The sequence below is a fragment of the Rousettus aegyptiacus genome, unplaced genomic scaffold (assembly GCF_014176215.1).
Source record: "Rousettus aegyptiacus isolate mRouAeg1 unplaced genomic scaffold, mRouAeg1.p scaffold_m13_p_3, whole genome shotgun sequence".
NCBI lineage: Eukaryota > Metazoa > Chordata > Mammalia > Chiroptera > Pteropodidae > Rousettus > Rousettus aegyptiacus.
In genome coordinates, this window is record NW_023416306.1 from 139,868,242 (window position 1) to 140,087,866 (window position 219,625).

At 39.6% G+C, this 219,625-nt stretch overlaps 1 long non-coding RNA gene and 3 pseudogenes across 4 annotated transcripts; 1 reads left to right on the forward strand and 3 right to left on the reverse strand.

The window, feature by feature from the left end:
• Window positions 1-3,899: 3,899 nt before the first annotated feature.
• LOC118600598 lies at window positions 3,900-4,008 on the reverse strand (annotated as a pseudogene).
• An 8,945-nt stretch (window positions 4,009-12,953) lies between these two features.
• On the reverse strand, window positions 12,954-13,380 carry LOC107516422 (annotated as a pseudogene).
• Window positions 13,381-16,358: 2,978 nt separating this feature from the next.
• Window positions 16,359-200,400, forward strand: LOC107516423. 4 transcript variants are annotated; one of them, XR_001598293.2, is made up of 9 exons: window positions 114,696-116,506; window positions 126,794-127,556; window positions 144,092-144,213; window positions 155,844-155,976; window positions 166,685-166,884; window positions 166,971-167,085; window positions 189,841-190,022; window positions 197,902-198,024; window positions 200,307-200,400. It is a non-coding gene; the product is annotated as an uncharacterized LOC107516423 (long non-coding RNA). The 4 variants fall into 4 exon arrangements; XR_001598296.2 differs by lacking the exons at window positions 114,696-116,506; window positions 126,794-127,556 and adding an exon at window positions 16,359-16,643; XR_001598294.2 differs by lacking the exon at window positions 166,685-166,884.
• LOC118600935 lies at window positions 36,647-36,765 on the reverse strand (annotated as a pseudogene).
• Window positions 200,401-219,625: the final 19,225 nt, after the last annotated feature.

The window sequence follows — 219,625 nt, forward strand, 5'->3', positions numbered from 1 at the left end:
TGTCTTCACATAACCCTCTCCTCTCCGTGTGCCTGTGTCCCGATTTCTTTCTTCTTGTAAGGACACCAGTCATGGGATCAGGGTCCACCTTAATCCAGAACGACCTCACCTTAACTTGACACATTCCATCCGCAAAAGACTCTGGTTCCAAATAAAGTCACACTCTGGGGTTTTACATGAACATAAATTTTGGGGGGACACTGTTCCACCCAGTATACTGTTCTGGATCCATATTACCACTTTTAGACCTTTCCTTGTGGATGTATCACTGGTGTCTCCAACTCAACACATTAAAAAAAAGGTCGTTATCTTTCTGGTACTCTCAGCAAGTAGTGGGAGGGAACACTGGAACTTCTGTTTATATACGCTTATCGATGTTAACTATGTGAACTGACACCAGCGCCCCGATTGGGTCTCATGTGGTTCTGGATAGACCGAGAAGGAGTTTCTGCATGCTAAGGGTGCGGCAGTGAAATTCTTCTTCAGGCCACAATGTAGATGAGCCCAGGGATGAGGCTTTACTACCTAGTTTTAACTAAATAAACCCTCGTAAAATGGACAGGGGGCTCAGACATTGCTGCGAGATCTGCAGGGGAGGCCAGCGGTGCAGCATAAAGAAGCAGCGAGGTCTGGTGGGAGCCCTTTGTCGACCACTTTATGAGGAAACGGCAATGAGAATCTAAGGGGCCTTGGCAAGAAGTCAGCTCAACAAACTGGAAGTTGTCAAGAAGACTCTTTGAATGTAAATTTTACGTATGTTTTTCGTTAGGTAAATGTACATGGTGTTTTGAGGAAGTTCTCCTCCAGTGTGAAGCCATCACGATCAGCAAGATATTTAAATATTATAATCTCATCCTTTTTAGTTTATGTTTTCCTGTTACCTTTCATGAAAAAACTATATATATAGTATGACATCTTAATATAGTATATATGTAAATAAATGTATTTATAATAATACATTTAAATAAATGTATATGTAAAAATGTGATATTTGTGTAAATAAACTTGTATACCTGTATGAGGGTGTGTGCACAGAGTTTTTTTAAATGTGTGTGACCGAAGGCTTGGAGAACGATGGTCTTGAGTCAGGTTCGTGTTTCTTAGCACTGCTTGCAAGCCCTTTAGTTACAGCCCCAACTTTTTTTTTTTTTTTTAAGATTTTATTTTCTTAGAGTACCTTTAGGTTTATAGCAAAATTGAGTTTAAACTATGCACAAACAGCCTCCCCTATTACCCACTGCCCGACCAGAGGGGTACGTTTGTTCAAATGATGCACCTACATTGACACATCATAACTACCCTAAGTTCATAGTTTATCTGAAGGTTCACTCTTGGTCTTGCACATCCTATGGGTTTGGACAAATGTATAATGATATGTATCCACCATTACAGTATTGCACAGAGTAATTTCACTGCCCTAAAGAGCCTCTGTGCTCCATTTATTCATCCCTCTCTCCTTGCAACCCCTGGCAACCACTTATCCTTTGGCTGTTTCCATAGATGTGCTTTTTCCAGAATGTCATGTAGTCGGATCATATAGTATGTAGCCTTTGACCTTTTTATTATCCTTGTCTTCACTATATCCGTCTATGCCAGGAGGGCCTATGCCCCATGTGTCCTTACACACACTCAGTTCTTTGGCTCCAGCCAAAAGAACTCTGTCAGAGCTCCTTCTCATGATCCACTGTCTTCCTTTTGCAGCCTTCTCTTCTCTGCAAGGTAGGGTCAATCCCATCTCCTGTTTGAGTCCATCTTTATTCTCAGGCACTCTATCATTCCCCTTTGCTCTCGCTCTGCTGGCAGTGCAGTAGTTTTGTTACATGAGCATCACCACAAACATGTGGGTAGTACGTCGAGCTAGGGCGTCACCATGGCCATGGCGTCACTACAACAATGTCAAGACTAGCTTCCTGTCAGCTTTGGTGTCAGTAGGTGATAGGAATTTTAATCTTATGGGCCCACCATCCCAAATGCGGGTCCTCATTAACTGCAACTTCGTGATGCCACACATAATCGTACTACTGAAGTGAGTAGTATGTAACAAACAACTACTGGTTGTTGGTTGCGTTCCTGCTTCAGTTGTCCCGAGGGCTGCTTAGGATGTTTCTCGTTTATATTGGGCTGCGTATAAAAACCAGACAAAAAGGTATTTTCGACCAGATAGTATAATCAAGTAAGTATGAGGACATGCATGTGTATCATGATGTAAAAATAATTAAAAAGATAATGTACAGTTTTGGCTAAGTGGTGGAACAAAGTACACTGTCAACTCTTATTGGCAGGAGTTTGAATTAACATACTTTTCTGAAATGAAATTTTGAAAAATGCATCCAAAACTCATAAAATGTGCATATCTTTAACTATTAAATTCCTAGCAATTTATTCTAAAGACAGCATTATAGTTTTGGATAGAGATTTAGTATAAGGATGTTCATTGAAGCATTGTTTATAATAGTGATGGAAATTTAGAAGTGACCTTTGTGTTCAGTAGTAGAACATTAGTAAAATAAATGATTGTTTTCCCCTATAATGGAATACTTAGTTGCCTGTACAAATTGCATTGTAGAAAAAACTTTTAAGAAACAACACATTGGTAAGTGAATTAAGCAGGCTATAAATAGTATTTTCAGTTTGATTGCAATTTGTAATTTAAAAAATATGTGTAACTTTGACTTTCCAGCTAAGTCTAACCTCAAGAGGCTACACTTGCCTTTAATACTCAAATCCTGTGGCTCTCGCCTACATCCAGCTTGATTACAAGAGGTTCATTCTTCCAGAAGCTTTCCCTCTGTTGCTCATCACCTTAGCCTGGCACTTCACTCCTTTGCAGGTCGCCTCTTGCCCTCTTGAAGCCAGCTCCTTCAGGCTCTTTCCTTACAAAGGTTTGCAGAAACATGGACAATTGGTTCCTTAGTTCCCCGAATACAGGTAAGACTGAGCCGTGATGCTTAATGAAACTTTCCTGAGTGCTTGGGTGTAATACATGGGAATGGCAAAGCCAAAAAAGAAAAACTTAAAATTGTATACTAGATATGTTTTCGCCCAGAAAACTTATGCTTGGGTCATTCTCACTCCTGTGTCCCTTATTAGTTGTTTCTCTCCTTTCCTTCCAGCTGGTCACTATTCTGCAGAGACTAGCTTACTACTCCCCATTTTAGAGAATCTTGAAGCTTATCTCCCCTCCTAGGAGCCCTTGCCAATCCCTCTGGAGAGAGGAAAACCGATTTCCTAAAAGGAACATAATTTGTAGAAATTAATTCCACCTACATTGAGGGTAATAACATTTACATTATTATGTTGAGTGATTTGACTTCATGTCTGAAACCTCCCCATTTCAGAATGGCATCTTATGATTGCATGAGCAAAGAGCCATTAGAGAAATTCCCCCCTCTACTTCCCCTACTTTCCAGAACAAAGGGCAGTTTGACTCAAAAGAAACATCAGCTAAAAGTGGAATGCAAGAATTTCTTAAAGTAATAACAGGAAATATTGTACCTCTGTCCTATGGCTTTGCTTTTTACAGAGTATTTTTTTTTTTAAATTTAGTTTTAACTAGAACACTTATTCTACATATATGTGGGTGTAGAAAAACCTTTGAAGAGCCTTACCCTAAAATATAAACAATAACGATCTCCAGGTAAAGAGTATATTTGTTATCTATTGTGTAAGAAAATATCCTAAAACTTAAGAACTTAAAGCAACATATATTGTTCATCTCTCCATTTCTGTGGGTTAGAAATTTAGCTCAGGGTTCTCTTGGTCAGGGTCTCTCACAAGACTATAGTCAAGGGGGTGGCTGGGCTTTAGTCATCTCAAGGCTCAACAGGAGAGTAGAGGAGCAGAAAGAGAAAAGAAGAGAGAATGAGAGAAATCATAGTTTTGGTTTTGTTTTTTTTTATTGCCTACAGCACCTGGTCTTCCTAGGTGGTCTCCCACCCAAATACTAACCAGGCCCGATCCTGCTTAGTTTCCAAGATTGGACACATTCAGGGTGGCATGGCTGTAGACAAAAATCATAGTGTTTTGAGTCAGGGAAGTCAGGGATCCCCTGCCCAGGTTTGATGATTCTCAAAGATGGCTAACAAGACTCAGCATATAGTCATATTCTATATAGTCATGGCATACAGACTATCATTTATGACAGTGAATGGATACAAAGCAAAATCAGCTAAGGGAAAAGGTGCGTAATGTGAAGTCTGGAGGAAACCAGGCACAAGTTTCCAAGAGTCCTCTTCAGGGAGTCTTGCCAGATGCACTGAACCCCTCCAGCAGTGAGCGGTGACAGCATGTGTGAACTGTTTTCTACCAGGGACCCTCATTAAAGACTCAATGCCTAGGGTTTTTACTGGGGGCTGGTTATGTAGGTATCCTCTTCATAGCATGTATCAAAATTCCAGATTCCCAGAAGAAAGGCCAATGTTCAACATAGGCATATTGCTTGCACAAACAGTTTAGGCCCTACTTACCAGGGAATTGTGGGAACCTTTCCTCCCCAAAACCAAGTTTCCAGATGGGGCAGGCTTGCAAGCAGACCTTGTTAAGGATAAGAGTCTCAGCCTACTATGTTAACTTGTTTTTGCACACCAAATCTCGGAAGTTATATCCATTAGTTTTTCTGCATTCTGTCCATTAGAAGTGAGTCACTGGGTCCAGTCCACACATAAAGGGAGGACATTTCGCAAAGATGTGAATACCAGGCAGAAAGATTATTGGGGGCATCTTAGATACCACCCACTGCGGGGGCGACTTGCTTTTACTCATCCGGATTTTCCATTTTCTCTCTAATGACATATAGTACTTTTATAATAAGAAAAAGTGATTGAAAAACCATGATTAGTTATATATACTCCAGTATACATTGCTGGTGGTAAAAGAAGTATATTTTTCGGTGGAAGAAAACAGATTTCTTTAGGCCCCATCCATACTCATAAGTGTAAATTCTTATGGCCTACCTAATAGTTTGTTGGTGTTCGAGATGGTGAAGTTACCTGGAAGGAAAATTTGGAAAGTTTCTAGTTACATTTATAAAAATATATGCAGGCTTTAAAAAAATAGTATTTTAGAAACAGCAATAGTAGCAACTGGAGAGTTGAAGTAGACAATGATTTGTTTGTGAAATTGCAGAATGTGGAGGCTGGGGAAAACTCAGGTTCCAGGAAGCTTCAGACCAAAGCAAACGTTATGCCTTGAAATATTTGGCAAGAAAGCCCGCAGATCTTTGATAAATGCATGAAACGCGGCGGTGGGGTGAGGGGGCATGCAGAGGTGGGGGCGGGGAACTGCTCCTCTTGGCTGCGGTAATGGCATTTTCACTACTGCTCTGGCAAGAAATGATGAGGAGAGGAAGAATCTCTTCCCTTTTTAATTCTGAGCTCAGGATTTCAGAAAGGAAGGGAGCCTGGCCTGGGGGAAGATGGATCTGTCATAGAACGAGGGAGAGTTGCTGCCTGCTGGTCTAGGACCCTTGGTAAGAAAGATGTCCACTACCCTTCAGAAGTACACAGTATCATGGACATCCAGGGGTACCGCTGCTGTCAGGCACCTGGAAACACAGAGGGCATTAGGACAGTACTGTCTGGCTCACAGCGAGGCATTTAGTGAGAGAGGGAGAAGGAGGGAGAGAGGGAGGGGGAGAAAGAAATGAGAAATGTATTCTGGAGGCTCCTCAAAGGCCTCCTCCACCATCCATGACCCCCAAAACTGCTCAATCTTTTTTATACATGGTAATTCAAATATTCCAATATGTTGGAATATTATTATTATTATTATTATTATTATTATTATTTCTTTCTACGATAATATAGGCTCTGTGAGGTCAAAGATTTTGTCTGTTTTATGTCTGGCATACAATAGACACTCAATATATATAGTAGAATTGAATTGAAAAGCACGTCGATGTCAGTACTTCATGTTCTGTGCTTCTTTGCTTACTTGTATTTAAATGAAAACTGCATATGTTTGCCTTTTGACTTAGTGGGTTTCATCTGTAGAACTCCATGAACTTTAAAACAGTTCTGTCAATATTATGCTAAGTGAAAGGAGCCGAACACAAAAGGCCACATAGTGTATGATTCCATTTATACCAACTATTCAGAATAGGCAAATCCATAGAGTCAGTGTTTAGCTGCTGCCCGGGGCTGCAGGGAGGAGGCAGCGGTGAGTGACTGCTAATGGGTGGGGACTTTCTTTTTAGGGGTGGTGAAAACATGCTAGAGTTAGATAGCAGTAATAGATGCACAACTCTGTGAATATACTAAAAAACACTGACTTATACACCTTAAAAGGAGAATTTTATGGTATGAAAATTTTATCTTCACAAAGCTGTTGTTACAAAAACACAGATTTTTCATTAATTTCGCCATGAGGTATAGTGGCTGTTGCTTTTACTGCAGTTCCACAGATAAATTAAGCAAGGCTTGCTGGCAATGTGGTGTGATGTAATACTGTGGACATCGGAGTCAGACACACTCAGATTTATGTCCAGATCCTTAGCACCATGTAACTATAGGCAAGCTGCTGTTCTGACCTCCCGGGCCCTCATTCCCCTCCCCTTTGAAAAGTGAATATACTAATACCTAAGGCACAGGGCTTTGTGAAGGCCAAATGCATTAACCCTTGTGAAATGCCCAGCACTGGGCTTGACAGCCTGACAATGAGCTTAGTCTTCTTTCTTTCCTCCTCCTACCTTAGAAGACCTGCTACATGCCCAGGTGAGTGGCAGAGCAAGTAATTTGAATCTGATTGCTGAAGCAAGATCCATTTTGTGGCAGATGAATCTGCCTTTTGAAGCCCATTTGTCTGCAGTGGTTCAGCATTGTCGTGTGCATTATTTGCCATGCAAGATCACTCCCTTGGTTTCCTTTCTCATCAAATTCAGAACAAAGGCCCTATAAATGTCACCAAGCATACCCAGCAAGAACTTGTCACTGCTCTGGAGGTTGGTGCTGTGGCCCTGTCCTTTCTGAGAAGGAAGAGGCAGCCAGGCAGAACTCATTCCATTGATTCTTGTTTGCTAGGTTCTGCAGCCTAACTCTTCACACAGGGGTGAGCTGGCTAATGTTAACACTCAGTTACCTAGGGCGTAGAAAAGCTCTGATTTGTAGTGTGTGCCAATTTCTATGGTGTAAATCCTTTTACTAGGCTGACTGCAAGCTACCAATATGTATCATTGAATGTGGAGTTGGGAAGAGATGCAGCCAATCTGCTCTCTCATGATATGGGAATGGATTCTGGCATATTACTACTTTACAGGGTAATTGCAGCATCACTGCTCAGCAGAGCCTCTAGGCTGCTTCTAGAATGACTGCTTAGGAAGGAGGGGGTTTCATTGCATTAATTTTCACAGTCTGACATCTTTGTTGGGCCTTTTGCCCTCTGAGAACTCGGCATGTAAGGTACAAAATTATGAGCTGGAAGCCAGGGTTGGGATTCTGCATAGGGATTTATTGGCAAGTGGGAGCAAGGGCTGGTCAGAGTCCAAACTAAGTCTGTTTGGGAGATGTATTTTTTGATCATGTGTAAAGTTGTATTGGAGTCAGCATATTCAGGCCACTCAGAAAGCCTCAGATACTGTTATTTGTGGCCCGATGGAATTTAGTGCATGCTCCTTTGACAAGATCAGAATCACACATTGATGTCTAAGGATTTCAGGATGCGTCTGGTGAGTTGGCAGCCTTGTAAACAAGAGCTATGTAAACCCAAACTAACAAAGCTCTTTTTCTTCTGGTGGGCTGACCATCATCTCATTTAGGGTGGCATGTTACAGATAGAATATATTCCTGGAAGCAAAAGTAATTGTTGGCCAAGGTAATTGTGGAAATATTCTTGAATTCTGGGGCTGTTGAGAGTGTGCAGACTAAAATGTGGGGTGCAAGTGTGCTGTTGCTTGCCATGAGAGTGACGTCTGGGCTCATATTCTTCTAATGAAGGACAATAGGTTACTTAGAACAACTAGTTGCTATAACAAACAAACTCCAGAGATTTAATACAAACATTTTATTTCTTAGGACTTTCTTCTGGTTGGCTGGAAGTGTGGCAGCTCTACTTCCTGTAGGCATTCAGGAATCCAGACTGATGGAGGTTCTGCTCTCTTCAATAGTTGTCTTCCAACGTTGCCCTGCTGTTCACACCCAACCAGCAAACGGAGGAAGAACATGTAAGTAGAGAAAACGATTTGCTTTCTAATGACACCATGTCACTCACGTTCCTTGATGGGCCTCTTTTTGTAAGAGGAACAAGCTCTTGAACTGGGTAAGCATTAACTGAAGACCCTCTGCCTTTATGACAAGTTCTTTGACTGCTGACCCTGGCTGGGCAGCCACTTCCCAAGAACAACTCTACACTGTGGAGGGGAGCAAAAGCTTTGGGGGGCAGTAATCTCTGTCTGCCTCAGACAGGAACAATTCTGTGGTTAAAATGATGCTGATAAAGAGTTTTCTTTTGTTAAAAATATCTTTATCTAAACAGATTGGGCAAGTTAGCATTCGTCTCATTTTTTTTTTTCCCCCCAGAGGAAACTTACGTTGTCGAGAAAACAGTACTATTTTAAGCCAGTAGGTCACCGAGAGTTGCATTTGGTGTCTGTTCCCCCAGTGGAACAGTTCTTGAGGGTGTGGGGAGCACTGGCAGAGCAGTGGGGGCCCTGTTAAAAATAGTGAAGGGTCGATACTGAAAATTTCCTCTTTCTACCTTACTCTCTGTTCTCTTTCTGTGACTTCTTTTTCCAAAATTTCATTGCTATCCTTGATATTTGTGATAGTTAATTTTATGTGTCAACTTGACTAAATCACAAGATGCTCAGATATCTGTTTACACATTATTTCTGGATGTGTCTGTGATGGTGTTTACAGAATTCAGGTGGATACCATCCAGTCCTCTGAGGGCCAAATAAAACGAAATGGTGGAGGAAGGGATTGTTTGTCTGCTTGCTTGTTTCCTCTCTCCCTCCGTCCCTCCCCGCCTCTCTCTTTCCCACTCCCTCCCTGACTACTTGAGCTGGAACCTCAATCTTCTGCCCTGGTACACAGGCCTTCAGAGTCTGTCTGTAATTTCACCACCAGTTGTCCAGCTCTCAGGCTTTTAAATGACACGAAAAGCTTTCCTACATCTTTAGCTTGCGGAAGACAGATCAATGGACTTCTCAGCCTTCATAGTCACATAAACCAGTTCCATATAACAAATCTCTCTCTGTATATAAGATCCTGTCGGTTCTATGTTTCTGGAGGACCCTGCCTAATACAATATTTCACCTTTGTGAAGCTGGTGGTAGAGCATGACACTCAGAGGATGACCCAGATCCCAGACATCGGATAATTCTAGAGTTAGCACTGATCTGAGGTGTCTAATTGCTGGGGTGGGGATTTGCCTCGAAGCTGGTTTTCTTCTACATGGTTGGAATGAGAAATTGGATGTCTTCCACAGGGATCTATAAGCTTATATTTGCCTGCAAAGACTCTTAGTGGCCTGATCTTCACATATCAAACGTATTTCCTATCCTAGTCAGAATGATAATAATCCAGATTCTTATGCAGACCAGATTAAAATGTTCAGTCATGTTACCTTTATCAGCTCTGAGTGAGAAATAGTCTACCCTGCAGTGTTTCCCTTACTACAAAAATTCAATGTGAAAAAAATCCCAGAGTTCTTCTGGATGTGGCAAATAGATACAATTTCGTACATGCAGGCCAGTAGACTGGTTTGCCTGTCTGGAAAGTTATGCTAAGATTTTGATACTGCATCCAGTTTCAGTATGAAAAGCTATCGCAGTTGATCGGCAGTGTCTGCCACGAGCAATGACATGTTTGCCACATCCATTCATTTGGCCACCTTGCATCGATTCCCTGTTATATGAATGGCACTGTTCTAAGGGCAAGGGCACTGTTTTGGTTGCTGAGTCTCTATTTTTGGGGCAGGGGCACTGTTCTAGGCACTGACTCTGTTTGCTTTCTCTGACTGACCTATCGTCTTACAGGTGTAGACAGGCCAAATGAGTCATCTGAGGCCAAAATTAGAAGAGAGTCAACCAGGATACAGGACTCTTGACTTCCTACTTGTCCATCCTGTGACCGTCTTGCCATCACCTGGGTGAATTTTTATTCTGGGCTATAAGTTGTAGAAAATTCCTTGACTTTGTCGTATCTCCTTGATAACAAGTTGACCTTCAATTTGGGCTGCAGCCCAAGAGTAAAGAGACTTTTCCATCTTTCTTAGCGCCTTCCATGCCCAATCACCTGCCACTTTTGAAAGTGTAACAGAGTCAGCAACGCCTGTGGAAAATTCTTCTTTGTTGGCAAAGATCAACGTAGTATTTAGTTGGAGCAGAATATTATCCGAAGACTCTATAGGGGTTATAGAGTGCCTGAGGGGATGGGAGCGCCCTGGATCCAGGTATCAAATGGTAGTCGGGTGAATTTTTCCATGGCTGAATTCCAGGAAAACTTTCCCTGATATGGTTCTGTTGTTCAAAGTAAGCCTGTTCCTGCCCAGGGCTTGTGAGAATAGGCATGTCCAGATGGGTGGGTGGAGAGGCACTTGGGAGCAGAGATTATTTTTTCTCATTAGGATACAGTTTATTCCACCAGTTCCTGAGCTCACTTTACCCCATAGTTGGGGAAAGGGTGTGTGCCTCCCTACTGTGCTTTTAATCTGAACTTCAAAGCTTTGCATAGCAGGCTACTCTATCTCTTTTCCTGCTTGGTCTTAATGGAAAACTGGTGAGATTTGACCTCCTCCCAAAGTGCCCTAAGCAAAGTGTCTACTCAGAGCTCTGTGGGTCCTAATCACAATTCTGGGGAGCACAGGACTTGGGCCACTATTGAAGAAAGCTTTGCCTCATGTTTATAAATCTTTCTGTTGAAGAAATCATGAGAGGCTGATTTATATAACCATGTCTTTAAGGGTCGAAAGAGCTTCTTGGAAGTTACGACAAATTTGAATAGTTGTTCTAAAACATCTTTACCCATGGGGCATTGTTCTAAGAAGCTCATTACAGGTTATTAGAAAGCCTGGTGTAGGAGTTGTTGTCCAGTCTGACTCAAATTCCGTTGGTCCACCTTGAACATCACTCATGGGCAAGTCCTTATAGGCCCAATGGCTTCCTAGGCTCTCTGCTTTAGAACATTCTCTGGCAGTGCTTGCTGGGGACAGTGCTGCAGGGGAGGGCGGGGGTGGGGGAGGGAGGGGGTGCGGGAGGTTAACACTCAGGAACAATCCTCAGTCAATAAGGGACAGGAGTTAGTAGGTAAATCCCCCAGCTTCCTCACCCACAAAACCAATTAATTCAGAGGTGGGTTCTTCACATTCTCTAGAAGGGTCCCAGTGGGATGGACCCCTCCCCCCACCCGGCCCCCAGCTATCTGCAGTGATATGTTCTCATTTATACCTCTTAATTGGCTTGCCTCCATTCCCAGTCTCAGTTTCTAGCTCTGTCGCTGTGAATTCTGGTCACCTCCAAATAAACACTCGCACCTAAATCTTGGTCTTAGGCTTATGAGGGAACCCAAATAAAATCTGACAAACCTCCATGTCTTTTACTGCCAGAGCCAGAGGATCTGGAAGGCGTCGGGGGTGCTTTTTATAACAACTCTGGAGACCTCCCAATGCCAGGGCAGGCTAAGCTGTGAGAGCTTGCCGAGGTCCACAGCTTTTTCCTCTCTCTACTGTTGGTAGGTATAGAGCTGTTTGATCTCCAGCTAGAGGCTGATCTCTGGGGTGGGGAAGGACAGCCCCAAATGTAAACAAAGTAACAATCACAAAGTGGTGGGGAAATCAGATTGATCTGGAGAATTGATATTATTACTAAACATGGCATTTGCCTAGCAATAATAAATGATGAGTGCTGGACTTCAAGGGCCACTGGAATGTCCCCCACACTGTTCGCTGAAGTTCTAGGTGGTGTCTGTGGGTCAGGACCTAAGAGCATCAGCTAGGTCTTGCATACTGTCTTTACTACTTACCACTTGTGTGACCTCAAGAAAGTTACTTAACCTCACCATGGGGTTCAAAGCAGCTAGCTAGCCGGGGGAGGAGAGCAGCTGCAGTTCCGCCTCTGCTGGAGTAGGGGGTGGGGAGAGAGTCTGACAGACTCTCTGGTCTGGAGGAGCACGCAGTCTCTTTTCCTTGTGAAAATTGGTGTCCCATTCCCTTTGGGTAGCCAGGTAAACCTTCTCCAGGAAACGCCAGGTCCCAGGACACAGTGGCTTCGTTTCCCTGGTGACAGAGGATTAACAGTGTCACAAGCTTGCGCCTGTATTGAAAGGTGGTCACAACCAAAGGAGACGGACCTTTCTCCTCTTACATAATGTGACTTCTCAGACATTTTTGCCTGCTGGGATTTTAGGTAGCACTACTAGAAGTGAACTGGTACTTGTCCCTAATGTCAAGCAAGGTAGTGGAACAGCTCAGGTTGGGGCCTAGGGCTGCCGTGTCTATAGAGTATCACACCGACTTCTGGCCTCTGCTGCTCAGTGACACATATCGGGCCAGGCTCAGTCCCATGGGGTTGTCAGGGACAGGAGGAGAGGGGGAAGAGAGAAGGAAAGGACACTTCGGAAAGGAGTAGCTTTATCTGAGAAAGAGAAAGTGTTACTTTCCTGGCCTGCTTCCATGAGCTTTTCTGTGACATTTTTTCCTCCTGGTGCACTTCCCCATGGTGTCTTCCTTTGCCTGTCCTGCTTTGTCTGTGGTTTGGATTTGTCTCCATTTTTTCAGGACCCAGCTAAGCTGGGAAACTAGTATGTATTGGGAGGTCATCAAGTGCTTATGGGTTAAGGTATTGATAATGATTACAGCTAACATTTGTTGATGGCCCACCATGCACCAGGCACTCTAAGACAGTGCAAGGATTATTATTCCTAATCCCCTTAACAGTTCCTGAAATTTGGCAGTATATTATTCCTATTTTTTTGTTGTTGTTGTTACGAATGAGATAATTTATTAACCCAGCATCATTTGTTCTAATGCTTCTTGTTGGCAGCTGGCACCTTTCTGGCAATTCTGTCCAGATCCCTCTGTCTCTGAGGTGTCAGTTTGTGGTCCCCGTCCTGGTCCTTTCCCACCATTTTCAGCATCGCCCAGGGCTTGGAGGACCCAGCGGGCCACACTCTCGGAGCCTCTGCTGAAGTGGCTGGGCATGACACCGTTTCTCTGTCGTCCTCCATAGATGTTGGTCATGGAGCCAGCCCCAGAGGTACAGGTGCCATGCTGTGGAAGCAGCTCGTGCGCAGAAGCAATTCTCATCGTAGGGAGCATGCTCTTTATGCTTGGCCAGCTTGACAGTGTCCACCTAGTGAGGGACCTTCAGCTTCCTGGACTTTTTGAGGAAGCTGCTAGAGCTCCGAGGAGCTCCTGCTGGTTCATGTCTTTCGCGGTAACTCCAGGCATTGTGCGGCCTCCACGCTGCCAGCCGGGAAAAGGGCTATGCTATTCCTATTTACAAGATAAGAAACCCAGGCACAGTGAGGTTAAGTTACTTTCCCAAGGTCACACAAGCGGTAAGTAGTGAAGACAGTATGCAAATTCTGTGTTTTCAACAAATATTTATTCAGCACCTGCTACATGCCAGGCGCTTGTTCCAGGTGAACAAGGCAGGCACTGTCCCTGCTCCCCTTCCACCAGGTATAGTCAGGTAAAAATCTCAGGATCAAATCTATTAACAAACTCTTAGATAGTGATTCGTGCTCCGCAGAGAATTAAAATAGGTTGGTGTGGTAAAGCCACTTGGGGGCCATTTTAACCTGGGAGGTCAGGGAAGGCTTCTTGGAAGGGGTGACATTGAAGTTGCAATTTGAAGGAAAAGGAGGCAGACTCCAAAAATGATGATGAAGAGATCTACAGACAAACGGCAAAAGCAGCAAAACAGTCAAGGAAGGAATAGAAAGGAGAGAGAGAGACTGAGAGGAAGAAGAACCAGGAGAAGCCCTACCAGAGTCTCTCAGTTAGTTAACATCCTTCATCTGAGCAGGGTCTTTGTGATCTCAAACAGGCCCTGTGGCTCCCCCGTAGGAATTAGGGGGACAAGGGGCCTTTTCACCTTGTAATATGAGCTATATGGGTAACAATGTGACTAGGACCTGGTAGGAGGTGGGCATATACCCAGCCTACTCCCCTGCTTGATACATTCTGATCTCATCTGGGAAGCCAGACAGTGCTGCAGGGTGGGAGCCACCCAGAGATGAGGTGGGAGGGCTTTGTGTCGGGTCTGCACTCTCTCCACTCCCTGGCAGGACAAGGCCTATGCAGCTATCTCTGGGCTTAGTGCCAGCACCGCCGTTGAAAAACAGCGGGACCAATAGCAATGATGTTTTGCAAAAGAACATTTCAGGCTCAGGCCAGTTTTAGTAGTGAAGGTTCGAACTCTTCCCTGAGAGTGTTTCCAGGAAACCCTGGGGTATGACACTATAGTGCCAGATGGTCTAGTAAAAGGAAAAGCTCCCAGAACAAATAATAACAATAACAGAAGGGCAAATTAATCCTGCAGGTAGGTAAGAGAGAGGGGAGTGCACTCCAAGACTGTAACTGGTAGGCATGTGGGTGGTTCTGGACGAGTTCCATGCACCACATGCCTTGTTTCTCCTCATTCTCTAACTCTTCTCCTACCCGTGATTTACGGGATCAATGCTTCTGACTGGTTGTGGTCACAGAGAGGCAAGCAGCTGGAGAAAGGGTATGTAGCCACCCACAAACGACACATTTCATACATTAAGGAAGACTCTTCTGATGGCATGTGTAGATCACATGCCATGGCCAAGTTCACTCTATAGATCCTGAGCTAGAATTTTATGCTATGAGGGTGGGAATGTGTGACATGTTACGTCAAAAACATCAAGGATGCTTGGATGGCACAGCTGTCCCAGAAGAAAAAGAGATAAGTGTGTGAGTTGTTTTGAAGGTCAAATGCCCCCCAAAAAGCAAAGAACATACATGAGAATGGAGCGGTTATGGAGGGCATTAACCAAACCTCATCTACCTCTGGCGCTTTAGAATTAGGTCTAGAAAATTAGGTCTCAGTATAAGCCTGGATTTTCCTTTATACTTAAAATATACTTAAAGTCTTAAAATATTCGGACACAACGATTGTGATCTGGGAAGGGGTTAGGGTTTCAATGGTTTGGGCTCTCCTAGTCTCCATAATTTTGGTGATGGAAAGGACAGAGAATGTGTACGGATTATATATGGTGGTCAAGAAAGACCTGTATATACGATGGTGCAGGTCAGCACTTGCACCAAGTCGCTTGGCCAAGCGGGTGTACATGGAGGCCAAAATTCAGCCAGCTCCATCAGCAAAGCTATTTGACCTTGCTTGTAGCCATTTCAGCCCAAAGAAGGGAAACACTTAAAAACTGGTTCTTCTAGCAGGATATCTGTTTCTCATTCCCAGGGAGGTATTTTGAGTCCTTGTCATGAGGGAGAATGATTCCTAGATCCCCCTTCTATGCTCTTTCACTACACTTTTTTTTTTTCCCCTGTAAAGCACATCTGGGAAATTGATAGGTGATCTGTAAAACACGAGTTCAATGATAAAATAAGTTTGGGAATGCTGGATTAACCACAGACAGATTTCTTTTACCTATAAGATTTCTCAGAGCATTTACTCTATGACCTCCCTGCATTGTGACTCAGAGATGGTTGCAGTGAATAGCATTTCCCAAACGTATATGGCCATGGAAGCAGCTTGGAGAACTAATGTTCTGTGAACACACATAACACTGTTTCAAATGATCAATGCTTCATTTCTTATATTTTCATTCAGGAGAAGGTTGGGGAGCGTGTCATTGTTGAGTTTATCAAATGGGGGTCTAGCACCAATGTCAACCTACTGCATTGACTTCCTGATGGAGTCGTGGCCGTGGTGAAGGAGCCGTTATGCTTTTCTGCAAGCACTGATGAAATTTTTGAGGGTGTGCACAGCTTGAGCACATGGGAAAGCATTTCTTTGGTTGTTAAACAGCCACTTATCTTCCTTATCTTCCAAAGACAGAATCCTTCAAGCATTAACTACCGTAATGGTTCCTTGGGAGCTAAGGATTTTGGGTGCTTATCATTCAAGAAAGTGAATGGGAACAGGTAGTAGAATAACAAATTTATTCTGAAAAACCCTCAAATTTTAATCTTACTGGCAACAAGGAATCACTGAGACAATGTCTTTGATATAAGTCTTCTCAATATGGAGGGATGTCTGTGAACCCCCAAACAAACAAATATCAGGATATTTTATACCCCTTTACTTTTTTCACATGTACCTCATTAGAGTCATTATAGGAATGAAGTAGGTGTATAAAGGACTCAAAGATTTCTTAGAGCAGGTTTTCAAGGTCTCTGAGGGTCTGGAAGCTGAGATAAGCCTCCGACTCACCCACGTGTCAAGGTCATGTAGAATATCCTTTTTAAATTCAGATACTCTTGCTTGTTATTTATTTTGCTCATTCAACTCTGTGATTCATGCAAACTGGAAGCACCCTGACCCAGAAAATCACCATAAAATATAGCAGCTACCACTGTAATTTTTTTTTTTTTTTTGCAAAAAATATTCATTCTGATTTGTTCTAATGGATCTGGAAGCAGTCGAAAAATTTATAGGGCATCACAGAACTGAAATAAACATGGCACACCAATGAGAGGAATTTCTGCTTTTGTGTTTGGAGAAGGTAAGATTTTTGCCCTGATCAAAAAGCAGATGAATTCTGATGTAACCCCCTTGCCTACATGTGAGATTAGAGAGGATGTATATATCACAATCTGAATACTCATTTAAGTTTGGCTTTTACGCACATCTATTGGTTTTTACACACATCTATTCTCTGTGTTTGCTCACCAGATAATGAAGAACTTGAGAAGCTTTAAAAGTAATTTCCCCTTTGTACCCTAAGCTAGCCTTATGGAAGTTCTATAGATTTGTGAATAGAATGACCATACCTTTTGGTTTGCCTAGACAGGATAGCAAATTCTTGTTGATTAATTAACGATTGTTAATTATGTTTAGTTCCCAATTTCACTGTCCTAAGTATCCCATTTGGATGATAAATGATACAGTTTTCCCACTCATGAGTGGGAGAAGTGGGTAGGTGGAAAAAAATGCCATGGTTGGTAATTCTCCCCTTTAAATCATTTTGGCAACCACTATAATTTTAAAAACCCATATTTATATATACAGATATATATTTTTCTTGAGTCATCAACTTTAGACAGTATTTATTAATTTCCTACTGTGTAAAATGAGGCTTTTAGAACATCCAGAATTTCCTCCACTTCCATCACCTTGGCTCTCTCCAGGTTTTGGTCAGTCATGATAGTACTTTCTCATTGTCAAGAGGTACATTCGTTGCATATATATTTTATTGCATAACTGCAAACAAGCTTTCTGCGTTGTCTGTAGATAAATTCTGAAAACTGAAATGCAATGAATAACATTTGTGATATTATAATTACATAACTATTATTCCCGGTAGAAGCAACTAGCATGAACGTAGGCTTTAGAGAAGGAAGTTTCATTGTATGCCACAAGCAGGAGAATGTTTCAAGTCAAATGGGTTATTTTTTCTTACACTGTGATAATTGCTCACCCTCTCCTCCATTTTAGTTTGCATTATATCGGAAGTGATTTTTGGGGGGTGGGGGTACAGGCTTTGTTTGTTTTCTCATTCTCTTTCTTTTTCCTGTTGACTGATGAAACATGTCTTTAAGGGCTTCCAGGTTCTTAATCATAAATGAAACCATTTTGTTTTTGAAAGTCTTCATAGAACTCTGTGGTCTCTTGTTTTGATTTAGATCAGTTGCTTTCCAAGTTGATTGCAAAGCCGTCATCATAAATTTTCTTTTTATTGGGTTCTTGTAATAGTTCCTTCCCCCTCCCCCCAAGAAACCATTAATTATTCTTTCTAATATTCTTTTGTTGTTTTGCTGAAGGCTATTGTCAAATAACTACTGGAAATAATATGTCAAATAATTTTCTGCATTGCTGAGTTTCTGAAAATGTCTTTATTTTGCCCTTATACATGACTGATGCTTGTCAAGATCCAATAGTCTAGTGTATTGTTGAGTCCATCAGGAGACAGAAACCACACAGAAATTTGAGCAGGAAAAATAATACAGAGAATTGTTAATTGTAACAGGATTGGAGTAATGAGGACTTGTCCAGTAAGAAGTAAAGAGAACGCTAAAGAATATAAGCAGAGCAGATATAAGGAACAGTTCCACCTCTCGGGCTGAGACAGAGCACCCAGGAAAAGCCAGCTCCCTACCCCTGAGATCCAGATCTTGTCAGAGGGGCACAGCCACGTTCACCGAATAGCAGAGAGGTCACTGTGGTGCCTTGCCATTTGGAAATCTGCTCTCTAAAACTTGCTGGAAATCCCTCTGATGCTGGGGAAAACTGTTCATGGGGAAGTGTCTCACCAGGGGTGCTGGACTTCAAAACTGATCACAGGATGATTCCAGGAGAACGTCTGTCCCCTGGATGCTGCGGCTGGCCTTGTACTACAGGAGTTAGGTGTGCTGGAGAAGCTGCTCTTGTTGCAGCAGCCTGATGAAGAAGCACACCAAAACCAGGACACAAAACCTTGTGGCAGCTCTCCAGTGCCATCTATTGGCAAAGAGTCAGTGATAGCAGTAAAGGAAAAATATTTGAAGGGCCCAGATCCATTTTCACAGAATAAGCAAAGAAGGATGATTTGGAGCCAAGAGGACATAAATAAAACTGGCATATCTAGGTTTAGAAGCATGCCATTATGATGTTGAAGACTTTGCTTTGTTACCTTCTGATATCTTGTGGTGTAGATGAGGAGTCTGATACCAATCTAATTATTATTCCTTTGTGGGTGGGCGACCTGTGCTTTTATGAGTACAATATCCTCCAGAGTCTCTCTGAGGAAACAAATTTAGAATTTTTCTAAGTTATCTCCTATTCCTTGAATTTTCTGTTTCCTGAAGAGTTCGATTATTTCATGTGTTTCTTTTGGTCCTTCCATTTCATGTTGCTGATTTTCCTCAGAAATACAGCTTCTCTGAGGCACCTTTCGTTTATGAAGAAGGGCTAGCCAGATTAAGAAAGGGACCGATGGAAGCTGCTTGTATAGTTGGTAGGAAGGTTTTCCCATCAGTCCCTTTCCCTGAATGGGATTCGTGTGAGTAGGTGTGAAGTGACGGAAGCTGGTCTGCCAGGTCCCCTGCTGCAGGAGATACAGACTGAGTCCTCTGAAATGAGCGGCATGTGGTGCCCATTTCAACTCTTAGGAGGAGATGAGACTCAGCACAGCAATAGCTCTTTGCTGAAATCATTCAGTGAAATCTCAATTTTAAATCCCTTTTTGCTCTCAACGTACATGAAGGGTTTATCAGTTGATTAACTGGTTATCAGCCACCTACTATGAAAATTGCTGTATCTCGTTTAGTATCCTATATTGGAAAGTGATGTCTAATTAAATCTTGTCTGCTAAAATTCTCATTTTAATATTATGTTAGAAATGTCTTTGAGTATTTATGAAAATACACCTGTAGGGTAATATTCCTAAAAGTGTCTCAAAGGATGTTCGGTCTTTAACTTTGGGAATCACTGGCTTCACGGATGGGAGTAGTTGTGGTGGATTCAATTATTAGCTGTCAGGGCTCATTAAATAATTGCAGTCATTGTCTTCCTCACCTCTGCTCCCTTAAGTCACTGCTCAGAAGCAGCTATATGGCAGGGGGAAGGGAGTCTCATGCCACCATCAGCTTCCACCCTGATTTACTGTGTGACCTTAGGTAATAACTATAACTGCTCCTGCTGGTGAAGGGCTTCCTATTGATCAGGCTCTGTGCCAAGCCCTCTACAAGCATATGCCTAATCACTTCTCATAATAATGACAGTACCATAATTGCCCCCAAGCTTTCTGAGCCTCAGAAAGGTATATTACGATGGCTGTACAACTCTATAAATATACTAAAAACCACTGAATTATCCACTTTAAATGGGGGAATTTTATGATATGTGAATTATTTTTTAATAAAACTGTTACTAATTTTTTTTTTATCAATCTAAGGTAGAAATGATTAAAATTGTGAATAAAGTCAAACATCTTTTCTTAGGTACAGTGGTAATTTTTATTTTTCTTTTCATATGTTTTATTTAGTTAAAAATAGAATTGTTGGTCTTCTACTTGCTGATTCATAAGAGCTCACCATGGATGTAACATGTCAGAAATATTTTTCTATGTTGCTATTTGACTTTTGACTTTGTTCATGTTTTTTCGCCCATCAAAAAATGTTGATTTTTATTGAGATAAATCTATCAATTTTTCCTTTATGGGTCTGAGGTTTTATGTCATGGTTATAAAAGCCTTTTTAACTCCGTTACCAGCATCAGGATGCTTTGAAAAAAAAAAAAAAAAGGTTCATACTTTCTTCTAGTTCATTTATGATTTCTTTTTGAAATGTTTAATGTTTTATCCATTTGGAATGGAAATAATGTGTAGAAATCTAGCTTATTTTTTTTCCAGATGGTTGACCAACTGTCCCCATATTATTTAATGATTAATATATCTTAGCTTCGTCCATTAGAAATGTCACCTCTATCATGTCCTAAACTCCCATATGTGCTTGGTTCTCTGTTTATACTCTTTATTCTACTTAATTTTATCAGTACCAACTCTTTCATTGCTGTCCCTTTATAATCAATTTAAAATATGGTAAAGTTTGTTCTTGTTCCTTTTGCTTTTGTTTGAGAATTTTCGTGGCTTTTCTCATGTTTATGTTTTAAATTGGTGCCTTTAAATAATCAAGTTCAATAAAAAATGTGTTGGGCATTTTGTTTGATAGCATGAAATTTATACTTTTAATTAGCCCATTCCATATATGGTTAAAGACGATCTCCTTTCTAGTTTCCTCCCACCTCTTAATATCTCTTGCCACATCCTTCATTCTTTGTTTGAGGGTCCCAGATCTGAGTTATTGGTAAGGAGACTATATAATTTATTGTCCAAACGGGACACTTTTGAAATTAGCAAGTTGCTATGAATAATTATATTGGGACAACAGATGTAAAACAGGACTGCCCTGGGAAAACTGGGGTGGATGGTCCCCCTAGTCATTGGCCCCTTTCCAATTTACAGTTTTTCCTGTGTGATCTTATCCATTGCCATGGTATCAATTTCAATCCACGTGTTGAAGATTCCTAAATTTGCATCCAACTTCTCTCTTGAGTTCCTGATCCACGTTTCCAGCCCTTTGCCAAACATCTCATCCACATGCCCTCTAGTCATCTCAAACTCAAGTTAGATTCAGCTTCCCTTCAAAATCACCTTCTCTCTGCTTGTCTTCCAGCGATGTCAGCCATCCAGACTTTTGAGCTGGATACCTGGCTATGATCTAGAACTCATCTCCCTCCCTTTTTGTCCCCAGTTAGTCTCCAAATCCATTCAGTTCTATAACTGAAAGAACTTCTGAATCCAATCCCACTTCTTATTGCCACTGTCCTGTCTTTATTAAGGGCCTTGTTATCCCCTTTCTGGATTATTACAGCAGCTTCTTTCTGGTCTCCCTGCCCTAAGGTTTTCTCACTTCGGTACAGCCTCCAGTTTCCTATCATGATCTTGCCATTCATCTGCTTAAAGATTTGTCCTGGCTTTACACTGCCAAACCCCTTATCGTGGTGTGCAAGGCCATCACAACCTGGCTCTATTCTACTATTTCAGTTATTACCTCTCCTGATATTGCCAGTCACATTGAAAGCCATTTCATTTTCCAAATACACCACACCTCTTCCACAACTGCACAAATGAGCTCACTAAAATGCCCTTACTGTGCTGCTTTATCAAAACCATCCTCCTCAAAGACTGAGATAAAGCCTTGCCTGCTTTGTATAGCCTGCCCTGACTCTCTCAGGCAGGAAACCCCTTTCCAGTGCTCCCGCAGCTCTCCTTTCTTACTTTGCACCTGCTCATCACACTGTGACTCCTTCTCTGCTTCCACGTCTCCCTCACTCTCCCCACTGGCCACTTTTTAAGGGCATGGACTTATTTCCCAAGAGCCTGGTACTTAGTAGATGCCTGATACATTTTTGTTAGACCTTGATACGTTTTTGTTATGAATGATACTGTGAGTGATGCTTTGTGGTTGCTTGTAATTACATGCAAATTCCATCCAGAATGCAGCCAAGAGCAAGCTTACTTATTATAAATTGCAACAATAAATTTCAATTATTAATAGTAAGAGTTATATAGGAGGACCTACTTCATCTATGTATTATTATAATCTTCAAAATAGCCTAGCATGTTAGATTTTTCTCTACCCATTTTACTGTTAAGGAAACTAAGCTTGAAAGAGGTCAAGTAACTTTTATTAAGGAACAGTAGCTAATAGGTAAGATTAGAACTAGCGCTATTTAACTACAGAATTCATGGGCTTTTCCCCCTTCCTAAGTTCATTCAGAGGCAGCTTTTCCCTCCTAATGATTTTTTGGGTCATATCTCTTTGTCACCATCCCTGACTTCCCCTTTTCTTTCCCCTGTTTATTGTAGAAAACTTAGAAAATTCAGCAACCACAAAGAAAAAAAAATCACTCAAAATCCTGCCATGGTGTATATACTTTAAACCATTTTTTCTCTGCACATACCGCTCCCTCTTGCACACACACACAATTAGCTGTCACTCTAGGAAGACCTGGCATTCCTGGTTCTGCCAGGAGTATAGGAGCACTAGCCGAGTCATCACCAGGGGACCTGTCCAGCCCTCACCACCTGAAGTGTCACAGTGGAATGAAAATTATGTTAATTGAATTTGGGATGAGGAGTTGTGCGTTTGGAGCACATGGACAGAGAGTTCAATCTAATTTACATATTGAAAAGAGTTGAGAAATGATTCCTTCTAATGAACAAAATGCCTGTACTGGTCTGGCTTCATATTAGTGTAATAGTGTTTATCACAATGGCATACAGTTAGAAGGTGGGGTAAATTTGCAACTAAAAATCCATTGAAAGAGAGGTCTGTCTCTTTGTTTGGTTTGCTATGCAGCTTATAAGTATTCTGACAAGGCCTAAAACAGAAACCAGAGTCTAACTATAGAACAATGTTTGATCCTGTCCTACGGGTTGGTTTATGCTCTTTTAATTGATGGGAGCCCTGAAGAATAAAAGGGGAATACCTAACATTTGTCTTAGAAGTGGCAGATTACAATGGCCTTGGATGGAAGATCTTGGGGAGGACTCAGTTCTCCACCCAACCTTGAAATGTAAGGCTCAGTAGCTCTAGGCTTGACAGATGTGCACAAGCATCACCGAACTGTTTGGAAACGAAAACTTTATTTTCACAATGCCACCCAGCTGCTTTGGCTGTCTTTTGCCACCACCAGAATTGGCAGGTTGTTTTAGCTTCAGGTCTCTTTGGCTTTCTCAGTTTTTTTCTTCGTCTTCTGTTAAGGGAGTGAGGTTGTGATTTGGTATGTATGTGTTTTTGAGTGTGTATGTGTAAGATTACTCTGAATTTGCCCATGAATATTGAAAACAGCACTATTCACACTAGCAAAAAGTGGAAACCACCCAGATTCCATCAATGGATGAATGGGTAAACAAATCGTGGTATATCCATAAAATGGAAATTACTCAGTCATGAACAGGAATGAAGTATTGATACATACTACAACATGGATGGATCTTGAAAACATTATGCTAAGTGAAAAAAGCCAGATACAAAAAAAAAACACAAATATTTTATGATTCCCTATATATGAAATATTTAGAATAGGTAAATCCACATAGACTGAAATCAGATTTGAGGTTGGTAAGATTTGGGGAGAGAAGGGGAATGAGAAGTAACCATTTAATGGGCATGAAGTTTCTTTTTGGGATGATGAAAAGGTGTTGGAGCTCGATATAAGTAGCGCATGCACAGCATTGTGAATAAACTAAATGCCGATGCACTGTAAACTTTAAAATGGTTAATTTCACCTCAGTTAACAAAGAAAACCAGATTGCTCTGAGTGCAACATGGAGGCTGCTAGAAGGGCATGTTTCAGGGTATTGTAATAGTCCAGGTGAGAATTTATAATAGCTCGGACCAAGGTGGTGCCCATGAGGTGGAAAAGAGCGGGTAGATCCAAGAGATTTTTAGAGGTAATTGTAAAAGACTAATGATCAACCCTCACATCACAGGACCCCCAATATGGTGTCAAAATAAAAGGGAAATGAGAAATGGGAGTAATCTTCTCTGGGCGTTCCAGTTGAATTCCTTGCTTTATGTACCTAGAACTCCTTGATTTTATAGGTGTGTGTACAATAAAGCATGTTATATAGCAAGCCGTTGTGCAGCTATGCTGCTGCGGAGAATTTTAGACTGTGCGGGAGGAAATATTGAGGAGCTCGTGTATTGGTCACCTTTGTGTTATCTTGTTTTATCTGAGAAGCTTCTCTAGAAGTGAAGAGCAGATACATCAGAGACAGCCATCCAGTTCTGCATGCATATATCACACACACACACACACACACACACACACACACACACATCACACAACCCCTAGGAGGCTTAACAGCATATGCTTTGATGTGCAGTTGGCACAGATGAGTCAATAAGCTTGTTGAAACCAAAGGGGAAAATTTATGACATGTTTTCCCTGAGCACTCTCACAAAAGTGCAAGTAAAAGGGAAAACATTTAAATTGACCATATGTGTGTAATTAGACCAGGTGAATTCCCTCCTCCCCCATCCCCATACTGAGCCTCTCCAAGATTAGGTTTTGGGATAAATATTCATATATTTTCCACAGTAGGGGAAAATTGTCTTGAGTATTTTCTGTTTTTATTGTAGAAATAGATTAATGGAGCATTGAATGGCAGTGGAACAGTCTAACAGAACCCATTAATCTGAATATATCGCATCTGAAATTGTTCAAAAGTCCTCTCCCCCTCCCTATCTCTATAATAAAGATTCTTATTTTAAAAAAATTTCCAAAGCAAGGAAGTTCCTATCTAGTGTTTTTGTCATGACAATCTCCTTCAGGGAGACTTAAGGCCCTCTGGTGCTAATACCACCCTGAGTGTACAATTATCTTCTAATAAGCCAGTCTCCATCACTATTGCTTAATAGTTTAATTATATTACCTAGGACAAAGGCTGTCCCAGGTTTAGTTAAAGAGAGTTTAGACAGTAAACTAGCCTGAGGTTTCCCCTCAGCAGAGCTGGATGCCCAAAGAAGGACGGTGGTCCTGCCCATGAGATGTTGAATGGATGTGTGTCTCGAGCCCACTGGGCCTGCTCTATCGGTAAAGCACATAGCTCTTGGCCAAGGGCGGCACTCCTAAGGGCATGGGCACCCACCATGGGTGGGCTGAAATATATGTGGTATGGTGTTCCTAGCTAAAGTTCTTCCATGTATTTTAAAAAGTAGCGTGAGGTACAGTAAGGGTCACACAATGAAACAAATCAGAAACCCAGCACTGAAGCCTAAATACATTTAAGGAAAAAAAAATGATAGGAGAGGGATTTTCAAAAAAAATCTTTGAAAAATTTTAGAGAAAAATATATTTTCTTTCTTTAAATATGTTTTCTTTTTTTAAATTACTGAAGTCATACATGAATAAATCATAGTTAGAAAAATTTTAGTCACCACAGATGTAGCTAACTATTTGCATCTACTACCAATATAGAGAGGTCATCCCACACTCCCCTCTCTCCCACCCCATGCCACCCCAGTAACTTCACTAAGAATAGAATTCCTGAACAAATTATACATGCACTGAAGCAATCGGAGCCTGATTTGAACTTACCACCAGCTGAACATTTTTTTTTTCCTGAAAACTTCGTAGTTATTCTACTTTAAAGAACCCTGGCTTAATGCTGGCATAGAATTTTATTAGACCCTGACGATTTTAAAAGAATAGCGATGACATGGTTAGATCACTGAAGTGATTAAAGTTAAAATGGAGAAAGCAATCCAACACTTAGATCGAAATAACACAAATAATAACATCTTGGCTGTGAGAACTGGAGTAAACCTTTGGGGTCATCTGCCCCCATTTTGTGGATGAGGAAGCTGAGGTCTTTCCAAGGTAAAGATTCTTCACCATTGACATTCCTGCCGTTCGTATATTGTCCCTGATATTTAAGCAGTACTTTTTCCCAATCAAATCTAATTTTCTTTTACCTACTAGTTGACTCAGATTCATCATCCCTTTGACCTCAATACATTCGTTCAAAAATATTACTTGAGAACCCATTGTTGCCAGTTCCTGGGGGACCAAGGTGGAGGGCCCAGGTCTCTCCCCTCAATGAGCCCACCAAGTATACAGTGAAAATATTAAGTCTCATAATAAAGACAAAAATAAACTTACTCTTACTTTTAAGCTTTTTTTTTTTTTTTGATATGTGTGGTTTTTTTTTTCTTTTTTCTTTTCTGCCTTTCATTCTCTTCCCAGTCCTTTCTACAATATTCTAGTCCACATTGACTTCTCCCCTCTTATGACCTATTAGGCTCACAGTTAAGGTGCCAAAATTTTAGAAGTGGATTATTATGTCAGTCAGGATAGGCAAGTTACTTTTGAGTAACAACCTCCAACTCTCTGTTGTTTTACATCACTCAGTCTATTTCTCATTCACACTAAACCTCTCATGTAAGTCAACAAGGAGCCTATGGTCATCATAGTCGCTGAGGGATCAGGCTGGCAGAGCTTCTATCCAGACATGTACTTCCATGATGAAGGCCACAAGAGAAGGGGGTTTGGAATTAAGCAATAGGAATTAAATGCTTATGTCGAAAAATGACACCCATCACTTTTATTGACATACTATTGCTCAAAACAAATTATGTGGCTATACCTCTCTTCCGGGGGTGGGTGGTGGGGAGTGGAAAAGGATAATCCTTCCTTGTGTATAGAAGGAAGAGAATCTGGATACTTGTGAACATATGATAATTACAATTATATTTTCCTTATTAGTATGCTAGTCTTTCTAGTATATTCATCTTACTTTATGAAATTATAAGAATTTTGAAGGTAGAGAATTTTGTCTTATTTTGTAAAACTGTAGTGTCCAGCAGAAGGCACAAAAACAGGCACTTAATACATTTATGTTTGACTTGAGATTTTGTGAAATCTGGTTCAACTAAACCCAGTTCATGTTTTCTTCAGATTCTGGCTTTAATGTGTGGATTGAAAGCTCTAGAGAAATCTAAGGTTCTGGCCTGGTTTGTGTTCCTTGCTAGCAGAGCCAAGCGAGGGGTTCCAGGAGGAAGCCTAAGCTCACCAAGGCCTCTTCTAGTTCTCAGACCTGTCTAAATATCCCCAGTGATGTCAGTCATTTAATACCACTCCAAAACAGTAATTTGTTTAGCTTATAACAAACTGGGTAAGGTGACAACTCATATTTATCAAGTATCAGAAGGAGTGCACATACCGGGTTATCTTTGATATTCCTTCTGAGATTCTTTGAAGTTTCTTTCAAGGGATATGATGATGAGATAAGAGCCTGCATCTTTAAGTTTGCCAAAATACCCCTAATCTCCAGGGCCAGCAAACACTTGGGCACTCAGCTTTATGACAAGTCTATATCTTGGGCCCTTGAGTCCCATCCGTCCTAGTACCCATCCACCGAGCTCTGTTCACAATCACCCAGTTCCTGAGCTCTTGCTTCACCTCTTGTCTGATGCCTCCCCAAACCATGGGTGTTTCAAACAGACTAATTGTTTAGTACTCTTTCAAACTGAGTTCTAAGGTTTTTGTTCAATGAGTAAGTTAAAGAGAGGCTGCATGGGGAAGAATAGAAGAGGGGAATTACCGATGATAGTGCTCAAATTCTTGTCTGTTGCCCTAAAAAATACAGCTATGGCCCTGTATCATTTACCTATGGCCAATACAATATTATGTAACAAAACATTACAATTAGTGGCTTAACACAGCAGCCATTTATTATTTCCCATGAATCTATGAATTACCCAGGGTCATTCATGCAATTTTTCAGCTGGTGAGTCAGATGAAGCCTGGTCTAGAATGGCCACAGCTGAGAATTGCTGAGATCTCCTCCATGGGTCTGCCCTAAGCACAGGTCCCACATACTTCCCTGGCAGGAAACTCAGGCATGTTCTCAGGCTAAGTTGTACATGTTCTTATGAAAATCACAGAGAAACAAGAGAGGAAGCAGAAGTGCTCAAATATTTTGTAAGGCCTCTGTAAGTGTCAGGTTTGCTAGTGTCCCATTGGTCAAAGGAAGTCACATAATCCAGCCCAGAGTCATAGTAGATGAAGCCTGCAAAGCTATAGGACAGAAAAACAAAAACAAAAAGCAAAACAATAAACATGGACATAGGGAAGCCATTAATTGGGGTTTTTAATGCAACTGATCTACCACAAGACCCAAATATGCATATCCCACACTGCAAATCAAAGCCCAGTTACAATCAGGATGCACTATCTCAGAAGCCAGTTTATTGTGAAATGAAATTTATACGCTGTTGCCGCATATTCAGGGAACTACCAGGATTTCACCATGCGGAACTGGGAGCCAGTTGGGAGAGGTAGGAATCAGGGCAGGGAATGAGGCCGCAGGACACATTTCATTTACATTTGAGACCCTGGCTCCTCTGGATTAATGGAGTGTTCTTGCTGAGTGACAGGAATTGGCCATTATTATCATAGTTACACATTTCCAGATAGATGGCAAAACTGAGGTCTTTCCTCTTGCTAGGACTTGAATTTACAAAGAAAGAGCAGAGAGTCCAAAGTTTTCCATATTACGGCTTTATCCCCTAAGGGGATGCCGTCAGTTTTGGAGAGCCAAATAATGTCCTCAGTCAGAATTCAAGAGCCACTAAAATGATGTAATGCAAATAATTTTTTTTTTATCAGAGGCTGCATAAACTAATTTATACACTGTGCCTTTCTGACCTTCTCTACCTAACTATAGGAGATAAATGATAAATATTATTAAAATATTACACAGTTCCAGAAGAAGCTCATAACCTCTCTGACACTGCATTTATATTATGTTATAAAACTTCTCTTTAATTTAGCAGGATATGTGTTTGGGTTTTTAATTTTTAATTTTTTTTTTTTATTATAGTTTAGAGTCTGAAAAGAAATGCTTTGTTTAAAGTGAGTTCCTTATTCTGTCTGAACTGGGACCAGCGCGACAGCTAGGTGTGCCACACCAACTTCATCTCACATGCAGCACCAGGGGCAAGCAGGCTGTTGCTTAACAAGGATGCACAATAGCTAATTGCATTTTAGGCCATTGGTTTGTCACTGTGACTGTTAAGTAACGGTTTCAAAAGCAAAACAATAGGGCCAATTCTGATTCACTTATGATCTTGAAAATCATAACATAGTCTGTTCTCCGGGAATATGATGTTCCCAAGGATTTTGGCTTATACTATGTTATATCTGGTCCACTGCTAAAGTGAGTGAAATCTGCATCTGGAATATATGTATTATGAATCCTTGATGTCAATCATCAATTGTCATAATCCTCAAGTGCACTCGCTTAGTCTTTTCCTACATTCTGCATCAACAGCCTGTAGAGACAAAGCCTGCATATGAAGAAGGCAGTGTTTAACCTCCCTAATTAACAGCTTTGGATGAAAGAACATCTCTGAGGTGCTCAGAAGGAGGAGAGTCTAAGGAGATTTTCACGTCGCTCTATTGAGATGCTTTTCAAGCTGGTGTATAATTTGCAAATACATAAGGAAGTAAATGCTCAGAATATAATATTCAGCGCCCATCCATTAATGTTTCTATTTATTAAGTTCTTTGTAAATCTCAATTTAGCAGATGTCTTCTGACTCAAAATAAAGCTCTTCGTGAGGGAGTCAATGTGGCTGTATGACAAAAGTCACATTATCATCTGAGTACAAATATTTGCAAAATAGAACAAACTGGAAAATTGAGGGGAAAACCCACTGGAATTTGTGACTCATTAAAGTCTCACGTGTATGACATGTTGTGAAAAAACTTTGTTCAGTCCTTGGCTCAAAGGATCCTTTCCTTCCTCCTTTCTTGGCTTTTGGCATTAATAAAAACTTTATGGGAGTGCACGCATATGTGTGTGTATTTGCATGCATGTGCACACACACGTGTGCCCTCTCACAGCCCTCTTCACTCTGTCATAGAATATATTTCTGGAGGATGTTATGTGTGTGTGTTGTATTTCATGTTCCAAGGTCCAAAAAGTATGTGGAAAGTTCACTGGTCCACTGGCAGGCGTTTTCTCTGAAGGTGTACCATGTTGTACCCATAACAGCCTGCTCCTCACACACGGCCAGGTCCTTGCCCCCAGACAGGCGCCTAGGTTTGTATCTCCAGTCTCCACCTCCTTCCTCTCTTCTGAACTTGCTCATTCTTTTGCCACTAAATGCAACTCCGTTACTGCATGTATGGAGCTTGGGTTATCTCATTTCTGGTTTTTAGTCCAAGATGTTGACATTGAGCTCCCTGTCGGCTCCATGTTCTGTACCCTGTGGGGAGTTTTGTCTTACCTCTGCACTTATCTGAGGCTTGGGAGGTCCTGGCTTTTCCAAGAGGTGAATTTAGGCAGAAAGTGACATCAAAATGGGATTTACGAATCTCTCTCCAGGGCTTCAGGCTTACAAAAGTAGTTATGTTACCCCCAAATACAAGTCCCTTGCTAATATGCTATGTTGTCTCCACCAAGAAAAGAATCCAAACAATTCTCAACCTGATTTATATTTTTGGCCTCTGTTACCTCTAGAGCTTAGAATTTCAAATGTTTACCACCCACCGTGTAAAGTAATACTTACTTTTACTTTCTGTAAGATAGAGTCATTCTGGAATTCTGAAGCTGTGGATCTTGATGACTATAGGAGACAAATGATAAATATTATTAAAATATTACTGTCCATCATCACTGTCTTGGATTTATATGTGAGTTTCCTTCAGTCTTTCCTACAGGCTTTGAGTTTCTGGATTTGGTAATCTTATTTGTTATTATTTGACAGTGTTCCTGTTCATGGGTGCAAATATGACTGAAAAGACAGATACGTGGTCAACAATTCTTTCTGCAGCATATTCAGAAGAGAATTGCTCTTACTTGTGCTTATTGTAGTTGCCATCAGCAGAAAATGCCTTTGTGTGAGGGTCGGTTCCGTTACTCACTGTTTCCTTTGAATAAGAGCCCCATGTCTCGTGTCCGAGTTCCGTACCCAGTTAGTATTATTTTTCCTTTGTCCTAAATGTTGGCACTTGATTTACACTGAATCTCTATCCTGTTGAAGGATTCTTTTCTGTATTGCCAATTATTTTCTCCCTATGGGCATATTGATAGGTGGATTCACATCTTATGAATCGTCCTAGTAGAGATGGGAAGTAGGCAGTTGGATATTAAGTTCTGGAGCTCAAGGAGCAATCATAGGTAGAAATACAAAGATGGAGGCATCAGCGTTAGATAGTACTGAAGCCATGGGCATAGAAAAGATCTCTTAAGGACATCACATGGAGGGGCGAGAGGACAATGTTGGTATAACTCACAATGACTTTTCAATTCTACACAGCTTGTGTTCTGCTCGTCACCTGATCATACTTATTTGTTTATGTCTTCTTGCGTACAACTCAGCATATTTTGGTAAAAATTTCTTAGTTACCTTTAAATGTTTGATTCTTACGTGTGGTTGATGGTTTCCTCTTGGCCATTGCTATTAATTGTAAATGTCGTCCAGAAAGCCTTTTTTTTCTCCCTTGGAATTAGTTAATGACTATGCCTCTCCAAGAACCTGTGTCCATGTCTCTCATGCTCCTGCCTTCATTCTCCCCACCGCCACTTCTTCCCTCACGTGATTCAGCAGCCCTGAAGGGAGTTGTGGCTGAGTCACTAGTGTCTCAGGCCCTAGCAGGCAAATATTTCTCAGGACCATGGTCAGCAGCGCACTTGTCCTGGTCTCCCTAATTTCTGCTCTCCTCTCCCTAATTTTGTCATTGCTATACCTGTGCGTCTTCACCTTCGGCTTCTGACCTCAGTCATTTTTTCTGTCATCCTAGGGAAAAAGAGCAGTGCCTGTGTGGGTAAACTATGTTTCTCAAAGCTTTCTCTCTTTCCCTTATCCCACTATTATATCTTCCTTCATGTGAATCAAAAGTCCAGGGAAAGTTGAACATGAGTAACCCCCAGAACAGTCAAATGTCAGGTGAAATTGAGAAATCTATATTTAAGAGTACATAGGTGACTTCTGTGATTCTTTTGTATCTCCCACTAGGTCTTCAGTCTGTGTAAGAGAGAAAGGGACAAAAGAGATGAACTGCTATTGAGAGATTGCCAGAGAGGGAAAAAAGCTTTGGGGATATTATTTTTAAATAAGTAATATACCAAGAAAGAACCATATATCAAGCATTAATGGAATGTGAAATATGAAAATAACTCTTAGGAGAGTTGAGAAAGCACACAATAAGGAAAATACGAGGTCTGTTGTAGGTTCTTGGTCCTACCCGGTTAGGTATGGAGCTTGATATCATACTGAGGCCCCTAAAAACATTTAGAATTACTTGAGCATGAGTAGTGTGGTGCTTTAGAGAACATCATCAGTAATTTCTTCAGCTCTTAAGCCAATGGAAGTTATCAAGCTGCTCTTAGGAATGCATTAATGTGGAACAGTATTTAATCTTGGGTTTAGTGTTTGTGTTCTTAGAGAGGCTGACTCTGCTAAGGGATTCATAATTGTGTGCATGCTCTCATGGGTATGCCTCTGGAAGTATGCTCATGGATTTATAGAACTTTCTTAATGACTCTAAGAGATTTGGTGAGACTTGATTGCATGATAACTTCCTGCTCTAGTCCTACTCACTAAATTAGAATATGTTCTGGCTTATTTTTAGGATATTACATGTGTGTATGTGTACCTTTTTATGGTAAAATAAAAATTCATATTTTTATTTTGGTAGAAAAAGCCACCCAGGTCTCAAAAAAAAAAAAACCCAAAACATAACTCTAAGTTCACTTAGTAAAAACATATACTTATTAGAGCTGAACTGTGGCTGAAGGGTGAAGGGTAAAAATAAAATCTCAGGAGTCAGCAGGATTGCCGTTGCCCAGCAAGCTTAACATCATTGCCAGTATTTACTACCCAGATCTCACAGGATTTTGTGGAAATGACCATTCCGTATAGCCCTAAATCCTGGCACTCTGCGCTGTCAGTTCATGTTAGTGTGTGCTTGCTTCACCCCTGTCCAACTGAGGAAGCTGCAGGAATCATCGTGCAGGTGTAGTCCCACCTTGTAATTGAGTATAGCCAATGAGAGGCGGCTTTGCAATTCTATCAGAACGAATGTCCACTAGTAAGTGATACCTGGATTTCATCGCTATCTGAAGGGATAATCCTTTAGTTATCTGAGGGGTGCTTGATGTCCAGGAAGCTGTAGCCTTTTCTCCTAGTTTCCGTGTAGGGAAACTTCTGTTCCAGTGTCAAATGTGTCCACTGTAGTTTCAGCAAACTTCAAACCCAAGCCAGCCCACAGTATACCACCAACATATTTAACATAGGGGCACTCTTATTCTCATAAGTCTTTTTGTATTGCTGATAGATTTCATTGGTAGGGTATGTTACAGACTAAACTATTGCCTCCTCTAAGTTTCCATGAACAATTTCAGGTGGAGAGAAAATATCTCTGATAGAATTATATTATTAATAGCATAAAATCAGTTTACTGATTCATTGCATGGAACAAAATGCAGCAACAATTACAGATTACAGATTTTCCTGAGTGTGGCTCCCCCCCCCTTACCCAGTTCCCTTTGTGGGGAGGCACGCTTGGGGTTGTTAGGCCAGTTGCCCTTACGATGTCACAATGTCATGAGATGGAGAGAGCTCAGCCTCTCCGTGCTGGGTCTGACACAGTCTTTAAATTGGGGAGCCAGGTTAAAGGCACCACACCTCTTTCCTCCTATCAAAGATCTCCTGTCTCTTTCTCCACAACTCTGCTCCTTCCTTTGCATCCACTCTCTCCTACATCACTAGTTTCTCCTGCTTGGCTGACAATTTCCATCAGCATGTAAATATTCTCTTAGATCTCCCATGCCCGAAAAACTTTCCCTTGACCCTGCTAATCTGCTCCTTTGAATAACTGAACTGCCTCTGCTTCTTTACCTCTCATTTGTACTTTAATCCTAATCAAGTTTCTGCCCCAGCACATCACGAAAACTGATTTCCTGTCACTAAAGCTCTTCTCCTTAAGAGTATCGTTGTCTCCCACCTTGCCAGTCCAAAGAGCTGTTCTCTGCTCTCGTCTCATTTGACCTTTGAGCAGCATCAACCACTCCAGTTGTTAGGTGGTGACCAAACTCTCCACTTAACAACACTTTTGTCTCTCAGCTTCCAAAACAATGAACTCTCCTGGTTTTCTTCCAACATCGCTGGCCATTCTTTTTCAGCCTTCTTTGCTAGGTACTGCTCCTCTACCTAATTTCCAAATGTTGACTCATCTTGGAGATCAGCCCTGAGCTCTTTTCCTTTGGCACTCATTCTCTTTCCCAAGGTTTTGATATATTCCCTGGGTGAGTCTAACGTAGACCTATCCCCCGAGTTTCTTACTCACATCTCCAGTTACCTACCATTTCTTCCTTTTGAATGTCTGACTTCTCAAACTTAATGTGTTCAACACAGTTTGTGTTCTCTCACAAACGCAATTTTCTACTAGTATTAACTTTCTTGATAAATGGCACCACCAAACTCTCAGTTGCTTAAGCCAAAAGTAAAAGAGTTATACTTGATTTTCCTCTTTCCTTCAACCCTCCTCACATGCAACCAGCAAATCTTGTTGACTCTACATCCAAAATAGATTTAAAATCTGTCTACTTCTCCTCATCTGCATTATTACCACCTAGGTCCAAGTCATCATTGTCTTTTACCTGAATTTCTATAACTGCCTCTTAACGGGTGTCCTTGGGTCCACCATTGCTCTTTTCTGCCCATTTTCTAGGTTCCAACCAGAGTGATTTTAAAAAAAATAACATAAATCATATATGTCATTTCCCTGATTAAAATTCTATTTCTCTTAGAATAAAATTTGAACTCGTAACCTTGACCTATAAGGTTATGCCTGATTTGACTACTGTGCTTCTCCAGCATCATCCATACCACACTTTTCTCTGACCACACTGGCCTGTCTGTTATGCAAATACACTGAACTCTCTCTTGCCTTCAGTCACTTTCATTCCTCACTTAGGAATCCCATTCATTCATTTCCTCATAGCCACCTTATTCTCATCCTTCAGGTCTTGGCTTAAATCTTACTTGCTATTGGGCCTTTCCTGACTGTCTCCTTCTATGGGACCTCACCCCCTTCCCCTCATTGCTCTCTAATCACCTCACCTAGCTTTTCCTTCCTAATGCCTATTATAAGCTGTGAATATCTTATTTATTTCTCTGTTGACTTGGTTATTTTTGTTCTCCTTCTTCCCCCACTGGGTTGCAAGGTCTATGAGCAGGAACCTTATCTGTTCTATTCATCAGCATAATGCCTATCACAGAGTAGGTGCTCTGTGAATATTTGTCAAGTATATGAATTAATGAATTAATAAATGAATGAGTGAATGTCTTTGGAAATGACACTATTCCAGAGGCTCTTCAATATCCATTTGCTTTTACCCTGCTCACAGATGATCCTTTCATACCTATCACTGATTTCTAAGCAAGAAACACAAAGTATTAAGTGCCTAAGCATCGCATTCTGTATAAAGCTTAAAAGCACTATATTTAGAAAAAGTTGGCAAACAGAAGCTCTCAAGTTCAATTAAATTCTGGCATCGTAAAATTACTAATGGAGACAATAGGCTGTAGTAGATATCTGGACAGGGAGTTTCTGGTCATTTGTATTATAGATGTCTTTTAATAAACAGACAGTTCTTGAAGACTATGACATAGCAAAGACAATTTAGTAGATTAAGGAAGACTGACTTTTTTTTAGCCAACCTGGATTCTGTTTCTTTATTGTGAAGAATATTAATCATAAAATCTAATTTGATTTGGCCCATTATATCATCAAGGAGTAGCCTCATAAATGTCCCTAGACAGCCAATCTTACTTGTGATAAATTAGACTTCTGCTATAAAATTCTCTAAGGTGAACAAATATCAAGTAAAGATTGTGATCTGCTTATTTACCCCAGGCTGGTAAATAAAACTCAGTGAAGTTCATGCCCGCGTTATCATGTTGCATCCAAATCTGCATTTTGATTACGAATACTCAAAGCATTGTCATTGTAATACAGTTATCAAACCCCAAGGAATTTGACCAAAATATTGATACGTTCTTACTTCTTAACATTCTTATTTCTGTTTTAAAAAATTATTTCTTAAATTTACATACAGTAAATTTGACTATTTTTGTATGTATGGTTCCATTAAAAATTTGTGTAACCACCCCAAAATCAGGGTACACATGCCTGTACCTCCCTCCCACTCCAAACAGATCCTGTACATATTTTGTTAGATTTATATCTAAATATTTCATTTTTGGAGCTATTGTACATGATGCTGTGTTTTTAAATTTTGATTTTTAATGTTCATTGTAATATATAGAAATATGATTGATTTTTGTGAGGTAATCTGTATCCTGAGGCCTTGCTGACTCAGTTATTAATTCTTTTTTTTTTTTTTTTTTTTTTTTTTTTAGGCAAGGCAACTCTTGGTTGACCTCACATATTGCAAGAACTTTGCCAGCTTATAGTCCCTTATTTTTTAATTTTTTATTTTTACACCTACAGCACCTAATCTTCCTAGGTGGTCTCCCATCCAAGTACTAACCAGGCCTGACCCTGCTTAGCTTCCAAGATCAGATGGGATTGGGCTTGTGCAGGGTGGCATGGCCGTAGACATTAATTCTTATTTATTTTTCAGATTATGTCATCTATGAATAGGGGCAGTTTTATTTCTCTATTAAGTATGTATTTTTAAAACTTTTTTTCCAGCTTTATTGAAATATAATAGACACTTAGTTGCTCATATTTACATTGTACAATTCAATGACTTTTAAAAATTATAGTTGGCATACAATAATATATTAGTTTCAGTTGTGCAGCATAGTGATTCAAGCTCAAGTGATCACCCCACTAAATCAAGTACCCTTATTCACTCTTATGTATTATAATATTGTTGACTATTTTCCTTATGCTGTATTTTATGTCTCTATAACTATTTTGTAACTATCCGTTTGTATTTTTTAATCCTTTTGACCTTTTTCACCATCCTCCCCAACCTCTGTTCCATCTAGTAGCCCTCAAAATATTCTCTGTATCTATGAGCTTGTTTCTGTTTTTGTTGTTATTGTTGTTTAGTTTGTTCTTTAGATTCCATATGTACGTGAAATCATGTGGTATTGGTCTTTCTCTATATGACTTACTTCATTCAGTGCAATACCCTCTAGGTCCACCAAGGCAATATCTTTTTCCATCCCCTTCCTTTTAGTCTGTGTGTGTCTTTTAATCTGAAGTGAGTTTCTTGTAGGTAGCATACATAGGGGTCTTTTTTTCTTATCCATTCAGCCACCCTATCTTTTGGTTGGAGCACTTAGTTCTTTTCCATTCGAGGTACTTGTTGATGGGAATGTAGTTATTACCATTTTTTATTCATGATTTTGCTACATGTTTTTTTCTTCTTAAGGAAGTCCCTCCAACATTTCCTGTAATACTGGCTTGGTATTGATGAATTCCTTTAGCTTATTTTTGTCTAGGAAGCTCTTTAACTCGCCTCTGACTCTAAATGACAGCTTTGCTGGATAAGGTATTCTTGGTTGTAGATCTTGGGTTTTCATCACTTTGAATATTTTGTGCCAAACCCTATTGTTCTGCAAATTTCTCTTGAGAAATCAACTGCCAGTCTTATGGGAGCTCCCTTGTAGATAACTAACTGCTTTTAAGATTCTCTCTTTGTATTTAACCTTTGACATTTTAATTTTGATGTGTCTTGGGGTAGGCTTCTTTGCATTCCTGGTTTTTGGGACACTCTGAGCTTCCTGGGGTTGTATGTCTATGTCCTTCACAAGATTAGGGAAGTTTTCCATCATTATTTCTTCAAATAGCTTTTCAACTTCTTGTTCTCCCTCTTCTCCTTCAGGTACCCCTATGACATGGATATTTTTACATTTAATTTTGTCCCATAGACTCCTTAAATTATTATTATATTCTTGGCTTCTTTTTTCTTGCCATTCTGATTGGGTGTCCTTGGCTTCTCCATCTTCTATATTGATAGTTTGACCCTCTTCTTCATCCACTCTGTTGATTTCCTCTAATATATTCTACATCTCAGATCATGCATTTTTCATTTTTGACTGGTTCCCTTGTATAATTTCCATTTCCATTTTTATGTTTTTTCCCCCTTCTTTGTTAAAGTTCTCACTGAGTTCACCTATACCTCCCTTAATTTTGTTAAGCATTTTTATAACTACTGTTTTGATCTCTGCATCTATTAGGATGCTTGACTCCATTATTCCTAAATCTCTGTTCTATCCTCTTATATGGTTTCTGCTTCTTTGTCTTCCCATTTTGGCTGTTTTTCTGTGTCTGTTTCTATGTACTAAGCAAAGCTCCTAAGTCTCCAGGTCTTATTAGCATGGCTTCATGTAGTAGATGTCCAGTGGCACAGTCCTGAAAGGGGTTCAGCTGCCAGCCAAGTTTAGCCCTAGCCTCTATCCCTCTGTAGCCACCTGTTAAGATTCAGCAATCCATAGAGCAGTGCTTATGATTGCCTCACGAAGCTATGCCAGAAATTGAGGTTAGCTGCCACCAGTGTGAGTCTTGGAGCTGCTCGGTAAGTTGCACAGAACTCACTGAGGACACAACTGGATGTGGCTTGGATAAAGCCGCAAGTTGGGGGAGGTGGAGTTTCAGGGAATCCCCTGGGCGGAGTGACCTCTTATCTAATTCGATGACATCTCATTTATGGTGGGTGCTGCATCCGCACTGGGAGAGGGTGAGGGCTCCACAGAGGAACAATGGATACTGCCAGCACTTATGCCCAGGAGGAGAAAGCCTTGCTTCTAGCCCTTGCTCTGACAACTCAGCAACGCCATGTAAATTCCTGGGGCCCCCTAAGCAGCTGACTTGGTGCTGGTGCTCAGAGTAAGTGAGTCTGTCACTGAGAAAAGGCCAGTTGCAGTCACAGCCTATTTAGAGGAGTATCTGCAGCTGCCGTAGCCTCCGTCTCACTCTGCTGCTCAGGACCTGGCAACTTCACATCTTTCCCCCTTCTACTTCCTACCATTGCAGGGTGATTTCTTATTTCTTCCCCTAGTTGTAGGACTTTTGTTCATCCCTAGGCAACTCTACTTGCAGTTTGCTCCATATTTCCATTACAACTTTGATGTGGTTGCAAGAGCAGAGGAACAAAGCTTCTAGCATCTACACCATTTTGCCTGGTCTCCTTGTTCGTTATTTCTATTTATTGCTAATTGCACAAGCTAAGACTTCTGGATATTGAATAGGACTGGAAAGAGTGGATGTCCTTGCCTTGTTCCAAGTATAAGGGATAAAATATTAAACTTACATCATTAATTACGGCGTTAGCTGTAGGTTTTTTGTAGATGCCTTTAATCAGGTTGAGGAAGTTCCTTTGTATTCCTAGTTTGTTGAGAATTTTTGTCATAACGGATGTTGATTTTTTTCAAATGACTTTTTTCATCAATTGAAATGATCGTGGTATTTTTTCTTAAGAATGTTAATGTGATGGATTACGTGATTACATTTGAAACACGAACCAGCCTTACATTCCCTGAATAAGCCCCACTTTGTTGTAGTATACTGTTCTTTTAATGTATTGTTGAATTCAATATACTGATATTTTGTTGAAGATTTTTACATCTATTTCAATGAGGGATATTGGCCTTTAATTTGTCTTTCTTTTGTTATCATTGTCTGGTTTGGTATCAGTGCGGTGACCTCTGGCCTTGTAAAATGAAGTGGAAACTGTTCTCTACTCTTCTATTTTCTGAATGAGATTTATAGAATTTGAGTAATTTTTTTTTTCTTTTTTAGTTAATATATTTATTTTTTGAGATATAATTGACATGTATTAGTTTTAGATGTACAACATAATTATTTGATATTTGTATACACTATGAAATGATCACCACATTAAGTCTAGTTACCGTCCTTCACCAAATATAGTCACATAATTTTTTCTTGTGATGCAAACTTCTAAGATTTACTCTTTTAGTAACTTCTAAATATGCCATACAGTATGATTGACTATAGTCACCATACTGTACATTACATCCCATGACTTATTTATTTTGTACCTGGAATTTTGTACCTTTTGATCTATTTACCCATTTCCCCGACTCCCTAACCCCTGCCTCTCCTCTGGCAATCACCAATCTGTTCTCTGTATGGGTAAGCTTGGTATTTTTGGTGTTTGTTTGTTTTACAATTTAGATTTCACATGTAGATGAGAGTTTATGGTATTCTTTCTTTTTCTGTCTGACTTATTTCACTTAGCATAAGGCCCTCTAGGTCCATCCATGTTGTCACAAATGACAAGATTCCATTCTTTTTTATGGCTGAGTAGTATTTTGTTGTGAATATGTGTATGTACGTACGTACGTACATACATACATGCATACATGTACACACACACACACTTCTTTAACCATTATTCATCCATTGATGGATACTTAGGTTGTTTTTATACCTTGGCTATTGTAAATAATGCTGCAATGGACATGTAATTTCTTTTTTAAATATTTGGTAGATTTCGCCAGAGAAGATATTTGGACCTGAAGATATACATTTTTGAAAGGCGTTTAACTTAATTCCGTAATTGTTGTTTCATGCCTGTTCAGATTCTCTATTTCATCTTGGATGATTTTGTTAGTTTGTGTTTTTTGAGAAATTTGTCTATTTTATCTCATTAGTCAAATTTATAGAGTTGTATGTAGCATTTCCTTATTCTTTTGATGTCTGTGTGGTCTGTAGTGATATTTCCTTTTTAATTTTTGGTATTGGTAATTTGTGTCTTCTCTCTTCTTTCTTTATGTCTTGTTAGAGATTTATTAACTTTATCTTTTCAAATAATCAGCTATTTTTTCACTACTTTTCTCTATTCCTTTTGTTTCAATTTCATGGATTACTGTCCTTTATTGTCTCCTTCTTTTGGCTTGCTTTGGTTTTATTTTGCTATTCTTTTTGAGTTACTTAAGGTGAAATCTCAGATTGTCTATTTAAAACCTTTTTTTCACCGTAGTATTTTGTGCTATTAATGTCCTTCTAGCACTAATTTAGAGGTATCCTACAAAATTTGATGTGTTTTATTTTCATTTTCATTCAGTTTAAATTAAAAAAAAATATTTCCCTCGAGATTTCCCTTTTGAACCATGATTATTTAGAAATGTATTGTTTAATTTTCAAGTGTTTAGAGAATTTTTCTCTTATCTTCCTATTACTGATTTCTAGTTTAATTCTATAAAGGTCAGAGGTCTTATTTGCATGATTTCAAGTCTCAAGGTTTTGTCTTTTTTTAAATTAAGGTTATACCTAAATGATTGGTGAATAGTCTATGTGCACTTGAAAAAAAATTTCATTTTGCTTTATAAAGTGAGTGTTTTCTAAATATAATTAGATCTAGTTGGTTGATAGTATTACTCAGTGCTTTGATACCTTTGCTGATTTTTTATATACCAATTTTATCTATTACCTTGAGAAGATTGTTGAAGTCTCCAAACATAATTATGTTTTTTTCCTATTACCTCTTTTAGTTTTTTCAGTCTCTGCTTCAAATATTTTGAGACCGTGTTGTTAATTACATACACATTAAGGAATGTATGCCTTCTTGAGGGAATTGACTCTTTTATCATTATATAATTCCCTCATTTCTGGTAATTTATTTTGCTCTAAAGTTAAGTTGTATGATATTAATATAGCCACTTCATCTCTCTTTTATTATTCATTAGTGTTTGCATGATATATTTTTTTATCCTTTTCTTTTAACATACATATATTGTTATGTTTGAACTGAGTTTCTTTTAGAGAGCATACATTTGAGTAGTTTTGTTTTTCCCTTCCAACAGTCTCCATTTTTTAATTGGTATGTTTAGATCATTTATGATGAATGTAATTATTGATATGTTTGGATTTAGGTGTACCATTTTATTATTTGTTTGTTCTCCATATCATTTGTTTCTTCATTTCTCTTTTCCTGCTCATTTTGGGTTATTTGACTATCTTTAGTACTCCATTTTAATTCTGACTTGTTTTTTAAGATGGCAATCTTGGTGATATCTTTTTGAAATCTTGTCACAGGAAATATTGTTTGTTAGTATTTAAAGACTTTCCATTCCTTTTAATTAAAATAATAATAGCAGTTATGATTTAGTGGGTACTTGACATTTGTTATTTCCATACCTAATCTATAATCTTATAACAGTGCTGTAAGATTAAGTAATTAAAATTATAGTTTAATAAAACTGACAATTAAAGGGTTTTTTTTTTTTTCAAAGTCATCTTAATGGTAAGGAGAGGAGCCAGGAGGTCACCTCCTATCTAGCTCCAAAGACTATGTATGTTCTTTCCATGGCAACTTTCATAGGTTTGGTATGTATGACTTTAAGATAAAGAATTTTACTAATTGTCATGGCTATTGACATAAAATATGAAATTATCTGACTGCTAAATGATCAATGCAAGACACATTTTGTATCACGGCAGATAATCCATTTTCCCTCAGCTTCACGCTTCATGTACAAAGGCTTTCTTGTTTTTTCCTGTGACCAGGAAACTCACAGATCACAATACTTTAGTTAATTTTCCCTGATGATCTGTCTACAGCTATAAGTAATACCATATTGCTAGTTTGGATGTACTATAGATAGTTTAGGTATATTTGATCATTTGGCTTTTCTTTTGCTTCAGATGGTGTCTTTTGAGCCTTATTGTTATATTGGGATAGTATAGTAACTCAATGGTCTACTTATTGCATTTTTATTGGATCATAAAGCTCCATAAAAAGTGAATGGTATATATTTACTTTTGATGTTGTTAAGCCTTAGGACTTTACCAGTGTCTGTTTTATAGTGTTTGTTATATTTTTCAAGTAGACAGTGTTATCAAGAATCAGCACTTGCTGTTTATACTGAGTATGCAAGCTCTAAGAGATTGTATAACTATATACTCTGTAAGTTTTGCATTTTTCAGGAACTTTGGGTTATGTAATAGTGATGGCCTGTGCTCAGCTCTTGTGTGTCTCTAAATCCCTGGTGATTTCTCTAGGAATTCTGTTTCCTATCACCAGCATCCACCACCTGTTCTTTTGTAGTATCCTTTGCAGGATTTTTCTCTCTAACAAATCCAGATTCACTGCCCTTTGGCACCTCCTTTAACTCAGGGACTTGGGTTTTCTCTGCCCGCAGCAGGGAGTGTACCACACATGTCGATATGGGGCAGCAGTGCTTCACCTAGATCCTATCAGGTTCTTTCAAACCCACCAACCCACAGCTCCTTAAAACTGAAGTGCATTAATCTTTGTGTCCTGCTGAGACCCAGGAGAGTGTCTCTATATAATGTAACAAACTTTATCAAATAGATGCTTAAATGAATGATAAATTACTTGACAGGATGGAGGAAACGTCCTGCTAGCATGAATCCCTGCTACCTCCCAGGGCCTTGGCCCTCTGCTGCAAAGTTGCCCCATCCTTCTTGCAGTGCTTCTTGGCTGCTGATTTTCCAACTGTGGCTCTAGACCTGTTTCATCGTGTAATATTTATTGGGAAAGTATTTTGGCCACTTATTATAGTCAGGTATCATCAGTGACAAGCCATTTTCTTTGAATTAGCCCAGTGAGGAGTATTCATTAAGGCATTAAATGGAATCCTTCAGAGGCTGCTTATGGCCAGCTGGACCCGACAGCCACATTCAGTCCCAGGGTTTGAACATGGAGTGGATTGTGGTTTTGGTCTATTCCAAGCAGCTATGCTGCTGCTGATTCTCATACTAATAAATGGGGCTTAAAAAATTCTACTAAGCAAAAGTAACAGGAGAATTTACAGCTGTGTTTTCAGTGTATTAAATGAGATAATATAGTGCCTGGAACACAGTGAGCAGGCAGTAAATGTTAGCTGTTATGAATCTAGACAACACTACCAAGAAAAAAGATGGAGGCTGGGAGGGAAATATATTTTCAAGGGTTAGTAGAAAATAAGTCATATAAATAATTACTTTGTTTGAAGTTAAGAATAGGAAAATTATGCCAAATAAAGAAAATCGCTTTAATAAAAATCAGAGGCATGGAAATAGAGTGAGTAGAACTGATAGAAAGCTAAATAAGCAATGTGCATTTCTTAACATCTGTTTAAAAACATGAATTACATGCTTATGCACTCACTTAAAAAAAAATTCACACACTTAATCAAATCACATTGTCTCAAACTGCTGCTCCAAAATCTTTGAGATACACCAAAACAACATCTCCAACAACATGGTAGGTAGAAAATTACGATTATGACCCTATGCAATTATTTCAAAGGTTTTGGGTAAATGCAGAAATCTCCATTGAAACTTGAAGTTATGAAACACATAATACATAGTTCTGTGATTCCATCTTAGCTTTGAAAAACCACCTGTGATGCTATCAAGATGCCTAAACTAGCGTGACATGTGTAGAGAAACTTTCATTAATTCCAAGATCTGGACTCTTTTCACAAAATATCTTTTCTTGGCTTCCTGTTGTCACTATTTCTTTGCTTTCATTATTACTATGAAAATATCGTCCTTGACCAACTTTAAACTAAGTGATCAGCTTTAGTTTTAATAATGCCTTTCAATGTGCTACTTTATTCATATTAATTTCGGTTGTTCCTATCTTTCATGACTTGAGTTTATAAGCCTGGAAATAGAATTTTATAGCACATGGTTTCTGTTGGTGATTATCTTTTATTCCTGGATGAATAGAATGCTAATTCTTACACAGCCTGTGAGCAGGAGCATGATCTTAGCAGCCAGCCATGGTGAGTCATCAGCTGAGAGAGCAACACGACTAGATTTAAAAAAAAAATTTTTTTTAATTTTTATATTTTTAAACCACTTTATTGAGGTATGATTGACATGTAAAAAGCTGTACATACTTACAACTCAGTTTAACAACTCATTGAGTTTGGGGGTATATCTGTGAAAATATCAGCACCTTCAAGACCACAGACATGTTCATTGCCTCCCAAAGTTTCCTTTTGCTATTACTATTACTATTATTACTACTACTACTTTGTGTTTATGTGTGTGTTGTAAGAGCACTTAATATAAGATCTACCCTCTTAGAAAATTTTAAGTACAGCATATGATATTGTTAGCTAAATAGTAGCTCTCTTGGATGAGATTTTATTAGAACAAGACTGAAGGACAATCCAAATGGAAGAGAAGGTTAACCGCAGCACAGAATTTTTGATGGGGACTGCTTTAAAAAGGTGGCGGCCGTGAGATGTTTCTGGCTGCACTGTGGGGAACAGACCAGTGACCACACCAGGCTGAAGCAGCTCACGCGAATGAGCGCCATAACGAGTTTGGAGCTAATTTTGCCCTGGGTTGGAGACAGTGTGGCAGGATGGCATCTTCCCACCTCCATCCAGTAAAAAGGTGGCAGTGTTTCACTCCAGCAAGAAGTTAGAAAGAAATAATATTTTGCTTTATTAGTATACCTCTGATGTAGTTTAAGGGATTTTTCAATAAACACATCCTGAGTAGGGGCTGTTAGCATAAAGCAAGATAATTAGTAAACTTTCTCAGATAACTTATGATACAAGGAAAAGCCTAATTTTTTCCTTGAATTTATTGTCTGGCTAGGGCTAATTATATTTATATTTGAATGCACAGAAAAATATCAGTAACTCTTTTTAAATCAGGGAAACAAATAAATAAACAATGACAATAAAAATCCAGAATCATTTTTTATAAGTCGGAAAAAAAGCAGTATTTTAAAAATGAAAATAGAAAACAATAGTTTATCTCAATGAATTAAAATTAATGTGAACTTACCTTTTTGACACCTACTGTAGCAACATATTATTTAGCACAAATAACTTTCTTCCTTTTGGATTTAGAAGCAGTGCTTAAATAGAACAGCTAATTGACATTTAGTGAAAAACAATTTATGGTACATTTTATTTTCTCATTGCTATAAAACTGGTTTAAAATAATGAGTCTATTAAAAGGATATGACCTGGATCATAAAATGTACTTATTAGAGTTGTTTGATAAATCACAAAGGGGAGATTCCCACCTCTTGATAAGAATAAGACACCACAGTGAGACAGCGGGACATGGATGGGGTATGACAGGTCTCCTGGCAGCACATAGCTCAATCTCTGTGTCTCTCTCTCCCTTCCTTGCTCCATTCCTCTCCCTCCCCTTTCCTCCCTCCTTCTTTCCCTCCCTCTCTCTCTCCTCTTCTTCCCCTCTCCATTCCTCCCTCCTCTCTCCCTGCATCTCTCTTTTTCCAGGTGTCAGAAAATAGCATATTTCTGAATGACCAGCCTCCCTTGCATCTCCTGCTTTTTAGTATCCAATATGGTGCCCAGGTACAGTGAAGCTATGTCAGAAACAAGAATCTTGTCCGGGTATCTTCCTGAATTCTGACAGGCCCTGAGGATAGAAAAGGCATCCCCAGGATGATAGCAGTCAAGTGCCAGGCTGGAAATGCCCCTCTTAGGGCCACACCAGTACAGGAACTCATTTATGTATTCATCCATCCATTCTTTTCTTTGCTCATTTCTCAAATATGCCTTGAGCATCTATAACGTTCAGGTCCTGTGCAGGGTAGTGTCAACTCAACAGTGAACACAACAGACATGGTCTCTGCCATCGTGGAGCTTGAAGGTGAGAAGAAGAAATGTGCTTAAAGTCTTGAGGGGCGGGGACATAGATAGAGTACAGTGGGAACTTGACACCATGGGAACACAGAGCAGAAACAAGAATCCAATAATTGAGAACCCCAGACGTCACAATGGTCGGAGAAGCAGGTGATGGGACATCTGAATCCCCTAAGGGAGTAGCAAACCCAACTGGAGAGTGTTTTACTGATCACTGGCTCTGCTATCAAGAGGATTCTAGACTAAGAAAGAACCAGCTACTGCAACCTCAAAGATCTATAGAGGGGCTAGAGACCCACTGAATGAGCAGAGCCTTGGGGGCAGGTGGAAGAGGCTGTAAGAGCTGGGACCTCTAACACCACAGCAGATTTGTCCCTTGGATGGAATAACTGGGCAGCCATCCTGGACTTGCAATATTTCTGTCTTGAACAGTTTCCCAAGGATGCAATGCAAGATATAACAGTATGGCCTCTTTTCATGTGTGTTACCTTGAGCAGCTCTGATACTGGTTATGTTCCCTGGGAAGCTCACACCTTTCCGAGATGGCCCTCACCACAGCGATATATGGTGAGTGTTCTTGGAGGTGGATTTTGCTCATTGCCTGGACAAAAACAAGATGGTCAGTTGTACCATAGCAGTCTCAGTTCTGGGAGCAGGTAACATCTACCACATCACTGGAAGTCCCAGCTACGGTCCAGAGGACCAGGCAAAGGAGATGTCTCTGAGGATCCATCTTCCTTGTCACTGTAATGTCACATAATCTGTACCATTTCCTGCCATACAGCTACACGTCCTCGTGAGAAGCTGTGAGAGATAAATGAATAAGAGAGATTAAGCATTTTGCCTAGAAAAAAATGTTATTCTTCAGGGACAATTCACATTATGAGATTCTACTAAGACTATGGAATTGGACTAAATTATTTTTTTCTCCAGTAGCTTGTGAATGGGTCCACACATGACTCATAAAGAAGCCATATTTCTTTATATATATCAGTGTAGTTAATTAATTTTATGACCACCACTATTTCTATAATGGAATATTATGCATCTACTTAAAATGATGACTTAGGTCTATAATCAGTAACTTAGAAAGCTATCTACGATATGTGAGAGGGAAAAAAGCAGCTCTGGAATCTTTAAGTCCACTTTGATTCCATTTATATAAAATTGTGTGTGTGTGCTCACGCAGAAAAGGTAGTCTGGAAAAGTATTCACCAAAATATTAACATAAATTATCTCTGGGTGGTGATATCAGATGACTTTATTTTTTCTCTCACTTTTTCAACTTCATGCTTTCCTCAATTGTCTTAATATATTTCTATGATGAGAATATTTTTTATACAAGCTACTTTCAAATTAAAAAACAAAATAACTAGTTAGTAACTTTTGGGAGTTGAGTCATTATTTACTAAATTCTCTCCAGATTATCTTTTTGCTTGGAGAGGAAGCCAGAATCTTTTTGAGAGATGGATTGCCTAGTTGATCAGTTTCTATAAGCAGTTTTTATCTCTTGCTAAGATGCTGCCTGATAACTTCCTATAGTCGACCATGCTGCACAACTATAACTACCCACATGAAGAAATGGTCTTTCTTCAACATGATTGTGGCAGACGCTGCATGGAGTCCTGAGATACTGGCCCTTCTCATATACTAGTAACCGAATTCCTTAGAGGTATGAAGGGGGAGCATAACTGCTGAAAGTCATTGGTGTTATTTTAATTATTTAAAGTGTAGGATAAAGTCTAAGTTATCGAAGGAAGAAGTGAGAATTTGAAGAATACTGCTCTTTAGATAAGGCATGACACCGGGTTGGGTTTAATTTGCTTCCCAGCCCATTCACATGTATTATGGGGAATTTGGAGGTCAGCATCAGAGCATAACCTTTTCAATGCATGTTGCATACCCAGCTGTCAGCAGCTGGCGTATCAGCGAGCCTTCCGGGAACTGGTGGTGCAACACAAATACCTAATCAAAAGCAGAGTGGAATTCAGTCTGTGAGAGCACCATGCTTCCTCTCTGGCCCGGGTAGCTGACAGCACACTTATTCAGTGAGAAGGAATTATTGTGTACCATGTCCAGCTTGCCATGGGTATCCCAGTGTAAAGTTACAGGATATTGGAAGGAAATTGTTTTTTAATCTGAAATGTGTTTAAAGTTTCTAAACTTGGTTTAGAATTTTATGATTGAATTTTCTAGAGGAGTCAGGGAGACTTTGAGTCCTGATTATATGCTGGGCATGTGGAGAGCTTTTCCAGAACAAATGCCAGCTTTAAGCAGTTCAGACCTAAGTCCTGGTTCACTCTCCGACCTCATATCCTCTCACCTTTCATGCTCCCTTGGGCTAAACCCCCTCCAGCGCCAGGACCAGCCGCCTTTGCTGTGTCTCACACACACCAAGCAGGTTCCGATGTCAAACACTGGGGCCTTTTTTTCTTCTGCCTAGATCTTCTCTGCTTAAACACTACCTAGCAGAGTGGCCTTCCCTATGAAGATAGCACCTTACTCCCTACCTACTTGCTCCAATATCTCCTTTACTTTACTTTATACATAGCATTTACCCCAACCTAACACATTGCATATTTGCTTGTTACTTGTCCACTTCCAGCAGAATGTCAGCTCCATGAAAATAATTGTCTGTTTTGTCCACTACGGTGTCCCTAGCACCTGGAACTATGCTTGGCATATAGTACATACTCGATACATTTTTACTGAATGAATGAACAAATGTTTGAACTCAGTTTACCCAGTGGATGTGTTCCTGAGTAATAGTGTATAAATTATTATAAATACAAACATATCTTAAATGCAGTAGGAGAAAGCTGTTATTTGAATGAATCCTATCTTTCATTAATTCTATAAAAGTAATTAGAATTCCCAGTTGGCCTTTTTTTAGACTCAAGTTTTAGAGTGAAATTTCCTTTAAGCAAGATCTACTCATATGAGGCTGTATGTGTGGTGAACATTCACAGGGTCATCCAGACTCATCTGGGATTTCCGTATAGATAATCAGATGGTCACTATTCCTGGGTCTGTTTATTGGTCACTAATGAAGACCAATAGAACCGAAGGACTTGGTGGAGAATACTAGTTAATGATATTAAAATATTAACAACCGTTATGGCCCCATCTCCTGCTGTGTTAACCCTTTAGTTGATGAATCTCGGGGAGTGGACACAGTAGGGCGGCACATGCTGGTGTTTCTAGGCTGATCTTTGGCTGTAAGGAGAGGAGTTTGCAGATTCCTCAGGCAGTTATTTGTAAGTGTCAAAACCAAATTTTAGTAAACAAAATTTAACTAAGTAAACTTGAAGATCTAATTGGCTTTATTAAACAATTCATGCTTTGGGCAGCATCTCTTCTGGAAAGCAGAGATACTCCATGGTTTATACAAGATAGAAGGCTTTTATAGAAAGGTGGGCAGGACAAAGACGTTATCAGCAAGGAAAAATAAAGTTTATTGGAAGAAAGTAAAATTTCAGGTGAGATCAGCTTTTTATTGACTGAACTGTAGCATTTTAATTGTTTCGGCTTGTTATTGGGCAGGAAAGAAATCTTCCTCCTCCTGTCAGAGTAGTAAAGTCATTGTACTTCCTGTTTGGGAGTGCAAGGTATATGTCTTCTGTGTGGGGTCTATAATGGAATCAACTCATATTATAATTGATTCGGTTTCCTGTTTGGTGCAATTGACATCTTCCTGTTTTGTGCAATTGACATTTTCCTGTTGGGGGTAATTGACCACTAGTGGTAGAGTATGAGAGTTCCCTGTATAGGCCTTCCCCACTCCAATTCTAGTTGAGGTTTCCTTTATTAATTTTCACACATATCCCCCTCTTGGTTGTAAGGTCGTCCTGGCACTGGGCCTGAAGGACCTGGCCTGGTGCCTGTACTTCGTGGGTGCTTAATTAACATTTGATCAATGAATTCATTATCTGAGAGAACTTGGTGTGAAAAGCTAACTTGAAAGTGCTGTTTTTTTTTTTTTTTTTTTAAATCTGCGGAGGTACTTTTAATGCTGGCACAGTTAGGGTTTTCTTACAACAGCATGTGAGGCCCAGTTCTGTTTTTTAATCACCAGGAAAGAGTAAGAATAAGGTCTAGATGGGGCAGATCTAGGCGATGCGAAGTCTGAACTGTTTATAATTTGGGTAGCCATCTTGGAGAGAAAGAATATGAAATTAGACACAAATGTCCGGGAAGCAGCCTGGAAACTTATGTTTCAGTAGTTCGACAGCCAATATGCTTCCAGGGCTGAGCTCTCAGCATCCTCTGGGATCCGGCTTTATCAGGGGGACTTCTGGGCAGCTTCACGGAAGGAAGGAAGAGGGCATTCTCTGAAACAAACCCATCCCAAGGAAGAGTAGGGCCTGATAATAACAATACCCTAGTTATCAGAGGACTGATTCTAAGAGTATGAGGACTTTTTCACTAGAACAGGTTTCTCTCCAACTCTGTAATATATTGCAGCCAAGAGCAGCACCCCAACTACCCAGGTATAAAATACAGAATGTGACAGGAGGGAGAGCTTCCTGCTTCTTTAAGAGTGGGCTTCAGTGCCCAGAGAATGTCATTGTCACACAAAGGTGGGGACAGCTCGAGGCAGGCCCCAGAGACCACAGTGTAAGCATCCTCTCATCTCACAGGTAGCAGTGGAGGCTGGCATACTTTAAAAAAACAAATATTTGCCCAAACATACATTCTGGGTGACTTTATGTATATTTTCTCTAATTCTTATGGTAACCTTGCAAGGTAAATATCATTAACCCCATTTTACAGGTGTAATAGGATGGCGTATTTGCTCACACAACACTCTATGCACAAAGAATTTAAACTATTTTTTTTTTCCAATTAACAACACCCCAATCTCTTCAGCTTTATAGCCTCTTTTCTGCTTAAATAGTCAGGATTTTCTAAGTTAAATTCCCTGTCAGGGCCAGTTGGTATCTTTTGGATGACCAGTTCTGCTTTGATGATTAGGGACTCTTGCAGTGTTCCTCACTTCCCCCTTCACCCACAAGATGATCTTGGGTGTCAGCAGGACTCACTGGAGTTCCACAGTCAGGGGCTTGGACTTTAGGAGGCTCAGTGCTCTCCTCCATGGGTCCGGTGACCAGGCAGGGTAAATAAACCTGTTTGGTCTTCCAGAATGTGTGTCACTGCTGGGGTTGGGTCATCTGTGTCGTCCTGACGTCTGTAGGACTGATCACTTGGCACCTTTATGGCTGTGCTGGCACTTCTGGATCCCTGAATGCCATACTTGGGCCACGAGGAACCCAGAAAGCATCCTTAATGTACCTGTCTTCCAGGACGCCCCATTGACTGACTGCTCCCTGGGGCCGGAAAGGGCCATGGCGTCCACTGCCCCATGTCACCTTGTGTGCTCCCTGCCCCCCTTGACATGTAGTACAGCCCTATCATATAGCCCAGTGGTCTTCAAACTCATTTTCTGTGTGGCCCCCTTAAAACTTCAAAAAAACTGTGACCTCCTTTTCAAGTTGATATCAGATGTTTCCCACCTAAATTAAATAGTTGCAAAGGCTGTAGTTTCTGGCATACTGTAAATATTGATATTTTAGAATGAAACTGTTATAACACTCTTTTAAACTTACTCAATGGAATCTAAGTAGCATAGTGATTTAATACCCATGGTTCAAAAACATATGAACAAGCTCTTTCTTAACAGTTGGAAGTTTTATAATGTTTCTTTTTTCTCCTTGAAATTGTATTTCCATTTCACTTCTCTTGCAGAAATTGATCCTAACATGATATATATTTGTGCTTGAAAGTCTTTTGTTAATACCCTAGCATTCTTCTTTTCAACAAAAAAATATATATACATTGAAAATTTTTAATTTAGATTTTTTTTTTGGTCATACAGTACTCTGTTAGAAAATGTATTATGGATTAAATTCTCATTAGAATTATTATTAGTATACAATTGGTCAAAGCAGTATTATGTACACACACAATTACACATTTTTATGGTTGATTATGAAACTTAAAAATAATGGTACTGGAAACATATCTCTTCGTCAAAGGATGCTTGGGTTGTTTTGGTAATTCAGGTGGGCTTTGCAGACATTGATGTTAAAGTGTTCTTTTGTTTGTTGCCTGGAGGTTTTGTATCTTAGGAAAATGCATCTTAGTAAGATTTGAGGTGGCTTCCTTTCTCTGAGTTGTCTATCTTCCTCTGTAGAGTAAGGGAAGAAGGATAAAGAAAGTGTAGCAGACATAACACGGATTCCCTTATAACACTCTAGACCACGGGTACCTTGGAAAGTGAAAAGTGTCTGGAAGTTCGAAGACCACTATCTCCAGCCCTGGCTCACCCTGGAATAATAGGGGTGTGGCTCCACGGGCTCTACCCTCTCCTTCTCTGGGATACTAAATCTCATGTGAAACGGTGAGGCTTAGAAGGCAGCAAGATAATGCCACTAAAAAATCACTGCTTTAAAAATATCAGTACCATAGAGATGAGGAAATGAAGGCCTGGAGATGTTATAAGAGCTTGTCTAAATACATTGTCAGTTGTGGCACAGAAGGAATTTGTCTTTGGGTCTGGAATCCTTCCTCTTTACAGGACTCTGGCTTCAAAGCTAGCCTGTGAATGGATGGCTGCATCAGAATCATCTGAGTTTCTTTTAAAAATAATTTGTCACTGTGTTGTACATCTGAAACTAATATAATATTGTATTTCGACTATACTTAGAAAGTTAATTAAAAAAATGATTTAAAATTCCTGGGTACCACCTCAGTGGGTCTGGAGGTGGGGCCTAAATATTTATTTCTTTAAGAGTGCCCCAAATGATTCTAAAGGAGGGTTGGGGGGCGCAGCACGGAGGACACTCGAAGAGGGCCTGCATTCAGGAGCAGAGAAGGTCTCCCTCCCAGGGCCGGCACCCAAGACCTAAGAGGGAGAGGGTGGCAGTAATCAGAAGTGGAAGGTTTCTTAACATGAAGGGATGTAAGCCAGGGAGGCACCTTCTTGGTTTGTAGGTGGGTTTGTTGTCACCACCAAAATGGCTTTGAAGCCCAGGATCCCTAGGATTCTTGGGTCCCAGGGTGTCAGGAAGGAGCAAGAAGCACCTCTTTCTTCTGGCAGCTTCTGCACAGGGCTGTTTGTGAGGCACCAGCTCAGGAGGACTCTGGGACTCCCCTCTGATCTGTTGTGAGAATCTCTGTGGCCCTTGAAAGTTAGTCTGGAGCAAATTCAAGGTCTTGGGGAGACTGGTTGCCATCTATCTCTAGTGTGGAGAACAGAAAGGCCCACTGTGAACTTTTTATTTTATTTTTTTTTTTTAAGTTAAATTCAGCTGAGGACAGCCTCAGCACCTGTTGGCAAGGTGCCATCTTCCCCTGGGCCCTCTCCGGGCCGCACCCCGCATTGTTTCCTCTGTAGCTATTCTGACTTTGACAGTCCTCAAGACTTATTACCTACCTACCTCACAGGGAAGCTGGGAGGGAGGGTTACCCTGTATACTGACAATGTTTGAGCTTTCTTTTGGGGTGGAAAGACCTGGAGGAAAATCTGGTATTGTCAATAGTCACCAGGCTCCCAGTCCAGTTCTGTGCCTACACTCTGCTTCGAGCTCGGTTTGGGAGGACAGGGGTAAGGCACGCCTCTCTCTAGCAAGGTGCTTCTGGAAACAGTTTTCATATCCAGCAGAGCCAGAGGGTGAGTATTACAACAGGGGAAGAGACAGGAGACCTATTTATCACCGTGTTGTCACTTTAAGAGAAAACAAGCTTTTTTTCCCTGCTTGCCACGGGGCCCAGGTGGATGCCAATTGAGTTACTAAATTTCTATCTGAAAAATTGCGCCCAGTGCTAGAGCCTTCAGGGACATCCATAATGGGAAACAGCAGTAGAGCAATAAATACTGGGCTGCAGTTCTTGCCTGGGCATGCTGACTCCGGCACCAATACACACACCATTGTCTGCTCATCTGCTGGGGATGTTCTGTGAACCTATGGATCCGGGGATCCTCCCAACAATACTTCAATACATCCGTTAGGTCTGTGCTGCCAAGCGCTAATGAGGCCGAGTCCCACAGCAAAGTGCCAGCCACCTCTCCCTCCTCGTCAGCTTGGTTTTGCCAGCTCTCTGCCCACTCTAGCAATTGACTCATGAGAAATCCTGTTAGCGAATTCTTTTTCCCCCCCCCTTAAAACACACTCACTCCACACCTCATAAAGGTTGCAGAAAGGTACAGTAATGGTCTGGCAGACATTTACCCAGTGAGACAAATTTTCCATTGTGAAAGCTACTACTTCTCAATTTAGTCTGAATATAGAAGGCACAGAATTTCTCCCTTGACTTCCTGAAAGTTGCTGAGATATGACACAGAAATTGAATATGAGAAGCGTAGGGGATTTGGCACTGGGTCTCATTAAGGGCATTGAAATTTATGGTATATCACATTTGAGTGGGGGTTGATGAAGAATCAATCACAAGGAAGATTCAAGGTTGGGACTATCAAAGCTATGATTTCCTTAGAAGCATGAGGCACTGGGTATAATGGACATTTTTGTTAATAGAGCAAAAATTTCCCAATCTCAATGAGAAGGAGAGAATAAATCCTAAGTATTTAAGAAATTGTTTAATTTTAACTCTTCTGCCTAATGACAGAGGAATGACCTCTGGATGCAGAGAAAAATCACTGTCCTAACATCACAGGGAAAAAAGATATAACTGCTAATGCCCTCCACTCCTCCAGGAGAACAGCTGTCACCAGCATCTTCCAGAATGCCTAGGGCACAGAGTGAAACACAGCTTTGTGGTATATTTTGAAGATACTGTTAATATAACTCTGTGAGGAATTGGAAGTGGTAGGACGGTCCCCTACTTTCCAACAAAAGCGACTTGGAGGATGCAAGTTCATGATGAGACAGAGCGCACACGCACATTTCCTCCTTCTTGCAGTTCTGACCATTCTTTTCCTTCCTTCCTCCCTTCCCTTCCCTTCCCTTCCCTTCCCTTCCCTTCCCTTCCCTTCCCTTCCCTTCCCTTCCCTTCCCTTCCCTTCCCTTCCCTTCCCCTCCCCTCCCCTCCCCTCCCCTCTCCTCTCCTCTCCTCTCCTCTCCTCTCCTCTCCTCTCCTCTCCTCTCCTCTCCTCTCCTCTCCTCTCCTCTCCTCTTCTCTTCCTTTCCTCTCTCTCTCTCCCCCCCCTCTCTTTACTTTGTAAGTCCTCTATTGAGGTTCACAAGCAATTTACCCTTGTCTCCTTCTCTCCCCCCTGTGTGACTTCTTCCACAATCATGACTTCACTATGAAGCAGGTAACTCTCACAGCCATGTGGATGGCTCAGGCCTGCCTGCTGAGCTCCATGTCCATATTCCCCACCAAACATTGGGATGTTTCTTAGGCATTTGAAATTCAACATGTTAACTGAATTCATCTTCTTTCCCAGCCATTTCTCACTGCACCACTACCTGTCCCTGAACTTGTCCTCCTCCTGTATTTTCTCTACATCAGTCATTGGACCACTGGTCCTCTGGTCGCTCCAATCAACACCCTGGGAATCATGTTAGATGCTTTTTCCGCTCTCACTGCACTCCCCTCCTCACCATATTTTATTGCTTCTCTAGCGTGTATATTTCTTATCTCTGCCTTCTGCTCATTTCCCTCTCTAGTTGCATGGCTTAGTTCCTTAATAAGAGTGATCTTATTCTCTCTCCTGAAGCTGGTGGGTGGTTTACTTCCTTTAGAACAGAGCCTTTTGCACAGTGTTTAAATTCTTCCATAACCCAGCTCCTGCTGACAGCCAGTGTGTCATCTCATTTAGCCCTTTGTGGAAGTCATTCCTGTACCTTCCTCCACTCCTGTCTCATGACCCTCCTGTGATATGTGCCCTAGAGTCAAATGGCTGCCTCCTCCTCCTCCTCTTTTGCTAGACTTGTATGTACCCTTCAATTCATTTAAAGCCTCACTTCTCTTGGAAACTTCCTGAGCCCTCAGTGTGACATGGGAACCCCTTCCCTGTGTTCTAACCCCTCATTAGGTACTTTGTGCCTTGGGCTGTCACTGTTAATTCTTTTGTCTGCCTCCTCCACTAGGCTACAAGCTCTTTGAGAACAGAAACTCTTTCTCCTTTTCTTTTATATTCTTAGCACCTAGCACCAGCCTATTGTTAACTGTCAATAAATTTAGTCGAATCAGTGAACAAACTGGTTTTTATGTACTTTTCAGGGAAGATCTATGAGAAAAATCTCTAAACTATGATTTTGTCTTTTCTTGTTTTGACAAAGTCGATTATTTTTTAATGCCCCTCATATTGATTATAATAAAAACACAGAAAGCCTTGACTAAATCGAAGTCTCAATTGTGAAGTGTGAGACTATGAAGTTCAAATGTACTTCTGGAAATCGCACACACTCATTAACTAGTTTTCTCTCTTAATCTTGGAATAGTATCCTATTAGACAAATGATTTACAATTACTGTACAAGTGTAAACAGAATTCTAAAGTATGAATATTAAGCAGCATCAGTTTGTCATTAAGTAAGGGAATTACTATCTTGAGAAAATTAGGAATGGGAAAGCAAGAACAAAAATAAGAAGAAAAGGAAAGATTTAGAAAGAGCTCAAAATGTTTATCTGTCTTACCTTTCCCCAGGTAAGGTATGGGGACAGGAGCATTGTGTGGTTCACTCTGCACTCTCAAAGCCAAGTGCCTTGCTTAGCACATAATATGTGAAGAAGGAAGGAAGGAAGGAAGGAAGGAAGGAAGGAAGGAAGGAAGGAAAAGAAAGGAAAGGAAAGGAAAGGAAAGGAAAGGAAAGGAAAGGGAAGGGAAGGGAAGGGAAGGGAAGGGAAGGGAAGGGAAGGGAAGGGAAGGGAAGGGAAGGGAAGGGAAGGGGAGGGGAGGGAAGGGAAGGGAAGGGAAGGGAAAATAGGAATAAAAGATGATGGAGATTGGCAGGTATGGAAACAACGATAGATATATTTTTAAAAACGTGTGTCTTGCTCTTACACAAGATGCACAAAAGAGTTTTGATTGGTGGGTATGTAAGATACTGTGGTCGCTGGGGCCTGTACTTACCCTTCTTTACCCATCTCTCTACTTCTGGGGCAGGAAGATGTTAATTACATTTCCCAGACTTTTTAGCCAGCTGGCTTATTAGCTTGTGCTAGTGGGTGGTACTAATGGGAGAATAAAAGGTGGGACAAAGAGAGAAGCTATTTATTTCCCAGCTCTGGGCAGCAGTAGCATCAATGAAAGCAGCATCAGTGGGCAGCAGGTGCCTCTCTGGTCCTTACTCAGCAGTCAGATTCTGATAGTGGCAATGAACATGAGCCCTGGGGACATTGGTTCCCCTTCGCTCCTCTACATGATTTTTACAGTTACTTATCTTTGAATATTTTTGCATTTTGCCCCAGCTTCCAGTCCCTCTACCACCTTTATAAACAATTACATCTATCAAATCCCCTCTGAAATATCTGGAATACTTTCCATTTTCCTGGTTAGACACTGGCTGCTACACAGACACTTACTATTAGATATCAACAAACAAATCAGTGTGTGTACACATCCACATTTGGTTAAAGGCATGCAAGCAAAGCCTCCTCGAACTATAAACCGCATTTGAAATCAAATACAGGAAATAAAGAGACAACTGACTAGCAACAGGCATATTAAATATAATCTCCATTCAATCATAGGAGATGTGTTTACAATCAGAAGAATAAAATGGTAAGAAAATGCAGAGAGATGTAGTGGAGTCAGAAGGCTTCCAAATCAGGACATCTGCTAACCAGCTTTCTGCCTTTGACAACCCACATCAACTCCTCTGCCTCAGTTTTACTTTCTGCAAAATGAAAGGGTCAGATTAGGTCAACTGTTGGTGTGCTTCTAAGGCTGGAATTTTAAGGATGTATGCCTTTGAGTAAAACCTTCCTTGGACAGCTGAGCAGGAAAATCTCCCATTTACGTGAGAGACTGGACTTGGCTGTAGCATCCAATTAGCCTGACCCTGAAATGCATGTCCGTGTGCAGACTTCTGTTAGCCACCCTAAGTTTCGTCCATTGCCTTCGCTACATGCAAAGGAAACGTTTCAGAAGCTGTGGATGCCAAGTCATGCCTTGGCAGTGAGTGACCTTTAATGACCTTTCGCATTATACTCGCAAATGCAATAAAGCAAGTTCACACAAGGTGCATCTGATGAAATTAATAGCCCTGTAACAAATAAGAGGATTGTGCCAGGAATCTGTCACATTATTAAACATAAAGGAATAGTTCTAGCCATGGCAACCAAGTTTTCTGCTAGTGAGTTTGCTCTGCTGTATTATTTTCGATTTACGTTCCTTAATGTGTTCCCCATCGCCATATATATTTTGTTAATATTAATATATTTTGCATCTTAAATTGCCTAATTAATTCCTTGCTTTCTCCATGAGATATGTAAGTTGGTGGATGGATTAATATGATAAATATTATAATGAAGAAAACACAACAATGGAGCACTAAATACTAACTTAATTTACTATACCCATAGCAAAGAAGTTTAGGCTATGATTTCCCCCTCTGAAATTGACTAATATTTTTTACTGCTTTTTCTAATTAAAACTTATCCCTTTCCTACATCCTACAAGGGCCATTTTTATTCCTACAAATATTTAGGAACTACTATGTATCAAATTGTTATGCTAGGTGTTTTGGAGGATACTAAACTAAACAAACGGTACTTCCCCACCTCAACATGCTTTTAAAAAAATCTAATGCAGAGTCTCTCGACCTCCCTATTGACATTTGGAACCAGTTAATTCTTTGTTGTGGGGGCTGTTGTATGCTTTATAAAGGCTGTTTAGCAGCATTGCTGGCCTCTATCCACTAGATGCCTCTAAGACCCCTCTCCCCCCAGTTGCAACAACCAAAAACATCCATAGACATTGCCAAATGTTTCCTGGGAGGCAAAACTCCCCCTCATCTTGTTTTGGTCACCCCTGTATACTCAGCACTTAGCATAGTGCTTGGCACATAGTAGATCCTAAAAAATAACTTGTTGAATATTGAATGAATAAATATACAAATAACTACATTGCCAAATAGGCCCAAAGAGAGGTGCAGATAAAACACTACAAGAGTCTAGAAAAGAAATGAATTGCTCTTGGAGGGGCCTGGGTAAGAAAGGATTCTGGGAGGAGATACCACGGGGACCTGGGGGTTAGGGCACACATCTAAGCATTCTCTGGGAGTGGATAAGGCTGAGCTGGGAGGTCAGTTTAACTGGGGTGGAGGGTGAGCAGAGGGGCAAGTTGAGAAGATGGTAGCAGGGAAGGGACTTGGATTCAGATCTTGGAGGGTCCAGAATGGGAAATCATAGCAGTAATTGAGCAGCAACATGGCATATGTTCTACCAGCAGGAAGACGAGCCTGGTGGTGGCATACAGGGTGGAGAGAATACAGATGGAGAAACCAGTCGGGATATTTTTACAATTGTTTAAAGAAGAACATGAACTAGGCTTGTAACAGGCAAATTCTATTCTCGATGTTTGGGTTGGTTTCTTGGGGATTACAGGTGTAACAACAAGAAAAACAACTGTAACAACAACATTAACCAAACCTGCTATTTTTAACCCCATCTGCCCTCCAAGGAAAGTCACTGCTGCGGAGAACACATCACCTTATTCTGCTGAGCACTGCAATCATTTCGTAGGTGTGAATTTGTGAGAAGGTGCTCTAAAGAAGCAGAATTTCCCTGCATAAGAAAGAGGTTCCTAGATGAATCCCAGACAGAATAAGTGAGAAGAAAGTTTGGGATGGGAGGGAATAGAAGCAAATAAGTTGGGAGTACAGATGAGGTTGCCACAGGGGATAGAGATAGCCCGTGAGAAGCTGAAGAACGGGGCAGACAGACTGACTGACACAGTTTTATATTGTTTTTCTTTCATGCAGAATGTAATATCAATTTCCTGTGATCCTCAAATCTTAATTCTGCTACAGGTAACAAACAGTTCTGGAAATTTTTCAAAGGGTTGTTGAGAGGGTCAAATGAGATAATGTATGTAGGTGCTTTGAATAGTGTCTGATACATAGCAAGCACTTAATAAATCTCAGTTGGTAAAACTAAGTATACTCCTGTGAACTTGGCTTTGAAGGTGGGGATTTCAAGTTTGGGTCAATTCCACACTGGAGATCAACAGATGCAGAGTAGAGAACTAAATTTCAGCAAAAGCAGAGAACTGGTCAAGGACAAAGTATAAGCCTGTGGAGAGCTGAGGGATTTTGAAGAGAGGGCTTTGAGCTTTGGCAAAAGGGTACACATCCATCTTGTCTACATCTGAAGTGGCTATGAAACCATAGCTAACATCTGAGTTACAGAGCCAACTGGAGCCCCAAGTTTATATGGCTCCAGTGATTACAGAAGTACAGCAATATTGTTCCCATGTGCACGACTGGAAATCAGACCCTGCAGAGACCTGGGGGTGGACACTGAGGAGGCTGTAGGGGGAGGGTCTGTCCTGCTCATTTAACTTTTTATAGCTAATAATGCAATTCATCCTAATGAAAACCAATAGTATACAAGCCAGAGTTATCTAAATTTTACATAGAAATTATTGCCTTGGTTTTGTAGCTTAAAATGAATGTAGCTCCAGGAGGAGCCCACCCAAACATACCTGGCACTTCTGGGTGTCTGTAACATATAGAAAATGGAGGTCTGATTAGTCTCAAGGTCACTGCTGATGGCCAAAGGTCACCAGGATTTGATGCAGTTATTTAAATTAATTTCTGTCTTCAGGAAGAAGTGCCTCTGGGGCATTACATAATACTACCAGCAGCTGTTGTGTAGATTTAAACTGAATTTAGGTTACAGAAAAATGGTTTTGTGAGTCAAAAAATGTGTTACTCCCTATCTCAATTGTTTGAATGCTATCATCAAATTAACTAATCGTTGGTTCTACAGCAGGTTTTGTGTTTCAGAAGAAATTTTTTTAAGTAGGCATAAATAATTATACATATTTATTTCCCTAAGGCTATATAATGCCATGTATAAGTGCAGCCTGAAATGATGATTTGGAATCTGAAAACCTGTGTTTGAGAACTGGCTCTGCCAGTTAGCTGGCAAATTTGGGCTGTCTGAAGTATTTCCACATAGAGGCTTTTCTTTTATAAGGTTTATATTTTATCTTCAAATATTCATACCTCAGGGAAAGTGTCACGTCTTAACCTTCATCCCCTCTGCCACCCTGTCCATCTGACTGTCTGTCTCTCCTTCTCTCTGTATATATCCTTCTAATCTATGTTTTACTGTTTATTATATTTCTTTCCAAAAGCAATTCCTGGTGAGGAGGGAAAGTAGGTGAAGTGGCTGAGACCCAACAACACACTTCAGAGTATTTCTCTCCCCATCTGGTCTGTGGCTGACCTTCCTGGTTTTTATGTGCGAACTTTGACTCTGTTTTAAAACCAGGCGTATCCTGGCAATGGGAGACCATGGTAAGGAGATCCCAGCAGCATTGGTTGCTTACTCCAGGGCAGGGCTCACACCTTTCGGCCTGGGCAAGTTCCTCCTGGATGGAGCGCTGATCTATCCTGGAACATATCCACTATGGCAGCCACATTTCATACCAGTTTCGGTTCCAGGCATTTGTCAGAATAAACTCATATGCTCCAAGGTGGATCAGTGCCTCTGCTAGAGCCATGTAATCTAATAGTTGGCAGTCTCCTGGCAGAGCGGGTCTTAGAAAGTCTACTTAAGCTGGGTGATTAAGCTCTGGTCATTCCCAGCTTTGGGCTAGGCGTGCATGCAGTGGGTGGCCTGCATATCGGATTCATGCATTTGTACATTCCACACATGTTTAGCATCTTCTGTGAGCCAGGAACTCTGAGCCACTGAATATAAGATGCCCAAGACGCCTCTGACTGCCCCCACTCAGTTTCTGGAGCTCTGCACTCATCTGGAGGTGGGCCTGAAAGCTCCATAATCCTTTCAGGGCTTACTGGGCACTTATTTGGTGGAATGACTTGGCAGAGGACCCTCAGAGGCTGACCTGGAATTGGCCAAAAGGTTGTACTTCCTGCTCCTGGCTGGAGCACCAGGGCCTGCACAGCTGTGTTCTTTCTCTTACTATTGGAAAGAACCATGACAAGGGGGGGGGGAGGGAGTGAATTTCTACCTTCTTTGTCAGGGTTAGGACAGTCTGACCTAAGCCCCCATAGGGGTATTTTGGTCCTGGCCTCTGTAGGCCTGGGCAGAGGTTCTGATGGGCAGTAGAAGTCAGGACATAGGGTTTGCAGAGACAAGGGATGAATATGGCCAGAAAGATGCATTCATGGCCAGAGAACTGATCACAGACCAGGGTGTAATAGAAGCAAAATCATAGGTGGGGTGAAGATCAGTTGGATGGGCAGAAAGTGTGGGTGCAGGGTCAAAGTCAAGGCAGGAGGGATTATACTTTTTCCCTTATATCCCCTGCATCCAGCATAGCTCTTAATATAAACGTTAGTTAATTTGAATTAAATTCCATAGACAGTTACTTAAAATCCACTGTCATCATATCATAAGGTGTATTAAATTCAGCTGAGGCTGACATATCCTCACTACCCAAGCCATGAAGGATGGGGAAAGAGGCAGTCTTTGAGGAACTGAGTGCCAGAGAAGTTATTTGCCCAAGTTCACATGGCTACGATGTGATGAGGATGGGGCTATGATTTATGGGAATTCAGGATGGTCTGATTTTTAAATCCCAGATCTACTCTTCAAAATCACTCTTGAGAGCCCCTTGGGGGCAAAGGTTATGCCTGGGTCATCTTAGTCCTCCTAGCATTAGATCTGACCATGGAAGGCAATATGTTTTTGGAGAATGAATGCGTGAATAATGAATGCGTGATGAAGTTACATCTTTGTTTATGAGTATGTGTTTGATGAATCCTCGGTCACGAAGTTCACACATGTGGGATGGATTGACATTCAGTCTTTGAGGTCTTATCAATAAAAAACAGGGCTCACATTTTCTATTTCTTTGATGTCCTTTATTCAGTAGGTGCTACATGAATACCCTGTTGATAATAATGTGCCTGCTACCTGAACTCTATCAGAAACAGCTGAAATCTTTAAAAGATAACACCACAATGATTCAAACCCAGAGGAGGTTTTGAGCACTTTTTCAACTATTAGAGGAATATTTGAGACTTTTTCTTTCTTTATCTGAGACATCTTTCCTGCCTCACAGAATCGAAAGATATCAAGGTCATTTTTAACTGTTTCTGGGACTTACTGCCACTCCCTTCTTAGAAGCAATTTAAAATCTGTCTATTCAAACCCACATTTTCTACAAACAAAAGTAAAGTTCACTTGCTATATATAGAAAAATGCTACCAGAGGACTAATTTGGCAGTTTTGTTGATTACCCATTGTAATGAGCCTTATTACATAATTAAAAGAATTTTTTTCCTCACTGCAATTCACTACGAATTAACATTTTACATATTCTGCAGTGGACACTTTGGGTTGAATCAGAGACATAATTATGTCATTTCTATGCAAGAGCAGCTTATGCATTATTAATTAATATTAAATCTGTTGATTACAGGCTAATGCATAAGTAAACATATTACAGATCACCACATATTGCTCTCTGGACGATTTCCTTTGCCATTTCTGTGGCCGCTTGTCTGCTGCTGAATATCAGGTACTGAATAAAGACAGAAGCTGGCCACGTAGAGTGCTAGGAACAAAAGTAGTCCGTTTCAAACTCTGTCTGAATTTTTAGCTATGATTAAGCTTTTTGCCTTCCAGTTGCTTTTGAAGTTGAGAAGCATATACAGGGTGAAAACAGACGATGGAAAGCAAGTCATTCATTCCTTTATATTTTCTTAAACTCTGAAATGGAGAATTATTTCTTATACTACAACAGCCTGGAGTGCTCTGAGAAGTGAATGTCTCGATAGCGTCTGGGCCGCCCCTCCCAAGGAAATCATTGGGACCCCAGCCAGCCCTCAGCTGGGGAGGGGTAAGCTCACAGGTGCCCCCGAAGGGAAGTTGTCTTTATGCCTGGGTCCTGGCTGCCAATGCTCCTACCTGGCAATGGTTCACACCTATGCAAGCTCGTCTCACACCATGGATGGCACTTCTGTGGGCATCCTTCTCCCCGGTAATCAGCTGGTGAAACAGATGAGGCGCCCTTTCTTTAACTGTACTTTAATTTAGGCCACAAAAAACTGTTTCACTTTCCACTCTTGGTTTCCATCACACCTTCCCCAGGTTGTCTGCCCTGGAATAAGCATCCTTGTTTTTTGTGTACTTGCTAATATTTATAAATCACTTCTAATTTCTGCTTTCTAATTTAAGTAGAAAGCTTATATTAGTTATTTCTATGGGAGAATATTTTTTATATCACCAATATGAATTTTATGAATCCCTGACTGACTAGTTTACTTTTTTACCATGAGTTAGCTTTGATTTGTGCCTTGGCCTGGCAGCTTCAACTCTAACCTGAGTTCCTTGCCCTACAGGCACATTCTGTTACTGTGTGTGTGTGTGCGCAGGCGCGCATGTACTTTCCTTGGTGGAAAGAGTTACTTTTTGCTGCTTTCCAAGCTAAGAATTATTGGGCAATACTGTGTTACACTCTCCATCATTGTTTAACAACTTCACACACAAACACACTCCCATTGATGGCAACATTAGCACAATACTATGTTTTGCATTTATATATATTTAGTAGGATTGTTCGCATCTATCATCTCATGTGATCCTCATAATCCCCATGTAAGAGTAAAAAGTATTCTTCTTTGGTCCATAAATAAGTATGCCGCAAAAAGGCTAAATGGCTTGGTCATTGTCCTACAGCTAGTTACCCTCAAAGGCAGGAACAGACTTTTGTCTTTAACTTGTACTTCATTGCTCTTCTCAACACATATAATTCCATAAACACTCATCCCAACCCCTTCCTGCATATGTACATCTGGTGAAAGGGGAACGTGTGGGAAAGCCCAGTTACTAGACTTATGTTCTTGATCTCTGATCACTTCTTCAACCTAGTTGATCTATTTTTTGAGATAAAGACTTCTCATGGCTAGGTAAAGTATAAACATCCCTAGAATGTACACCATATTGTATCATCAAGTCATTTACCCTAGAATGATTGAGTTTAATGACTCCTTTCCCAAGAGCACATTTTTTTCTAGAAGTAAGGAGAGCATCATCAACATGGGTCATGTACATTTTGGGGTCCTAGGTATCTCGTCACAATGCATTTGAGCTTCTAACTTCAGCAGGGGCATAAAGTTCTAACCCAACATAAGCTGGTTACAGAGTAGAATGACTTGGTCTTGCAGAAACAGTGCTGGGAAGAAAGCCTCCACTCGAGACCCAGTGACAGATGAAGAGAGCCAGATATTCCTTTGTGCTGCCTCTGGTCATGTGTGATGGTTCCCCTCCATCTCCCCCCTTAAATTTCAGGCAAAATATTTCACTAGCTCCTGACTTGGAGGGCCAAGGCCTTGTAATTAAAACTAGAATTCTAGCTTTGGTCCGAGGACACAGACTCCCTGGGCTTATGCCCAGGAAATGAAGCTGTTCATCAGCCCTGTTTAGATTTCACATTGCCAATCCATTCACTGCTGTAACAAGACTCTTCACTTAAGAACAATTCTCACTCTATGATCTGTTGCCCTACTAGCTGCCATATTAGAGATTCTTATGCTGATAATTACACCTGGACATCCTTGCTGGGCCTGCCCCTGCCCCATAGATTATGGCTTTTACTTGTGCTTCTTTCCTGCACCTCATTTACTTTCTAACTATGGACTCTTTAAGATGGGGAACTTGGAGTGGCTCAACCAAATATTTGTATAAAATTTCAACAAGGAAAAATCTTGTGATAGGAATATTAGACATGACCATGCACACTGCTCTTAGTTTCCATCTGACTTATAAAAAACAGATATACTCTTCCAAAGCATCACAATTCTCCATACATAGTTCTTAGAACTTAATAGGTATTCTATAATTGTTTATCTAACAAATGAAAACTGAAGTCTTTAAATTTCAGCTTCTCAGTTCCTAAAGGCCCATGCTACCTCCATTTCTTTCTCCTTTGCTTGGGCACATTCAATGCCAAACTGTTTCTTCTCCAGCTCACCCCTCCATCAGCCTCCAAGACCTTCCTACAGCCACTCAATTCCTGGAAGGGGGTCTGATCTGGAGGTCTCAGATGGAGTTTCTCCAGCCTTCTGCCACTTAGCCTGGCCTCAGCTGTTCTTGGCCATGGGTGGAGTTTAGATCCTGGCCAAGAGCCCTGCTGTCAGGACTCCAGTTTGTTCTAGTACCCAGGGAAGAGTTGAAGAGGGTTATTGTAAAGATTCAGAAAACTCTACTTTGACTCAACCTTGGGTTGTCTCTGGGAGGTGGCACAGTTAAGGAAGTAACCAGGAACCTGCAGAAATAAGACTCCCAAAGGTTTACCAGGTAAGATTGAAAGAAAAGCCTAAACCCTTCTAGAACAGAGCTTACTGTTCCTCACAGACTTAGCAATTGAACCAAACCCAGTGAGAATGATCCCTAGTGCTATTTTAATCCACTCTCTTAGCTTCTACTTCATCAGTCTGCAGTACGGACCACATATTAATTTTTATAAATGTCTTCCTCCTGGTCCATAATTTTACCTGCATATAGATTCATGAGGGATCCCAAAGCTCAGACTAACCTACCTATCTTTTTACCACATCCTGAATTACCTGGTCCTACCCTGAGGCATTTCTGCAGCTCTGGTTCTCATCCAGCTGTCATCCTGACTATTCATACTGTTACAGCTAATCAGGGCATTGGTGATCTAGTTGAGCAGTGAATTATTTAGGAAAGGCTGAGCTGCCATAACAAGATCCAGCAAAAATTTAGTGGCCCTAGCTAGAGAAGTTTATTTCTCTTTCATATCTTCATCCAGGAAAATGTCCTAAGTCAGCGGTCAACTCTCCTCACTATTTAGGGGCCCAGGCTGGTAGCAACTTTGCAATTCTCAGTGCCTGACTCTTGAGGACTCTTGCTCTTTGCCTCCCTCCCCACCACCCCAAGGGGAAACAGAAAATAAAGCATGGAAGATGGACAGCCTGGTCTTAAACCCCCACAGCTTGGAAGTGGCCCACATCATTTCCACTCACTTTCCATTGTCCATTAGTTACATAGCCACACCTAACTAACCGCAAAAGAGGCTGGTAAGCATAGTCCAGTTCCATGCTACGTTACATGTAGGAAGTGGAACTAGATGTAGTGAACAGTTAGCAATCTCTGCCATAAAGAATGAGAATACACACATACATGTGAAACTGCAGATCACATGTTTGATACAAGAACCCAGTGAAGTATAGCACCAATTCCGAGTAGCAGCAAGCTACACAGGAGATACATTTCTAAAGACTTTATGAATATATTTTGCTTTGTTTACACTGGTGATGGACAGAGTTAGCAGAGGAGAGTTGAGTTGTGGGCATATGTACCCTTTCAATGTATCCATTCATCCATCCATCCATCCATCCATTTATCCATCTATCCATCCACCCACCTACCCACCCATTCATCCACCCATCCATCTATCTATCCAACTATCCATCCATCTATTCATTCAGTTCTTTAGGAATGCCAATAATAGAAACAGGCAAGCAGTATATTGGAGCCAGAACGCAAATGAGCTTGGCTAGAGGACAGGAGCCTTGTTAGGGATGGAACTTGTACAAGAAGCTTATGGAGTAGGCAGAACAGATCTGAGGTCAAAGCCCCACTATGAACATCAGAGCTTATATGACAGACAATAGACAAGTTCTGTCTGATTAAGTTAGCAGCTGTGTGTAGAATAATAATAGAGATCAGAGGAATCAGGACAAGAAAGAGGGAACTTACCAAAAAGTTAGAGATAAAGTAATGAGTCCTGGATTGAGAATGGAACTAAAGAAATAAAAAGGAAAATGTTGGCAGCAAAGAAAATGAGCAAGATGTGGTGACTAATCTGATGTGGGAGGCGAAGAAGAATGAATTTCTGAACCTGGAGAACTCAGTACCATTGATGAAAGGAGAAATGGGGAGAGGAGGATGGTGAAGCAGTTCTTGGCTTATTAACTTTTTATAACCGAGTAGACATATCCCATGGATAACTGGAAATATAAAACTCAAGAGAGAATGCAAAATTAGGGCTGGAAACAAGAGGCCTGGGAGAGATCTGCCTGTGAGCAATGCTGAGATATGTTTAGTGCCCTAGGAACATGTATAGAGACAGAGAAGAGAGTCAGAATGGAGCCAGGTGTGATATACACATCACGGTATTTTTTGTGTGCTCTTTGAGATCTTACTAAGATGACATTGCTGAGGGAATCCTGACCCCAGGAAACCAGCAAGAAGCATAAGAAGCAGTTACAAATTCCATTTTTATCACCTCTTTTATATAGGGACACAAATGATTTTTTAATTGAATGTCCTCATTTTTCTAAATTCTGTGAGAAAAGTTCAAGGGAGATGAGGCACAGGGAGGTGAAGTCATTCGTTTTTAGTCACACGAGCTAATGGCTGCTATAGTAATATAACTCGAGACCGTATCCATTAAGACAGTGTTTCCAGAGCCTGAGAATCAATAACCTATAGTTTCATTAAAGCAGAAGCATGATGCTTCAAGACAAAAAAGCACGTCATTGTATTTCCTGGCACCGCAAAAGTTATTTTAATGTCAAAATTTTATTCCTATTGTTCAGAGAGTCATGTTTTGTATGTATTACTGAGTGTTTGCATCCTGAAATCTAGCCCCAGGGAACTTTGGATGCAGCTGTGTTTGCCTGTTTTCATCTCTGGTCAGGCTTCCATTCATTTCATCTCTGAAATCTAATGATCTAATCTAATAAAATTATAAAAAGATTCTAAACTGCTCAGCACTTAATCAGCTTAGTCCAAAAGAATTAAATCAAAGCCCTAGGTGTACACAGTTCATTGCTCAGATGAAATCTCTCCCAGGGAGACGATCTTATTATTTGGTTACTTATTATTTGGGAGGCTGGAAGGTTGGGAGGGGATTGCATGGATTTCAAAAGATATGCCAAGAACCTAACAGGATAGAGTCAGCTTTGTGGTTTTACTGGTGAAAAATGTTATAAAGTCTAGGGGCTTTAAATATTATATTAAAAAAAAAAAAAAAAGCCATGAGCCCAAAACCATGGGAAAGGCCACTGAACACAGTGTGGAGATATATTCGTTTTCCCTGACAGACTTCAAGAAGCCAAAAGCTGATAAATGTACGGTTATTATGTTCCCTTCCTAGAAGAGACGATTGAAAGGATATAGTTCTAGTGATGGTTCTGAGAGGTTAACTTCACTGAGAGCAGTCCTGAGAAGACTTTGGGGGCCACCCACTTATGCTTAATTCCAAGTGTGGAATTAGGACTAGTTTGGGGGACCCCAATACAGCAAGAATCCCAGAGTTTAGGGAGCACTTTTCTCTAGTGCCTGGCCTTTCTTTGCTCACTATGGGGTGGGAGAAAGAGCCTTTTCAAATTATCCCTGGGACAGGCAAGTCACCCTGATTCCTTTTCAACAAAGGTTCAGTTTCTCAACTGAATTTCTACAAATATGGGATTCGTTCATAAGCATATAGGCCTCCTCAGGAAGTTATAAATTCATAAATTCATCATTGCTTGAACATGTATTGATAACTTGCTCTGTGCCAGGCACTGGAAATGCAGACACAAGACACACAGCCCTTCTGGGCTCTCAGGAGCCTCCCAGGGTGAGGAGCTACCAGGACACAGCTCAGCACTGCAATAAATACTACAATTAGGGTGTGTGTGACTCAGCTCTAAGGACCACAAGCATACAGCCCACCCAGTCCGGACAGCTGGGGAATACGGATGGCTGGCATGATCTTGTTTCCTACAATTCCCTTAAAACCATTTTACCACTCACAGCATTTCTTTTATACCTCAGAATCCTATTGTAAGATTTTGGCTCGGGAGCTATTTTTAAATTCTCCACAGTGGATCCTGTTGTGACTAAGCAGTGCCAAAGTAACAACTGGTATTATGGGGTTATTTATAAAAGGGCTTTGTCCTTTTCAAGGGAGAACTGTTTAGCATTGCAAAAAGAGGTGGTCCTGTCGCTACTATTCCCTGTGCCTCTGGAAATCGAAGAAAGTTTTGACTGTCTCTACTGACAATACATAGCTACTGTAATTTAACTCAGTCCCAGTACCCTCTTAGTTCCCAGTGCATGACAATGGTTCTTCCATTCATGAATCAGTTACCCTTAAAGCTGCTGTCTATGTGAGTTGTGTAGTACACAACTTGCACAACTGGATATGACAGGCCTTTAATTCAGGCAGTTTCAAATTTCTGAGTTCAAATTATTGAACAAGAGACTTCCTTTTTCTTCACTGACATGGGTCAGGATTGATTCTAAATATTGCGAACATGAGAAGGCATCCGAGTCTTCTTCCAATAACATAAAACTTCTTACTATCTTTTTTCTCATTATTTATGATTCGTACATGAGGGGTCATGACGGTCATTTGGATTTGTACACATGTTCTGTCTCTGAGATTTTGGGCAAATTGCTGCACTTTTTTGAGCTTCAACTATAAAATGGGATAATAATGTCTAACAATGAGCTCTTACCATATGTCATACGATAATCCAAGTGCTTTTTATGCATCATTTAATTTAATGCATCTTGGTAAGGTGGTATCGTTATAAGTTTTTCTGTAGAAGAGGTAATAGAGGCTTAAACCTGGGGATCAAGGTTTACCCAAGGTCAACCAGCAATTAAGTACAGGGGCCAGAACTTGAACCCAGATCTGTCTGGCTCAGATGCCCATGGATTGATATATTACAGTGCCCATACGAAATAGATTTCTCACTTAAGTTAGCAAGTTGTCATTTTGGGTCATCATTGTTTTAAGGTAGATAGTGTTCATCGATGCTCAGATTTGCCTTGAGGAGTTTGGTTCATTGAACAGGTGGCAACACTTCCTCCTAGCACTACCTTTCACTTAACACACTCTGCAGCATTCAAGAGCTCTAATAGAAATTTTACTTTATTTTTATATTACACTCTGTGTTAATGCTGATAAATATTTAGTTCTCTTTCATCCTTCAAATGAGATTTGAATCTACTTGATATTTTTTCTCTCCTGCTTGGCGTAGCCAACAATAAATTCCATGAACTTAAAATGCTCTATACCTTTGCTGGAGCTATTATTAATGTATTTTAACAGCAGCAGTTACTGAATCTTCTAGCTACCCACTTTGATTGTGCTCATCCAGTTGGAGAGAACACCAGTTGTGGCAACTTGGGGTTTTCTAAATGAGAGGTTAAAAATAATCAGTTGTCTGGGCTGCTTTCCCATAAATAACAGGTGTTGTAAGTAATTGAGTCCCTAATGTTGTCCCTTGAATAAAAGAGAAGACCAGCGAGCTTGGGTCCCCACACAGATGACTGAAGAGCCTTGTACAGGGAAGCTGAATGCCCCATAGCTAACCTTAGTGTTCAGGACTCCAAGTTCAAGGCCCTTCCCCGGGCCAAGTTCAGTACACTGTTGACTGAGTTAAGTTTTGTTTCTCATCTCTATCTATTTTTACTTATTTTTTTGAGTAAATTTTATGATTATAAAAGTAACACATATTTGTTATGCAAACTTTTGAAAAATAAAAGCATGAAGAAAAAAATAAAGGGACTTATAATGCTGATCCCTAATGATAGCTATTAACATTTTTGGTGTGTGTGTGTGTGTGTGTGTGTGATATACAGTTATGAAATATAATAGTATATACAGTTATAACATTTATATACGATATATGTAGTATAGTAATATTATATACAGTTATATAAGATATATAATAGTATATACAATTATTAAATAGTTATATATACAATACTGTTTCATAACTGCTATTTCCTTCCCTAACATGGGTCAGGATTAATTATAAATAATACTTTACTATTGCCACCATTTCAAATTACCACAAACTTAGTGTTTTACAACCACACACATATATTATTCTATAGTTCTGTAAGTCAGAAGGTGTGAGTCTCCCAGGCTAAAATCAAGGTGTTGGTAGGGTGTCCTTTCTGGAGACTTTAAAGAAGACTCCATTTTCTTGTCCATTCAGGCTGCTGTTGGTAGAGTTCTGTTCTTTGTGGTTTAGGACAGAGATTCTCATATCTTGCTGGCTATGCACTGAGGGCCATTCCCACCTTCTAGGGCTGCCCATATTTCTTGGCTCATGGCCCCTTTCCCCATCTTCAAAGCCAGCAATGGTCGTTTCACTTCTTTTCATGGCGAATTTCTCTGACTGCAGCTGAGAATGTTTCTCCATTTTTAAGGACTCGTGTGATTACATTGGGCCCACCTGGACAGTACATGCTCCCTACTTTGAGTTCCCTTTTCCATGTAAGATAATATAGCCATGGATTCAGGAATTAGGACATCTACATCCTTGAAAGCCATTATTCTGGCTACCCATTTATTGAAGTAATTATCAAACTTTAGTGTGCGTAAGATTCACCTATGGAGCTGTAGGTTTGAGGTGGGGCCCAGAAATCTTCATTCTAGCAAACCTTCCCTAGGATGCTGGAGCAAGTGGTCTATGTGTCACGCTTAACAAAACTTGGTCATGGCATCAACTATCCTTTTAGTAAAAAAAAATATATATGTGTGTGTGTGTATATATATATATCTATATATATATAGATATATATATATATATGGACACACGCATACATACAGATACATACATACATATATATATACATATACATACACACACATATATATTATATGTGCCATTTCCTCTTTTATAAGTAAATTTTTTCATAATCCTTTTGGTAATTATATGTTTGTACCATCCATGATGATTTCCATAACATGATTTCCTTTAAATGCAAAAACTTCCACGTTTATGAGCAATTTTATGCTTGGGTATGTAGTATCTTGTTTTTGTGGTGGAGGCGATTGTTTTGTTCATTTACTGGAGTGTCGAGGAGCCCCTGGGCCTCTATCTTTCCAAACCTTAAGAAGAGGGTGACAGAATTATTGATATTCTGCCTGTCGTAGTGACTGGCCACGTTCTGCTCCTGCAGCATTTGACTATTGCATTTCTATCACTAAAGCGGCCCTGATTGCTGAGGATGGCAGAGAATGCATTTTGCCAAGTTCATAACTCACCCAAACCTCCTGGGTTCAGCGTTTTCACATGAACTGGAAACTTCTGATGTTCAAGTTAATTTACTCCTAAAATAAAAATGTTCTCTTTCTAAGAAAAGGGGCTTAGAAAAGTCCTTACCAATGACACACAACATTTAATGACTTAAGTAGAAATAAATAGTGGCACAGACATCTTCCTTAAATTATTTAGTTTTAAAAACTGAAAAACAATATTTGGCCGGGAAAAAAAAGGTTTGCATTTTCTTCTACTTAGGGTTTGGAAAATAATTGTAAGCTAATCAAGGAATATAATCGAGCCATCCAAACTTATTTAGGAAACTCAAAGTCTGATAGACTCCATTACTTGCCTTTCTTAAGAACTCATTTACACATCTTTAAAAAAGATCTTGGTATTTACATCACAAAGATTTGTTGTTTCTTTAAAAATTTTTTATCCTAGAAAAAGCTTGGTTATATCGAAATCTTGGAAGTTCAAAGTACATGACGTTATTTTTTCCCTAAGTCAAAATCTTTGCAGTGAAAATACCTTGTGTGCTTTCTTTATTCTGCTACAGACTGAGATTTCATTTTCTAAGACAGGAATTGATAGCATTAAGTGGAACATAGTCCAGTTGGTTTACATTTCATAAAGCAATGAATCTGTTGATGGGGACAGCAGTCGGCTATTGTGAAATTAGTAACTGGCATGTGATGCGGAGCCCAAACAGAGCTCAAGAGCGACTGAAAATAGGCCTGGGGGAAGGACACTACAGAAGATGACAGACAGGGGCTGTTGAAAAGAGGGCCCTAGAAACTAAGAGTTTAGTGTCTAAAGGAAGCTACTGATTTTTTTCTTTCCTTTGTCTGCTATAAATAAATTATTCCAGGGCCATGTTTGTCTAAAGACAAGAAGATTCTAAGTGTGTATATTTGCATGTGTGGGTTGTAGTGAAATAAATAAGAGGAATCTGATATGGAAGAATTTTCTCTGGCAGATGCAGTTCCGATATCTTTAGAGCACTTTTATTTTAATTGAGATATAGTTGACATATAACAATGTGTAAGCTTAAAGTATGCAACATGTTGACTTGATAGATTTATATACTGCAACATGATTACCACAGTAGTGTTAGCTAACACCTCTATCACATCATATAATTGTCATTTGTTTTTCTAGAAAACATTATCTAGTCTCTTAGCAACTTAAAATTTATAATGCAGTGTTGTTGATTATGTTCACTTGCTGTGCATTAGATCTCCAGAAGTATTCATTTTCTACTTGTAAGTTTGTACCGTTTGACCATTATCTCCTCAATCCCCCACCCTCTAACCCCTGGTGACCACCATTCTGCCATCTGTTGCTATGAGTTTGGCTTTTTTGGATTTTACATGTAAGTAAGCTCATACATTATTTGTCTTTCTCTGTCTGACATCTCATTTAGCTTAATGCTCCCAGGATTCATTCATGTTTTCATAAATGGCAGGATTTCCTTCTTTCTCTTGGTCAAATTATATATCATATCATATGTAATATTATATATAATAATATATATCACATCTTTTCTATTCATTCATCCTTTGATGGACACTTAGGTTGTTCCATATGAGCACTTTAAAATATATTTAAAACAAGTTCTCGAATTTAAGAATGAATATTTTTACCTTACTGTTCCCCTTTAGAGACACTAAATAGAAAGGTAAAGGTTCTAGAGATTGGAGAAAGAAGGGGAGAGAGAAATTCTAGAAAGGTCCAAGTAAAACAGAACAACCACTCATTTAAAATGTAAATGTAACATGTAGTCACATTTAAAACAACTCTAAGTTCTTAGAGAACATATGGAGCCACAGGAACTCTTACTTCTGGAGAAGCAGTTTAATAGCATCTTAGAAAGTTGAACATATATTTATCATATGACCCAGCAGTACCACTCCTAGGTATTTACTTAACAGAAATGAAAATGTGTTAAAATGCTTGTACATGAATAATTATAGCAATTTTAGTCATAATGTTAAAAAATAGAGACAACCCAAATGTTCATCAATAGGTAAATGGATTTTAAAAAATGTGTTATAGTCACACAATGGAATACTGCTTATCAACAGAAAGAAATGTGCTAATGGTACACACAACCAAATGGATGAATATCAAAAATAGGTTGATCAAAAGAGGCCAGAACTAAGGCTACATGGTATGTTAATGTTCAAATAAAACTTTAGAATAGACATCTAATCTTCAATAGATATAACAATGGTTGTCTGGGGCTGGAGGTGGAGGCAGGATTGACTGGGAAGGGGCATAAGGAAGCCCGCTTAGAAAATTTCTACATCTTGATTCAGGTGATAGTTATATGAGTGTAGACCTCTATCAAAATTCACTAAACTGAATGAGTCTATTTTATTACAGGCAATCTGTGCTTCAGTAAAATTGATTTTTAAAATGTAGTTATAAGAATTAATAAAATGATGATAGTGCAGTTCAAATCCACTTTACAACGTTGCAAATAATTATGACAAGAAGTGAAAATGCTTCAGAGGGGTTTAAGAAGTGTTAACACAAGGGTAATTGCTCTGTCATTGGTGAGTGAGTTGTTAGACACTTAAAATCCCTGTAAGGAAATTCCCTCTATTTTTCAGGTGAATCACACACACACACATACGCGGGGGGCGGGGCGGGGGGGAATATGAGAGAATGAGAATGAGAATGAGAATGAATATGAGAGAATGAGAGAATGTGATGTTCAGGGGAGGAAATGAAAGTGAGAAACACCTGGTCCTTATTTCTAGATTTTAGTCCAACCGTCCCATTGAGCCAACATCTATTGGTTCTGCCAGGTACATGGCATTCTAGAATGAAAATATGGTTTTCACTGTCAAGGGTAAACAGCCCAGCAAAAGACCCAGTGATCTTAAAAAAGACTCAGCACAACTGGTTAACAATAATGATAACAATAAGTACCATTTTCTGATATAATTGATGTTTATCTCATTTAATCTTCACAAACACTTTATAGCATGGGTCCTGTTAGCTCCTGTTTTATAGAAGACACAACAGAGGCTCAGAGATATTAAGTAACCTACCCAAGACTGCACAAGGAGTGCTAAATAGCAGAATTTAAGTCTACTCATAACCACATTTGATATATTGTTGCCCAATAGTTGAATACGTGTAATATCCATGAAGAGTGCTTATTTGACTTGAAGGGTTAAAAAAATATTACATTTTTTCCAACCTGATCAGAGCCCAATCAAATTCCAAGCCAGCCAGAGAAGCACAGGTTACTTCCCAAATAGATAATATTGTTCTCTTTGTCCTGTTTCTCCTTCTTAGTGGACTATAGACTGAGCTCTGTAATTCCTTATATTGACATTCTTCCACCAAGGGAGCCTGCAGAGCTGAATAATGTTCTTGGATTTGTGTCTCTCATCTTGTCACTGATAATCCTAACTCTTCCTGGCAAGGCTCCTGCCAGACTATTTCAGGAAACAAAAATTCATTACACACATCCTTATTGATTTTCCCTCTCCTTTGCTTATTACTAAAATGCTTTTCCCTCCCTCTCTTGAAGAAACACTATTGCAATTACTGGAAGCTTGCCCTCCCTCTGGATGGGCGAGCCCGGCTGGTGCTCCTGGGAGGTGGGGGCAGAGCAGCACGTCACTACTCTGTCCTCTAGCACAGCACGTCACTACTCTGTCCTCTAGCAGTGAGTTGGTTGATGACCTCATTCTAAAGCTGCTCCTGGGTATGCAGCTTAGTAGTATCTTGTTAGATAAACACCAGAACTATTCATAGTGATTCTCTGAGTTTACTGGTTTCCTTGAGCTCCTTTCTCAGTAGTTTTGGGTATAAGTTCTAGAATGAATATCCCAGGAAAACTACTCAGCTTTGGTTGTTAACTCAGAAATATTTGATTTATCCACAGGGCCAAAAGATAGAGAAACTAATTTTTAGCGAATGAATTAAAATATTGAAAATATTCTGGTTGAGTACCTACCAAGTGCTAGATTATGTGGACACGTGAACAAGACAGCTATGTTCTGTGCTTTCATGAATTTTACGGCCCGGTAAGGGATATAAAAAACTATAACGATAGTAATAATGAAGTCAAAACAAAATAATAAAGTAATTACAAGTTGCAATAAGTGCAGTATCAGAACCTTAGGTGGCTGAGATAGAAAAAAGTAGCTAGTGTTTTAGACACGTTCACGTGCAATATAATTAAATTGCCAAAACACTCATGATGTATGTATTTTCCCTGACCTTGCACACATCAAGCAATTTGTTCCAGGTGACACAGTGACAGCTGGATGCAAGGCCAGGTGCCTGAGTCCAAGGCCAGGGATCTTTCCACTTGGCTGTGTTCTAAGGCACAGGAGACCCCCCCCCACCCCCGCCCTGACTCCCTTTCATTGGTGGGGTATGGTTGAGTGTCCAGGTTATTGTCAGCTCTTGGGGCAGTTCTGCTGTCCTGTCTGCAAGCTCCCTGTCTGCCAGAAGAAAAGAGAAACCCAAGTCTTACAAATGAATAAATAGACTGGACATAGTTCTCTCCCTAGGGAAGGCCTCGTACTGTTCATTAGTATCCCGGGCCAGGCTGGGTCTTGGTTTCCAGTAGATGAGTTCCACATGGGGAAACTTGCAGCTGGAGATGACCTCTCTGACCTGGGACTGCCATTCTAAACCAGGAGCCGTGGACCCAGCCTGTTCCTCACTCTGCCAAGCCCACCTCATATCCTTTCATAGTTATTTACGTTTCTGCTGGGATCCCTCCTTCCTGTCAGTGCCGCCAGCCACTTCCTTCAGGCGGCAATGCAATTAGGGTTAGGGTTGCAGATGCTCCCAGGCCATCATCCCCATTGGAGAGTTTCTATGGCAGTCATGAGGGAAATGTCTATAATGTGTTTGAACTCCCCAGAAGTCAGGTATACAGATTCAGCCAGCACAGAGTTGATATGAAGTTCTAGCTTCAAGAGATTCTCAGAGAGCACACATTGTTTTCCTTGACATACCCATTTCCTCCATGAGTAATTTCATCTCTAATCCGCCAGTTTCACACATCAACAGATCTACTTGTTAGTATCCTGAAGAAGGTGGTCAGTCTTGACTTTTAGAACAACAGGTTTTATTTTGGTCAAAACCAAGGTTCCAGCATGCATGCAGTGATAAACGATGAGAGCTTTTCTCAGCAGCCCTGTCCTGCGATCCTTCCCTCCATTCCATTAAACGTGCTGCGATCTTGCATGAAGGGAGGTCACTGATGGCAGAGCAGCTCTCTAAATAAACTGTAGTCTCTCTCAAGCCCTCCAGCGCCTCCTCCCCGCCCCACTCCCACGCCCCCATTCATCTTGCTGCACTGGGGCACCAGTGTATAGTAGGTCTGCTGTGACATCTGTTCTTCCTACTGGGCTGTAAACTCTTAGAAAATGAATCTTATTTAAATTTGACATCCTCAGCATCCAGGATAGTGCCTGGAACTTACGGGGTCCTCATTAAATATTTGTTGAGGGGATGGATGAATAATTAAAGGCAAAAATCTAAATCAAACTATCGTTGTAGAGATCAAAAACACTTTTATTAATAGGCCGAGATTGGTTGGCAGGTTTTCATACATGAACTGGGTTGACATGACATAATATTTTACTATTTTAACTTTTGGCACAGTAGTGCTGTGCAGAATGCCTTGTCTGGGTCATAAAACTGGCCACGAAAAAGACAGTGAGAGAGTTGGAGGCTGAAAAGAAAGAGGAGGAAGAGGAAAAGGGTGGGAGGGGGGGGAGGAGAAGCAGCCATAGTTTTCTAAATTCTGTGCTTGTGGAAACACAGGGATGTATTTTATCTGTTGCTGTATTTTAATGTTACCGAAAAGGAAAAATCTAAAGGAATGAAACTAACGACAAAGTGGTTTGGGGAGGAAACATAAAATAAAATGCATGTTTCTCTTGGAGGAAAATGAGAATTCATTCGTCAATGGTTAAGCGACGTGATCTGTAAGGTGGCGAGAGGCAGTGAGTTGCTGAACTTGACTCTGGTTTCACAGCCCTTGGCCAACCTATGTCCCATCTCCTGTGTTCACCTTTTAATAAACTACAGTAAGCCTCGTTTTCTTCAGATGTAGAGTTGGCCATCTGCACTCTGTCTTAGCCATACTCAGACCATCCCTCCAGAATCCTCTCATGGCCTTTCCTTTGATGGTGTATTTCTTTAGGCCATTATTACAGGTTCTTGCTTCAGATATGAATGGCCATCCTCTTTCCTCTTTATCTGTTGTCTTACTCCAGAATGAGATTTTTTTTTTTTTAATTGTGTCTTATAAGGATTTGGAATGGAGGGTATGAGAAAGGCTGTCATGGCCTTTAGTATCAGGTCACCTCAAATGGTAGACCTCAGCCATAGTTTCACATTATAATCACCTGGGGAGTTTTCAAAATTTCTGATGCCTAGGTTCTACCCCAGAATGATTAAATCAGAATTTCTGGGGATGGGACTCAGGTATCAGTATTTTTCAAAGCTCCCCAGGGATTCTAACATGCAGCTAAGGCTGAAAATCATGCTCCAACTTCTGGGCCCCTAGCCACGATACACCGGACTCACCCAGAAGCAACTGAGGGATTTGTTCCTTTTCAGGTCTCCATGCTATTTATGACCACTCTCCCCCTCATCCTGTGATTTAGCATTGTTCTGCAGGTATAGACTTTCAGGGAGAACTCATCCTTTTAGAGAATATAATGGTGTATTCAAAGGATCTTTCCTTTTCTCCTTCTTCAAAAATTTACCTAGTATTTGCCATGCATCAGGCACTAGTGACACAAAAGTGAACAGGCCCTGGCTATGCACCTAGAAAGCTCACCACCTTGTGGGGCAGACAGACCTATGAGTGAACAATTAATAAACTGATATGGGCTTGATAGGGGGATGGAGATGACAGCTGAGTGAACTGATGGGGAGAGATTAGCCAGGTAAAGGGAGAGGAGCATTCTAGGCTGGGGGACCACATGAGCAAAAACACAGGGCTTGAGACAGCAGAAATGTGAGCTGGACCTCTGTGGGCTAGAATCACGCATGAGGCTAAGAATGGAGGGAGAGGAACTGGAGAAGGAAGATGTACGACCTTGCAAGCAAGACAAGGAACTTGGACTTTGTCCTGCAGGAGACGGTAAGTCACTGCAGTATTTCAAACAGGACAGTGAAATGATCAAAAGCCAACATTTAAGGTGGTGATGAAGAAAGAGAAACCCAAAGAGAAAACGGAGGAGAGAAAAGGCAGCAAATGTGCCTTAAGGCTTACTATTCTGTCTTCCACTGGAACCTAAATATCCCAAGAAGTGTGGTGATGGAATAGGACTGTTGCCCTGACCAGCTTATTCAAAAGACCAATTAAGATGGAGTTGATAATAGCTGGTAATGACAAGTTTCGTTCCATCTTGACCAGGTAATCTTCCTATACATGGAGAAAGAAAATGCTTGTGAATCTAGAGAAGGGTTTTCATACATGGCTCTAGGGATCCATGGAACCTCTGAAATTGTGTGCAAAATTCTGTGCATTTTTTCTGGAAGGGGGTTGTAGCTTTTATCGTATTCTCAAAGGTGTTCAGGACCTACAAACCCAGTAGCTAAAGATTATAATCCAAACTCTAGATAAAGATGGTCTGTTCTTTTGGCTGACCTGGAGAAAGGCCTTGGGGAAAAAGCCCAAATGGATTATCACAAGTATTTTAAAGTAGAAAATTTAGTTCCCAGACTCCTTGCACTGCTTACATTAAGTACATACATAAGCTCCTGTTTATACATCTCTAACGTAAAAGCAGTTTTGGGCCATTTTTCTAGGCAAGGTATGTAAGCCTGATTCCTGACTCCATAACTTTAGAACTGAAAAAGACAAGTTGACAGGAACAAAGGGATGAACATTGCCCAGAGGGAATTCCTGTTAGGAGCAGCAGCTGTTGAGATGACTGGTTTTGCACGTGCTGAAGCCAAGGTCTGAGCCAATCTCTGCTGGCTCTGAGGCTCGGATGGCCCACTGATCAGAGACCAAAGTATCTGCTCTGCCTAAGCTGCTGTTGTTGCAACTGCATATACGTGCAAGCAAATCCGTGCTGCTTCTCTTGCCTTGATTCATGTTGACAGAGGTACTTGGTAAAGCAGGTGGGTAAGAATGACTCTCCCAGCAGGAAAGTCTGCCACTGCTGTTTCATGACCAGCTATCCTGTGATAATGAGCTTCACCCTGTGCCACTGGTAAAGCTGCTGTCCCCTTCAGAAGCAGCCACATTAAAGAGGTTAATGCATTCACAGTAACTGTATAGGGGTGGGAGGTGGTATCGTGTGTGTGTGTGCGTGCGCGTATGCACACACACATGCACGGGTGCGTGTGTGTTTACATTCAGAGTCTGGCAGACAGTTAATAAAAGGTGATGACACCCACTAATTAATCTAATTAGTTTTGTCCTCTCTACAGACTACAAATTTATTGCCAATGGTTTGAGCTTCATCTGGACTCTAGTTTCTTCCTTTGCAAAGGGAGAATGTTACACAGATACAATAGTGTCATTCCTGCTTAACACCCTATTAGCTCACCACTCCTTAGAGCCACAGAATCCTGGGGTTTATATCCAGGCGCCACCAATGTGAACAAGAAAAGTCTTAGGCACTCCTCTCTCCCAGTCGATGCCTACCTGCCTTTATCTGTTTTATGTGTTGGCTTCCCACAAGATTTCTTTTGATGGAAAGGTCCACTAAAAATTAGGAAGTTTCAAAAAGGAGATATAAAAACTATTGGTCTAGACACAAAGTCTGATAAAGGGTGGGCTAACCTTGGAACTCACCAGGGAGTCTATCTCTGAGTTTCTCAAATGGTGCCAGATAACTCAGATTTCTACATTCAAGTCCTTACATGGCTGGGAAGTGGTAACTTGATTCCATTGCAATGGATGGTAGCCACGTTGGAGAACTTAGAAACGATTCTCCCTGGCTGCTCTTTGATAAGTACTTTGCTCCATACATGCAAGGTTTCAATCAGTGAAAAGTTGGCAGGAAGCTAGAATTTAGAACCCAAATATGCATATCAAGGTATTGTTTACCACATGAGCGGTTTATTTTATCATTGAAAATTTAAAACCTCATATGCTTCCCAAGATGTCTGATTTAGAAAAGACTAGAAGATAACTAAAGAGAGAAAAAGAATTATGGAAAAGTGAGAACCATTTAATTGAGTTCTTTCCAGAATTTATATTCTTTGGCCAGGAGAAATGGATTAGTATTGGTATGTTTGTCTATTTGCTTTATGTAGTTTTTATTAAGACATTTTCAATTCTGCTCCCAAGAATGACTGGCATGTTGAAAAATATTTACAGACTACTGGTTTGAAGAGATGCTCTATTATTAGTCTGCCCAAGGAGCTCGTATGTCTAGGTCTGGCACTGCCTAGGAAATAAGAGGTTATTCCTTAGTGTAGTTCATCAGTTCCTTCACAATTGGGCTTCAAATTCCATTTCAATCCTTTTCTACTATCATTAACTTCATGAACAACTATGGATTACTACCTGTTCCCTGGACCTACCATATGCATTCACTACTTTACAATCTTCCTATATTCTATTCGTTTCTTCATGAATACCCCTTTTCTCTAACTCATATATCTGAGAAACCCCCAAACACTCTTCAAAACCTCACTCTAATATCATCTCTTCTTATAGCCTATCACACTACAACATAATTCTTTAAGTGATTTAAAGTTTTTTTTCTAAACTATGAACTTCTTGATATTAGCAGTTATATTTCATTTATCCTTATATCTGCAGTGTATATCACAGTAGAGCCAAAAATTTCAGTTTTCTGCTAGCAGCCTATTTTGGGAATCAAAATAAAAGTACCCAGATTGGTCACCTGATATTTGGCACTGCCTGACCAACAATATCAATTTCCTTCTTTAGAATCCATGTATATACTGTGAGGTCCTTCAGCCCTGTCACCAATGAGCACAGAAATAAGAAAGAAATCTCTGCGGTCATCAGCTGTCTTTAATTTTAGAAAGCACATGGAAGCTCACCGAGATTCAAGGAATAAAGCTGGATGTGGTGATTTCAGTTTGCGAGGAATTGGTTAAAAAGGAAAAGGAGTAAATGAATATTTTTGTGCTGTAATTACCATGCAGTCCAATTGTATTTTCTTCTTCAAATCTTCTTTCATCAATCTTTCTCTTTGATGTTTCTAAGTTTGGCCTTTGTGATAATGTGTTCATTCATGAATATTTTTTATGTATGAGAAAAGGATAGTTGGCTTTCAAAAGAGCTTCTAAACTGGATAAGCTAATTGGAGGTGTTACTGTGATGAGGAGTAGTAGGCATTTAAATTTAATTCCCAAGGTGTTAGATTCCAGGAAATCATGTAGGAATATAAAATGTCAAGCTTTCATTCTCATGTTTTCTTCGGTGAAGAAAAAGTAGATAATCCTCTTAATAACCTTCTAATGGATTACACTAGCTAATTTACAGGTCTGGCAGCTGTCACAGAGCCCCCAAAGCATAGTGGCTTAAAGGAGCTAGGAGTCTCTCTTTCATCTAACAGTTTAGTGTGGGCATTGCAGGGCTGGCTGGCAGCTCCTCCGGATCCGCGACCCAGACTCACTCCGTCTTCCTTCTCCGCCGTTCCTAGCATGTCCCTCTCCCGCATCATCCAATCTGGCTCACAACCACGTTTGCGCTCCAGCCGGTGGAGGCGGAAAAGAGCAAATGCAATGGCTGCCCCGTCCTCTTTGCAGTAATGCCCCGCAGTTTTATATATCCCTCGTGATCACTTCGGGTTGGCCAGAACTTAACCATATGGCTAAGAGCTGTTTTGAAACCAGGGGTTTTAGTACCACAGAAGAAGGGAATAGGTGTCTTAGGGGGCAACTGTCAGTTTCTGCCATGCTGTCCATTCATGAGTTTTTCTCAAATTTGGCCTTAATTACAGTCACAACTATTTTATAAAAACCTCTTTTTCTTATTAAGGGCAAGCGTATATGTTGGCATCGTTAGGTGTAGATGGGTTCTTTCCTAGTTGCTGAGAGTTTTCTTGATCGATTTCTGTAAGTCCCTTAAGAATGACATCATCAGAATACTGATATCTAAGAGCACAAGAGTCCGCCTGAGTTTTATGCCCAAATACATGAAGCGTGAAACTGACCTAAGCACCATTGACATCACATTTAAAATTTTACTTCGAAGAAAGGGTGAAAAATTTTCTTCTCAAGCGATAAGAGTTCATAGAAGAATATTTGTTGATCACAGGCCACGCTGTGTTTTCATTTTCAAGTAGAGTCGCGAGCTGCATTTCTGTAGCACTGTCACTATCATTCTCTTCCTTACTGTGCATTTTTAAGTCGCCCGACACTTTCAGAGGCTCTTTCCTATCATTTCGTATTTATTCCTTTTCTTTCCCTACTTCTCCCTGGCTGCAGCTTCAAGTCTTCTTTGACTCTTTCCTGAAAATAGCATGTTGTCCAGTAAACAACTAAGTGCCAGGCAGACCTCTCTCTGCCTGCCCTAAACTTTCTTTCTTCACAGGCTCACAGCGGTGCCTATAATTTCTGCCATTAGAATGGCCCCTTTTGGTAGGATTGTTTCCTCTGCTGTTTCCCCTCTGTGAGGAACAACAGCTGAGCAGCCATTTAAACATCAGGATGGATCATGTTTTAAATTAGCTACGCAAAGCAGAATTTAAAGACGGAAGAAGTGTGTCCTGGTGAAGAACTAGGATGGCGTTTCTTGGAAAACTGCAGAACCACGTGTAAGGCAATGAGCAGGAAGTGGGTGTCTAGGGCAGGGAGCATTTTGCGGGGATCCTGGGGCGGCACAAAATCGCGATCACTGCCCCTCCCCCACAGCAACCATATTCTTCACTATGGTCAACTGTCATTTTCCCAATGAATCATGTGCAAACATGACTTATACACTTTGATTCTGAGAGCATGGTGGTTCTGTGGTTTACTGAGGTTCTTTTCTCATATCCTAATTGGGGTATTAATAATAATAATGTCTAATCCATACTGCAGGTTTACTATATGCCAGGCACTGTGCTACTGTGTATGCTGTCTCCATTAATCCTCCCGACAGATCTCTGAGGTACATATCCTGTTTTACAGATGGAAAAACTAAGGCCCTTAGGGACGAAGTAATATTTCCAAGATCTAAAATCTGTATGCTTAGCAAGGGGTGGGGGGAGGGGGGAGGTCTTAAACTTTAAGCAATGAACACTTTGAGCATCTGATGGCCATAGATCTTCTCCCCCAGCAATCGGCTGGAGAGATTTTAAAATTTGCATCTACAGACAATATTATCACCCCACAGCCCCCAAGTACTCTTGCAAGGTTAAGGAGTATGTGTGTGTATGTATGTATGTATGTATGTATATATATATGTATGTATATATATATATATATATACACTCTGCAAAAGGATTGTATGTCCTGTAAGAATGCTTCTCTCTGCCTATGGGTAATATGGTCTGGTTTCCCTACGCCCCTCTTCACTGTGAAATGAGAAAAACTCTACGTATGGATTCCAAAGTACTTGTCTATTTGAAGAAAAAGCCAGGGCAGAGGAGGAAGGCTGTAAGATCTGACTATCCTGAGGTTGCACTCAGAATCATTCACAGGCTGTATAAGGTCTGCAGGATGCACAGGACAGGTGGCTCCAAGAGGATGCACATAAGAGTAAGACAACTGCTGCCTCCTGGACTTACAGCCCAAGGTGTGAGGAGGAGCTGTGCTATGGAGTGGGGAAGGGGTGGTGGTGGTGGTGCTGGTGGTGGTGCTGGTGGGGAATCCAAGACAGATGTTGGGAAGTTTGGCTTCTGACCTGGAAATGTGCAACAGACCAGAGAGCAAAGGGCATTCTAGTGCCAGCAGCTGTTTTCCTGGAAAGACTAAAAATCTCTTACTCTGGGTCCCCATTAACTCTGTCTGGACTGGACCTGAGGTCTTCTCAAGAGACGCAACAGAGCAACATTGTCTTTCATGAATAAGTGGGAACCTTTGGAAGTATATATTCTTCTTCACTGTGCCTACTAATTATTTATGTAATAATTTATTTATATTGTAAACACATTGTGGTTTACTCAGCATTACAGTAATTACCCCCACTTTACCTGACTTTTTTTTTGTTTGCAAAAGCTTTTTGAAACTCTTAGTATTTCAAAGTGTAACCATTGGGGCGATAGAAATCTGTTGTTATCCCAGTAATAGGGATCCCTCAGTTCTTTTCACCAATGCAGCAAAAAATTACTTAGCGAGATTTAGGAAAAGTAATATTTTTTAAAAGTGCATTTTTAGAAGGTGGGCCGTGCCAAGGAAGGCTGCAGCCCTGTGGAATTCAGAAGGTAAAAAAACAAAAGATAGAGCATGCTCTGAGGGAGGGGCGGGTTACAGTGAGGGTTGTAACCTTGTGGAAATGGGGAGGTCTGTTTTATATTAGGGCCATGATGGGAGGTTACAAGGGTGGTCCAGGATGATTGGCAGGTGAGATAATTTTGATTGACATTTGGCTGTTACATAACTCTTGCCTACTGCTCATGCTGTTACCCAGAATTCAGTCTGTTATAATTAGATTCATTACTTTCTGGGCATAGACATGATATTATAATGAGGGTATAATTAGGCTGAGAAGAAGGTCAGAGTAGTCTTTACTGCACAAGCATCTATAGCCAGATTAAACCAGCTATAAGTTTGGGCCCTTCATTCCTTTGTTCCTCAGGATTTAGGGGTGATTTAAAACTATAAAGTGGGTGTTCCAAGGAGGTCCTAAGGAAGGTCTCTGGTGTGGGCCTGTATTCCATTCTTCTGCCATCGCTCACGTCTGCCTAACTACCTCACAAAAGGACCTACAAAGTCCCAGATGTTTTACCTTATTGATAGGGTGACTACAGGCATGGCTATAATAACCAGTCCTCTAGATGTAAACCATTCCTCACACTAGTCACAGACTTTAAATGATGACATTGGAGTGAAGAGGTATGCGCAACAGTCACTCAAGCCAGTCAAGAGAGGCTGCTGCCCTGCTTCTGAATATGGGTTGTATCTGAGGGAAAAGTAGGGGTCTGGTGTGGGGTGGTGGAAAGGTGAGTGGGGGTGGGCAGCCAGGTGGCAGGGAGGCCCCAGTGTGGCTAACTGGAGAGATTTGAACTGCCATCAAGAGAAAGCTAGTGTCTCAGAAGACAGTAGATACAATTTTTAACATTATTTTTCTCTGTTTACAAAGAATTGGTAATTTACACAGGAAGTTTTGTAAATTGCTGCTTCTGGATCCTTAGAGTGAAGGAACTTTTGGTTCTTTATAGTCATACTGTATGGTTGGGAACAGAATAAGAGAAGTTTAGGGCTTTTAGAGAAATTTGAGATTTTTAAGAGAAAGACTAGGTCAAAGAGTGCCTTGTGAGGTGTAATTCCTTGAGTGAAAAAAACTTAAATCCTTGAAATGGATTCAGACGGGAAAAGAAAACTTAACGTGAGAGCAGCTCGGGGGAGCTAATGTAGGAGGTCTAATTAACATCTTCAGAAGCAGGTGAGGAGGTTGAACAAAAATCATTAGCTTTTATGACTTGTTACTCTTCCTAGCCAAAGATTAATAGAAGAAGGTGATCCTTGTTATAAGCATGGAATGACTGGTTGCAAATGTGGCACTCCCGGAGTTACTCAGAATATTTACCCTGCAATTAGAGTACGCCGCCACTAATTTGTGTTTGTTCTTCACACGCTCCAAATGTCAAGGCTCATCGAAGAACCACTTCATAACCATATTCTCCCCGTTCTTATTTTATGTCATAAGTTCTTACTAAATCATTCAAACATTAAACAATAGATAAGTTATAAACGTTGCAGGCTTTTAAAGATATAAATGTCGAAGGTAGAATCTGGTAGTTTTCCTATTATCATCTCTTCTAAGTTCACTTTTAAATATGAAATATATTACATACACAAGAGAGAATATATTATATATATATACACATATAAAATTGAAAGATTTATAATAAAATTAACCTGGGTAATCACCCAGAATAAAATATTGCTAGTACAGCTGAAGCCCTCTGTATACCCCTCCTTAATTGCTCTTCTCTCTCCAGTGAAGAAATATCCACTCTGCTTAATTTCAAATTTACCATTCTCTTGCTTTTACCCCATTCATATGCATCCCTTAAAATATATTGTTTAGTTGTTTACTTTTATATAACTGGAATCACACTATTTTTATTCTCCTGTGACACATTTGTTTCAATTCATGCTATGTTGACAAGCAAAGCTATTGTTCATTTTTATTCCAGAACAGTTTTCCATTTTATGGATTTTCCAAATTTATTGCTTTTCCTGTTGATAGATATTTGGGAGTATTGGCTGTTTTAGGCTATTACAAATTGTGCTGCTATGGAAATTCTTATTTTTATCTCTTGTTCAATCTCACTTCAATCCCAACTGTATTCTGGACAGAAGGAAGAAGAATGAGAAGGGAAAGAACATGAGCCAACTCTTCAATGCAGTTACTTCTGCTTATATCCTATCGACTAAAATTTGGTCAGATGGCCATATTTATCTGCAGAGAATACTGGGAAATGTAGTTCCTCATTGGCCTAGGTGAAAACTCAGAGAAAGAAGAGGATGGTTCTCTGGAGCTTGCTGCCTGTCTCTGCTATAATGTTCCATTTGTGTTTGAAAAAATTGTATGGAAAGAACGTAATTGCCAGGTATAATATTCTGATTATGTCTATTAGATCTGCTTTATAAATTACCTTCTAAACATTTAATGTTAGTTCTGTTTCTGGCAGCTGTATTTTTTTCAATTTTGGCTAATCTAATATAATAGTCTCTTAATCCTTAGCATTGTTTTTAATTCTTCTTTTCCATCTTTAAACATCCTTTTCATTTTTTTGTATTTGTTTTATATTTCATGTCTTATAATTTCTATCTATAGTCTTTGCATGTATTCTTTTACAGTTTCTGGGTTTGTTTGTTTTTGTAGACTCCAGATCACAATGACTTATATGTTTTGTGATTTTGTTGTTGTAGTTATGATTTTTGTGAGCTCATTGGAACTTTAAGTGTGGGAATTATTTGAAGCCTAGATTTAAATGCATTCCTCCTGAAAGGATTGGGTCTGTTTCTACCTTAGGCCTGGAGGAGCTATCTTTCAAGATAGTTTTACTCTAATTTTTTAGTTTGAGATATTTTAGAAATGCTGGTATACATTTGTGCTTCAAATCTTGATGAGACATGCTCATAATGATTAAGAATTAGGGAGATTTTTTTCATATTCTCTCCTCTACTAATAGTCAAGGCCAAAACAAGTAATAATTTCAATCATCTCTCTATAAAAGATGGTCTGCCAGTTTACCTCTGAGCATCTGGTCTTTTTGATGTCCTGGCTTTTTTGAGTGATAACGGCATGCTCCAATCCAGCCTCCTGTTGTCCAGGCTTTTCTCTTTACCCCCACAGTTTTAGCTCACGAAAACCCAGGTTTCGGTCCATTGGGGATTAACAGATGCCACAGACAAGTGCTTCATTATTCTCTTGCCTCTTAGATTATATATTCTTACTGATTTGAATTTCTGAGAATTACTCTTACTTTTTTCACAGGCTCAGCCATACACATAAAAGGTGTTTTTATGTATTTTCAGATGTTCTGTACTAGACAATTTGTCTGCCATATTTTTGGGAGTTGTCCCTAATATTTTTTAGTTTAAATCCTTAGAATTTGATTACGATACCTCTTTGTAACAAAACACAAATTCTTAGAGTCATATTATACTAAGAATGGCTGAACATGACCTTCAATTGTTTATAATCTCTCTGGCTCAGCTATTAAATACTTCTCATCGCAGGTAATCTAACTGCCTAAGCCAAGAACAGCAAAAATGTATTATCTCTTCTCCCAACTCTGAAATATTGGTGTGGTGGATGGAGTCTAAGGTAACCTCATGTTCACACTCTGTATAACCCCCTTTCTTTGATTGTGGGCAGGTCATGCAACTTGCTTCCAATCAACTTTTCTATATCTTTGTCCACACATTAGCACAGCTGGTGGGGAATTGACTATCATTGTCCATTTCTGATGCTGAATATAACAGGACAGAAACATTTCTAGTCTTCTATCTCACACCTGCCCCTTTGGTCCTGGTTCTTTGTTGGCCCCGTTGGGAGTTCTGATATGGAGCATCAATTCCAGAGGCCCAACACTCAGTAGCCAGGTCTGCTCTGTGCTTTCTGCCCCCTGCTTTTTCACAAAAGCATCAAATCACCTAAAATATCCACTGTGAGAATTTATTCTTAGAAGTGAGGACTAATCAGCTGGGTGGTTATCTTGCAAGGCTGGTGTTTAAACTACAATAAGCATGGAAAGAAACCTTGTTCTACAACTGTAGAGCTAAGGGAATGAAACGTTTTCACTCATTCATTTATTGATTTCTTTATTCAATTGCTATCGAGTAACAATTAAATGCAAGGATCTGTTAGGTGTTCAGGAGAATAGAGATAGGCACTGTGTTGTCGAAGTCAGTTATTTTCCAGTTAAGAACTCGTTGAGTTGTGTGAAGAAGAATAGTAAGCAAGAAAGGCTTTGAAGACCCTGTGTGCCTAAGCCATACTCATGTAGAGTAGGTATAAGGGCTCTGATTCTTAGTAAGGGTGAGAAGACACTTGACAGCCTTGGGACAGGGCAGTGAAGGAACAGGAGCTGTGTCCCAGTTTGCCACCAACTTGCCATACGATGTTGGGCAAGTTTCCTCACCCATCCGGTTTTCAGTTAGTTTATGTTCTCAGTGATGATCTGCAGTCCTTTTCCCTTTTGTCTGGCAAAAAAGCCTGAATCTGGAATCCATTCCTGGCCCAGCTGGCCATTGGCACAACTTTTGTGTCTGCTTCTCCAGGCAGGGCTGGACCAAACACATGGGCATGGTTGAATGTTTGCTCTAATGAAAAGCAGTTGATAGTGAACTTAACTTGCTCATTCCTTCCCAAGTCATGTCAAGTAAAAAGGCACGTGCTCAGGAAAGTTCAGAGTAGTTTCATGGCATACCCAAGAGTACCTGGAACTGGCTAAAAAGAGCTGGGGACAGTTTACCAGGTACCAGCTGGCTGCGAGGTGCCAGCTGTCAAGCCTAGGGTTCCACATTTGAGCTGGGTTGCTTAAGCTTGTCTATGAACCCCTGGATAGAAGACTATCTTCATGCCTAGAAGAAGCCCTATGGAAACAATGGATCAGCATCATGGCAGTTGGCAGGAGAGAGCATGGACACTTCCAAGGAGAGTACCAACAAATTGGCACAAATAGGCAAGAAAAGCTTTGAAAATCAGAAGAGTCAAAGATCAGGAAAGGGAACTTTAAAGCCTGTTTCAGTTTCAACTTCGATTGAATTTAACAAAATAATTTTGAGTGCCTACTATATGTCAAACCTCTTACAGACAAGTTTCCTTCCACTTTGACAGTTATAGAAGAGATAAAGGATAAAGAAGAAACAAAATAAATAAAGATATTTTATGATATATCAGAAGACGAGTGTTTTGTAAACCAGGAAAGACAAGGGCAGGCACGGCTTCAGAGTGTGGGGACAAGGCAGTGGGTTGCAACATTATCTTTTGTTTTCTTTTCTTTACTCTTTTTTGTAACCAATGGTTACGAAAGAGCCATTCGGGAAGCTCATGCACTTAATAGATGGAATTTGGGATGGATCAAGGTATAAAGAGCAAAATTCTCTAGGACCTAACCAGGACATTAGAGAATGTCAAAGACCAGACCAAGATAGTGGCTTGTCTCGAGATAGCTCCCCAAACACATTTGCTCTCATTTCTTGGTTCACCAGTATCTGTAAAGCTGGGCCTTATCCACTACACCAAGCAAACCTCTGTCCCCAAAGCATGGGGGAGTGGAGATAGCGGGGAGTAAGCACAATTGTTATATGGATGGGGGCTATTTTGGAAGCACACTCCCAAACTTGCTTCACTCTCTTAGCTATGCCGAGTTAGGGAACCATCTGCAAAGAATTGTCTATCTTATGAACTGCTGGGAACTAAACCTGGAACCATTTGTTTGATTTTCTTTCTGTGAGAAGAAGAGACAAGGTTTTTAAACTAACAGTTGCTAAGGCTGCTGTTGCTAACACTTGTTTGAAGAGGTAAACAATAAAACCCAAATTTGGAAAAGAGCTCGAAATTCTAAGATTGAATATATACTTCAAATCTCAGATGTACTGCCCCTAGAGACTCCTCACAGAATCTTACTGAAATGTTTAGGAGACAAAGATTTAAAATAAACAGTTGTTGGTTTTATAATAGCCAGATGGTGAGGGGTGGGAGTCTGGGTGGCTCCTGACTAAACAGACATTCAGGCACAGAAAGACCAGTGTTCTGAAGGCCCCACCTTAGCCTGTCCCTTGTGTCAAAGCCCCTTCCATGGTTCTGCCTTTCTGTTGCTGAGTGCAGGTGACTGCTTACTGCCATGTAGTGCCTGTCATGGAGATTGTGAGAGAGATCCCATTCTCCCAGAGGAAGAATAATGGAGACCATTGGGAGCGACATTGGGAGAGATGGAGTCTTATAATAGTGGGTGGAGGTAAGAACCAGAGAAATATATCTGTTCCTGTTAGTCTTATGATTATATATATAAAATTTTAAATGGGTATCCGAAAAGTTAAAGAGAAAAGTAAAGAGCAGATATTTCCCAAACAGAATGAAAAAGTTAATACAGAATTTTAAGGTCACATGGAAAAGTCTCCCCTATTGGTCAGCAACATGGACAAGAGGATGCTGGGGCCTGAAGTGGCAGGGTCCTATGAGTGGACTTGTGACCAGTGGACTGGCTGCTGAGGGCAAAAGCCCTGACTTGACAGAGAAGTGAAAAGTGAGGGGATTGGGAAAGCCAGAGCCCCTTTCTAGATGTCTCCTTCCTTCTCTTAGTGAGGGAAATGAAGCAAGACAGTCTCAGAAAGCCACACCCAATGTGGTCTGGAGACCAGAAATCTAGAAGGCTTCTTGCTGGAACCTCAGCCGGTATCACCCTAGAAGAGTTTTCACACCACTCAAATAGATGAAAGAGTACCCAGCCCCTTCTCAATCCAATAGGACAGAATTTAAGTAAAGGAAGGGATGATGGAGTAGTCACCCAGGCCTTGGATCTAGTCTGCTTGAGAGGCTTGTTCTAAGCAGATGCCTGCTATGAGGTTTGTTTATGCTTAGCTTTTAATAAGAATCTTTATTTTTGATTAATTAAATAAAAGGGGAAATTCCTGGTCACAAGTGTCTTAGGTCTCAAAAAGCAAGTCCCATTCTCTATCTCAGGGATTCTAAATGGCAAGTTATCATTCTGAGAGGCTGAAACAACTACTGAAATATTTGACTACAGCCTCCCTCTGCAGGAGTGGTGGCAGCTAGGAGGAATCCTTCATGTCAGTAGGTGGTGTGGTAACTTGGTAGGTAACTTTAGAGACAGTAGTTTACTTTGGCTTGTGGCATATTGTAGAACATTTTGACAGTAGAGTCAGCCCAACCTTGCCATAAATCCTGACTATCATTCTGTTCTGTTTTTCACATCCACTTTACTGTTTTCTTGTTGAAAGTATTTCAAAGAACACTGAAAAGAAGAAGGTCAAATTTCTTCCTGCATACGTGCTCCCAAGGGGAAACACTATTAAAATTTGGTGTTCATCTTTTTTTATAGCGATGCCAATAACTATGGTTCCGGCTGTCAGTATGGATTATGTAGATATATAGTTTTGAGCTTTTTACACACACATAGAATTATATATACTGCCTGAAATTCTTTTTGCTTCTTACATATATATCCTTCTGTAACAGTAAAATGCTCTGTCTCTCTGACTCCATCTTGTTTAAGCCTGCTTCGTTCCCATGGCCTTCAGGCTAATAGCTTCTCCTTAGTCTTGCGTATAGACATGCTGATCATTAGAGGGATTCTGCTTGCATCTTGAGGAGATAAAAGAAGCATGTACTGTTAATCAAAGATTTGCAGGAACCTCATGACCTAACTCACATCAACTAGCACAGTCTTCCTTGGACCCCTCCTGGTGCCCAGATGTCTGCAGTGGCCAATTACCTCTTGCTTCTCCCATTTCCCCTTCTCTTGACATAAAGAGTCCTGAACTCTAGCCTTTCTTAAGGTAGATTTGAGGTACCACTAGGTTTCCAGTCTTCTCCATTGGTACATTCTAGATCAATAAACCTTTCCTTACTCCAAACTCTGACATTTCGAGTTTTGGCCTTTGGAAATGTTGGCCACATAGATGCTACTAGTAATACTTCCAAGCCCATACATATAGAATTATCTTTTTTTAAAAACTGGGTTGTATTTCATGCTGAGTACAGGTCAGAATATATTTCCTGAGTCCTCTATTAATAGCTATTTTAATATTTCAATTTCTTCTGTTAAAACCATGCTACAAAAATTAATACATATATACCTATATATGTGTACATCTGCTGAGTATTTCTACAGGATATATTCCTAGAAGTGGAGTTGCTGTTGATGAGTAAGCATACGTAAAATGATTCTTGTATTGCCAAAATTTTTAAAAGGAAGTTTGACCAATTTGTATTCCCACCAATAAAGAACAAGTGGTCTTTGCCATGTACCTTCACCTGTATTTTTGTCACAACTATTCGCTTTATGTGATGGACATGTAGCTCAGCACCTAGTGTCTGTTAGACATGAGAACTCAGTGTATGCTCTTTATTGTTGGTATATGTTCTTTATCGTTGTCACGGGAACTTCCTGTAATACCAGCTCACTGCTGTATAGCTTCAGATCCACAACAACCCAGAGCATTCTGCTTCAGTGGTAACCATTATGTGCAGTCAAAGCCTGAGGCTATACTTGTTTACATGACAGCTGCCATTGCATAATTCTGTACCTAATTTTATATAGAAATATGAGTAATATATTTTTCTTCCTTATCTACTTTCAAACCTGATAAAGATCATGGAAAATTTTCATTTTCTTGTTTGGCTGTAGGTATGGCCAGCATTGCCAAGATCCTTTTAATGAGACTTAGCAATCACATTTACTTTTTTCTTGGACAAGGCTAAGGGCAAATGATAGGAGGTGAGAATTCGCTAACTCAGATCTCTCTGAATGACTCTCAGGGACGGGGTAAAGATTAAAGGAAAGGTTGAGTGTCTCTCTCACCCCAATATGCCCAAAACTCCAATAGTTAAAAGAGAAGCTGGGGTGCCTCTCTCCCATTCCCAGTGATTAAAAGGAGGCTAACTAGACCCTTCCTATCTCCAATAAGTAAAGGGAAGCCCAATGCCCCTCCCTTATCTCCTCTTCAACTAATATAGCACTCTTTTATGTCATGCATTGGTTTGTAATTAAGATCTAATATTTTTGAAAATGTTCCAATGATTTAAATTTTTTGAAAATGATTGGCGGACACAGAAAAGAAGCCCGGCTCCAGCCTTATCTTAGGTCTGTTCTGACATGACATTGGGACCTTCCATTCCACGAGCCAGTGGACTCTGGAAATAGTCTTTAGTGCTGTGCAGTAATTGGCTGTCATCTACCTCCCCAAGCCTTTCTGTGTTGCTCTCAGAAAATCTCTGAGTGTGGATGCCCGTTAGCCTGCTCCTAGGCGTTTGAGCAGGGGTTCTCCCTCTCTGCCCAACGCTCCTCTTCTACATTCAGTCTCTTGCTTCATTCCCAGCATGCCACATCATGGGTGGCATGTTTAAATCCTGTCTTGGCAGTCAATGGTACAACTAATTCTTCCCCTCTTTGGATCCCAGTGTCTCTCTCAGCTCTGCAGTTCTCTCTGGGCTCTAAACCAGTCCAGCATGGTGCCCTTATAACTAGCTCACCTTTCCAACCTGACTGACAGTCGAAGAGTTCCATCCCCCCTTCATTCAGGCATAACAAGGCTGCCATATTTACTAACATAAAGAAGGAAACCACAAAAATATAGAAACAAATAGAGAGCGCATTTCAGATCCTGACTTTAATCCAACCAAAGGTTGATTTGGCTAGCATAATTTAAAAGGTGTTCATAGCCATCATTTAGACTCTTTCCCCCAGCTTATTGTTGATCCAAATATAAGAAGCGCGAATTTAGGAAAAGCTTGATAGGAGACATGTGTTGAGAAATTTGGGGTGACTCACCAATAATTGTAGGAAGAGTCTTATGTTCTTAAAGTCAATGTGAAGGTTTTTTGTTTTTGTTTCTTGTGAGGATTTTTTGGTTAACATTCAAGACCACTTTTGAACGCGGAACAGATTGTTTAAAGTTACTTGGTTTTAAAATAATATTTAATTTGTTAAATTTGCAAAGTCAAAACCAGATTTTTTCCTTATATTTTTGAATTCAGCTTATAAATCTTGTTATTTGTAAATTTGATAAGAACAATCACCTCCACTTTTTTTTTGATTGTTGTTTCAAGAGCTCAAGTTATACAAATTAGACTGCCTTACACAATTGGTTCCATATACAAGCTCAATTAATCAAATTATCTTAAACATTGTAAACTCGCTTATGTGTTTACTATAGTTGGCTTTATTTTTGAGATCTCTGTCTATACTAATAAGCAGGAACTTTCCAAGTATTTGAACAGCTCTAGCAAATCTAATTAACCAAATTCTCCTAAATTTTCAATATTATTTACAAATTTAGTTAATGTTCTTATATGTTTAAACTTAAAATCACAAGTGTAACATGCCAGAAACCTTCTAAACATTACATGTTAAATTACATCACAGAAATTATTTCTAAACCAAACAATAGGTTTATTTGCTTTATCATTTCTAATTTAATTTTAAACCTTCCTGGAGCATTTTTCCATCTCAGTCATGCTGAGGTTACCAAAGCATTTGTCAATTTGCATAAATTTAGAGATTTAGGGGCTACGTTGGATCCTATTTATAGCTGATATATCAACAGGGCACTGGTGACATTTGTTTCACAACCAGAATTCCTTGGGATGTTATCCACCCCCCCTAGTTTACTCATAACCTCTCTCAACCTTTATCACCTAATTTAAACAAGAGCTTTCTACTCCCTGACTCAGATTACAATAAATTTCCTTGACCACTTGATTGAATTCTACGTTTCTTCATATTGAATTTGCCTTGAATTCTTTTCATGCTTTTGTATGACTCTCTGGCCATAGCAGGTGAATGACAGTTGGCATGGCCTTCTGGGGCTTGCAGGACCTGGCCTCTGTTTACCTTTCTGGGCTCCTCCCACAGCTCTCCTATTGGCACATTAACATTCTTTCAGATTCTCAAGTTGTGGTTCCCTCTGGATTCAGGATCTTCACACATGTTGGCTCTTCTACCTAGAGAAATGTCTATATCGTCTTCTTCTGCCTAACCACTTCCCATTCTCCCATTCTCAGCTTCAATATCTCTTCCTCAGGAAAGCCATCCTTGCTAAGACTAAGTCCTCCTAATTTCTCATTCCTAGCATCTACTCTTAGGAAAACCTTGACTGCATCTTGGCTGAAGACCGTATCTCTGTAACATTGAAAATATTTATTTACATAAATGTTTCTTTGATGTTTGACTCCACCAGTAGACTCTAAGCACCAGGACGGCTGTTTTGTTCATCACTGACATCCAACACAATGCTTGGTTCACAGTATGCTCTTGATAAGCCAACAGTTTAATAAGTAGATGAGCTCAAGAATGAATGAATGACTGAGTTAACAAATAGAGCTTCCTGGGTGAAAAAACAAGGACACTATCACATGTTAAATTAGGGTCAGAGGATTACATTCTCAAACAAAAAAGGAGCAAAGGTATACCGTAGTCTCTCAGATGTATGAAGGTTGGTGGGATACATACTTTGAGGAGGTGGGGGGAAGAACACTGATCAGAATTTGTGTCATTACTGTTAACCAGACTCTGTGTGGAGTCTCCTTATGGGTTAGCTCCCTCTTTATGACAGGTTTGTAAGGTAGGTATATAGATGAGGAAATCAAGTTTCTGAAAGGTTAAGTAACTTGTCCCAGGCCTCATCACCAGTGAAGAAAAGAGAATGGACTCAAATTAAGATCTGTTTGACTCTGTTATTTTCATTATCCCATAATATCTCAATCTTGCAATTAATTTATTCCATCAAAAAATATTTAGTATTTGTTACATGTTAGGCCAGTGCTAGGCACTGAAGGTACTCAGATACATTTGGTGTACTTGCTTTCTTAGGTACTCCACTGTTCTTGGGGAAAGCAAATATAGTGTATAACTATATCATTCATTCATTCATTCACTCATTTACTCAAAAAATATTTATTCAGCATCTGAAAGAGTGTGGAAAGTCATTGAAGCTATTTAATCAGAAGGGTGACATGCTTGGATCTGCGTTTTGATAAAATTACTGATAAATACTATGGTAAACAGGCATGTGAGAGGGGGCAAGCTAAAAATGGGGGTACTGCGAGAGCAGGGAGGAGACAGGAAATGAGGTTAGTTTGAACAAAGATGGTAGTTGTTGCGATGAAGATGGAGACAAGCGGGCAAACATGAGAGATGTGTAAGGCGGTACTATGAATGGGACTTGATGATGGATTGGACACAGAGCATGAGTGAAGGGAGATGACAACGATAACCCCCAAGTTTCTGGCTTGACTAGTTGAATGAGAGGTGTGTGGCATCATTCCCTGAGTTAAGGAGTACTGAAAGGGGACCAGGTTGGAGGAGGAAAGATCATAAGTTTACCATTGAACCTGTAGAGTTTGGGGTGACTTTGAAATATCCCAATGGGCATATCGAGTAGGAAATTAGATGAACGCTTTGGAACCCAGAAAAGAGGTCTCAATTGCTGGTAAATTTAGAGAGTACAATAAAGTAGATATGTACAGGTGCTATAGGAGGAAATTTTGCTATAAAAGGACATCATACTTGCTTAGATAAGGGAATTTTCATCTTTTGTAATAATATTACCTTATTATGATATAATGTTTTTTTAATTTATCAGCCCTTCCAGATCTACAGTAGTCCTTCCTTATCCTTGGGGATTATGTTACAAGACCCCTAGTGGATACTTGAAACAATACATAGTACCAAATCCTATGTATACTATGTTTTTTCTATACATACATATCTATGATAAAGTTTAATTTGTAAATTAGCCACAGTAAAAGATGAACAACAATAACTAATAATAAAATAGAACTATTATAATAATTTACTGTAATAAAAGTTATATGGATGACTCTGGGGCCATTATTAAGTTAAATAAGGGTTACTTGAATACAAGCACCATGACACTGAAACGGTCAAGTTGATAACTGAGATGGCTACTAAGTGACTAACAGGCCGGAATAGCATATGCAGCAGGGAGAGACATTGGACAAAGGGATGATATCATGTCATAAGTGGGACAGAGTGGGAAAGTGCAGGATTTTGTCATGCTACTCGGAATGGTGCACAATTTAAAACCTATGAATTGTTTATTTCTGGAATTTTCTATATCTTTGAACCGTGGTTGACTGTGGGTAATGCAGCTATGCAAAGTGAAACCGTGGATAAGGAGGGACTACATTATTTGAGTATCATGACACCTTGCTGAGAATTACCATCCACATTTTACAATTCAGAAAACTGATGCTCAGGCTTTCATGTTTGAGAGAAGAAGCCTGGATATACTTTTCTCTTATCTCACCAATTCCTACTTTCCTCTAATATCTCTGTACTGCCCAAATGGCTATAAAAATTAAAACTATATCTGAATAAAAATGTTACAATGCTATTTGACGAAATCCTGTCCAAAGAATGCCAGGTAAAAGACTATGTTTGCCTTGTTGTGTGAAAGTGATGAGCTCTCTCAATACTGGGTTGGCTACTGTGTGCTATTAAGAGACCCCTGCCCCTGCTGTAGATAGCATTATACCACAAGGAGACACCACAGGACAGAAATGGCTTAGGGTTATTTCTGCTCAATTTTTCTAATAGTTTGCATTATTTTTTTTCTGCTGTCAGAGGGTCGAAGGCTCTGAAATTGCTTCTTCTCAACCTGTGTTGTGTTTTCTGGTCCAGCCAAACTCAGGAAATGATATACGATCATATAAAAGCTTAGTGCGAGGATAAGGACGTGGGGTGGGGCAGTGTGTCTTAATTTTGTCAGAAAGTCTTTGCCAGTCTCCAAGAGGGTGGTAACTCTCAAGTGTTACTGCCTTCAAAAACAAGTTGTTGTTTTTTTTTTTTTAAAGAGTAGATCCTATTTATAAAGTCTCACAAAGAGAGAAATGTATGGAACCCAACAGGAAGCCAGTGTCTTCTTCTTATCTAGAAGCAAAGGAATTATGACCACAGCTGATGTGCTACATTCTTTTATGGGTGATCTCCTTTATAACATCCTTATTGTAAAATTCAGGTTGTTGCTGTTAATACAGGTAAACTGACTTCTCCATGGTCACAGGACTCATTAATAGTAGTGTTAGAAGTGAATTTCATGACTCATAACTCAGCCCACCTTGCCATATAGACAGAAGCAGAATTTTATGTGCAACTTGGAGAGTCGTTTTGTTATTCTCCTCTTATTGTCAAAGAAGACCATATTTACGTTGTTTTTTGTATATAAGAATCTACGTAGTTTAGTTGCCGTTTGTATTAAGATATCTAGAGGAGATTACAGTCATTCATTGCTTAATGACATTGCTTAAGAGGTTCTGAGAAGTGTATCATTAGGTGATTTCATCATTGTGCATAACAGAATGTACTTAAACAAAAATACACACGTATGCTATATAACATGGCCAGTTGCTCCTAGGCTACAAACCTGTACAGCACGTTAGTATACGAAATACTGTAAGCAATTGCAACACGCGATAAGTATCTGTATATTTAAACACATCTAAACATAGAAAAGGTACAGGTACAGTAAAAATATGGCGAAAAAGACAACAAATGGTACACCTGCATAGAGAATTTACCCATAAATGGAGTTTAGAGGGCCGAAAGTTGCTCTGGGTGTCAGTGAGTGAGTGGTGAGTGAGTGTGAAGGCCTAGGACACGACTGTACACTACTGAGGACTTTATAAACACTGTGCACTTAGGCTACACTAAATTTATAAAAATATTTTTCTTCAATAATAAATTAAACTTTGCATACTATAACTTTTTTACTGTATAATTTTTTTAACTTTTAACTTTTTGACTCTTGTGGCAACACTTAGTTGAAAACAAATACATTGTACAGCAGTACAGAAATATCCTTTCTTTATATCTTTATTTTATAGGCTTATTTTTCTGTTTAATATTTTTGTTTTACTTTTTAAACTTTTTTTTTTTTTTTAAAGCTAAGGCACAAACACACACCCTGGCCCAGGCCTGCATAAGTTCATGATCATCAATATCTCTGTCTTCCACCTCCATGTCTTGTCCTACTGGAGGTTCCTAAGGGCAAAAACACACACGGAAATGTCATCTATAATAACAATGTCATCTTCTGAAAGCCTTCTGAAGGACCTACCTGAAGCTCTTCTTGAGGAGGCGTCACTCCTTTCAGAAACATGTCCATGGTTGTTTGATTTGTTTCTTTTTTTCATTGTAGATTCACTTGTAAGCAGATAATAATACACTGTGAACATTCCTTTCTATTAATGAAAACTTTTTGGTATTGGAGTCCATGTTTTCAAACTTTTTAAGTAATTTGTTGAGTTCTGAAGAAGCTTCTGCTAAACAGTTCACTGTGAATTTTCTAGGGGGTTCTTTTTCTTCTCCTGCAGTTTCCTTTTCTCTTGCTTCTTCTTCGGCTATGAGTTCCAACAACTCCTCAGGAACCTCTTCTGGGAGCTCCTCAATGTCATCCTCATCTGCTTTCAGATTCAGGTTGTTTGCCATCTCAACCATACCCTTGTTGATTTTTTTAACCTTTGTGCTAAGATGTTATGACGGCTACTTAAAAAGTAAAGTAGAATTCAACTTAAAAACTGTAAAATACAATGTTAATGTAAAGTATCTAAGTTATATTATCCCTATGTAATTATCATTATATCCATTTATAATCTAGACAGTTTTTCAGTCTACTAGAAAACAAGCTGTATATTTTTGTAATATTGCTATGTCTATGTCTATATTTGGCTCTATATCCATATCCATCTCTATATCTATATAGTTATATAAAATGATCTGTAAAGGATATATACCAACATGTTAACAGCTACTATTGCTTGCAGATGGAATTATGGGTAAGTTTATTGTTTTCTATATTTTATAATTTTCACACAGTATTAACTATATAATAAAAATTCTTTTAATCTTTTTTTTTTCAATGTACCAATCTGGAGGATTAAATAAATTTCAGGCCCACCTGAGAGATTGTAGGAGCAATGGTAGTCCTGTGCTCAATAACCTTGTTTAGCCTGGGAAGTGAGTAAAAACTAGTAAGTAAGATAAAAACAGGTTCAAGCACTGACCGAGTGATTTATCTTTTGAAATAATAAGATTCAGAGGAAGCTGCTGGGGAAGTTATTTTGAAGGGGGTCGGTGGTCAGATGTGCACTAAAGTGTGTGATTGGCGTGACGGTGAAAGCGGGAGAAAGAGGCTGTGATGACCACTAAACAAAGGGTCAGCAGTGAGGTCCAGTGCAGTGTGGATACAGGTCAGCAAGTTGACTGACTTTGTAGAATAGAAGCTGAACTGAGACTATGGCACTAAATTTATGTACACACGTTTATGCTTTAGAGAGGCATCCACATGGACATTTGGTCACAACCACAAGTATTATATATCAGTGCTATGATTCTTATGGTTATAGGTGGTTGACTAAAGCAGTCTCAAGGTGCAAGTCTTGCTTACCTGTAAAATGTGTATGTACTTCTTCTCTGTATGGAAAACTCACCAATAAAAATGGCCTATGAAAATAGACTTTAGGTCTGAAATGACACAATATGACTCTCCTGGGACCTGTTGCAAGTCTCATTTTACATGTAGTGGCCAATGTGTCAAGTAAGAAAACTAGAAATTTTGCTAAAGTTCTTAGGCTCTTATCAAAGTTGTTATGTTCTTATCACAGTTTTTATGTTCCTATCAGAAGAACATATTGCCAATGTTCTTATGATGGTTATCAAGAACAAACTGAAATCCTCTACCCCCACCAAGCACCAAGTTTCCATCAATCTTGATCAAAACAGCATAAGAAAGTTCCACCTACTTTTGGAAATGTATGGAGAAGACTATTCATGAGTACTGGTTCCTGGCTTCCCATCGGAAGCTACTGTTTCTCATGAAACTTACAAAATACCTTTTAGTGTAGGAGTTCTAAAACAACAACAAAAATAAAAATCCCCAAACAAACAAAACAACAGTACCCACAAGGTACTATAGCAACAATATTATAAGATAGTTAGTTGTGAGGTAGATGCAAAATATTTATGGTAGTCAGCATAAACCAGTTTAGTCAGAGTTTGCTTATTCTGGAGAACAGAAACAAAAATTACTAAAATTCTACATGAGAATATTTATGAAATTTATCTAATGGCATTGAATCACGAGGGACAGAGCCCTTGTAGTATAGGTGGTAAGCTTCAAGGGACTGGTTTATGTCAATAATTTGACAGAAAAATATTTAAAAATACATAAAAATATATTTAATATAATCACATGTATTAAATGTTAATATGTATATTTAACAGATACATGTTGCATTTCAGTGAATATCAACAGAACAAACAGAACAAAGAATTAGAAAAGATGGACATTTTCACTTAAAGTGTGTATATACACAATTGATATAGAGAAATGCTAGGCGCTTGTAACTTCTACTTTTGCAGCTATAATTAAACAAAAAGTCATGAGTGAAATAGTGATTCTCCAAATTAAAATGCTTTTATGCTCACTTTGAACAAACACTGTGTATATTTTTATGAACTTCAATTGCACCTATCAAGTACATATTCTGAAAGAGTTCTTTTTCCAGAATGGTAAATTTCTAATCTAACAGCCTGACTTCTCAGAGATAACAATTCTAAAATCTGAACAGTAACACAAAGTCTCTTTGCAGGCTTTTGGAGAATGTAGAAAAGCAAAAAGAAAGTCAAAACTTTCAAGAAATGACCAGCATCAGTTTTACCCTAAGGGCAATCGTGATGCGGTTAGTAAGAGTTAAAACTTCAGTGGAAAACCTGGACTCGTCTGGCAAAACGGTTTAGAGGAAGGAGGCTTGGGCACCTGGGACCACCAGAGAGATGGGAAAACTCCAGAAATGAGAGAACCAGAGAAAGGAATGTCAAAGTCTCTTCATAAACTTTGCCCAAGACTCTGGCAGACTGTTGAACCGCATGTGCAAAGCTACCATCAGGACAGGCAAGTTTGCGTTTTGCATTTTGAGTCTAACCAAGTTAATTGCCTTTGAAAGGAGAGAGAGAGAGAGAGAGAGAGAGAGAGAGAGAGAGAGAGAGAGAGAACACTTTGTAGTAATGTAACAGAATTGAGAGTCTCCACAGCATAGTATTAACATGTCCAAGACCCAATTCAAAATTATGAGAGCCCAATAAATATGACCCATTCCTAAAGGAAAGAACAACCAACAGATGCCAACTCCAAGAAAATGTAGACATTGGAACTGTCAGAAAAGAACTTTAAAGCAGCTATTATAACTATGTTAAGTCAGGTAAAAGAAAATACGCGTGTAACAAAATAAAAGATAGACAATCTCAAAAGAAAAATAGGAAATCTTGATGTGCTTTTTTAAAAGTGAGGCAAAGGGGCGAGGTTCAACAAATATTTGAAAAGTTGTATATATCCCTGAATGTGCAATGGTGATGTGTCAAGTATGTGACTGCCATTTGTCATAAATGTCCTAAATGACAAAGAAATAGGAACTGCTGTATTAAACAGTAAGGGACCACTGATCTTTATTATTTTTTTTCCTGATTGTTAGTTTTTTTTTCATTTGTTTCTTTTTGGTTTTTTAAGGAAAAGATTGTCACATTGAAGACTAGCTTATAAAAAAATTCTTATTAAAAGGTATATAGATGATTGAAGAAGAAATAGATTGTAGATGGAGTACCAAAAAAAAAGGCAAGAAATATTTATAGCAAATATAACAATATGTCATATTGTTATCATATAAAGTACCATAAAATTGATAAAAAATGGAAGAAAAAAGAAATATAGCAAGATATCAAAGAATAATAGACAAAAGACACACATTTACAATTCCTAAAATAAAAAAAAAACATTACAAATGGTAAACAAATGTAAAAAGAGGCTGGTCTCAGTATTATTCAAAGTTATTCAAACAGAAACACTGAATCACTTTTTAAAATTAAATTTATTGGGGTAACAGTGGTTAATAAAACTATATAGGTTTCATGTATACATTCAATAATACATCATCTGTATATTGCATTGTACATTCACCATCTGAAGTCAAATCTTTCATCATCATATGTTTGACCCCCTTTAACCTTATCTACTCCCTTTTCCCTTTTTCCTCTGGTAACCACTAAACTGTTTTCTCTGTTTATGATTTTTTTGTCTGTTTGTCTTGTTTGTTGTTTTCAGTTTTATATTCCACATATGAGTGGAATGGGTCTTGACTTTTTCTGACTTATTTCACTTAGCATGATTATCTCAAGATCCATCAATGGTGTTGTAAACAGCAGTATTTCATCTTTTCTTATGGCTGAGTAATATTCCACTTTTTATTGATTAAATTAGCAAAACTTTGATGCTGCTATTTAGTTTGAATTGAGGGGTTAGGAAAACTATACACATTCTTATGCTATATATAAAACAATTCAACTGATTTGATAAGTAATTGACATTATGTATCAAGAGCTATAAGAGTATTCATATTATTAAACTTAGTAATACCAAATTTGGATATTTAGGCATAACCTTACACTTTAAAAGGCTGTATAAATTAAGTTGCTCATCCATCATCAAGTAACTTAAGTTGGGATACATTCATGGAATAAAAAGTTATGCAGTCATTAAAATCTTCCGGCTAAGAAGACAATGTAGGAAAATTGAAAGATACTGTGAGTGAAGGAAGCAGTCAATAATATTTATGATATAATAATTCTCTAAAAAAAGGCACAGTAAGAAATTAATAACAATAGCTAATAGTAAAACAGAACAATTATAATGTACTATAAAAGTTATGGAACTGTGGTCTCTTTCTCAGCAAATTAACATGAATTTTTCTTTCTTTACAATTTTGTGGATAGAAGATTCATTCTTATTATAGATATTAGGAACCTCAGCATATGATTTCTTTTCTTTCCTTATTAAGTCAAGAACTTTCACCTTTTTACTTAAAGTACTTTAAGGCTTCTCTTTGGCATATCCAAATCGCCATGATGAGAAAGGCATGGATTGAAATGTGAGGAGGAGGTCAGACAGAGAGTGATTGACCTTGATGATGTGTGGGCTGAGGGAGAGGGCCCTATCAAGGGTGTTTAGAGACTTCAATCCTGGGCGACCGGGAGGAGCTGACTCCAGGATACAAAATAGAGAACACTTTGAAAGACAATCGCATAAAGATGTGGTACATATATACAATAAAATATTACTCAGCTATAAGATAAGATGAAATACTGCCATTTGCAACAATGTGGATAGATCTTGAGATTATCATGCTAAGTGAAATAAGTCAGGAAAAGTTGACAACCATGATTTCACTCACACGTGGGATATAAAACTGAAAGCAACAAATGAATAAGACAAATAAAAACTTAGACACAGACAGCAGTTTAGTGGTTACCAGAGGGAAAGCAAGGAAGGGAAAGATAAATAAAGGAAAAGAGAGTCAAATATACAGTGATTAAAGGAGATTTTACTTTGGGGGGTGGTGAACACAATGAAATATACAGATGATGTGTTATTGAACTGTATACTTGAAACCTATATAATTTTATTGTCACCTCAACAAATTTTATTTAAAAAAATAGAGAATACAGGAAGTCAGCAAGTGTAGAAGGGAAGAGTATAGATCCCATCTTGGGCATAGTTAATCTGAGGGACCACCAGAAATGGGAGAAGTCAGGAGAGGAGGCATGACACTCGTCCGCATAGGAGTGAGTTGCTGAATTCCTGAAGTGGGATGAGGTTACCAAAGAAGAGTGAGGAGGAAGAGGTAGAGGACAGAAACTCAGTTAAGGGCAAGAAAACGAAGAAGGACAGTGGGACAAGAGCAAGATTAACCAGAGTCCCAGCTTCCTTACTCAGACAAGTGGAGTGGCTGGTTACATGGGTGGTCCCCAGTGAGCCACGCTTTCCTTTCCCTTGAACATGGTCTGGGCCTGTGACTTGCTTTAACGAGTAGAACATGGCAGAGGTGATACTGCGCCAGGTCTGGATTTAGGCCTAAAAAGGCTGCTGCTCATTGGGGAGCTCTGAGCCATCATGTAAGAAATCCAATTATTCTGCTGGAGAACCCATATAGAGAGGGAGGGGCCCTGAGACTACATGGGGAGAGAGAATCCCAGCCATCTCAGCACCCCAGATGAGCCCAGCCTGTTAGTTGTCCCCAGCCAGGTGCCAGACATGCGAGCGAGCCATCTAAGATATTCCAGCCCCAGTCACCATCTGATGCAGCTTTATGAGCAATCCCAAGTGGGACCAAAAAAGAACCGTTCAGCTGAGCTTCAGTCCGCCCACACAATCATTTAAAATAATAAATTGGTGGTCGTTTCAAACCACTAAGTTTGGGGTAGTGTGTTATGCAGCACTAGATAACTGAAACCATAAGTTAATCAAGGAACTTACCCTATCCTCAGCTTTCTTGCCTACAAAACTGAGCGATAAGTATATCATCCTGATAATAGGTTTGCCATAATGGACAAATGAGATCATGTGCTCAGTGATTCTGAAGTTTTTCCACAAAAGCACACTGGGTGGCAGAGGACAGTGAATGACAGATGTCTGGGGTCCGGAGGGTGTGGCTATTTTTTAAAAGCCTTGTGGTTTCAAATTAAACATTGCAGATAGTCTTGAATGCTCCATAAAGAGTCCCCATTATTATTTTGTAATATACTTTCTCCAGTTCCATGAACCCTGGTTATCCTGTGTTTTTACATCCTTCTACTGCATCATGGTGAAACTTCGGGGGTATGAAATCCCAGTTGGAAAGATATAGTTGCATGTGTTCTGTAAATGTGCAACAAAGGAGAATTACTGAGAAGAAGAGACAGACAAGGAGTGGATATTCAGGAGAGGCAGAGGAGAACCAAGAACTCCTCAGGTCTTATAAACTGAGGGAGGTTTGTTTAATCATCAAATGCTACAAAACGGCCATTAGTTTTGGTGACTGGTAAGGCAGAGGTCTCTAAGACAATGATTTCTTTGGTAGGAGGCAGGAGTCAGGGGTAGAGAGAAAGTGAACAGTGGACTCTTTGAGGATGTTGGGAGGGAAAGGAAGGAGAGGAATTTTGTTCGGCTAAGTTTTTAGAACAAAAGAATGTTGCACATGTTTTTAATGACAGGGAGAAAAACAATGAAGAGAGAAAGAACTTGAAGCCTATGAGAGAAGGGGATGATAAAATGAGAGCCAAGATTGAAGAAGAGTCGGGAGGCTTAGGATGAGTAATATGAATAGAAGAATTAGTCTCAGAAAGAATATAAAAATCGTCTCTGTAACAGGAGGGGAGTAGATGGCGGGAGAGAAAACAGACATTTATAAGTGGAAGGGAGACAGGGCAAGGTTCATGTAACGCAGCTTCAGACCATTAGGACACCAGGTCACCTTCAGAGAAGGGACGCTTGGAGTCTTGAGGAAAGTGGAAAAGATTTAATATTCTTCAAGAATGATAAAGGGAATCAGCTGGAGGCAAATAAAAACCCAAGCGACAGTGAGAGTCTGGCTTAGGGTGGAGAACATGAATTTATTGTGTCATCAGTCACTGACCTCATTCAATAACTATTATGAGAGAGAGAGAACATGGGAAACATGTGCGTGTGGGTTCCTAATGGTGGGGATTGCAAAGTCAGCTAAGTTGGGAGAAAGTGTCTGAGAGGGACACCAGAGCTACTGAGCCTGGTTGACCATGTGGAGTGTGATCTCGGCCGAAAGCTTGTTGGTGGACTAAGGGCATGTAACAGGGTCCAGGGGTAGGACGTGATGGACAGGAAGAAGCTGGAGTGAGGGGGGAGGAAATGCTAAATACAGTTAGAAGCATTTCACATTTATAGTTCTTGAATTTGAACAATTGCCAATAACGATATGTTTGAAAGTGTAATTATAATCCTGAATGGCTGAAGCAGAGTAAAGAGGACAGTGAATGGTCTGAGGAAATTCAGACCAGTGGGTTCGAAGTGTTGCTTTATGGCTGGCATGGTGGTCAGTTTTATGTGTGAACTTGGCTTGGCTACAGTTCTTACTCAGTCAAACTCTAATCTAGGTGTTGGGAAGATATTTTGTAGCTGCGATTAAAGTCTATAATCAGTTAACTTTAAATGAATGAGATTATTTCAGATAATCAGGTAAGGTTTGATTCTATCAGTTGAAAGGCCATGAGAGCAGAGCTGAGGCTTCCTTAAAGAAAAGGAAATTCTCCCTATGGACAGAGGCTCCACCAGTAGCCAGCGCCTGAGAATTCCAGCCTGCCCTTCCCGGTGGCCTGCTGTATGGAGTCTGGACTTCCCTCCCTAGTCCCCACAACTGTATGCAGTCCCTTCCAATTAATCTCAATATGTTATCTCCTGGTAGTTCTCTTTCTCTAGTTGAATCCTGACTGATATAGGTGATAAGGGATGAGCTAGAAAGATTATAGGCTTCTACCTGCTCCTGCTCCTGCTCATGTGATTTTGACACTTCTTCGTAATATACAGGTGAAAAGATGGAAGTAATTCAGGTTTGAGATGGAAGGAATAATAGATGGCTGGCCGACTGGCTGGATGGTTGGGTGACTGAAAGAGTAAGTGTGAGTGAGTGAATTGTTTCATATATCTTGCCTGTAAAATAGGAAGAAAAAAATCCTGCTATCTACTTGCCTGTGTGGATGAGATAAATGCTAAGGGGTAGAGTTTTTGGTAAATATGAAACATTTGTTTTCCATTTTAACCATCGACCGAAAGTATGAGACCTACAGAAAACATTTTCAGTTAGTGTCTTTCCAAGTCACCCAGAGCTCTCTGTGCATTGAGGTTTCCAGTGCTAAGCCCGGTGTGAAGACCTGCTCCTGTGGAAATGTTGGTCCTTTGTTTAGTAGACACAAGAATGGTGGGTTTAATTTAGGACTTGAAGTGAGATAAAATAAACAAGGATCCTTTCTATTTCTTGCCCTTCTCCTTCTCCCTCTTCCACAGGGGGTATAAAATAAAACTTCACTTTGTTCCACGAATGTTTCCTGAGTGGCTCCTGTGAGGAGGTGAGCCGGTGGGGTGGGGCGGGGGCAATGGGAAGATTTGAAACACCTGATAGAAAAGGTGGAAATTGCTCCTCAGAATTCCACCAACCAAACCCCGGTTTTGCCCTCGCCTTTAGGAGAGTTAAGGAGGCTTTTAAATTTGCGATTCAAAGCTGTGCACCATCTCTCTAAAATCAGAAATGTATTGCTTCCACTGGTGCCTCTCTGATGGTGGTGACAGGTATGGCTGGTTGGATGAAACAGATAGATAAATTTGTGAGAGATGACCTCAAGTCGTGTGTTTGCTCTACACCCAGAGCCTTACGTCGCTGCAGGACACCCTCTATGAGCACATGGGATAGCTTTCCTATATGAAGATAAGGATCCCTGGTTCTGCCTGATATCTGCCTGCTGCTGGTGTTCTGATTTATCTGGGCATGGCTGGCTACCTGTGGAATAACATGGCATAAGCTTCTGTGCTTGTGACTAAGGAACCCCCTTGGAGAGAACTTATCCAGAGGGAAAAAGGAGCCAGGCATGCTAAGCTGACCCGGTAACAGAGCCGTCCGTGGTCATCAAAGGAGCATAGTGACTGTAAGGACACTGTGTTTTTTTGTGTGCGTTGCTGGATTCTGATAACTCCTGGAACGTAAGCAGAGAGCACAGTTGGGAAGAAATGGAAGAACTGTTTTGCCAAAACTACAAAAAATAGTGGGATATCAGAGAGTGTGGCTTTAGTAAGTGTTACTGAAACAGGAGGGGAAAATTCTACCTCACTTTGCCACAAGTCACCAAGCAGGTGAGGCACCGTGAGCGCTGGGGGTGCCGGTGGCGGTGCGGTGAGTGGCAGCGGGCTCTGGCAGAGCCCCAGCCCTGAGCAGAGCATGTGCAATGCCCGCGGAGGCATCTTGTTCCTGGGCACACAGCAGACGTTCCCTGGGACTCCCCGAAGTGCTTGGAGGCTCTTTGCAGAGTCGTGGCAAAGAGCCTGTGATAGCAAAGCGTCACTGTTTCTATGACCGCAGCTCTGTCCATAGGCAGGTTGGATCTGAGGAAAGTCAGGCCACACATGGATTCAGAGGACACACCGCCTGGTTCTGGTGATGAGTCTTTCTGCTAAGTAAAGCTTGGAGTGCCAACCAAGGATCACAAGCATTATATATTGTCCATCATACTTCTTTTGGTCAAACATACTGTCAATCCTGACCTATTTATTTGTAGGTATGGGTTAATTAAGCACTACCCAGCCCTGTGTACACTTCTTTAGTGTAAGCTTTCTTTTTGTCCAAGGAAATTGAGCCATAGCCACTTCCACTTTCTTCTTCTGTTGGGCTGGCTGACTGTACTCTGGTAAACTTAAATATCTATCCAGGTACTGTCTTTTCTCTTCCAAGTGAGGGCCCTATTGCCTCTTGGTCTACAGGCATCAGAGAACCGGGCTTAGCTGGAGTCAGGACGGTGTATACTCTTTCTGCTCTGAATGGCTATTGAACAAACAGACAGCCTCATTTTAGAAGTTCTTGAAACACCATGTGCACAGCAATGAAGTTGTTCCCTCTCTGTTGGATCATAAACTGCTTTATTTTTTAACTGTGAAAGGGGCTGCGTGCCTCCTGGGGGCTACTCCTGATGCACAGCCAAAATGTTATGTTTTGTTCCCAACTTCCTCACAGAAGAGGACCTGACCAGTTTATGAATACCAGAAAACATGCATTCGATTTCTGCTTTCAATCATTTTAAAGGAAGATTTATTGTTCCTGGATATGTATCATTAGACAGAAGTGATGGGATCAATAAAACTTGGAATTGTATAACAAGAGAGGTCAGTTTCTTGCTTATTATATTTATAATAACAGAGTTCATTAGGTATCACTCTGCTTTATGAAAGCTGCTGAATCAATAATGCTCTTATGACCTGGATAATAATAAACCTTGGCATTAAATGAGTGATACCAACACGAGAGTGGGGAGGCAGGGAAAAGGAGGCACTGTCGCCGTGCATGGGAAGAGCTCATGCATTTCACGTTGGAACCTGTGAAAAAGCGTCCGTTCCTTCCCCTCTTCCAACACATTCTTCTCTTATTCATAAGATATATTCAAAGATGGCAACAAATTTCCCATACTACCTTTACAGCTACTGGTTTGGAATGACTTTTGGCTACTTGCTGGGGTGGGGAGGGGGGTGGGAGGGAGGCGGGGGGCGGGGGGAGGGGATGATCTCAGAGATGAATTGTCAGGACATTAGCTTCTCTTCCCATCAGCTTTAGGAACATCCTGTACTTGACAGATGTGAGTGTGTACGACCGAAGAAATACAATGTGAACAAGCAGTAAAAACGGGTGTGCTTCACTGGCTACCAAAGCTCAAGACCACGCTCCCTGGTCGTGATGAGTGGTGCCACAGCTCTCCAAGCCCTCAGACTCCAGCAGGTCTCCCTGCAGAGACAGCACCTAGGACGGATGTCCTCTGAGAATATCTTCCCACAATAAGGTGTAAAATGTTTCCCTGAAGGGCAAGGGTTGAAGAAGTGGTGTGATCTGAAGACCTCCTGAAGGAAACACAGCTGCTCTCACTTTTCTCAGCTCATAGGAATTTGCGGGTTCTGTTGTGGATCTTGTCCTCCTCTTATCTGTCGTCATCCTTTGTTTCTAGGAGAGCTGGGCAGTGGGGGGAGAACCAAAATGATGCTAAATATTCACAGGGAAGGAACTCTTTTGAGGTAAGGACCTTCAGGTCATTGCAATGGTCGGGGCAGAAGGATGGGGGTGGTATAAGGATGGTGACTAGAAGCTACTTGAATTCCAAACTGCGTTATGAAGCCAGAACTTTCTCATGGACTCGGATAGGCTTAAAATCTAAATAACATATTGTGTTCTTTGCAAGCAAAAGACTGTGATGACTTTTCTTCAGCTCACATAGGAAAAGTGTCTGCCACTAATGGCTCTTTTGAGGGGGGGGGGGGAAGATCCTTCTAGAGAAAGAAGCCATAAAGAGCCAGATTTTGGTGGTGGTGGTGGTAGTGGGGGCGGGGTGGTGGTGGTGGTGGGGAGTGGATAATAAAAGGCCTGACTCTTATTCCATTTTATAGAGAAACAAAAAAATCTGTCTGGATTCTGAAAAGCTAAAAATTTAACCACCTCCATGACTCTCTTTTACATGAAAATGTTGAAGTTGAGCAAATAAACAGTGATTTCTTTTATTATTATTTACAGAGAACACTGCCACCAGAAGGCATGTCTGTGTTGGCCAAGTTCTCCTTAGAGATGGTGATTAAAAGAAGGAATGGGTGGAAAATTAGTATATACAAATAGCTATTCAGACACGGGGGTGAAATGCTAATGCAGTGACCTTTAAATCTTCATTTTTCTTTATTTCTCTGAATGCTAATTAATGGACGTGTTTAGCACCAGGAGGAATTTGCGTCCCAGTCCATCTCCCCGCTAAGCAGTATTTTGAACATTTCTGGATCTGAATCTCAGAGAATGGCTGATCCAATCTTCCTGAGGCTCCCATCTCTGCTGCCACATTGTGACTTTTCCTCTGAGAGCAAAAAAATGTCATCATCCAGCAGCTCATTAGCATGGCTGTGCAGCCTCTGCGGTTAGTAAGGTGATTAGTTTCAGAGCTAAGTGGAGGTTGCAGAGATTCCAGTATGTTTATTGACTACTGTCCCTGGACAGCAGAACCACTGCCTGCTTGTTAAGGAGACCTGAATTATTGCCTGCCCAGAGCTGCAGGACCCCAGGAAGAAGCGATGTGGTAATTGGGGCTTTTCTTGAAGCAAAGGGCAAAGGTAAATTTGTAATTCAGGCAATAACCTTTAGAGTGATGCCAAGGGACGCTCTCTGGAAAACATTGCCTTCATGCAGCGAGGGCAGTAGACTGAGCGTGCATGCTGAGTTTTGGGTTGAGAACTCCTACCAGTTTGGAGAAAGAAGAAATAGTTAGGATTGAATGAAAATGAGTTGGAGTTGTGAGGCAGGAAAAATTAGATTAACTTTTACAAGGGGAACTTTCTACAGGCATAGCCCTTCCACAGTGAAAGTTCAAGCAGAAGTTGAGGGACATCTATACTTCTTCAGTTTTCCTCATCTATAAAATGGGGATATGATACTACCTATCTCACAAGGTTACTATGAGAATTAAATAAGTTAATATTATAAAGTGTATATAGTAAACGCCACATAAGTCTTTGATGTTATTATCACCAATATTATTTGTTGATAAAGGAAGGACATGCTAGAGGATTTGGGTAGGAAATTGGACTACATGGCTTCAAGATCCCCCAATAACTCTTGGGCCCTATGACTCATTGGTTTAATGGTGGAAGTATTTCGTACCCCACAAATTTCTTACATGAGTATTTAGGGCACACTGTTCCACCTGTTCTTCTCAGTCCCAGCGGATGTCTTTGGAACAGTAATGATCTTTCTATCTGATTTTCTTGACCCACTTAGAGCAATATTTATTTACTTAAAACCTACTTTGTTTCTGAAAGATTTTATGCAAGACATTTAAAGTAAGTTTGAGTGTGCTTTGAGGTACTGAATTAAATTCTCTAGACTTGCCTCTTGCTGAATCATAGCTTTTAAAAAGAATCTAAAACCAGCAACTAAATTGGTAGATGGTGAGGACTAAGTTTAATATTTCTAAAAGCATATCATATGGGTGTGCTGGGGGTAGACAGAAGTATAGAAAGGAGAGTAGGAAGAGGAAGACACTGAAAATATGACTCACAACAGTTTCAAATTATAGAAGGAAAAAAGATCAAAATCAAGTGTTCAGTAGACATAGGTGACATAAGAGTACCAAGAGCACCATTTCATTGATTTATGGCCCTCCTGATCAGCTTCTAAGTATTGTCCATTGGAACCATTCCATACCACCGCATGGGTGGCATTCAAAACGTGACAGGGCTCGTGAGGGAGAAGATGACAAAGAGAAGCCCTGCTGTGTGTCAGACGCTTTCTAAACATTTTCTGTTTGAATAGATGATGAGGAAGTTGAGATCCATAAAGATAAAATAAGTTGCCCCAAATCTAGTTAGTAAGTGGTGGCGTTGGTACCCCATCCTAGGAATGCCCAATTCCAAAATTCATGTTGCATCTAATACTTTCTTTCTCTCTGTTGTAGACAAATGACCATTCAGCATCCAATAATACTGAAACTTGGGAAATGGAGGGCTCGTCTATGTCTATAATTCGTGAAGAAGTATACCACTTAATCTCTAAACTCCTTGATTCTCACATAATCTGAACATTTAAAGAAATCTGGTTCTATAACTTTCCATTTCTGTATCCAGAAACTTGTTGGTAAAGGTGATTTACATGTGAGAAGAAATTAGTTTAGAAGACTATATAACTTGGTACCAAAAATTGATAAAGGATCTCTCTCTCCATGGGTAAGCCAAACTCTAAATATTTAAAAAAAAAAAAAAATTCATCGAATTTTGTTACTAATATAATACCATCTAGAAATAATTTTTTTGGAAGAACCACCAGTTCTTCTAAAAAACAAACATTGAAACAATACAGTATCTAAAGTACTGACTTCTCTAGCTTTACAAAGTACACCTACTGTTGCTTCTACTACATTCTAAGTTACGAGTGTTACCTCATCCATGAAGAATACTTGTCTGAATTAACTAAAATGATGACACCACAGAAGCCTTGCATTCAAGGACAAACTGGAGTCTTAATATCCCCTTTTGATTGACAACAGCCTAGAAAATAACAACTGGAACAATAGAAAAGACACATTTTTGAAAAATACCATTCAGTTCTAAAGTCCTTTTAGTAGTCATGATTTATCAAACAACTATTATCTATCAGGTATTAAGCTAAGTGAGCATTCTGTAAACATTGCCTTGCTTTCATCCTCTCAACAAACATACAAATTGCTATTATCACTGTTGCACTAGTGAGGAAACGGAATCTTTGAAATGTTAAGCAATTGTCTAAAGTTACAGAGTTAAAAAAATGGCTCAGCCAGAATATAACTTGGATCTATCTGATTTCAAAGCTTATATTTATTCACCACATTACCTGAGTTGCCTAATCAATGTAACTGTCTGAATGACTGTATCTTTTTGCAACTAGTTTCATAAACATTGGGCACTGTATATGATGCTGTGAGGAAGTAAAGGTAAAGAAGATATGCCTATATGTGTATTACACTGTGCAATGAATTCTGATATCAAGACAAATCAGATATATTATACCTTCAAGAAGCTTCCAGCCTAGTAGGAAAGACAAAATACATACATGAAAAGTATAATACATGGTAGAAGGGATGTCACAGAAGAAATTGAAAAGAGAGTAAAATATTTTCTCCTTTAAAAAGTCATGAGAACCAAACAGTTTTATAGGTGAGTTTTATCAAACTTCTGTCAACTGATGGGGATTCAACACCCACGGGAATCCCCAATGTGAGAGGTTCAGTGAAGACGTAAACTGCCATTAGCCACTTTGCCTTAGGATGAAATGCAGTAAACACATTTAAAGTACTTTAAACAGTTCCTGGTACAACATAAATATTCAACGCATGTTATCTGTTTTTATTGTTGTTTTTGTTGTGGTTTTGTGTGTGTATGTGTGTGTGTGTGTGTGTGTGTGTTTTAATTTTCTTGAAAGGTAGAACAGAGAGTCGAAGTTTCACCAAATTTTGATGGCATGGTTGAGCCTCTGGTTCAAACCAATCTTGAAGTTCTTCCAGCCTGTGAAACAGTTGGAATTAGGTTACTTGATGATTTTTTCACCTTGAGCATTCCTAACTGGTATGCAGAGTCAGTGTGATTTAACTTTATATAAAGGACAATTTTAGAGGGATGATTCTCAGCATCTACATTGTGTTTGAATTTATGCCTCATATAATTATATATACAAAATGAAATTATAGACTCTACAGGACAGGTGACTCTCCCCAACTTCTACTGTCCTTTATCTTTTGCTAATTGGTATCGCAGCAGGTGCCTAACCAAACTCTCTGGCTCCAGGCTTGTCCTATCCCTTCTAATCATCCTTTGCATAGTTTCAAGAGTTATCTTTAAAATTCAAATCCGATCATTTTACACATGCACTGATAATGCATCCATGCATTATCTGCTTAAAATTTTTCTATAGTTCCTGATTACCAACTGGATTTCTTTCAAACTTCTTAGCATGGCCCACATGGTCCTTAGTACCTACCTCAGCCTCCCTTTTAATTTTTGTCTCCCAGGACTATCTCCCACAAACATGATGGTCACTCTCTCCTGAACATGTAATGTTCTTGAATGTCTTTGAGCCTTTGCATGTGCTATTCTCTATGCCTGCAAAGTTTTTCTCCTGCTTTCTCTGTGAGGAAACTCTTCTTCATCTTTGAAGACCCTCAACTCGAATATCATCAGGCTAAGGAAGATTTCTTGATATTGCTTTGTAGAACCATTGGGATATGATTGAGTACAGACATTTGACTTTACAGAATTGTGGGAACTAGTTAGTTGGGCAGTTGTCATGTCTGCCTTCAGGGCAGGAAGTTGGAAAGAGAAATGTGGAGGAAGAACAAATTGGAACCAGAATTGGGCCTACAAAGATGAATTGGACCTGTGTTGGTCTTTTATTAGCTTGAGACCTCCAAATTTGATGCTGTTGGTGTCTGCTGCAGGAAAAGCCACTGAATTTTGTCATGATGCTTAATATGTACCTAGGAGTCAGAGAAGTTAAAGAAGGATGTAGTAGGAGTTGAAGTTGTGTGTTGTTGTGAGCCTGGCTGCTGCCCCTGCCCCCAAACCCTCCACCAGGTAAGCCAGCAGACACGCAAACACATACCACATGTGTGAGATGTCACAGCACCCCTTGCCTTGCTTCAATACTCCAAGTGTAATAAGAACATGGCTATTTCATTTTTCTGTCTTCCAAAATTTTTTTATTAAACAGCTCTTGTGGTCCATGCTAACCTGACACTATAGAGGGAAGAGAATTCTGAGAAACATAAATCCAGCAAAACTGAACTGACACAGTACAAATCCATTATACCTCCACATCTTCCTTTCACAAGAATAATAGTTCTTTGTGGATAGGTTTCCACCATCAGGGCATAAATTCTTTTGAGCAAGAAACATGGCTCGTATTTGTATCTGAAGTCACAGTATGTAGTAAGTGCTTATCGGTGTTCAATAGAACAATTAATAAAAAAATTCTTACACGTAGCAACTTAACACCGAGTGAGTTGCTATGTGTAAGAATTATTATTTGTTTCATTATTATTATTTCTTATATGTATTTCTTAATGGTTGAAAAACTAGTGTTTGGCATTTGTTTGTACAACCACCTGAATAGAATTTGGGAAGAGAGGAATTTTTTTTTTTTTTTTTTTTTTTTAACATACGTGCTTGAATTCCAGAAGGGAATAAACTTACTTCGTTGGTGAGTTTTGGTGGGGTGAAGCCTCTAAGGATACAGAGGAAAGCATTCCTTTTGTAATGCACTGCAAAGCTTTCCAAAAAAGTGGCAAAGGTTAATTATTTTAAGCATTTGGAACTTGGCAACAAGTAGGGTGGAACAAACATACTGACTAGACATATGCTATAGAACATGTTAATATTCCATAAAGTTCTCTCTGTCTATAGTGGTTTACACAGAAAGCTGAACATATGGCAGGCTTTGTTTGGCTTTTTCTCTGGAATCATCTGTTAAATCATGAGCTGCCACCTAATTACCCACTCACATTCTACTACTCCGCATTTTCCATTTTTGGTCTGATTTCTCAAAGCCTTCAAACACTCATTTTTAAAAACTTATTTTAAAAAAATTTAATTTTATCTGACCTACAAAAGAATTGTGGGTGTTTCTGGGAGACACTTTTAAAGGGCAAGGAATGTGGAATCCATATCCTGGCTCTTGGGGTTTATATCCTGTCAAGACAACATGTGTCTTAGAGAGGTAATGATTAATCATCCTACTAAAGAGAAACGAGAATGATGGGAACAACTGGGATCAAACTTTTATGTTTTCTTGAGCACCTACTATGTATAAGCATGTCTCTCTCAGTAGAGCAATGTTTCTCTAATTTTACCCCCCTGGGAGAGATGAGAGCCAATTCAAAAAAGTACAAGTCTTTCCTTAGGATCAGATATTTATAATTTCATATTTTCATTTTTTACTTAAACTAACAGCCACTGTCTAGTAATCTATAAAACGAGTTATTAAGACTTATTGAAATGTGATATTTATAAATTAATGCATTACGAGAGCTAAAGCATAACAACTACTAAAATATCTTGATTATTTTAAAAAGTTCCTGTGAACACTAGACTCTCTATAGAAAATTGGAATTCTTGAAAAATTTGAGAAAGAATGTATCCTTTTGGGTACAGAATGAGTGTTGATTTGGGGATGGTAGCAGTTTTTTAGTCTCATTCTCCTAGTATTAATTGTCTTGTATCTGTAGCTTTTACTTCTGTTAAAAGTTTGTTTTTGAGTGTGTAATATTGAACAGTTAGGTTTTCATTTCTATGTAGCTCCTTTCCGATTCTTGTGATCATGCAGTTCTTTTTTCACGGAAAAGTGGGAAAAGGAGATGTTAGTGTCCTGCACAGTTTTTCGCTCTGCTTAAGAAGGTCTCACACAACTAAGATAATTGCCTACTAGTATAGACAGACTACAAAGTTAAGGAATAATCAGAGGATAGAGAGCAGAGACTCAGCTCTGTCAGGAGTCAGTTCGTTTTCATGGTAATCATTCGTGCTGATGCTTTTCCATCTAGTAATTATTTTTAAAACCTACATTGGTAATAAAATTGTTTTACCAATGCAGCGGGGTCCAGCATCCCCACTCACACTTTAGGGTAAGCAGGGAACGAACTGGCCTTTAGTACCTTGTCTCACAACAGGAGAGAGAGCTGAATGAATGGCCCAGAATAATAAATGCTCTGTCACGCCTTGCTGCTTAAATATTTTATAACTTGTAAGCTCTATTAAAGGAAGTGATGTCAAGAGTATTTAGTGTAGATAGCTTCTAGCAATGGCTTTTTATTAAGAAAAATGACACCAATCATCTAGCTGATGATGGAGTGAAAGAAGACATTACCCCGCTGAAGATGGGCTTATTATTTCAGCCCCTGGAATGGTTGGCTGTTGTTGGAAAGTGTTAGGCAAAAGAGGACAGGAGAATTGACAGGGATGACTCAACCAAAATGTTTGCGTCTGGGTTTCTTAGTCGAGAGACTTTGATGTAGGAAATGATCTGTGACTGGCACAGTTTTTGTTTTAGTAAATGCTGATCTTTATTATGTCTGAAGAGGATCTGTGACTCACAGAAAAAAAAAAAGTGTATTCTAGACCCTCTCCCCTCAACCATCTTCGGTGCTGGTTGAAGGCAAAAATATCTTCACACTTCTTCAGTCTCCTTTTTAGAATTTCATTCCGTGCTCTGCATCCATTATGTACAGGACTGACTTATGGACCCAGAACACTTTTAGAAGCTCATGAAAATTTCTCAAAATCTTTTAAAATCGGAAGAAAAAAACAAACTTTTGGGTCAAAGAAAATGTTTTCATATATATTAACATAGTCATCTCTATACCAATGCAGATGTTGAATATAATTTGTAATAATTTTTTTTATGGAGGAACGGACCCACAAAGACACAAGTGCTTGGGGCCCCCACAAAAGTACAATGCAGTCCTAAGTGAGCATGCTATAAATGATTATGGTTGAATTGAAAAAAAAATGTTTGGATCTTTCAGTGTATCTCTCTGGAGACTCAATTACGTTCATGTAAACTGCAAGAAGGTTCATGAAGCAGGCAAAGAGCACTGATGGTAAGCCAGGAGATCTGAGATTGAGACCTACTTCTTTCTCATTGACTTTTGTGATGTTGAGAAACTCATTTAGGTTCCTGGGTTTGAATCAATTTTTAGACTCTTTCTAGGTTAGAAATCCGATTATACTAATCTAGAACAGATAGCAAAGGACTGAAATTCCTTCATGAAAAATTTTAGATAGATGGCAAAAGTAACATTTATTTGTTGTTTCCTGAGCTCATACTAAGGGCTCGATAAACACCTGTTGAATAGAGAACTTTGATGATGTTGGGTTTCTGCAAAAACTTTTGCTCTTTCAATCTCTGATCACAGGGTAGATGCTTGATCATCCAGGATGAGATTTGGAAGACAGATAATCAAGCCATGTATCCCCCAGTGTACCTTTCCAAACCTGTAATTCCTTCTTATTGAAAAAATTCTCAGCTATTATTTCCTGGCCAGGCTTAAAGATATCTGTAAAGTACAGCCTGTCATTGGATTCGGAATTAAATTGGCAACAGGGTGGCTGCCCAGGAGCCCCATGGACTCAGGTTGGCCTTCCCAAATGACAACATCCAAGGTAGAGGTGCTCATCTACTCAATTCATGCTGCCTTTGCCCACATAGTGCTCGCAAGTTTGAGCTCTGGTGAGTCTTCTGCAACTAGGAGCTGTGGCCTGGGCAAGACTGAAAGTCAGTTGATCTTCAGCTTCTTTCTTCACAACCCTGATGGGAAGGCAGACATAGTGAGTGAGAGTAACCCCACATACACATACACACCAATCTCTAACAGCTCCTTAAATTTTCTTTGCCACCCACTGAGGCCATGAATGATAATTGCCAGCAGAAGCTCAGATACACTTCCATCCAGATTCCTGAAAATTAATCTTAAAGAACTCTAGGACGGGATGGGAGTTTTTAAATAATTATCTTTATAATAGCATCGATGAGTGCATAGTAGGTGAAATGGACATGGACCCTGCTCTCTAAGACCATAAAAATCCCAAAGAAAAACATCAATTTGGAAAGAAAGCATTATTTTATTAAACTATTGTTCTAATGTTGCCTTAGAAGACAGTAACAGCATTAAAACTCTGGACCTTCTTCAGCACACATATTACAGAGTCATAACAAATAGTGGACTCAGCCTCAAGGCATGCTGGGGCCTTAAAGGGGTGACCTGGGGCTAAAGGCTGATTCTCCTCAGGTAGGGTTTGCAATTTTAAAGTTGCACTCTTTAAGTTGATGAAAGCTCTCATTTGCATGAGAAGAACTCTGGGCCATGTATTAGTTTATGTAATTCATATAGTAGAGAAGAGGTCTTCTCTCCATTTTACACAATAAGTACAGAGCTCAGGCTCAAATCTCAGTGCACAGAACTCTGCTCTTCTTACTTATAAGAGCACCTATGATCTTGTCTTCTGATTTGAAGATAGATCCATTTTGACAAGAACAGCTATAGATGAAGGTTGATCCACTGGAGAGGGGGCTGTCTGATTCCAAATTCCACACCTTGATTGATTGCCCAGAGAAGATTCAGAAAATGCTGGAAACAACTTTCTTCTCAATCTCAAGGATGTTTTACATGGAAAATGAATTATCTTGCCTTTTCAGAGCACACACAGGGGAAACTCATAAATGATGTGTCTGCTTTTCTTTCATGGCTGTAATTCTTGTTTTTATTGTGAGCTTTTTTTCTTAACACCTCTTAAAATGATATATAAACAAGTGCTTTTATGCTATCATAAGTTACCAGATATATATTTCTAAATTATGCAATTGATCCTGAAAAATATAAAGCCAAATTGGATATTAATGACAAGAAGCTGAACTCTTTTATCTTTAAACACAGACATTTTCAAAATTACTCTTTGTCTCTGAGCCTTTGCATCTTTAAACTTCTAATTTTAAATATTTTGCTGTTTCTTTTAAGTCTTGATTAGATAGGGTGGCATTCTGACTTCTGTGGTTGTACTCAGTCAATATTTTTCCTGTTTTCTACTTCATTATCTCCTATATTCAAAAGATTCTTGAAACAATGGGAAGTTCAGCTTTTTACCAATAATTTCTATCAGACTCTGATCAAAGCAAAGGCTCTTGTTTACTGTTTATATTATAATGAACAGAATTGCAGAGAGGGCAAATTAATAGGAAGCAAGGCATACAATGTAATAGGAAATGAAAACAGACTATGGAATGAAATATTACAGCCTTAATAACAAGAGATATATTGGAAATTTATATTGTAAATGAGAATACCAAATGGATATGTATCTGAAAAAAATGAAATATATAAATATTGTCTTTTTGCAATTGTCTGTTTCTCCATTCTTCCTTAATCTTTGGTGAATGCCAACAGTGGGAAGGTGTAGGAGCTAGAATTTATTGAAGTGCCAGACACTGTGCTGAGCACTTTACTTGCTGTGTTTTGTCAGTTTTCATGATTACTTCAAGAACTGGGTATTTTTATTACCATTTTCTAAATATAGAAACTGGAGTTCAGAGATAGTAAGTAATCTATTTAAAGTTACACAATTAAGAAGTAAAAGAACTATTTATTCAAGTCAGTTTTATTCAGAGACTTGTGTTCTTTACCTTATCTCTCTTTGCTGTCTTCAGGAGAGAAATAGGCTAGTAAAAATATGCATACTCAATTAGTAATGAATGCATGGGCTCCCTGAATTTTTATGTCAATACTACTGTAATTTTGTTATAATATACTATGAGCTATATATAATATAATATAATATATAAATTCTATAAATAATCATTGTTATACTGTTTATCATTATGTAAATAATTTCTTATTATTAGGTGTTGTTTTAGGGGTCAGAGATTAGTCACACATAGGTCCTATCATTAATGAAATCTCCATAGCTAGAGGAGTAATATGATACTGATATATATAACCACAATTCGAAATGCATTCTGGGGGGTCAGAGCATGGAAAGCCTTTACCTGGGAAAATAAAAGAAGTCTTCAGGGAGAAGGTGACTTTTGAGATGGTCATTGCAATAGGAGTTGAATCTGAACTTGTAGAAATTAGAAAGAGGGCATTCTAGGAAAAGGGAACGGTTTGAGAAATAAAAAAGAAAACTACTTTTCAGTGAGTGTCTTAGTTTGCTCAGGCTGCTGTAACAAAATACCATAGACTGGGTGGTTTAAACAGACATTTATTTCTCACATTTCTGGAGGCTGGGAAGTTGAAAATCAAGGTGCTATCAGATTCTGATCTTGGTGAGACTCTTCTTGGCTTGTAGACTGTTGTCTTCTTGCTATGTGCTCATGTAGCATTTCCTCAAGCAAGTATGCAGAGAGAGTAAGAGAGCTCTGGTATCTCTTCCTCTTATAAGGGCACTAATCCCATCATAAGAGTACCACCCTCATGACCTAATCTAAAACCTAAATGCCTCCCAAAGGCCCCACCTCCAAGTACCATTACATTGAGGGTTAGGGTTTTAACATATGAATTCAGGGAGCACACACATTCAGTTCATAAGAGTAGACATCCATGAGGTATAAGGAATGTTGAATACGTCATTTCATTTAATTCCTATAAGAGCTCCACTGGATGGTGGTGTTGCTTGTTCCATAAGCTTATAAGACACAAAATTTTCAAACTGAACTCAACACTTCTTTGTCCCTCCTCCCACTCATCCCCCTCATTTCCTGTATTTCTACCCATGTATCCATTGGACAGAAATGGATTCTGTCCTCTATGCATTCTGTTGCCAAGCCTGACTCCTGCCCATAAATCTCGACTCCTCCCTCTCTGCCTCTCAACCTTGTAGAGCCTGGTTGGTGTGACCCTCTAAACGGGTCTGGAATCCACCCACTGTCCCGGACCCTGGCTGCCATTACCTTGGTTCAGGCTACCGCCGGCACTCATGCCCCATTGCACCACCTTCTATTAGCTGATCTTGCTGCTTCCAGTCTTGCCTTCCCAGCCCATCCTCATTCAATATATTCCCCACACAGAAGCCAGAGATCATTCTAGAATGTAGATTTGGTTCACTTCTTCCCTGATTAAAACTCTGTGACTGCTCTTCGTTTCCCTTAGAATAAAGGATTCCTGAACAAAGCTTAAAGAGCCTTCATGATATGGCCTTTGCTTCCTTCCTGAGTGTCATTGTGGACCATTCTCTCATCCCACATCCATCCTCATCACTCAGGTGTCCCTCAGTTACTGTTCTGCACCTCCTTTTTGACTGCCCCCACCCACCCACTTTACTAGCACCAAGGCTGAGCTCCCATCTCCCATTCCTTCACTGTAACCCAAAGGGTGGGCTCCAGGATAGCAAGAGCCACAGCTATCTGTTCACCAATCAATATATTTCAAATGAATAACTTGATTTTTAAAAACTGAGGCAGAGAGAGTGTAAAGAATTTTCTCAAGTTCAAATAGTTAATGATAGAGTTGGGGATCAGAAAAAAAATATGTATTCAAATCTAATGCTTTTCTCATAGCATCATGATGTCTTTTATAGATGACTGAGTGTGGGGCATTTAGTAATTCATTTTGGCTGGATCACAGCATGCACATAAGAAGGCTCTGGGAGACAAAACGGGAAAAGAAGGCTTTAATCATATTGCTTATGGCCTTGTGCCCTAGGTTAAGGAACAGGATTTTATTTTGCAGACACAAGGGAATCATAGATGAGTATAGAAGTGACAAGAGCAGAGTAATTAGGTTTCCTTGTGCCTTTCAAAAGTGAAAATGAGGGCAGAGGAACACAACAAGAAATTCGGGGTTTTGCCATGATCTTTATCTATAAAATAGTACTACCTACTTCATATGACTTTTTTGAAAATGAAAGTAAATAATGTATATAGAAATGCTGTGTAGCTATATACCTCTTTATAAGTGTCATTATAGGTTTTTTTTTTTCCCTTAATGCTTTTTAAAGGACCTGTTCAGCTTTGTAGTTACTTCTAGAAGACTCTGAATAGACCCTCTGAGGAGCCATTCTTTAAAGGTTGTGTTCAGGCCATAAATGAAGCTTTCAAGCAACTAGGAAGTTACAGACCTGTTCCAGGAGGAAAGATAAGCCACCGACTGGAGTAGCTGAAATTTTCCAGGTGACAAACTGGGGATGGGGACAAAAAAGGAGGGAGGTGCTCTTGTTGATGGGAGATCCCTCACTAGGAACAGCTATAAAAAGACACTGCTGCAACTCCTGTGAGAAAATCAACTGGAAACCAGCCTTGGGAGCAGCATGGAACATCATGAAGTAGGGATCCTATTGTTCGAAGGCTTCTGGCCTATGCCGTCTACTCAGCCTGACTGTGAAGGGAAAGGAGAGCTGTACTAATTATCAGCTCATGATCAGCCAAGAGGGTAACTGGAAATAACTGTTCTGATGTAAATAATAATGATAACTGTTGTTGTTGTTGTTGTTGTTACACTGACTAAAGAGAGTAAAAGACAAAATTCAAGACCTAGACACTCTGTTTAAGAAGGTGTACCTGAAAAAAAAGGCTGCATGTAAGACCTCCTTTGGCCCAGGGAGCTGAGAGTTTTGCAGGTGGTCATTGAGAGTGAACTTGGGACCCAGGTCATCTGAGGAAGGCCTGCTGAAGGGATTGCCTTTGGACCCACTGTTCGGATAAAGGAAGAGTGGACTGTTCAGAAGCTCTGGTCAACTGGGTCAAGTCTTGGACTTAAGAGAGGTATTTGCAGGATTTCTGTAACCTTTACTTGTTTCCTACTGGTATTAAGAACTGCATGCAAAATTAGAGAAACCAGTTTTCAGGAACAGGTAAATTAATTTGCTTTTCTGGCATTTCCTAGCAAAGTAATGCATTATGCAAATAGCTGGTGAATTCGCTGGAACCCCCCCAAACTGTTGTCCCCGTGACTCAGCTCTGAACTGTAGGTCTTCCTGGCCCAGTATGAAGCAGGTAAGGTGGAAAGGCACCAGCGCACGAGTCAGATGTTGTGAGTTCTATTCCCAGCTCTTCTAAGAATAAACTGACAATGATTTCTACAACCAACCAGTTTTCCAGATGGCACTCAAATTTTTTCTAGCATCTTGGCAATGAATATGACTCATCATCTAGTCTAACAGGTCCTCTCATGTAAAAGCCGCACATGTAATTATGACCAAAACTTTTACACGATTTTTCCAAGAATTAAGTTTAAACACATTGCCAAGGAGAAAATGTTGCACATGAGTGTCACAGGCAAGATTTCCCTATGCTCCCTAAGAAAAGAATATAAACAGAGCTGATTCTAATTACCCCCGTTAGAGAGTGTCCCAAACCAACGTGGGCTTAAAATGATTACTTCTTTCAGTCAAATTAAACTTCTTCGCAAATACGACTGAGAAAACTGCCCTTTAATTCAGATCTAGTTTAAATTATTTAAAGAATCTCCTTTCTCAGTTCATCGGACATTAGGTTTAAGAATGAATGAAAATGCTTCATGTGCCACGTAATAGCTGAACAGTGTCTGCGGCGGGCAGCAAGAGCAGCCGGCATTCTGGAAGAGACAGATCAGTGGTCTGGTCTCAACCTCAGGCCTGGGAAAACCATTAACCAAACAACTTGAGTTTTATTTTTAATTTGATACACTGTGTTTAATGCAAAATGTATAGGCATTTTGAGAAACGGTTTGCTCAATCGTGGGGAATGGCTGTAATCCCAGTGGGTTTATCTTGCAGGCTCTGGAGGCTGCTGTTATTTCCTGGTGGGTGTCTAAGGGAGTAGGCAGCAGAATGCAGAGAATCTGGGCAAATGAAGCCTTATGAAGCAGCCCTTTGATTAGATTAGAACAGGCTGCTTTATCCCTGAGGCTGTGAGTTGAGCTGTGGGTGAAGTGCCAAATCAGTTCTTGCCTACTTTGTGACTACTGGGTCACAGCAGGAATCCAGGAGACAGAATTTAAAAGACCCCTCGGCCTGGAGCTGGTAACGTTATGTAAATGCCACCCTGAGAAAGGGGGAGAGCATGTGTGCTGAGGGACATCCACCTCTTAGGCTCACAGGGCCAGTTTCTACATTCTCTTCCTTAACCCAGAAGCAGTCCTAGCATGCCTGCTGTGTGCCAAGCACATGGCTAAGATAAGGTCTCTGATCTGGAAAAACTCATTTTTGGTAGGCGTGATTTCTAGCCAGAAAACAAGGGAAAAAATAAAAATATGATGCTTAAAATATATAGAAAATTCAGTGGGAGCATGAAGGACAGTGTGACTCGATATTTGGGAACACCGATTTAACTCTTTGTGGCAAACATATTGCATGCAATGCTCTGTGCTGGGTGCCAGTGATGGGCAAGACAGGATCAGTCTTACCCGCATGGAGTCTCCAGTCTAGTGAGCCAAGAAGGATTTTGAGAGATGAGTTGGGTTGCATCATGTGAAGAAGAAAGAGAAAAAGGAAAGGAAATGGGTAAAGACAGACAGACAGACAGAGAGGATGTTTGAGGCCATCTTTCTTTTGTAGGCCAGGGCTTTGAATTTGTTTTTAACCTGTAGAAACTAGAAGCCAAAGAAAGATTTAAACAGGGGGGAAAACTTAAGCATATCCACATTCTAGAACTATTCCTCTAGCAGTCAGAGAGAAAGGAGGACGGGTCGAACGTGAGGTTACTGTGGCCATTCAAGGGGGCAGCACTTAACAATTCGAATTGCCACAGAAAAGTCAAGAAGGGCAATGACCTAAATAAAGCAGGTCACTGGATTTGGCAGTTAGGAGGTCAGCGAGTACCTTCCAGAGGGTGCACTGGGTGCAACCTGATTGCCCTCGTTTGAAGGGTAATTTACAGGGAAGCAAAGCGAAGGCTCTAATTGTCCAGAGCCCAGTTGCTTTTTTTGTGGTTGTTACTCAGTCCAGTGAGTGTGGTTTGCTTTATAAGGAAAAAAAAAACCCAAGTATAACAGGAGTCCTGATGGTCCTAGAGAGTTATATTTTGATTTGCAGTTGTGTTGGCTGGCATGAGGTTTGTCCTTTTAACTGTGAGGATCCAAGCATCTCCGAGGCAGCCTTTATTCAGCTCAGTTTAGGTTGGCTGCTTCCTTGAGTTTGCAGGGAGTGTTCTGATTTTAGAGTTATCAGAATGCCATTTACACATCATTCCCTTGTCTTCAGGTACTTTCTTCATCTTCTGAGTAAGAACTGAGAACACCCTCCCTGAGTTCTTACAGTAGGGCAGGGAGGAGTTCTCAAATGCTGTACCAAATCCCTGATAATCCATTGAAAAGTCTGTAAAGGTGGAGTTACACCCAGGGGACTTATCTTGTGATTGCCAGTTCTGTTTCTCCACCCAGTGATAGAGCCAGCCTGTTTTTCTGACATTATGACCCAGCTAGCTCTTTGCTATAATCAATGTTTCCATTCTTTTCCAAAATAAACATGTTGACCATCATTTGCAAACAAGGAAATGAAAGTTTTCCATTGCTAGATGCAGTGCATATATTTTCGAAAACAAAGAATTTAGCAAAGGAATTTAATCTAATCTCTGGTTACTTTGTAATTTGTCTGGGACATTAGACTTTAGAAGGTAATTTTTTTTTTTCTTTTACATTAAGTTAAATTCTCCCCCACTTCACCCCCATTCTCTCCTGGCTTTGTTCAGAATTATGGAGCAGAGTGGCTTGAGGAGAATAGGACTTTATTGTATCACATTTCGGGAATGAGCCATGAGGAAACAGGAGCCAAGCCTGGAAATGAAAACGTCCTTGTAAATGACCGACAGAAAATAGGAGTTAAAATGCACAACTGCTGTTGTGCCAGAAAATTGTCTGCCCTCTCTGAACAAACCAGGGAGTGCTAGTTTGTATTTATACGAGGTTTTTAAAATAATAAATGCCATTCTCTCCACTCAAATGAAATGTAATTTCATAACTGTTTTGAAGATAACCCTACCTTTTCGTATCCATAGAAATGAATAGCTTTATACCCCTGAAAATCCCAGATATCATACCTGTTTAATGTGAACAGGGTTTGTTTAGTCTGGGTTATTAGTAACTTTATTTCTGAAAGAAATAACTGATTAAGAATTGCACAGATGTCATGATCAAAGCTTACTTCTTGTTCATCAAGGGTGTCAGATGCAGGCAAGCTGTTTATGTGTCCACTGGGCTAAATTAGTATACCATTATCGCTTCAGTAAAGCTTAGTTATTACTGTGTTCTCTGCTAAAGAAACCAATTAGAATATCTGCTGGACGGTATATTAAATGACACTATTTAATTAAAGCCTAATCTCTCTCTGAATGAACAATATTTTAAATTATTGTACATTATTTTCATTCAATTACTGCAAACCTCTGTCCATTTTTAAGTGTGGAAAAAACTCATTTGGCACCCTGACTGCCGGGAAGAATAATTGCTGTTCTGTGCTGTGTTTGCTGCTCAGTGCCCAGTAACAGTCAACTCAGGACACACATCAATTCAGGAGCTCTTTTAGTTTTAAAATATTTCGGATTTGTTTCTCAAGCTTCCAGGCAGCAAAGGGCCCTATTCTGTGACTGCAAATGGTTCCCTCCAAGGACTAGGGATCATGGACATCTCTAAAAAGAATATCTTTAGAGGAATAAAGCCATTAAAGAAATACAATTTCCATGCCAGAAGCAGAACTGTATAACCGACAGGATAGCAACTCTTTTCAAATGAGTCTCTCATAAGGGAATGCGAGAATTAAAACAAACTCAACAGTGAACTCAAGAGATAACCTCTAACAGAAAGAAAAATTCACATGTTAGGAGAGATGAATTAAAAAGAGGTAACCATTTAAAAAAAAAGTTAGGGGAATGCCAAATGGGAATAGATTTTTTTTCCTTGTAGTCATTTAACTATGGAAAAATGTTAGCACACATTTGAATAGCAAAGAGCAAGAACCACTAGCCCAATACCAACAATATGCTGTTTCTGTAGCTTTGCAATGTCAAGGAATATAGTGTGTGGATATTGTGTGTTTACCAGACTATTAGGTCATATCTAAGATCCCAGAGAAGGAAAGTAGCAGTGATATATTCCAGTTATAGAAACACAGATCAGAAACCCAACTGCGAGTGAAAAGGTTAGAACTCAACCCTGGGACCTAGCACCATGCCTTACACAAAATCTTTTGCAACTTTATTTTAATTTCTTGAGGTTATAATCCAAATGTGTGAAATCAATGGTACAAAGCCTAGTTGACCTCTGTATCTTGACTAGTTCTTGGTAAGTGTGGCCTGTTCGAATCCAGATTTTGACTTGAGGAATGGTACTAGTACATGGTGGTTATAAAGATGACCAAAGCATTGTGCAGGCATTCTCCATGCATAGATCATCTTGGTCTATATGTGCAGCTTTGTGGATTTTGTATCTTTGGTGTTACTTTTTTTTAAGACTGTATTTTTTAGAGCAATTTTAGATTCACAGCAAATTTGAGAGAAAAGCTCAGAGATTTCCTACATACTCCTTGCTCCCACGCATGCATAGCCTCTCCCATGATCAACATCCTTCACCCGAGTGGTACATTTGTTACAACTGATGACCTACACTGACACATCATAATCACCCAAAGTCCACAGTTTACCTTAGGGTTCATGCTTGGTATTGTATATTCTATGTGTTTGGACAAATGTATAATGACGTATATTTACCATTATAGTATCATACAGTATTTTCACTGTCCCGAAAATCCTCTGTGGTCTGCCTATCTATACTTGCCCATCGCCCAACTTCTGGAAATCACTGATCTTTTTACTATATCCACAGTTTAGCCTTTTGCAGAAAGTCATATAGTTAAAATCATGCAGTATGTAGCCTTGTCGCATTGGCTTCTTTCGCTTAGTAACATGCATTTAAGTTCCCGCCATGTCTTTTCATGACTTGATAGCTCACTTCTTTTTAGTGCTGAGTAACATTCTGCTGTCTCGATGTACTGCAGGGTTTTTTGGGTTTTTTTTTTTTATCCATTCTGATGTTATATTTTTTGAGGAAAACTCTTAATTTTATATAATTGTTAACTGTCTACATCTAGGAAACACACAATATCTAAGGCCTTGGGCTAGTTATTATGAGTATAGATCAGTTTAGTATAACAGTGAGGCTAAAAGTGTGTATTTTAGTGCCCCTCGTTTATGTATTCATGTAGCAACATTTACTGATCCTTCATGATAGTCAAGATAGGAAAGAAACTCAGCCCAGGAAAATTCAAATTCAAATTCCCAGCCCATCTTTGCTAACCATATAGCATTGAGCAGATTACTTTTCTCCTGTAATGTAAAGTTAAATATATAATGATGTTGCTTTATATAAGCCGGTGTCATTTATCTTCCAAAGATTATAGTTTGACTCAGAGATGGCAGATATATAAATATGGTAATAATTTATTAAAAGCAATACTGTGAACCAGGATGAGTTAATGCTACTTGTGTGTGAGAGTACAGTACCTCCTCACCTCTACATACACACATATACATATACACAAATATAATTTTTTTTTTTTAAATGGAAGCATACTTCCTGTTGAGCATGCTTCCTAATTGGAAGTGACAGTAGGAGTGCTCTCTGCACTGGCAGAGTCTCCAGGATCAGGCCTGGAATTATTAGATGTAATCATCAGGTTGAGTTACTTATACAAAGCCAGTTATTTGCCATCTGCCATTTGGAGATGTGCCCTTAGGCCCTACTTGGATACCAGCCCATTGCTATGCAGCAGGGGAAACATTTCAGTCCAAATAACTTATCTCCTGGGTTTCAAATTCTAATGTGAGAAAGGACTGTCAAATAGATGCTCTGTCTTAATGATAAAGGGGACTATGGGCATTCATTGTCCTTGTAGGCAGAAACAATGGATAGGACATGCCTGGTGGGGGTTTTAAGATCGCTGAAGAATAAAATATTTAGAAAACTTAAACTTGGTTCAAAGATAAATTCTGTAGCAATTTAGCCAGGTGAGAGAAGGAAGTCTTTTTTAAATGCTTCTACCTGAAGGAGGGGTAGTAGGAGATGGGGAGTTGTGAGGTTGAAAATTATCAAACAATGTTGAAATAATATGTGAAGAATGTTATATATAATTCATATTTACTGTGGTCTAACTGAAATAAAAATGTGTGTGTGTGTGGGGGGGCAATATGGAGAAGCTTGGGCAGGCCCTATGGAGTGGTAGGTAGGTAATCATAGAACATCATGTAACCAGAATGATTGATCAGAAAACCGCATCTTTGTTAAAGGATGTATAAGAAAAGAGAGCCAACTATGTGGACTCTGTGTCCACAGTCAATGCAGCTTTTGTGATTATTTAACTCCAACGAATAAAAAGACTGAGGACAAAGTTATTCAGCTGGCAAATGGAGGAGCCAAAAGTCTGAGTTTTTTCCAATGTTGTGTTCGTTTGGTAGGCAAATGGAATTAATCTCATGTGCTCTTACCTCTAGGAAGTTGACTCCCTAATCACTATCTTCTGTTGAACTTCTCTGATCCTAAACCAAATTTTTAACTGCTCTTCGAAGATTTTCGCCTTCATGTTTCTCCATCATCATGAGTGTGGCACGTCTATAGCATTTTGTTTCCTGCCGTGCTCTCCATCCTGCCCCTGACCTCCCAGTCAAGATTCCCTCCTCCAGCCTTCTTACTTCTAATGGCATCATTCTCTAATTGTCCAGCCTCGAATGGCCAGAGTAACCATTGAAAATTTTCTTGCTTACATCATTCTTCTCTACCTTCTCCAACCAGTTCATTTCTAATACACATTTTCTTTTTCATTTCCATGAGTATTTCAGATCTAGACTCTGTAGCCTCATGCTATACAAACCCTACTGCAGTGAACTGTAAACTACCCCCATCTTACCATCTTTTCTTGCTCTGATTCATTCACACATATTGTTGAATAATTCTTCCTAAGTCACTGCTTTTTACCCTGTTACTTCCTTGGTTAAAATCCTTCAATGGCTCCCTAGGGCCCTTGGACCTAAGTATAGAGTCTTATGTATTTATTCTTGTTGAATTTCGTGTCGTTAGGTTTGACTATCATTTTATTCTCTTTGGAAAGGCTTATGTGACTGACCTCTCCTTTAATGAACTTGTAGTGCTTGTAGAACATGCATAACCAGAGTAGTTCTCTGCCCAGCTAGATTATACCTCTTGAGGATAAGGGTCTGGTCTCGGAGTTCTCTTATTTATCCCACAGAATTTAGAGCGAGTGCTTCACGCACACTTAGTGATCCATTAGTTATCAGTTTAGGGATGTGGATGCGACAGTATGGAAATGTGGGAAAGGGACGAAGCAGCCTGGGTAGTTTTGTTATGTGAGAGCCATCCCTTCCTATGCTGGTACCAGCACCTCCCTCCCCACATCCTCAGTTTTTCTCAACCGGAAGCCTGTGGTCTAAGCCAATGACTGAGCATATTCCCTGTCCTGAAGCAGTGCTTCGCTCAGATATGAGGCTGTCTCACCCTTATTGGGTCAGTAATAGTACCAGGGCTAAATACCTCTTGGGGGAAACTTTTTCTTTTGTGTTCCTAAGGTAGGAGTTGATGGAGAACTGTTGGCAGCCTTCCTGCCACCAAGAGGACAGGCCTGTGAGAAGTGGAGCCAGCGGAGAAGGGCGTGGAACTGAGGGGTGTAGAGAAACGTGGTCCTCATGGCTCCACTTGGCTCCTAGACTCAGCCATACCTAAAGGCAATTGAGATGGGAATTTTATGTCCCTTTCTCAAGTCAGCAGAGCCTCCTTTTCTGCTTAAACCAGCTCAAATTGGATATTCTGTTACTTGCACCTGAAAGAGATTTAAGGAACCCAATATCCAGTCCAGTAATTTTTAAGATGTGTTCCCCGGAGCACAGGGAGTCCTCAACGTCTGTCCCCACCGAAGAAGCTCCCCTCCCCCAAGCTATCTCCTTTTGGGTTTCCAGTCTCCACACTGTCATTTTAGGCATTTGGGTTTGAATTTAGGATTCTTTGACTAAAAACCTCTTCATTTTTTTTCTTCCAAACACATATTTATTCTTACCTTTTTATTTAATAGATGAGGGATCTCAAATTCAGAAACATTAAAGTGACTTTCTCAGGTCACACAACTAGCTAGTAGCAGACTAGCGCTGAAACTGAGGTCTCAAAAATCTCGCTCTTCGTAAAAACATAAACAAAGACAAACAAAACTGGTAATAATGGCCAACATTTTACTGAGCACCTTGTCAGGCACTGTGCTGAGCTTTACATGTGTTGTCATATTTAAATCTCCATGAGGCCTTATGAAGTAGACACTACTACCATCTGCATTTTACGGATTTGAGACCTGAAGAGGTTAAGTCAGGTCTTGGTAATATAACTAGTAAAGGGCCAGAGTTGCAATTCTTCCCTAAGGCAACTTGGTCAAGAACTTTTGAAGCATATTTGAGAAGAGCGAGATGGGAATACGTAAAAAGTAGTTGTCCTGTCCCATATTCCCCAGCCAACCCGAGTCCTCCTGCAGCTGTAGAAGACAGCTTTCAGCACACAAAGAGCCTCCTCCTCCAGCACCTGCAGCCCACCTTCTCTGTGGGAAGGCTTTTATCTGTCTGCTCCCCACCCTCTATGAGTACACCAGTGTCGACTGGAAGTGTGGAGCAGCTCAGTTCTCGGGGGCAACCTTCCACCAATGGGGAGTGGAGGCCGGTGGATAATGCCCAGTCCCTCTGTCCTCCAGTGGGGTGATTCTCAGGTGTCTTCCACATGGTTTGTCAGAGGGTCTCCTGGCCCCACAGGTGCCCACATTATAACCTCCTCACTGATGCATGGGTTATTAGCTTTCTTCCTCCCTTATCACATGTTCCTATTGCCTTAATTCTCCTCCCAGAGATCACCAGCCAAATAAACTACTTGTACTCAAGTTTTTGTCTTAGGACTTCTTTGGAGAGGAATCCAAACTAAGACAGTGATTTAGAGAGACATATTCAGAACATCTTCAGCCCTCAAACATTCCATTTAGAAAGGGAGCACTAAAGGAATTCTGCCTTGGCTCTCCTGGAGCGAAGAGGGCAAAAATGTGGAAAAGTAAAGACGAACATTTTCAATGGTAAGAGCTGTAAGTGCAGTTTAAAAAGGAATCTTTAAAATGCAGTACCTTTTGGCACTAAGAGCAGTAACTCCAGAGGGCTGAAGGTAGAGTCTGTGTACCCTCAAGCCTCTGAGTGAGGGGACAACCGGTGGGGAAACGCAGAGAAGATTCCTCCTTTGTCCTGCGGTATGATTCAGTCCTCCCCTCTTTTTGTGCATTCACCTCTTTCAGGCGTTCGGACTTCCCTTGTGCCACAGTAGTTCAAAGGCTCTGACAATGGAAGGTAACGCAAGCACCTTTTTGTGTTTTCAAGGAGCTGCCTATTTGAAGTTTAATCCTTCAGTGCTGGTTCTAATAAGTCTCCCCAAGGAGCTGGTTTAATCGATTTTTATATTCACTGGCCAGATACAAGATTTTGGTGACTTTCTAGAGGCTTTAAAGTCATAATCTCATCATTTTGGGATTTAGGCCTCCCATTTTATTTAGTTTGATTTTTATCTAATGCCTTTTCTAACTGAAAGTGATAGACGACATACATCTGTTTCTTAAAAGAATATATACGTTGAGGTTAATTTGCCTAGACATTTTTTAAGGAAATCTCGAGATGCCTTGAGATAATATTAAACATCTCTCTGCGTGTCCCAGTTAGGGTTGAGAATGGGTGCTCTAGGATCCAGAATGGGTGTTCTCTCTAGTTTGAGGTTTCAGGGAAGGGGCTCTTCTTGGAAGGGCTGGGCAAGTGCAAGGCTAATCAGACTGTGGGCTGTCCCTGCCCAGCTCATGTGTAAGTGGCATCAGAGTCAGAAAACTATTAAATGGTTTGCCCAATAGATTGCATGTGGATGGTCCCTAACAAATATTTACTGGATCAAACTGGATATATATCATAAGATATAACACATCACTAAAAAGTTTACAATTAACATTGAAAACAATTAAAAAGTCATAAGTGAAATAAAAGAGGAGCAATGTCCCTCCAACTTGAATTTGCAGCTTGAGGGTATGGGTTTGTATGAGTGCGTGGTGGTCCCTGTGCACGCACATGTTTCGGGACTTAGTGAATGTATGAGAGTCTCATATCATCTTACCAGACTCTTATGTGCTTCGAACAATGCAACTACCCAGTTTCTGAAGTCAGATGAATTCCCTCCACACTAGACTTTTGAGTTTGCTCGTACTGGGTTCAAATACTGGTTCTCCCTTAGCGGTTGTGCTATCTAGGGCTAGTCACTTAACTTTTCTCAAACCTAGGTTTGAAATTAGGTGATAGTATATCTTACCTGTAGACCTGTAGAAAGCAGAGCCCAAGGCAGGGGTTAAAGTGCTGAAGCTTTATTTGAAAAGCAAAAAGCCAGAGCCATGCAGGCAAAGAGAAAATGGGAAGAGAGATGAGGAAAGATGAGAACCATGTGATGCAATGCACTACTGTCCCTGCCACCACTTTACAGTAAGTTAGTTGTTCAACAGAAGTATTCACTAGAGAGCCTATGATCAGAAACCACATCTCAGAGCCATTCCTGGAAGGGGAAAGGAGAGCGATCTATTCATTCGCTTCCTTCCTAGCTCCTCTCTCCTGTTGGTCAATGTTTACCTCATTGGCAATGACTTCTCCCCATCTTCTGAGCTGTGTCATCTAGCCCCTTGGCAACCGCTCAGGAGGCTGATCATCTATCTGTAGCCTGGCATTTTATCTCAGTGTGCCCGTGGAAGGAACCTCAGAGAAGACGAGGCTCAGCATGCGTGTCGTGGACGCCGTTCAGCCAGTGGCACTGGGCAAGGGCCCCAGAGATGCTGTCAGCAGTGGTAGTGTCTGAAAGATGTCATTAGGAAGAAGGAGGTGGTCAAGAGAATTGGGAAACCACACAATCTGTGCCCAATACATACTGTTACCTACCTCGGTGGACTTTTGTCATAATTGAGTTCATGAAAAGTATTGAGTACATTACAGTGGACTCTGAAATAGATGACTTGAGGTGATTATTTGCTTTGCCACTTGTCAACTATGTAAACATAGGCAAATTACTTACTTTAAACCTCAGGAGCCTCATTGTAAAGTGAAAGATAATAATTACACTGATTGTCTGGAGTTGTTGGGAGTACGTCATATGGGGTAAGTGGTCCATAAAATGGCCAGCGATGGTGGTGATGATTAAGAATCGACAGTGCTTTCATGTAAAGCAAAAATTTTCTTCCCTGGATTTCTGGATTCCTAAACCAATTCTTCTTTAATGTCAATTATGTAAAATTGTCTGTGAGGAAATCATTGGTATCTGGCATTTTTCAATGTTGTTTCCTATTGCATTGTTGTTGTGGTTGGATTATATTAAACTTGATTTTAGTTTTTCTCAAAACCTTGGTTACTGGAAATTTACCCAGTGTCTGAACAGGACAGCAGTGACTACTCTAAGAGTATACCCACACAGACCATCAGGCAGCGAGATTGCCTAATAAATCTTGAGGCTAGTCTGAAGTTTAATGGCTTTGAAGGCAGCCAGAGTTGGCCAGTCATCCCAAGACACATCAACCTTATTAATAAGATTTTTGTGGAGTCTTTATCTATTTATGCATCAGCGGGCACCACAGCAAAAGAACCCATCTCCATGCTGCCCATGAATGTATTCGGTTCCTAGTTTCTGCAATACTTTCCAAGTACAGACGAATTTGTGTCCTCGACTGTGGGTGAGCTAAGTGATCACCATCACTCAGAGCTGAAATGTCTTTCCTTATGAAAAAATAACTTATTAAATGTATTTGACTTTAGCCACCTTATGTGTTTTCTTGGGAGAAACTGAAACAAGTCACTGAAACTACTTGATTTATATCCCAAATTCACTAGATCTATAGGACAAATCCCAGCAAACCAGATGTGAGTGGATTCTGAGTACCTGTGAAAGCTACCTCTGATGCACGACAGCAGGCATGGAGGTGCAGGAGCCAGGGTATTTCCTGTAAGGGTGTACACAAAGCCATTCTCTCAGCCTGAGATAGTCCTGTCTCTCCCTGCATGCACCCATCAGCCTGTAACAGACCCCTAACTACAGACCCAGTCATATATACACACACATACACATACACACAGACCTCTCAGGTGTTTCCAAAATATGTTATTTACCTGGACTAAAAAAAGCAATTCTATATCAGGGGAAATAATTTTCTAGCTGGCTAACGCAGCTACATAGCAAGAAGGTACTAGAGACTGGTTAAAACCATGGATCTAGAATCACTCAGACAGGAGTTAGAATCTTGTTATGACACTTACTACTTTATGATCCTGAGCAAGCTACCAAGTCTCTGTGATCCTTAGTTTTACTAAGTATAAAATAAGGTTGATGATGATGATATACCCCTTAGGAAGTACTTACAGTGCCCTGAGAACGGAGCTACGTGCTTCGTGTACTTTCTTTCAACCATTTTCACAATTCTTTGAGGTATATACTATCACAGTAGACAGTGCTAAGTTGTAGTTTTTATAAGGCCTGCTATAAACGCAACCATCACTGTTACTCCAGAAAAAAATTTCATTCCCAGTCCCAGACACGGCTGCTAGAATGTGACAGATATTCTCACCTGCTTTCTTGAGGCACCAAACCCTTTCTTTTTTTGTTCCAGTGTTATATATACCTTAGATGTGCTGATATAAAGAATATTTTATTTTGTAATTCATTTTTCTGAGGGTTTTATAGTGCATGCAATTCTGTCTTACATTATTTAGGGATGTTGATCTGCTCTATCCTAGGTTTATGTAATGAAAAGATCCAGATCAAATATTGCTTTAAAACTGAATGAAACTTTAAAAACATAAACAAAAATAAAAGCAACAGTGACAAAAATAATCCTCCCAATAATCCTGTGAAAGTTTTCTGGCTTAGGTATTGAATTTTCCTGACATTGTCGGGAGATGTTGTAATTCAAGCTGTTCTTTGTGCAGAAATAGCTTTGTGACACAGGCTCTATTTTACCAGTGATCTGTTCTATTAATGCAGCTGCCTGAAGAGCAGCAGTCCTGATCGAGACAAGGCAGTCAACCTGTGGGAAGGTGAAATTTCTACCGCCGAAGACAATATCCATTCTACCCGTGGCCATAATTTATTAGTAGTTTGGGTAGTAATTTAATTTAACCTGTAATGCATCGCTTTCCAAATTACAGTATGCTAAACATCTAGAAAGCTATCTTACACAATCAAACAGGCTGCAGCAACCTTGGAGTGTTAGTTACTGGCATAATGAAGCATTTTTATTACAGGTAGTTTCAAGTATTGCATTATACTCCAAACTCCTGAACACATCCGGAGAAACATCACAGAAACAAAATTATGCATTCTTTCCCAACATGGCATAATTATTTTAGTTAAAAATTATAACTTTCTGCAACCTATTAATTGAGACTTTTTGTAAAAAAATCAGGCACAGTCACATGTAAGTATTTGCAATGTATAACTATCTTAATTCCCATAGGGAAGTGGATATATGTGTAAATAACCTAAGCCTCAGAAACTCTGCACTGCTTTTAGTACAAACGTGACAGCAGAATGACTTGACTCATTTGGGAGCTTTGAGGGACAGGAGTTTGTTTGCTTACTTTGGGGAGATTCGGTTCGGGGGTGTTGTTTGGACGAGTCCCTCGTCGAGCATTCTGAGCGTAAAGCCCAGTTTGAAAACACTCTGGTATCCTCTCTTGCATGCGATAAGGCCAGGCAGAATCCAGCTTGCGCATTGGCCTGTGTGACCTTACAAGGTTTCTTCTGAGTTTAAGGAAATCTGTTCTGAGAGACCACTCTATCCCTAAGCCAAGGCTGATGAAGAGAGAGGGAACCAGGGTTGCTGTCTTCAGCCAGCTCAGTAAAATGGTAAGAAGAGGATTTGCAAACTTAGTGCAAATCAGAGTCACAGAGGCCCTGTAGAGCCTGTTAAAAACACTGATGCCCGGGGGCCCAGCCTATAGATATTTTGACATAGGAGTTTTGTCACAAAGCCTGGAATTATATATTTTTCGGTCAACTTTATTGACGTATAATTTACAAACAACAAAATAGATTCATTCCAGCACTCAGTGACTCCTAGCAAACTTGAAGCACCTTTAGGGTTGTGTCTTACCCTTTTTCAAGCACTGAGTTATAAGCACAAGGTAGATGCTCTGTGGATATTTAAATAAATTCTCAAACACCAAGATTTATTTTTATACACTTTATAAACTGTGTTATATGTACATTCTTATATTGGCTTCCTTTCCCTAGTTTCATGTGTTATTGCCACTATTAAAATTTAAGTTTGTAAGTGTAGACACAGAATCTATTTCTTGGTATAGACCTTCCCCTTTCTTTCAAATACATAGAATAACACCCTGAAGCTTGTGGGTTTTCCCCCTGGGGCCTGCGGGTTTGCCTAATGGGAACCACAGAATGTCACTGAGGTCCTGTTAGGTCTTTTTTGACAGATGAGGAAACTGAAGCCTCAGAAAGATGAAGTAGCTTGCCCAAGGACAGTCAACCGATAAGTGACAAAAAAAAAAAAAAAAAAAAGGCTGAAAATTAGGCCTTAGTATGGCTAGCATTCAAATTTTCGATGCTGGTTGCAAGGTTAAGTGTAGAGCTCTGAATGTAGATTTGCAATTTATGAGCGAGTAGGTGTGGGTGGGATGGGGCATGGGGTTGGGCCTGGGAGGCTGGGCAGTGGTGACCTTTAGTGCCTCACATCTCCTGAATAGGAGTCCTTGTTTGCTAGTCCTCACAGGCCTTTTCTTGCTCCTTCAGTGTACGTATCAGTCATTCCCTTAAAACAGTGACACTCATTATAGCTGGCAAACAAATGGTCAGGAACTAGGCAACTCCGATTATTGAACTCAGCATGTGAAGTCATTTAATCAGAGCTCACAGGACTGAGAGACAGTATTAAAAAAGCAATAGGCACCCTGTCTGGTCCCCAGAATGAACCCTTTTCAGGAGAGAAGAGAGCTTATATTATTTATTGTGGCAGGAAGAAGATATACTGTAGTATTTCAATGAGAAAGGGACTAGACGGTAAGAACTCGGAGACTAGGATTCCATTCCTGATTCTTTTTTCAGTTTAATTTTAGAATAATTAATTATTTGTATAATTCAATTTCTTCTACAGTAACAGAACCACTGCTATTATCTCTCATGCTACTGCCCTGTAACCTGGGGCAGTACTTCTATATCATCTTGCATTCATCCAGATTGTTGCAGTTACTGAAGGACCAAAACCACTTGTAGGTGGTATCAACTGCAAGGTGTATGCCATCATGGCAGTTCCACTGAGCACACAGATACACTTAAACGTGTGCATACAGCTTCTAAGCCATACGCGCACATTTAACAAGTAATGTTGTGTTCACCACATTGCCTTTTTCTTCATGGTACAGGCAGACTTTTGTTAAATATGAGATTATAGGGGATGAAGCCCTGGGCTGGGAAATGCAGTGATTGGTAAATACATTGAAGACTGTTTCAGAGATGCCAAAGGTGGCAACAGTCCTTCCTTCGTGTCATTTCGAGCTTCGTTTGGTCACCACTCGAGAAGGAGCCGTCAGAGCTAAGTGTGCACGGGAGCAGGAGGCTGCAGGGGGCAGCCAGCCTTCTTACCAGCCACCCTTGCTTGCAGTGCGCACACACGTGGTTCCGCACGCTCCCTTTCTGTCTCCCTAGAGGTGCTGCTAAAACATATAACATTATTTGGAAGACACATGCTCTGTTTCTCCTCAAGAATCTTTCATATTCTTTTCTTAAAAAAAAAAAAAAAAAGTTAACACTTCCACATGACAGATTTAAAGAAATAAATGCACAATCGTGGGAAATAGGACACATAAACTTCTAGTATATGTGCTGCCAAACCGAGCACTAGGACACAATTTCTAAATGGCCACATGGAATACGCTTTCCTCAAAACATACACAGGCATGGGCTAAAATCTAATGCCTCCATTAAATAAAAATAATTTTGCTTGAACACTACCCAGAAAGCCCCACGTGTACTTTTTTTTGTTCCATTTTTCTCTTTCAGCTCATTGTCTCTCAGAGATAGCTTTACGAGGCTGCCTATTAGCCACACATTGCATAGACAGCCAAGCTTGGTAGTAGGCAGTGTAGATTGTGCAGAAATTGTTAAAGATTCAACTCACTGTTATGGTTCGTGCAGCCTTCAAGAAGCCCAGACCTTGAATTAGATCTTTTAATTGGGCTTGATGAGGATTTTAATGTGCACCGTTTCTCTTTTTTCACTTGAGCTGAACTCTCTGGGGTCTGATGTCAGTGAAGGAAACTGGAGTTATTCGCCCTGCACAAGACACCATATTCTCACTGCTCGGATCACAGGACCTAGAGGGAAAGCAGGGCTAACGGGTCAAGGGTAAGTGGTGAGCATTAATCATGTCGAATAGAATCACAGAATCATTAAGTCGCTCTTTTTTTTGCTCTCATATGAGTTTCTTTTTCTGTCTTTCCTTTCTATTTGTCTCTTTTTTTAAAATCTATTTTTTCTTTATTTTCCCTCAGAAAAACAAACAAACAAAAACATTTAAAAGACAGATTTTAAGAACTCTAACCAAGAAAATCCATTCCCAGGAAAAACCATCCTGAACTACAACTTGACGTTGGGCCTGGCACAGCTAAGGAATGATGTTTTTAAATATTCTGATCAGGGGCTTAGAAACAGATTTAAAACTTCAGCCCAGAAGAGTATGATTAACTTCGAGCGGATGTGGTAGTTCTAGCCACGTAATTTTAGACATTCTAATTGGCAGTTTAAAAATAGCAGACTTGCAGCCTCCTCTTCTGTATTATTCCCTTTGACTGTGCATTGTATTTAAGGAGCCTTAAGGTTTCTGGGGTCAGCCTGGGAACTATGAGTCTATGGGTCCTCCTCTACTATTTCCTAGGCCTGCTCAATTCTGCCCTGAAATACCACAAGGGTAATAAAACCTTGTGTTTTCTTAGGAATGCTCCCAGCCTCCAGCTCATAGATATTTCTTTCTCTTCTCTAATAACTAGGTGCTCAAGGGATGTACTTCAATGATGATATTCAATTAAATCCATTTCTGGGCACCTTAAGCTTCTAGCTGAACCACATCATTTTCTTGCCAGGTAATAAGTACCTTAGGATGTCATCAAGGAAAGGAAAACACTGATTTCAAACAACCAATTATTTAGCAAATTCTTTCTCATATTTGTGTAAGCCAGTGTTCATAAGCTAAAACAAATGTTTGTTCCTTTTCTACTGTTTCAGTTGGCAGCAAGATAACATATTAGCAGACATACCTATGACAGAGCTGCATTTTTCCCCTTTGCATTTCCAAGGAGCCCTAAGAGTCGTGTCTGGTCAGACATGAAGTTGCTCATTTTTACCTAATTTCAGACTCTGAGTTTCCTTTCTGGGAGACACTTGCTGCGTCACTGAGGGAGTGGGAAGCAGGGGTAAAATAAAACGCTTTGAGCAGTGGAGCTGCCTGTGGCAGTTCCAGTTCCCTTGTCCTGAGCAGAGGGCTTGGTGGGACCTGTGTTGGGGGATTCTCAGTTGGTACCCACATTCCCTGTGAGATGTGGTTTATCATCCCTGCTTTGAATTTTGTTAATAGGGAATCTTGCAGTTTCCCAACCAATGAGGCCACAAATCTATAAATCCTAGAGTGCCAAATCTCTGGAATAGCAAGCATCTGCTCTCTAACCTACACTAATAAATTTCCCTGCTCATTGGCATCCAGGGCTTCAGTGCACAGAGAACACTGCTATTTTCAGGGCACCATTCCTGCTCTTTCTCCTCAAACAGCCTAGCATTCACTGCTTTCTCATACCTGAAACCTCTTATGATGCACCACTTTTTTTTTTTTTTTTTCTGGCCGGCTGGATGCAGAAAGTAAAGCCTGCTTATATGAGGCTCGTCTTTCATCCCAAGATCTCAGAAATACATGAGGAATATTAACTGAGGTGTGTGTCCCTCTTCCTACTACTCAGGGTCTTCTCCTCTTCGTGGAGCCAGTTAGGAGGGTGAAACATTCACATGAAAACAGTCCAGTCCCTCTCTCTTTTTTGAGGACTCATAGTAGGAAGGAGGGCTTTCATGCCCCGAGGAGAAGTGAAGAACAAGTGGGTGCTCTCTTGTCACAGGCCAACCCTTGAGCATTTCCGGCATTCGCAGTCATCTGGAGGACCCGACAAACATCTTTGGAGAAATGAGGTGATCTGTACTCTAAGGGGTGGTAATACTTCTTCTCAACAGTTGACTGACACTCAGATGGTTCACTATTTAAATGACTTGGCAGGGACCCTGGTCCATTTTCCTTTTATGATGTACCCAGGCTAAGTGTCTGGAACAGCAGGGGTCTTGCATCTGCGAAGAACAAATTGTAGTCAACTGTTATTCTATGGACTCATGGAAGTGAGCAGTCTTTTCTAGCTCCTTATCAAATTGCATAATTCGGGCTTCCTTTTAGCTTTACAAGGCATCCTCATTCTCTCTCTTCTTTGCTTCCTGCTAATGAGGCCTTTTACATACTTGTGGATATTGGGTTGTGAGCCATTTTACCTCTACTTTTATTTGTATTTACTTTTTTTAGTTAATAGATTTTGTTTTTAAGACAGTTTTAGGTTTATAGAAAAATGAGCAGAAAGAACAGAGTTCACCTATACCCTCCTTACGCCCCGCAATTTCCCCTATTACTAACATCCTTTTTATTAACATTATGAACAGCAGTGCCAGATGAAACAGTTTTTGAAAAGACAAGGGACTTTCGCCTACAGTGTCTCATGTAACAGAGACTGTTTAGGAAATAAGCGTGCCCCTAGAGCATGAGTATAGCTAGTGGTGCGGGCAGAGGCAGCTAAATAAACCCTGCAGCTCTGGTTGTCAGAGGCCAAACCCAGGGGCAGGAGAGACCCACTCAAGGAATAGGGATCAAGTTGGATTTCCCAGTGCCCAGTAGAGGGAAGTGGGACAATTTCCTATGGCTGCTGTAACAAATTACCACAAACTTGGTGGCTTACAATACTGTAAATGTATTCTCTTATTGTTTCAAAGGTCAGAAGTCTGAAATGGGTCTCACTAGACTATTAAGGTGTCAGCAGAATCGTGTTCTTTTGGATGCTCTAGGGGTGAATCTGTTTCATTGCCTTTTCCATTTTCTACAAGCCGCCTGCACTCCTTGGCTTATGGTCCCTTCTTCCATCTTCAAAACCAGCAATGGCTAGTGGCATCCTCTTCACACCGTATTCCTCTGGCACTGAGTCTCCTGCTGCCTTCTTTCACTTACGAAGACTCTCATAATTAAGGTAGGGCCACGTGGATAAACCAGGATGAGTCTCCATTTTAGCACCTGCTGATTGGCAGTCTTAATTCCCCCTTGCCGGTAAGTGACATAATCACAGATTATGGGGATTAGGACATGGACATTTTGGGGAGCCATTCTTCTGCCAACCATATGGGTTATTGTCCTGGAAAAGTGGAGCCTGGGATCAAAGCTAACAGTGAACCACAATCTCATCCTCCTCAAGAGTAATTAGAAACAGGACTCAACCACCTCATTCAACTCAGATATCACTTCTTCCAGGAAGCCTCCTATACAGGAGACACTAGAAACATGTGGCACTTGAAATGTGACACACCGGATTTCAAAGAGTTAGTACAAAAAAAAGGAAAATATTTATTTTTACAATAATGATTTTTTAAATATCAACTACACATTAAAATAATATTCGGATATAAAGTTAATTTCTCCTTTCTTTTACTTTTTTAATGTGTCTATAAGAAAGTCTAAAATTGCATCTCTGGCTTGTACTATATAAACATGTATATATATTTTTTGACAGTGCTGCTTTATAATAGCTCCGGGCTGAGCCAAGTACTTCCTTTATGTGCTCACGCAGTCCCTTATTCAAACTTCAAACATTTGCATTATAGCATCCTTATCGATTTGTACATTTACCCGTCTTACTACATGGTGAGTTCTTAAAAAGGACAGGGGCTGTGTCTTATTTATTACTGTATCCCTTGTGTTAGTATAGTGTCTGGAATGTTATATCAATAATCATTATAATAATCCTAACACTTACTTAGTCCTTACTACATGCCAGACTCTGTTCTAAGGACTTAATATAGTAAATCAATTAATCCTCACAACACTCTCTAGCTGTGTGACTTTAGGCAAGTTATTTTAACATTCGTGCCTCAGTTTCTTCATCCATAATATGAGCCTAATAATAGTATCTACCTCATAGCTATTCATAATATGAGAATTAACCATTATTTTATATATAAAAGCATGTGTATATACTTTTACATACATATATACATTATATGCATATTATAGATGTATGACTATATAAATACTTGTAAAAAGGCTTAGAATGGGACCTACACATCCTAAGTACTATAAAAGTGTTAAATAAATATTTTGAGATAGGCACTCCTCTTATCTCCATTTTAAAGATGTTGGAACTGGCATAGGGAGGTTGAACACCTTGCCCAGGTTTATACAGCTTATTAGTTTCGAAGATGGAATTGGAACCCAGATAATCTATACCTTTTAATACTATGTTGTACTGGTACTTAATATATATTTGAATGAATGTGTGAAAATATAGTTGAATTGATGAAAGTGCCATGAAATGACTTATGCAACACTACACAGCTAGTTGGAAGGAGAGTTAGTCTAAAACTCAAACTCCTAAAATTAAAGGTTTAAGGGGAGGGCAGGGGGATGGTGAGGAGTTTATAGATTATGCATACAGATTAATGAAACTCAGTTTGACAAGACTGTTATCTTTCTAACATCTCCTGAGGGAGAGAATGAGACCACTGATGGGAGAGAAAAGGAGACTGTTAACGTGCCAGGCTGTGTGTGGTTAAGGTGGATCAAGATGGGGGGCATAGATGGTAGTGTTTGTTTGGCCGCAGGGGGAGCTGGGGATAGGTTTGACTTTTGGCAAAACTTTAGAGATGGAATCTTCTTTTGCTTAAAATCAGGCCTACTCGGAGAGCAGACTGGAATTGGTTATGACCTAGAAATGTGAAGCCCTGCTTAGCAAGCTCTGAGCCAGATGGAAGAGAACAGGCTCTAGAAGAGGGTGAGAGGGATTGCTCTCCTACTTCCAGGCCCTGAGCATGCCACCTACTTAGGTAGAAATACTTTGTGCTCACTTTGCCATCTCTAACCTGATAATCTGATTCTAGAGCAGCAGGGACGGAGGGAGAGACAAGGACCTGCCCAAGATCTTCTGTGCACAACCCACCAAGGGGACGTACAAGGCCTTAATGATGAGATAGAGTTTACTAATCATTTCTCCCTAAACATCGTGGCTTTCCACTTAAAATGATTCAATCCCTGTAGCTCAGGCATAGTTAATCAAGGCAAAGTGTATGTGTTAACCATCATGATTTTAAAAAGGGAGACTCATTTTAGACCATGACTGCAAACCCAATAGTCAACATAGTCACATCGAGGAGTTGTTTGGAGCCACCAGTAAATTGCTCACTTCTAGCCATGGTATTAGGGTCTTCTCTAGGTGCAGCCGGGTCTATCTCGGAGAACTGCCAGCCCGGCACATCCCCACTTGCAATCTCTCCGGTTGCATCTCCGGCTATTAAAAAGTCGAGGTCACGCTGCAAGGCATGGCCTGTAAATTTCAGGCTCTCAGCCTAAATGTGCACAAAGCAGTATGTGTATGTCTCCAGGCTCATTTCCCTGCCACAGGAGGTGAGAGAATCAAAGGCAGGGGGTTGGTCTTTAAAAGGCCTGGAGAAATTTATGACTCAATTTAAAACCACTTGTAGTTTATCAAAGCAAAGGAAATGGAATCGCAAGCTTCAGGGCAGGAACAGATTTTCTGTGAGAGAGAAAGAAGAGCCTGTTCTTCTATCCAGTCTCCCATGACAGCAAAATCTTTCCCCAAATCCCACAAATTTGGCAACAATGCAATCTTTTTTTGACATGACCACTGATTAAACAGAATTTATAAATGTCAGGACTGCCTTTCTAATCCTTGACTAATTGAAGAGGCCAAGAGCCTGTTGGGATAGCTCCATGACAACATACAGCAGTAGAAATACAGAACTTAAGAGGACTTAAACCTGCAGGTATTGTCTCAGACTTGATCATTTACCTGCATGGCCTTTGCCAAGACAACTGTTCTTCATGAGAGGGGTGAAAAAGAAGATCCTTCAGTTCATGTTTGCTTGTTCTTCAATGGTGTCCAGGAGTCCGATTTGCAAGACACACATCCAAGTACGTTGAAGCACATTGTTGTTTTCTCTACATGTAATCTAGGCTCTGGGAGATAGATGTTGCATATTTTTGATTAGGTAGTACTTATGGCTGCTAGGAACAGAGATCTGACTAAAGTGGCTTATATACACAGCATTTATTTCTCTCACATGTCAAGAAGTCTGGAGGTACATAGAAATGGCCCTTAGTTTAGTGGCACAAAGATGTCAGAGCCAGGGTCTCTGTGATTTGTGTGGCTGCTGGAGCTCCAGCCATCACATGTGAACTACAGGCAGCAGAAAGGGCAGAAAGGGGTGAGGGGACTGTATTGAAAGCTTCAACCGATGACTGTTGTTGACATCACACTTAAATTTAAAGGAGGCTGGAAATTTTAAGATTTTTTTTCCCTGCTGGGTATTTTTTTGTCTTCTATAACTGAAAAAAGAGGGGGAGGTTGGATATCGGGTAGGAAACTAGCAGTTTTATTTCTCAGTTCATGACCAACAATCAGAAGCATGGGAAAATCAAATTCATCCTGAAGGTTTGTGTAAATAGAACTTGTGCATGGTCTAGTAAAACTTTTCTCAGTATTTATTGCTTGCTCCTCTATTTTTTTTTTTCTTTAGATTATTTATCTATAAAGCCCTATTGCTCTCCTTAAAATTAGTGGTCATTTCTTATTTGCTCACTGATTAACAAAGCATGTGGTCCCTAAGGTACTAAAAATGGTATTTACTTAATTGAATTGTTTGATGAATAGGAATTGAATTTGATTCTGGGTGGTAGAAATAGTTATACAAACACTGTATGAAACATCCACTGATATTTTCAATAGTTTTAGGCAAGAAAAAATTACTAGGCAGATATGTCTTCTTTTTTATTTGTTTATTTAAGGAATTTGTATTTTCTTTTTAGAGTGAAGAGAAACCTTTAGAGAATTTTATTTTATTTTTTTCCCAACTTTGAGAAGTAATTCACATATATAATTGTGTAAATATAAAGTGTACAATGTGATGAGTTGTTTCATCAGGAAACAGTGAGAAGGACCATATTCTGACCAGGTTGGCACCCTGATCTTGAACTTCCATCATCCAAACTATGAGAAAATATATTTCTGTTATTTAACACACTCAGTCTATGGTATTGTGTTATGGCAGCCGAAGCTAAATAAGACATAAACTTATGTTTATGTCTTATTTAGCTTCCCAACATAAGCAACTCAAGTGTCCACTGACAGATGAGTAGATAAGCATAATGTAGTGTACATATATATATATGCACATACATACATACCATGGAATATCATTTAGCTTTAAAAAGGAGGAGAATTCTGACACATGCTGCGACATGGCTGAACTTTGAGGACATTATGCTAAGTGAAATAAGGCAGTCACAGAAAGGCAAATACTGTATGATTCCACTAATATGTGGTAATTAGAGTATTCAAAGTCATAAAGACAGAAAATAAATTGGTAGTTGCCAGAGGCTTGAGGAAGGAGGGAATGGGGAGTTACCTTTTAATGGAGACAGTTTCAGTTTTACAAGATGAAAAAGTTCTGGAGTTGGACAATGGTGATAGTTACACAGCAATGTGAATGTACTTAACACTACTCAACCATACACTTAAAAATGGTTAAGATGGAACTGGCGATTGCCAGATGGAACATGGGGCTGAGTGGAAAAGGTGAAAGGATGAAGAAATATGAATTGGTAGTTACAAAATAGTCACAGGGATGTGAAGCACAGCATAGAGAATATAGTCAATAATATTATAATAACTGTATAGTGCCAGCTGGATACTAATCAGGGGATCACTTCATAAATCATATGAATGTCTAACCACTATGCTGTACACCTGAAACTAATATAAAATAATATTGAATGTCAACTCTAATTTAAAAAAAAATGGTTAAGATGATTGATTTTGTCATGTGTTATTTTACCACACACACACATACACAAACGTAAAGAAGTATATATGTCTTAAAATATTTTAATATTTTACTTAAATATATTAAATATTTTTTATAAATAACATAGTACATATGATATTTTACATTATACATAATATATATTAAATATATATATATATATATTTCAAAATAAGTAGTATATCCAGCTCTGCATCAAGCAGCACTGTTCCTTGAAATGGCTCCTTATGCGTCTCTCCATTTCACTAGCTTTGTCGGTCTGGGGTCCATTGGCCGTGGTTCTCTCCGCTTCTGTGTAGAGATCACTGTTCACCATCCTGCATAGGTTCAGCCTGGGGTGGCAAAACCAAACTGTTCTCACAGTGATTATAATTAGTGTGACGAGGAGCTCGAACAGTCTGGTCCTGTCATGGGGCTCTGCTGAGCTCTGGGTGCCAATGAAGGGAATTGTTTTGCCCTCAAGCTGTGACCATATTCACTGCCAGCCCTTCCTTCTGCTGTCAGTCGGAAAGATGACATGTGGTCATCTCTTAGTGGCCACACGTTAAGCCTCATCTCACAATGGGCACTTGGTCTGGAGCTATCCTGGGTATTTCAAAGTGACATTGCTATTTCCTACAAGCTGAGACCGATTAATCATTTCCAGCCAAAGGTAAAAATTTACATTTCAATGATTAGCAAATTTTAGCACATTTGAGAAACTGGTCAGAGATGCTCAGCCCCCATCCACAGGTTTTGTTAATGAATTTGGCAGAGAGAAGTTGCATTCCTAGGTGAAGTATTAGAACAAAAAGGACCTGTTTTTTTTATGTAATGAATTGCTGAGAAGTTATTCAAAATGTGACTTAAAAAGCCTCTTGTCAGGGAGCAGCTCAGTTCTCTGAGTCATGAATTAGATAATGGGCTTTTATAAACCCACAGAGGGAAACCCTCTGAGGATTTATGTGGGTGAAGAGAAAATGTCTGTCCAAAGCTGCCACCTTCTCCCAAGTGCTGGGGCACAATGCAGAGGCCCAGGGACCTTCATATAAATGCCTAGGCCAACTGGACCACCGGCAAGGCTGTGAACTGCAGTGCGGGCTCTGAACACTTGCTCAGTCTGGAAGCTGCAGATCTCACCAGAGTGCATCCCCTGCCCTGCCTCAGGAAAAGAAGTCACCGGGGAAAGAGAATGGTGAGGAGGACAAGGCAGGCTCTTCTTTCACACCATCACCTTCCTAAAGATGTGGCCTCTGTCCCCAAACCCCAACCCTAATTCAGATAAGGAGACCTGAGACAACCATGAGACTACGCCTGATAGCTCTTATGTACATAAGGAGAGAATGTTTGAAGGTGACTCCATAGAAACTAAGCTCCATATAATAGAAACAGAGTCCCTTTCATAAATAGAGCTCCAAGAATGAAAGAGGTAGTGACTAATCAAGAAGGTTTCAGACTATGACAAAAGAACATCATGATGTCCTCTAACCAAACTTTCCTTCGGGTCACGGGTACTTAGAGGCTCATGACTTTTTTCCCACTTTTTTCACCACCTAAATGTTCTGCCCCCACAGAGAAACTTGCCTTGTTTAACTTTGATTACTCTCAGGTTAACTGCTGATCTTGACCTGAGAATAGCTGGGATTCAACTATGCCTTGTGCTGCTGCCCACTCTGGCTGTGTGTCCCCTCAGCTTGGAGCTCTGGCCTGTCTCCCAATAATCACTTGGGCATGAAGATAACCTGGATGTGACATCTGTCAGATCAATGATAGCCAAGATAATCTGGCAACACCTACTTTTTCTGATTCCCGAGAGGTTTCAAAAACTATTTAGCAGTGACTAGTGATCACAGAAACCATGAAGGATTTCCTCTGTACCCAAAGTTTACATGCTGTTCGAGAGGGAAACATGCAAATAAGGGGCAAGATGGTTTTCCTTATATTGCAGCCAGAAAGATACAATGAATGAGAATGTTCTTAAAGTACTGCACCAAGCCACACCATTATAAAAATTTTAAAGGACAAAATTTCCTTCCTAAATGGTATGAGCCTGGGGATGTCATTATTCTAGGAGCAAAACCTCCACTCCCCCATCCCCCACCCTCATATTTCTACTTCCAATAGCTCTTGCCATTTTCCCTCCAATTATTCCGAAGTTCAATAAAACGTAGACCTAGGAACTCACATCACTTCCTGGGAGCTTGAAAGGCAGACTGATATTAACAAGAATTTTGGTGGATCCTGAAGGTATGGGCTGGAAGCTGGTTGGCTTGTTTGGTCAAAACACCATAGCAAGCAGACTAAGATCCCATAGCCAGATGGCCTGGCTGCACTCTTTCCATCTGTGGCTACACTCATCACTGCTAGTTTTATATATGGCTATGTTGGGATGATGAGCGTGTGTTTATGCCATTTCTCCTTTAATTCAATAAGTCTGTATTGAGTACAATGCTCTAAGATATGAAAATAAAGTGTCAGTTTATAAACTAGTTGAGGATTGCTTCAATTTGATCTCTTTATTATAAGGCTCTCTCAGCTAATATCATTACCCTGAAATCTCAGCTCAAGTTCCTCAACCATTGTGATCCAAGTCAGCAAGATATTAGCAGTTATACACCCTCTAGTCATTGTAATCTGGAACTCATGTGGCAACTGTGTGTCCCAGATCAAAGCCGTTACTCCCAGTCTTCATGATTGTGCTATTATTGCCTTTGTTTCTTGATTGATGCCCAAGGTTCCCTGCTAGGTGTGAAATTTTTCTTTAAATATTAAACCACTTCTCTGAGGTTTGGAGACTTCGCTTCGCCTTTGCGAGTACCTATTCTTGAGGAAGAAACACTGATCTCTCAGTAGTCATCGTTGATGAGCAGAGCACTTTTTCTCATTTGGGACTTCAACATGGTCACCCCTTGACTTGCGTACTGTCAGCTGCCTATGCCACTTACCACATTGGGAGCACTGGCCTGTTGATATCATTTGGTCAAGGCTGAGGGCCATTTAGATGACTGGTAAACAATCCTTCTTGATCCACCTAGGGTTTTATCATACCTTGCATGACCTCTTCTCTTTGCCTGGCTCACACTGAGATCCCTGCATGAACTGGAGCTGAAACTGCTGAGATATAAAACCCTGTGACAGGCTAACTCTAGGTATCAGTACTATTTCTTTCTGAGATGGATGGCACCCAGTATCACAGTCTCTCAAAGCACTTCCTAAATCAGGGCTATTTCATCCTACCTCATTATCCTCCAAAGCTTTTAAACCCAACCATCCCATCTGTGTAAAGCAAAGAATTTTAAAGTCCTCATTTCTACACAGCTTTGGTCTTCTCAATCATGTAGCTCTAGGTTGAAAAGCCAGAAGAAGTTTAGAAAAGATATTAAAGGAGTGAGAAACCTGTGTGTCAACAATAAGTGTTAGTTCTACTACAAGTTTAATTAGTACTACAAGTGGTGAAATATAATTAGCTGTGAAATATAGTAAGATGAAATGGATGAGACCTAGAAAACATCCAAAGATAGTGAAAGTAATACATTATTTGCCCTTCTTATTTTAAAAGTTCTTAAACTGCCCTGTAGTAGATACTGATTGTCTTTTCTTAATAGGGGTGCTTTTTTTCTGGTGATAAAATCCCTCTTCTTCTTTCAATATTCTCCTCATGCTCTACTCATGCAGTATCCCTGGCTATAAAGGCGGCATATAAACTAGGCCTTGCTAATCAGAACACTCTACTCCCCCAGGCATGGGATTGGTTCAGGGGTGAGCACGTGTCTTATGCCAGACAAATCAGAGGTAACCTATTTTGGGATAGTAATACTAACATTAAGGACTACAGGAAACTTTAATTGCTGAGAATCATTTTGTCCACCATGCAGAGAACTCCTGTTACCACAGAGGAAAGCAAGGCCTTAGAATGTAAGGAAAATGATATCTGATGACAGCCCTTGATCCAACCATACCTGAAGCCAGCAGATATCTGCTCCATGGACTACTCAGTGGTACAAACAAGTAAGTGGTGCTTTTATTAAGCTAGTTTAAATTAAATTTATCTCATTTTAAATAAAAACTTCTTGACAAGTATCTGCCTTATGTTTAGAAGGAGGAGGAGTTAGCTTGGGATGCAGAGAAAATTATGAGGATGTCAATGGCAGGTGTCAATATATTCGATAAATGGAGAACACACTTGCTGTGAGTTACACATAAGGCAATTTCACAGCAATTAATGGAACCTAGCTTTTAAAAGTATTTCTTCTCTTTCATAGAAAGTTTGACATTTGAACATAAAAGATTTATTTAACCAGAGTTATGACATGAAAACCACAGTTTTCAAACATGCTGGCTGAGGTCATTGGAAATCACAGCATGATCAAACAAACTTGAGGAAAACACAATCATTTTTTTTTTTTTTAAAAAAAAAAAACATTTAGAACTAAAGTGAAAGGAATCAAATGACAAATCTCTCTGCCCTTCCACTTTGTCACGAAAATACAGTGCTGAGGCTTATCATCAAAATGAACGTGTCATCATACATAATTTATTTTACCAATGGGATAATTTGCAGGCACTATAAGTTGGTTACATAGAACAGAAAAATCAAAAGCAGCAGTGGCTTGAACAGAACAGGAGCTTATGTCCATCTCAAATGAAAGAAGTCTGAAAGCAATCAGACCAGAGCTGCTGTGGGGGCTCTACTAAGTCGTCAGAGGCCCCGGTCCCTCCCAGGTCTCTGCTGTGTCCTCCCTTATGCTCTGAGATGGCTTCTTGACCTCCAGACATTATATTCTTGCTCTAGATAGCTAGATGGTTGTAGGGACAAAGAGTGTTCCCCTTCCTTCTGAGGAGACTGCTCAGAAGTCACATGGAGCTCTATGACCAAAATGCAGTCACGTGGTCTCTCTCTTCACTACTTTTATGGCATGGTGAAAAGTCTTTCAATTTCATTAGGTGGCAATATGCCTAGCTAAAAATCAGGGTTATATTACTAAGAAAAGGCAAGAATGGATATTTGAAGGGGTGCATGATAGAGTAGGGTAGGAATTCAGGGATTCTGTATCTTTCAAAACTAAAAGATATCAGTGCTTTTTAAACTTGATATGTCTGAAAGGAAACTACTGAATTGTTCATGATGCTGGATACTTGGGCTCTTACTCCTTCGAAAAATGAGTTCTAGCTTTCTCTGCCTTGTCTTTTACAAGTCCCAAAATGTATGCACGAAAACTTGACATTTCTATTCCCCATGGCTTTTTATTTACTGCATAAGCTAGGCTAGTTATATGTTTGCTGATAATGGGTATGTCAATATTTTAATAATAAAAATAAAATATAAATTTGTTATTTTCTCTTTTACTATGCATATTTTCTAGTTCTTCCTTCTCTGCCAAATGAAAACAGAACAATCATAGCTCTTAGACTCAATGAATTTAATTTGGTTTAAAGAGTTGGATGAGGGCAGAAAAAGAACGAATACCATTTGGAGACTTGAGACTTAAAGTTCCTTCACAACCATTCATTATTTATCATTCTCTCATAATTACCTCCCTAACTTTGTAACCTTCTAAAATGTAAAAGGCACTATATGGGAGAAAAAAGTCTCTTCCTGGAAATGTGTGTAGATTCTGGTATGTGGCTGTTTGACTGGCTGACTGGTGAGAGGAAGAAGAATTGAAGAGTTAATAAAGACTTCAGTCAAGATGTCACAATAGGTTCATTCTTTGATATAGTCACATATGAAACATGTAGCAAAAAATGGGTTTATTAAGATGAGCTATATAACCCTGACAATATTTGATAATTTTGCCAACAAATGGGCAAATATAGTTCAGTTTAATGAGATAGAAAGAGAGAATCAAAATGACATAGCTAGAATCAAAAATAAGATAACATAGCTTAAGACCAGATTCGGAAAATAGTCACGACATAATGAAAGGAGCTGAAACCACTGGACTCTATAGGCTCTTGCACTCAGTGATATACAGGAATTTGGTTCTTGTGAATTAATGAGGACTCAGAGTGTTCCATGCATGATCCCTAAAGATCACTGCTTGAATTAGCAAAGCTAATTCTGATCCTGAAAGGAGTCTGAGAAAACTACTTTTGACTGCCCCTGATAAGCAATGGCTCTTGATAAGCTACAGGTCTAGGAAGATAGGAAGACCCAGGGACAATCTCCCATCCTGTAGCGGAACTAAGCCACTGGCTGGCTAAATGAATCTGCACATCACCAATATTACCTCAGGGCAGGAAATCTGAATTGCTCTTATATGACCAGATGTGAGAACTAAGTAATGATACCCACAAAACTACTCCACAAGGAAAATTGACCACAGAAGGAAAAAGAAAGACAATTGCTGAAAATTGACCTGCAAAGACAAATTCCAAACTACGTGAAGAAATTTAACGCTAACAAAAGATAGCCAACTTTTAAATCTTTAACATAAATTTATTCTAGAGGAAATACATTTTCTAAATAAAAGTTTGATCAAAAACTTTAAACCATGAATCAAAACCAAGGATAAATTTAAAAAGAATGGGAAAAGAAATTATTAGAAAACTTTCAAATTAAAAAAATATATTTATTGAAATAAAAATTTAATAAATTCCATTTACATTGGAATGAATGAAAAGACATAAATGAATTGGTAATTCACCTAGAACACCTCACAGAGAGAGTTTAAAATCGCGAATGAATAGTTAAAGGATATGGCATAAACTTAAATTCTCCAATACGTATTTAGTAGAAGTTCTAGAAAAAGGAAAGAGGAAGAATGATAAATAGTAATTATTTGAGGAGATAATAACTTTGACTGCCAGTTAAAAATACATTTAGATTTTACTAAAATGACAGTAAAATTATTAAAAGGACATAAATCTACTAAGTTATAGATAGGAGAAAAGAAAACAGATGTGAAAGTTCGGAAGTTGAAAAGTAAATGAATTATAAGAGATTTGGCACATGGGAGTTTAAATCTAATCCAGAAAGAAAGACGTTAACAATAACCAAATTGATTTGGACCCCCAAATACAAAAATGTTCAGAAATTTGAGTATTGGTTACCTATAAAAGGAGAATTGGTTGAAAGTCTTTATAAAAAGCAGTAAGTTGCTTAGTTCTCTTATTCACCAGGTTCAGCCAGGTTTTATATCATTCCTTTTTCTCTTTTAACTTCCTCCCCACAGAAGTTTATTTTAATGTAGTATTTTTGCTTAAAAATCTTATTTATTATTCCATATTTTGCAACAAAAATGCATATAGAAGGAAATTAAAATTTTTAATTCCTTATGATCAAGTCTTTAAATGATAAAACATCTTCTGAATTAGTGATCATTATAAATATTAGCAATATTAAGTTAATAAAAAACAACAAGAATGCATTACGAAGTTTGATAATTCAATAAAATGCACAATTTTATTGAAAATTTATCTCAATCTGGATAAGAAGTTTAAAATTTCCAACTTGTTCCTTCATCAGTGGATAAATACACATATTGCTAAAGTTAGTGCCTTGGTAGTAAGCAAAGTCAGGAACTTAGGGAGAGCAAACAGATGGGCCTGACATTGGCCTGTGCTTTCTGGTGAGACACTTGGGTTTCTGGAATCACTTCCTAGCACTGCATAAACCCAGAAGGAAAATTCCCACTATGCTGGAGGATTCATCAGCCTGATCCAATTAGCAGGTTTGTCTCAGAGACATGGCTTTCTTCCATTTACCTATTAATATGAAGCTCCTATTTGCATTGCTTGGAAGAGGATTTTTAGCTGCATCCCTACACATACTTTTTTACATCTACAAGTGAATGCAGTCAAATAGCCAGTTATTTTTTAAATTACCAATTATTTTAAAGTTTTCAGATCAAAGCTGTCTGGGAAATGCCATATGCTTTCATGAGGTATGGGTAGGTATGGCAGTATGAGGGCTTACACAACTCTTGTAACGAGGTATCCATTTTCGGTCTCATTGCCCCAATAACAGATCTAACCTCCTTCAAAGCTCATACAAGCAGCACATGCCAAACCCCAATTACATACCTATCACTTGATTTCCACTGTTCTTGGGTTATTAGTTATATTCTGCTGTCCTCTTTTGTTTTTGGGGGGCATGGGAAGGGAAGAAGTATAGAGAGAATCAAATTTATTGAAAAACTGAAAGCAACAAATGAATAAGATGAACAAACAAAAACTCATGGACAGACAGCAGTTTAGTGGTTACCAGAGGGAAAGAGGAAGAAGAGGTGGTAAATAAGAGAAAAAGGGGTCCAATATGTGGTGACAGCAGGAAGTGTGACTTTAGGGGATGAACCCACAATGCAATATACAGATGATGTGTTATCGAATTGTACACTTGAAACCTATACAATTTTATTAATCAATGTCACCCTAATATATGTAATGAAAAAAAAATTAATTGAAATTCCATGTGGTTATGAGCGGATGTGCTAAGCACCAAAAGCTGTATACGATTTTATAAAAGCATCTTATAATCAAAAGCCAGGATACAGAGATGTGATAGAACATCCCCATAGAAAGAAAGAACGAGAAAGGATTTTTTAAAAGATAAAAAGTTAGACTCCAAAAGGCCCTAGGAGATTATTTATAGAAACAGCACCAGACAATGAGAACTGACAAAATTATTTTCCAATGTTAGATGGTCTGGTATCACTGGGGGAACTTTCCATCTGATTAAAAATAATTATTGCTGGCATTAAATCCAGTTGGAATTGCCCAGCACGATTTATCTTCTATTTCATGCTGCTACCATATGCCCGACATAGTGGAGCAGAAACATGTTCTTTCATTCTGATAAATAGTACTTTGTAAATATTTAGAGATGGAAGCTCTGGATTGTCGAACAGTTCTGACGGGGAACATGTGCAATGAGCCCATTATTCATGTTTCTGACAGATTCTATTTGAGGTGCAGGGACCAAAAGCACTCATGAAGCCAGGTAGGGCTCTCCCAGAAGTCTTGTTCAAAATTAACAGCAATTGGAGGAGCATGGCTGGGCTCTCCAGCATGAGCTGTGCTTTCCAAAGTGTACACATACCTTAGAGTAAGACATTTTGCTGTCTGGCTAGTGCTGTATAAGTTGATAAACTGCCATATTTAGTAAGCTGGCTTTTTCTGGAACACTTGATTCAAGAAAGAAACCATACTCGCTATGACCTTATTTGGAGAGAGGGTCTTTACAGAGGTAATCGTGTTAGAATCAGGTCATTAAGTTGGGCCCAAATCCAGTATAACTGGTGTCTTTTTAAAAAGGGAATTTTTGACACATACATGTACAAAGGGAAAATGATGTGAAGAGGCATGGTGAGAAGACAGTCATTTACAACCCAAAAAGAAAGGCCTGGAACAGCTCCTTCCCTCACGGTCCTCAGATGGAACCGACCCTGCCAGCACCTTGATTTGGGACTTCTGGACTCCAGAGCTGTGAGATAATAAATTTTTGTTGTGTTAGCCATCCAGTCTGGTACTTTGTTATGGCAGCCCGAGGAAACCAATACAGAAAGAAATCATACCTAATGGTCCTTAGGGGCTTCTAGTTGGGGAATTCAAGTCCCCTTAAAGAGAGGGGCTTTTGACTTCACTCTGCAGGCTGGAGATGCTTGAAGGAATCCTTGTTCCTCTCTTCCCTCCTGTGAGGGGGAGGGGCTCATCAGATCACTAACATTGAGAGTGTAAATGCTCATGTGTAGCCCAGCCCATCACGTCTTGCTCTCCCTGGGACTGTCAAGCCCTCAGACTCAGCCTCCTCTTTTCTCCACTCTGATTCCTTGTGGAAAACTGCCCACTCCATGCAGTGGGGCAGCCACCTTCCCTCAGACCTCTCCTTGGGCTCCATTCAAGTCAAGGAGTAAGAATTCCCAGGTCAGCCTCATGCTCAAGCTGGCTCTCTGTCCAGCATCTTCAGCGACAAAGTTAGTAACTTGTCTTTTGTCTCAGTTCCTTGTGAGAATACTTTGTTGTCCAGGACCCTAGTACTCTGAATGAACCCCTTAGAGTTTATTTCATGTAAATGAAATTTACATGAAATTTCTTGGGGTCCTTGACTCTTCTAGGGATTAGAGCTGGTGCTTGTCCTGATTGTTTATGTATGAGTGTGCCGCCTCCCTCACCAATTAGAACTTTTAGAACATAAATAGTAATTACGACATTCATTTACCATTGGATTCAAGTTGGAATTTTCTGTTCATGCCATTTATGGACATCTGACATTTCCCTCAAAATGAGAAAACTTGTTATATTAGCACTCTCTCTGTAATTGTTGGTGATGTTTCAAGAAGCCCATGGAAAATTATTTTTCTAACTATTTCTAGATCATTTCCAATGTACTTTTATTTTTAAAGGAACATCTCCTCTATCCCATAGATAGTCTGCCCCCATTTTGAAGTTTGTTGCTTTAAACTTAGCATCTGTCAGGAGCAAGGATGAATATCTTAGCTAATTCATATCTTACAATATATAATTTATCTTATTATATATTATAATAATATCTTAGCTAATGTATATCTTAACTAATTTATATCTTATATCTCACCTGTTCATTGTTTAAAAAAATTATTTACCATCTTGAATATATCTCCCCAAATATTTACTATGTATAATTTGTCAAGGTGAAAGAATTTTTCTACTCAGAAAAGTCAGGGTCTGGCAGCTCTGTGATATAGAAAATAAACTACACAGAGAATAATGTTAATTGTTATTAGAAACAAAGAACAAGATAAAGAAATAGGAAAAACATGTGGGGGAAAGAAGAACATTCATTGTTATTAAAGTGCTGAGAAAAGGTACTCTGCAGAGTGAGAGACTGCTTTCCTTGTTCTCTTGAAAATAGAGACCAGAGCCCAGCCATATAATCAGACAGAGGGAGGGGGAGTGAGGGAGAGGAAGATGGAGATAAAGAGTGGATATCAGCAAAATTTGGAGCCACAGAGAAAAAGAAGTAGAGGACATTATGTGTCTGCATGTATTTTTTCCTGATTGAACATGTACAGATAAAATTAAATACCAGGACTTATCTAAATATTTACTAGTTTCTATAGCTGAATACTACACTGAATGGTATTTGTAAAATAGTGTTTATATAAAATGTAGGTCCATGGTTCGTTATCCTTTATCAAACACACGAAAAAATACTTCACATAGAAAAATTTGGGTTTTACAGATTATGTACCAAACTGAAAAAGATTAACAGCTCTGTAATGGAAACAACGAATGGTTTGGGGGGAAAAAGCTATTTCAGCACTTTTTGCTAACTGGTGAGAGGGAAAAGTTGTTTGAGTTGCAAAAAAAATTACATGTATGAGGATTGCTGTCCAATGTCGTTATTAAAGAATGGGTGCACAATCTATTTCAGACACTTGCACATTTTCTAGTTTTAATCATGGTAGACTTTGAGAGGACTAGGGGAATACTAAAGGAGCCCATGTTCACTCTGAAGAATACGGCACAGAAAGACATGGACACAGAAGAGCAGTAGCCACTTCTCCCATCACTGACACCTGAGGAGAACATGTCAAGGGTTAAGATAAGAATGAAACCTGTAGCTCCAGCTTAAATGAGACTAGCGAGGGTTGAGAAGTGTTGGAGACTCTTTAGAAACAAATGTGGATGGTTCTTTCTTAGACCTTCAGCACCATCTCAAAGATATGGTTTGTGATTTGCCTTTAGTACTTCTTGAGAAGCACTTGAAGTATACTGTCTCTAGGAATAGTATATCCCATTTTTATGTTTTTACACATACCATTGGAATTCTTCCCACTCCCTTCTTTCACTCTTCTTAGTTTTATTCGGTCTTCAAGGATTCTATTAAATCTCATCTTTTCCCATGAAATTTCTTGACAAATCAGGCAGTGATGATTTCAGTGTCCATAGCTGGTACCAGTTTTGTTCTACAATACTGGGTTGACAAAAATCACTGAGGAATGAATTCAATTCCAATACTAGGATGCTATCATTATATTTTTTTCTATATTAAATTAAATGACTTAGAATCTCACTGTCAAGGATGACAAAAAAAAATTAATCTCAGTTTTTACTAGGATTCACCACCCGCCCCTTCACTCAAAGGCAGCTAGGGTCTTATGCAATCTAGCAGTGTCTTTTGTCTTCCTGGATGCTTCTAAGAGGCTCCTTACCTAAGCCCATATTGTCCTTTGATAGCATTCAATTCTGCCTTCCACGCCACCTGGGACATGGTGGTTTCTGAAAAGGCTGGGGCTCTAGAGCATAGGACACAGTTGTCCCTTAAGAACACCACTCTGCCATTTCCCTTTTAAGTTTGTCCACCTCCATTGGAAGCTATAAAGGTTAGGTCTTGAAAATCCTGGGACCTGAAAAGCTCAATGCCAATCTAGTCTCAGTTTCTCCTTCACCCTAACTTGCTCTCTCATTTCCACCTCCACTCCTCCAAATACTTCCTAGTAAACTCCCCTCCTTTAGTATATCCCATGTAACCGTCTTTTAATGAGCCTTCGGAAATAAACCCTGAGGATGGGCTGAGTGGGTAGGATTGCAGACAATGTACAGTTCTCTCTTACCTACTCACCTAATTATACCTTCATTTGGCATTCACCATATAGAGCATTGTAGTTATTACTTGTTATTCTTTCAAGTTCAGTGCCTCATCTACCCAACTAGATTATAAGTTTCTGCAGACATTTACCATACATCAAAAGTCTTTATATTCCTTACAGTGCTAGGCACACAATGATTTATTTTTATTAATAGATGAAGAAAAGTAGTCAGCTAGATGGATTTTTTTTTTCCATTTTCTTTGCTGAAACTGCTAGTAAGCCAGGTTTTCTTGTAGAGACTTTTTTTAAAGTTGAAAGAAATTCACTACAACCTCTAAATGCTATTTATATCTTAGCACCCAGCTCAAATGCCACTCCTTCTATGATGTCTTCCCTGGGTTCTCTAAATAAGAATAATCTTTTTTTCTATAAATTTCCAAAATATGTTAAGCCTTTCTTTCCTTTTCTAAGCCTTGATTCTAGGTATTGAGGAGGTAGTGGTGTAGAGTGGCTAAGAGCATAGATTCCAGAGCCAAATTACTTGGGTCCAAAATCTAGCTCTGTTTCTTCTTAGATTTGTGACTATAGGCAGGTTTCTTCATTTGGAAAATAGTGGTAATTATAGTACCTATCTCGTGTAAGAATTATGTGAGTTTATACACAGAAAGCACTTGAGACAGAGCGGGTATTCATTATGTCTTAGCTATTAATTCATGCTGAGTTGACTTATGGTAATTTAGACATCCATAATCACAATATTAATATAATAACTTGGAGAAAATGGAAGGGAAAAGGTATATGCTAATAAAAATTATTTTTTAAAAATAAATCACTGATTAAACAAACACAATAATCAGAACTAAACCGATAAAGTATTTTCTAAACAAGGCCCTTTGATGGTCTGCTTTAAAGAGGAAAATAATCTATAGTTAGTATATCTTTCGCAGAGTGCTTCTAAAGTGTCTAAGTATTGAAAACAACTTGCTCTGTCCAGCACCTGGCAGCCTTAATCAGCTTTAAGTAATGTATACTAGATATGTGTACAACATCTTACAAACCAATGAAAGGGATGTGGGTCCACATTTGACAAAAGAAGTCACCATATTGTTCTAAATGAACCCAGTTAAATGATATCTAAAGGATGAAAATCACTAGTTTGCCCCAAGATTAATTAAGTTTTCCAGCTTTGTGATTATTTACCTGAGTCTACCAAGTACAAATAACCTAGATTGTCTTCTTGGATACTTCTAAGAGGAACTGAGTTATTCCCAGTTTTTCAAAGGATGATAGAGATGTGGCTTAGGTTGAGTTCCCTGGGAAACAAACTTTGAGATGGAGGCATGTTGCTGGGGGCTTATTGGAGAGTGCTCTGGGGAACAATACCTGGAATGAGGGGAGCTGAACTGGGCAGAAGGAGGAGATGAACGATGATGAAGTTGCCCCAGACATCTCTTTTGATCTTGGAGAAAGCTCTGGAGCTTGGGTGGCCCTTGAGATTTACTCAAATTCAGATTTACCACTGCCAACACACACACACACACACACACACACACACACACACACACACACACACACACACACACACACACACGCTAACCAGCCTAAGAAAGGAAGGGGTATAACATGGTATAGCTTCCTTTAGGTGTTGGCAATTCCCAGAGGGTAACTAAGCCATGAGACTTCATCAGCCAACACTCCAGGAAACTGAGGGAATGAATGCCCAGATCCAGGAAGTGGAATCTGGGTGCCACACCACAGTATCTGCTACACCACACAAAAGAGACAGCAATTGCTTTGACTTGATTTTAAAGTTCTAGCTAATAAATGAGATGACATAGACCCTGCCAGTAAACATATGTGAGTGCTGAGTAAGTTACCTTTGTTTTTATTGCCTGGGGTTCTTACCTGGAAATTGGAGACACTAGATGAGGAGTGGTCAAGCTGTCTCTTGGAAAAAAAAAGAACTACCTCGATCTGTTTTAAATAGAATATTCATGCACAGTCCCTGTCAGAGTTTATGCGGCTCTCATCAAACAGGCTCCCAAGCCCTTGTAATTTTTTTCCCTCAGGGCCAAAAGAACAGCTCATCCATTCCTTGTCTATTGAATTTACCTTGCTTTTCCATCGGCAAGAAAGGGGGAGAGGTGTCAATCTGGCAATTATGTGGACAATGAGACTCATAGGTTATTCTTCTTCACCTTCAGATCTATACTGAAAATGAGAAAATGGAAGAATTCTGCCTTTGTACTGAGGACTTGTGCACATCTTAATCCCTTGAGATATCATAATATAGTGCTTTTGTTTCGAATATGATTAAAACCCAAGAGTAAACAATGCATATTAATTGATCCTGTGAACAATAAATTTGAGTCCCTGGATTGATTTTTCTGAGCAAGCCAATAAAGTGAGTAAACCTTGCATTATTTATCACTGGTCAGCCAATGTAATGTTTAACTCAACAGTACTGGTGTGCTTTCTGTGTCTCTTCAGGAAAAGTAGCAGGCCAATTTGAGAAAGATCAGGATACAGCATCAGATTTTCACTCCGAATATTTCAAAACTCAACTCAAGGGCCATCCACAGCTTTTTCTCTCCTTTCTCATCAGGTGAGTACACATGTGTACAAGGCGATAGCTCATCTGTAACCTTGGAAAGAAGACAATAGACCAAAATGAAACTAAGTATATTTTTACCAATCAGATGAGTCATTTTTCCCATGAGGTTAATTATCACTAATGGCTTTAATTAAGGAGCCATGTGAGGTATTTATCTTGGAAAATGTGGATCCATGTGGTTTGCACTATTGGATTTTAGCTCTCTGCTGTGACTGGGCTCTTTCAAAACACCCTATTAATGTTAAATCTCTGGTGCTATGTACTGAGGTTGTGATGCCTGAGGGCATATATTACAGTGACATTGCCCAGGTTTAGCTTGGCATTTAACTGACTGTGGAGCTAGAATTATTCTTGTGCATTTGAGGCTTCCAACTTGGAATTTGGAAGATAAATGAGTCAGTAGCATCTATTCTCTAGCAATTAACTGGTAATTGGGGTATTTAATCAGAATACTGACTTGAAGGACTTCAGCCTGATTAGATGCTGTTGGCATGAAAAAAAGACTCCACATCTAGTTCATCTCATTCATATGCTATATTCACACCCTAAATCCAGATCAAACATAAATCTAGCTTGTCAATGAATATTTTACAAATAAATGGATATGAATAAATAGATAAAAATGGCTTATGGAGATTTAATAGATTTAGAAGCCAATCTTCTACAAAATACTCAGGTTAATAATATGCATTCTACAATTATTTATTATGCATCTTCTCGATGTAAGAAAATTGTTATAGGTATATAAACATGAATAATATAGCTGTTAAATTTAGGAATCCTCAGTTGGCCCAAGTTTTATTTCAACCAGAGTATAAATCAAGATAAATAATTGTCCTTCAGTTTCTTCTCTGAAAACCAGATAACTACCACGCTTCATAATTCACACAGTAAAGATACAACAGACAAGTAAGTTTTTGTGATTTGCACAAAATAATCGAGATTAAGCACATAGTAGCAAAAGTCAGTAGTTTAAGCCTGGCTGTACATTAGAATCACCTGGAACATTTTTCAAAAACACAGTGATTCCTAAACCCCACCCTAGACCTGTTAGATTAGAATATCTGCTCCTAAGACTCTTGTGTCTATTTCTCAAGTAGCTTAGGTGATTTTAATGCACTAAGAACTATTGACATAAGCAAAAAAAAATTTTTTTTTTAATTTAACTTTAAGAACAAATACAGAGTCATAGCAAGAAGACTCCTAAGAGTCTGTGAGGCCAGAGGAGAAATAGTTGTGGGTACAAAGGGGTGCAATGGAGGTTGGTGCACAGGATCCGAGAAGCCAACCTCTGGCCATCTGAGTCTGGACATGCAATTGCCTCTCCACTCATGAATACCTGACCCTACTTGTCAACAGAAAGGACTCAGAGAATGGCCTCTACTTACATCTGCCTCCAAATCTCAGATAAATGTCATCTAAGGCTTTTTCACTTTTGCAGAATAAGAAGACACTTATTCTGGTGGAATAGGGGTTGATTTGGGCAAAGTATTCCTCACAGCCATCCCTAGGAGATCAATCACATCCATTCTCTTGGTTTCAAGTACTATCTAAATGATGATGCTGCTCAAATCCATATCTGTAGCTAACACATCTCCCCTGAGTTTCACATTTATATATCCAACGGCGTGCCAGACAAACCCACCTAGATATTCCAGGTAATGCCAAGTCCACATAGCCCCCACATGAACTCATCTCACTTGCTACACTTGCCTCTCTTGTGCCAATGAATGCTGTGAATGTCACAGTATCCGCCCAGGCACCCAGGCTGTATTCTGAAAGTATATGCTGGGCTCCTTCCTTTGCCTCATCTCCCATGTCCAATCTCCTGGGACTATCTGCTCATCTTCTGAAACTTTCTCAATTATCCTGTTCTAGTTTAATCCTCCATCATTTCTCGCCCAGATTTCTGCAATAATTTTCTAATTGATCTCCCTAGGTCCAGCTTTCAGCCCCTCAAATCTATCCTCCATACAGTCGACAGTAATTGCATTTAACACAGACATGATCACATGAGCTCCCTGCTTAAATTTCTTCCGTGGTTCTTCATCACAAATCACAATGGCCTTAAACTCGGCCAGCACATTAAAAGCCCATATAGAGCCAATTAAAGACATATCTTGGGATCTGAGCCCCACTTCGGACCAAGCAAATCAGGATCTTTAGGGATAAGATTTGGGAATCAATTGATTTTAATATGCAACTATTAACCAAATTCTGTTATAGTGGCCCCAAAACTTAGTGGCTTAAAACAACCACAGTCTTGTTATATATCACAGTTTCATGGGTCATGAATTTAACGGGGGCTTTTGGGGGCAGTCTCCTGCTCCACATCAATATTTCCTTACCAGCAAGCCAGCATTTCTGGAGATGTTAAAGTCCTGGCATAAGGAAACCAATACCAAATGGAAATCTGAATCTGCACAAAGATACGAGGCACACCTGGAAAAACAACAGTCTTTTTCTTATTTTTAATCATGTTAAAAGATAACTGACCATCTAAAACCAAAATCCTAACAATGTGTTGTGAGGTTTATAACATACGTAGAAGTAAAATGTATGAGAACAAACAATAACAAAGACCTGGAGGACAGAAATGGAAGAATATTGGGATAAGGTTCTTATGCTATATGTGAAGAAGTATAATGTCACTTGACATTAGACTGAGGTAGGGAGAGTAGCAGGAGGGGGAGATTACGGAAGGACATGAGAAAATTTTGGGGGGTGATAGACATGTTTATTATCTTGACTGTGATAAGAGTTTTATAGGAGTGCAAATTTGTCAAAATATCGAATTGCATACTTTTTGTGCAACTTGATGTATGCAATTGTATGACACTAAAGCTGTAAAAAAAAAAATAACAGGAGATACAATTTCACAGTCATCTGACTTGCAAAATTCAAAAAGACTTCAACAGTATCAACTGTTGTCAAGGATATGATTGTACATTGCAAAAGGGAGTATGACGTTTACACAATCTCTTTGGAAAGCAGTTTGGCAATATCAGGTTGAAGAGGAACATTCCTTCAACTTTATATCTCTACTTACATGTAATAACACTAAAAGACTGTTACACATTATGTACACTTTAAGACATGTATAAATATATTCATTGCAATATTGTTTTTAACACCAAAAAATTATAAATGACTTGCATGTCCATTGGTGAGGAATAATATATTTATATGTTAATTATGATATATCTGTATATTATATGGCACAAGTAAATTGTAGTACCATCGTATGATGAAATGGAATGAAGCAGCTTTTTTTTCTGACTTTCATATGAAAAGGCATCACCTGGGGATCTGTAGGTTTGGGGTAGGGCTTGAGGTTCTGCCTCTTTAAGAAGCTTTTGATGATGATGCTGCTTCCGGTCCATGGTAATTTTGTGTAGCAAGACAATACTGCATGAATGATACAGATGTACCTGTATTAACATGGGTAGGTCTAAAGACACAGAGGGAAAAAAAGAAGTTGCCAAAAGATTTGAATGGTATGATAGTTTTGATGTAAACCTTTAAAAACATGAAGCAGTATACACATTGTCCATGGATGTGAATGGACATAAGATTTTAAAGGAAAGATTAAAAATATGGGTGTGGAGGGCAAGCAACAGGAGAAGTTGACTGTAGGAGAGATGCAAGGACAATAGTGCTGGAGGGGGAAACAAGACCCTCCCCTTTAACCATAATATTCTATTTAATGTATATTTTTAAAAAGAAAAAGTCTAAAACAAACAGTAACATTTTTTTTTGTCGGATGTGCACACAAATGTTTTACAGAATTCTGAGAACTTTAACATGATTTAAGCCTATGAAAACAAATACAAAAGAAGATTAATATCCAAATATAACCTATTACACAATTTGACTTCCATAAAAAATAACAGTGCTAGAAATGTACACACCCAATGCTGAAATAGCTATGTTGCCACTGGGTTTTAAAGCCAGTGAGCTTCACAGATGCCTCACAGAATTAGGTAGAATCTCATTCTGATTATGCATAATATCTTGGTGGGGACCCCAGCATCCTCCCTTTTTTGTGGCTCTGGCCTCCCTAAGCAAATACCACTTTGTAATAGGATTTTCTTTCTTTGGGCACCCAGTCATGCCCCAGGTTAGTTAAAGTTTATAGGATGGACGTATATGACTGATACAACTTGCTTATAACATAATATTTTGAATATTTGTGGTAATGCTGTGCTTGAAATCCAAGTGTGGGAATGGCAGTAGCCATGATTTTAAAGGGTAGGTTATTTTTCTCTGGTCACTTTGATGTGACAAGACAGCTCAGCCACTGATGACTCTCTTTCTGAGACAGATCCACGTTAGCTGGCCCAGAGGATGGGCCCAGAGCAGCCTGAGGAATCAGGTTAGTTGCCTGATATGTTTTCCTGCCATTGCAGCTCCCAAGACCTTTCAACACTCAGGTTATTTCTTCCCCACGTGAATGAAGAAGGACTCAGCTTCCCAGAAACCCACAGGCTACCAGAACAACTCCCTTTTTGCTGTCAGATGGTACCCATTTAGGCCTGAATTGATGAGAAACTTCGGCCCTTTTATTTTATATGAATCCTCTCCTTTTCCACCAACTCAGTCATGGAAGGACAGTAGGTAGCATTAAAGTGAGTTTGGTTTTGGTATGTTCTCTGAGTCTCTGCTTCTGTATAGAGGAAAAAGATCACACTTCATTTCCAGAACTAAAAAATAGACTCTAACCATCCTGAGAGATTCAGTTGGGTGCAGGGGACCCTGCAGCAATGATGAGTAAGCCCCAAAGTGTCAACCAGCCTTTTACTCAGTCTCAGGGCCACTGTGATCAGTATCAAGTGCCAAAAATCTGCAGCCCAGGGCCCTGGCAGGTTTACAGAACTGATCCCCCCACCCCCAGGGGTGGAATTTGGCTTCTGTTCCTCTAGCCACCTGTGGAGGTGGGCATCTACTGCACCTATTGTTTGGGAAATTGGAATAATGCCACCGTACTTTGAGGCCAGAGATGTTGTCACGTTTTGGCAAAGAGAGAAGAATGCTCTTCTGTATTTAGCCCAGGAGGGGTGTGGGAAAGAGAACAAGGTTGTCAGAAAGGTTTATTGAGACCCAGAGTGCTATGCTACTTAATATGGAGTTCATTGCATTTCACACAACTAAGACCTTTTTCGACAATGACAAATGCTTTTACCTGGATTCTGGCATCAGGCTCTGGGCCATTCCTGAAATCACCTCTATATTCTGGCTCACTGGGCCAGACTCTTCCTTCTCTGGGATAACTTCCATCTAAAGACTCTATTGTCCTCTGGTTCTTGTTCGGGCCAACCAAGTCCATCAGACTTGAACTGTATGGCGTGATTCCCAATAGTGTTCAGCATTCAAGTCTTTTGTTTTTTTCCAAGGAGGCTTTCAGTCCCCGTATAAAATAGTGACTATAAAAAGAAATGTCAGGGGAGGGGCAGTGCCCACATCTACTCTCAGGGGCCTCAATGCTTCACTTCCTATCTAAGGTGACTCCAATTGTAAGCACGTTGACTTTGTTTTTCATGTGTTTCCATCTGATTATCACATAAATTCTGTGAGCTGTCTGATGTTATCCAGATATTTCAAGCTAGGCTCAGTGAATTATAAGCAAAACAGTACTTTAGAGAAGAGAGAAATTAGTTGGAGAAAGGAAGATGAATTAAGTTTTGAAAGAGAAAGATTTGGAAAGTGACTGTGAAAAGTGAGATTTTTAAATTGAGAGTCTTGGGGGAGAGTTAGTAGCTCAAGTGAAGAACTCAAAGACAAATGAGCTTGGGTACACATGCAGAGCAAGTCAGGAGACTGGCCTCTTGGAACAGAGCTCATGTCAGAAAATAGAGAGATGGGATAAGTCTTCAGGAGTCTTCAAAGTCAGGCAGGTGTAATAGGCCAGAGAAATTCAGTGTAGGTTACTAAGCAATTACAGAAAGATCTGCCTCGTATAAAAAATGATGTGGGGTTGAAAACATGGTCAAGAGAGTGAGAGGAGAGAAAGAACATGGGGAGAATAGATTAGAAATTATTGCAGGGAATATCTGGTCTAAGGTTGGAATAGAGAAAAAAGAACAAATCATAAGCATTTCAAATGAATAGTCCATAATAACAGAAGATAATAAGACTGTAAGAGCCCAAAGTGACTTAAATCCTGCTATAGGTGGTACAGTTGAAAGGGGGAGCCACTTTGGAGGAAAGACAAATTCTCTTTAAGACGTGTTGAATTTGAGGTGACAAAAGGGTTTGAAATCCAGAAAAAGATAAATCGTTAAAGAATCTGTTAATTACAAAGTTGGACTTCGACTCCTGCGAAGGCTAGTTTAAGACCAGATCCCCGTATTATAAAACAACCCTGCAATGCCTGGGATTTTCTACACGTAGACATGGGTGAAATGGTCTCAGGAATTAGGAATAAGAAGAACAGTCACTAGAGTAATATTCTGGACTGTGGGACGATTCTATTGAATGTCATTAAGACCAAAGACAAAGGTGTTACCACAGCAAGAAGCAGCTTATTCATTTCTTGTTCGATCACATCATATCATGCTCAGAAGTATGGACACAATGGATACAGAGAACAAGTGTCTGAGGTTTCTAGATGTTGAAGGCTTTGGATATTATTTCAGTAAAAGACAGAGTTTATCAAAATCCCAAAGTTTTGATGGGAAACTTGAACTGGAAGTTGAGTTGATTCAGTAACGTAAAGAGGAGAATTGCTATGACAATTTGAACTATGTTCTGGAAAACCATTTTAACTTGCTGGACAGCTTATAGGTTTTAGTGTTGCAAAGCTAATCCTGGAACTTTAGATGTTCAAATACCTCTGGATTAGAGGAAGAAGAAATCAGAGTTTGAGACTTGGAGCAGGGATCATCTGGAATTCGTGGGAGTGAGGGGCCAGGGTTGGGATATCTCTGCACCAAGTTACCAGTGTGAAATCTTAGTGGCGGGGAGGCCAGCCGGGATAGCTAATGTTCAATTTAAAATTGCTTGAAATCTCATACATTATAGACTCTTCTTTGAAGTAGACGAAGGTTTGTAAGATGGGGCTTAAAATGTATGAACTACAAAATAAAAACTGATAAATTTGACTTCATCAAAATTAAAAACTTTTGCTCGCCAAAAGCCATCATTAAGAAAATGACTAGACAAGCACAGAATGGGTCCCGAGATGTGGCCCTTTAGGAGACACGGAATAAGAGTTCAAGCCAAATTTGTCTAGGTTTCAAGGGGTAGGGCGATCCCAGCTACTATGCAGGTTGTGTTAAGAATAACGTTTACCCAGGACATTCTGATATGGTTCACTGGGTTTGGATAAGCAGTTGAAAACTTTGTATTGGAGCTTGAAAAGATTTTTGTATAAACTCTCAGTGTCTCTTATGTTGTACTCTACACTGGGATTCAGTAATTATGTAAGTCAAGTCATTAATTTTTTTTCCTGCTCTTTGTAAAAGCTTACAAAACCAATGTCCTCTCTCTTCCTCCCTTTCTTTCCCCCCACCTCTCTCCCTCCTCTGCCCACCCCAATTTCCCTTTCATTTTCACCTTCTCTGTACTTCCTTCCTCTTATTTTTCTCTTCTTTATAACTTTTCTATCTTTATTGCATTTAGTATTATTTTATGTAAAACATTTCTCCCCTTGGTAAAAGGGCCACAAACCATGCAAGAATGAACATTCGGTTAAGATTGCTTTTACAACATTAACATTTTTAAAAAATCATCCCAAAAGTGAAATTTGGACTTCAAACATTGGTTTAAATGGTAGCACCAATCAGAGTGAATTGAATCCAGATGTTACTTAATTATTACCTGAAAAAGAAGAAAAACTAACCAAGGATCTAGCTAATGTATGAATGAGAGCTTTGAATCAATTCACGCAACACAGCTGTCAGGATAGTGTCCTCCTGTTGCTACTTCTAGGTATGCAATGTTTCGTAGTCAATATCAACAAGTAATGTTACTCCGAGCATGCACAAGTGCTGAGCACTCACATGTGCAGAAAAACGTGTTATTTTGGGGTTTCTTTTGTTGGCATTTTTTTTTCTTAAGTCTGAACATGGGAAAACAAAGACATAATTTTGAGGCAGACATAAAAATCTGAAATTCTCTCTCCAGAGAACAAAAATAGGCAGCTTCCAATGCAAGAAATAACTGTGGTTACATAGAAACCTTTGACTCTCAGATTATTTCTCTCCGTCCATTCTAGGGCTCCAAGAGCAGCTTGCAATCATGGATAGAACATGTTTGAGAACTTCTCCTAAAGGGGGTTATTTTAGGGAAAGTGGGGAGAACTGGTCTACTGGCAAATTCATCAAGGGATTTTTTCAGCCTTAGTACTATTTGTCTGTGAAATCTTTTGTAGATGGTGAAATTATTTTAGTCCACTCTGATGTCCTCCCAATTAGTAAGAAGGAGAAAGAGAAGGAAGTGGGGGAGGATGAGGGGGAGGGGGAGGAGGAGGTGGGAGAGAGTGGGGGGGGGAGAAGAAATTGGAACAATGAGTTGTTAACAATGCCAGGATCTTATTACACACACTATCCAGATATTTTGCAAGAAGCCATAATATCCAGATGACGTCAACAAATCTTATTTAAAAATAAAAATAAATAAAGATATCCCAAATAATCTAATGATTTCTGGCAGCAAACAGGAAAAAGAAAAGGAAGGCAGGGAGGGAGGGAAAAAAGGGAGTTCTCTTTCACTTCGAAAGGAGAAATTTTACTGGAGAATGAAATCCATGTATCTGCCACCAGAAGCATTAGTTTTCAGCACATGGGTCACTGCTTCAGAACAGGACACCAGCTGTGTGCCATACATGCTGTTTGACAAGAAAAGATTCTGCTTTTAACCCTCAGGTTAGTGTCGTATCACCAGGAAACCAACCAACTTGGAGGGCCAAGGGTGTCATCTGTCTTTAAAAAAACTAGGTGAACCATGGAGCGAAAGGTGAGCTCCTTGGCCCACAATGCTAAGCCATGGGAAGGAAAGCACTTGACCCACACTCTCACATTCTCACCAGACACACGATGGTCATGACACCCACAGCTGGTGAAACACTGGGATGACAATGACAAAGAACACATGGCTTGAGTACTCTTTCCATTTCATTGCAAGCTCCTAGAGGATAGAACACACACCTCTGTCCTACAGGGGCAAACAATAATAACCGTAGTGCAAAGAAAGAAACTGAGGCTTTGGAAGATTAAGTAATATGTCTAGTCAGATAAGGAGATAGAGGCAGAGCAGGATTTAAACCCAGTCCCTGTTCTTAATCCCTGTTCTGCACACTTCCCACAGTGTGGGGGGCAGGGGGGCAGGGGCAGCATTAGGACTACCTGTCGTTGTTTCCAATTTCCAAAGTTTTTTCCGTGATCCATTAGTCAACTCTTATTTCCCCTCACCCTCGAATGGTAATCCAATGAAAGGTAAAGATGTCCCTGTGAATTAGACAAAGAAAAAACAAAAAGCCAACCTCCTTAATACCAGCAGCGTTTCACTGCAAAAGCCTGAATCTCTGAAAAGCTATGTGAGGATGGAGTGGAAGGGGCTGGTAGAAGGAGCAGAAACGGGACCACCAGGATGCAGGATTTAGGATGCATGTTTTTTTTTTCTTTACCAAGGAATTTCTGGTTTTATTCTGCAGCAATTCTGTGCTTCTTTTAATGTAGAGAAAGGAAGCTGTAAAGCAGAGAGCTGAAGAAACTCCACAGTAATTAGAAATAGCCAGGCATCTAAGAGATTTCAGCCAATAGGAGGAAGTGAGAGAAGGTTATCACTTATGCTCTTCCAAGCTCTTGGGGGAAGAATCCGCTCTGTGTATCTGATTCCATATGGCTAACTTTCCAACCCACAAAGATGGATGAATACAATGACGTGTTGGAGTATGAACCATTGTAGAATTAACTGGAAAAAAAAAATCTTTCCTTTCTTACCTCGGTATGTAGTTTTAACCTCAGGAAAGCGTTTCTGCTATCTATTGGATAGTCACAAAGGTAAATAGGTTGTTATGATGGCTGCAAACCACAAAGGGTACACGACATCGAACATAAGGACTATATACACTAACTCGGAACCCTGGTGGAAGGAAGTGGTAAGTTGTGAAAGGGCAGCAGCTGCTGAGAGGATGTCCCTGGGGCAGGAAGTCAGCTTCCCTGAGTTGTAATCCTGTCAGTCTCCACCTAACTTTGTTTCTAGTCTCCAACCCCCATCTTCAGGCTCATCTCCATCTCTCAAATCAACACTTGGATTTCAATAGAGACATTTGCAGTTTTAACAGCTGATTGAAACCCTCTGTGCCCTTGAAGACCTGACTTTTTCTAATCGTTTTAGTCTAATCATTTTACTAATCGAGTCTACCTCATTATTTTTAAAAATGTCAGCAATGATTTGTTACATGCCTATTTGGTTAGAGTACTGACAGAGAAATACCCAGAGTCAAATCAGGGTAGCTAGTGCCCTAAACTTTGAACCAAAACAGAATTTTTTTTTCCCAGAGTCCAACTCTGGGCAAAAATGGCTTGCGAGTATGGAAATCAAACTGTTCTTTCATAGTAATAAGTAAAATCAAACAAAATTTGGAAAAAAATTCTTTTTTGGTAATTAATCTAATTGTGTATCCAAGTATTAGTCAGTAATCCTGAGAACTATATTTTTCATAGGACTTCTTTGTCGTGATGTCATTTTTGTATTTTTTTTTTACCTGCAAGACTTGTGTAAATATTAGAAACCTCAATGGGAAAAGTGGGATTAACTGAAGGTTCTGAGTTAATTCTTTTATGTACTTCCTGCCCATGTCATAAACTGGTAACAGTGTGGGTGGCCAGAAAACCACAAGTATAGGCTAAATCTGTGTTTTACACATTGGTTTGATGAGTGTCAACCAGAATTTTTTTTAAAGTGAAAAAAAGAGAATGAAATAGAAAATAGAGTTGTTGTTTTTTTTTTTCCCCCCATGAAGTGCGTGTATAGTTGTTCTTAATTTTATTTCTATGGAAATAAAACTACTGGCTAGACAGCAGAGAAAATGGTACTTCCTGTGAAACTGAGGAGAGGCCAGATTATTTAGAATGCTATAAATTAAGCTTTGGAGTGTGACTTCATATGGAATCCATCGTATCTTCCTAAGCATATATTAAGAAATGATGTGATAAAGGTGAAGTTTTTAGCTTTCGGGGAAGTTTTCGTTCTGCTCTTGTGCTGTTTGCATTCCACTCAAGATTCCAAATAACTTGATTTGGGGAGAGAAGAGGAACGGTATATAATTTGTTGGCAGTTGACAATACTTTTGTGTCCTTTATTTGGCAGGGAGAGTTGGTAAAGTGATAATACTATTTTTTGAAGATACTTGTGACTGCCCTTACCAATCAAATGGTAACAATAGAAATGTAAATTTAGGCATGGCTCCAGATCCATCACAGCTGGGAGTGATGGAATGGTCCATTGGCCAAGAGGCTCATTGGAATTTATAATTGCAGAAGGCAATGATCGTGGGCAGCTCTATTAGGATAGTATAGTCCTTGAACCTGAGAGACCCAGAGACCCAATGAAATGAAAGTGTCATAATGAAACTAAGATATTGCTTTGCCCTCTTCACCTTTATCAAGTAAACTGAGTTTTCTAACTACATAACAGAAAGCAGCCCATGAGAACCTAGGTATCTTTTTTTAAAAGATGTCAATTTCTGATATATTTATGAATTATAATAAAGAGCTGTATACATCTTTAAAAATAAAGTGAAGTTTTTAATAAGAGTTTGGCAGTGGTATGCATGATAGCTTAGGAGCAGGAGCAGACATAGAGATTGGACTACCATTGAAATTCTCAGAACAGAAACCAATTCTTGCTTGAAAGGAATGAAAGGAATTTTTCAAATGGATTATTGTATAACTCACAGAAATGCCGGGAAGTTTAGAGAACCAGACTGAGGAAATGAGCAGAACTGAAAGGGGCTACACAGCCAGAGCCACAGTTGAAATCACCCCTTCGGAACTGGTCCGGTGAGCACGCTGCCAGCACAGCGGCTGAGCACTGGACGCTGTAGCTATAGCTGGCCCAGCACGCTAAAGTCTCCTGTACAGCACTGAAGACATCCGCTGGCATGGCTGCCATTGCCACTGCAGCAAAAGAGTGCTCAACTATTTGTATCTTTGTGTATTATAGCACCCGATTTGGTATCTGGGATAGGTGCTTCTGACTAGACCAGCCCAGATGCAGGCACCTGAACTCTAGCTGCAAGAGAGGCTGAGAGACAAGTCATCTGCCTTTTGGCTTCTACAGAAGGAAGTGGTTTCTGCCTCAAATGATGCTAACCCAATTCCAATGGGTGGTGGTAGTGGGGAGGAGTTTCCACACACCACCAAGCAGTTTTCTGACACCAGCTGGATGTCCTGCAATTGAAAACTATCTTCCCAGAGTTATCATCAGATTCTATAGGTTAAGGACTCAGTCCCACGAGACTGCTTTCCACTTCAGATATCAATAGAAAGTCCAGGTTGCCACCTGTTCTGACCATCTGGATATAAATCAGAGGTTCCCATGACCAGGGGGTCAGATACTCAGACATTTTTCTTATTAGAGTACTGGTTTATTATAAAAGGATACAACTCAGGAATAGCCAAATGTAAGGGATGCATAGGGCAAGGTATAGGCAAAAGATGTGGATCCTCCATGCCCTCTCTGAACATGCCTCTCTCACAAAATCTTCCATGTTCACCAACCCAGAAGCTCTCTGAACTCCCATCTTCTGGCTTTTTTAGGGAGGCTTCATTACATAGGCATGATTAACTAAATCATTGGCCATTGGTGATCGATTCAACTTTCAGCCCTTCTCCCCACTTCGGAGTTTGGGGGAGTGGGTTGGAGGAGGCAGGGGGCTAGAATGATCCAGTCCTCTAAATCACATGTTTGGGTGCCCTGGCAAACCTCAAATCCCCTTTGGTTACCTAGAGGCTTTCCAAAAGTCATCTCATTAACATAAAAAAGACACCTTTATTGCTCTCATCACTGGAAATTCCAAGAGTTTTAGGAGTTCAGTGCTAGAAAAATGAAGACAAAGGCCAGATATGTATTTCTTATTACAAATCATTTTATCATAGCCTTCCATCCAGAATCATACAGTAGAGACTTCTCTAAACACAGAAGAGGAATTGGTAAATTATGGACTAGCTAGATGATTGCAGAATTCCAGCTGAGGTGATGAGAGTATGGAGTTGGATGGTCACAAAGAAAAAGAACTGCAAAGAACTAACCCAAGAGATCAGTGAAGAAAGAAACAGCCTTTGTGATGTACTGTGTACAGACTATTAGTGATGGGGAATGACAAAAGCTAATTTCAGCCTTCTGTCCTGGAGAAGATGAGAGGTTGGTGGTGCTGACAGATAAGAACTGAGAGAAGAGGGAACTGAAGGATGATTGTGAAGCCATATTAATCGTCCCTATGGATTAATTATTCTTGAAGTTAGTGGTCATATAGTAGTAGATAATACTTTCAGCTAGACCCATTCTCTGAAATGATCTATAAAGACTAATTATATAATTATAACATTTTCTTGTGCGATTCCTCTATATATTGTCATTGGTGGTCTGATATTTTCGTGGGTCTAGGATTTCCTAAACCAATGGTCCCGTGTAACCTTGTAGCCTGCATCCTACAGCCTTTCAATATTTGTTAACATACATTTGGAAAACTCAAACTAGAAACCTTAAAGAATGCTTTATTTCTCTTAAAACTGTAACACTTAACAGCCAAATGAATCATAATTTCCCATTGAGATTCGGCATGTTAAAAGACTCAAGAAATATATATATATATATAATGCAAACACAGAAGTGCAAACATAGGATAAGTAAATCTATACGGCCACTGACTGCCCATGCTTTCCCCTCTCAAGAAGTGTTCTCTGTCACAGCTCCAATGCCCTTTATTCTGCTCATTTCGGATTGATACTAGAACTCCATATCTATGGATCGATTGATGTGCAAACTTGCTTATTTGCATTTTGTGTCTCACTGCAACTTTTAACTACTCTAGACCTTGAAATTGAGAAAGTACAGTGTTTTCGTCTTTGTCAACATGAAAAGACCAGACTAAGAGTGCTATGGCATGACTTCTGCGGTGTCTCCTTTCCTAACTACGCTTTCCCAGCTCCTTCTATACACGGAGCTCACTTATGTGGTTCAAATTTCCTTGCTTTTAAGATGAGAGCAAGATATCGAAGTCTCCCCAGTAATTTTAAAGCTCTTATTTCCCATCTGGCATCATGATCTCTATGCTTCCAAAGTTATGCTCTTTTCCTTCTTTTCGAGGAAAAGAAAGTGGAAAAATGTAAATATACGAGATTGAATGTAATAAGAATTAGGTTAAAATCAAGAAACTTGAAGCAAATCTTTTCCAGTTCTGGAGTAACATGAAAGAAGACCAAAACCCAATGCTTTAATGGGTTTAGAATGAGTTCCCATTAATTCTTTATTTTTATAATTTTTTAAAACATACCAAACAAATCACTCCAGACTCCAGTTTTACCTGCCTCCTAAGCACAGCTAGTGCTTGCTCACTCACGTCACCAATAGGGACTGATGGTTGGACATTATATTCTAAAATTACACCTACCTAAATCAAAGGAAAGATAAAAACAATATGGCTGAAAAAAAAAAAACAAAACAAAACCCTGCATTTCGCATAATTTGATGATCCTACTAGAAAACTCATAGGATCTTTGCACATGAGACCTCTTCTACGTGGAATCTCCTACTCTCCCAGGTCGCTTCCCTTCATCTAGTTAACTCCTACTCTTCCACCTATCAGTTTTCGGCTCAAACGCCATTTCATTAGGAAAGTTGCCCTTGACTCCCCATCCAGCCCAAGTTTCCTGTTAATTTTCTTTTCATAACATTTAAGCTTGTAGATCTGCTTTCCTACCACACATGAGGGCAGATTTATTTTTGTGGTTTGTTTATCTGTTCTAATATTTTGTACGGTGTTTGGCATATTATAGTTGTTCAATAACTATTTTATGTATGTACATATGTATGTATGTATGTTTGTATGTATGTATGTATTTACAACCAACCATGAGTCAGGGTTCCTGAGTTCTAATTTTAACCCTGCTTCTAACCTCGGAAAAATTTTCTCGTGACCTTGGAAGGGTTCTCTTCACCTTGTTGATCTTGATTTCTTCATCTCTAAAGTGAAAGGCTAGCTCAAATCTTAGGAACTTCTGCTCCCCATTTCATGGTCCTGAAATGTTGTGTGCAAATACATTTTTCGTAAATTACATAATATTAAAGTTTGCCTCTTAGAAAAATTCCATAGTAAGTTATTAATGATAGGCAATGGTAAGATACCATCTCACCAGTTCAAGCATATATATTATCAGAATAGGAAAAATAATTATACTAAACTGGGAGAGGATGCTTATTTTGAGATGTTTGTAGATTTTCCTGCTTTCCTTAGGTTATCAGGTTTTGGGAAATTCAAACTTAGATAAATAACTGAGAACGTGGGTGGAATTGGGAAGGGGCATCTATTAAGGAGAATTGAAAAGACTGTTACAGAGCTAACTGGTGGGGGAAATAAGGAAATATTTATATATATGCAAATACATATGCCTGGGTGGGTAGTGAATCCTCTTGAAAAGTGAATGGTTTTATGTAGAATTATTTTGTAAATTCGAGCTTTCATCTGATGAGATTCCGAAAGCTCTCTCCAACCACAATTTGATCTCTTTGCATGCTTCTTTGCATCAAATTTTTCATTCCACAACCTCAAAGCCAGTTTCAGAAAGATGCTTTAGTGCAGGGGGACAGTGAACCCTAAAAGCGTACCTAAGCAGGAATGCATTTCTGCCTCTGAAAATGATCAGAAGGAAATATCCTAGGCTAATATTTGAAATTCAGAGGAAGGCTTTTGACACTTTTGCCAATGTTTTTAATCAAATTTTTTTTTTTTGAAAAAGAGCAACTGCACCCCAACCATCTCTGAGCTGTATCTCGTTTTGCTTTAGGATATTTATCATTTTCCGTTCCTTCCTTGGCTCTGTTTTAATCTTATGGGAGTTTTCATTAAAAACTGATCTGCAGAGCAGGAGTCATGTCAATGTTATGAATGGGGACAGGTTTCTGATAGCATCTCCAGTCAGTGTGGGAGGAAGACGTGTGCTGAACCGAGATGCTGGGTGAGAAGCAGACTCGAGTGAGAAGCAGCTCTGGGCGGAGCAGGAGGTGGTGACTGTCTGCTCATGTGGCATTGAACCAGCATTTCTTAGGTTTGGCAGCTGCATCCTGTAGACCAGGGCACAATTAGAGGGACAAAAGAGAATAGGAGAATTATTGGGGTTGCTGCCTTCGAGATTCAATGCCTAATATATGGCATGGTGACTATAATTAATAGTTCTGTATTGTACATTTGAAAGTTGCTATGAGAGTAGATCTTAAAAGTTCTCATATCAAGAAAAAAATATATAACTATGAGCAGTGATAGACGTGATGATGGATTATTTCACAATATATACAAATATCAAATTATTAAGTTACATACCTGAAGCTAATATCATGTAATATGTTAATTATACCTCAATTTAAAAAAAGTAATACAGGTAATACTAGCATTCCTGAAAGGTTTTTCTATAGATTACATTTTTAAAAACTGACAAATTTTCTAATGATTAACTGTTAAAACTATGTATTGTTTCTTTAAAACTAATTTAATGCTAATGAAATAGCCTTCTTTAAAAAAAAAAATGAATCAATGCCATTAACTGAGGGAGAGAAAGGAGGCCAGACCAGAGTCCACTGCTCTAGGTCTCTTCTTGTATGTTGCCCTTGGGAAAATCCTTGGGGATGCAGTGTAGCTTTCTCTTAGCTATCAGTAACTCTCAAGGTCAAGCAGAGATTCCAGTTCAAGATGCTTAAAGGCTGCTGCCTCCTGGCTCCTCATCACTCTTATATCTCTCCTCTCCTTACGGAATTCAAGCTAAGAGACAGAGATAGGCTGGTATAATAAAACAATAATAACTAGTATTCATTGAGTGGTTCTGGGCTAGAAAATGTGTTAAATGCTTTGTACACATTCCCTCTTTAATCCACACAGCAACTTTAAGAATGTGCAAATTTTTAAAAACTGAAACAGAAAGTCAAAATAGTGGTTACCTCTGAGTGTGTGTGTTGGACGGGGGCGGGGGGGGGGCGTGGGTGATAAGGTGGAAGCATGAAGTACCTCCTGGGATTTGGGAATGTTCTATTTCTTTATTCAGATGATGGTTACACTGGTATATACATATGTAACAACTCATTAAGTTGTACTTTTAGTATCTGTGCATCTCTCGGTATATATGCTGTACCACAATTTTTAAATTAGAACACAAGCTCCATAGGGCAGGGTTACACGTGTTTTGTCCATCATACTATCCCCATTACCTAGATTACGTGTTCAGCACATATTTGCTAAATGAGTGAAGGCACCAGATCTAGGTTTGCATCCTATTTAATCATATTTATTTCTTTCCATGTTTTGTTTGTAGCTCTTAGTTAAGCAGGAGTATGTAAAAACAGAGGCTGAGAAGTTAAGTACCTATCTCAAGATAACCCAGCTAATTAGCGGATGAAAGCTTACCAAGCTTGTGCATTAAAGCTCCACACTCTGCTCCTTGAATTGACAAGTAAGATTTCTGGGAATGGGGATGTGACTGGGGAGGAGGAAGGCCAGATTCTTGATCTAAGCGCCATATGGTAATAGAGGAGGCAGCCAGGGAAAGGAGAGGGTCAGGTTCCAGACTCAGAGGAGCTGCCTTTGGACTCAGGGAGAGTTCTCTGATCCTGGAGTCAGTGATAGTGGCCATAAGCACCATATATGTGCAGTGAAGGGATCTTTGCTGAGGGCCCAGAGCTTAGTGTCCCAGCATTTCTTGGAAGTCAAATCAACTGGACATTGTAGTGGATGCCAGCATAGCCCACAGTCTACTTCATGCCAAATAGACTGTAGCGATGAAAAAGCAGACAGGTTCAAAGGAAGCGAGAAGAATTCAGATCACTGTTGACTGGGTTCTTCTTCCTCTCCTCTTTGACTAGTCAGTTTCTTCTTCCAATAGGACTTAAATAAAGTAAAGAGATCCTCTGTGATTGGTAAGCCACAGTAAAGGCCGTTAGGACCTTTGGGTCTTGTAACCCAGGGACATGTGATTGTCAGTTGTGAGTTTAGAATTTAGACTCTTAATCCCCTGCAGTGTTCTTTTCTGCTAGTAGGAGAGAAAAAATAGATGCAAAAACAACTATAACAAAAGAGAGTATAAAACCCAGCAATTTCACTTCTGAATATTTAGACAAAGGAAATGAAATCACTATCTCAAAGAGAGATCTGCAGCCCCGTGTTCACTGCAGCTTTATTTACAATAGCCAAGACATAGAAACAACCTAATTGTCAATCGGTGGATGAATGGATAAAGAAAACGTGGTATATATACACAATGGAATATTATTCAGCCATTAAAAAAAGGAAACCCTGCCATTTACGAAACGTGGATGGAACTTAAGGGCATTATGCTAAGTGAAATAAGTCAGACAGAGAAAGACAGATACTGTGTGATCTCACTTACATGTGGAATCTAAAAAATAAAAAGCTCACAGAAACAGAGAACGGATAGGTGCTTGCCAGAAGCAGTGGGTTGGGGGGTGGGAGGGTGTTGATCAAAAGGTACAAACTTCCGGTTATAAGATGAATAAGCTCTGGGGATGTAATATACAGCACAGGGACTATAGATGACGATATTCTATTATATATTTGAAAGTTGCTAAGAGAGTAGGTCTTAAAAGTTCTAACCACAAAAAAACAAAATTGTAACTATATGAGGCTATGGATGTTAACTAAGTTTAGTGTGATGATCATTTCACAATATATGCATATACCAGATCATTATGTCATATGCCTTAAACTAATACACTGTCATATGTCAATTCTATCTCAATAAAAGTGAGGAAAAAAGAGAAGGTAAAATGTCATAAGAGAAGTGTTGGTAAACATTTCAAGGGGTTAGATGAGAGAGCTGTTGAGAGATCAAGTAGCTAAAATTTCACAGAAACAAAGTGTGCGCACACCAGCATGCACACACACGTGAATAGCTGTTTCTGTGGCCAGGAGCAGAACCCATACTTGGCTAAATGGCCATATCTTTTCTCCTTCGTATCTTTCTCATACTCTGAAAGCTAATTCTCCAAGTGCCGATCAGAAAAAGAAGCCTTTGTTTGTGGCTCCTGCCATTTTATTTATGGGCAAACTCTTCAATTCTGAATGGTGCCTGCTTGGCTAAAGGAAGTATAGTGCATGGGAAAGAATAATGAGAAAAAGGAATACAGAAGGAGAAGAAGGAGGTGGAGTGGAGGAAGAGAAGGCCCTGAGAAGAGGCCTTTGGATGCTCCTGCCTGGTTTAGAGTCAGCAAAGGAAATATCGTGAGGTTTCATCTGTGCATTGAATTCTCATATACACAGAATATGCACTCTCATATTGCACTCTAACAGAATATAAAGGTCAGGAATTTAGAAAAAAGCATGTGAATCTTGGGTCTGAGTTTTCACCTAAATGGCTATCTTATTTGTCCTTCCTTCCATTCTGCTTCTGAGAACAGGGGTGACATGACTACGCTCTTGGCCTCAACTCAGGCCACAAGGATGAGGCCATACACTCGAGAGGGAGGAGTTGCAGGGAAACAGAGCTACCAAATTAGCCCTGGATTCTCTCCCTCCAAAGAAATATAGTCCTACTCGTCTAACATACAGTTATTGTGGAGACCTGTTATTCAGAGTTAAGCCTCATCCTACCCGAAACAGAATTTTTTTTCTGATACAGCATAGTTTTCTTAACAAACTGAAATTTGAAAACCAGTTATCAGATGATTACCATTATACATGATGGGAGCTAATGTGATCATTCTTTCAATTATATTTTAAATCTTAAAAAGCAATTTTGTACTTTAAACAATACAGAGATATTTTAGTAAAGAATAAAATTTTTCTTTGAAACTCTCCTCTTCCTCCTCCCTTAAATTCCACTCTCAGCATCGACCATAGGCACCGTTTGTTACGTTCAGGGAACCTTCTGTTAGGTCCTTATCTGGACATATACAAACATATATAAGGATTTCACAATATGCTTCTTTTTAAAAAATATGGTTCTACTGTATATATTATTCTGCTTTTATTTATTTATTTATTTTACTTAACAATGGATGATTAACTGTACTGGTGTGTTCTCTTCAACTACTTTGAAGCATGGATGAACCATAATTAATTAACTAGTTGCCACTTGATAGACTTTTAGGTTATTTCCAGTTTTTAGCATCATAAACAATATTCAATCAACAACCTTGTGCACAGGAGGGATATTTTGGTAGGATAGATTTCTAGAAGTGAATTTTCAGGGTTTTGGCCTTCTGAAGTTGATGTTTACATTTTTTTAAGGATTAAAAGTCACATAGCAGTTTTTGTTGTTTTGCCTACAGGGAGTAGCTAAAAGATGCAGAACTAAAGAATGAGAGAGGGTTAGTGCAAAGGTGAGTGTTCATGTCAACATTTTGTCCTTTTCAGCATTAGGAAACTGAAAAAGAAGGAGCTTCGTAAATGGAGAGAGGGCCTTTGACTCCAGTGAAAGGACAAAGCCGGTGGCCTTGGAGCCAGCTGAGCTGATCAATCCCAAGTCTCTTCTCTACCCAAACATACATATTATTCTTTCTGGCTTGGTAGACATTAGGATCTGGATCAGGGAAGAAAAAGACCTTCCCAGCAACAATTATGCAATTCCACCATTTATTTTACATTTCTCTTATTACTAATTTTTACAAACAATTCAAAATCTCCACTGTGTGATATTCATTTTCAGAGTGCCCAGGGATCTGTCTACACCATCACCTTACCTTATGGTTCTCATCTGCACAATTTCCACAAGAACAATAAGTGAAACCAGCCCAGAGCGTATTTTGACTGAGAGATTGCATCTATAAAGGCCAACTATTTGGGGAAGAAGGCCAGAGGCTCCCGAACCAAACAAGGACAAACTTCATTTTCTCTTGCAGCCAACCATTTCCTTTTGGTCCTAGTCTATTTGTGGAGCCTCGGGAATAGGTCACGTCCTTCTCAGCACATTGTTGCTCAGCAGAAGTCCGTGAATTATTGACCAGTCCTGAAGCCTTCCAACTTTGGACCAAAGATTCCTGACCTTTCTTTGGTCCGTGGATATATTTGGCAGCCTGCTGAAGCTGGAGAGCTCCTTCTCTAAAGATTTTTAAATACTTATAAGGGGGATTACAAATGAGTTGTAACTTTTTAACACAGTTGTTAAAATGTTAAACATAAATGTGTTACATAATGAGTATGTTTTTTGTTATTAATAATAGCAAGTCTAATAACTACTGTAATTCTGAAGAAATGATAAGTGTAGATAATATTTTAAGATGTCTGAAATAACTGAATATGATATGAATACCTCTGTGATTTCTGTAAATTCAGAGGTACTGTTAATACCATCGTTGTTCACTTTCTACACATATAAAGAAAACATAAAATATTTTTAGAGCTTAGTGAAAACAAAGATACAATTTAGTTCATAGACTCTAACTTCTTTGGTTTAAAAAACTCCTCCTCTAGACCTATATATTCTTTTTCCTGTTAGACCTCTTACCCTAATATCTCACAGTCAACTCCAATTTAAAAGGTGGAGAGAACTTGTCATCTTCTACTCTTTCCACACTCCCCACTCCCTCCCTATCTCCATGGACCATAATCACCCAAACCCAAAATTCTCCTTCACCCTCTCAGTCACTCTCCTCCGTGGCATTCCTTTTCTGAGTCTCCCCTTGTCCTTTTCTACTTCTATTCCCTTAGTCAGATCTTACCTGGACAGACCCTAGAAATAATCTGCTTGCTGTTTTGCCTGATTCGGTCTCCTGCCCGCCAACATGTCCTCCACACTGCTGTGCAAGTGACTGTTTCAGAACACCAATATGTTCAGTCTCATTATGCTTAAACTTTTCCATGACTGCAGGATAGAATCCAATCTTCTTAGTACAGCACAGAAGGCCTTCTGAAATCTGGCCACCACTATGTTTTTTTTTTTTGTCCTGGTCATTTAATTCCTCACCAACATTCCAAGTCCCAATTGTAAGGAAAGGCTTATATTTCTCTCACACACATTCCACAACGCTTTGTGCTTCTAGGGACCCCTTCCTGAAATGCCCTTCTTCACCTTGGTCTCCTGGTCTGTGCTAACTCATTTTGATGCGTTTCATCAGCCTATACCCTAGCTGTTGACTCTGTGTGTGTGTACACACACACACACACACACACACACACATGCAGACTGACCACTTTCTCCTTAGTTTCTTCACCATGTCCAGTAAATATTTCCATTAATAGCAACTGTAAAATTTTATTTGGCTTATTTTCTTATGTCTTTTTCTACTAGACATTAAGAGTCCTTCAAGGGCTAGTACCATGTTTTTGTTTTGGTTTGCTTTCTATCTGATTCTTTAATATCTAGCACAGTATCTAGCATATAGTATGTGCTTAGTAAATTTATGAGCTTTTTAAAAATAATGAATGAATGAATGAATGAAAAGAAAAAATGCACCTATAATTCCTTTCCTTTAAATAAAGTATCAATTGTAGCACTGACTCATAACAAAGAATATTGTAGAACCAAAAACAGAAACACCATAATCTCATTTATTTTACCTCTGTAATGGTTTATTTTTCAGCCATTCTGTTGAGTGGGCTCCTCAGAGATAAAGGAACTAAAGGATGAAGGATTCTGCTTTGGGTCTGAAATGTGACAGAGAGAATCCAGGACTCCATCTTTGGTATAGCTGCTGACTTGCTATGAAATATGTTCTGAGAAGTATAGTCATTGTTGGTTCCAGAAACTTGAATTTTCTTGCAAGTGAGTAAGAATTCCTATTTCCATTTAAAATAAATTCCAGGTATGGAGGTCATTGAGTCAAAGTTTCATGATGTCTGACAGAAAGAAACCCTGATTTGGGCTTTCCAGTTTATTACATCTAGGTTTTCTGCCTTCTGACAACAAATGCCTGACATTCTTCTTTCACAACCTGGTCCCTCATTCTCAGAACGTATATTTCTTCTTAAAAATGTGTTGTTATTCTCCATCTGCTCCATTAATTTATAGGTAGCCACTAGGTAGTATTAACCTACTCATGCAATTACCTACTGGTTCTGCAGAACTTCCCCCAAATGTGTGCAGCAGGGTGAGGTGTGCAGTGAGGATGACTCCAGTGTTCTAGAATGCTTTCAAATGAGGAGGCAAATTTGACTCTTTCATTTTATTCAGTTCTGTGCTCAGTATAGTATTATTCTATGGGTTGATAAAGAAAAGAAAATATTTGCGAATTTTTATAATTATTATTTAGGGATTGCTATCTTTGGAAACGTTATTGCGTTAATATCCTATTACCATGTGCCCTGGGCCAACAGGATTTTCCTTTGGCTGTAAACTGTACGAGAACTAGGTGGGCAGAGTAGTGGCCTTCAACACACTCACTAGAGCATTTGACTTCCTAGTTAGGAAGACCCTCATTATCACTAACTCCAGAATCGCTGCCAGTTATAAGACAAATGTAGTGATGCCACAGTCATTCATCAAAGGAAAGAGAGAGCAGCCTTTGTCATCTATTAGAATGAGATGAAAATGTTAGATGTTAGCTCTGTTAAAATGGTATATACACCCATGCCTACCCTTTCAAAGTCAGAGCCATAACATTGCTAGGAGTCGTATGACTGAGCTTTCTGCTCCTGCACAGAGGGATACTTTATATAATCCAATCTCTAGTTCCAAAAGTCCAAAGCCTGTCACCATCACCTGTTCTCTGAGGCACTTCTCATTCTGTGCCTTCCATACTTTTAAGGGCAGGAGACAGCTTTTGCTAAATGTTGTTGGAATCCACAGACATTTAGTTGCAGCTTCTTAAATTAAAAAAGAAAATTTCCTACTGGAGCTAGCTATCTTTAGCAAGGTCTCTCCTTTTACTTTTTTTTTGGGGGGGAGGGAGGAGGAAGGGACACAAAACACATTTCTCTGGCTAATTAGTATTTCAGAAGCAAGCTCAGAGACAAGGCAAGGACTCTAGAAAGTTTTTAACATATAGAAATGTTTTGTTTTTGATATAGTAAAGGCAGTTCAAACACTTTAAATGGTTTAAATACTTTCCACTTTATCAGAAGAAGGAAAAAGTTTAGGAAATGGATCTGAAGTTTTAGGAATTCTTGGCGAGCATCCTTCATAGGGCCTAGAAATCCTGGTATGGACATGGTCTCATGAGCTAAGGATGAAGATTCAGCAAAGGATATCACGGGAATGGACCCGTCAACTTGACTTCTTGTGTCTCTACCTTCACATTTATCTACTTGGCTCCCCTCTGCCAGCCTCCTCTCACACAACCTCTCCACAGGGGCTGGTTGCTTTAGAGATAAAGAGAAAGAAGTGCCCACTGGGCCAGGGGGTTGCATGCTCCAAAGAAATCAGCAAGAGGTGCTGGGCCATCAACTGAGGTTCCATGGAGCAAAGCCACTGCTAGAGCTCTGTGCCAGGGAGAGAGTCAGGGAGCACTAGGTTCCAGGGTCCAGAGCCAAGCACGCAGAGGTGTATCCAGAGATGCCAGGTGAAAGGAGGAAAGGAGAGGAGGTCGCAGTCACTAACCTCAAAGTCCCGAAATGCAAAGTCAACCGAGGCTCAGGGCATAGCATATATGGGCTTAGATAAAATTGGGAAGCTTCCTATTTTTGTGCTGTGCTTTATGTATCATAAAGTAGTCAAGGACTTTCATGCGTAGACACCAATTCTCTTTCCTGTATCAGAAAGAAGCATCTCTCCATCCTCTATTCAGTCAATATGCCGGATTCCATGTCCTTCCATTTCCCCTACGACCATACTGTAGATTATTCTACCTCTGGCATCCTCAATCTTTCTCCACTGACTCTTTCATATCAACTTATAAACCTATTCCATTTTTCCCACATCAGGAAAAAAATGCTCTCCTAAATTCTTGCTTTCCCCTAAATGATAAAGTAAGAAGAATGAAAGAAGGAATGAATGTAAGAAAAAGAAGGAAGGAAAGAAGGAAGGAAGGAAGGAAGGAAGGAAGGAAGGAAGGAAGGAAGGAAGGAAGGAAGGAAAGAAGGGAGGGAGGGAGGAAGGGAAGAAGGAACTTTCTTATTGACTTTGTATTTAAGAATGTGTACATAGTTGTAAAACTGTTTTTAAAAGCTAAGAAATGATTATTACAAAGGTCAAGATGGAGAGGAGAGAGAGATCAGACAGTTGCTTCTGGGAAATTGATAATATTCTATATTTATTCAGGTGTTAATTTTCTTATCATTTGTTAAGTGAACACATATATTATATGGATTTTTTTGCGTTATATTTTAAAAATTTAAGACTTTTTTTTAAATTGCAAAAAAAAAAAAAAAGAAAAAAAAGAAAAACAGGAACAAATTCTGCGCTTGAGGTTCTGTACCTTCATCCCTTATCCACCCCTCCCTACGAGGGACTGATTTTCCTCTCCGGCAGGTACTATACATAGCAAAAAATTTTGATGTGAAACACCTCACAGTTTGTAATCCAGAGTAAATAAAAAACAGCCTTCCTCTGAGACCTATAAATCAAATCTCTGAATGACATTCATTACTCTGCCCTGAGTTCTTGCCCACATCCAGTAGTCTGCTGGTAGGCCAACTTTTGGTGGGGAGTGGCACAAGGGTTTGATGTGTAGTGTCTGCCAATTTTTGTAGTGTAAATACCACCACCATGGCAAGTTTGAAGCTATTAACATGAAGCCACTTGTGAGCCAGAAGGGCTAGCTTTAGCACATCATTGCTACATTGCTGATAAAAACACTGTGACCAGGTTGATGAGATGCATCTGCTACTCTTCTTGGGTCGGAGGGCAAGCATAAGTTTAATAGGAAATCATGAAGATTGCTTTACCAGAATCGCACAAAGTGGGAAGGATGGCTAGCCAAAGAATAAATGAGGAAATAGCACCAGAGAAAAAAGAACGAATGCCGCCGCATAGTTAAAAACAGTACTTGCCCCTGGGACTGTTTTTCTTTTTTCTTTTCCTTTCTCCTTTTCTCTTCTCATTCTGTATTTGTTTTGTATGATCTCATCCATCCACATCCACATTGATGTTGGTGAAATAATAATTTCCAAAATCTACATCTTCAACTCTGAATTGGCTTCTGAGTTCCAGCCTCATATTTCATCTGTCAATTGACTATCTCCATCTGGATAGCCCCAGCAACCACAAAATGTGCATATTCATAATTGAATTCATTCTCTCTCCCCACGAGCATATTCCTCTAGTTCACTAGTTAGATTTTTGAAAGCCATCTCTGACTCATTTCACTCTCCCTCCCTCTCCCACCCCTGCTCCTGAAATCTGGTCAGCAAGCCCAAGTTTTATTGATTCGTGCCTTTAAACTGTTTGTGAGATATATGTCTTTTCTCTCCCTTCCAGTCCCTTCGCCCTAATTCAAACTCACACAAGTACCTTGACTCTTACAGTAACCTGCCTCCTGGTTTCCAAGCCTCCTCCCATCAGTTCAAATTGTCAATAATGCAAATGTGATTATGGACTTTCCCTGGATCAAACTCATTTAAGGGCCCCCTTTTCCCCCTTGACAATCCAGACTCCTTAGCCTGGTGCACAGAGCCTTTGACTCCCTATCCCAATCCCTATCTGCTGGTCACATCAGGCATCTCGCACTCCTGGGCCTACACATGTGCTGTTCTTTCTGCCCAGAGCTCCTTCTTCACCCACTTGTCTGACTGATGAACTCTCACTCGTCTTTCAGTGCCCAACATAACTGCGACTTTCCCTCACCGCCCACCTCTGGCTCTAGAACTAACTGCTGCATTGTCTTTGCTCTCATATTTGCAGTCCAAACTTTAATTATAATTCTTATGCTGTATTATATTTAGATATATATTAATAAATGTTTTTGAATAGATGAATTCTACATGTATAGTGAATGGGAAAGGAATATGGATCATATCCACCAAGCTCTATAGTTCTGGTCTTTATTTTGGTGATCCAAAGCCCTGCTCTGCCTTAGAGACAATAAAAGTTCTGTTTCAGTGTTAATAATAATAATAATAAATCATCCAGGCAGAGTCTTGACAGTTAGAGCCATATGTTCATCAAATAATTGGCTGAAAGATGCTGACAGTTCAAGAACACATTTTCTTTTATTTAAAAAAAAAAAAATCTGTATTTACATCTCATGCCCAGATAAATATATTTCCTCTTATTTCATTTATAATCAGGTATATTTTAATACTGAAGGATTATTTTTGAGACTACCTTCTGTCCGTTAGCAGGCACAGTGCTACGTGAGGTAACAGCAAAAATCTTTTCGTAGTAAAGCTGGCATCACCATGAATCTTGAGGCATTGTCAGCTTCCTGTGTGACTCAGTCTATTCAAGTGGAGAGGCATTAACTCTCATTATCTCTCACTTTGCCAAAAGACAAATTTAGGCACCCAAAAAGTCAAGTTTGACTTAAAGGAAAAGAATGTGATCGATGTGCTCCTATTTCCTGCTCTACTTTCCAGGACACATGTGCTTTCCTGAGAAGGATTAAGTAACTTCAAGTGAGAAATTAAGAGAACCAATTCCTAAAAACATAATGATCTTATAATATACATGGTAAGACTTAAGGAGAAAAACTAAAACACAGAACCGAGAATAGACTGTGGAACAAAAGTCGAATCAAACTGGAGTGTTTTTTTTTTCTTTTTTTCAAAATATCATCTCTCAGTTGTAAATTCTATAGAACAATATAGTTTTAGAATTTAAAATGTCATGCCATAAATAATTCTCTTTCTTGATATTGGCATTGACATCTGAGTATCTGCAACATGAAAATGAAAACCATCCATAAGCTTTGACTAAATTATGAGATCAAAGACTTGACTCTAGAGTGCAGTTACTTATGGCCCAGTCTTTACCCACTATGATAAAGATCTATGACAGAAGTATGAAATATATGGAACTTTTGCTGGTTTCTTTCCCTTCCTCTCATGTTGGTCAACACCAACAAAGAATAACAGCACTCATTATTGTGATCTGTTTGTCAGTCTTCGCATCTTCAGTACTACATTATAGGGGGAGCCACCAATAATCCATCACTATTGGTCCACATTTCAGTCAAGGATGCAGCTGGAAGCAAATGGTACACCCAAACTGGTTATTTTAAGGGTGTTTAAATGCGAGGACTCTTGCTATCCCTTGCCACTCCCACGCCTGAAGGGACAAGTGGTCTGACACATCCAGAAAGAATGGCCGTATGCAGAGGGTATTTGACAGGAGCTGTGGTTTTTGATGGTAAAGCAACCAAGCCATTGCAATCTGGCAGGGAAAGAGCTGGGGAAATAAATACCCGAGCCTCCCTCTTCTCTCACCCGTCAGTCTCCTACCAGTGTATTCTATTAATCAAGTCCAGTTTATACAATCTGTCTCAGTCAGCCCCCTGTTTCAGGGAGTAGAGTGGAGCAGATTGGAGAGTAGATCTAGATGGACAATAGAGTATATCGGATTGCAACCAGATTGAAGGCATGTTGCCATTTATAGCTACTTTATTGTAATGTCTTCTGCATGTGGGCACAAAGAGAAAACAAAACAGGATGGGCTGCTAATGCTAGGAAGTCATTAAACTTTCATGGCTTCATTTCTCCCTAGTTAGGTAGGAGCGAGCCTGTAGACCTCTGAGATGAATGATTCAACTCTCCAAGTTTAACATTCTAAACCAATTGAATTGTTGGCAAGAGAATGCCAACCAATGTTGTTAGAAAGATGTGATAGACTATTTTGTTCCTAACACGTCTCAAGCAAAGCACCCAAGGAAATTTTTTTCTTTCTTTTCATCTGTCTGCAGATGGGATCCTTGCTTCTCTGGAATCATCTGCAAGTGTTACTGATTCCTCGTCTTAATCCTCAGCTAGGAGAGAAGCATGAGCCTTTAGGAGAGTTTATTCATATCCAGTCTATATATTTTTGTTTGAAACCTGATATGGTGACTTCAGAGCCAAGTGTCTTGTGATCTGCCATCATCCAAATGTGTTTTAAAGACGTCATTCCAATGGTGTTTTCTTCTGCTGCAAATAAGATGTTGTTGGCTTTTTACTATTGTAGAAAATGTTTTGTATACCAGTTTTTAAAAATAAAAATCTAAAACAGTCCATGGAACATTCTAGGAGGACTCTCAAGAGTGGAGAAGGTCTTGTCTAAGAAGGGTGTGTTTTGGCATCTGGCCTGTATTTAAATGATCACATTAAGAGAGCAGCTTGTGGGATTTCAGCTTAATTGAAATATATACTATTAATGCAAAGAAAAGTGGGGGAAAGAAAGGAAAACATATAAAAAATGAATTTAATGTATTACTTTTCATCCTCTCTTTGGATACAAGGATAAGTAAAGCAAAGAGGTGCAAAGATATATCCTATATATAATTTATCACTATTTCTCATGTGGTCATTTAAAAATTTATTCAATAGATGTTTATAGTCAATGTGGTCAGCGTATCTTATTTACAACATTTCATCAGAAAAACTAAAGGAAAATCTTATGGGATATTTTTTAGTTGCATTTGTCTCACTTTAATATTTAAAGACTACAGTAAAATCTCTCTTTCTTATATTTCATGTTTGAAGATCTTTAAATCTTTAAAAATAATAAGCTTCCGAGTACTATTGTGAAATTTGGTTTTATTCTCCCTGGGCCAGGGAAATTACATGAGAGAGCTAAAGGCCTAAAGCCATGTGACATGAAAAGGACGCCCCTCTTTTCCGTTACCTGCACCCCTGCCTTCTTGCTGACTCCCTTCTCTCCTTGTTTCCCTGAGCACTCCCCAGCCCTCCTTGCTGCTCTCCTGTCTCAGACCCCTCTCATGGTTTTGTGACCCCTAGATCTTCCCAACCTAGTTCATTTTTATGTTTTCCTTCTTTGTTTCCCCCTCAAAACACATGTTTCCCACCTTTCCTGAGTCATCCCATATCTTTCCTTGCCTTTGGGTTCAGCCTACCATGAGAAATATACCATATTCAGTATGTAAAGAGTAAAAGGGTGATTAAAATAGGTTTCTGCCATCCAGAATTTACAGTCTAATGAGGGAGTTAGAAATACACACACCTAACCATAGTTCAAAGTAATAATACATACAATAATAAGTGCTGAAATGGGAATTTTTATAAAGAGAGTCCTCCCAAACAAGAGCTGAATTCTGACTAAGGATGGATGAGACTGGAAGGCTTCCTGAAGGAAGTGGCATTGAGGATAGGTCTCCATCAGAGGAGGAGAGTAGGGAGACCTCCAGCCAATCAAAACAGTCATGGCAGAGGGTGGGGCTAGACATGGACCTACTCACTCAGGGGAGAGGGATGGCTGTGGGAGTGGGTCAGAGCTCTGAGGGAAAGAACACAGTGGAAGAAGGAAAAAACAAAAGGCAGAAGCTTGGAGACCGTCTCTGTTTAAGGAAGAGAGGAAGAAGAGAGACCAATGAAGGGGCTTAGAGAAAACCATTGGGGATTGAAGGAGAAATAAAAATTCAGTGACAGAGAAGCTGAGAGACAAAAGAATTTACAAAAGAAGGGCCGGCTAATAATATTGCATGGAGAAAAACAACCAACATTCGTGGATTACTTACTGTGTGGCAGACATTACAGTAAATTTCCTAACAAAGCTGAAAAGTGGCAGAGTTAGGAGCTGCACCTGGGCTTGACTGACGCCACCACTCTTATCTCTGCAGATGCCAAATGGAACAGACTTAGACCACGCCATTTACCACCATGATCAGCAGCCTGCTGGTGACGTCCCAAGTGAGAGATTTCGGTAGAATGGTTGGGACAGGTTACAACAAAAGGAAATAAAGGTATCATAAGTTTCGAATCTCTTCCAAAAAGTATAGCAGTAAAACTTAGGAAATGAGGCAGTAGCTTAAGAAAAGAGGAAGATTTTTTTTTTTAAAGAGGAGCTACTGAGACATTATTGGTTCAATATGAGCTTAACTCTGTGAGAGGAGATTCCCAAGGAAATGGGAGGAAGTGGGAGCAAGGACACACACACAAAGATTATCGTGGGAACGACGAGGGACACCGCTTCCTGCCTCTGAGATAAGAGAAAGAAGGACAGGATGAGAACTAAGCAAATCCGCTACAAAGGATAGGGGAGCTGAGGAAGTTCGTCTAGCCTGGCCTCCATCTTCTCCTTCAGACTGACGATGAAGGGGGTGGGGAACTCTGCAGATAGAAAATAGAGTAACCACTGTAGAGCATGTGCTTTGAAAAGCTGGTCTGTACAAAGTAGTCAATGTCTATTTGGAATGCCTGGGAAGTGTATTTGGGACACAGAACGCAGAGCAGAAACACAACACTGCTGTAAGGTAAGATGGAAGTTGCTTTGGAAAGTAAAGAATCTCAGAGAAAAAAAAAAAAAGTGCAGATTCATATTCCCATTGAGTACCTTGACGTTTTCCCTTACTGATTTTTTTTTGGCTGAGAATACGGTAACCAAATAGTTTGGAAATCTATCTACCAGAGAGACCTCTGATAAATTAAAAGCCACCTTAGCAGAAAGCAATGTTCCAAATGCCCATGGTACAACAAAAGGTTCTTTGTAGCATAAATACTGCAGAACAAGGGCTGAAGGAGTTTCTCAATTACCTGGAGAGCCAACTTAGGGACAGGGCAGGATAATACTTTAGCATTTACCGAGGCAGCATTTACCTTTCTGAATTGATCCCAGAGCAAAGTATAAAGAAAAGAACATGGCCTGAGGTCTGAAATCCCAGGGTTCAAGCTTGGATCCTCTACTTACTAGTGCGTGGCTTTGGGTAAACTATTTTCTCTGGACCTCATCTATGAAATGGAGATAATAATATCTACCACATGGCGCTGTCAGAATTCAATGAAGTAACAAATCCTGTTTCCTTTCCTTTCCCTACCTGCCTAGATGCTGAAAATCTCACCTTCTAAGCTGCAGAAGACTGTATTTATTATATCTGTCATCGTTTTATAGAGTTTCCTCTCAGAGATTTAAGCAGGGCTTTTTTAAAATTTGGCAGAAATTATTTTATTCTTGTTAAGCAGAGAAAAAGATGATCAAGAAGTCCAGTGTAAATCTGGGAAAACACTAAGATGCACGCACCTGTGTGGAAGTCCCCCGGGTTCGCTTTTTGGTCTAGTACTTACTACTTCCGCCCCCACAGTACTGTCTCCTGGACATCTGAAAAGTGATTTAACAGAAAGGGGGAACCTTGTGGAAGAGAGAAAAGGCAGGCTCAATAGAGATAATGGAAGGTTCAGTGTCTCTTCCCCCAGGAGTGACAGGATCGGGTATGTGAGACTTTCTCAGAACCCTCTAATCTGGGTGTCAGAGGTTTGTTTCTAGAAAGACAGGCGTAGTCCTAGGATAGCAGAGCCCTTTACTCTTCAGACTATGATAAGTTAGGTATAAAACTGAGAAGAGCAGCATATCTCTTAGGTTTCCCAGTCACAAAATTCTCAACATTGACATTCCTTAGCTTTGAAAAACTGTTAGGAAATAATCTCTTTGCATAAAGTGCACGCTACTTCAGTAAGAAAATGGAAGTCATCGGAGAACTGTCACAGGTTCTGCCTTATCTCTTCTGACTCTCCTGCCTCTGGCCTAGTCTCTGCCTTCTCTCCTGTTGCTATGATGACCTGGCCTTGCTCCTGGCCATGACCAATGTTTCCTCCTGGGCGCTATCCCGCCCCTGGCTCTTACCCCAAAACATTTGCTCTGGCAATTGACCCCACCTTTCTCCTGCACCTTCAAGTTTTCCATCTCGACAGGATCATTCCCATCAATATACAAACATGCTGTTATTCCTGTCATCTCAGTAATAACCCTCTTATACCTCATTTTTCTCCTTCCCTTTAGAGAACAGCCTTTTGAAAGAGAAGTCTGTTCTTGCAACCTCCACCTGCTTCTCTATCCCTTTCCTCTGAACTCACCCAAGGCAGATTTGGGCCCCCACCCCTCCACTGACATTTATCAAGGTCACCAGTAAGTCACTGTATTGCTAAATCAAAAGTAACTTCTCAGATCTCATCTTAATTGACCTTATAAGCAACATTTAACCAAGTCAGTGCCCCCTTCCTCCTTTAAATACTTTCTTCTCTTGACTTTCAGGTTCTCCTGGTATTCCTCCCACCTCCCTGGTTAGGGGTTTTCTTCATCTCTCCAAACTCTAACTGTTGGATTTCTCCAGAGCTCAGCCCTTGGCAATCCCACTTTTCTAATTACATTCACACTCTTGGTAAGTATTCTAGTCTTATGTCTTCAAGTACCATCTCTTTGCTGATGACTCCCATAATTGTATCTTTGCTCTAGACCTTTACCTTAAACTCATCAAATCATCTACCCAATTAGATGTCTATTTAGCATCTCAGACTTACCATGTCAACACTGAGCTCCTAGCATTCTCCTTGAAACTACCTTCTCCTACAGTCTGCAATCACTGGCTATTTCATTCTACTAGTTCTAGCCAAAAGATCTTAAGGGCATCCTTGACACTTTCCTCTCTCATATCCTGTATATGATCTTGCAGCAAATAATGTTGGCTCTACCTTCAAAATATATACAGCATTCAGTCTCCTGTTATTGTCCTGGTCCAACTCTCATCATCTCTTACTACTGCTCCCTGCTTCCGCCCTCGCCCCCTTGGTTTCTTTTTAATGCAGCAGCCAGAGCTATCCTGTTAAAACATAAAGTCCAATCATGACACTCCTTGTTCAAGATTTTCTGAGGGCTTCTCATCTCATTCAGAATAAAAGCCAAGTCCACACAGTGATACCCTGTTATCTCTTGACCCCATTTCCTATTGATCTCCTTCTTAGCTATCCCAATGAAGCCACACTGGCCTCTTTATTGCTTCTTAAGTACACTTGTGGCATGCTTCTGCCTCAGGGCCTTTGCATTTGCTGTTCCTTCTGCTCAATTGCTCCTCTCCCAGTTGTACTTATGGCCAGATCCCTCATTTATTTATTCAAATATATTAATCTCAAGAAAGCCTATCCTCATTTTCTCTTTCAATTTTTCCTCTCCTTGACATTATCTCTACCTAACTATATTTTACATACCTTATTTATTGTCCTCCTTACTAGATGTATGTCCCACAGGATTGGTAATTTTTCTGTATTTTGTTCGCAACTTTATTCCAGCACCTAGAACAGTGCCTGACACATAGTAACTATTGAAAAATTGAATGAATGGATTTTATTAATTGAATGTATTTGAAGAGGCAAAGAGATTGTCATCGAATTTGAAGAAAAGTATTTGGGGGACATGGTGGCAGAAATCTAGTGATCTGGAGTATTTCAATTCATGCCAGAGATCTCACCCAGTAGTAACCTTACCCATAGTAATCGAGAAAGAGATTATCAGTGATAACATTTTCTTAGTTGCAGGCCCATGGGAGGCCTCCAGTCAGAGAGCTTTTTGCTGCCAATGAAGAACCAACTTTGTGGCTCCAATGTTAAGAAAATAAAACTGTGATGGTCACCTATGCCAAGCATGGAATCTTGGGCAGAATGGAATCACTCATTAACGATTTATAATATGAAAGTGATAGGATGACATCTCCGGGACACGAGGACAGGCATAGTGTTGGGTTCTGGTTGTTGATATGGACGGGAAGCGTTGTTCAGTCAAGTTTGCGACCTAGTCACTTTTCTAGAGCTCAGAAACAGGAACTGAATTAGATTTAATGTTTCTTTTGTATGAATGAAACAGTCTCTTTTTTTTGGTTTTGTTTTTCTGTATGCTTTTGAGGAAGAAAGCTGTACTTTAAGCAGCTAGGTATCAGAGATTTATGGATTATAAATATGATGTAGCAGCTGAAATCACAAAGAAATTTGAAAAAATTTCCCTCCCATCAAATTTTAATGAAATGATTAGTTAGCCATGTGACGTCAGGTAAGTCTCCTGACTTTTTGAAACTAGAGTGTCTGCATCTGTAATATGGCAGGGTATGCCAGATGATTGCTAAGGTCAATTTTCTACTCTTATATTCTTTTAACATGACATCATCTAACCCTTTTTCCTGTAAAATAAGATAATAAAATACGTCCTATACAGCTCATATTTTGCTTGTAAGGATCAAATGAGATGCTTTTGAAAGCTCTTGGTAAACAAAGATAGTTTGCCCATGCTAAGCATTTATTGCTATTCTCTATTAGATTGATGCATTTAGAATGTCATTGTCCCAAAATACTTTTAGGACAAGATAAAACTCTAATGAAGAGCAAATTTGACTATGCCAATGTAGAAAATATGTGAACAATTATCCTTTGAATTAAAGTAGTTTTTTAAGCTTTATCAGTTATGGTCGTTTTGGTTGTATGTGATGGTTAGTATAAGTATCAGCCCACCTAAAAACTTGAATAAAAACCTGAGAGTCCAAGGGAAAGTACCTTCAGGTGTGGCTTGATCAGGCGGTTTAAATGATGTCACTATAAACTGATTACTCTCCTTTTCTCACAATAGCTTCCTTTATAGCAGGTCTAATCTTAGGCCTTATGTAATCATAAAGTATCTTCCAGCACTTCCCTGGGCTACATCCCTCCAAGTTTGAATACAACAGGAAATAGTGAAGCCTTTGTATATGTAGCATCAGCAAACATCTGGCAATTCACATACAAACTTCTTGAACCAACTTCTGTGACCAGGAGAAATATGATATTTTGATTAGTTTAAGCCTGGGTATAAGTTCTATCCTAAGGTCAGGAGTGGAGCCCTGTCCAGCCTTCCTGGACTAGGAGTAAGAAGTGAATCCCCCAACCAGAACTGGTTCATTGTTCCAAGAGAAAAAGAAAAAAAAAATGAGTCTTTGCTGAGGAAGCAGGCCATGTGTGTATATTTCATGAGAAAAATATAGGCATCAGTTCTTGCCATTGCTGTTATATGCTCTCTCCAGTTGCCAAAAAAGCATCACCTCCTTTTACTGTGCCAATGAACGTGGCACTGGGGGACCATATTAACTTTTGTTAATAGAAAGCTCTGAGTTTGTAGAGTCAAGCCAAATTTCTCTCAAGAGCCTGTGCAGTTAGCAATGTCTATCTTGTCCTTGCTTTCAGGAAAACTGCCTAGAACAGATCAGCCATGCTCCTAACAGCCATGAAAAGTGCTGTATCCTTCACAAGTGCCGGTCAGGACGTTTTGGGGGTCACCCAAGTTAGGCATCACTTTTACACAGTTCAGTGGGAGAAAACTCAATCTACCCTCCAAGAGCAAATTAAACACAACTTTGTGGGTTTGGTGGTTAGCTGCCAACAAGAAGACTGATCTCTGAATTAATAGGTCGTGACAGGATGACTTCAGAGTTCTTGGCAGAAAGCAGTATTTTCAATACTAATGCTCCTTATGGCAAGAAAAGGCATCTATGCTAAGTGGCTCATATTCACTTGTAGTATTTACATAAAGGATCAGCTCTAGTATTTTATTCAATGCCAAGATTTCCCAAGATGAAGGAGATGGTGGATACTCAGCATGAATATGGTAATGTAGCTATGCCACTACAAACCCTGTAAACAGTTTAACTGTGGAGGATGTACCATCAATGTGACAGGTTTTCACATGAGATTACGGTCTCCTATGAATATAAATTTTCCTGTGTGGCATAAGAGAACAGAATCTTATAATGGAAGCTTTGCTGCAAGAAGATTTGGTTAATTTGTCAGACTGTTAAATAAATGGTCTCTTACAATTTGTTTATAACTCTACCGAGCACAACATTTCAATAAAGAAGGAAAATTTTAACTGCCTGAAGGGAGATGGAAAAGAGATTACGGAGTCTATGTTGGTGGCCGACATTTATCTCATTTCGGGGACTTTATTCTTCTGAGCAGTGAGGAGAAAATGCTATGAAAGTCGCTTCTAAAGATTCTGGGGAAAACCCCACATCTGTTAAAATAATTGAGGTCTTAGCCAAATCCGGGTCTTTCTCTCAATAGTTTGTATTAGAAATAGATATCAAAGTCTGCAGTGTCAAACCAGTCTTGCCTTTTTCCTACCTTCATTGTGATGCAGCTTGACTTAATCTGACATTTAACCATCTCTCCTGTGAAGGCAAGATTAAAACATGGGAAAGAATAAAAAACGCTAAAGTATGAGGCTTACATTATTTTCTTTGCAAACCGTTCACCTGTCTAAAAAATTTTGCGTGTGTTGGTTTGGGTGATTGCTAAGTTTTGTTTGGCAGGACATTTGCCACCAGAACTACCATAAGAAAGTCCGGCTAACAATGACGTCTCACAAGCAACTGCTCCAGCTAATTCCGATGCTTCCAACAGCCAGAACCAGCTGCTCCCCACAAGAGACTCATCTCTGGCCACATCTATACTCCTGTATACAAAACACGTAGGAGGGATGGGCTGAAGCATGCCAGTGGAGCCTTTACTTATTTATAATGGAATTGGCAAACACATCCAGAACAAGCTTTTCCTTAAAAATTTCTAAGGAGATAATCATTTGCTATTTGTCAAATGTGGTGGGTGACTGTTGTGGTTGAGTGTTCAGGTGCTGAGATTAGGTGGACCTATCTAAGCCCTGTACTAGCTGTGTGACCTTATGCCAGTTATTAACTCTCTCTGATTGCTAGTTTTATCATTTCTAACATGAGAATAATACTAGTGCCTAATGCAGAATTGTCCTGAGAATTAAATAAGGTAGTAAGCATAAAACTCTTAGCATAGTTTCACACTCATATTAACTACTTGCTAATTGTTAACTATTATTATTATTATCCAATATATCTTAAACATTTGCTTTTGCTCCTATGAGTTAAAAACTACGAAGACAGGTAAAAACTGTAATAATGTTGGAAGATGCTTGTCTCCATGTTTTCAGATATGTAAATAACCAATCTGTTTTTAAAATATATTAGAAATTCAAGGTTTTAATCCCAAAAGACAATTAGAGGGATCTTAATTTGGGAAATATCGTTAGGCTTGTTCTAGGATTACCCTAATAAAACATATCATTAGTTATTTACTTTTACTTTGAATATACTGTTGCAGAAAAAAATTTCTAAACAATTCTGAACACGGCTGTGAAGGTAAAATATACACGTAAACTTTTCTTAGTTATCATGCACGCACAATCTGAAAGAGAATTGATTTTTTTTCTCCAACCAGAAATGCTACCTCTGTACTACTTCTGGATTTGCTGAAGTATTTCTCTTAATAGAGGCACATCTGAAAAAAGGAATTTAAAATGTAAAAGTTTTGTCCTCATAGACTTGACAGAGCCCATTTTACCCTGGGGACACAAGGAGGGGCTGGGAGCCTCTGCTGAGAGGAAACCCTAAGGCCCAGTTTCTATTGATTTGTAAATCAGTGCCAGCCGCCAGTGAAGGTGAGGGGAGACGGGGTGGCAGGCAGCTGCTGCGGGCCACACACATTCTTTCTGCCTGGCAAAAGGGTTAACTAGCCTCTCCCTCATAGGGTGTAAAACAAATTGTAAATACAGACACACACTCTTAAAAATTATCACGCAGGTGCACAAGAAAAATAAAGATTTCTTTTGCACTTATTTTAAGAGAAAAACACTCTTAACATTTCCTTTCTGTGAAAAAGAGACATAAGAAATATTAAGTAGGAAAAATAGGTGTTGAGACAAAAAAATATTTTTATTTCCTTGGCCAATGACCTTTGAGAAATTAGAATTTCCTTTGGAGGAGTTAAAATAAAAAAATAACAAGTAAAAACTAAAGCTTCCTCTGGCTTCCTTTGTTACCCGCACATTTGCAGCAACTGACAGAGTGGCCACTGCAGGACGATTTATAGGCAGCGATTGTTGAGTTGTGGTCTCAGGTGGTGTATTGCAGGTCACCAAAGCTTTGGCCTGCAAATGGAGGGAGAAGGCCATTTACCAGTGTGGCATGTTGCTAATTAGTGGCAAATTTGGCTGGTGCCTGCATGTGAGGAAGCTTGAGCTGACTCTGGCCCCATCTGCTATGAAAATAATGGTGACCAAAATCGTTTATGTAAAGGTTTTTCTTCCAGAGGGAACTACTGTTTGGTCTTGCACAGGAAACCAAACTACAAAGATTTTTATTTTCATTGCAATTTATTTATTTATTTTTTGGTTTAATGTACAAGAAACTTATGATGTTTTTGTCAGGGGGCTGGTTAAAGAGCCCCCAAATCAGAGGAGCGAGCTGTTCTGTTTCCTTTGTTAAGCTGATTCTCTCTCAAACTCTGAACCCTGCAGAAATTATTTTGGAAAACAAGATCTAAACTTAGCTCTGCAGGGTAAAGTAGCTTGCCTTTATTCCATCTACTTTTGTTCATCTTTTCCTGCTATGTGGGAGCCAGACCTCCAAAAACTGATTTATTGCAGACTGACTTCTTGGAGAAAATGTTCTTATAGTGGTTTCTGAACTGGGAAACTCATTTCTTTTTGTTTTTCTATTTGTTTGTTTACTTATTTTTTTATTCAGGCAGCAATTGCTCATGTTTAATCATATTTACCTGTGATTAAAAAAACAGAAAAAAAGAAGTAAACAGAAAAACAACCCTCCCCCCCCCCCATAAACCCAAAACAACATGTGGCTTTTCTCAGGTCTCGTGTATGGATTCCAAATATAAGTAAGTAAATAAAGGTACAGACCTTCATTTTTTTTCCCTCCCTATTTCTAAAGGACTGAGCAAGAGAAATATCCATTCTTTTTTCTTTCTTTCTTTCTTTTTTCTTTCTTTTTTTTTTTTTTTTTTTTTTGGTTTTTGTGTCATCTAATTTATTCTTGGCTTTTCTTAGCGCTTTCATGCATAACCTTCATTAGCTGGGTGTTCTAATAACTCCCAGCAATTCATTTTCAGCAACATTTATTTAAAAAGTCAAGTAAAAATGCAAGAGTCGTGTACCACTTGCAGCAGGTAACCATTTCTGTTAATTAAGTCATTTTGATTTTATTTCTTTAAGAATTTTACTTGTATATGCATCCACTCTGTAGCCAAAAAATAATGAAAACTCTGCAAGAACATTTGCTGATGGGTGCACCTTTGAGTTTACAAAGATTAATGATTTTAAAATTGACTCTACAGACCACTAGTAATGAAATTGACCATATCCAATTTTGAAAGCCCTAAGACCTGAGAGAAACTGCAAATTAGCAGTGAAAAGGTAGTGTATTCCTGCCGGTGTGAAGGCCAAGCTGATAGCGGTCCAGTGAAGTGTGGAGAATGCAGCGGGTTAGGTTAATACTGTAGCACAAAGTTGAAAGTTAACCCAGACATGAAGCGTGTAGGCAGACTTAGGAGACATTCAGCTGCAATTCCGGAAGAACCTGAAGTAGTAGTGGGACAGTGACTGTATGATTGTACTAGTTATAGTTATCAGTTATTATATCCTACTGGCATGAGATTGGAATAAAAAGGAGGAAGTAATTTGGGTTAGTGTCTTGCTTCTGTTGAAGTAATAATAATGGTAGCAACAAACAAGCTAATATTTATTGAATATTCGCTATGTTCCAGACATGAGTTTTAGCATTTATTGCACATTATTTCACTTAGTTCTCACCAGAACCTTCAATGGTATACAATATTATAATTGTTCCCCTTTTACAATTGAAGAAACTAAAATTTAGCAAGTTTAAACAGCTTGCTCGGTTTAAGCAGCTGCCAAGTAGTGAATCTGAGAGTTGAACCTCCAATCTATGTGACCCCAAAGTAAAAGCATTTAGTCACTATCTTTTGCTGCCCCTGTCTAGAACACTGCTGCTCTATTTCATAGAATCCCATGACTGGGAAGGCATAGCCAAGATGACCACTACGATCAAGGCTTTAGTCAGTCATTTGAAGTGTTTTTAAATAACATCTCCAGCATCTTGTGAGAAACTTTCTTTTTGTTTAACAACCAATTGAAATTCCTCATCTTGTTTTTTCAAACTCAGCTGTTACATCCTTCCCCCTATGGAATCAGAAGCTCTATCAAACTCTTTCTTCAAAAATAAGTAAATATATAAATAAAAGCAAAGGTAAGTCTATATGCCTCCTTAGTTAACATCTCCAAGCTACCATCCAAGTTTTAGTGAGACCCTTACATTGTAACATTTGAGCATCTTCCTGGCTGTGGCATGTGACCCGTGGCTCTCAAAAGCCTGTCCTTATCGATCAAGTGACCTTAAATGCTAAGGTTCAAATCACTGAGAATATGTGTAAGCCCTCTCTTACTGTTCTCATGTAAGTCAATTTCCCTTTCGAATATTGCATCACTGGATTTGTAATTCGACTAGGGAAGGATTTATTCAAGTGTTTTCTCAAGTACCGGTTTTCCTCATCATTATGGGTTGAAAGGAAAATGCTATTTTAAAGACTTATTTTTATGAGATCTAAAATATGTTATGCTCTTCTGTTTCTCTCCTCTTCCCTCTCTCCATTCCATTTAGCATTTCTCAATGGCTTTATTCTCAGTAATACAAATTTTAAATTGAACATATGCTTTACAGTACCAAAAGCTAAAGAGTAGAGTGTATAATGGGTTGATCTTCAATTTTCTTTTAAAGAAAAATTAAGAAAGCTTGGCTCAAGAAAAAGGGCAATCAGAAATAGAGCATTCTGCCTGTTTCAGCACTCAGTGCTTGGTGCGGTTTCTTATTTTTTTTCTTCTTTGAGTCCTCGTACACATTTTGGAATACAGCCTCACCTGTGCTACCATTCTGGCTTAGCAGTGAGTCTTGGCCAGTTTCCAAGTGAATTCTATTTCTGTGATATAATATTAGAAAAACAAAAGTAGTTTGTCATCTCAAGCACTAAAAAAGACTGCCATATCCCTCTGTCGTAATCCTCTCTCTTCTATGTTTCTCCACTACTTTATTAAGTTTTAGGGCAGCCAGAATGACCAAGACCAAGTTTTTGCTATCAATGAAGTTCCCTCAAGTCTAAAGAAAATAAAATGGAAAGACAAATGACTTATTTTGTTTTTACATAATGGCTTTATCAGTTTAAAGAACCAAATGAAACTGCAGGTTTGCTTTTCTATCTCATGAAAGATGGCATTTTTATTTTTATTTTTTATTTTTTGTAGCCACATCATGGTTCATCTAAATTTGAAATATGTGAAACATAAGAATCCAGAGTTAGATTTTTCGGCTTATTTCTATAGCAACTGGAGTACAGAGCTATATACAGGGGAACCACTTAATAAATATGTGGCAACTTCAGCACCTCTCAGCCTCACAAAGATACTAGAATGTTTGAGCTGCTCCAAAGAGAGGTAGATGAGAATGAGGAGCACAAGAAGGGGAAAGTAATGAGTTGTTGCTGATATCTACACTGCCTGAATCCTCTATAAATTATAAAGGCGTGAACTGCTATCAGCTACTCATTGCTACGGAAAATCTAAGGAAGATAGATCCCAGTGAATCCACCAGAAAAAAAGCATTTCTGAAACATATTGAAATGTATAACTAGAAGCATAATTGCTATTGAAAATTCGAGAATGGGAAACTGTGACCAAAATTTGATAATATCACTTAATTAAAAAAAATGTGCTTAAGTACAGATGACAATGATGGAATTAATAGCACTGCTAAAGCATTTGTTCACAAATTAGAGAAGGGCTCGGTTGTGATATCAGTTGAGCCTGGACAAAAGAGAGTGGAAAGAGAAATTAAAAACTACAAAAAATCATGTTTTTATATTTAAAGATACTTCAGGCAGCCTTGCCTTTTCCCCTCTTTAACAGTGTGAAAACTAGGACACAGGGAGCTCAAACGCTGGAGACCAAGTGGCAGAGTGGAGGGAGTAGAAGGAACTAGGGAGAAGGTTTACTAGTCAAATATATGTTTGGAACCATTGGATCCTCTTTAAAACTCAGACCTACAGCCATCATTCCTCAGGGAGACGGGTGGAATGGAAAAACCCAGAACTGTTCGAGTCCTCCCTTTGTGACAGGAGCAATTTACTGAGTCCTTCTGTATTTCAGATGCTCCGCAGGCTGCTGGGATTGTGGTGGCTGGGTTCATGGGTGCACTCATTTCCTGAGGCTGCGATAAGAATGTATCACAAACTGAGCAGCTTCGAACAACAGAAATTTATTCTCTCTCAGTTTTTGAGGCCAGAAGTCCAAAATTTATATGTCAGCAGGACACACTCCCTCCAAAGGCTCTAGGAGAGAATCCTTTCTTGCCTTTTCCAGCTCTGGTGGCTCCAGGCCTTTTTTTTTTTTTTTTTGGCTTATGGTTGCTTTGCTCCAATTTCTGCCTCTGTCTTCATATGTCTTTCTCCTCCATGTCCCTGGCTTCTCTTCTCCTCTTCTTATAAAGACACTTATGATTCAATTTAGGGCCTACTCAGTTAATCCAGGATGATCCCATCTCAAGATCGTTCACTTAATTACATCTGCAAAGACGCCTTTTCCAAATAAGGTGACATGCACAGCTACTGGTAGTTAGGACTTGGAGATATGTTTTGGGGGCCACTATCCAACCTACTGCACTAGATTTCTAAGTCTCGAGACTTGTTGGTAATTCACAGCTTATTGAGAACTAGTCTAACCAGATAACAAATGTATATAAAGTATAATGAGAGAGCTGCTCTGCTGAGAAATGAGGGAGAGCTGTCTTGGAGCTTGGGACATTTTTCAGGAGTAAAGATGAGACCAGAGTACCACTGGGGTACGCTGAGGATCCTGATAGCAGCTGGAACACCCTGTGCTGGCATTGAGGGAGTGGGTGCAGGGGGAGGAAAGGGGAGCAGGAAGTTCAAGACAAACATCACCTTCCCGATGTTCATTCCCAGGGTTGTATGTGGCACAGAAAATCACTTTAGTCAGTGCTGCTTTGACACACTTGTGTCACCTGGATCTTAGGTCTGGCTTGTTACATAAACATAAAGTGAGATACACTGGACCCCCTAAGGAACAAGTTTACATTTGAATCAGTGGGAATGTGGCAGGTGGGAATGTTTGTACATGTGATTAAAAACCCGTCGGGGGAGTTCCTCGCTATGATGTACAGAAAGCAAGAGTGGATTCCCAAGCTTGGAAATAAAGCTCTCTGTTAGCTCCTCTCACTGCCTAATCCTGCTAGAAGCTGCAGCCAACACATAGCACTTCTTAAACCAGGAACGCAAGACCCCATTAGGGGCTTGATCTTGGCAAAGTATATCAGCAGAGCCTTAGGTGACATCTGGGGTATTTTTATTGACTTCGACAGTGCTGCTTATTCCTAGCACTCATGAAATAACTTTGAAATCTAAAGGGCATCTTGGGAAGAAGGATTGGGACTCTAAAGCTCTTTCTTGTTCTAATATCTGTGGTATACAATTATTTCTTCTAAATAATAGCTAATATGCAGTGAACATTCAATTACATTGTAAGCACTGTTCTAGGTGCTGCTTATAATGCATTATTTAATTTTCACAAGAATCTTTCAAGTTAGGCATATTATTGTCTCCATTTTCAAGGTTAAGAAATAAAAGACCAAAGAATTTAAGTAACTTGCCCAAAGTCTCACAACTAGGAGGTGCAGGATCCAGAAATCAAACACAGGTGTCTCTAACCACAAAACCCTTGCCTTAAGCCACAGCCCCAGGGGGTTACCAGGTCTAGCAGTTTGCACAGTAGAAGGAACTGGGGAGGGATCCAGGCAAAAAAAAAGCTTCTTAAAAGGAACAAGGGCTCAAGGTGAGCCTAGACCTCATGACAGGTACAGTTCTGTCAATGCTCAGCAACCCCGCTCACAGCTCACAGCCACTCTCAAGAGCTGCTAAAATGGAACGGAGCTGGCCACAAAACGGTGGTGGAAGCCGACAGAATGGTTAACGTTTCAGGTCAGCTCTTTTAAAACTTCTGGTTTAAAATCAGGGTAGCCTAGAGGAAACAAAAAACAAAAAACAAAAAAACAGAACAGATGGTCATTCTCAGGAAAGCTTCCTTTAAGAAATGGAATTCCTCGTTCTTATTTAACACAGAGCAAACCCTATCTTCAGTGTCTTGCATCTCTACCTAGCTACAAGTATTCTAACTTCTTAAGCGTAAGATACACATAGCGATGGCGTGAACAGAGTGGCTAACAGTGATTCAAATACATATATAAATGCTCGTTGACAGAGACTGTTTCACTATTTTAGCAAGTCGCTGTGAATAATTCTGAATTTGAGACCACTAGCTATTTTAAATGTTCAGCAATAATTGAATACAGCTGTTTGAACATTTCTAAATGATTTCTATTACAGAGTTAGGAAACACCAGAGAGACTTCTGCTCCAGTGACAAAAAAAGAATTGATTCTTGTGAATGCTAGTTCTAGAAAAATAATTGTATACGTGTCGGAGGAGAAAAACCATACAGACCTTTTGACATGTAATATGCAAACACCAGTTTCAAGCCCTGCCCATCAACTCATAAAAGGAAAGTATAATTTAAAATGTCTATTTTTCAAGTTGCTCCCATGAATTATTATAAGGAGGCCCATATTTTATGTTTTTCAAAAAATAATTTTTACATGGTAACTCCAGAAAGTTTAAGATAATTGAACTTTCTCCTTAAAAGTGTTTCAGTTACTGTTGCTGCATAAAAACTACCTTGAAATACAGCAGCTTAAAACAGCAACCATTTTTAATATGTTCATGGATTCCACGGATCAGGAGTTTAGATAAAGCACAAAAGAGATGCATTCATTCTGCTCCATGATGTCCGAGAGCTCAGCTAGGAAGTCTTAAGTGCTGAGGGTGATTCAAGCTGGGGGCTGCAATCCTGTGGGGGTTGCTTCACGCACCCATATCTGGCAGCTGGGCTAAGATGCTTTGAAGAGTAGGACTGCTGACTGAAGCATCTACAGGTGGCCACTCCATGTGGTTTGGTTTCCTCACAGCATGGCGACTTCAAGGCTTCAAATACAAGTGTTCCAGCAAACAAGGCAGGAGGTGAATCACCTGTTATGACATATAGCCTCACTCCCACCACACTCTATTGACCAAAGCAGTCAAAAACCCACTTAGATTCAAGGGGGAAAGGCACATATCACCTGTATATAAAGAAGTGACAAGTCACTTTGTAGAAGAGCATGTGAGATGGGAGTTGTTGCAGTCGCCTTTGAAAACATACAATCTGCCATAAGAATAAAAAGTGCTAAAGTGGTTCAAGATGCACATAAGTTGACAACTGGAGGGAAAACCTTAATTGGAATGAGCTCCTTGAAGGTATATTTATACCACTCAGGATAGAGTTAACAACAATAGCAATAACGATATTAACTAAATTTTACAATGTTCACTGTGTGTCAGACACTGTTCTAAGTGTCTATATTAACTCAGTTCACCCTTAGTGGAAACCAAGTTACAAAGAGGTTAAGTAACAAACCCAAAGTTACACAGCTAGAAATCAATAAAACCAGGCTTTGAGCCCTGGCAATTTGACTCTATTTGCTGTGTGCTTTAATCATTCCACTGTATTTCCTCTTCAATCCAGTGGGAGAAATAGCAAACTATAAATTGACATTTATTATTTCTAGACCATGCTGGGGAATGGGGACTGATCTTTATTGATTGCTTTTCCCATGCCAGATATTATGCTCCACATTTATAATAACCCTATGAGGTAGGTATTATTACTGCCATCTTACAGAAGAAAGAATTGAGGTTCAGAGGTGTTAAGTAACTTGCGCAAAGTCACAGAGCTGGCAAATGGTGGCCCTGAGATTCAAAAGCAGATTTATCAATTTATCTATTCAACTCATCTACTCTTTTCATCATTCCTTAGCTATAATCTACCTACTCTCAAAAGTTTTTGTGTAAAGGTACATTCAAAATCATTCACTATGGAATCTTTTGCTTTTTGACAGCATGGCATTTTGAGGGACATAGCTGAATAAGTTAGAGCCACTAAATTCCTTTGCTCGATTATGGATCTTTGGGAACTAATGTTGAAACATTCGTGTTCCTTTGTAAATTCTTGCTAGATATGACCCATAATTTTTAGGTAATGAATCTGAATTCGAGAAGAATTTTTTTCCTTCTCTCTAAGAATATGACTTATTGAATACCTGACATTTTCAAGAATTTATCCTTTGCCCTATCAACCATTAAGTGAGCAGTAACTGTTCTGCAAAGGTCTGTTTGCTTGATCTTCAGCTATAATTTGATAGGCACTCAACCATAACATTATGATTATGAAGCACTTAGGGAGAATGGTATCTGCGAGATGCTTTCTAAATATTTTCTTACTTTGTGCTTTTTCCTCTGAGTCTCCAATCCCAACTGTGCTGGGCCTTTAAATGATTCTAGGAGGGTTTCTTGAGCTGTTACAGAAGAAAGGGGCAATTTGATTTTGGAATCCAAAGATATTTGTATATTCTTCTTTATTCCATCAATGTGATGGACAACTTCAGCTCCTGTGCCAGATCGCTCTCTTTTGACTCACTTCTTGAGCTGATAACTGAAGTGTTAATTCATTCATGATCTGTGGATTCAGAGGGTTAGACTATTTATCCTTTTCTTCAACAACAAAAATGGCACCAACTATATCATTGCTTAAAGACTGACATTATGCTTTCCAGGGCTAGGACTTAGTGGGCTTTCCTAGGCTTTATCCACAAAGCAAGTTGAGAGTTTCCAGTTATCAATGCTCTGATTAAGTTATAATGACATTATTTGGAATCACATCTGTTTCTAATGGGATAGAATTTAAATTAATGACAGCAGATCAAGGAGAAGTCACAAAAATCTTAAAATCGTTACAGAATTTACCAACAGACTATTCAAGCATCAATACAAACAGGAATCTAGCGAGTAAAAGATATTTCTGATCAGGATATAACAACCATTTAGATGTGTTTATTTTAGTTCATTTTCTATTACAAAAGCTCCTTGTAAAGGAGCTGAACTCTTTTCATGTTAGCGTGTATTTAGTGCCTAGCATATAGTACATTTTTAATAGATGTCTATTGACTTGTTTAGCGTTATCTCAGAAACTTGCTCACAGGACTTTGTTTAAATGTGGAATCTCTCATCAGAAACTCAATCAAGAAGAGGCAGAATCTTTTTATATGTAGCTCAAATCTCCCAACTCTCCAGCCCAGTACTCTCCATTTGAAATCATCTTAAGCATTCAGTCGTCTAAGGTACATTAAGTAATAACTGTGATTTACTCATAGTCCCACTGGAAACTTTATTTGTAACTCTCCTAATCTCCTTAAGGGCTCCAGAACTGTTCACAGTACTTAGCACATATAGTGGGTACTCCGTATAATTTGCTGAGTGATTGCAGTGACTGAATCATCCATCTTATTAGGAAAAGTTTTTCTATTAAGTTCCATCTCAGTCACAGAAGTTACTCATCAAATCCCTTTCGGGATGAAACTGCTGTTCTTTGCAAATATTTAAGATATGCATGCTTTGGTGTTTGTCTTCAATTTTATTCAGGGGGCATTGGAAGGAGAGGAGGCCATCTCCTTCTGTTTTGAGGCATACTAAATTCAATCTTCATCCAGATTAAAAATATGTACATAAAAAAACAGAATTAGCTTAACCTCATTACAAGAAAAAGAAATATACTCAAGCTAGTTGAAATAAAGAGAAATTTATTGTAAGAGTCTGAAGAAATCCTGTGACTAATGATATAGCTGAGGACTTATGAGAACTCAACTTAAGAGAGATCATTTCTCTTGGTCTTTCTCAGAATATTCTCTTTACTTCTCTGCATGTTGGCTCCACCTTTCCTATAGAAATGAGCTTCTTCTACAGGCCTTGTAGCATCTGCTTCCCCATAACTTCAGCTGTGTTTAACTTGCATTTAGCTACATTTTTAATTTGGCCATAAAACTAATTCTATTACTAATTATTTACAACCTTATGGCTCTGGAGCATAAAATTTCAATTGATTCAATCTCTGTGTTTAAATTTCCAAAATTTCTAGGAGGATTTGAATGGCCTAGCTTGAGTCACATGCCCACTTTTGGTCCAATTATCAAGGGGATGATTTATACCCCTTCAGGGCTTTTAGGAGGAAAGATTCTCCAAAAATGGGGTATGGGTAAGAGGAAATAATGGATTATCTAGAACAAGAAGCTTCAAAAATTATCATGAAAATTTATCTTTGGAAGAAGGAGATACTTTTGATTAGATCGTGGTAAGAACATATAAAAATGATGAAAATTCATTCTTTGTAGCTAATACTACTTCACTTTTTATTGCTAAAATACATCTTCTCTCTGAATCTGCTATTTCTCTTCCACAAATTATCTTTAGAGGATAATTTTTTTGAACCCTGGCCTTGTGGGTCCTAAGTTAGAAGCCAAATAACAAAGATTAATCCTTCGAACATTTCTCGTTGCTTCTGGCAGTTTCATCTGTAATGATCATTTGCACTAAATTAAAGTTGGAGATAGTGGAAATCAAACTCCAGGGAACAGGCTGAAAAATCTGGGGATACTTTTGAAGCTTAAGAAGATGAAAGAGATTGTAAGTAGTCTTGAACTTTTCTTTGATAATTTCCTCATTTAAAAATCTGCTTTCTTCAAAAACAGTATATGAGTTTATTAAAGAATTAACTTTGGAAAATATGGATAATCTTACAACTTAAAGATTAGAATAAAGGCTGACTAGAAATGACTGTGTTTGAACATTAAATTTTTTAAAAATGGTGTCATTTTAATGTAATTGTAGAAAGCTTATAATGTTGATACCCTGTTACCAAGAGCTTGCTTCTATTCAGCCCTAAATATTCCACCTACACTGTGTTTATAGTACCCATCAGCCCATAGTAGCTTCCGCTGAAGCAATCTCTAAGAGAAAGAGAGAGAGAGGGAGAGAGAGAGAGAGAGAGAGAGAGAGAGAGAGAGCGCGAGCGCACACGCCATTGGCAGCCATGTTTTCTACCATATGACTCTTCATCACTACCACAGGTGGTGACCGGATGGCGAGAAATGACCCAGCCCAAGACTGACCTGTAACTCCTGATACTCAAAAGACATATTGAGCCAATCGTATTCCCTCTTTCAGGAATTCACAGTAAAAAATGCCAAGAGAAAGAACTCAGAAAGTATTGTTAGGAACAGAGCTGACCTATTATCACTTAGAGGGACTTGATTTCCAATATGTTCTGCAAAAGTCAAAGAGGAAACTCGCATAGAGCGAGAAAGAGAAAAGCAGCAACACGTTAGATATCCGGCATCCTCCGAGGGATTGACAGGCCTCTGGTCCCCAGAACAGCCCCAGTTCTGTTCTAATTTCATGTGGAGACTTACAGCAAAAATTTCCTTTTCTTAAAGTATCACAAGTGGCTCTCTGTTTCTTGTAGCTCAAAAGGCCAAACTTCAACACCGTCTTATCTAGTGTTCATGTAAAAAGGCCAAGAGCTGCCAACTTGCATTAGACAATGAAATGGGATAATTTGATATTCATAATACTGACATTGATCCTTTGAAAAATGAAATTTGAAAAAATTTGCCCGTTAAACGCGATGCAAAGCACTTGCATGTTGGCTTGTTTTCAGCTGGGACCTCTCCCTCACCCATGCTGACGTAGGCAAACTTAGCAGCTGGCTAAAGACTCAGTTACAAAAGATACACCCACCAACAGAGGAGCGACAAACTTGTGGTGCTCAGAAGTGACCGAATCACTCCAGTCCGGGGTCAATTGAAAACAGATTGGGGGCCAATGGAAATGTCTTTCCAGTTCAGAACAAGCAAGTGTGAAGCGTCCGAAGGGCACTGAAGTCGAAGTAAGCTTTTAGTCACCCTATGTACGGTAGTCATTCTGGCAGTTAGGGTGGAAGTGATCTGGAGGCAAGATAGATGTGCCAGTCCTTCTGTAGCAATGAAGAGGTGAATGGCTTGCTCACCGCGAGGGAAGTGTGAGCGTGCGTGTGCACGAGCATGTGCGCATCTTCACGCGGTGCTGAGGCTGCAGCAGAGTAAGCAGAGACGAGCCTCTAATCACTGGTATCCGCTAAGAGCAAAACGGCTGTCTTGCCTGCTCCGCTGGGGGAGAGTGTTGGGTGCCTCAAATGGCCTCAAGAGCTTTACACTCTTAATGAAAGGTCAACCAGGACAGCTTATAATTTCCCCAGTGTACGGTGAATAGGCATCTTTTACCCTGTGCTTTTCGTCACTTTAGGAAAGAGTGATATATCTTGTTAGTTAAGTTGTCCTACGTGCTAGAAGTGCATGTATGACAAAAACTGCTGATAATAATAGACATATAAAAGGACATTCGGCCAATATTGCCAATAGGTATAAATTAAAAATGAAAAAGCTAAAAAAAAAAGTTAAGAGGCTCTATAGCATATTGCTATATAGCATATGGATTCTGGAACCAGATACTTTGGGTCTACAGCCCAGTTCCATTGTTTATTACCTGAATAACCTTGGTCAAGTCACTTAAATTCTCCATACCTCAATTTTTTCATCTATTTAATGGAGATAATGACCATAGTACCTACCTTATTTGGTTAGTGTGAGGATTAAATGTGTTAATTTGTATGAAGCATGTACAACAGTGCCTGGCACATAATAGACATTTGGTAAGTGTTATTATCTATTACACATTAAAAATAAGGCTTAGAAAGAGACTTACCGAAGACCATACAACGATCAGCCAAAAAGTTCCTGTTTGACTCTCTAAAATAAAACTAAATTTAACATTTTTCATGTCTCTGTGAAGGAAATAAAATGTTACCCATATTTTATCCTCAGTTATAGGCAGAGCAAACTAAAGAATGAAAAGTGAAATTTTGCACTAAAGGTGATATACTTCTTTAATTCGCTTTTGTGTTTTCCTCTCCTTTTTTTTTTTTCCTTTTTTGGTTACTGAGCTGTTTTGACTTCACTGTCCTTCTTTCTGCAATAACACACATGAGTAGAGTCCCTTGGCTGCCCTTCAGGCAGCGTATGCCCTTCAGATGTTCTAGAACCACACCGTTAAAACAGTCCCTGAGCTCAGCACAAGGTCTGGCACAGAGTAAACACTCACTGTCGATTCACTTATTCTAAGTGATTGAATGTCAATTTCCTGCCACTTTGACCTCATCATCTCCTGTCTCAAAATCTTCAGCAAGACTTCTCTTTTTCAACTTTAAATTTTTTATCTTATATTTCAAATCTTTCAGTGGTCCCATCTGGGGTGAACTTCCTTGCCTCCTTGTAACTAGTTGGCCCCCTTTTACCGTTCCTTGCTTACTTCAGTTAATGTATCTTCTGCCTCACTTTTATCCCACACATGGTACTAAATATAACTCCTTCTATACTTTAACATTTTCTTTACACTCAAATTTTCCTGCTTTTTCTCCATAGGAATTGTAGTAGACAATTTGGGGGTGTTTTCAAGGCCCACATCCTGTCTCCTTCAAAACTTGCTTCCAGAACTTCATGACCATGCCCCTTACGCCAAGCTGATGGCACAAAGGGTGGTTTTGGTTTTTGTTTTAAGCCACTAAGTTTTGGGTGTTTTCTTTTGTAGTAATAGGTTGTACAATCATTATCCTCAGAAGTTGCTTAATAAAATGTGTAAT